General features: G+C 41.4%; 15 protein-coding genes, 1 long non-coding RNA gene and 1 pseudogene across 37 annotated transcripts; 6 read left to right on the forward strand and 11 right to left on the reverse strand.

The window, feature by feature from the left end:
• Positions 1–3510: 3510 nt before the first annotated feature.
• On the reverse strand, positions 3511–5492 carry mid1ip1a (MID1 interacting protein 1a). 2 transcript variants are annotated; one of them, XM_030757916.1, is made up of 2 exons: positions 5343–5492; positions 3511–5132 (listed from the first exon to the last, which is right to left on the reverse strand). In XM_030757916.1, the coding sequence occupies exon 2, from the start codon at positions 4788–4790 to the stop codon at positions 4293–4295; it is 498 nt and encodes a 165-aa protein (XP_030613776.1). In that variant the 5' UTR covers positions 4791–5132; positions 5343–5492; the 3' UTR covers positions 3511–4292. The 2 variants fall into 2 exon arrangements, with proteins under 2 accessions (XP_030613776.1, XP_030613775.1); XM_030757915.1 differs by having other exon boundaries at positions 3511–5172.
• A 7208-nt stretch (positions 5493–12700) lies between these two features.
• tspan7 (tetraspanin 7) lies at positions 12701–31090 on the reverse strand. Of its 2 annotated transcripts, XM_030758015.1 has the most exons (9): positions 30952–31090; positions 29780–29938; positions 17239–17427; positions 16857–16931; positions 16659–16754; positions 15301–15456; positions 14976–15059; positions 14794–14879; positions 12701–14699 (listed from the first exon to the last, which is right to left on the reverse strand). In XM_030758015.1, the coding sequence occupies exons 2-8, from the start codon at positions 29927–29929 to the stop codon at positions 14811–14813; spliced, it is 819 nt and encodes a 272-aa protein (XP_030613875.1). In that variant the 5' UTR covers positions 29930–29938; positions 30952–31090; the 3' UTR covers positions 12701–14699; positions 14794–14810. The 2 variants fall into 2 exon arrangements, with proteins under 2 accessions (XP_030613875.1, XP_030613876.1); XM_030758016.1 differs by lacking the exons at positions 29780–29938; positions 30952–31090 and adding an exon at positions 24694–24857.
• LOC115800569 (uncharacterized) lies at positions 21598–25693 on the forward strand. 2 transcript variants are annotated; one of them, XR_004021686.1, is made up of 2 exons: positions 21598–21659; positions 25493–25693. It is a non-coding gene; the product is annotated as an uncharacterized LOC115800569 (long non-coding RNA). The 2 variants fall into 2 exon arrangements; XR_004021685.1 differs by lacking the exon at positions 21598–21659 and adding an exon at positions 24409–24651.
• A 2708-nt stretch (positions 31091–33798) lies between the features above and the next one.
• katnal1 (katanin p60 subunit A-like 1) lies at positions 33799–48478 on the reverse strand. The gene is made up of 11 exons (XM_030759063.1): positions 48363–48478; positions 47630–47803; positions 41857–42017; positions 40823–40991; positions 40580–40707; positions 40374–40479; positions 37875–38033; positions 37511–37637; positions 37117–37251; positions 36803–36929; positions 33799–35319 (listed from the first exon to the last, which is right to left on the reverse strand). Exons 1-11 carry the CDS (start codon positions 48399–48401, stop codon positions 35121–35123), a joined length of 1524 nt encoding a protein of 507 aa, XP_030614923.1. The 5' UTR covers positions 48402–48478; the 3' UTR covers positions 33799–35120.
• A 795-nt stretch (positions 48479–49273) lies between these two features.
• LOC115800561 (ras-related protein Rab-33B) lies at positions 49274–51744 on the reverse strand. Of its 2 annotated transcripts, none has more exons than XM_030758006.1 (2): positions 51464–51744; positions 49274–50413 (listed from the first exon to the last, which is right to left on the reverse strand). In XM_030758006.1, the coding sequence occupies exons 1-2, from the start codon at positions 51719–51721 to the stop codon at positions 49973–49975; spliced, it is 699 nt and encodes a 232-aa protein (XP_030613866.1). In that variant the 5' UTR covers positions 51722–51744; the 3' UTR covers positions 49274–49972. The 2 variants fall into 2 exon arrangements, with proteins under 2 accessions (XP_030613866.1, XP_030613865.1); XM_030758005.1 differs by having other exon boundaries at positions 49274–50419.
• A 1110-nt stretch (positions 51745–52854) lies between these two features.
• On the reverse strand, positions 52855–57258 carry kbtbd7 (kelch repeat and BTB (POZ) domain containing 7). The gene has a single exon (XM_030758004.1). The coding sequence runs from the start codon at positions 56921–56923 to the stop codon at positions 55052–55054; it is 1872 nt and encodes a 623-aa protein (XP_030613864.1). The 5' UTR covers positions 56924–57258; the 3' UTR covers positions 52855–55051.
• A 3236-nt stretch (positions 57259–60494) lies between these two features.
• Positions 60495–61339, reverse strand: LOC115800721 (p53-induced death domain-containing protein 1). The gene is given in 4 exon segments (XM_075074464.1): positions 60495–60729; positions 60948–61035; positions 61038–61110; positions 61204–61339. Coding segments are annotated over 4 exon segments (417 nt in total). The 5' UTR covers positions 61225–61339.
• Positions 61340–62432: 1093 nt separating this feature from the next.
• slain1a (SLAIN motif family, member 1a) lies at positions 62433–73816 on the reverse strand. Its single transcript, XM_030758298.1, is given in 11 exon segments — positions 62433–63321; positions 63577–63916; positions 64047–64235; positions 64973–65302; positions 67394–67543; positions 67696–67806; position 69412; positions 69552–69586; positions 69589–69666; positions 71941–72077; positions 73264–73816. Coding segments are annotated over 11 exon segments (1899 nt in total). The 5' UTR covers positions 73716–73816; the 3' UTR covers positions 62433–63245.
• Positions 73817–77190: 3374 nt separating this feature from the next.
• scel (sciellin) lies at positions 77191–91818 on the reverse strand. 6 transcript variants are annotated; one of them, XM_030758069.1, is made up of 26 exons: positions 91800–91818; positions 84585–84616; positions 83521–83590; positions 83234–83296; positions 83046–83105; positions 82908–82940; positions 82760–82798; positions 82629–82664; positions 82492–82536; positions 82332–82403; positions 82182–82250; positions 81456–81530; positions 81297–81356; positions 81138–81194; positions 80222–80275; positions 80042–80083; positions 79872–79940; positions 79724–79777; positions 79573–79608; positions 79380–79442; positions 79214–79267; positions 79053–79115; positions 78897–78971; positions 78304–78412; positions 77645–77747; positions 77191–77513 (listed from the first exon to the last, which is right to left on the reverse strand). In XM_030758069.1, exons 2-26 carry the CDS (start codon positions 84601–84603, stop codon positions 77497–77499), a joined length of 1437 nt encoding a protein of 478 aa, XP_030613929.1. In that variant the 5' UTR covers positions 84604–84616; positions 91800–91818; the 3' UTR covers positions 77191–77496. The 6 variants fall into 6 exon arrangements, with proteins under 6 accessions (XP_030613929.1, XP_030613932.1, XP_030613931.1 ...); XM_030758072.1 differs by lacking the exon at positions 91800–91818 and adding an exon at positions 85632–85721 and having other exon boundaries at positions 82760–82795; XM_030758071.1 differs by lacking the exon at positions 91800–91818 and adding an exon at positions 85632–85721 and having other exon boundaries at positions 79724–79774.
• Positions 90190–152926, forward strand: mycbp2 (MYC binding protein 2). 13 transcript variants are annotated; one of them, XM_030758054.1, is made up of 84 exons: positions 90190–90895; positions 92908–92983; positions 99462–99677; positions 100890–101043; positions 101267–101463; positions 104306–104548; positions 105054–105125; positions 105267–105363; positions 105463–105536; positions 107961–108099; positions 108323–108399; positions 109691–109895; positions 110018–110182; positions 110346–110504; positions 110643–110847; positions 110954–111099; positions 113903–114013; positions 114369–114473; positions 116441–116560; positions 116704–116785; positions 117072–117189; positions 117360–117718; positions 117863–118035; positions 118265–118390; positions 118598–118725; positions 119113–119204; positions 119317–119451; positions 119592–119675; positions 119771–119867; positions 119950–120142; positions 120406–120680; positions 120951–121172; positions 121399–121590; positions 122813–123019; positions 123150–123287; positions 123774–123952; positions 124045–124187; positions 124279–124379; positions 124478–124696; positions 124787–125009; positions 126013–126131; positions 126259–126346; positions 126459–126508; positions 126615–126787; positions 126972–127116; positions 127225–127431; positions 128410–128465; positions 128541–128656; positions 128823–128920; positions 129935–130051; positions 130625–130765; positions 132013–132090; positions 133003–133227; positions 134224–134356; positions 134456–134581; positions 136639–136818; positions 140155–141792; positions 141887–142056; positions 142153–142400; positions 142487–142654; positions 143135–143292; positions 143390–143589; positions 144854–145003; positions 145087–145247; positions 145335–145491; positions 145611–145835; positions 145952–146017; positions 146192–146431; positions 146532–146621; positions 146724–146804; positions 146909–147175; positions 147788–148071; positions 148187–148283; positions 148449–148568; positions 148657–148758; positions 148847–148975; positions 149162–149294; positions 149465–149568; positions 149916–150104; positions 150184–150291; positions 150530–150739; positions 150823–150930; positions 151139–151304; positions 151787–152926. In XM_030758054.1, the coding sequence occupies exons 1-84, from the start codon at positions 90624–90626 to the stop codon at positions 151900–151902; spliced, it is 14256 nt and encodes a 4751-aa protein (XP_030613914.1). In that variant the 5' UTR covers positions 90190–90623; the 3' UTR covers positions 151903–152926. The 13 variants fall into 13 exon arrangements, with proteins under 13 accessions (XP_030613914.1, XP_030613915.1, XP_030613920.1 ...); XM_030758055.1 differs by having other exon boundaries at positions 143393–143589; XM_030758060.1 differs by having other exon boundaries at positions 133003–133038.
• Positions 152927–154725: 1799 nt separating this feature from the next.
• fbxl3a (F-box and leucine-rich repeat protein 3a) lies at positions 154726–163482 on the forward strand. Its single transcript, XM_030757533.1, has 5 exons — positions 154726–154994; positions 156082–156463; positions 156588–156710; positions 158237–158408; positions 159880–163482. The coding sequence occupies exons 2-5, from the start codon at positions 156083–156085 to the stop codon at positions 160518–160520; spliced, it is 1317 nt and encodes a 438-aa protein (XP_030613393.1). The 5' UTR covers positions 154726–154994; position 156082; the 3' UTR covers positions 160521–163482.
• A 355-nt stretch (positions 163483–163837) lies between these two features.
• Positions 163838–168249, reverse strand: cln5 (CLN5 lysosomal BMP synthase). Its single transcript, XM_030757534.1, has 4 exons — positions 168058–168249; positions 166682–166856; positions 166158–166383; positions 163838–165763 (listed from the first exon to the last, which is right to left on the reverse strand). Exons 1-4 carry the CDS (start codon positions 168159–168161, stop codon positions 165276–165278), a joined length of 993 nt encoding a protein of 330 aa, XP_030613394.1. The 5' UTR covers positions 168162–168249; the 3' UTR covers positions 163838–165275.
• Positions 168250–175019: 6770 nt separating this feature from the next.
• On the forward strand, positions 175020–178990 carry LOC115800722 (serine/threonine-protein kinase pim-2-like; annotated as a pseudogene).
• A 6828-nt stretch (positions 178991–185818) lies between these two features.
• Positions 185819–190337, forward strand: LOC115800454 (glutamine amidotransferase-like class 1 domain-containing protein 3A, mitochondrial). The gene is made up of 4 exons (XM_030757817.1): positions 185819–186181; positions 187186–187357; positions 187550–187748; positions 189844–190337. The coding sequence occupies exons 1-4, from the start codon at positions 185885–185887 to the stop codon at positions 190037–190039; spliced, it is 864 nt and encodes a 287-aa protein (XP_030613677.1). The 5' UTR covers positions 185819–185884; the 3' UTR covers positions 190040–190337.
• Positions 190338–190365: 28 nt separating this feature from the next.
• On the reverse strand, positions 190366–192988 carry acod1 (aconitate decarboxylase 1). The gene is made up of 5 exons (XM_030757815.1): positions 192886–192988; positions 192527–192688; positions 192020–192109; positions 191734–191933; positions 190366–191418 (listed from the first exon to the last, which is right to left on the reverse strand). Exons 1-5 carry the CDS (start codon positions 192895–192897, stop codon positions 190461–190463), a joined length of 1422 nt encoding a protein of 473 aa, XP_030613675.1. The 5' UTR covers positions 192898–192988; the 3' UTR covers positions 190366–190460.
• Positions 192989–198288: 5300 nt separating this feature from the next.
• kctd12.1 (potassium channel tetramerisation domain containing 12.1) lies at positions 198289–199771 on the forward strand. The gene has a single exon (XM_030758036.1). The coding sequence runs from the start codon at positions 198390–198392 to the stop codon at positions 199254–199256; it is 867 nt and encodes a 288-aa protein (XP_030613896.1). The 5' UTR covers positions 198289–198389; the 3' UTR covers positions 199257–199771.
• A 37348-nt stretch (positions 199772–237119) lies between these two features.
• On the reverse strand, positions 237120–283611 carry lmo7a (LIM domain 7a). The gene is given in 46 exon segments (XM_030758221.1): positions 237120–237833; positions 237926–238028; positions 238979–239087; positions 239796–240122; positions 240285–240468; positions 245811–245866; positions 247297–247353; positions 247573–247608; positions 247610–247760; positions 247763–247898; positions 250095–250199; positions 250711–250736; positions 251836–251891; positions 252740–252879; positions 252994–253045; positions 253047–253141; positions 253143–253174; positions 254045–254206; positions 255246–255360; positions 255772–256029; positions 256468–257143; positions 257605–257744; positions 258618–258732; positions 259410–259418; positions 259609–259622; positions 260806–260876; positions 260879–260926; positions 260961–261032; positions 261064–261587; positions 262089–262235; positions 262453–262773; positions 262911–262989; positions 263239–263528; positions 263801–263873; positions 263876–263941; positions 263944–264009; positions 264012–264047; positions 264666–264815; positions 264818–264878; positions 265810–265923; positions 267042–267072; positions 274826–274932; positions 280696–280765; positions 283086–283156; positions 283436–283524; positions 283566–283611. Coding segments are annotated over 46 exon segments (5709 nt in total). The 3' UTR covers positions 237120–237810.
• Between the last annotated feature and the right edge of the window lie 3173 nt (positions 283612–286784).

Consider the following 286784-nt stretch of genomic DNA (forward strand, 5'->3'; position numbering starts at 1 on the left):
TGGTCATTGATGAGGCTCTTCGCCCTGGAGAGACATCAGGAGAAAGCAATGTCCTTGAGAGAGAGGGGAGATGGTAGCCAAGGAATATGTAATTCTTTAGGTTCTCATATTTATTTATTTATTTATTTTTGTCTTTATTAAAAACACTTTTGAAAATGACAAATTCTCAAAAATGGACTGCCCTCAGCAAAATTTTATATATATATAAAAAAAAAACCCATGTTATTACTAACAAATTTAAGTTATCATTCACATCAATTGATTAAAAGTAAGATTTATATTCAACTTTTAGAAAAAAAATGTAGTTTAGAACTGTTTACATAAAATGTCACAACAAAACACATCACTTGATCTAGATGATACTGGCGTCAATCAGGAGCCAGTTCTCTTATTGAATTATATGCTTTTTTTTTTTTAATTATTATTTCTTTATGCTTTTTTTTTTTTTTTATATTTATTTTTATTTTATTGGGGGTGGGGGGGCACACTAAAACATCCCAGTAAAGAATGAAATAGTTTTCATTCCAAACTGTCTCCAGAAACACAGTTAAACAATTTTGATGACTGTCAGGTCTTATCACACCAGTTCCTGTAGCTGCCTGGGGTGATGGGACTTTAAAAATAATTTGCATGATTCCATTTTGTTTACTTTAACTGTATAAATGAAAGTGGGATTATATATATCCCCAATTAGGATTAAAAAATATCCTATGATCATGTTTTTTATAACTATATGAGTGTCTGTTGGTTATTCTATGCTTACCATCTACCACAGAAGACAGAAATGTTGTTTATATTTCATAATAATGTTCAGATTCAGATTTTTTTTTTTCTCCCAAGACGTTTCTGGAAGAATCACCCCAAAACAAATAAAGCTTCTACAGTGAATAAGCTACTGAATGTGTATTGTTAGTTTATTTAAGCAAGGTATATGATACCTGTAGTATATGTAATAACTAGGATATTACAAAATTCCCCATGTTTATAATCATTGGGGCAAACAAACAAAAACAAGCACACTGAACAACACACGGTCTTGTGATGACACTGGTACTGATACAGCATCAGTGTGTGGTGTTTGACGACAAACGCTTTAGAGTTTTCTGGAAGTCGTTTTAAGATTAAGATTAGATTAGATTCTTTTTCAGCGGATGTTTTTACAAAATGCCATCTCACTCAGGCTGCAGGTAAATGCAGCAAAGCATGTTATCATTGTCCTCGGTGCTTGCAGTGGTTGTTGCAAAAGATCCCCGGTTCGTTCTTGAAAGGAGACACAGATCCCCTTGAGGTTGCATCAGGAAGGTCATCTGCCCAATCAAACATGCAGAGGTGCCCACTGTGGTGACCAAAATTAGCTTTCTATTAGTTATTTCAGGTTTTGCTCGTACAGTGTATTTTACATTTTTAAGTATACAAGTTAAAAACAATTCAAAAGAAAACATATTTATTTGTAATAATTGTAGAAAACGTGCCTTCATCACCGAGACGAATGTGTGATTCCCTGAATGTTTCCTTTCCTGTCAAATAACTTTATTTGCTGATTAATTTGTTCAGGATTTGTTTGCTTCAGTTCTACACAAGTGTCAGTCGATCAATCAGTCAATCAAATCTTTATTCAAACAAGTAACAAGCGTTAATACCCATAAAAAGCAAATTAACATGCAATCTGAAAAAAATATTGACCATTTCCTGGAGTAGGAGGAAGTAAGTGGTTGTAATTGTTACCCGCATCAAGTGTGAGTGAGAAAGAAACTCAAAGTGGAAAGTGGGTGTGTACCTCTCCATTGACCTGTTGTGATACTGAAACTCCAGCTGTACCTGCTGACCTTTGAGGCTGTCGCTCTCAGTTACTGTATGTTCCTCAGTGTTTTCTTTGTTTATTTTAGTTGGCTGGGTGTTACATAAAAGTGCATGTAGGCACACGCTTATATACTCAACAGCCTTGGCACTCCTTTGCACGCTTTCCCGAAATGCTAATATACTATAAAGTATAAGTTTAATAAAAGTAGTTACAGAGCACACTTAACTGCCATGGATGGTCCACAATGCAGGTTAATTCAGATTATATCTAAACGGTGACATATTAAATGCTTTCAATATTTTCTTTCTGTGTCATAAAGTTATTTGGAAATACTCCAAAGAAAAAAATATTCAAAGACATGTCTCATTACCAGTCTTTTCTTACAGGCTAACTTGTTTCAAGTGGATTGAGGTGTAGTCACTGAAACTTTTAACTGACAGGTATCATTCCTAAAACTGCAGGTAGCTCTGAGTCCACCCCTCCCTTATAATACATTTAAAATTCTAGATGGCTGAATTAAATTGTGTCAAATCTGATGTTGGGGTTGTTTTCAGTGAATCTTTTTGTTTTTAAACCTGAGGTTATCATAGGACAGACAAGACGGCAGTATTTTTGGCTCATCCTGCATATTTGCCATTCTATTGACTGCGAATACAAAAAAGATCGGCTGATTCTTTTGCTGTTTTTGAGATCCACCTTTCCCCAGAGACTGTTTTTAGAAAATACAGACAATGCTACAGTCTCATAACCAGTTTCTTTTATTCACGAAGGTGTAGTTCAAACACAAATAATCCAAAAAAAAAAGTAGAATTATGCAACAAAGTATCTGGATGTTATGATAAGTAGAACAAAACTTTATCTTAACCTGATTACATCTGATAAAAGCTCAGAACAATGACTGTGCACAGCCATCATTACAAAAGAAACTAGGGGTGAGATGGCCAACAGGTTTTAAAGTGAAGGAATGGAGCTGAATGTAACCAAGAAGTCTGGATGTTTCCATTGTCTCAGTTGATAATGTGTAACCTGGCCCTTTCCACCTCTCAATGTCTGTCCATATTGCACATTATTTTGAAACGATGGTTCAAGTATGAGAAAGTAAGAATTATCAAGTATGAGAGCCTTTATTATACTGAAAATATTTCCTTATTTACGTTTTGACTACAGCCTTTCATTTGTGATCAAAGGGAAGGATGTTAGGTGTTCATGTACTAACAAGGCGCTAAAGGAAATCAGAGCAAGCATTAACCAAAAAATATGTATTTGTGTTACAGTATTTGTTTATACATCCCAGCTGTATTTAATCATTTGTTGTTATTAATCTCTGGCTCGCTTCCAGAACATGTCTTTTGTCCCAGGTCCCTCACCTCACCCCAAACCGGTCGCGGCAGATGGCTGTCCCTCCCTGAACCTGGTTCTGCCGAAAGTTTCTTCCTGTTGAAAGGGCAACTTTCCTTTCCACCGTTGCTATGATTGCTCGTAGGGGGTCGTCTAATTGTTGGGGCTTCTTTCTAATATTGTAGGGTTTTTGCTTTACAATATAAAGCACCTTGAGGCTACCGTTGTGAATTGATGCTGTATAAATAAAAGTGAATTGAAAATAACTCATTTTTTGGTGCCTTTTCCTCAATAATCACCAGCTTTATATATATACTGTGTAGCTGAAGTAATTTACAAAAAAAAAAAAAAAAAAGCACAAGAAGTGGAATAAGTTTCTATAAAAGTTTATTTTAAAGACAAATATTATCAAGTACAAAAACTGTGCAGAAGGTGCAAAGAAAAGCGTTGGCTTGCTTTAACAGATGGACACAACAGATTAAAATTACAATAACAATAATGCATCTCATGGAAACCCTCATTATTCTCCACCCAGAAGAACTATCAGTTGATTCCAGTTCATTGACCATGTAGGACATGAGGAGATCATGGGCAGCTACAATAGGCATCTGCCTCCTTCCAAAGACCTTTACAAACATCAGACTAAAAGGAACAATAGTAAATACACAGACAAGTTCATCTGAACAAACTAACATCATCAGCATCACAGACAGGATGCTAAATCTTTTGTCAGTATCCCCGTCAGTGGGATGGTTCAGAGGATCACACACACCACTTCTTCTCCAACTTTGAAATAACATATGGCTCTCAGACATAGACAGTGAGGTAATAAATACACATTAAATAAAGGTTTAAATATGTTTCATCTGTGGATCACTTGAGCTGAATGCATTCTGTGTGCAACACGTCAGAGTGCAAAAAAATACAGTTTAGAGCGATGAGCACACAAATGCTTTCCTCAAGATCAACACATCTACAGCCAATACCACAGAGTAGACCAACACCATAGGCCTGTGGATAAAAAGTAGCTGCCTTCTTTTCTACCATTCAAATATGTGTCCATTCATTTCATCAGTAGTAACAGCAGCAGCAACAAGGCCTGTTCAATTAATGGAAAGAATCTGTGCGTTTAAGTTTCCGTGGTCTCTGGGGATTACAGGCCCCATCCTCCGATACCAAGCTCCTTTTTGTAGCGGTTGGTGAGAGAGTTGGCCTGCTCAGTGAGCTTGGACAGCACCCCTTGCAGCCCGGTGAGATGGTACTGGAACTGGCTCTGCAAATCCTCGTCCTCGTCCTCTTCCTCCTCGGATGATGACGATGAGGCTGATGAGGTGGAGGATATCGACATCGAGGAGTGGGAGCGGGTGACTTTCGTTCTTTCCTTTTGCATCTCGTCGGCTGTGGCGCGCCTGACCCCCCACTCAATGTCCCTGCGGATGGATTTGAGCAGCTGGTAGTAGCTGTACATGTCCCCCTCGTCTTCGTCTGATTTCAAGGAGCTCATCTGGCTGTCCTCGTTCAGCGGGACGTCCCGGAGCACGCTGGGCAACAGGATGGTCTGGTCCATGTTGTTGACGGCGCCGATGAAGCTGTTCATGGCGTTGAAGAGGGAGTTTTTCTGGGTAGAGGTTTCTTGCATCTGCATCATCATCTTGGCGATAGCTTTTTTTTTTCACCCCTTCAGGACCGAAAGTGAAATCAAAGCCCCGAATTTCTTGTCTTGCTTTTCTCTCTTCTGTGCGTGCCCAGCTATAATACCAGGCTGATCGGCTTAACGAAGAGGCTTCTTGTCTGTAATGCCCCAGCGAGGATTGGTTGCCCTCTAAATCAGGCGACTTGCTCTGGTAGTTGCGCTTGATTCTTGAGCTTTGTCGCTGAGTTGCGCACTCTTCTGTCTGAAACGAGGCGAAAGCTCTGCTCTATATATAGAGCAGGTCGTTCGTGCCACAACCTGTTTTTCAAGTTCTTCCAACAGTAACCGAACCCAAGTAACCTGAAATGGCACAGAGCAGGGCGGAGAGGTTTGGTACAGTCTAGGAAAGGAAAAAAAGGAGTGGCTTTAGGCTGACAGGTAGACTAGAACATCGCTGCAAACCTCAAGAAGAAGCTGCAAATCCAGCTCAGACATCAATTAAAGCCGATTACACGCGATGTTTTATCGTGCGTATTTACGCATAATAATTTCATCCCAAACTTTACTTACTGTGCAACGTGCTGTCCCGTAGACCCACAGTGTGCAGCTGTCTTCCGGTAAAGAAAGAAAAAAAAAGTCACTGAGATTACATCACCACATCCCACATTCTGTTCCGATGAAACACACAGCTGAGACACGCAGGGTGAGGCTGGAGTTTGCGGACCGGTATTATGAATATTCATTATCAAAGCCATCAGCCCATCGCTTTAGCTTCCAGTCAAACCAATCATGACCATCTGCGTTTCGGAGGCGGGACAAATCAAAGTTTCACCAATGAGAAGACCGTGAGCGTACATTAGGGGTGGTAAAAAAGCGCAGAAGCAACACGTGGAAGAAGTCGTCCAACTCAGGGTCAGACAGTCTGTATATTTATAGTATAATTATCGGTAGGCACCAGACCTCGAGCACGTATTCTTTTTCCTGCATGTGAGACCCTCACTATACCAGTAATAGACTCCGCTCAAATTTGTAATAGGCAACAGTGCAAAATGTACTGGGCTCATCATCATCGTGCAGTAAAAGCACAGACGGCACAGCAGTGACATCAGCAAATTATAAGCACTACTATCATTAAAGTAATCAGTGCTTTTAAAAATCTGTATTAAACGTTAAACGGTAGCAGGTGTAGTGTGTTAAAGCTTTTATAAAGTTGGGTGTTTTAATCCGGAGGTTCCCAACCTTGGGGCGTGTCACCTCCAATGAAGCATTACATAACTTTAAGAAAGAGGGGAAAATGCAATGTCCTGCAACAACTATCTCTCATTTATCTTTTTATTTTAATTTCTTTTAAAAATGGCAGAGTTTAGCCTCTATGCATCAAGTTTTATTGGTTTTACAGCACCTGGAAGATGCTTGATTCCCTCTCATGGTGATCATATACAGTATGTCTACAGTCTACAGACTACAGACTTACTTTTTCATAAAGTGATTTCTTATTTGGGTGTATTTTGTGTACAACACCTAAGACAGGCAGAAATACCATGGATGTGTTATGCTGTACATACAATATCTATGGCATGCAGGCCTGTCATGCCACAGATAGTGTCCCTTCTGTCTTGCACTTCCTGAAGTTTCTTCTTTTGTGTGGGTGTTTGAGAAAGAGCGAGCGAGCGAGAGAGAGACCTCAGAAATGTGACAAGGAACTGGAGCTGATCAAAAACATTTCTCTAAAATGTAGTGTAGTAGCATTCAGTGGCATAGCTTATTTGGTAAATGTTAATTTTGTCCCTTAAAAAATGTGTTTTGCTCTATCACTTTCAGTAATGGTCCATGAGTAGTTCACACATTTAACAGCAACAAAGGAAATTTGTAAGTTAGTAGAGAAACAAGTGGTTGCTGTTGTCCATAATAAGCTTTAATAAGAAACAAAAATATAATTAAAGTACAAGTTTACTCTTTACTGAGTGTCAGGTTCACACTAGCAGAAACAGAGCAGGCCTGCTGATCTCCTCTTGGGGTAATTTAGTCCATAAACCAGGTGCAGCACTGTCAAGGTTTGTGAGATTACACTGAAAACCTAACTGTTGCACCAGCCGGTTTCCAGCAGTGGCGGTGGGTAGCTGATTTTCGTCTGCCCTTCAGCTGCTGGTAAACAGGGGAACTCCCACACAGCCCCTGCATCAAAAATAGCCCAGCATTAGTACCTGATACATTAGGTGCACCCAGTGGGAGTCTGAAATCTGAGCTTTAGTAAACACTTCTAGCCAAGGTGAAACTGCACAAACACATTTCCCATGTACCACCATCAGCAAAAACAAAATTCTGCCTTGTTGACAGGCGTTAAATCAAAACATGTTGTACTGATCCAGTTTAAACTAGACACACACATCACATTGAGGGATAACCGCATATGAACAAGAGCCGGAAGTTAAAACACGCATTGCCTGATTCATGCCATGTGCCTAGAAGATGCGGACACGTTTTGTTCTAGAGTCCTTGCGAATGCATCAGCATTCAAGAAGTCTCGCTCAGCAAGAATTGGGAGAATGTGAATGTGAAGAGGAAAAACCTGTTTGGTGGGCTTTTGTGTTTCTGTGTGCCTGATGTACTAACACCTCCTCTTTGTTATGTCCGTTGTCATAGCTTTTCTATCACAACTGTACAATAGGAGAATGTAAAAAAACAAACTTTACTTTTATCATTTGTTTAAAGACTCTAAATGGATTTTACTCTGAAATAGAGTGCTGTGCAAAAGTTTTGAGCCAACCATCATTTTAAAAAAATATTTTCTTAGGAAAATGGGAAATAGGTGCAGGCATGTGTTGAAATTCCATGTGCAAATGCATTATGTAAATACATGGCGCAAATATAAATATATGAGTTTGTGCAACTCTAAGGAGCTTGCTAATCAATATTTGATATGAGCACCTTAATTCTTTATCACAGCTTGAACTCTCTCAGCCAATCACATGCTTTCTAGATGGTATGGATCAAAATCTGATGGTACATTTCCACATTCATAATTCTATCCATTTTGACCAGATCTCCAACACCACTGGCTGAAATGCAGCTCCAAACCATGACAGAGCCTCCATCGTGTTTTACAGATGGCTGCAGACACTCATTGTTGTACTTCCTCCTGACCCTCTCTACTGCTTCTTAAGGACATGACTTTTGGATAGTGTTTATAAGCTGTATATGTTTTTTAGGCCTGCCATTTTTTCTTTTGTCCTCCACTTGTCCAGCTTTCTCAGATTATCTAAGGACACACTGCACAGCATGCTGAGATATTTAAGTTTTCAGCTAATAGGCTTTTGAGAGGCACCTTGTTGGTGCAAAAATACTATTTTATGCTTGTGAAACTGTTATCTTTGGCAGTTTTCATAGATTCAGCTGAACAAACTGACACAAATTGTGTGTTTTTGCAACAGGCTGCTAGGAACAAAGTGCCTAGAGATACTGTTTGATGTTGACTGTTACGTGGAGACACAGCACTGGTTCATGTCTTGAGTTAGGTGCAGTTTTTATGCTCGAATGATTCATGGGTTAGTGTTGAGTGGCTTAACAATAAAAAAAAATTCCTCTGAAAATGGTCTGGTACAAGGGCTGGAATGAAAATGAATGAAAAAGCAGCCAATGTACAAAGAAAAACTTTGAAAGACCTTCAGAAAGCTTGAGCACTTCTGCTAGAGATCATTTTTAAAAAATGACATGAAAGTCTGGCTCCTTGGAAGCAAAATATAAAGGAGGGGTGGCTCAAGATTTTTGCACAATACTGTACTGAATAGTGGAGCAAAAACGTACAGGAGAGAACGAAACAGGAAGGACCTTTTTGGGTAAATGTAAATGTGCTTGCAGCCTTGTCCCTGTCCCACATCCCGCCAATCCCAAAAGTGCAAAGCATCATGAAAACAAATGAACTAATCTTAGTGCCGCTTTGAAGATTAGCTGATCCCAGATCTAGTGAGGGGGAAAAAAAAAAAAAAGCAGGTCAGCAGAGCAAATGTGCACCACTGCAGAGGAGAGATGGGAAACAGGGGCTGGCTTTGCTTTCTCAACAGACCTGTCAGTCATGGGTCCCACCTCACTGACTTCCTCTATTCTCCTGTGAAAGGCCTTTCCACTTGTCAGAGGACGTACTGTGTCTGAATGCAACAACCAAACTCGGATCAGTTCGGGAGAGTTTCTCGATTGTGTGTCATGTCAGAAGCTGAGCATCCACCGATTACGGCGGGTGTCATCATCATCCCCGAGGCTTCAAAGAGTGAGAGGGAGAGAGAGAGAGAGAGAAGGAGAGGAGGTGGTGGCGGGGGAGAGAGGGCTGGAGTGGTGTGCTGAGCTATAGGAACAGGCAGCTTGAGTGGGAACTCTAGTACTTGTCATCACAACTGTATGTTGCTGAAAAGTGTGAGGCAGGGGTGTCTGAGTTAAGCGGGGAAGCTTGAGGCAAAGCAGCAACAGCAATTAGAACAACAACAGCTGCGAGAACAAGAGCGGCAACAGCTCCCATCACAAACAGACAGGTGGAATGGGGCCGGCCTCCTATATTACTTCATAAGACCGTAAATATGGCATCACCGTGGGGTGCGGGGGGAGGGGGGGGGGGGTGCGTGTGTGTGTGTCAGGAAGCCGAGAAAGCTTAAGTGCTCCCCGTGCAAGTTTTGAAAATGAAATTTCATAATAAGATCATATTAAACCAGTCAAAGTAATTCCTCTCGTGGATTTAATGCGATTTTTAATCAGATTAAACTGCCATTTAAAAAACAACAACAACAAAAAAACATTTCTTTCATACTGAACCTCGATGTCATGATTTGAAGCTGGCAGCTTTCACTGAAACAAATCATCTCTGTGACGAGCAGCACTCGATGTAGCACGGTAGTGTTTGAGACTCTGAAACAATCCCTCTTTAGACAAATAACATGTGTTCAAGTAAAAAGAACTTACAATTTAGTGTTGCATTGTACACTTGCAACCTCCAACAGCACTGAGGTGGGTGTACATTGTAAGCTTGGTTAACTTATCTTTCAATTTCAGCACATTTGGGCTAGAATCTTTTATTTTTTTTTTGGCCAAAATTAAGTTAACAAATACTTCAAGGCTGTTGGGGACCTGTGTTTCTAAGATGCTTCAAAAATAATGGAGTTATAGTAGTGGGATTGCTGCACATACCAATACTTTGCCACAGAGGCCTTGGTTATGATTAGTTTTAGGTTTAGCCTGACTGAAATTTTCTTTTCATTCTTCACTGAATAAAATATCTTACTGACAACTATTTGCTGTGCCATGAACTCCCTAAATTCTGCACAGTGAACATTACAGTGCAGTCTAACTCCAAAAAACAATGTCTGTTTCCCTAACACGTCCCAGCACAGGACAATGTAACCGCTGAAGCTCGGTGGAAGAAAGCCATCATCGGTTTTATCCTGTCTCTGCGCTTTTTCCAACTCTGGCAAAGTTTCGGAAAAGTCCCTGTCAAACTACACTAACTAGGTCAAGTCAAGTTGCTTGCTATTTTAATGCTTAAAGTTAAGTAAATTCAATTACATTTTAGTAAACACAACAAAACAGAAACAGAATCTTCAAAATTGGTTGAAGTTTAACATCAAATTTGACAGGGTAGGAACATTTCCAGCATCATTTCCACCATCATATAAGTGAAAATAGGTTATAGGGGTTATACTCACATCAGCTAACTTTTCTGGAACTGTTTTAGAAGGACATTGATTCAACTCTGTGGCTATTTTGAGGCTGCAGACTGTACTGCTTTTAAACTTTATTGCAATATACTGACCTGATTAACACAGGCCAACAAACGGACTTGACAGGATATTAAACGAGACTTGAGTCTGCTTTTAACTAGTCTGAGTGGGGGTGGTGTGGCTCATAACTCCTGACCTCAGTACTTTTCTCTGCTGTCTCCACCATGCACTCAGAGTGGTCACATTTCTGTCAACAAGGTTATTTCGGAACACACGGACTGTCTAAATTCCTCTTATGTTAGTTGTGTTTTTTAAAAACGTGGACTGACAAAGAGTAGACTTATCTCTTCATAATTAGAGCGGCTGCACTGCACACCAACGCGCTCTGGCGCAGCGTTTTGTGTGTCCGTGTGCGTGTGAGTAATAGCGCTTCCCCAGTGAATGCCTCCCTCTAGCCTATAACCCATTATGTGCAGTCGGGAGGCGGAGGCGAGGGCGAGGCAGGGCGCGGGAGGCAGCGGCACGCACGCTCCATTAGCGGACCCACTGCCGCGCCGCTCTGCCGGTAATTTGCGTAACGAGATCGGAGCGAGCCCCGTCGGTTGGCGCGGTCTCCCCGCGAGCACCAGCCTCTCTTCCTCTATCGTCGCACCGCTTTTCCGGCCTTATTTCCGATGCAGCCCGCAGCTGCAGCAGCTGCAGTAGCAGCGGAGGAAAACAGGCAGAGACCGGAGGATGTGTGTGCGGCGCTTTGACAAATGCGGTTCCCCCTGCGTCCCCCGCTCCCCACCTCTCGGCGAAATCTCCTCACAGTTCCGTTTTCTGCTGATAACCAGGCGCCATCATGTGGACGAGGACGGCGTGATGAGATAAAAGAAAATGTGGCCTGCCACCTGCACCGTTACCGTCTCCTGAGTGCGCAGTGATGCAGGAACAGCAAGCTTTAGAAACAAGTGAAAATAAAGAAGTAAAATTAGTTGTAGGACTATACTGCGTTTGGTGCAAATTTCTGGTTTTACCAAGTAGGATATCTGTACAGGTTACACTAACGCAGTTATTATTATTTAACAATTCAGCATTTGTAGCTACACAAAATGTTTTTTCTTCCTTTGTCATTCGCAGCCAAGGGCAAATTCTCCTAAATATAAGTACTTATAGTCTGTTTAGCCTACTTTTTTGCAGGTTATTGCTTTTAATCTGACCTCTTTTAACACTAATCCTGAAGCTATATCTAGTTCTCATTTAAGCCCGAAATAATCACCTTATACAAAGCATCTAACAAATCAGATAAGAATTAAATATAACATTCAGATTTAAACTGAGTAATAAGCGGCTTTTTTTTTTTTTTTTTTTTGAGTAAACTAACCCTGTTTTTTCATTCATTAGAGGTTTTATGGAAACAACAGGAAATCATTTTGTAGACGCAGCTACAGTACTGTGCAAAACTCTTGAGCCTTTTTTTATGTTTTCCATGAAGGGAGCCAGAGTTTCATGTCATTCTTTTTTTTTTTAAGTGGTCCTGAACAGTAGTTCTCCAGCTTTTTGAAGGTCTTTCAAAGCTTTTCTTTGCACATTGGCTTTTTCTCTCATTTTCAGTCCAGTCCTTGTACCTGACCATTTTCAGAGGAATGTGTTTTTTGTTAAGCCACTTAACCTATAACCCAAAAAAAGACACCTAACTCAAGCAATGAACCAGTGTTGTCTGCGCATTACAGACAAGATAGCAAAAAACAAACTTGAAATTGCATCTTCAGGCACTTTACTTGCAGCCTGTCGCACTTGCAACACAAATAATTTCCTTCCATTTCTTTGAACCTATAAAAAATGCCAAAGATGACGCAATTTGACAGGCATCAAACAGCATTTTTGCACCAAAAAGGTGATTCCCAAAGAGGTATTAGCCAAAGACTTGGTATATCTCAGCAATGTCTGCAGTGTGCATATTCCAGCATGACAATGATCCCAAACACACTACCAATGCAGTAAAAGCCATACCAAATACTGACTTTCAAACTCATTAGAATTGTGCAAACACAGTTTTTCCTTATATACTGTATTTCCATGTATGTTTGCACATTTCAATAAATCTCTGCACCCATTTCCAATTTTCCTAACAAAATATAAACAAATGTGGGCTGGCTCCATATTTTGGCACAGTACTGTACATGAAATGTCTAAAACACACTCCATTTGTTAAAGCAAAAATGACCACAGCGCAAACAAAACTGTTATTCTGTATATTTATTGATAATAAGACCACTGATGGTGACTTAGTCAATAGTAGACAGCATGGTGCAGTTCTTCTTGGGAGTCTAGTGACCCCATGTGTAAGCAGGATGGTATTACAATTTAGTATTTACAGGACAATATCAGTTCAGAGAAGGTAAAATAAGTTTAAGGGTGTTGTAAAACATACATTCACTAAATAAATATGCAGTTTCAAAAGCAACAAGCTTTGAGAAGCCACATCCAAATACTGACCAAAACCGAATACAACAAGATCCACAAAGTCTAGACGCTCTCACTCTCTCACTTACACACACTCGAGGTTACGGAGACAGCTACGGAGAAACTAAATCTCACACGCTCACACACACACACACAGAAAGAGAGATAGAAAACCACTTGGTGAAAGTGTAAACCGAATGCCAACCAAACTATAATAAATATACAGCTAAACTGCGCGTTACTCTCAACGAAACATCGGCCACAATTCATTTTTTTTTTCCTTTTTTTTCAGTGCAGGTTTCCTATAAACTATGAAACAAATACAGCACAAAGTGTGGATTCAAAACGGTGACACAACATTTATACTGATTAGCATATTAGAATGAGAAACCGTATGTCATATAAATTACATTTCCAATACATATCTACAGATGATGATGATGATGATTAAGCATGTTGGTGCACCACACAGATTACAGCAGATGAACATGTGCGTCCTGCTAACACTGAAACCTCTTGCTGCAGCAGACCGCTGACATTAGATCAAACCAGTAGAAAACAATTTGCGATCCTAATGATTTGACATGCTTGCCAGCTGTAAAGCGTTGCTTTGCTAACTCTTAACCACTAGAACGAAGCAAAAGAAGTTAAATCCTGACAGTAATTTCTACATAGAAACACAAACACGAGTACTAAAACATCACTAAAGTGTCAGTATGCTTCATATAAGTGCTTGTTTCACCTTGCAGGCAACTTTCATCCTGTTTTCCAGCTGTTCTTCACCTCAGCTGCAATGCTCTAAATGTGCCTGCCTGAAAGTCTGGACCATTTTTTAAATTTTCATTTTTTGTATTTACTTCATCTCACCCCTCTCTCTAAGTTTAACAAGTATGGCCCTCCATACTTGTTAAACTTAGAGCAACTGAAACACTCGTGCCTTTGATGACTCCTCACAGGAAGTTGAAGTTTTCCCCCGTAAAACTAATCATGGACTGTATAATTATGTCAAGTTGGCTGTTATTTGAAGTTATCTGAAGAAGGTTCACATTTGGTAGTTGTGTTCTTTTACTTTAATCCCAGACTAAAGCTTTAAAATGATATTAAACCTTTGCCATTAATTTTTTAAATTTACCTAAATATGTTATTTTGGACAAAGGAAAACATATCAAGTTTTGTCTTAAGGTTAAAAAATACTCTACAACAACTCACCTCTTTCCCATTCTTTGTCAGCTTCCTTATTTTTATATAAGCTTAAAGCATCCCCCTTAGCACATGTAATCAGTGCACAAAGTGCCACAACCAAAGGAATATACAAGGGTGAGCGACAGCAAAGTTGAATGCAAAACTGAACCTATCTAGTAAAGGATTACGTTCAAGCTTTAGTAAAGTAATTCTGTACAAACATGTGCAGTGGTCTTCTAATGCATGCTGCAACCAACTGAGAAGTCTGAGCCCGCTCATCTACCTGAGACCAACACTGCTGTCCACTCAGACAACTCTGGTCTACCTGCTTGGCGTGGGCCGCACTGATCCGAGATACGCGCTAATGAGCAACTTCTACATCAAGCTGCGATGGAACGTGTGGTATAGAAAGCAGTGGTGCAACTGCAGTGAGTCATGGAATTGTGCTTTACAGTAAGATACATTAAGATATTACATTAAGATCACAGGCAGAGAGACGGAGGAACGTAAATTCCAATTCGGACGTCGGATAGTGTTTCGGGAATTTACTCTGGGCGTGTGTCAAAACTCTTCGTCTCTGATTCTCTTCACCCCCCTGAAAGACAAAGAAGAGCTCACGATGTAGAACAAGGAAGAACTTTTATTTATTTATTTTGGAGAGGTATTCCTCGCCTTAAAATGGCTCTGACCTGCCATGTCACATCAGCTACACCATCTCATACTGATTGGCTGTGATGATCCTGGACAGACAGCAGGCCAACAGCATGCCAATCAGCTGAAAGACAGACAGAAAAATCGGCGCATTAATGATTCATTTATATGACAAACACTGGACGCGCACGCCATCGCCTGCAAAAACATCAACTCCTACCTGCGAGAACGCGATCCCAAACGTCACTCCTGCAATAATGGCCATGTTGGTTTCCATGAAAGAAGTGACCAACTCAAAGCAGCCCTGAAACACAGGGGGCAGGTTAGTCCGCAGAGGGTACGTGGACATGTTATATGAGCAAATCAGGGGCAAGAAGGGTATGTGGGAGCGTATCTGAAGCAGGTGTTAGTATATGGAGAAGGCAGGGATTTTAAAAAGGCACGTGAGGGCGTCTGATGTAAATACAGCTACCTTCCAACTGGCGAGATTTATTGAGTATCTGGTAGCAGACAGATGAGAAGGAGGAAAACAGAACATGACTGACCTGGTGGTACACCTTGCTCGGGGCTACAGTCGCATTGCGAAGGTCTTGTTGGTTGCAGTCAGTGGAGTTGAAGCAGCAGCTGGCAGGAATGCCATTGGACGGATAATACACGCTCTCAAACCAACTGGTGTAGTTATAAACTCCACAGCAACGCAGCTGAAGAGAGATCGAAAGAGGGAAAGATCAGAATTCACTGCTCAATCTGTCAATAAAGACTCATTCCTGCTGTGTCAAAAATAAACTTTCATTTTTGAAAAGCTCAACAACTTCCCACAACAGCTGGGTCGCGCAGGTTTTTGCAAATGTAGATTAAAGAGGAGTGAATTCGGCATTTGTTCCTGCATCAGACTGACACACTTGAGCAGTGCATGGCAGCAAAGCCCATTTTTAATAGCCTAAGGAAATGGTTCTTTAACTGCGGGGCCGACCCCATTGAGGGGGCATAAGGAGGCTGTGAACAGGCAGGTGAAACAGAATTTATTTCAGGAAAATAAATGACAGCTTAAAGATGCTATTGTGCTGATGGCTATTTTGCTAAAAGTCAGCTTAGATCCTTTGTTACTGTTAACCATTGAAAGAGGGGTGGGGGCTTGCTAGAAATTTTCATTGGTCTAGGGCAAATGTATTTCTATAGAATAAACTCCGTGGTTCTGTAGGCAGAGTGGGTCGTTCACTAACTGCAGTGGTGGTGGTTGTTTGATCCTCCTTCAGTCTTGGCAAATGTGGGTTGTACTGTAAAGCCCTTTGAGTAGTTGATCAGATTATGCTATGATGAGACTTCCGGTGCACAAAGAGTCCTTAAAAGTTGATTCATCCATTGGTGGTTTAAGTGTTTTCATTGGTTTTGTTGACAATAAGAAAATATAGCACACTGATATCTGTAAACCTTCAGCATTCAGTGGCGTGTTTTGATTTTTTTTCTTATGCTTACATTTCTTTTTAATATCCTCTCACTCTTTCTCCCCCTCTCTCTTTTCCTGCTCCAAACTCATCACATCAGCTGACAGAGGGTGTTCTTTCCACAGTTAAATCAATCTGATTTTGCCATGGTCCCTATGTGCGAGCCAATCATTTTGCAGCTGTCAGATTTTTTTTTAAAGCTGTTCTTTCCCCTGCTGCTCTCAGCTGTCATTGCAGTGTCAAATCGATGCAAGCCTCCTCCACCCTGTTTAGCTCCACTGCCTGTGGGTCTCACGAGTAGTTCTGCCCTACCCCAAGAACTCCAGAATCATCCTTAATCCTTGCTCCACCATCACAAGCATCTGTAGACACCATCGGTGGTAGTGCTGGCGGTGGAGAAAACTACCATTTTAAACTGACGGTGCCTCATTTAGTTAATCTTGATGAAGGGGACTTACCTTGCGCTGCAATTCATCGACAGCACGGCTCGCCTCATCCTCAGCATTATAATACTTCACCGCATCAGAGTATGTTCTGCGGAAGGTTCCCTTTATCTGAGGCACAGAAGAGACATAAACACAAGTGTTAACAGAATAAGGCAGTTTACTAAGCTTCAGTGTTAAAAAGAAATTGTTACATGTGATTTGCATACTGACCTCGTGGCGAAACACAAATCCAGAGATGCCGGCCACTAACTCAGCGAGGAAGACAAGTGACAGAAACATGGCATACTGCAGAGAGGGAGGGGAAAAAAGAGCGAGATTTGCATAGTTAGCGTGCAAACCCTCTGCCTTAGATGAATATCATTTGCCTATGGTTTTATGGTGCTGCACCCCCCCACCCACACACACGCACACAGACACACTCCAACACGATGACTTGATTGTCATTAATGGAACAAAGTGCCCTGCAGCAACTCCTCTGTGGGATAGCGGTCAACCATTATTCCCTGTATAATGTGACCTGAAGCTAATTAATCAGCATCTACACCATTCACTGCAACATAACACCCCCACCCTTCCTCCAACAGCCTCTCACCAGCTTTAGCATCCATGGGCTTCCTCTGCAGGTGGCGAAGCATCCAAACAGGCCAAAAACAATGATGACGGTCCCGGTGCCAATGAGGACATACGGGGCGTTGGTGGAGTTGTCGGCTATCAGAGAGATGTACGGGCCCAGCATCAGCTTCCCCCATACTCCCACCGCCAGCAGGATAGCTCCTGTTATCTAAAGGGTGGAGGTTGAGAGACACAGACGTTAAACAGAGAGCACAGTGAACAGAATGAAAGCGCAAAACAGGCCTTTATTGCTGCACCTCTGCGATTTACAGGTTACAAAAAGTTGTGTTTTAGCATCATGGTGAAGGGGAGGAGGAGGGGGAGGGGGAGGAGGAGGAGGAAGAAGGGGATCAATGTCGGAACAAGAAAGGAGTGCAATTAGAGTAAGGAGGAGGAGACGGGAGACCGAAGACACAAATTTATCTGGAGTACAGGATGGCGATCACCTGCTCTATGCCTGTGCTCGCACACCCATCCACCCACACACACACACACACACACACACACACACACACACACACACACACACACACACACACACACACACACACACACACACAGAGGAAGAGAGAAAAGGAAAGAGGACAAATCAAAGAAGCTCTTTGATCCGAGGCGAGACGCTTCCTCCTGTTGCGCCTCTCTTAGCATTTCAAATGAAGGCTGCGGATAAAAGAGCGTGTTGTATGAGGCAGCTGAAGCGGCGTGTGTCTCAGCTGGGTATGTCTTGCTGGCATCAGAAAGAGAGCGGGGTGTGGAACGGCTGCTGATGAGCTGACTCCAGTGAGGGCCAACTCATCATCCTAACCTCCTTTCTTCCAAGAGGAGGCTGTTCGCCATCCTGCTGCCAAGCCCCTCTGACTTGAGGGGGAGCAGCCTGTACAAAATGTCTCTGTGCAGCCTGAAACCTTTAAAACTAATGAGAGAAATACCCTCAGCTCTCTGCGGCTCCCTCTCAGCTATTAGTCACTGATGCAGAAGTGAAACAGAAATGATTAACAACAATACAGAAACCGGGGCTGCCTGTAAATTCAGAAAAGCCTCTGCAGGTTAATGGCAGCGTTAACAACATTTACACTTTGCCCCCTTGGCAGGGTGCGCATTCAATGACTGGACAAAGGTCTTTCATCATGACTAATAGCCAGCCTGTGCTTTGACTGAGCTGCATTGTTCTGAATTGTTTGTTTGCAGTTGTTCAACAAACCTTAGGTGCCCTTTTGACCTGTAACTTCAGAATATCAATACAGCTGCAGAGTAAAATGGCTCAAGTTGATTGTTGCTCATGCAAAAATGCTCACATGCTATCAGCATTATGGCACGCACAGACAATGAGGTCAGCTATGGCCTACAGAGAGATAAAAGACCTTAACTAAAGGGCTACCACTATATCTTGAAATTCCTGGTGTGAGGCTGTAAAAATAATTTGCATTAATGAGTCATCCATTAATAGTTTGGAACATATATTGTAAGAAAATATGGGGAAACACTGGAAATATGGCTTTTACATAAAGAAACATACTTTTGAAAATGTGTATTACTGGTGAATAGTTGGTAGGAATATACTGAGAAGAGAAAGTCAACGCAGTGTAATGTCATACTGAACCCACACATATATATTTATAATTATCTGAATAGCTGTCTACTTGGACTCTCAACTCTTTTCTGCTGTTGCTGTAGCTGCACATGGATAAGAGATATTCTGCTCTGCATGTAATGTGCATCATGTAACTACAGGACATTCATAAGGACTAAATTATTTCTCTGCAGGTCTTTGCACGTATCCACAAATATGGGTGCAGATGAAGGAAAGTCAGTTAATGAGAATCATTCATGTTGAATTCAGTTTTTTTTTTTTTTATATAGCCCGAATTCACAACAATAGTTGCCTCAAGGCTCTATATATTATAAGGCAAATAACCTACAGTGTTAGAGAAAGAGCCCCAATGATCAAATGATGCCTTATGAGCAAGCACTTTTAAGATTTTAAGATTTAAGATAGTGTTTATTTGTCACATGCACAGTTATACACAGTACAATGCACAGTGAAATGTATTGGCAAAAGCAGAAAGGAAGAACTCCCTTTTTAACAGGAAGAGACTTAAGAACAAGGACCACTTTAATCCATGCATACACAGAAGCTGACTTGTGCTCTGTAACAACACACAAAACACTGCAAATTGACATATCGCCACTTTAAAGTTGATATGAGCACAAACATGGAGCAAAAGCTACATCGATTGTTTTCTGCACAAACTCATTCATTCTTGACTAATTATCTAATTAAATAGACGTAACTATTCATATTACACAAAATATACTATTTGCAGTTATCTTTTCCAGAGAGACGCACAGCTGTCTGTCACTCTTATGGACTTGAACTGAACACACCAAAAATGAGCAACTTTGGCTCCTCAGCAAAAAGCAATCAACTCGCCTGCTTCTATAATGTGATTATAATCGATGTAATTGCATTTCTGTTGAGGGACTGTTTTCGGATAGTTTATAGACGGACGCTTCAAATTAAATAATTGACAAAGAAATGCACTTCATCACTTCATTGACACAAAAATCACTCGAAAATCCAATAACGCCATAAAGCAGTTGCGGTCAGTGATTTGCAACATTACCCACAGAAAGCCAATATAGTCGAGAGAGAACATTTCTATTTCATAAAATGTATTATTTTTGCTCTCTATCTAAATCTATACTGGACAACCAGAGCACACTGAAAGTATTCAAATAACATAATGTGATTTAAACATACGCGATTTGACAAGAAGAGAAAGAAAGTTGTGTTTTTATGAGGCTCAACAGACACAAAAGTATAAACACTATGATAAAATGCGACAGATCTGCTATTATACTGTCATATCAGTCAGCTCCTTTGTACAAAAAGTGTCGGCTAAATTGATGTAAACTTAACATAAACGAGCTGTTTTTTTCAGCCCCTGCTCAGCTGAACTGAAGGGCTGCAGGCTGATGATTAGATTCTTTAGTAATGATAGGTACTGTTTCTATTAACAGTGAATCTAATAGCCAGAGCAGACTGTCATTTCAGAGAGCAGTCCTCTTGATGACGATCTACTCACTGTTTATGGCCTACACCATCAGCGACAAAATGCCTCTCCTCAAAGGAGCTGCTGCCGCCGCATACCAATAAATGATCATCTTGTCACTGCTAAAGTGCTAATTTTAAAGTCAACTGGGAAATCAAGCCCGGAGAGCAGGGGCAAATCATCTAGACTTCACTTCTGCTGCTGAATTTCAAACAGCTTCAGACACCTCTGCCTCCTCCTCCATGGAGCTTCCCCCACCCCATGCCACCCCCAGGCGTTTTGTTTGAAATTCAATGCCCGGCTGACCACCCCGGTTCCAGCACAGAGTTTAAAACAGGTCACCCCCCCCCCCCCCCCCCCCCCCCCCCCCTCTTCCCTCCTCCCCTGGCCTTGTAAAGAAACAGAAGGTGCAATGACAAAATATGCTGGCGAGGACGCCATACAGACTCTGCCACCTGCTCTGCATTCCCCGGCCCAGTATGCACACGTGTGCGTCTCTGTGCGTGTCTGAAATACGGCGACGCAGTTCTTCTTCCCATTTAAGAGATTATTTGCCACAACGAGCTGCTGACGGTGAAACCAAGGCCTCACGTGGAAGCAGTTCTCTGAGTTTGGTGCCAGCGTCCTCTCCGCCCTCAAGGGGTTGAGGACACCCAGTGAGCTGCGAGAGTCTTCAGCACTTTTGGAGCATGAAGCATGAAACCTGATGCTGTGGATGTAAGGGAGCGCTAAAACACCATCCAATCCAAACTAAATATAAAAGTTCACACACGTGACAGCGGTACATGCCTACAATGCAGGAAGACGCACAGCACAGCACTTCTTTTGAAGTCTTTTCGACTACAGATCCTAACTTGAAGGGGCGATCTCAGCTTTAATGATCTTCTACAAAGTTAATTCAGTTAGGATTTGTTAAGGTTTTTCTCAAAGGAAAGTACTGAAGCTTTTTTTTTTTTTTTTCTTCTAACTTTCTAGGGTGAATGTTCAGTGTGAGTGCAGGGTGGAGCTTTTAGATAATCTTTCTCCTGAATATATCTGGCTGCTGCCAAAAAAAGATAGACGGGAATAAGTCTGTAATGCACAATTATGGTTAAAAAAGAAAAACAGGTATAAAGTACTGTGTTCAGTGTTGCCTTATTTTTATATTGTTTCCTGCATGATCATATTTGAAGACTGGACTGGTAATCAAAAGGTAAACAAAGGCAAATCCAAACATTGCAAATCAAACAGAGATAAGCATTTCACTCCTCACTTCACGCATTAATCTCAAACTAATTTATTTCAAAATTTGCTTTGAGCAGCTGAGATGATTCCTTCAGAGATCCGCTGTTTCAAATCCCCAGGAAAGGTATTCCAAAGAGCGGTAAATATGACTGGGCAGAACCTATTTTTTTTTTTGTATTATTTTCAAATCAGAGTAAGAATTTACTGCTTAACACTTTAGAGAAAAAAACAAAAAAGATCTGCCTGAAATATTGATTCAGCACTAAAAATATGAGGCTTTGGTAGTGCGATGTTGGTTTGCATAATGTGTCTTTGAGCTTTGAGCGTGTAAAATATTCAAACTAAGGTGGGTTGTGCACAGGGAGAGGATGTCCACGCACAGAAACATGCAAAACTCCTGAAACTTCACAGAAGTATATGCCACTTTATAAAGATGTCACCTAAACATGATGGACTTTCTTCTTCTTCTTTTGATATTTATTAACATATTAATAACATCTTACATGCCACATGAATGATTAAGAAAAAAAGTAATAATCATGAAAATATTCAATCAATTTCACAATTACAGTATTGTGCAAAGTTCTTCAGACAGCCCTCATTTCTTTATATTTTGTTAGGAAAATGGGAAAAAGGTGCAGCGATTTATTGAAACATGTGCAAACCTACATGGAAATACAGGGAAAAAATAGAGTTTGCTTAAAGAGTTTGAAAGTCAATATTTGGTGCGACCACCTTTATTTTTCAATACAGTCTGAACTCTCTGAGGCAGCTTTCTTCTCATTTCTTTAAGCACTCTTCAGGAATAGTTCTCCAGGCTTCTTGAAGGACATTCAAAGCTCTTCTTTGGATGTTTCTGCCTTTTGTTCTCTGTCAACATGATCCCACACTGCTTCAGTAATGTTGAGGTCCGGGCTCTGGGAAGGCCAATCCATGACTAATAGTGTTCCACTGTGGGTCTTTCTTTTTTCAGGTATGATTTTACTGCATCGGCAGTGTGTTTGAGATCATTGTCATGCAGAAAAATTCAACTGTTGTCAATCAGACACTTTCCAGATGGTACTGCATCATGGATCAGAATCTGATAGTATAGTCCAGTTCCCTACAAAAGACACACTGCACGCCATGCAGAAATATTCCATGTCTTTGGGAATCAACTTGTTGGTGCAAAAATACTATTTTGTGCATGTTAAATTGCATTATCTTTGGCATTTTTAGATGTATTCAACTAAAGAAATGGGAGTAAATTATTAGTTTTGTGACAGGCTGCTAGTAACAAAGTGCCTAAAGACACATTTTAAAATTGGGTGTTTGTTAAATTGTCTCTTAAACACAGCACTGGATCATCCCTTGAGTTAGGTATCGTTTTTAATGCTTGAATGATTCATAGGTCAGTGTTAAATGGTTCAACAAAAAAAAAACATTCCCCTGGAAATGGTCAGCTACAAGGACTGGACTGAAAATGAGTGAAAAAGGAGCCAATGTGATAAGAAAACCTTTGAAAGACCTTCAGAAAGCCTGGAGAATTATTGCTCAAGATCACTTTAAAAAAAATTACAAGAAAGTCTGGCTCCTTGAAAACAAAATATAAAGAAGACTCTTGCACATCACTTTATATATATTAGGCAGCAACACCACAACCCCAAAAGGACGACAAATAAAACAACTTTCAGACACTACAGCACATAGGAATAGGAATTTCAAACTATTTTCTAAATATGACCCAATAATTGGGGGTAACTGTTAGCTGCAGCTCCAGCTTCAGCACAGTGCTGTATTTTACATCCTTTTACACAACAGGAGTCACCAAACCCATAAGCACTCTCTGCATTACCTTAACATCTAAAGCTAGCAGGTATTTACCGCAGCACTGCTGTATTTCAATAACATTTCATGATTCAAGTGTTTCTGGTTTTTGGACACTCTACACTGCCACGGTGTACTTACACTCCACTATTTCAGCTGAAAATACCATCCTTTTCACTACACTGCACTTATATTTATTATACTCGCAAAAGATTGCGATTTAAAAGCTTATAAAGCGCTTATAAAACACAAAACAGTTTTTGTGCGGTAAGTTAAACCACACTAATCTACATTTAATGAGTAAAACTAGTTCTACTGCTGTGAAACTATATTAAAATGCACACAAAAAAAATGCTCCTACATCAATAATTATGAGGTAGCAGTCAAACAATGTGATGCTGACAGAGCTTAAAGCACTTTTACTTTTCTACTTTAAGCTAGTATTTGTCCTGCAGTGAAGTATTTCACAGAATGATATTGGCACTTTTATTTGAGCAAGGCTACACTGCAAAAATATGTCATCAGACGCCTTCACTGTAATAAGTAATTAGTATATAATGAGAGTGCTCATCATGCAGCACTCGTTTCATGTTTCATACACTATGAATTTGATGCTTGCACGCATTTACATGAAGCAGGAGGCTATTTTGGCCCATTCAAATGAAGCTAATTGCACTGCTTCACGCATATATTGTGGTACTTTATTCTTAATTTGTAGTCCCAAATGTAACATTTGAGTCTGAAGCGCAACAGAGTAGCATCAAAGGCTTCAAGATAAAATGTGTAACACTTGTTTGGGAGCTCTGATTATGGAGTAAACACCACTGTGTCTGCACTGAGAGTGTAGGGGCCCTTTTAAGAATCTATAGCAGCGACCCCTGAATATATAGTATGTGACCGGGGGGGAAAAAATGGGCTCTAACCGGGGCCTTATCGCACAGACCAGGCCCTAAACGCTGGCTCCGTCGGACGGAGTTAAACCGTTACAGCGATGTTAACGTCCTCCACCTCGCTAACTGATAACCATGATGCTATGTGTGATATAAGCTACGCACTGACGCCCAACACCCAAAACGGGCGATGTGCAACCTCAACCCCGGTTACACAGCCCGACAGTAGATAATACATTTCACACAGACGCTAAAAGTGGCGGTTTTAATTCACATCTGTCGATTATCATTATAATTTAGCGTTTATTCAAACAGCGGCACGGATCCGTCGATGATGCTGGCACTGTCCACTCCTTCATCACGCACAACAAAAACACAGCAGCGGCGGATTGAGATGGACTGACATCTTTCTCTGCAGGGGTATTTATTTTGCGCTTAAGAGGATAGTAAAAGGTTACCTACCCAAAACACGAAGGAGTAGACGATGAGGAGGGTTTTAAGGCAGGTGATGACCGGTTTGGTCTCCATTGTGGACGTACGTTGGACCCGCTGTGGTAATAACGGCAGCGGAAAAAAACAGAAACGTCTCCTGTGAGCTGTCGCGTTGCGCCCCTGCTCTCATGCAGCCGCACGGCGTCACCAGACCGGCTCCCAGCTCACTGTGCGATTACTGCACTTTTCATTCAGCATCAAATGATAGCATCGATTACTGCAATAGGCAGGCAGTTTTTAATAATGTTTAATTTCCTCAGTGGCGGAGGGAAAATATAGATCCTCGGGTTGTAATAGCTTTTCTCTTCATACCACTCAGTTAAAAAATATAAATACTCCATTACAAGTCAAAGTTTGCGCTTTAAATGTTACTCAAGTAAAGTATCATTCAGATATTACAAGTCACACAGAGGGTGCACTAATGTACAGCGAGGGAAATAATTATTTGATCCCCTGCTGCCTTTACAGTCTGCAATTTTTATGGTAGTTTCATTTTAAAGGAGAGACAGAACATCAACCAAAAATCCAGAAAAAATGCATTACATAAAAGCTATAAATTGATTTGCTTGTCACTGAATGAAATAAATATTTGATCCATATGATTTAGTACTTGATGGAGAAACCCTTGTTGCCAAGCACAGCAGTAAGATGTTTCTTGAAGTCGGTCACCAGGTTTGCACACATCTCAGGAGGATTTTGGTCCACTCCTCTTTACAGAAACTCTCTAAATCTCTATGAATAATGTGCTTCTTCTTTGTTCCCTTTCCAGGATGTTTGGGGTCATTGTCATGGTGGAAGATCCATCCACGACCCATCGTCATTATTCTGGGGGAGAGAAGGAGGTTCTCATCCAAGATTTGACAGTACACGGCCCCATTCGTTGGCCCCTCAATGCGGTGAAGTCATCCCAGACCCTTAAAAACAAAACTGTTGCAAATGAATAAAAAAAAAAAAAATGTTTGTAATGAAAGGATGCCACACAGTTTGAAGTTTCAAGTGTAAAAAAGGCACCTAACTCAAAGGATGAACCAGTGTTGTGTTTACATATAACACTTTTATGCAGTCTTTATGCACTTTGTTACTGGCAGCCTGTCACAAAAGTGCATCATTTGTTTCCATTTCTTCAGTCGAATCTATGAAAAACACCAAAGATAACACAGTTTGACATTCATGAAATAGTATTTGTGGGCCATCAAGCTCACTCCCAAAGAGGTATTAGTCAAATACACATCTCAGCGTGGTGTGCAGTACATCCTCAAAAAATTTAAGAAAACTGGACAAGTGGAGGACAAAGAATGTGACAGGCCTAAAAACTGTCTAAAGCAGATGAACAGCACCCTGAAAGGCATATCCTTGAGAAAAAGGAAGAAAAAAAAAATCCAGACATGACACAGGACCTGAGAGATGCATCTGGTCCTTCAGCAGATCCAGCTACTGTTCACTGAAGCCTCATCAGAAATGATCTCAGTGGAATTGTGGCTGTCAAGAAGCCATTCTTAAGGATGCAAAACAGGGAGGAAAGGCTGAGGTATGCCACACTACACAAGAACTGCACTGAAAATCAGTCAGGAGAGAGGTACAACAGTGAGTGCCTACAAATGTGTAAAATACGGTGGAGGCTCAGTCATGGTTTGAGGCTGCATTTCCAATGGGCTTTCCAGCTGCATGGTTACAGTCCTTTCACGGAAATGTAGGTACACCCAATAAACTGGCAAACAAATGAATCTTTGTCCTCCTGCTCCACATATCGCCCTTACATCCACAATTTTCTCCATGAATGCAAGAATTACAGATTCTTTATAGTGTTGGGCATTAACGATACATCGTCATGTCCTGCAAAAATAAACAATAATGATAGCACACTGTAAATAAAATCTAGGGCTTATGTGGATTCTAATACCTGATATGTTATACGGTAAACCCACTTTCAAGGTGAGGACCCAAGTTTTCTTTTGGTCTGTCATGTCTGGCACTTTTTTGCAATCAGAATGATGATCCAAATGCATTGTTGTACCAAACATATTTGCTTTTACAAGAAGAGCTCTATAAGTTTTCTGTAGGCTATTCTTGTTAATGTTTGTATTTTTATTTTATTTATTCTTGCCAGATCTGACAGCCTGGAAAGAAGAGAAGAAGAGAGATAGAAAGAGAAACCAAAAAAGGGAGAACAGAAAAAAAATAATAGAAGATAGATAGATGCACATACATACATATATACACACACACACACACACATATTATATATATATATATATATATATATATATATATATATATATATATATATATATATATATATATATATATATATATATATATATATATATATATATATATATATATATATATATATACACATGCAGGGTAAAGTGTTTTTCCCAGTTTAGCATTTGTAAGTAAGTAAAATTTATTTATATAGGACTTATCACAGATAAAAATCACAAAGTGCTTCACAAAAAAAGACGAAAATAAAAGTACAACAATATAAAAGAATAGAATACAATATAACATGTTAATTAAAAGCTTGTCTGTATAAAAATGTCTTCAGCTGCTTTTTAAAAGATTCTGTACAGCGTAAAGACAGTGGAAGAGAATTCCACAACCTTGGTGCCACAGCTCCAAAAGCCCAATCCCCACGAGTTTTGAAACGAGTGCGAGGGACCAACAGTAACCTCTGATCTGATGATCTAAGAGCTCGGGATGAAGAATATGGTTTCAAAAGGTCAGTGATATACTGGTGGGCTTGGCCATGTAAGGCCCTAAAGGTTAAAACTAAAATTTTAAAATGAAATCTAAAATATACTGGCAACCAATGAAGAGAAGCCAAAACTAGAGTGATATGAGATCTTCTGTTGTTGCCAGTTAAAAGTCTTGCTGCAGCATTCTGCACAGTTTGAAGACAATCCAAAGCTGATTTGTTAAAACAAGTAAAAAGACCATTAAAATAATCCAGACGAGAAGAGATAAAAGCATGAATAATCATCTCAAGCTTAGCCTTTGACACCAGTAATCTGAGTTTTGAGATATTCCTTAAATGATAAAAACAATTCCGAACCAGCTGTTTGGAGTGATGCTCAAAGGACACTGAACTGTCGAAAATGACACCTACATTTCTGAGGGTTGATTGCACAAAAGGGCCTAAGAAGCTGATATGTCGCCTAATTTCCGAGATCATGTGGTCAGGAGCAATAATCAATGTTTCCGTTTTATCAGTATTTAACTGGAGGAAATTGTTGTTTAACCATTGCTTGATTTCTGAAAGGCAATTACTTAAACTGGACAATTTATAAAACTCAGAGGCTTTGAAAGAACAATATAATTGAATGCAATCAGCATAGAGATGATAAGAAATATCATTGTAATGTCTTATAATTTGGCCTAGAGGAAATATATCAAGTAAGAAGAGAATTGGACCCAAAACAGATCCCTGAGGTACCCCACAAGACAAAACTGTTGTTTCAGACATCACTTGATTTATATGAACACTAAAAGATCTCTCAGATAAATATGACACGAACCATTCTAAAACAACACCAGTAATCCCAAAGAGATCCCTAAGCCTGTTTATCATGATACTGTGATAAACAGTATCAAAAGCAGAGGTGAGATCTAATAAAACCAGAACTGTGAACTCTCCGGAGTCTGCTGCCATCAAAATGTCACTAGATACTTTAAGTAACGCAGTTTCAGTGGAGTGCAATTTGCGAAAACCAGACTGGGAAGTGTCCATAACATTGTTTTGTTCTAAGAAATGGTTAAGCTGTTCTGCTACTAGTTTTTTTGTGTTTAGAGCAAATCTCCACACCGGGGTGGATTAGCCGTTCCTAATCTTAGTCCTGAACACTGCCCTGCACCTTTCAGAGCGTGTCCTGCTGTAAAACGCTCGTATTATCTCCGTAAGGAATGATCAGGTGTGTGGGAAGCAGGTAAAAAGGCTAATGTTAATATTATTAATAATATTCCGTAATTTTTAATAAATATTTAATTTTGTGTAAGCGTGTATAATAACTAACTCAAGGGAGCTAAAGAAAAAACATTTACATTTTACACCCTTTATATTTTAGTTGATTAAATTGACTGTATTCTTACGATAATTCGTCAACTAAAACTAGACTAAAACTATTCAGATGACTAAATTATGACTAAAACTAAATTATATTTTCATCAAAAGACTATGACTAAAACTAAGTCAAAATTTGCTGTCAAAATTAACACTGCTGTGAACAGCCAGCCTCTTTAGCAATGACCTTTTGTGTCTTGCCCTCCTTGTACAAGGTGTCAGTGGTCGGCTTTTGGACAACTGTCAAGTTAGCAGTCTTCCCCATGATTGTGTAGCCTACAGAACTAGACTGAGAGTCCATTTAAAGGCCTTTGCAGGTGTTTTGAATTAATTAGTTGATTGGAGTGTGGCACCAGTTTTGCATTTGTCAGTGTGCACACCCCAGAGGAGGAAGGAGGGAGAACCCAGACGGAGCCCTCATGGTCAATGGGCAAGAGCCCAGAGAGCCAGAGACAATTAGCTGCGGCTTATGGAGAAGGACCCCCCCAGCACCCAAACAACAAAAGCTGGACTTCGGTGCAAAACCAGTAAGTGGGGGAGAGTTGAAGAAGCTGGTCCGACAGTAAGTAGAAGACTGACTCGCCCTCGTTTCGTGGTTGTCATTTTTATGTTGAGGTGGTGGTGGGTGATGCCAGTGTTGTGCCAAAAAGTGATCGTCTGCTATGAAGTGATTTTCGGTGTTTGCCAGAAAATGATCGCCTGTATTTAAAGGGCTGTAAATGACTTGTTGACCTATGATCTGTGAAACATATCTCTCATGAATGATACCAGGTCAGGCAGAGGTCAGTAGGGGCTTCCTGGGGTTACATCGAGACAGAAACATTAGACGAGAAATACAAAATGTGACCATCGTGGTTAGGAAGGAGATCGTTTCCACCGTGGTAGAAAGACTTCACTTTAATTCACTTATTCACACACACACACTGATGAGAGCAAGATAAATGCAAGGGTTCAGTGTTTTGCCCATTACCCAAATACCCATTTCCACACACTCACCATTTCAAATAGCAGATGGACAAGTTTTTCCGACTCGCCCCTGTACTTGGAGGTCAAGGTGGAGGAGGACACATTGAAGAAAGTGGTTCCACATTCTGTGGCCACAGCTTTGGCTAGCATGGTTTTCCCCGTCCCTGGAGGGCCGACCATTAACACACCCTAAAACAAAATGTCACACAATTTGAAAACATTAGACGTAAACAAATGTACACGCACAGAAAAGATTAGGCTGCAAACACAGAAGATCAGTATTCACTTCACTGTGACCATTAACAGTCATTATATCAGCAGTTAATGGCTGCCTTGTCAAGACTTCCACAAGTAGATCGATAATACGTTAAACCTTAAGCTGGTTGAGCACATGCAGGAGATGGGGGGGGGGAACGAAATCCAATTGCATTTCTTTTTCCCATTTAATTTTTGGATTTTGCTCTAATCCTAGCCGCTCTCTATACTGACCCAAACTCAGCCATCCAGGCTTCGTATTTTTGTGTTTTCTAGACATATGAGCGGTAAATATAGATTTTACAGAGAACACACTTTGACACGCTCTCACTGGACAAGTCACATGTCGTCCCTCATCTAGGTGTTCCTTTAAGTGAGCAATCAAAGCTTTAGTTCCCTCACACTGGCATTCACAAAGTGAGACGATGCAATTTAATACCATAACAGTAGTATCATGAGAGACGGCTGCAGTACCAGTGTGGTGGCGGTAGAAGTGAGACTTTAAAGCGGCATATCCAGAAAACACCAGCTTACAACTTGCTTCAACACATTTAAAAATACACTGGTGTTCATTCTGATGCAGTCTGCAATGAAAAACATAAGCTTTCACGGACTGAACCGATTCTCCACATATGCTGCAAGAATACATCTTTGACAGGGCACAGCCGTGAAGCTAGCTAACTTAAAGCTCCAGCCTGGTATCAAAAAAGGCAGGAAAATCCAGGCCGCCTTTACCAAAAGCATTAAAATGGAGCTACACCTATAAGACGATTTACATTAATACACTGAACATGCACTGCAGGCATTAGCAGGCTGTTTTTTAGTCTCAAGTGGCTAACGTTAATGCTAGGCGGGAGCTAAAGCTAACACAACTTTATCATTTGCAACTTCGCTGAATGCAACACAACACTGTTAAATAAATAAACCAACTTAGATTATTTTCTTACCGAAGTAAATGAAGATGAGCTGTGGTTAAGGTTAAATCTAAGAAAATAGAAACAACTTAGTGAAAATTAAGATAGCTTGATGCCCTAGTCCAAAGTGTAACTTGTGTGGAGCTGCTGCTACGGAGGTCGCCTGCTTTGGAGCCTGATACCGTGCACTGATTGGCGCGTTTGAATTCAGGCGCCTTGATGTGTAACGATGCTCCAGACTTCAGGGGGGAAACAGTTTTTAGATAAATATTTTAGAATAAATAAATGAAACAGACAACAGATTATTATTTTAATGCTTTTGGGATCATAACTTGTGATTTCACTCATTAATTTAGTCTTTCTATCATTAGCTGTAGGTCTATCAAGTTGTTGTTGGCTTTGAAATTTAAAGCTAATGGATTTATGAGGTAAACAGAATGTATATATTTTTTAATCACTGTCTTTTTGTTAAAGTTTGTTTTCCTTTATACATACAAATAAAAAAAAACAGTAGGTACAAAGGAACCAAATATATAATAATACCATTCAAACATAACCCAAGAAAGAAAGATAAATAAGAAAAAAATAATAATAAATAAATAAATTCTGCAAAATAATCCCTACAAAGTAACCCCATTCAATCCTACCCAGGTCACTGCCTTAGGTCTACACACTTCAGCCTTACCCCTAACAGGAGCGAGGCTTGTATTAAAAAATGGATTCATCTTAAGTATTATTGTATAATTTGAAATACGTCAAGAAAGGGGCCCCATATGTTTTTGAATTTCCCAGTAGAGTGCTGAAGAGAACATCTTATTTTTTCCAGTTTCAAACACGACATGAGGTCATATAACCACTGCTTGTGTGTTGGAGGAGCAGCGCTCTTCCATCTGATTAGGACTGTACATCTCGCTAGCACAGGACACAACTACAACGCCTGTCTTTTAGAGGCTGGTAAGGGCAACTCCTCATCAGTAATGCCAAAAAGAGCCAGCAGAGGGCTAGGTGTTACTGCAACTCTGAGGAACCTGCACAGGGTGTGAAAAACATCTGTCCAGAACTGACAAAGACTGGGACAGGACCAGTAGATAAGAACCAGTGTGGCCTCATTTTGCATTTGTCACAGTATGGGGTGATTTCCTGATAGATACGAGATAGTTTGCTTTTAGAAAAGTGGGCTCTATGTACCACTTTAAATTGAATAAGACAGTGGCGTGCACACAGAGATGCTGTATTAAGTTTAAGTATGGAGGCTCATGTCTCATCTGGAATGGTCATGTTCAAGTCTTCTTCTCATAAAGTTTTAGGTTTGGATGAAGAGGTGTCTGTCATGTTTAGCATTTTATTATATCAGCCCTTTACAGGTTGGGTTCAGTAATAAAATGGTTTCTAACAATGTAAACTCTGGTAGAGAAACTGAGCCTGAAAGAAAAGATTAAATAAAACGTCTGGCTTGTAAATACCTAAAAAAGTGGGATGTTTGTTGCTTCAGAATGTATGTTGAAAAGCTACACGTCATATTCTTTATAAAAATACATCCAAAACACTGTTTCAAGTAAACAAGAAGAATATGCTGTATTAAAAATCACAAAAGGAAACTAATAAAGACATGAAAAGATTTAATTTTACTCAAATATGACACTTAACACAAAAATTTTGGATACATTGTACGCTGCTTATTCTTACAGTCTCACACAGATCAACACGACCAGTGTGTGAAGGTGGAGTGAATCAAGAATGGATTCAGTGTAAAGTGCTTTTTGGTTTCTTGAATAGTGCTATTCAATCCATTATTATGTGAAAATATTTCAAAAATCACAATGTCATTTTACAGCATACATTCATTACCAGCACAACCATACTTGCATTCAGCAAATAAAACCTGTATTTTTTTCAAAAAATAAATGTAAAACTCGTAATGTTTGACTGTTATAAACTTTATGAAAATTTTCTGTTAAAAAAACACTGCAGGAGTGCTTTATGGTAGTGTTAAGTATTTTTTTTCTGAGAAAAAATGTACAAATTACTGTTTTCACAGATTAATTTATTTACGGTGGATTCACATCAAATCAATAGTTTTAAATTATTTTATAGTTTACATATTTTTCCTGTCACAATTTTACTGTTTATTACTGTTAATTATACGGATATTTTTTTACAGTACAGTCATGCTTTTTTAACCAGTGCAGCACCTTTAGAGAGTTTTCCAAAGACACCTTCACTTTTGGGATTTTGAATCAAATAGCGCCTTTGATCGCTCAACAGAAACCTGGATTTGTCTAAATTATTAAACAGCAGAAACACTAATGCTGTCAAGAACCAATATTTTTATGTCATGTGCCAGTTCATGTAACGTGGTCAATGTTTCATGAAAACAGACCATAGAGGTGTCACGCAGATGGATCTGTTTGACACGGAAGCTCAGTAGCCATTACACCATCTACGAATGTGTTATTCATGCTGGGTTACAGCTCATTAAAGTTCATTCTTGGCTCAAATGCCAACAGATCCGTCTCTGTTCAGCCAATAGTGTGATGCAGCTTTTTCTAGAAAAAAAAAGAAGAGGGCCTTGAGTTGAGATTTTTTTTTTTTAAAGCCAGCAGTAGTATTTCCAAGAATTCAATTTCACACTAAATGTTTCAACAGCTTCATAATTTCTGCATGATTCAACTGAGAAGTCTTTGGTTATTTGGTTAAATCTATTGGTTATTTGCTCCAAGCAGGATGACCTGAGAGCTTGAGCCAGTGTAAATTTACATATAAAAACAACAGGGAACAAATAAACATGGACTAACTTTTTTAACGTATTTTTATTTAAAGATATACTGTGTATACTGGCACCTAAATATTTCCATGAAATAAAGAAGTCGAGGATTTTGGTCAAAGAAGCATATCCTTTAATTAACAATAAATTCACAGGTCTAGTACAGTGGTAATGTCCCTACATTTGTTTGTCTAAATGGAACATAAACTAAAAACAGAAATTAAAACCAACAAAACATAAAACCAAACAAAGCACAACACATAATCACTCAGTAAAATATACAAAGATAATGTGCTGTGTGCCAGTGCAACATTTTATTCTAATCTAAACCTACCATAACATCGAGGTTCAATTCAAGTTTAATTCATACAAACTATAAATACACAGACTCCTCAAGGAGCTACATTAACACATGCAGCTGGTTTAAGAGAACTTTTCACACGATGAAATTAAATTTATGAATAGAAAGTCTGAACCTTCTTTTTTTTTTTTTTTATCTGAAAGACATCATTGTCACTGATTGATTGTTCAGGTCCAACATGTCTTAATCTCGCTGCTGTGATGACACACACTGTTAGCAGCTGATTAAAAATTTTCACTTGTTTAGACTCTCTAATATAAGCTGTTTTCACACATGCACTGCAGCCGTGAACCTATCTAGACTTCACCTGACAGCGGCATGTGCTAATATCCTGACTCAGCTGATCAGACACAGTTTTAACCTGCCAGCTCAATTCTGTGTGAAATTGCACTTGTGTGAGAATAGAACAGCTAAATGTTCATCTGATGCATTCACACCTTGTGACTACTGCCTCCCGCCTGTTCTATTTGGACAGCCAGCTCACCGAAAGCAAGCAGAATATTTTAGTAGTGAAAACTGATCTGATGGAAGCAATTTTCTGCTGTGTGCTACACTTAGGAAAGGGCAACTCTGGACAATGCTCTGATCTGGTTTACTTGACTTTTTCCAAGAATTCTTGCATGAAAACAGCTACACAATACCTTTGCTGTGTTTTTAGATGCTGGACATGAAAGGCTTGAAGCTCCACAGTGTGTAAATGTTATTTTTTTACTCAACTGTTCTTGCATGAGATCTCATGTATAAAAGCATGTGTACATTTCCTGTGCATTAGGCTGCTAGTTTACATTAAAAGTTCCCTGTGTGAGAGGTTTACTCCAGTCTTCTTCAGGTCACTTGAGTGGGCTGGATGACTGACACCTCTATACATACAGGTTGTGAAGAGCAAGTGAAATTGCAGGGGTGACGCCACCGTTTTCATGTTCCCTCAAAGGCACCAGTCTTCTGATCCCTGATGTGCTGCCTCGTTCAAATACAAGAGCTCACTCCACTGCTACTCTTCAAGGCTTTTAGTAATTTCAAAGCTATCAGTCCTCCTTTCAAGGTTCTGGTCCCTCTGGCTCTAATCCCAGCCGCTCTCTATACTGACCCAAACTCAGCCATCCAGGCTTCGTATTTTTCCAGGTCTGCAGCAGAAACAGACTTTGAGATCTTCTTGAGTGTTAGGGTGAAGTCCTCCATAGTCACAGGCATCTGGAGCTCTTCTTTGGACAGAGCTCGAATCTCTTCAGGGCTCAGGCCTTGGATTCGACGTCGCATTGCCATCATGGAGGCGTCCCTGATGTACGTGTAAAGACAGAAGCAGAGAACGGACAGAGGGAGAGAAGACTTTTACTCATGACACACAGAACATAATTGCACTGTTTTAAACTCCACATTTGCTGGGTTTTACCCCTGTCAGAAAGGATCGAGCCTGGGCTGTGATGAAATCCTGCAGGCTCCACTGTATCTGGATGAGGCGCACACATCCAAGGTCAATAAAACAATGTGAGGCAGAGATGAGCAGAGACAGCCTTGGGTGCATGAAATGCCTGCCATTCCTGGCATAGCTACAGCAGAAAGGATCCTCACACCAAGGACAGGACAGTGAGGATAAAAGTCTTACACTAAAACAACTGCTACACTGCACTAACGTCAAAACAGTGCTGTGTTTGAAGTGACAGGGACGATAAAAACACAAGGACAGAATGACCGCACAATCACACAGTCAAATTATCATTCTGTGTGCAGTTACTCTTTGTCCAATTTGCTTGTTTTATTGAGTTTACGCAATTAATAATTAGGCAGTGACAAAGCAAATTACTAGCACCTGGTGTCACTGAGTTGACTGCTTCATAACAATTCTTCTCATTGGATGAGCTTAGCTCTTAAATATTGGACTGGTACTTATATAGTGTCTTTCTACTCAGTTAGGCATTCAAAGCACTTTCTACTCCAAGTCTCATTCACCCAATAATGCACACATTCATACAGCAATTTTATCTACACCCACTCACATTCTGATGGATACGCCGGGAGCAACTCAGGGTTCAGGATCTTGCTCAAGGATACTACGGTTGCAGATTGGAGGAGATCGATCTACCACCTTGTGAATTGGTAGACAACCTGATCTATCGCACAGGCACAGCCACCCATACTCTAACTTTAACACGTAAGTCTATCCATATTGACTTCTTAAGCCTCAGCGAGTGAGACTTTGCACCACATGTAATATTTACAAAAACAGAAGGTAGTTTAAGCTCAAACTGAAAAATGACTAAGAGAGCAGCTAAATCCCGCCTATACTCAAACAGTGGAGGTGCTGAGCAACACAACTGCTTTGTGGCAGTAGCTGCAAAGAACAGAAGGCAAGAAGCCTGAGCTTCCAGTGTGCTGGCCACAGTATCACCGAGGAAGCAGCACTAGACTTGCTACAGGCTTTTAAAAAGGAGAAATTGTAAAGCAATTTTAATATGCCACTTTGGATAAAGTAAATTAGTGGAATAAAATGTCATAGTATAAGCTTTTGCACAGCGCTCACAAACTGAGAACTCTGGTAAAGACCCAGACACAATCAGAAGTTTTCTAGCTGCATGGCAAGAATTTATCTCGTCATTACGTGTTACCCCAACAGTGACATGTGGTCATATGAATCTTGTAATAGTTTAAGTCAGAGCATACTGAAACAAAGAACAAATAGCGGTATTTTTTTTACTGTGTTCTGTATATAAAAGATGAAACATGAACTGATAATGAACAATCAGTTTCTAAATTACACACACCTGCAGACGTTGGTGATGTCTGCTCCAGAGTAGCCCTCGATCTTCTCAGCAATGAGGTCCAGATCCACATCAGAAGCCACCTCCACCTCCCTCAGGTTGATCTTAAGAAGCTCTACACGGCCCACGGCTACATCCAAATACACAAAAAAACTGTTTTAAATTAAGGGCAACACATCTGAGAACCAGTTTAGGAGGACTGGGATTGAAAAACATTAGACAGGCACATAAAACACTAATGACACAAAGCGTGAAGAAGTTATCAGTTATCTTAGTTTCTGTTAAGATTGCTGTTCTGTCAGTCTGTGCCTGGTTACCTGAGGGCAGTGGGATGTAGATCCGCTTTTCCAACCGCCGTCGCAAAGCCTCATCAATGTCCCAGGGGAAGTTTGTGGCAGCGAGGACCATCACCATTTTAGAGGGGTCGTCATTCTCCAGGGCTCCTCCAACACCTGCTCACAAAAACACATACAAAATTCTTGGTAAAATTTAGTCCTTTCTGCAGTTTTACAGCTGCAGCTTATTTACCCAACATGTTCAGTTACAAAGTATCTCAAATCTCATTTAGATTTAACAAAGTGCCAATGCATTATGACACCTGTCATGTTTGCTTCTAATTCAAATTTTTGCAAAATCTTTGATTAATCCCACAAAAAACTGTAACAGCAAGCCTTGCACAGCTCCACCTTCCTAGTTCTCGGTTCCACTAACCATCCATCTGAATCAGGAGTTCTGATTTGACCCTGCGGCTGGCTTCATGTTCATCAGATGTTCCTCTCCTGCCACAGATGGAGTCGATCTCGTCTATAAAGATGGTCGTTGGTGCATAAAATCGGGCCTAGGAAAAAAGAAGTTGTGCATTGTGAGTCTTATTTCTGCTACATCGCACACACACATGTAAACAGGAAATGGCTGTATTCTTTTGTAGTGCTTTTATCCAAAGTGCTTCATAATTTGACTTTGATTCACTTATTCATTCATACACACACACACAAACACACACTGATGGGAGCAAGATAAATGCAAGGGTTCAGTGTTTTGCCCATGGCCCAAATACCCATTTCCACACACTCACCATTTCAAATAGCAGACGGACAAGTTTTTCCGACTCGCCCCTGTACTTGGAGGTCAAGGTGGAGGAGGACACATTGAAGAAAGTGGTTCCACATTCTGTGGCCACAGCTTTGGCTAGCATGGTTTTCCCCGTCCCTGGAGGGCCGACCATTAACACACCCTAAAACAAAATGTCACACAATTTGAAAACATTAGACATGTAAACAAATGTACACGCACAGAAAGGATTAGGCTGCAAACACAGAAGATCAGTATTCACTTCACTGTGACCATTAACAGTCATATCAGCATGCGGCTTCCACATTCTTTTTAAGAACTTCTTGGGAAATACAGTTAATAGCTGCCTTGTCAAGACTTCCACATGTAGATCGATAATACGTTAAAACTTAAGCTGGTTGAGCACATGCAGGAGATTGGGGGGGGCAGTGAGCATAGCTCAGTCCAAATGTTAGGGGGAAAAAAATCCATTTACCAGCACCCCTAAAGCTCACTCCTGTGAGAAAAGGATATTAGATTGAATGTAAATGGATTGCCTTCCTGTAGACCTGTAATCCCAGTATGAGACTTGATAATTGTGTGTTATTTAAAAGCCTGTGATATTAAACAAATGTGCCAAACCCTGATTTAAATCTCCTCTATATCCATTTTTAATATCGCTGCCACTCTGGTGTCTAACAGTTCTGCTGGGTGTCTGTGGCCACAGAGATTACATAAACCGCAAAAGGAAGCATTACTGACATAATCCGTTTCATTTTTAAGAAACTGTATTTTTCTTTGCCTCAGTCAATTTAGGCTCGTGTGTGTTATGCTGACTGCAGGAACGAGTCGAGTGACTTGGAATATAAAACAGTACTGCGGTCGTATTGATTGGAATCTCAGCAGGAGCAGATGGGAGCATATGTGCACCTACATTAAGAGTAGAAACACCCAAACCTGCTGCAGGGAGGACTGACAAAACAGAACTTCATAGACCTAAATGTCAGTGTTAATGAAAAACATACCTCCAGTCTACCTGTGCACTGAGAAAACAACCATTAATCTGTTCCTCTCTACAACTGACTTATCATTCTTTAATTTTACACCATTTTCAGCGATTAAAAAAAAATGCCTGTCCGTCTTTTTCAAAGTAGTGAAGAGTTTAATTACGCATGCCTATATAAGATAAATGAAAAGCATTGTGCTGCTGTAAAAAAACAAAGTATTAACCCTCACATGGTGGGCCTCAGGGGAAGAGACCTCACATGATGGAAGTTTAACCAAGGCTGATGCAGAAGAACATGCTCTGATTGGTCATTCAGACCATAACTCTGTAAAAACATTTTATTTGTGACCAGACTAAGTGATCAGCCAGGCTGTGCTACGGCTGCCTCCAAAATTGACACTCTTCGTAGGTTTAGCCAGCTCCATTCTGCAGTGTATTAGCAGATGTTACATAGATTATCATACTATCACTGCTGCTTTACAACCCCCAGCCACAGCATGAAAGAGCAGTTTGGCAAGAGACACTAAAGAGCATCATCAGCTTAAATGTTAAACTGATGACTGCTACCCATGAGCTAAACTAACAGTGATGGTAGTTGTAACAACCTGCTCTGCACCAAATTAGTCCATTACTGTCAACTTCACTGCTGAAAATTAGCTAATTTCATAGCCTGCATTTGTTTAAAATATCCTATACAGCCTTAGAACTGCACAAAAATTAACCGAAATAAACAGAAAACTAAAAAAGCAAACAAATAAAAAACATTATGTACCGATCCACTGCTTTTAAATAAAATGAATGACATTACATATGCAAGCAGCAGGTATCTTCCATTTTATCAAATGCCATTTACTGCATGGTTCTTCTTAAAACTATGTTGTCAGCTTCCTCTTCAGTCCTTTATTTTTTTGAGAGCGAGGTTATCACAAATTAACATTATTTGATTATTTAGTTGTCTTTTTAGAGATGTCTGTCAGTCTCTCAGTGCTATCTTGCCCCCCCCCCCCCCCAAAAAAAATATTTTCTATATTTAAAAACAAGAACATTTTGGCTGTGAAAAACTTCAGCACAATTTTATGCTGTGTTCATCTGGAACTAGTAAGTTGTTGATGCAATCTTTTATGCCATGCTAGAAGACATAATTACTAATGTTAGAAGAGAAATGATAAGTTTGATATATTAATTAGGTAAGGGAGTTTGTAAAGACATAACACAGGTCTGCAGAACTGAACTGACCCATGGTCAACTTGAATAATATGGGAGGTTTAGTGTGAAGCTAACTGGTCATGATGTAGAAGTTGGTGTTGACCTTAACACTCAAACTTTGATGTAGCTGGTGCAACATGCTGCAAGATACTCAAGATGGAACGTGTGTTACAGAAAAAAGTGAGTGGCTCACAGCTGAAAAACATCTCTGTCAATTTCTGCAGTTACTTGCTAATTTTTTTTTAAACCCCACTAAGGAAATAGGTAAAGTTTGTATGTACAGAATGTGTGTGTGTGTGTGTGTGTGTGTACCTTCCAAGGGCGGCGAATGCCCTTAAAGAAGTCAGGCATCCACATGGGCAACACCACTGCTTCTCTCAATAGCTTCTTAGCATCTTCCAGATCCGCAATGTCATCCCTGCAGTTTACGAAAGAAATCAGCCAGTGGCACTGTGGAAATCTGTCCTAGTTGCAGAACCAATGAAGCATTATGGAAGTATCAGAGCATGCTGCCATACCAGTGCACATTAGGGTTACGGGACACAATATCTCTTTCCAGTGAGTCCACCAGGTCACTGTCATATCCTGCACCATCAAACAACTTCTGCCCTTCCTCCCCCTGTGCATCTCCTCCTCCTTTCTTTCCCTGATGGAGAAAAAAGAAGGAAAAACAATATAACAAAAACCTGATGTGTTTGGGACTTACTCATTTCTTATTTATCCATCTGTCTACTCTAACCACAAATCAACTGTAGTCTGACCTTATCATCTTTGGATTTTGCGCCTCGGGCGTCTCTGACTCCCGCCCGGTCTCCTTTAGGGTTGGCCTGAGCACGGCCTCCTGGCCCTGCCCCACGATGCTGCAGGCCAGGTGAGTCCTTCCTCTGCTGCTTCACTGCACTGTTGGGCCGCTTTACTGCAACAGGATTCCTGCAAAAATGCACGCACAGCAACATACAAATGGATAATAGTATGATAATAATAGGACACTTGCATGCAGAAACATCAAACACGGGTTCCGACTGGTGTACCAAATGCTCCCACAGATATCGTTAGTTTTAAACCAGCTCTGCTACTTTTCCACAGAGGCAGTTTCATCTGATCCCAGTAGCAGAACATGATGAGGTACATTGTGCTGGTAGAGATGAAAGTAATTATGCAAAATATGTCTCTCTGTACTTCAAAGAGCACTTCCTTATGGAGATGTTGTGTTTCTGAGGAGCATTATTAACAATCATCTCTGCAAAAATGGACACTCAGAAAGCCAAATAAATATATAGTTTGCCCTTGAGCAAGTATTTTGTAATCTACAGTCAAAGATTACAAAAAAGCCCATATATTACATTCTTGTTTTTAATTCAACATGAAAAAAAAAGAATGGGCAAAAAGACAGCAGTGTGCAAGCATTTTTTTTTTAAGCATTTAAATTTTTTTTCCCTGTGCAATGTTATACAGAAATAATGGATCTTTATGAATTAACAAACCTCCAAAAAACAAAACTTTCCCTACAAAATATAGGAGTGAGGTCTAGATGCTGCATTGGACGTTTATCTTAAAAATGAGTGAGTTTAGAGTATAGTTTAAAACACAAATATAACCCAAACTTTTTGAGATCACAGTGTGACACGCTTATTATAACCCTAAATAACCCCTGCTTTGTGTTTTTCTGGCTGCTCCCACAGCTGGTATTTGTTTTCTTGGCTCAAATATTCAAACCTTCACTTACTTATTTTGACTGAAAAATCCATGAAGCTGAAAACATAACTAACACACACACACGCACGCACGCACGCACCTGTGCTCAGCAGGGATGGGAGGGGGCCACACAGCGGGATCTTGTGGTCTCTCCTCCGGCCGCGGGACTAAGATGTCAGTTGGCTTCTCTGACTTAAAACTTTCCAGCGTTGCCATGATTCCTTTGACTTGTTCGTACTCCTCAGTCAGTTCCTTACTGACCTGGAAACAAACGGAAGAAGGGAAGTATTATATCTGCACTGCATCACTGAGCATCATACAAAAAAAAAACTGCAGCTGAGCTAACAAAAACAAACAATGAATGAAACACACTATGTAAAGGGCACCAAGAGTCTCAAGGGACTCTCATGAGAGTTATCAAGAGAAGAAAACCTGGTTCAGTTCAAGGTGTCCAAGAGCCATACCGGAATCTCCTGAACAGACTGACAGCTCTGAAGACTCAAGAAAAAAGGCTCCTGGTTCCACATGACGCTCTGTAGGAAAGTCCAACATCTGGCAAAACAGGTGAACTGTGAGTTCCTGAAACCATGACCTCTGTTAAAGTCTGAGCCCAGGGAGAGGGTCATCAACAGGAGACCTCTTCGACGTGGGGGGTGGTAGGCCTCAAGCCTGCTCAGTCACAGAGTTTTCAGTGACCTCTTTCCCACCAACAGGGTTCCGGAGCCTGTGCCGTAATTTAAACCGTTAGGCGGGTTTTCCACCGCCGAAGCACTCGGTGCTCAGCCGAAAAACGGGTTCAATTCCGGCCCCGCAAATTAGCTGGTCTGGAACCAGGAACGCGTGCGGAAAGCGGCAGAGGGGCATGACTCTGCCGTCTCAACATCAAGTTTTCCACCATATTACATGTGTATTACATGAGAAAAGCGAAGCGATTTTCATGGCTGTGAATTAGGTTGGGCTCTAAGGCTGAACTTGCTGCTTTGTATCAGTTCATATCACAGATAAAAGGACACAAAGTGCGTACTTGTCGTCTTGCTCTAATCGCTGTCTGTGTTTACCTCTGTGCTGCACACAGATGCTGCAGTAGTTTGGTTTGGACCGTAAAACGCATTTGCAGCACAAGAAAGGGGAGGGTGTTTTTCTCAACGTTTGTGCGCTTCGGCTTCCGTGTCCAGACGAGGACCCGCCCACGCTCATACGTAAAGGAGCAGTTCACAGAAACGTGGTGGGAACGCGGGCCCGTTCTTAAGCGTTTCGCCGGTTCACCGGGATCAGCACGGGAACTTGCTCCGGCTCCGGAACCTCGGCGGTGGGAAAGAAGCAACAGAAGAACACATTAGTGCTCAAGGGGGAACAGAACTCACAGAGAAAGGCCAGTGAAATACAATGTTTCAATTCCAGTTTTAGCATTTTCAGTAGTCTGACTCATAATCTGTTTTGATTATTTATCATTGGGAGGCCATTGACATGAGGTCTAAGGAGGGACACATTCTGATTTCACTTAGATGACCACAGATAACAATTTTGCTGTGAGCTGTATGTAAAATCAACAAAGGATGGATGTGTGAGTATGACCTCTGACTCGAGAATTTACCACATTTCAGACTCACTTGACTTTGACTGTCGGCAATACATGCTGTTATATCCAGAACAAGACCGACAGGAATAAACAAAATGCAAAATGAGTAAATGAAGTCATAAAAGTAAAATAGTCAAGGTTTCTCCTACTAACACCAGATTAAATCCAATTAGCTTTTCTTTTCTTTTCAAATTGAGAGATCAATAATATCTGTTATTATAGTCATATATATCACTCACACACACACACACACACACACACACACACACACACACGCACACATATATATTTTCTTTTGGATTAATTCATTTCTTAAGGCAGTTTTAACTGGCTGAATGTATTATTGGATCCTGGAATCAGGAGGCTGCAGTGCTACCTCCTTTTAGATGATTGTTTTATGGTATTTTATGGTACTTGTTTTAAACGTTTTAATTTTTAATTTTCTTATGTTATTTATTGTTCTTAATGTTTTTATTTATTTATTTTTATTTTATTATTTTATTTATTTATTTATATATTTTTATTTTTATTTAGTATAGTCCTTGGGGTTACAGATCTTGTACAGCACTTTGGTCAACGTCGTTGTTTTAAATGTGCTTTATAAATAAACTTGACTTGACTTGGAATCAAAATTTTTATATATGTTTGCTTTTTTCTTTATGTTTGTTTCTATCTTTTTGTCTTTAGTGTTTTATGTTTTTATTTTATTCCATAGGTATAACACATCTACACATGTGCAGTTTTAAATCGTAGGGTTCTAGGATGACTAATCATCGACTTGTGTGAGCTTTAGCATATGTTTTTCTTTTCCATAGTTGCTGACTTGAAAACTGTGTCAAATGTTGATTTTAGAGCATTCATTTATTTTTATTTTTACCTGAATAGATTGAATCAATTTTAGAGTAGAAAAATTTAAGACTGGGTTGAACTAATCAAAAGATCTGCAATATGAAGACAATGAACAATAGATCTTTCAAACATACACCTCTGCTGTTAAAAAGGTGTCTTGGCAAATTGTAGTGCGTAGATTTTAAGTTGATAGTTTTTGAGTCAGGGTGTTATATTTAGTGGGTAAAATTAATACTTCAAATTAATAAAACTATGTTAAATATTTAGACCTGATCTGAACACAGTCTATTTTCAAATTTAAATAGTGACGCCAAAGGCCTGCAGTTCAAGACTCAACTTTTTAAATTAAAGACAGTAGGGAAAACTCAGAACTTTATACAACTGGACTAGTTTTCATGGATACCAGTAACCGCTCCCTGGTGTGCCGTTATAAGGAGAATATGTTTTTACCAGGAAGAACATGTCTGTTTGGAATAGGAGACCTGCCTTATTGGTGTGGGAACACACCAGTCTGACAGGCTGGATATAACAGACCCTGGTCTAAGAAAACAGAAGGCTGGAAGGGCTGATGTGTGGGAGACACAGACTGTGTCCTCAGTTTTCTGGGAGAATGGGATGGTGCCTGAGTTAGTCCAGGTTGTTATGTCAATAAAACAACAAGCCCCAAAGGGTCCTTTTATGTCTTAGGAGTTCCTGGTGGGGTTCTTAGCAAACTTAAGGTATAGCAGCAGTTTGAGTCACTGTATGACTTTCGGGCCAAAATTAAACCAAATTTAGATCGGATCAATTATAATATTAAATCAGGAAGGTTGAGTAACTTTACAGAGACTAACTGGAAAACTTAGTGAGTGATAAAACTAAACATAATTAACAGCAGAATGTAATGGCATAGACGTGACTTGTGTTGTTCATTCAGTCTAAATTACAGTCTTTATTACAGTTACTGTAAGAATTAGATGACTAAATCTGAGGAAAATACAAAAAGAAAAAGGGTCTGAACCTGTAATGACAGGATCAGTTATTTAGCAAATAAATACTAATTGATGAAAGTGCAATAATGAACAATCACCTTATGTAATGTGCTTTAAACAGATATGTTCTGAGTATGTGTTTGCAGAATGATCATGATCTTGTGTCTCGTGCGTAAGTTTACTGGCTTGCCATTTTTGTTCGTTTGGCTTTAATTTATAGAAAAGGAGGGTGGTTTTGGAAAATGTGAGTGCTTATAATAATTATGCTATTAAATGCTTTTATATGCTTTGCCATTCTTTATTGCTGCTGCAAAAAAAGAAGATGAAGAAGGAGAGCTGTGTTGAACTCTGAAATTGCCACTCTTTGCCCCCCAGTGATGTGCTGACCTAGGTAATATAAACAAACTGTAGATAACAAAAACACAGTGGCTTACAGTTTGGACCATGTCTGTGTTGAAATTACTTATTGTGCTTTAAAATATATTATAATCATGCCATTATTGTTCTTAAGAATTTTGATCAATAGGTTAATACCCATGGCGGTGTATTTTGACACCTTTTTGGTAAAAGGTGTCAAAGGAGGGAGTTGCTGGGGTTTTATTTTTTTACTCAAAGAATAAAATGACAAATGGACAAATGTTTAAAAGTAAACTCCAGGAAATTAATTAATAAACGGTGGCTGAAGCAAACAACAGACTATTTAATAAATAAATAGATACATTAAACATTAGAAAGTGCCAGACTAACTTCTCAGTCTCAGTGCGTCTTATCTTGGAGATTCGGCCACAGTACGTACAATTAAAACATCATCAACATCACCATGTATTAATCTGGACAAGATTGTTCTGTATTGATTAAATTGAAACATCAGGGGAGAAGATGTGCTTTTTGGCTTTATCGCTGATGAGAGGAATCTGGGTCATGAAGAACCAGCTTGGACAAGACCTAATGACTAAGGCCAACTCGCAGCACAGACTCTGTTTACGTGTAGATAGCAGCAGTATAAAAATGTTATGGTTAGTGAGGAACACGGGCTCAGAGGAGAGGGAGACAGAGCACACACAGGCCTGTCTCTTCCTCTGAGTCCCACATGCGCATGTGTTATATCTTCTGGTTCTTTAATACAGGGATCCTCAAATCCAGGCCTTGAGGTCTGGTGTCCTGCAGGTTTTAGATGTATCCCTGATCCAGTGACGTGCGGTGAGGGTCGTGACTGGTGAGGCACTGACGTCATCACATCAGATTTACAAACATATAGCTTATTCACCATTTGATTGGCAACAGTTGTTTTGTTTAACATTAACATAGTCTGAAGCAAACCTTTTAGCTCCGGTGTTGGTCTTCCTTTAATTATTATCTTCTGCTTCGATTGAAAGTCCAGTTTAGAAAATTCTTTCAGTTGAGTTATGTAATCTTCCATGTTGAACATAAGGCCAAGCAACAGGAAAAACTAACTGGCCTTGCTAAACTGTTTATGGTAGCTTGCCGCCGAGGAGTCGTAGAGTCCCTGGGATCACCAGCGCCCCCTACCATGAGGCACGAGAACTGCGTGCCTCACCTAGTGTCTCTTCGCAGCAGTTTCATGATCGCTCAACACAAGAATGCATTACACACACATACAGTTGTTAATGAAAAAAAAAAAAAAAAACTGTGCATTATATACACCAGCTAAAATATAGAAATTTAGTTCATATAGTAAAAGTGTTAGAACATTTTAATAGCCACATGCAAAGGGAAAGTAATCCGGTCTCACTGCATAGCATGCCAGCACAGTTAGTAGTCATTGGCAATGACTATACTGAGCCGCACCACGGATTGCGCAATCCGTGGTGCGGCTCGCCGGGCTGGTGCCTCACCGTTCGTCTCTTAGTATTTGACCGGCAAATGCGAAAATTCAGCGATTTTGAAAAAACTAATCTAAAAATGGTGTAGTTAAATGGAAAAGAACTTTAAAATACAAATCACTGAATGAATATAACCATTTAATTTATTTTTTAATTTTATATTTCCACGATGACAGGTGAGGCCGTGCCTCACCTGCCTCCCCTGACTGCACGTCACTGCCCTGATCCAACACACCTGAGTCAAATATAGAAGTCATTAGCAGGACTCTGGAGAACTTGACTGCATACTGAGGAGGTAATTTAGCCATTTGATTCAGGTGTTTTGGATCAGGGATACATCTAAAACCTGCAGGACACCAGACCTCAAGGCCTGGATTTCAGGATCGCTGCTTTAATATATTAAATGTCTTACTTTTTTAATTTAAGTGTTTCAGGTGTCTTCTTCACAAATAAACGAACACGTTATCAATCACAACAAACACGGGAAATGACACAGAGAAAAGCACTCCTAACTATTCCATCTTAAACAAATAACCAATAGTTGCCAACAAATTTAAGTTTTTCATCCAGGATTAAGTCATAAATACTGTGTAACTGGTGTAACAGTAGTCAGTGGTCCCGAGGACTCACCTGTTGCCACTTGACTTTAAGCGCAGGGTCTCTGAGGGACTGACAGTGTTTGTGGATCTGTTGAATGACACCCTGGTAGTACACAATGGAGGAGTCATAGTTCCCAAGCAAGGCGTACTCTCGACCCTTCTTGGCGTTGTCCCATATTTCTGCCAAATTCATGCTGAATAACGGCTGCATTAAAAAAAAAAAAAAAAAAAAAAAAGGAAAACAAGCAATTGCATGAACTGAGTATTCAAACAGTTAAGAGTTCAAAGGTTAATGCTAGTTCAATATTTTAAGCTAACGCCTCCACATTTTTCTTATTATTATTAGGTGTCCTCAAATTATTTTATTACAGGACGGTCCAGTTCTTTGGAAGTCTGCTGCCCATCAGATAACTTATAATGAAACGGCTAAACCCGGTGAAGCACGTTAGTTAAGCTAGCTCATGTCGGACGCTTTCGTTTTGAATGAAGGTATTAACCGCAGGGGCTTCGCCTGACTACTGAATGAAACCTCTATTCAAATTAGCTTCTTTCTCGCGTACACCCTGCAATATCACCGGAGTTAGCCTTCTGCTAGCTCGTTGCTAGGCCACAGACGAAAAAAACCAAACCGAATCGTGTGGCAGCAACCTAAACAGTACTTAATCCTCCCACCATACGTTCCATCTGCAAGTACACAAAAACATCCTACCGACGAGCTGAATTCCATTCTAAACAAGTGTTCACTGTGAAAATTAGACTCCTACCTGTATGAAAAGCGCTCGTTTGTTTGAGTTTCCTTTCATTCGGGGTCCGGTATTGAGGACGGTGTTACCATGGCCGCGGAGAGACGCCGCGTGAGGAATACAAACAGCTCTTTGCCATGCTGCTTTCACGGGCTTGCTGCATCTGACAACTCTGATGTCGCCAAAGAAAGCAGCCAGGTTGTTCAGCTGGGATCGCTACTATTATATTAGCTTAATTAACACAGTGGAAATCATTCAGTAGTCAGGCTTAAATTATTAGCTGTGTTCTATGTATCACTACACAGTTAGCTACAACTGCTGGATTTGCTATTTTACGTGATTTAGCTAACGCATCAAAAGAGCCATGCACAACTGTGCCACTGGTCGTCGCTAATGCGGTAAATACTGCAACGTAAAGTCTTCAGTTTAACTGTCTGTGTAGATTCTCTGTCATCCAGGTCATAGTAGTCTCTGGAGCTTGACAAAAAGGCGAATGGACTTCTTTTTTTTTCTTGAAGGCGTTTCACCTCTCATCCGAAAGGCTTCTTCAGTTCTCACTACAAAGCTTATAGATCTAATTTTGGAGCTTTTAATCGTTTCACACCATGTTTATCAGCAGATTGAGACTAGTTTTGTTTTGTTAGTTTTTTTTTTTTTTGCCTTAGCACAAATTACAGTGGATCTAGAACTGCTAGAACTGCAGCAGCTGTGCTCCGTACTTAGTGGAGCAATAACCCTCACTGAGCAGCGTTGGCTCATCTTTTAGGCAGACCACAGTAGCTTACCTGAGGTGGCAAAAAAGTATAACCACTGCTTACATTACACTTAGAGCGGAAAACAACACCATAAACATCAAGAACACAACACTGATGAAACCACTTTTATTGATTTGCATCTGTATAGTGTATTATTACTATCATACACATGCAACACATTAAACAGTCAGCTGTGGTGTTTTTCATCAGTTTCCAGATCTGCTGAGCTTCTTTTTGGGCATGCTTTTCAAGTGAACTATGTGGCACAGCAACATTTAGTCACTTATGTTCTCAGGTTTTATCTGAGCTCTCTCCAAACAGCCGTGTACATACATGAGCTGACACAAATACATTCAATAACAGCACCAAATCCCACACTGCAGATTTAAGAACTAAAATATCACTTCAGAACATTTGCTTGCAGTGTTCGTCACAGTATCGGTGTATCTTATTGGTCCCTTTACTCACACAAAAATCTATTTTTCTCTTCATTAAGTTCTCTTAATTGCATTGAGTTCTGCAGATACGTTATAGTGCGGTAATGCTGCTGTACTGGCGATGGCTGCATATCATTCATGATCATTTATCTACTAAAGTGCACTCTGCAATGTTCTGTTTGCAGACTCTGTGATCTGAAGCGCAGTTTGTGCTACAAATATTCGGCATACCTCCATATGCATTCATGCATTTTATTGAATTTTTAGTTTAATACTGTGGAAACTTTTACCTCTCATAACAAGCTTCTGTCATTTCTACCTAACTGACATGAGAGTGCTTTGTGAATTTAGCCTCAGTGTTGTTCAAAGCACACTTAATATTAGGCTGTCGTGACCATATTATTTCATCTGAGTGCATCCACATAGGATGTAGGTGACCTCAGCACTGACAAGTTGCTGATTCCTGCTCTCTCTGGTTCCACATTTGCCTGAAATTGCTCTCACTGGGCTGCTTTAGTCTCAGGGGTTTGTGGCTCTTCAGCCTGTAAGCTAAAGTCAGGAAGATAGCATCAACATGTTCCTTCTCAGCCGGGTCCTTGGCTGAAGTCTCAAACAGCGGGAAGTTGTAGCTGTCAGCCAGACACTGCGCTGCCGATGTAGGAACCTCCCGGCGGTCCCTCAGGTCACACTTGTTTCCCACCATGATGCGGGGCACCAGGGGCCCCACGGAGTGCCGGCTGCACTCTTGAATCCACTCGGGGATGCTCTCGAAGGAAAGAAGACTGGTCACGTCGTACACAAAGATGACAGCGTGGACGCTGCGGTAGTAGTGCTCCACCATGCTCTTCCTGAAACGCTCCTGACCTGCTGTGTCCCAAATCTGCAACTAGCACAGCAGAAACATATTGATGCCACAGAGTCTTATTTAAAGGATAAGGCCAGTGTTATGTTCTACATGTCTTTTTGACAACCAGTTCTATTGGAGGGAACATGAAAAAGCAGCAAAACGTTATTCCACCTTCCCTATTGTGTTTGTGCTGCTCAGCTCCAACCTTCAACCTTGGCTACTACTAAAAAGTGTTTGCTTCAGAATGGTGCATCTTAAATTTAATCAAAACAAAGTTTTAGCAGCTTTGGAGCAACAATGTAGGTATACAGCACAGTAGGATAAACCATACGCTATCAAACATAGAATCAATCCACAGTTGATTTTTTTGCAATTTTTTTATATATATATATATATATATATATAATGATAACATGTCATTAAAAATGCCAGTGATGGAACATTGTCACAGCAGACACTTCAACATGTTACAGAAAGAGAACCTGAGGTGTGAATTAATAATTCACACCTGAGATGGCTGAATTTCATTTATCAGCATTCAGGCTGGCTCACTGCCACACTGTCACGGTTTACTGAAATACTGACTGACAGAGCTCATGTTAGTGTCATTATTATAGACTTCGTGTTCCTACTATGATGAGTCAAAATGCCTGCTCTGGAGCCAGGCTGGCCAAAAATAAACCTTTTCTGACAAAGAACTTAAATTTGAGGAAAAAGAATATAAAAAAAAATTTTCACTTAAGGTGACTTGGTATTGCTCAGTGGGTCACCTGATCTGACAGAGTCATGGTTAACGGGATGTGTTTCACTTTGACTGGAATATCTCTAGTAGGAATAAAACGGGAATAGTTATGACTGCAAGAACAGAAACACCTATGAACTGGCTTCATTATTCCCCTTTTTTTGTGGACAATAAAGCTTTCATTTTAGCCACCGGTCATCTCCCCTTCACCCGCCTACAGGCTGAAAACAGACTCCAGGTCAGTCTCTGTGAGGTGACCTATAAACCGTAGCATAGACAAACAGCAGTGGGACTTCACAGGTAACCGCTGTGTGCGTTCCTTAAAATGTAGGACTTCTCACCTTGATCCTCTCTCCATCCAGCTCCAACGTCCTCTCTCTGAAATCGACCCCGATAGTTGCCTCTGGGTTTTTCAGGAAAGTGCCCCCGCAGAACCGGTAAGTCAAACACGTCTTCCCCACATTTGAGTCTCCTATTACTATTATCTTGAATATCCGAGCGTGTGTAGTGTCATATTCGTGATGAGACGAGAGCTCCAGGGAGTCATTTCGACTGAAAACTGTGTCAAATTCCTCCCCAGGTTTGTTTTCTATTGCCATTGCTCATCTTCTCGCGGTCTGGATGGTGGTACAGCGGTGAAATATCGCGAGATTTAAGAGAGGACCTTTTAATGCCACTAGGCTACGTTCACTATACAAGTTAGTAATTTCTCTCTCTCTTTTTAAAGAGTTTGCCATAATACTCAGTACTGAGCAAAGGTCTTGAGCCAACCTTCATTTCTTTATATTTTGCCATATAAAATGAGAAATGGGTGCAGTGATTTATAGAAATATATTAAAATGAATGGAAATATAGTATATAAGGCAAAAATAGAGTTTCTAACAAAATTGAAAGTCAGTATTTGGTATGAACACCTTTGTTCTTCAACATAGCCTGAACTCTCTGAGGCAGCTTTCCTGTCATTTCTTGGCATATTCTGAGGATTTGAGATCCAGGCTCTGTGTTTTTTCTATCCAGGTATGCTTTTACTACATTGGCAGTGTGTTTGGGATCTTTTCCTTCTTTGGTCCTCCACATATCCAGTTTCCTTGGATTTTTTTAAGGATGCACTGCAAACCATGCTGAGATGTTTTTTAATAGTTCTTTGGGAGCAAGCTTGTTGGTGCAAAAATCATATTTTGTGCCTGTCAAACTGTAATTTTTGGTATTTTTTTGTAGATACAATTAAAGAAACAGAAAGAAATTGTGTTTCTTTAATTGTATCTACAAGGAAGACATGATGGGCAGCATGGTGGTTAGCACTGTTGCCTCACAAGAAGATCCTAGGTTTGAATCCACCTTGGTCGGGGCCTCTGTCCGGAGTTTGCATGTTCTCCCTGTGTCTGTGTGGGTTTCCTCCCACAGTCCAAAGACATGCACGTTGTGGGGTTAGGTCAATGGGAGATTCTAAATTGCTCATAGGTTGTTTGTCTCTCTCCTTTAGCGCTGTGACCTGTCCAGGGTATACTCTGTCTCTCACCCTATGACAGCTGGGTTAGACCTGGAGAACTCTTGTGCAAGTTCACTTTGGCTCCTTTGAATCAAATGTGAAGAAATGACGGGTGGCTCGAGACTTTTGCACAGCACTGAATATTATTATAATTCACAATATACACTATATTTAAGAAAAGCTCGTTTAAATCATAGATTTTATTTTAAACTCATGTATGTTATATTTATCATTTACAGACAGACATATCACTCAGCTACAAACACTTCAGTAGGTATGCTCCAACAGCACAATATATTAACCTCATACAAATTTGTACAACTTACAAAAAGAAACAAAGATAACATCAAATCATGGAAATGCAATAAACAGAGGCAGTCTCACCAATTCATGTCAGTCAACACATAATGAATGTCTCATTAAAGAAAATAATAATAGTCTGTAGGATGTTTTTATAAATGACACCATATTCAATTAAAAGTCCATCCTCCTGAAATTTTTAACCTTTCTGAACAGTTTTTGCTTTGCACCATATTAAACTCACAATATTCACAAGACCACTCGTCTTTATCCAAACCCTCCCAGTTTCACCAAGCAGTGGCAATAAATACGACTTCTGTAGAAACCAACACTACACACAATTGTAGCTCTGCAAAATACATGGATGTTTATTTGACACGATTTCCTAAAACAGCTTCATAACTCACAGCCAAGCACCCCTTCCATCTCACTTGTGCACACTAACACATAAAACTTCATTATTCATCAGAGAGAGAGTCAGGACTACACTCATTTAACAGGTTATTTTTCTCAAACCCAGGTCTGGAGCAACCGGATGGAGGCGTAAATACCATGCCTGTTTCCAAGTCCAGCTGGCCACACCTTCACTGCATGTCATTACCCACATTTACTGTCTCTCTACTCCCAAAATTGCCTGATAAAATCCTCCCACAAATAGTCATTCATAAAGTTTATACTCTTTAGTGTTTTCAGAGGTATTGATTCAATGTTATGGTCTTTCCTTTTTTTTTCACTGATATATCAGTGAGTGCAGATAAATTAGATACACAATGTGTGAGCGTAGGGGTTGCTTGGTCGGGACGATGGCTTCTCAGCGGTCTCCCAGCAAGGGAAAAAAAATCGTCAGGCCCAAACAATACTCAAAAAGGTGTTGCAACACACACACACAAAATCTAAAGTATAGATAAGAAAACATACACACACACACTCTGCAATTTCAAACAAAATCATAAAATGCATTACCTGTCACCAGAACACCCTAACTGTACTACATCTAAAAAGAACCTCGGTCATGGCGAATAGGCGTTCGCTGAAGCCTAAACCTGAGAGAGTGTACAGTACATTGGCTCCTAGACTTGACGCAGCAGTTTTTACAGCACCGCCTGTCTGTGATGTCGCCGTGCGCATCAACAACATAAAAAGGACCATAAATTTTAAAGCCCAGTTCGTTACCAGTTATTTCATGGTCATAAACAAGAGGCACTTGAGCTGCCTGACATCCCAAACACCCAATTCGTGATTTCCCACCAATCTTAAGCTGATGTGCTCATTTATTCAAGCTAAAGAGAATGGCTTGCTCAAAAATGCTTCATATAACACAAAGTTAAAGCATTACCGTGGCCCTCTGGGTGATTTCACATAATTTATCACAGGCAATGAGTTCTAGTCGGCATGTTCGTACAGCTTTAGGCTCTTCTGTAGCTCTCTGGTGGAGCTTCATTGACATCGCTCGAATATCTCAGCTCGGGTTTGGCGTGTACAAATCTCTGACGAGCTCTGCGAGCTAGGAGAGAGAAAGTCTTCAGGAAGCATTTGATGAAAGCATTATAGCAGTGGTCCCCAAACATTTTCTCGCCATGCAACCTTCAGGTGTGGCACGTGAAAGACACAAACCTCTACTGCTAGTCCAGTAACATTAAGATAGGCTTCTTTGTTAAGTGTCATCATTTTTTTTTCCTTTGCGGCCCTGTGAAGCTTCTGTCAAGCTTGTACTCTCATTGCCACTTTGCTTCCAAATGGATCCCATTTAGATTCCCAACAACATTTTTGAACCAGTCGTCTGTCTTGTCGTGACAGGAAAAGCACAGGTGGAAGTAACAGCATTAATGATGGCTCAGTTCCAGCAATTATTGCAATGCAATGCAGTAATTATTCCTAATTAGCAACACCTGTATTTCTCAAGTTAAAAATGTCTCTGCGGTAAAGCCGTACAGTGAACATTTTTCTCTGGTTTTATGCACCCAATATTAAAATTTCTGATCAGATCTGAGATATAAAAAAAAAACCAAAAAACCTTGTGCTTCTCATGACTGTGTTAATACTGAATAAATACTTCAGCATCCCCCTGTTACACAAATTCCACCCTGTAGAAACCCAATAATTTAAGTAATAACACATTTTGACATAGTAAGACATTTCACTACCAGTTCTCATCAGAGAACGAGCTAGAGCTGCCAGAGTCAGAGTCTGCGTCCGTCAGCCCATCAAAATCCCAGTCTGCGCTGGAGCCGCTGTCATCGTCCTCCTCTGTCGAGAAGCTGTGGGCAGAGCTGAGGCACGCTGGGTAAACCCGTGTTGAAACACATACGGGTCCCAGGGTGGACACATACACCGCCATGATGTTCTTCCACGAGTCCCTGGCTGGGTCGTATTCGTGGATGAGGACTCTGTTCTTGTTGTGTTGCAGTAAAGTCTGAGTGAGGAGGAGCAGCTTCCCATTGTGCTGGATCACCTGGTAATTCAGAGCTCGGCTGTCGATGGGAATGTCGCCGAGCCTCTTCCACTCGCCCCTGGTGGGGCTGTAGGCTTTCACCACGGGAATGTCACACACGCAGACGATCTGATCCTGGAACACGCAGGCCTTGTGAAGCTTGTCTCTTCTCAGCGATCCACAGTGGCGCCAGCGGTTCCTCTTGGGATCATAGCAAAGCATTCGCCTTTTGTTCACCACATACAAATGGTCATGTAGCGCCACCACCTGCATTTTACCCAGAGAGTGAGGCAGAGGAGCCACAAACGTCCACTGGTTCCTCTGGACGCTGTAACACTCGACCTCTTTCAGTCTAGCATCCGTTACTGGATTTCGTCCTCCCAGAAGGTACACGTGCCCGTTGAGGTAGCCCATTCCAGAGTGTATCCTCCCTAGTGGCCTCTCTGCCAGCTCCTGCCAGCTGTTGAGCACTGAGTTGTACAGCCAGAAGTGTTTAGAGAGGTGGGACGCCAAATACAAGTTGTTTTCAGGTGTAGCACAGGCGATTAAGGATTCCATGGTGGAGCGTTTGTAATCCTGACTGCTCAGATCCTCTAAAGGAGGAGCCATGAAGTACAGGTCCTCTGAGTACGGGTCACAGCACATTATGTTGTCGTTGGGTAGGCCAAAGAAGAGAATCATCTCTTTTGCACTCACACCTATTCTGTGCTTTGGCACATCCAGAGCAACAGACACGCCACAGCCGTCCTCCGCGGACTTGTTAAAAAACGATGCCAGGTATTTCTCAATGAACGGCCTCTCCATGAGGCTCTCCAGGTAACACTTGTCCTTCTCAGTGAACAAGTTCCAGCGCACGCACTTCAGCGCTTGCAATGCATCCTCTTTTTTCTGCGCCGCGTTTGCCTCTATCCACTGTAGCGCAGCTGAGCACACCTTCTTCTCACAGTCCACATCCAAAGTGTCCAGAGACAACAACTCCTTCAGCTGCTTCAGGTCCAGTTCGCACAGCTCCCCTCCATTACACACCTGGCTGAAGTTCCTGGCTATGAAAGCTTGCGCATTTTCCTTCAGCTCTGGGTTGTCATAGGTGTCTGCAAATTTCAGTATCCCCACACAGTTAGACAGGTCCAGCCTCCTTGTCATGAAACTAGAGCAAGCTTTCCTGATGTACTCCAGCTGCAGCATGTTGGCCGCTGCGTACAGCCTCTGCACGTTGCTCTCCGTGATGGTCACCCTGCCTGTGTAGCAGTAATCAATGATGACCGACATAGACTCAGGATCGACCCCGCGGATGACCACAGTTTCCTGCACGCTCTCGTTTAATCCCCCGGTGAACATGCTTTTGAAGTAGGGGCTGGCAGCGGCGAGGACGTTGCGGCTGCAGAAGAAAAGTTGATCGATGCCACCTCTGGCAGGGTTGCCGCTGTGCTCCAAAGACTCCTCTTCGCACTCAACTCCGATAGTAACGTCCCCGAGCAGCCGGCAGTCGTACAGCAATTTCAGGCCGTCCATCAAACCCCGAGCGTGATCGCCGTCCTCCAGCACCTCGGGACCACTGAAGCAACTCAGCGCCGAGGCCATTGTTGCAACTTCAGCGAACAATTCGCTATTTCACGTCGGCGGATGTTGCAAATAGCACCGTGTCACGCGGTAAACATGCTCGGCAAAGCAAAAGGAGCAGAGCGCTGACAATGACAAGTCCGTTTAAGCATGAAAATAAACATAAGCAGTGGATCGATGCAACAGAGACTTAGCAGCTGAGCGACTGCCTGGGTGTCTGAAATCTGGCAGCTGTCGGCCTGAGAATGACCATAATGTCACGCTTAAATTAGCAAAACACCCACACACCAGAGCCAGGGAGCTGCATTACCTATAATGTTCATTTCCACTGAATTTCTTCTCATTGCTCTTTTCTGTTTTGAGCGCCGATACAAGCGTCAATACAACCAGGATTTGAACTACACGTTCCGATAAGAACTTTCACAATAAAGTGCAGTTTCATGTTTCGGTGTCCCGCAACTTTATTTAGTTCCACTTTTTTAAGCAGCTATAAGCTCTGGATGAATTGGAATAACCTCTTTTGCCACAATTGCTATTTTCAATATGCAAATTAGCATTTTAAATCCAAACTAAAAACAATGTATCTTAATTTGAAAACTTGTTTGCTTAACTTCCGCACGGCCTCATTCCTCGCTCATACAACCTTGCTAAGAAAACGTTGCCCTCTGATTGGTTTGTGCAACTGGGTCAAATGAATTTGATTGATTGGATTATTTAAATAGTTCCGCCCACTGCCTTTCCCTTTGCCAAACCTGATATTTATTGAAATTAAACAATAGACCTCTGTATATGTAATTCTGTTATTTTGTTGTAATGCATAATTTTTTTTTAATAAATGCAATTTTATGGTAGTAATTTATTATTATTATTATTATTATTATTATTATTATTATTATTATTATTATTATTATTATTATTATTATTGGCCACCCTTAAAAAAATTGTTACAATTTGTTACTTCCAGGCAGGCATACTGAAAGTGTTATCATCATTTGTGGTGTCATCCTCTCATCTAACTCTCATGTGAAAGTCACTAAATGTATTTTATGAGTCCCTGTTCCCAGTCAGATAGGAGTCCTGCACATATTGTCACTATAAAACTGCAATATTTCATTTTAATGCTTAATAACTTAATAACATGGCAGCACGGTGGTGCAGTTGTTAGCACTGCTGCCTCACAGTTAGAATAACATCTGGAAGGCCTGGGTTCGATTCCACCTTGGCCCAGGCCTCTCCCTCTCTCTGTGTGGAGTTTGCATGTTCTCCCCGTGCTTGCGTGGGTTTCCTCCGGGTACTCCGGTTTCCTCCCACATTCCAAAGACATGCACTTACTGGGGTTAGGTTAATTGGCTATTCTAAATTGCCCATAGGTGTGACTGAGTGCGTGAATGTGAGTGTGAAAGGTTGTCTGTCACTCCGTGTTGGCCCTGCAACAGGCTGGCGACCTGTCAGGGTGTACCCTGCCTCTCGCCCTATGACAGCTGGGATAGGCTCCAGCCCCCCCGCGACCCTTAACAGGATGTGCGGAAGCGAATGGATGGATGGATGCTTAATAACTTCCCAAACCCCATGAATTCTGATATTAGGCAAAGATAACCTGAGTAAATACAAAAAGCAGTTTTTAAATGATGATTTCATTTACTAAATCATCATCAAGCTATCCAAGCCTACCTGGCCCAGGATCACTTGCTGTAATTAATGGAACCATGAATTCTGCTCTATACCAGAAAATCCTGAAGGAAAATGTTGGGAATTTTTATCACTTTGATATTGGTATTTACTGCTACCATTATATATAATTTATTAGTACTTACTTATATTAGTCACACACACTGGATTAATGAACGCTGTATGCTTTAGGTTAATAGGGTAAAACTGAGGCTTGTAATATTCACTCCTATGGGTGCTCAGGGCCTCACTTTTATCTCCTGTTGAATCCACTCTCATTTATGTTTAGAGCTTCACTTTTACCTAATGCACAACTTTTGGTTCACATAACACTGTATCGCCTTTTTTGATAAAAGTGGAGTCCATAGTGGGTTGGTCAGCGATCAGGTTTCAGGGGATGACACTTTATGCAAATGGAGAGGGGTCAAAGGCAATGGGTAGTTACCATCTTCAGATTATAAAAATGAAGCGCCTGCTCTTAAGTACCCCTACCTTTATTCTTACTCTGCTCTTCCTCTTCTCTTCCTGTCTCTGCATTTTTTGGTCTTTTTTGTTTCTCTCTTTCCTTTCCTTCTTTCTTCTGTCTCACTCTCTCCGTGTGTGTATTGAGTCTTAGTGCTGTTTCTGTCTGTGTTTTGGTTTTTGTCTGTGTTTTGTGTAACCAATATGTCTAATAACCAGCCTGCATTGGAGCCTGCTCATCCCAGTGATTTTTTGGAAACTTTGGTTTTAATTGAGTTTGAATTTTTGGCCAAAAGGAACACGGGTACTCCTAAAATTACGATCCAACAAAAATGTCCAGTCATCAGTTCGTGCCCGGAAGCTCAAGCTCACTTGGGCTATTATCCGAAACACAACAGCAAGTCCACCTCTGAATGGCTCAATAAACCAAAACCAAAACAAAATGAATCTGACTGAGATGCTTTGGCATGACCTTAAACGGGCCATTCATCCTCAGAAACTCTCCAAAGTGGCTGAATTTAAAAGAATTCTGTAATGAAGAGTGGACCCAAATTCCTCCACAGTGAAATGAAAGGCTCACTGCTAGTTATCACAAATACGTGATTGGCATTCTTGTTGCCAAGGGCAGCACAACCAGTTATTAGTTTTAGGAGGCAATTACTTTCACATTTGGGGTTGGGGTAGCCTCCCCCCCCCCCCCCCCCCCCCTTAATAAATTAAATAATCATTTAAAAATTGAATTTTGTATTTACTTGAGTCTAATATGAAACTTAGTTTGATCTTTGTTTGATCTGAAACATGCAAGTGTGGCAAAATGAAATCAGGAAGAGGGCAAATACTTGGTCACTGCACTTTATCTCTCCTTAAAATTACCCAGTCAGCCATACCTTACTGCAGTCCTAGCACTGGTATTTATACATGTGCTATTTATAACCAACCATAACAACATATATAGACACCTATAGAAATTGTTTTCAGGTGTATCAATGAAGGCTGAAAGTGTTAAGATGCAATAGAGATAATCTGAATCAGGATTACTTCATATTCAGGTGTTCTGGTCATTTTGAGCCAACAGTACTGTTGACATAGCACTGAAGTTTAAATTAATACAATTTTACAACAAAAACCTGCATAATGGTGCAAAGAACTGCTCATGTGAGAATTTCCCACCTTTCTCTTTTCCACAGCACTTAAAATAGGTTATTGATTTATACTGTAGCCGACTTCTGACCCATCATGTTAAAATATGACAGATAAAGGTCTTTTTAAATAAAAGGAACTTTAAAGGTAGAATTCTATCTTTATTGCAAAGCTTTAGTTTCTCATGTGAGAAAAAGTAACAAATCCCATGGTTTGCTTGTTCACTGATACTGAGTCCATTTGCTTCTCAGCTGTATCACATATACACATGTAAGACACAAATTACGGACATAGTCGCAGCTATATGGGTTTTCACCCAGGTTTAAGTGAATCTGCGACTGAGGTCATTAATTTTTCGTAGTGCATCTCTGTTGTCGATGGTCCTGTGGACTGTGATGAGGAAGGGGAAGGCAGAGGGAAGCTCCACCCTTTGACTCAGCTTCTGGTGGCCCCAGTGGAGGCAGCGCAGTCTCTCAGCCAGGTCCCGTCTGCCTGCTCGCTCCAGTCCGTCTTGCAGCAGCTTGGTCTTATTGGGCTTGTCCCATGACCTCTCATACCTGCGAATAAAGAGGGACCTCTGAAAAGCATTTCAGGGAAAGAGGAGAAATTCAGTCATGCGTAACAAGAAAAGGAGCCAGATCAAAGTGATGGAGTGTTTAGAAAGTTCAAGAGATTGTGGTAAAAGACACAAAAAGTTTTTTGCTGAACATTTATTTGAATATACAGATTATATGTTAACACCACATTTTCAAAAGTACACACATACACACTTTACCAGCTTTCCAACATGGCCTTGGCCTGGACACTCTTCTCTGTAGACCTGGTGTGGAACCGTCCTATGTCAGTTCTGTTGAAGCCAAGTCATATGCCAAAGCTGTCCACTCAAAGCCAAGCTGCCTGGAAATCTCCTGCAGAGTCTTCAGGTTGATTACAGCATCCTTTAATCGAAAGGGGGAAAAAAGAAAAGATGTGCAAAATGATCTAATAGTTCAGGATGCGTGAAAGTGCAGATGAAAACAGATTAGACATACCTCTTGGGCTTTGTTAGGCATGATCAAAAACTCCAAAAGGTCAGCACTGCAATCGAAGGATCGTTCTTCAGATCGAGTTTGATGATTTTGTGGACAAGATAAGAGATTTTAGTCACCTACTTTGAGCTACAGTATGTCAAAGATGAGTGTGTTTGAGTGTTACTGGGGAGATGTGACATCAGCACATTCACTTGTTAAACATTAGTCACTTTGTGACCACCTTGTGAAACTAATAGCTGCCAGGTTGCCGCTTAAAAACTAGTAACCCCTAACTGTAATGTGGTAAAACTGAACTCTACATTTAGTATTAGAGAAGTCAGTAGTGTCCACTCATTCTTACTGAACAGTAGTGTTGTTAGCATTGAAATATACTTTACATCTTAAGGACTCGCTTTAGTGTTGTATTTTTATCTTTGTTTTATCAGATAAGGTACGGCATTATGGTTTCCCCCTTCACCCCAAATGCGTCACAGTCATGTGAAAGGAAACAAGGGCGGGCAGGGGGAACCACAGGAAGGAGAAGGAGAGAGAGAGCGAGCGAGCGATCAGCGAGCGGAGCGAGCGAGCAGGATCGAGATCGAGCGAGCGAGCGAGCTATCTATCTATCGATCTATCTATCTATCTATCTATATCTATCTATCTATCTATCTATCTATCTAATCGCCACTGGCAGAAGTCTATGCAGACACCCAGACCTCCCTCTCCCCAGTCATCTCTTCCCAAGCCAGCTGACAGACATAATTTCTCCAGTATGTCCTGAGTCTGCTCTTGTGTCTCCTTCCAGTGAGACATGCTCAAAACTCAACAGGACAGGAGGCGTCCAGACAAAAAAACAAGACCCATCACCAATGGAGATATGTATTGGGGTTTTCCTGGTCCCACCTTAGTTCCACGCCCAGTGCCTCATCTGCAAGCATCTAGTGGCTTGGCCTTAACCTGTGGGGCCTGGCCAGGCTCAGCTTGAATAAGCCACATGGGCCAGCCATCCTGTGGACCCAGCACCTGCAGGAGGAGACGCGGGGGGCTGGTGCAATGTGGATTGCGCTTTTGGGATGTAGGAAAAAAAAACTGTCTCGAAGTTACTGATTTAAAACCTTTGTCTACTTTTCATTAAGACAAGGTAAGCAATGAAATCAGGAGCTCATCACTGGCCTTAAATGATTTTAATAAAGACTGGAAGAGCGCAAACATGCTTTGAAATGCTTTTATTCACATTAAAAAATTCACTTCTTCTTTAACTTCTTGCCATCCATTAAAAGCATGTGGGCTCCTTGTGCAATATCACTGCAGCGGTTATGCTTATCAAAGAACATTTCAAAACTGAATGTAAACATCAAATAAAAAGAAACCAGCCAAAAGATAAAATGTGTACACTGGCATTAATGAATGTCATACTCCAAAAAAAACTAAGCAAACAAGGAGATTGTTTATTTGGATGTGTTAATCATAATTCTGATCCAAAGTGCTGCAAGGTCCAGCCATTAACTATAACTAACATAAATTACATTGCTTTACTTTTTAAAAATTATTTTTACAGGCACGGGAAGTAGCAAAATTCCAACTTCAGGTTCATCTTCATATCTGACACCACAGTCTGAAAAAAATAGTACTTCCAAAACTAGTCATATGAAATCATTAAAAGCATGTACAAAAGCATGGAATATATTGTTTTTCTAAGCTTTCAGTTGGAGAGAAATGTTTATTCTGCTGAATGAAAGATTAAACAACGACAAACCAAGAAACACATATCAGAGAGGATCCATTTCACATTTAACAGCTGATTATCAGAGTATTGCCTGGTTGCTTTATAGTGTGTCGATCTGTTTCAGCGGGTAGTAAGGTTAAGATCCAGCCTGCTGGACCTGTAGCTAATCGGTCTTTACTTTGTCCTTCAGCAAAGAGTAGTGCTTATATTCATGTTAACAGTCACTCTCACGGGGTCACAGCCCGAGTCTAGGGACCTCCTGACAGAGACATTTTAAATCAGTTGGTTCCCATACAGCGTTACCCTGTGCGCCTCTCAAATTTCAGCTTATTTGGGTTCAGTAGCAGCCATCTTTCCAGCTGCCGTCCCTTAGGGCACTCAGAGCAGCTAGGCTCTTTGGAGGAGTAAGCAAACTGCAGACAGAAAAAAACAAAACAAAAAACAAAACATGTTAGCTAAGCATATAAGATTAATAAAATGAAATTAAAAAAAGCTCTTGACCTTATGTTTGAATTTTACCATGTCTGGTGAGCCCCTGGGATGACCACCTCATCAGGTCTAAATTGTAATTTATTGAGTGCTTACATGACATTTTTGAACATATTCATCAGTACCCATGTTGGTGCAGTTCCCCTTTAAACCCAAGGAGTTAGTATATGTGCCCTTACCTGCGTGTGGGTTGGGTGATTTTACTTGGACGTGGAACTCCACTTGTTCCTATAAAGGAGGCTGGTCGAGGGAGGGAACTGCGCGGGACAGCCAACTGGTTGGTGCTGGTGGGTTTTAGGGCCTGTGGGAGCATGCTGCTGCTGCTGGGTTTGAGGAGCTGAGGCAGCGCAGCACTGCTGGAGATGGAGTTTAGACTGGTAGAGGTGGACAGAGAGGTGGAGGTGGGACCCTGCTGGACTGTGGGGCTAACGTAGGCTGTGGCTTTTAGCGGGTGTCGTGGTGCTGTAGGGAAATTCCCAACGCTCTGGACTCGCTGACTGAGTTGGCCTGGGGAAGGAACTGAAACATGGCAAGAAACCAGAAGAATATTAAGCACAAGCATGATACTGCACACATTCACATTCACCTATGCATAACAGTGATCTTTCCTTTGCCTGATTATTTACAGACATAAAAACAAGCATCTTACTGGAGGACTGGAGTCGTGCAAGCCCACTGGATGAGTCAAAGCTCTGGCTGCTCCGCAGGGAGGGCATCGTTGGCAAAGAGGAGGGGCCATGGGAGAGTGGGTTGACAGGGGAAGCCAGGCACGGAATACTGGGGACACTAGGCATGCTGGGAGCTCGGATCAGGTTGGGCATGCTTCTTCGCAGCTTGTCTATGCAACATTAACAAAGCTGATGAGGTACTGCAGGTGCAAAGTTAGCTTCTTTTTTTTTTTTTTTTTTTTTTTTAGCTTTATGGTGTTTTAGGATTTTTGGGTCTTTTTGACATTTTGGTGAATATGAAAGAAGGCGCTCTCGGAAAAGCTATAATCCAGAGCATGTGCTGCTTTTTTTTCTTTTTTTTTTTTACAATTTAATGAATTTTGGAGGTGCTAGCAACAGAATATTTTCACATGGTCCACCCAAAATATTGCACTATTCTTTAAAGGACTTAACTAAAAATGCACATGCTTAGAAAAATATAAGATTTGCTCCTCACGATAACAGCAATTTCTGTCTTAAACGGAAATATCATTCAAACAATAATCTCTATCGAGAGATATATAAATTTACATAATCTGTAGGAAAGGAACAGTTTATGGTTCTGGAAAAGGCTTCTGTTTGTATTCCTCTTTTAATCTAATTACATCTGAGCAGGCTTTGGTTGCATGCAGGTACACAGTCCGTGTGGAGAACAGAGAGATTGCATTTGCTTAAATGCAATCTTGAAATAATTAACTGTTATCTGATTAAATGTTATCAGCTTTTTAAATTTCATCAGCATTTGTAAATAGTGAAATGCAGATAAAACAGGAAGGACTATCAGAAGCCCAAAGATAGTGACTGTTCTCTGAGCTTTAATAGTCATCAAACTATCAAATGTAGTCCCAGATCACATCAGGTCACTCACCTGTGCTATTTGTGTACGCTGTGTGTGTCTCTGTGATCAGGCTGGAGGGTCCAGAGTACTGTGAGTGTCCACTGAGTGAAAACTGATGGGTGGTTGAGCTGCGTCTGCAGTCTCTGATACTGGAGAAGGTGTGAGAGTGGGGCAGGCTGCCCCGCTGCATAGACCCGGTGCGGAACAGTCGAGGCTGGGGAGGTGGGAGCTGGTCGTAACCCTCGTCCTCCTCGTCCTCCTCCTCAAGATCCATCTGACTGCGCCTGAGGGAGTGCAAGGAGAAGCTGGAGCTGCGACGGCTGGCTGTGGCTGAGGTAGAGGCGTAGTCTTGTCGGAGGCCTACAGAGGGACAAATCAATGCATTTGTCTACGGAAAACATGAACCCTATGTGGTATATGATACATTTCCATCTGGAGGTGCCGCTCATCCATTATTCATTTACTGAATTGGCAGACCAGACTGATATAGGGAAGTTTATTCTGAAATGTCCTGCATAATTTAACAGCGCGCCAGCGCATCAAGATATTGCTTCCTTTCAACTGCATAAAGGTCAAACACTTATGTTAGTTTCAGCCATTTATTGGCAATGTAGCAGAGTGATTTTTTTTCAAGTCTCTCCAGAAGGCTGTGCATTCCACAATCAGTGTTTGGATTTCAAACAAACACAAAAGTTATAGCTTTTCATGAAGAGGCAACCGCGAAGTTAATAACCAGCGTGCAGATACATTTCTATTGAAACATCTTGTAAAAGAGTTTAAGTAATAAAAATTAATTATAAACACTGTTATGAAGTTGGTTCTTATTAGGAATGACTATTAACAGATGGTAGTTTATATAAATGGCAGTTCATATTTTACAATGTCAAACATGTAATACAGAAATACGGTATTGTGGGTGGCTGTAGTTACGTGGAGAAAAACTTTATTTACATTTCCATAAGAGCACAGTTGGTGCCTGATTTATGACATTCTCCCTCATTGTTCAGTGTAGAATGGAGACCTGTGGATTAAAGCAGCTGAGCCAAGAGTGATTTGCAGCTCCATGCCACAATTAACATATCACTGCACCCACTTATATCCAATCAAAACAGAAAGATTTGATCAAGATGACTTCAATTACACTGATATATTACGCACTCCAACTGCCTTTTCACTCTGATGAAAGGGCAGCGTTTGCACATATTGATTTGGCAAAGAGTCGATTAATCAGTTTACTATGAGCAGGGTTTCTGCATGTTTCCCTTTCAAAATGTCACACAATCAAAAATCCAGATTTCGCTGTAGATTTTTCAGACCATATCTGCCATCCAGGTACAAATAACTAGATGTTTGTCGTGTAAACAAATGGTTTTAAAATCCAACATGTATTTTATATTTTATATAAGTGGGGGGTGGGGTGTAAGCTGTGGGTAGAAATAAAAGAAAAAAAAAAAAAAACAAAGTGCAGACAACAATGAAGCGCATCTGCACAGCAATCTGTGGAGTGACTTTGTGGAACAGCATGGAGGAGGATTTGAAAAGATGCCCAAATATATATCAGCTATAATATATAAACTTATAAAGCAATACATGCATGAGGCAGGGTGTTAAATATTAAACTCTACATTTTCACACTGAGTGGATATTTGGGTTGCACACATCCAATCATATATTCCGACTATGTACGCATGTGCTGTTAGCTCATACCAATCATTTAATCCAAACCCCAAAAAAGTTAAATGCACAGCATTTCATTCAAGCTGAGCACGAAAAAAAGAGAAAATGAACTGATCAAAAAGAATGTATGGTTTACCTTCCTTTCTCCCATCACTAGGTAACTTAAAATCTGGTTATTCGTGATGTGATTGTGTCATGATTCGGTCACGGACCTTCCAATTTCACACAGTTTAAAGCACACGGGGCAGAGCTGTTTTCCAGTCTGTGATGCACAGGCGTGGAGGCAGCTCTGCGTAGGAGTGCGCTATAAGTCGGGTGTCTTGCCTTGCTTTTCTCCACATCAAGCTCACTGCGGCCCACGCTTTCTAACACATCGACAAACATTTTGGCTGCAACGGCTCCCTGCCATGAAAAAAACTCAGCTTATATCAGTTTATTAGCAGAAATCCAGGATTTTAGATTTTAGAGAAAACAGCAGGTACAGCAGTCATCATAAGTTTACTTCTGATGGACATTTTTTCATAATATACGCTCATTCGAGAACATTAATCCATAATGAAAATAATCATTCATTGTAACACCAATGTCGTTTGTGGAAGCCAGAAATCAAACCACCAGCTGCATGGTTACATCAGCAGAAAATAAAGTGGACAAAACCCCAATCTCACAATACCATCCCGGCCGATTCCGACCTCTATCTGCGTCAGCATTTCCTCAGGTTTCTCATATTTTTCCCCACACATTTCATATCAAACATGTAAATAGTCGACTCACTCTCCTCCTGAAGTCGTGCCATGACCTCCACGTCTGTCATGTCCTGCAGTTTGTAGCTCATAGAGATCGAGTCATCTTCCAGTTCTGACACACCCGCCTCGCTGTCCAGGGAAGACTGAGGGGTAACTGCTGCATGCCGACGACCCACGTCTAAGAACGCACGGGAGACGCGTGTCAAGATCTCAGCATTGGCTTTCTAGATGCCTCTGATTTATGACATTTATGTATGTAATTGTTGCAGATGATGAAACTGCAGAAATTAATGACACAGCAGAGGAGACATGCTGTGGGTGATTTCTTACTGTGGAGAGTAGAGTTTGATAAGAAGGTGGGTGTTCTGTCACTGAGGCCGCAGCTGGTCCTGAGAGGGAGATTCGGCTGGAGATAGGACTGACCAGATGATGGCAATGGTGCTTCAAAGGAGGAAAAAAAAAAAGCACAAGAGAGAGAAAATTAAACCCCTGATGACTAACCTTACCTAATCTTCTATTTGTGTTAATATAAAATATAGATGAACGAGCTGAAGGAGCTGTCTTCTGGTGGAGTTTCAGATTGCTCGTCTCCATCTGTGTGAGGGTATGACCTTATAATCTCTTCCCAGCAGTTTGCTGTAATCTGATTGTAAACTCCAAGTAGCAGGTTGTTTAAGAATCTGGGTTATGTAGCGAGTTCCAAAAGTATTTTGGAAGCAACAGATGCTTTTGGGTCCATGTTATTATTACTTTGGATGCAACGTGAGACGACAACTATGAGGTCAAAGGAACGGGTTTTAATTTGGGCAACGAAGATTACTGTACCTAAAGGTTCAAAGGCTTTAAATATTTAAATGTTATCAGTGCTAAAAATTGTAACTTCATTTTCACAATATGTGAACATTTCTGTTATTTGCATTTTTTTGTCACGTTGTTAGAATTTGGAATCTGGGCAGCTGTTTTCTAAGGGTTAGAGAAGCAGGTTTGAGTTGCCATGGAAAAGTTGCCTTGTTCAGAGACAAATAATGTCACACATCAACGTCAAGATGTCACATGTTGGCGTGTGCAGGTTGCAGTGGTATGAGAGTTCAACAATAACAATAACTGTCTTTGAAAATATCACTCTTTCAATGAATTTATAAGCTACGGTGACTCTTTAAGGAATGAATACAGGGAAACATCAAAATAGGATGGCAACCTCCATGAATTGAATTGACTTTTTTTGCAGTTGATCAACTGGTCACTCAGAGGATGAGCGCGCAATACTCAGCCTCTGGGCAACCAGAGGAAAGGCGACATGCACGGGTCTAGTGGGAGGCAACCTGTCTCCAAACATCTGTGGCCTGACTAAGACTAACTGCAATCACTCTCATGCAGACTGGTAAAGGTTTACAAATTGCCACCTACTTTGCAATCAGTCTGAGTCAGTCTGCTCCAATGAGCATGACCTGTCTGCAATGTGTCTCTTTGCAGCAGGGGACTTGTTTCTGCCAGCTGTTTGTACTCTGGTTATATTACTAAATAAAAGCAGGGTTGCCGCACGCTTGTATCCTTTTCTAGTTGCCGTCCTGCAACAACTACACTATTTGTGGAGGAATTTCAGTTCCAAATCGACGAGGTTCTGACTGAACTCTGAATGTAAACAGTTAATGTGCAACAGATTTCCACCAATCTATCACAATTAACCGTCATGTTATCACAAACAGATTTCAAGTAACTGCCAACCTCGACCCGATTCAAATCCAAACTGACAGCAGACTGACTCCATCTTATTGCCTTTTTTAATCGTCATCTTAATGCAATAAACTCCCATTGAAGATAGCGACTGACTGCAAGTAGTTACGGACCTGGTCCCCATCCTCAAAGCAACCATTTCAAAGGCAACAAACTTGCATGTTCACTGTAAGCGGTGGCAGTCATTTTGATTGTGCCACAGTCTCCAACCACTGCTTTCCCTAGTGTAGCATTACTTTAGTTTCCACCCACAGACCAACTCGGACAGTATGCTTACCAATAAGATGATAAGAAACTTAATAACCAATTAACCCTAAAAAGTAATGCTTTTAAATATCCAAACTCACCACTTAACAGATTAGTGTATTTAGTTTTTTCAGTTTGTAGCTGCACACACACACACACACACACAATAACTATGGTTATCAGGAGTTAAACATGTATTGTGTTACCTGAGACTCAGTTAGTGTAGCAGGTTTAGTGTAGGCAGGATGGGGCAGCTGAGGGTGGAGAGCCCCTCTATGCAGCTGTACGGACGGATGGAGGACACTCCTCGCCACCGCTTCGCTGGAGACGGGATTTGCAGGGAAGGGACACGTTAGTCTGATTGCTTAGCGTGTAGCACAAACATGCAGTACACTGGTTATATATTTTAAGACACTCTGGCCAAATGTTAATCTGCTTCTAGCAGATCAGTACTGACCTTGCAAATGTCTGGGCTCGGACAGAAGAGGCTCATACAGTAAGACGAGGTTTAGCTTACGGCTGCGGCTTATTGGGCTAAACAGCAGATTTTTTTTTTTTTTTTTTGGATAGATCTCAGCATAAGCAGGGATTGTGCATGTAGGCTACAATCATTTCCCCAAAATCAGAATTAGATTTACTATGAACTAGTTTTTTGGTCTACAGGGTTCATTTGTAGCCCTTAAATTATTCATTTTATGGTACAACACTACCACAGCTTTCACGTTATTAATGGTAACCAAGAGCTGTTGGGTTTGCGTTACCAAATCTGTAAATCGCTGGTAAATTAAAGCAATTAGATGCAATATATAAACCCTTAACTTCAGGGTATGCTTTTAGGGGATGATACTATTAATTCTGACTAATTCATGCTGACTAGCGGTGATTAAAATTCAGATTGGTTACATAATGTGCATTCATTGTGTCTGATTGGTAGTCTCAGAGGCTCACACCTGACAAAGTGGAGCATTCGGCACTGCTGACACAAATAGGCTCAAACTCTGCTGGATGAACTAGCATTCACAGCAAGTTGCACCAGCAACGGCTGCTGGCTCTTAAACACAAGGATGTATTCATGACCCCGAGGAGGAGAGCCAGCCTTCACCGAATACAGCTTTAAAGGAGGAAGAGGACCGTCAACTGCGCAGATACACCAGTGAACATGAAAACAGACACTAACAAATGTGCATTATCAGGTGACGGCGTGGACACCACAAACCATTAATATGAAATATATCATCACAGGGAATTCTTTGGGTTATTCAAATCACAGCACATACATGAACAGGATAGAGAGAGGAAAGTATGAGTGTTCAAAGTACAAGAGTCTGCGCAGGCTCTTGGTGCAGTGAGCGCCTAGCTGAAAACCCATTTAATGTAAGCATGTTTCTATGGTAACCATATCCCCATGCATGAAAGCCAAAACTATAAAGCACCAGATCTGAAACTGGGTCTATCAGCAAATATATATTTGGTAGCACGCGAGAATACGAGTCATAATCATGGATTTAGGTTAGTTCATACATATGTCATATCATCATTTTTGAAACCTCAATAAAGCCCTTGTCCCAGTTAGTGGAAATATGCTTAGAAAAATGGATATCATAGCATGCAGAGACTTTGCATTGATCTGCCGTGAGTACAAGTTGTACAGCTGTTAGAAAAACAAAAACCGAGGATAAATGACAGAGAATACGCTGAAATGAAAGTAAAATTCTCACACCAGTAATGTGGGGGATAAAATGATAAAATGCACTGTCATTCTCAGCAGGAACACTGTTAGTAACTAAATCCTACAGCATAACAATATCAGATTGTCACTACAAAAGAATTCATAGGAATAAATAACATAACAAAAAATATCAACTGAAAACTTAAAAAAATGCTATCAATGTCATCCATAACTTTTTTTACTTAGCTTTATTCATTTGCTATTGTTCCTAACAAACTACTTGGGGGGGGAGGGGCTAAAAAAATAAAATAAAATTTTGCTAAAACAATATCATAAAATTCCCCACTCGCCCTGTGGGCGGTCTTTGGCCTCCAAGCTCCGGTCCTCTGCCAGAGGCTTGGGAGCTTGAGGATCCTGCACAGTATCTTAGCTGTTCCAATGACTGCACTTTTAATATCAAAAATACTCCTTCTGAAATCCATTAACATGGAGCTGATTATAAGTGGTGCAATTAGTGAAATGATGCTTATTTGACCAAAGCTTTATAATCCTTTCTACATTATTTTGCAGTATTCTGCCATTCAGCAACACGCAATGAGCTCTTCCAAGATGATTTTTTTATATATATAAGCAGATTTTTAGTCCATCCAACTCTGCTACCACAGAAATATCCACTCTCTGGGAACACAGGGTGAAGTAAAACTTGCAGCTTTAAAGAGAGAGAGAGAGAGAGAGTTAAATGTTGGAGCTGTTGAGCTTTGTGCAGTGAAAACCTCCCACGGCTCACGTGCTGCAGCAGAAATTCTGTTGCACATGGAAACATTTTGTGTGAAGTATTTTTCAGCTTATGATCCCATGTCAGTGACCAGAGAGACAGATGTGGCCACAGATGAAGGCTGTTAATCTGGGTGGTGAGTACACTGTACCTTGATCCAGTCTGTGACAGAGGGTCATCTTAGCGAGCTCCACCTCAGGACCCGGGTGGTCCAGTACCTGCCTGCACCACTGGAGAGGGCTGAGGGCGCTCTCACCCTGCAGCTTAGCTTTGGGACTCACGTACAGCCTGGAACATGCAGCAAAACACACAGTTAGGTCTGCTCACCATTATAAGCAACCCATGTTGTTTCTTTACACGGAGATACATATGATAAATTTGTGCATTTGGAGAACAATAATAGTACCTAGGAATCAAAGAAAAAAAAAAAAAAAAAGCACACTGCTGATGTACCAGGTGTGCATGAGGCCATCTTTTCTTACTGAAGGAGCTGCAAAATTTAGTCAACTATCAATTAAATACAAATTATTTTCCCATTGTACACTAAATAATCAACCTATTTATCAAGACAAAAACAAACCTCTTCTTTCTTTAAAGGTGGCCACAATAGATCATCTTCCTCCATCTGACCCTATCCCTATCACTACCATGACTGAAAAGAATTTGATGCTTCTCTATCCACCTCAGCTAGAATAAAAAATACCTATAAATTCCACTTTTTTGTCTGTGTATGTGTGTGTCTGTAAATCCTAGAATACTAGACTCTTAGATTCTAACTAAATGATGTCACGTGAAAATCCAAGTAGAAGAAAACTTACCAGACACAGCTGACCCTTTTTTTTTTGGCAACTAGGCCATAGTGTTACACTGACTTGGGGGGGGGTGGGTGGGGGGGGGAGGTAATTGGCTGTGTTAAATGTAGTCAGGCTATACAACACAGCGGCTGAACTCTGGATCCCATCAGCACTGCATTCAGCTGTGTGCTACATTTTCCACATCGTCACACCAGATACATAAAGCTGGAAACGGTTCGGCAGTCAGGTACTTAAGTCTACAGCCTGTGCTTCAAACTAGTTCAGCCTCAGGCTGAACACAGCACACAAAGCCGAGCTGTTTGATCACAGGCTGAAGGGGGTCATTGTTTCTAATTTCATCCCAGCGCTGCCTAATCTGAAAAGATACCTATGCTGCATGCACAGTGCATGCTGGGATGCCCCGAGCTTGTGTCAGATCTGGTTTTTGTTGTTTTTCCTCTTGTACAAAAAAAGAAAGAAAAAAAATCACTGTTTTCCAGAGTCCGTAAGACAGATGTAATCAATAAGAGGATGCGTTACATACACTGTCTCAAAACTACGGCTGGTTGGTAGTCATGTGGCCTATGAAGCACGCACCAGGGACAGACAAACAGAACGTGATTTTGATTGTAAATTCCTACAACACATAATGAATTGATAGACATAAACAGAGTAGTTACCAGCTATCAGGCTCTCTGACAGGGAGCACGGCGTTGAGGTCCAAAATCTCAACCTCATCCAAAACAGTTGTGTCTCCAGCGGCGCCGCTGTCCTCCACAGCGGCATCAGGAGACACCGAGCTCGGCTGAAAATAGGCGAAAGGCTCCTCCGCCGAACCTCGAGGTGAGAGGACACCCGCATGCGACTGTGTCGGACTAGAAACGTCATATTTGGTGGAGAAACTGTCGCTTACGCACGCCGTACCCCCGTGCAGACACGACAACGAGGTCTGAAGATGGGGGCCGATGGAGCAATTGTTTACAGCGTTCGCTCGAGTCCGCAATTGTTCGTTTTGCTTCTCCAATTTTCGCACTAATTCCTGCAGCTTCAACACCTCGAGCTCCGCGCTGGTGATTTTATTGTTGCCATTGACGTCTGCCATCATCTGGGGGTTCAACACCTCTGCTTCCATTTGGTAAAAAACACATTGAGATGAGGAAAAAAACAAAACAACCTACGGCCTGCCTGCAGAGGGTCCTCTTCTATTCAGAGAGGGTGTCCAGATTCCCCCTTTTAAGCTGCCACACACTCACAGATACACACTGATGCTGCTGCTGGGATGACTGCACAGCCTCCATCTGATTGGTCAGCAGCTTGGAGTTCAACTCCCATCGCACCACTGCTGAGGAAGTATTTATTATGGGCACACAGAGAGAGGTTCTAGCCTACATGTTATCAGTCTTTAATCATAGGTTGAGCTTTAAGTCTTTAACAATTTTGAGGAACAGTAAGTGCACTCATTATTTTGCCAAGTAATCAACATTTTTTTAGCAGCCTACCACAGTGCACTTTTAAAGGAGCTAGATATTTAAGAAATAGTACTGATACGTTTGATATTACTCTAAAATGTCTTAAAAAACCACGTCAATTAAATTATGTATGTATAGTGCCATGAAAAAGTATTTGCCCCTTTCTGAATTCTTATGTTTTTGCATATCACACATGTTTCAGATCATCAAACAAATTTTAACATTGACATAGGTAACCCAAAGCTATCCAAATCCTACCGAGCACAGTGGTTAATGATATATTTTTTGAAAGCTGAGATCAACATCACTAGCCACACCCAGGTCTGATGACTGCCAGACCTGTTAAATCAAGAAATCACTTAAATAGAACCTGTATGACAAAGTGAAGCAGGCTAAAAGATCTCAAAAAGCATAATTTAAAGTAACATCTATCCTGAAGGCGAATATTCGGCATCAGTTTGTGCCCTGAAGCTCACTTGGATTATGCAGCAGGACAATGACCCAAGACAAACCAGCGAGTCCACCTCTGAATGGCTGAAAAACAAAATGAGGGTCTTGGAGTGGCCTAGTCAAAGTCTGCACTTAAATCCAGCTGAGATGCTTTGGCGTGACCTTGAACAGCCCGTTCGTGCACGAAAACCCTTCATTGTGGCTCAATTAAAACAATTCTGCAAAGGAGGAAAATTCCTCCACAGTAAAAAAACTCTTTGCCAGTTATCGCAAACACTTGATTACAGCTCTTGCTGCCAAGGGTGGCACAATAATTTATTAGGTTCGGGGGGCAATTGCTTTTTTAACACAGTAGGTAGGTTTGGATAGCTTTTTTCCCTAATAAATGAAGTCATCATTTAAAAAATGACATTTTTAAAATTTACTTCAGTTATTGTTGTCCAATATTAAAATTAGTTTGATGATCTGAAAAATGTAAGTGTGATAAATATGCAAAAACTAAGAAATCAGGAAGGGGCAAATACCTTTTTATGGCACTGTGTATTTCCTCTATTTTTATTAATTTATCTGAGTATAAAATGTTGCAAATACTGAGTTTGCAAAAACCTAGAAGCAGGAAAACACAGAAACCTGACAACCCAGTACTAATAATGTGTACCTAATAAAGTGGCCAGTGGCTGTAGGTAGACAGTTGTAGTTTTTAACTAAAGATGTATGAATGAACTAAATTAGCTTAATTTAGTGCTTATTATGGGTTATATCACTAAAATAAAATATGGTACAGTTTCTTAAATACAAATTATTTGAGCTAACTGAGTTATTAGGCAGTGCTAGAAAGCAAGCTCACCTACTTTAGGTAAGATGTTGAAGAGTAAATGATGTATTTGAAATATATTGGCTATATAAAATATAAAACTGATTTAATGTTTTGTTTTTTTAAAATAATTATGCAACTCAAAATCATACATTTCATAATAACACATGAAAACATGACCCAGATCAGGTTCCTGACCCCACAAAACTTAGCAAAACACTGCAGAGAACATGACTTTGTTGATAGATTTTATGACAATATTTTGTATAATTACCCTAGTCTCTTCTAATGTATTAAGTGTCTATTAACTGTAAATTATGACTTTATTAGTTAGATTACCATTCTACATAGGTCTTTATTTAGGTAAGGTGCTTCTTTCTGCTGTGGAATTTTAGGCGCCTCCACTGGTACCATTACCAGTGCACTGCCGTTCACTGATGTTTCGCCCCCTGAGCCAGAACATCTTTGGGAGGGAGGGAAGTGGTATGGATTGGGACGTATCCCCACCACCATCTGCAGCTGCCAATTCTTGTCTCCTCAACCATAGTAGTAGTAGTGCCAGAAAGCTCACTTTCTCAGCCTCCTCCCCCAGCTCCTTTGAGACTTTTCACAGGGTTGCTCCTGCTACCCCTGCTCCTGCTGACCTCCCCACAAATCCACTGCATCCACCCTCCACGGGGTAAACTTTACAACCAGCCTCTTGACATTCTTCTGCCAGCTCAGTGTACTTGAGGTACATCTAGTCATGTACTGGCACTGCTGCCATGCCCTGTTCCCAGAGGATGGTAAACTCAATGAAGAGGGCCCTCTTCTCTACCACAGACCACATGACAATGTCTGGGTGGAGCGCAGTTGTTAAGATCTTTCTTGGGAAGATCAACTGCTTTCTGAGGTCTGTCAACATCTGCCACTCCTTTCCAGGAGAGGATGTAATTTCTTTCCCCTGAGGGAGGACAGAGCATGCTTCCAGACCTAACAAAGTCTATCAGTACAAGCTTTGTGGATGCTGTGTATAGTTTGCTGCCACCCTGCATCTCTCAAGGACCTCAGCTAGCTTGGCGAGAGCTTGATCATGGCGCCACCTTAAATGACCTTGGGTTAGCGCCACATTGCACCCCAGCAGAATGTGCTGGAGGCTTGCCTTGATGTTACCTCATCTCAGAACCACTGGGTGAGATTCCTCGGGCATGGGAGGGTGTCATAGGTCGCCCTTATCAGGAAGCTGATCTTCGATTGTAGTGTCTTCCAGATGTTTGCCCAGGTGACACACCTGTTGATGGTCACGCCCCATCACAGGCTCCCTGGTTGGACTGGGCTATTGCCTCGATGTAGAAACGCTCCTGATCCAATCTTGTGACCTGCTCCACCATCATGGTCCTCTGCTGTCGCTTGGTGGCTTTGGACCAGAACTGCTGCGAGGTTCCCCAACCTAGGCCGACACGACCAGACTGGACTAACCCCCTCACTTCACGATGTTGCAGATTGGAGATAGTGTGCTTTACTTTGGCTTGCGCCCTCCACTTGTGTCCTGTACAGATGGGGACTTGTGCACTTTTTACGAGCAGGTCTGCAGAGTGCCTTCTCTTGTTTGTACCCTGTGCCGATGGGTTTGAGGGGGAGCAGCAGTGTGTTTTTGGCCAAGCAGGCTTGTGTCCGAAAAGCAACAGGCAGACCCAACCACTTACAGATGAAACCATTGGCTAAGCTGTCCATCTTGCTAATTGTTGATATGGGGATTTCACAGACTTTTAGAGGCCACATCATCATCATCATCAATATGTATATAATTAAAGAAGAAAATAACCACAGAAGTCTTACAAGAAGTAGAACTTTTTTTTTTTTTTTTTTTTAGATAAAGATACTTTATGGCTTTTATTGCACAAAGAAAAAGCCCCCGGCCCTCAATATCTCAAGGTTTCATATTAGAAAGAAGAGTTTCCCTAAAAGATGCAAGCCAAAGACAATAAAAGCTGATATGTTGTATAGAGGTAGATACAGAAACACCAATATCACGGCAATACAGCTACTATATGTTTTATAATATACTGCATTTATGTTATTAAAATAACATTTCACAAAACACCCAGATAAAGATTTGTCAGCTCATTATAATGCAAGTCCACGAGTTCCCATGACACCCAAAGCTGATATTCAATAATCCATTTAGTGTTTTTGGAGGATCAGCGTCGCCATTTTTCTGTGGGGGGGAGGATAGTACAATTTGAATTAAACCAAATAAACTAATACACACAGTGCAAGCATTTATTTACAGGAGTTTTTACATTCAGGACAATGAAGAAATGCAAATATATGTATACTTTTACTTACCTTTGGTGACCTCAAAGCAGTTCTCACAGTGCACCATGCGTTTGTAAATCCACAAGCTGTCCCCAGCTTTCAGATTACCCAGAGTAATGTTACACACCTCACACTGCCAAAACACAAATGCTCACATGAGGAAAAAGTACCCTGAGACACACTAATAAATACTCACACACGATATTACTTGCAATTAACTATCAACAGATGCTACAGCCTTTTTCACAGAAGATATTTTTAGTCATGGTGAGAAAAGTTCAGGTGGAAATGTGTGTGTGTGTGTGTTTTTTTTTTAAAGAAAATATGAAAAACTGATTTCCATTCAACTGCTGCAAGCTTGGCTTTAGACCAGGACTTGTAACAAAGCTTCCTAACACTATCCCCACACATGACAAAACATTCCAGCAGTCAGTGTTTTCACATCATACAATAGTGTTAAAATCTTCATGCTCTTTCTCTTGATATATACATTTTCACAGATTTCTAGGAGGTCTTGAAGAAGATTAGTGAATCATGAGTCACTGCTAAGTTGAAAACAATACTTAGCAAAGAAAGCATTGTGACATTGATAGTTTTGCTTTGGTAAAGTATTAAAACATGTGTTCTTCAACCACTGCTTGTTGTTGACCAATGTAAGGAAAGGCACATCTTAAAATGAATATGCTCACTTTAAAGCAGGAAGCATGGCATTTAATCTTTATGTCATCCAGGACCATCTTGGCATCGACGGTGAAGGGCTTACGACAGGTTGTGCACAGGTCTTTCTCCAGCACTGTCCTGTGTGGGACAAGAATTTATCGCGTGTTTACATCACAGTAAAAGAACAGTGGCTCTCTATGTGTCTTCTTGACTTTGGAAATTGTTATTTAAAAATATCTCAGCCAATGATCCTTGCTCCCTTATCCTGAAGACTTTGGCAATCACACCACATTTCCACTAGTGCTACAGCTGATGGATTGCCTTGAAACCTACAGGTAGTTTGGTTTTTGACCAAACTCATGGTCTCTAAGTGTACTTTGTGCTTTAGGTTAATAAGCAAATATTAACATGCTGACATGCTGCATTATGGTGGTTAACATGATACCTGCTTCACATCAGCATGTTAGCGCACTATCATGCAGATATTTGCGCTTTGCTCAAAGAAACACTGTGCACAAGTACAGCTTCACAGTGCTTCCAGATGACCTTCAGTCTGCACATTTTTTTTTTTTCAAACAGCTGTTTCCAGCGTCTATGGAGACTAGTGTTGCCCATTTCCTACCTTTCAGGAGATGCATACACGCTCTTTACAGATGACGATGAGTAGGCTGGGTCTGACAGAATGTCATCTGACCTGCTGTGAGAGTTAGCAACAGAGTGTTGTTTTACTAACTTATATAATGTCCTTGGCATAGTTTTTCAAAAGATCATCCAATACCTCCTGCTCCTGTATGTTGAAGAAGTGTAGACAGAGGGACTCGTGATGCTGGTGTACTCATAACTTTAAAAAGACAAAAATGGAACAGAGATCACATGTGAGATTCAGAACCTTTTTAGTGCATACTGTTTATAATGTCTCTGCTTTGCTTTGCTTCTTACCTGGAGTCTGGTCTGGAGTAAGTGTAGGTGTTACGATCACTGCTGTAGTTGTCACTGAGTGTGAAAAACACAGAACAAATCAGCAATAATAGAAAGACTATAGCCACACTGCACACTAGCTCTAAAACAAAAGGGTGAGAGATGGTGACAATAGTCAAAAGGTTACCTGGTAGTTACAGTGTAGGACGTGGTGCGGGTGGAGGGTGTATCTTTTGAGTATGAGCTGTAGCTGTGCATAAAAGAGGCAAAGGAATTAGTGTGATATGGCAGAGCAACAGAACTTTGTTTTAGTTCAGGTGGATGTAGTTAATATTATGTTCTTAGCGCTGGATCAATTGAAGGTGCATTTGCTAGTTTACCTGGAGAGGTTGCGGGTCATAGTGGGGCTTTCTTTTCTGAATCACAGAAAGATAAATGTCAGAATATACAGTGTAGATTTATAAACAAACAAACAAACAAAAAAACAAACAATACATTGCACATATTTGGTCATTGGTTTCCTCCACTTACCCTCTGCTGCTCTCCACAATGATAGTCTCACTCTTTGTGATGCTTGATGTACTGCTAAGAAAATGACAAAATGTCATGTTTCATGCACCATAATGGTGAAATAGCTGGTTGTTTTCCTGATGGGTAAATATTCACTGAGGCGTCTCACCTGATTGGGGAATACGAGTCAGATCTGACGGAACTAGGCAGCAGGATGTCATACAGCTTATCCTCAGCTCTGCAGTGACAACATTATGAATATAGTGATTAAACTCTTCTTATATTTCAACAGTGTTTCCATTTGTACAACAGCAGAGGTTTATACAAGGTTTATCTTACGTAGAGGAAGTGTTTTCGGTGGTTGTAGTTCTAAAAACATCACTGAAAAAGAAAAATAAGACCAAAAGTTTTATTTGGCTGTCGGGTATTAATAGAATGCCTTTATTGTCATTACACAGGATGTACAATGAGATTGTAATGTCAGTGCTACTCTGCTTACAGTGTCCCGCAATAACTTACTCAGTAGAGCTGCTTCTCAATGTCACAGTCTCAGTAGTGGACACAGTTGATTTGCTGCAATGAAGACAATATAAGCACAATATATTAGCACTACAACAGAAATAGTTTAGATACAATGTTGCTTATTTGTTGCTCAGTAGTTACTATGTCGAGCTTTGATAGCTGAATGATAAAACTTTGCTGAACAGCTGTCACATGTACAAATTTCAGGATAACTGCACAAACAATTTACTGAAACGTTTTATTTACTCAGTGCTTTCCAACCTTTGTGATAGTAAAACACAGAAAAATGTTCATCTGCGGCATTTTGCAGACAAAGTTTAATGAAAACACGGAGTCATGACATCAGCAAACTCAGTCACATCTGTTGTTCAGGAATATTTAGAGTAACATTTACCATCATTTAGTGCGGGGCTAAAGAGCCAACACTGAAGCAAAAACCCTGATTGTGTGTTATTGTTTATGATTTTTCTTTTTAAAGAAGAGTATCATGTCAGAGCCTCGTTCTTATAGAAAACTAGCACCGGAAGGATCGTTTTCCTTTAAAATGTCTGTGTTGTGTTGATTGACAGGCCTGTCTCTGTGGGTGTATAGTACAGCACAGAAACACACTGAACAAGGCGCTAATCATTGCAAGGCCACATTATTCACTCACGCTGTTCCTTCAGATGCGTTGCGTATAATCGAATTTTTAAAAGTTAAATACACAAGTATGTGGCACTAATGTGCTGCACTGTGACGGCTCACAGTTTTATACAAAAGTACAGTTCATGGCACATTGCAGTAACAGATAACATGAATAAATAATAAATTCATTATATTTTATTATTATATTAAAACAATTACTTTGATCATAATAACTTGAATGTGTAATCTTAACAATACGCAGCCTTCCCTGAATTAGGATGGTACTCACTTTGTATCATAGCTGCTTTTCAGTACCACAGTCTCAGTTGTTGAGCTCGTTTTTTCGCTGCAAAAACAAAAACACATCTTGTTGAGTATATAATTACTGATAGCCTGGTGCCATGATCAATATAATTCAAGTTCTGGGCTTCATGAGTGAAAATGTCACCTGTCTGTGGGTGAGAGAGAATCCTTGATAGATAATGGGTTATAAGGTTTGTCCTCCTGACTGCACAGAAATATGAAATATAAAAAGAGTTTAAATTGCAAGTGACGTACTGTATGGATTTGTATTCTGCACTAACTGAATAATCGGATTGTGGCTCACTCTTGAGTGCTGGTAATAGTCTTCTCTATCACTTTGGTTGTTGTTTTGGTGGGTGAGTAGGTCGGGTATTGTTGCCTGTTTGGAAAGATGGGGAAAAGTCAGCCTCCCAGAATCTAAGTTAACTTTACATGGAAAAACTCAATATTTTAGAATTGTAGTATGTTGTGCTCATATGTTGTGTCTTTTTGTAAACTGTACACACATATCTGCAATTTTCATTAGGCTTTTAAAATACTGGGTTAGTTGCTAAAGCAAAGAGCATTGTTAACTATCATATCTGTGAGCTCAACCTTACTGGCTTATGACATTTAAGCAACATTATGTAAACATTGAATATTAACTCAGAGTGTTATCTTTAAAACTTTTAGAATTGCAAACATACAGTCATGAAAGAAAGAAAGAAAGTTTTCACATCACTTTATGGCGTTCTAAGAAAAACGAAGTACACTCTTTCTGTTTTCATCAATTTTAAGAGGGTGAGTAGCAGCCAGGTGCTGATAATCAAATACACCTGATTAGTTGATCATCAGCAAGTGTGAGCGCCTCTGTAAAAGCAGACGTTTTGGCAGTTTGCTGCCAAACCTACATCTCAGACTCTGCAGGCCTAAGATAGCATGTTAAATGTTAAAGTTCGTGGTAGTACAATTAGAAAAAGACTGTTTAAGTAAGGCCTGCTTATAATCGATTTAATTCAAGTATTGCTATTAATAACTATAGTATTTTTACCCTTTGGTGGAAGACTTGACCCGCTCGGAGAATGTCTCAGAACTGACTGGAGTTTTAGACACAGGAGATCTATGAAAGCGAATAAATAAAACATCAATAAAATGACACAGATTAAATGTATACTAATGTAACATTTTGCAGAGTTGCTACCTGACACTTTCGGTGGTGGTGATGATGGTCTCGGTGGTTGTTCCGTCCTTGGTGACTGCAGTGGTTTTGGTGCTGAAGGAAGAGAGATGCAAAACTCATTTACCAAAGGTGTCATTGTAACGCGTTTCCTCATTGGTGTGTTCATGCATTCCTTGTGTACCTTGTCTTTGGATACTCTGTCACAGTAGTCTTGGTTGTGGTGGTGCTGCAGTGACATGTGAAATACAAAATTACACATTAAAATGATTGCATCTGTTGATTTTTGCATTATGTGTAATAGACTGGAGCTTTACGTACAGTGTGGGAGAATCCGGGTTCACAGATGAATATGTACTGCAACAAAGATGCAAATGATTCAAGTGATTCCCCAATCCAAAAATTCCACAAAGACTGGATATTGTGCTGTCAGTTGTTTTATGAAAATTTACCTTTTAGTGTAGGAGGTCTTAGTGGGAGGGAGAGTGCTGCTAAGAGAAGAGAACCATTATTAATCCTCACGTCTTCATTTGCACAAATTAATGATAATATAATTATAATAAAATTATGGATATTATTTAAAAAAAAAACTGTACTAACTAGGTCTCCAGGTCCCTCTGGCTTCCAGTGAACCTTCAGTGACAGAAATTACACATTATTGTTCTTGTCGTGATTTGTTTCTATGATCTTTATTTAAATATATCACACTAATATGCCACAGCGTCACAGAAATGGTACCTCTTGCTGAGCTCGTGCACTGATGTAGTTTTGGTGGGGGTTGGTTCTACAGGCTCTGAACTATGAGAAACACATAAAAATTAATATGCAAAACAATTCTTTTGTTACCTTAAACACCATCATCACACACATTATTAGTCTTCCTTGTCTCGTCTGCAATTCAGGGTGAATTTAAATGTTTGTTTTACCTCTCTAAAATGTCATTGGATTTGCGTCGGCTGAGAACAGCTTTGCCAAAGTTTGGATCGTCGCTGTAAAGATGCAAGCAAACAAAATAAAAATGAATTCACTGATACAAACAGAGGTGACTCAACACTCTGACAGAAGAAATGTGAGAAGGCCTTTTTTAAGGTTGCAAGAAAGCTGAGCTTTGACCAGAAAGTCACACCCTATCAACTCTGCTGTTCCCAAACTGCATGGGTGAGTAATCCCAACAGAGCACCTGTGGTTTGCCCTTTATGTTTGTAGCACTTACTCGACAGGTTCATCCTCATTATTTGGTTTTCTGATCCAGCTGTTGTCTTTTAGATGCGACGTCTTGGCTGCTGGTACAAGACAGAGAAAACCTGATTGTCTATCATTCATATACTTAAGTAACACATTTTGTTGTAAGCATGTAAACGTTTCTATAGAGTTAACAGACTATAACAGAGCCTATTAGATAAATACTAATTAGCACCTGGCTCTGCTCCTGGAATGAAATGCTGAAGGTGTTTTAACATTATTATTCTAATTATGCTTCTGGAACTCAGAGTTTTGCGAGTTCATGATTCCTTTTTGTTTTGAGTATGATTCATGATTAGGGTTCTTTATACTTTTCCTGATGTTATGTTGATTCTACCTCTGCTGTGTCCTCTGTATGTGTTTAGTCTGTTCTTTGAGTTTTGGATTTCTAGTTGTTATCTTCTGGCTTTTTCACCTTGGCTTCCTTCCTTCCACTTTTATAGTTGCCACCTTAAACATTTTAGTTCTCAGTTTTTGAGTTTGCGTCGTTCAGTTTGCTGTAGTATTTTTATTTCCAGTTTTTCTGTGTTTATCTTTAGTCTTGGAGAAAGGTTTTATCTTTGTTAATCTTCCCCTGTTTAGCTGTGTTTTACTTCCTGTTTTATTGTGGTTCTTGGGTATAGTTTATCTCTCCCTGCCTCATTATCTCAGTTGTCATTATCTGTTGTTACCCAGCTGTTTCTGCTCCCTTCTTTACCCCTCAGTTTATTCCTGTGTATAAATAGCCTTGTCTTCTGCATGAACCTCACCATGTTGTGCTGCATTCTCTATCTACACATGCTGCCTAGATTTCTCTTGATTATTAGTCTTGATTGGTACTGTCTTATTACAAGCAATCAGTTAACCTATCTGAATGAGTGCAATAATGAAGGGAAACAATTTCAAACATATATATTAAGTATATCATGAGCATAATTAATATACATCACAGTCATGTCATATCTGGCACCTTTCAGTCTTACATCTGATATTTTAAAAATTTGCATTGCTTTGAATTTGATTCATACATTTTATCATTTGATGTTTCTCACTTACTAGTTCTGAATGCGCTCATTTTTTAACCGCACCTGTAAGTAAAAAAAAAACAAGAGAATGATCACACAATAGAAAAACCCCAGCTCATTAGCCACAAGGTGGCACTGTAGGCTGAAACCTTTCATGTGCCATTGGTACTGCCTGTGCTCATACTCAAGTGAACATATGAACTTAGCTGTAAAGCTCAGGAATCACTGTTTTGTATCACCTGTATATTTATGTCATGAGCACATATACACACTTCATGGACAGACTGGTTTTGTTAACCTGCAGTGTTGGATTTAGCATCATCTCTGCAGTAAATCAAAGGGTTTTTTTTTTTTAACCCCAGACTTAAAAAAAGGAGCCCTGAACTGGTTTATCTTGATTTGTACCCACATATGTGACACACCTTCTCCAAACACACACCTTTGTCAGCAAAACACAGTGGTGGACTGGTAACAGGCCACAGGCTATTGATGATAAAGATTGTGGCCTTTCAACACACATCATAAACCTCGAAGCAGATTTACAGCTTTGATAGAAGTTACAACTGTAAATCCAGTATTGGTCTATTCATCAGTTGGATGAGTGCTATTTGTCATTGGTGCGTATTACTGGGTTTTTATACAATTAAGACTTATACAGTAAAACATACTGGTTTGGAAATCAGTTTCTCGAAGATGATTTACAATTTTTCAGATAATATATAGCACAACAGATCAGATCCGTTGTCCAGTCAGCAGTTTGTCATTCTTTACACTGAAAATACATTAAAGGCAGAAAATCTGTGTACTGTCTCCTCTTTGTATCTGTAAGGTGTGCATCATTTCCTCAAAATAAGTAGAGTCTGACACTCTCACTGATATCATTACATAACCTTCAAACACAGCGTGTTCTTTGGTTTATTTTCCTTTACACCTCAGTGCAAAACATCTTGTTTAAAAAAAAAACTCATCACATGCATCATTTAAATTTATCATACATGTTTTAACACCTCGGAAGTATCATTACACAGAAATATTCATCTAAATTGATGAAGGATTTGCACAGAGACTGGGTACATACCTCTGGCAGAAGCCTTCTTGACTCAATGAAAACTTTCACTCCAGCTCAGGTCTCAACACCAGTCTATCACACTACACTCTACAATCACACCCTTGTCATTCCTTCTGCTTTAAACCTTAAGGGAGTGGAGATTCAAGGCCACCCACAGGTGTGGTTTTACGGAAGAATCAAAGAATATTTTTCTCTCTCTCTCTCTCTCACTGTGCATGTTTCTACATTCGTCATCGCTGTTTCCTAATTGCTTGTTTTTCTGCTTAAAGGTTGGAAAAAAAATGGAATTGGGTGGAGTGCTGAAAGACCTGCAGCTCAACTTGAGTAATGATGAAGCAAATCAGCGATGTGTGTGTGGGATTCTCTCTGTCCTAATCACACTACAGGCTTGAAGTAGCATAAATATATTTTTTATCACTAGATAGCAATCACGTTCATTTCATACTCACTGTGATATAACTAGAAAATAGAAATATAAAACACAGCAGTCACTTCATTAGGTACACTTCTATCCAAATCAATGCAATGTGACAGCTATGCCATAAATTCCACTTTTCAGAAATCCTCTGCATTTGTGTAAGTATGGGCAGATTCAAGCCCGACCCTCTGCTATAGCCTTTTGGCATATAGATTGCCTAGTCAAGGTGGTGAGCTTAATCAGTGCCCTGTATTTTAATATTTAATGCAGATTTATGAAGGAGTTGCCAAGGTGAATTCAACATGCGATGCTGGTACCTCTTAAAGCAAGGATGTCAAACTTGTTTTACATCACGGGCCATTTTGATCTTTGATCTTAAGTGGGCTGGGTCAGTGAAATCCCCCTTTCTGTTAATGTAAAGCAGTTTAACTACACATGTAATCCCTGGGATATCTTAATATAAGAAAAAGATGTGCAATTTCAACAGTACATCTCGGTTCTCTGTGGTGCTGTAGTAAATGAAAGACATTGTTGGGTTTAAATTGTAAGGAATAAATGTGCAAAGTTACATGAAAAGCTCTGGTAGCTCACTGCCCAGACTGTCCTGTTATTATAACACAGAAAGATTTTGTTAATCCAAAGAAAAATTTCTCTTTCTTTCTTTTTTCCCCTCTTTACTGTAGGCCTGTTATAAAGAAATGAAATTTCCCAGAAATTTCTATAGTAGATGGTGAAAAAGCACTATCATCTGTCATTTAACTGTTTATCTATTCATTACTTTGGGGGAAGTCTGTAAAAGCTTTAAAACCCATGAAAATACAGTTAAAATTCCAAATATTATACCATCCTTCGCATTTCCTATCCTGTGGGCTGGATTGGCGCATTTGCCACGCTGACTCTGGCTCCTGAGCTTTATGTTTGACAGTCCCTGTTTTAAAGGATTACCCCTCTGACTTTAACACAGTTAGATTGGCGGTGGATATTTTGCACGTGTGGGATAATAAAAGTACGTGTTATCACCGAGGTCCAATAAAATGTCAAAACAAACTAAATCGAGTCCTTATACCTATGATGTCCGACCACAAATCAGCTTGTCTACTGATGCATGAACTTGTTTTTCTGTAGGTTTAAACATGTACACTTTGAATCAGATTTCTTCTGATATCATGTGTAGTTAAACTGATTAAGCCATGTGTACTGCCAGCCAAGCAGACATACCTGACTGCTTAATGACAGATGTGGAAGGTACGAGACTGATTCCTAAAAGAAAACACATCATCTGGAGCAGATAAGAATCTCAAGTGACAGACGGACTTGAAGCAAAACTGTCAGACTGACTGTGAGCGTGAGCGTTATTACTGGGAGCGGCGTGTCCTGTATGATCAGAGGTATGAAAGGTACATAGCATGCAGGGGTGTGACAACACGATACTGATAGATGAGCCCCTCCTAGTCACAGTGACATAGAGAAAGGAATGCAGGCTATCCAGTAATGACCTAAATGCCAGGTTAAAGCAGGCTGAAGCAAAGATTTAAAGAAAAAAGAGAATTTTTGATGAAAGTACAATACACTCAGCTATGACTGATATGTCATTAAGTAACAGCTTGAGGAGCCTCAAATTTATTTCCCTTGAGTTCAACATCCTCCTGCTCTTTGTAGAATTTCACATTCAGGTAAATGATCAGCACTGGGTGGCGCTATTGCTGTAATGATAGAAATTACATTCCAGGTTGCTTGGCTACATGAAAATACATAAATGCAAGACAAGTCGTCCAATGCAATATACGACCTTAGGATTTTACTCTTAGTGAGTCAGAAGAGCACTGATAAATATAGAAGTGCTATCAAGGTGACTGAAAGAGATAGTAGTACGTGTCAATTGTCAGTACAAAACAGAGAAATGCACTAGCAGCCAATAGAAGAAGCTACTTTCTGGTGCCCCCTTAGTCACAAAGAGTCACCACAGCACCGTGTATTAGATCTGGCAGCCAGTGTGCCAACAAAAATATTTAGCTGCCTGACAAAGCGTGCAAGTTTACCTTTAAGTTTACGTGTGTTTTGATTTTGTAATGTGCAACACTGCACTATTTATGAAGAAATTACATTGAAAAATTCATAAAATAATGCAGCGAATTACAAATTTCAATATAACCAGAGCAATTTGAACACGAGACTCTTGAGTCAACATCAGCACCTTCGTTCAACCGTAAATGAGGCAAATCAGTGTGCGAGTAACCAATTAATTTGCTCTCCAGTCATGTACTGAAACACATTAGGAGTCATTAGCAGCCATTAGAACCACAGTCCTACAGATTTTTTGATCATTAATATTCTCGGTGAATGAAAAGAAACAAAATACAAGCAAAATTACCCACGTTTGAAACAAATTGGTTGAACTTTAAACACCACATTTCATTTCCCCAGATAAATGGAGGCTGACACAGTTCTGTCCATAGTTGCTTTTGTCAAAGCTATTGAACCAAAACACATTATGTCAGGTCAATACTGATGATACTGAGACACTATAATATTAAGACATCAAGGTTCCATAAAACCTAACAGCCTATTTAGACTTTTATAGCAGCCCCAGTTCCTGTGTATGTGTGAGGAGACTGGATGTCAGCTGTGTCAGCTCTGCTCATGTCTGTATCCTATATGGGCTTCAACTCTGCCCAGACATCCCTCGCCCTCTCCTCCCTCTATTTACTGTAACTGGTCAGAGCTGAGACAACCAGGGGGTTAATAAGGGAGCAGCCTCTGGATGTGACTGCATCTTCAGCTTACACAACTCAGTACCAAATCATGCTCTTTTTTTTTTAATAACCTTCTATGTTAAGACTGTTAAAACTACTATAACATGCTTTAAGAGAGCTGCTTTTCACTTGTAATATTTCCCACGACAGCTCTAAGAGCACAATTCTTCAGGTTTTGTCATCACAGATATATGCTGGCACTCTGACACTGATCATCTCTGAACGCTTTCTGGGTTGCTATGAGAAGAGACAGTAGACCTACCTCTTTCTTGTCATTGGGCCACTGCAATGCTGTGCAGCCAATAAAGCATCACCAGGGCCCTGTACCTCTTTGTCATTCTCTCTCTCTCTCTCTCTCTCTCTCTCTCTCTCTAAATGAATAAATAAATGTAAATGCACCTTCACATGCACAAGTATTTAAAAGGATGCAGTAAGGCATTTTGAAACATGATCTGCTAAATAGTTTTTGTATCACACATGAAGGTGTAAGCAGCACTCTGCCTTCACCTGGTTCCCTGTCCACCTTTGCACTGCAGTGGTGCTTTTTTTTCCCCCCCTGTTTCTTTTCTTTGCCTTTACTGCCATTTTGATGTTACCCAGCGCAGTGTTTCTCATTCCCCTCTGCAGCTCTTCTGCTCCTCCTGCACCCTTGCATGTCAGCCCTTGTGAGACTTTAAAAAAAAATGCAAATATTACCACCACTGCAATCTGCGTAATGCACAGCTGACGCACTTCAGCATTTCCGTGCAGTTTTATCTGAGGCAGCAATGAGCAGATTTAATAATCGCAGTCACCGCTGGTGAAGAAAAACCCACAGCAGCACGATTGAGATCAATAAACGGCGATGGCTGATCGATACCTGCAGTGCTTGTGCCAGCTATGGACAAGTTCAAGAAGGCACATCAGAGGGCAAGGTTCACAGATACACACGGTTTCATTGGAGAAAAAAACAAAAAAGTGCGACCTGTATCCAATGTATATGGAGCAATACCAAATGGATGAGTGCAGCATGCAAAAATAATGCAACTCCGTTTTTAAAGGCCATGCTAATTGTGGGCAACGATCCCAAGAGCAATCCATCTCCGTGTGCCAATTTTAGATCAACCTGGGAGGGGCCTTTGCTGTACTGACTTCTACAATTTAAATGTCCACAATCCAACTGTACACAATGCTCAAAAAATAGCCTGTCTCTCATCTATGAGGCTGTCTTGAGCCTCCATGAATGTTGCGCTGACTTTCTTTCTTTCTTTCTTTTTTTTTAAAGTGAACTACGACGAACAGCGATTGTACACAGGGAGGTAATTGATCGGCTAAATCAATGATAGCATCGCCCGGTTCAGACGTATGAAAATATCCCGGCATGCTGGCGACGCAAGGCTCAGCCAGGGAGGGGAGGGATGATGGAGCTAAGATGGCAGCCCAATTGAGGGTGCTCCCTCTCCGGGGTCAAGAAATATTCAAGGAACGAACCAAAAAGCGAAACTCGACAGCGCAGTCTTTCTAAATGAATACTTTCGTTTCTGCTGTTTGACGATTTTGTTATGGCTTGAGAAGATCTTCCTCGGAGTCGAAGCACCGTGTTGGCGCTGTAGCCGGATCGCAAGACTACATTGGTTTTAGCTGCACCACCAGATTGGCTACAATTTGCGCTCATAACCGCTGAGGGACCCCGTGGATGCTCGTTGTGGTATTTTCGCAGCTCGGAACGGACAAATGATGTGACATGTGGTGGATATATTGACACGTGGATTGCGTCTGATGGATAGAGATTATCTGGCTGTGATATCTTTTGTGTGAGATACATATATATATGCATTGTTCTGCAAAACGATGATGTGTGCTGCTGCGGCAGCGGCCGCCGGTGGTGGGATACTGCCCTCCTTATCGCCGTCGATGGGGCTGGGTGTCAGGGTCATTTCTGGAGCGGGAGCCGACCTCTCCACAGTCGGTTCGGGTATGGGTTCTTGCCCGACCCCCGGAGCCCAGTCGGATTGTCGGACTCGGTACCAGCTTTTACTCTCAGGACGAGCCCTGGCGGAGAGATACAGACGGATTTATACTACCGCCATCAACGATAAAGAGCAAGGGATAAATCAAGGAAGGTGAGCGGATAAAGCGAAATTATAAATATCGCGGAGGCTGGGCTGTCATTCGTAGGGCTAACTAGGCTAACGGAGCTAACATTAACCCTTGCTCAGCGGTGCGTCAGTCAATACCAACGAGCTAACTCACGCATATTTCTTATTATATATGGTTATGGTTTTATCTATTTTTTTTTTGTCACCAAAGTGCGTGTTTAAACAACGAGGAGTGTGTCAGGAACTCCATAATTTGTTTGCGAGGTTAGCTTGCTAGGTTTTGACTTCCTTAGCTTATGGGAGCCTTCTAAGCTAACGCTACGTTTGTCCACCCTGATGCCAGGGGCTTTGCACTCCCGGTGCCAATTGTGCTTCACTTACACACTGACACATAGTAACTGAAATCCAAGTTTTTTCCCCACTTGAGGCTTGTCCACTCGAGAAAAACCTCTCCGTGGGGTGAGCTCGCATCTGAAACGAGCTAGCAGGCTAGCTGTCATGGAAGTAGTTTGTGATGTTTTGAGTAAGAGGTGCAATCCAGCTAAACGCAAACAAGCGCCCCGCTTGTGTAATGTGTTTATTTTATTTTATTAAACCTTCACTGCAGTTCACTGTCACCCAGTATTACTCGCCAGGTAATATTGGTGTGTGTGTATTTAGGCCCAACGGCGTCACTGTGAGCTAGCTGTTGGGAGCATCCGACCTTTCACCAGGTTACCTTAACTTAAACCAATTAAGAGAAGGAGGGGGAGGGGGGCATGGAGTTGACTTTGACATGCTGTGTATTAAAAATACATTTAAAAAAAAAACACCAAAAAAACATTAAATGCGGCATATTACTCCTGTCCATACACTTGTTTGGGTAAGGGTGTGTTGAGAGGTGGATGAACTCATTTGCTGTTCTGGCATAAGCGGGTAATACACTTACGTCATTCTAGTCAGTCAGGTTGTAGACTGAGTAGCTGGATCATCGCTGTATCCTCCCCTCACAAATCCAATTGCTGTTCTCAGTGTGTACAATGTTTGCTTTGAGCACGGGCCGACACACTGCTGAACGTTACTCTGTTTTGTTAAACACGTCCTGAATTAATTGCTTTAGATTTTGGGGGGTAGCCTGTATAGTTTTATAGCCCACGAGCTTCTGACACCATGCTGTTTGTTCTGAAAGTCATATGCAAGCTCAGGTGGCCTGCTCTTGAAGCAAGTTGGTGAACTTAGGTATTTGGATCAGTCTTGATTGAGACCTGTCATTATGCTCCTGTAGCTAGATTTGTATGGTATTGGAAATCAGTATTTACCTGTAGGCTTAAGTTAAAAATAAAAAAATTCAGACACTTAAAATCTGTAAGTATTTTTAAACAGCCAATCACCAGCAGAATTAACATGTATTGTTTTTTTTTCTTTTCTTTTCTAAGTAGTGTGTGCTGACTAATTTTAGTAGCAGTTCTATCTCTAGCTCATACTGCATCTTCTTGACAGCTGGTTTTGTAAGGGAGACTGACCACAAAAAGCTACTGCAAAACAGATTTCAGTGACAGCTCAAAGGCATCAAAGGGGAGTTTCTGCAGAGCCAAACTAGTACCTATTTTGGGGAGGTTTGATGAGATGCAATGGTGACTGTGAATTTCCTGATACACTTATGGGGGTTAAGCAAGGTATACTGCGCCTATAGATCTCTGCTTTGCTAGCTCTGCAGAGTGAAGGAAAATGAAAGTGACACAGCCACTTGAGACATTAGAATGGATTTAAGATTTTAACATTAGGTGCTTTGATACCTGGCATGAAATGTTCCTATATGCAGTTTAAGGACAATGTTTGCCTTTAATAATAATAATAAAAAGGTTTAAGTTTGATTTGTAAGATTTTTACTCTAGCCATGAACATCCAGGTATGCGCTCATTTCATATTTACACTTCTACTTTTGGATAATAACTCAGGCTGGGTCCTACATGGTTTTAATCCAAGAAAGAAGTCAAAAGTTTTTGCTTAAAAAGAGCAAATTTTTGCAAAACTAACTGATAACTGTGTGCTTCCAGGGGAAAGAAGGCATTGAGTAAGAAGAAACTTAAAAGGCGACAGAAGGTCAAGTCAAAAGTCAAATCAAGAACAAAGGTAAGAGATGCTTTAATGTCTTAAAGACATTACACAGTATTCATCTTGGACTTTTAACTACTTTTGCTGTAGTTGTGTATATAATTATTATATATTGCTAATACTTTGTAAAAAAAAAAAAAAAGTATTTTATTAGTGGGACATGATCACTCATAACCCTGAGTGCACCTTAAAATATTTAATAAGCATATCTGTGTACTTGCATTATGTACGTTGCTTTCTCCCCCCGTGTGAGTGGAAATGTGGCATTTTTATTTTGTAACTGTCACACCTACAAATGTACTGATGTCCTTTCAGCTGGTTTGACTCTAATAAATGAATTTAACAGATTAAGGATGAGATTAAAGGCGAGATTACCTCCTGTTGTCTTGAGGGTGTTTGGCACAAACATTGTTTTCGTCAGCGGGGTCGATCGGGGTGCCAGTAAGCCCATCCGCACGAGAAGCTGGCGAGGCTGATAGGCAGAGTGAGAGACACATGGGAGTGGCTCTGACTTGTGCATGATGGCCTGTTGCCGAGCAACCTAATGTGTTCCCCATCTCCACGGCAACAGTTGCCTGGTTCCATCTCCTCCTTCCAAAGAGGGAACCCAGCCTGCATCAGAGGATGCTGCTGTGTTTCTCTCTCAGATGGAGTCCTTGCAGGGGCAGCATTTGTAAACAAGTATTGAGATTCCTAGGTTGTGACTTTGGACTGCTCAACTGTTTCTGTACCGCATCACCTTTAATTCCTGCAGTCTGCCTTTGATGCTGTTCAGTCCCATTTAACTCGACTTAGATCTGTCTGCACTTAATGCAGTCTAATCTCCCTAAGAACAAAGCTGCTCAGGGGGTCTGAATTGAACTCGGCACAACATATTAATATTATAATTGATCAAAATTTTTACACCTGCTTTCAAGCTGAAACTTGAATGAATGCATCTGACCAGCATTTGTTATTTTACAGGGAATTGGGTGCACCACTTTTCTCTGTATGTTGCTGCTAAGTGGCCATCTTTTGTTAGTTTTTTAAAATAAATCTGCCATTGGGCTGGTTCCCACTTATTTGTTTAACACCATTTTGTTTGAGCTGGTTACTGGGGGAGAATTAAAGTAGATGGTTTTAAATTGAGTTTAAGTTATGCCTGTTTTTTTTACCTTGACCTTGTTATCCAAGTGTTGGTTTTTGTTGTTTTCATTTGTGACAGTGTCTGCTGCCCGATTGGCCAGGCCACTCCTGAAAAAGAGATTTTGAATCTTAGCGAGACCTTTACATGTAAATAAAGGATATAATAGCGAATCCGACAATAAACACAATCACCTTGGATTATAACATCTCATTTGCTGCCTGTTTTTTCTCTTGTGAGTGAGAGCTTGGTCTCGTTTCATGATTGTCTGTATTTGGATTTATTTATTTTATACTGATTTCTTTTTTCTGTGAGCAGCTTGCAGGCATAGGCAGATTAATGTGATAATAGCAGAGGAGGAAAGAGGCTTTCCTCTGACTTTGTCCTCTTTCTCTTCAAAAGTGTTCCAGACAAGAAATTCACCGTAGAGTGGCCTAGTCAGCTAAGTTCTCTTCAGGTTCAGTTGCTCACAACGTTATAATATATTCTGTGTGGTAGGCACGGCTGGCTGGCAGGGAGGCATAAAAACGTGGGCTCTTACACTGGTAGTCATGCTCTGTTTGTATGTGTTGTGCTCACTCTTGCTCTTTCACGCCTCTGACACTTGTGTAGTCAGACAAGAGTGTGGTTTGAAAGCTTTTCTCTTCCCCCTCCCTCGTCTGCTTCTGTACTTACAAACGTGAAAGCAGAGTGAGCATAAAGCCAGAGCATAAACACTTATCATCCTAATGAAGAGGATGATGTAATGTCTTGTGTACTGGGAAATATGTTATCTGTCCTTTTTTTTTCTTAAAAAAAAAAAAAAACAAACAAAAAGACCCTGCCATTATAATACCAACGGAATGGTGCACAGTAGTGGATTCAAAAGAATATTGTCAAACCTATATAATGTCTTTAAAATCTAGAGAAAAAAACAAACAAATAGGGGCAGTGAGGGTGAGATATTTCATTTAGTGGATTTAGTGAGTACTTTCTAAAATAGCCTAGAACGATTCTGTCTTTGCACTCTGGTAACTCTCTCACTTGTGTCACACACCGCAGGTAATGTGCTGTGCTTGCAGCCATTGCTTTTTTCTTTTTTAGGGGGTCATAATTAATGCTTTTCTGTATTCATAGTTTCCAAAGAGAGGAAATGCCTAAAACATTACAACATGAACAGTATCTCTGAAAATTCTATTCATATGTAGCTATTCTGCACTTGCAAGATGCATTTTGAAAATGTAATTTCACTATATATTCAAAGGGTTGCATCTGCAAACAAGTAATTTCCAACTCTTTCAGGTGGTTTGTGAAATAATGCAAGTGCTTGGGAATGTTAGGCATCTTAAACCAGCTAGGAGGAGAACTGAATTTATGTTGAGGGCTAAACATGCTGTGCCACTAATGCAGTGTGGCTAATATTACAGTATAATGCTGCTGCTGCTGCTGGCACCATGTGGCAATAGAGTCACACTTTGAATTAGGTAGTTTCTCCTCAATGACAGCAGCTCAGCTCCAAAGAAGGATGGAAGATCCCACGTCATTTCATTTGCACTGATAAATGCTGCTGCCTGCAAGCTGCAGCTCATCTATAAAAGGTTGTCCAGTATTTTTCAGTATCATCATTAATATCATTATAGCAGAGCCCCTTAAAATATCATGGTAGACGTTTTCAGTTATGTTGCCCACCCCTAGTCAGCAGTTTTTTTGTTTCTGCTGTTTATCACATGTATAGTTAGGCTTTTCTAGAAAGTGGAGGAGTCTAATGTTCCTTCATATCCAGAGATTTGCTGTTTGTCTTTCCCAGAAAATAGTAGAACCAATTGTACAGATAAATGAATAAAACTAAATTCTTGTGATATTTTGTTTCACAGTTGAAATCCGTATTTTTATTTTTATAGGTTGAGGTATCAGAGAAGGTCTGTTTTGTTTCCATTTTCTCAACTATTTTTAATCTGTTCAGTGATTGTTGGAGATTGTTTCCTCAGCCATTTCTTAGTTATTTCTTTCTGACAATTATTTGTATTTATAACGAGTATCTATTTGTTTTGTTTTTAAGTTCAATCAGCACAAATACCACTAAAATCAAAGGTGATCTACTGGCTGATGATTGTCCTTATTTCACAGGACAGTCTCAAAAAAACATGAAAATAATCAGCAAGCGTATTACCACATGTTCTCTAGCATTGACCGTGTTAAAGTATCTTACTTTGTGGAGTTATGAAAAACTGCAAAGTATTATTCAAGGGGAACACACTTCACAGAGCTGAGCTTGAGGTGGCAGACTGTGTTTTACATCTACTTGTTCGGTCCTCTTCTGTTAGCTCCATATGTTGTTTTTTTCTCACTTTGATTTAACGTACAGTACGTAGTGGAGAGCCCTCTGATTGGAAAGTTAGGGCACTCCTAGAGTTAGTTTTCTGTTTAATGCTACCTTTTTTTTTTTTTTTTTTTTTTTTTTTTAATTGAAGAACAAATACAGTGAGATTCAGTGTTTCGTCCTCTGGTTTTGAGATTTTTTTCCAAAATAATTTCTTAACTGGAGGTATCTAAAGAAGCCTGGTTTCTCTACATATTTTTTTTTTTTTTTTAAGCATACGGTGATGGCCTCACTAGCCCAATGTTCAACTCATTCATCCAGTTGTTCTGGTTTGTACCAGATTTGTAGGAGAGAATCCCGCAACCTGGGTAGATGGATTATGTAAGTAATTATTTTGGAGCCTTTATCTCCCAGTAGGGACTGGAAAGTTACGTTTATTTGGCTTTGTTCTAAATGCCTCTGTTTTGCATCGCAATTTAGGTCACACCATTAAGAGAAACTATGTAATTGTCCTGCTCTGTAGTAATTGTCTATCCATGGAAGACGGTGCTTTTACTCTTGTTTTTCTTATTTTTCCATAAAGCCAGTAAGCAAAAAATGTGAAGCTCTCCTTCAGTGCGGTCAAGAGCTGCGTGCCAGCCTTTTTCAAAGCTTTAGATGGCCATTAAATGTCACAAGGCGTAGCTGTGGTTAGAAAGTTAGAAGAAAACTACAAAACATAAGCAGTACAGTGAGTTTTGCATGCTTGTTTCGGCCTCTGCTCGTGTGCATCATCACATGGTTTGATGGTGTCACTTTTGATTATGTTTCTGATGATTTGGCAAGTTTAAATTGGGAACAGTCAGCATAGAGAAACCTGTCACGTTCAGTTTGAACTTTGAGAGTGAGGACGACCATGTTACAGCCTCAGGTTCTGTTAGAACAAATAGCTCAAAATTTCAAAAGTTGCTGATTGCATTAGTCATTTCACCCTAAGCACAAACGTAAATCACAAGCGTAAATCACAAGCAAATAGGCTTGGATATATAGGTATATAAATATATAGGCTTGGAGGTGATTAATGGGTTAGCAGAATATGTCAAGCTTAAGGTAAGAGTTTTCTTTGTCATTAAGGTGGCTCTCACTTAACCTGGCTAGATCATCTTGGTAGCTGATGTGAACACACAATCTGGTTCAGGGCAGGTTATGTTCGATTTCAGTTTAAGATTCACATTGATTTGTGTGTACCCCCCCCCCCCCCCCCCCCTCTCTTTCTGATCAAATTTTGCATTGAAGGCTGCCTTTTGTGAGCACGTGCAGATTCTTAAGCAGAAACATTGGGTTAAAAGAGAAAATTGATAACCACCTTTGTGTGATACCTGTTGTCTCAGATTGAGGTTTTAAAAAAAAATGCGTACAATAAAATGATAGTTAAACAATAAATGTCAAATAAGTGAGATACAGTCTTAGTATACAATTCTAGCAGATATGGGCCACAAATGCTAAGCTTCCTACCTTTAAACCCTCAGCAGGATTTTGATCTACTTCGCCCTTTGGTTTTTACTTTAGTTTTCTTGCTTCGTGGATTTGTTGTAGCCCTTCTGAGTTCTAAAAGGCTTTAAGTGCTCTGCTCAGACAATGCGCTCCTTTGTGAATGCTGCACAGTCACTTGGTCACAAGTGGCTAGGTAGGAGAGCAGTAGACATTACTGTTAGATGAGGGCTGGAGGCTGATTTGAGCTGAAAATGAATGACCTTTCTCCCCAAATAGATGACATCACCCTCTGTGACTGTGGTGCCAAAAGCGCAACACTGTGAGAGAGGCACAATCGATCAGTGCGATTCTCTAGAGGTTGCCTCAGGACTGTAGTTAAAAATGATTCACTTGGTGGGATAGCAAAAGCTTATCAGTTAGCTAGTTTATCAAGTTTCTCTGTGGACTGTAGTTTCTCCAGTGATTATTTGGATTGGAGTGCTTAAGCTTTGCTGTAATGATTTTAATGTAAACTCTCCCTGTTGGCTGGTCCAGCTCATTTATATCAATGATGGTTGACTTGATATTACAAACACCACTTAGTGTAACGCAATTAAACAACACCACAAGAAGCACCCTCAGCAATACTTCTCTAAAATGTTTTTTTTTGTTTGTTTGTTTGTTTTACTCCCAAGTAGGGAGGGGTCGAGATTGCTGAAAATGTCTGTTTAGTATTGATAATAAACAAAATCATGTAACATAATGAGGATGTGTTATATTTTGTAATTGAAGGTGCTTTAAAGTACTCTTTGCAGCAGTGGTGATTGATTGGCCGTGCTACTTTATTTCACTGATCATTTTTTTTTTTTTTGTTGTAAATATATCCTTAAGCATTTTTCCAGTTTAACTTTCAAGTTCAGCTTGAATTAAATGGATTAAGGGAAACATTTGTGCCCTATTTATGCAGAATATTGTGTAATTAATTTTGTAACAGTAAAAATGGACTTCCGCGGTTCTTGGAATTGGGAAACACTTGCCTTGTGTGTGCAAAAGTAAGTCTCCTTAGGAGTCCAAACCACAGTGAAGAGTTTTTTATTTTCAGTGACTTGTACAAAAGGACAATGATGGAACTAAGTGTAAATGCGGTGTTCAGCAGAAGCTTTACACTCTCAGTTTATTTTGGTTATATAATTTTGTTTCAGCTGTAATGTAACAGAAAACATCTGCGCAGCTTCCCAGAGGTTTAGATTTAGGGACATTTTCTCTGAGGAATTCTCAGATGTGACTTTACTCATGAAGTCAGATGAGAAATTGGCTCGTTTGTTGTGGTCAGTAGGCAGTGTGCTTCGGAAGTGGGGAGAGTATCATCACTGGGGGTGATTTAAATTCCTTATGAAGTAAATGTATGAGTTATGAGATACACAGCAAAAAGAATGAATTACCTACTTGTCCATGTACATCACAGCAATTATCAAATGTCCTTTTTAAATTAGGGACAATTTTTATTTCTTTTTAACTGCACCAAAGTGTATTTGGTGTAAATACTAATGTTGCAGTTTATCATTTTGGGCACCAAGTGAGAGGTGTTGCTGACCCACCTCCACGTTCTTATTTCTTCACAGGCTGAGAGTCTGGATGGAGCCCTCTGCGTGCCGGACATCAAGTTACACAGCAACCCTTCTGCGTTCAATGTGTACTGCAACGTGCGGCACTGTGTGCTGGACTGGCAGCAAAGAGAGGCCTCCCTGGCGCTGGCCTCCAGGAGCTCGGTACAGAGCGGCGACTCAGACAGCGAGGAGGAGGAGGAGTACCGCGAGCCAGCCGTGAAGCTGCCAAAGGTATAAGCAGGGAAGAGTAATGTCAGCTGCTTATGTGGTTTTTAGCAGCACTTCCTACCAAAGCAAAAGCCAGCTTGTTCTCTTGATGGATCCCTCAGAATGCACTGATCCTTTAGGGCTTGTCCTTTTTATTATCATAATTGGACTTGCATTACCAGAGATTGCCTGCCCCCCCCAATCATCCTGTGAGGCTTCCTCAACTCCATCTTTTTCTCCATGTACATTATTTTTCTAACTCTGTGATCCTGCTGTGCCTCTGCTGAGAGTTACACCTGGGAGAAAATTTTACAATTTTATTTGTATCGTCTAATTCAGTATTCAAAATCTGCATGACACATTTTTATTTAATTAAAATCGTTACATCTTATGTAAATTTATTAAGGAATTTGTATATTAAATATCCTGACTGCTGCTGCTTCCTTATTCACAGCAAATAGATCTGCAAGTTGGATTAGGCAGATTTTTCTTTTCTTTTTTTCTCTTCTAAAGATCAGGTGCCCTTCCTGATGCAATCCTTCCAGGGATTTGTCTCCTCCTATGTTGGGCAACTCATTGCTTTAAGAATAATGCTGATTAGTAGATTAACCAGATTTGTTCCTGATGTGTGTTTTTGTAGTGGTCCTTAAGATAAACTCTAAATGCTGTTTTATCCTCATTCCGATAGATGTAATTATTAAATGAAATACTGATGAGATGTTTTGGGGGATTTATTTTTTAAATTTCAGCTCATTAACAGTGGCTAACAAACTGTATTATGCGCAGCAATGAGTCGATCTTTAAACTCTGGAACATCTGTTTTGTAATATTACAACCATTCAGTTTTTGTGTGCATTTTTTTTTTAAATATATATTCATTATACTGTATTAGTTACACTGATGTTAAGCTTTCACAAGACAAGTTCCTCAATGAGACAGGAAGGGACACTGGATCATTATGTGATTCACTAACCGGGGGGAGGATGCTGAGAGCCTTCCACTCTTCTCCACAGAGCAAAGTGGGTTTGTCATTATACAAACTCGAAGTCCTTCGTAGTCCTCTCCAAGCTTGGGGAGCCCTGACCGGATGTAGTAGTATTTACTGGAAACATCCCCTTCAGAGCTTTAGGCCACATTCATCTGTTCTGTTTATTGTGAAATGTTTAAAAGAGTGATTTTAACTTGGAGTGTGGTGTTCATTAGCTCATAGAGACTGTCTTCTTTTTGTGTCTGCAGATCATTGGCATTGGCCTGTGTGGGGTTTTTGAGCTGATTAAAGAGACTCGGTTCTCTCACCCTCTGCTGTGCCTGCGTAGCCTACAGGCCTTGCTGGACATGCTGCAGGGGCAACAGCCTGAGGGCTTCCAGACTGAGCCACCTGATGTGTTAGGTAAAGCTGAAAATGTGTACACCCAAGAGCTTTATTAAGTGCATGTGTGTGGTCTAATGCAATCCAGTGTAAGCAACAAATTGTGTTTGTATCAAATTAAATGTTCACTTTACATTAAATATATGCTGTTAGTAGTTATATTGTTCCACCTTCTGTAGATACACTTACTGTATATTGCTTTCTCAAATGGCCAACCTCCCAACCATTTGTTTTGCTTTCTCAGAGTCTCTTTTCCAGCTGTTGTTGGAGACCACAGTCCGGAGTACAGGGCCCAATGACCCAACAGGACAGGCCATTACTGCGCTGTCCTGCGCCTGCCTCTTCAGTCTGGTCGTGGCCTGGGGAGACACGGGCAAGATCCTCCAGGCCGTCTCTGCCATCCTCACCAATAACGGGAGTCATGCCTGCCAAACAATACAGGTAAGCAACCAGTTCAAGTAAATGTGTAAGTGTCTCTTTTTAACCCTTTTTCCTCCTCTGGCATTCATTTTCAAAAACAGAAATACAATATAATGAATGTCGGTCCACTCTGTTATTTTGTACTTGAGTTGTTTGCTGTGTCAGACTTTTCCGGCACAAGTACCTTCTCAGATTTCACAATATTTTGTAGTGGTCACCTGCTTGAATGTCAGTCAACAGATGTCTTGGAGAGGACTTCCATGTGATCCTGTTTGGTTAAATGCAAGCTGGAATGAATGTTTCTATATCACTCAAATATGGTCTTTTCTTTAAAAAAAAAAAAAATTCCACCAGAAAATGTGAGTCTCTTTTATGCATTCAGGTTTCTCTCTAGATTGGTAAACATGTTGGTAATACCACACTGCATATTGAGGTGGATAAAGTAGCCTGGCTCCTGCGTGCATTTCTCTGTGCAGGGAGACTCGGGGCAGTTTCTGGGCAGCACAAATTGAGTTTTGGAAAATGTCAAGCTGCTCTGATCTTCTATTTGATTATTTTACCCTGACTGCATTCTTCCGCCAATTAGCTGTTCTTCTGTTTGCTTCTGTCCCTGGCTTGTTCTTTCCCTCCTGCCTTTTGGTCTTTCTCTCTGTTTTATTTCCTTTGCTCTATACCAAGCTGTTCTTTCAAATTATTTGCCAACTTGAACGGTAAGTACTAATAAGTGGAAAGGCTTCTTGACTCAAAACATGCTTCTCCTTTTCCTGCATATGGATATAGTTTCTGCATGTGATTGGAGTACAGAGAGACTTTGTAGGCTCACACATTTTATCCTTTATAGACAATAAACTGTTTGTTTATATCTTTTTATGTATTGAGTGGATTATGAATCATCACAGTGGCAGGCAGGCTTTTGAGAAAAGTGGGCCTGTGCACGCTTTTTTTTTTTTTTTTTTTTTTAAATATAAATTTTGTTATGGCTGCCATGGAAATGATAGAAGTGTGTGTGTGTGTGTGTGTGTGTGTGTGTGTGTGTGTGTGTGTGTGTGTGTGTGTGTGTGTGTGTGTGTGTGAGAAAATGCCTGGGGCACAGAAAAAAACAACAAAAAACAGGGCACCGTCCGACTCACCGTCCGACTATCTGCAGGCTATAGTCGGACGGTGGAAGGAATACTTCGAGGACCTTCTGAATCCCACTGACACGCCTTCTGTAGTGGAAGCAGAGTCTGGGGATGAGGGGGATGACTTGACCATCACTGGGGGTGAGGTCACTGAGGTAGTTAAACAACTCCTTGGTGGCAGAGCCCCTGGGGTGGACGAGATTCGCCCTGAGTTCCTGAAGGCTCTGGATGTTGTAGGGCTGTCTTGGTTGACACGCCTCTGCAACATCGCGTGGAGATCTGGGGCAGTGCCATTGGATTGGCAGACCGGGGTGGTGGTCCCCATCTTTAAGAAGGGAGACCGGAGGGTGTGCTCCAACTTTCGGGGGATCACACTCCTCAGCCTCCCCGGTAAGGTCTATGCCAGGGTGCTGGAAAGGAGGGTGCGTCCGTTAGTCGAACCTCGGATTCAGGAGGAACAATGCGGTTTTCGTCCTGGTCGTGGAACGCTGGACCAGCTCTTTATCCTCTCAAGGATATTCGAGTGTGCGTGGGAGTTTGCCCAACCAGTCTACATGGGCTTTGTGGACTTGGAGAAGGCATTCGACCGTGTTCCTCGGGGTGTTCTTTGGGAGGTTCTGCGGGAGTATGGGGTGTCTGGCCCATTGTTGCGGGCCATTCAGTCCTTGTACAACCACAGTGAGAGCTTGGTCCGTATAGCCGGTAATAAGTCGGATTTGTTTCCTGTGGGTGTTGGACTCCGTCAGGGCTGCCCTTTGTCACCGATTCTGTTCATAATTTTTATGGACAGAATTTCTAGGCGTAGCCAGGTGGCGGAAGGCTTCTTCCTTGGTGGCCTCAGAGTCTCATCTCTGCTTTTTGCAGATGATGCGGTTCTGTTGGCTTCATCAGGGGGGGGCCTCCAGCTCGCAGTGGAACGGTTCGCAGCCGAGTGTGAAGCGGCTGGCATGAGAATCAGCACCTCTAAGTCTGAGGCCATGGTCCTCAGCCGGAAAAGGGTGGAGTGCCATCTCCGGCTCAGGAACGAGTTCTTGCCTCAAGTGGAGGAGTTTAAGTATCTCGGGGTCTTGTTCACGAGTGATGGGAGAAGGGAACGGGAGATCGACAGGCGGATCGGGGCTGCTTCTGCAGTGATGCGGACGCTGCACCGGTCCGTCGTGGTGAAGAGGGAGCTTAGCGTAAAAGCGAAGCTCTCGATTTACCGGTCGATCTACGTTCCTACCCTCACCTATGGTCACGAGCTTTGGGTAGTGACCGAAAGAATAAGATCGCGAATACAAGCGGCAGAAATGAGTTTCCTTCGAAGGGTGGCTGGCCTCTCCCTTAGAGATAAGGTGAGGAGTGCGGCCATCCGGGAGGGGCTCAGAGTAGAGCCGCTGCTCCTCCACATCGAAAGGAGCCAGTTGAGGTGGCTCGGGCATCTGATTAGGATGCCTCCTGGCCGCCTCCTGGGTGAGGTGTTCCGGGCATGTCCCACCGGGAAGAGGCCCCGTGGTAGACCCAGGACACGCTGGAGAGATTATGTATCTCGGCTGGCCTGGGAACGCCTTGGGGTCCCTCCGGATGAGCTGGAGGAGGTGGCTGGGGAGAGGGAAGCTTGGGCTTCTCTGCTTAGGCTTCTGCCCCCGCGACCCGGCCCCGGATAAGCGGAAGAAAATGGATGGATGGATGGAAAAAACAGGGCAAAATTACAGCAAACTGTATTTTTAAGTTTTCCTACTCGTCTTCCTGAATCTCACCAGGTTCCCACCATACTGAACGCATTACAGAGGAGTGTACAGGCTGTTCTGGTGGGAAAGATCCAGATCCAGGATTGGTTTGGAAATGGCATCAAACGTGCAGCCCTGATGAACAAGTGGGTCCTGAAGGAGGTGACCATTGACGAAGATGAGCGCTGTCTTCTGCAGACTGATGGTTCCTTCCTGTACTTGCTCTGCAAGGATGGACTGTACAAAGTGGGCTCTGGATACAGCGGCACTGTCAGGGTATGTAGCATAATCATCTTTGTACAGTGATTTCCATGTTACTTGAAATTTTAAGAAGCTTTCTGCAGCATCAAAAATAACCCATGGGTTTCAGTAGCTTCAAACAATGCTTTTAAAAACTTATGGAAAGTTGGTGTTTTCACTGTGTGTATGTCTGAGGTGATGTGCTAGGAGAAGCTCTAAATCTAACAAAGAGATCATGTTAAACTCTGAATTGATTTCTGTACACTGGATCATGTGATGAAATTATATTTAAGTCTAAAAGCTTTTGAGGATTCAGGTGAGCTCAGCATCCCATAATTATATAAACAAAGAAGTTTTCTCTTTTTGCAATTTTCTTATAACCACAATGCTTTAAAAGTGAGAGTTCTGATAATTTGGATTTACACAAACACATTTTGTTTCTTTGTGTTTATCTGGTGGCTTTTTAATCTGTCAGCTTTTAAACTTTAATTAAGGGTTATCATTGTTTGTTGTTGTCTTATGTGCATTCAATTCCCCACAGGGCCACGTCTACAACTCCACGTCTCGAATCAGGAATCGAAAGGAGAAAAGATCCTGGCTGGGCTTCGCTCAGGTAAGTAGTGGAGCTTCACACATTTCTTCCATTTCATTGAACAAGGATGAAGGGAATGTGGAATGGTAAAATATAAAGTTCAAGTCACATTTGGAGTTATTTATTGTGACTTGGTCATCAGTAGTGTTGTTTTGTCTCCAGGGCTATTTGCTGTATCGGGACACAAGTAACCACAGTATGTCAGCCCTAAAGATCAACCCTGAGACTCTGGAGCATGAGGGGACAGTTGCAATGCCAGGTGATTTATTGGCTTGTATTAAAACACCTCAATTAATCATTAAAATTACAATTATCAAAATATCAGGTATATTCACTGTTGCATTGTCTTACTTTGCAGGTCAACATTCAGATGGACAGAACATCATTTTCACTGATGGAGAGTACATCAACCAGATCGCAGCCTGCAAAGATGTAAGTTTAATGTTCCTGGTAAAGCTCATAATCAGTATTACAGTAACACGCTTCGTCTTTCTGCAAACACGTTAAACTTGAAAACTGAAATGGATTCGGTATCTGAAGTCTAGAGTTTGTCTACATGTTAAACTGAATCCTGAACAAACGAAGTTGTGCATCTGTACTGCTGAGTCTGCTGTAAACATAGTGGAGAAAGCTGGTTTCATTGCGCACTTAGATGCTTTTTAGATTCTAATGAAATCGTAGTGTTTAATTGTGCTTTAAATGTCTTGCATAGTTGCTACTTTCTACAATTATCTTCACATTAATATGCGAAAACCGAAGGCAGGGTAAAAAGCTTTTGGTACAGGAAGCCTTCTGGTTTCCAGTGTTAGTGGGCTTTGATTGCCTGCAGGTAAATGGTTTTGCGTGGCAAGTCAGAAAGGCAAAGTATCTGGCAAAATACAGTTGTGAAATAATTGGCTATTCCCAATCAGTGATTTAGCTTTCTTTTTTTCAGGCTTCAGATTTTATTTGCTTTCATAAAACAGTGACTGGCAGAAGGAGCAGAAAGTCTTGGCCCAGTTATCTGATGACTAGACTGGAAGCCTCCACAAATTTACTGTTAACAACAGAGGCAACTGCTGGATTTATGATCCTGCATTTGTATCCATTTCCATAGCTTTCAGGCTCTGCAGAAGGGAGGATTATGGCAATTCAACCAATGCAGAGGCCAACAGTGGTGACGCTATTTGTAGGCTCACTGACAATTAGTTGAAAAATTTGCAAGGGAGCCACAGAAGCGTTCACTACGAAGCGTGATTTTAAAAACTTCATCAGACATCGAAAATGCATGAAGAGACACACAAACAGTGGCTGCTGTGGACAGCTCAGCATAGCACCTACCAGTGCAGTACCATGCTGGGACCTCGAGTCAGCAGACTAGCTGATAGGTTCCCAGATTGCAAACGAGTCGCTGACTTGCTCAATTACGGAAGTGTTGGCTGCTTTTTTTTTTTTTTTTTTTTTGCTGTCCAGCTTGAAGCAAATGGGGGGGAAAGATGGCCACTTCATGGCTATAAATGGCTATTCTCATAGTGACTAATCATTTTTACATGCACTAGTGCAATGAAATCCTCACCATCATAACAATATTGTCTGTTTAGTTTCCTACTTAAAATGAGGGTAGCTTTTCAAGTTGACTGGACCTCTGAAGCATCTGTCAGTCCCTCACTCCAAAAAGGCTCCTCAGCTGATGACCAGCTGTGCCACACAGGGGCTCTAGCTGTGTCTCTGTGGTGTTGTGTATGTGTGGGTGTGGCAGTGAGGGAAATGGCACCACATGTGGGTATTCTCTGGAGAGCTTAATCTCTAGCAGTTATCTGCATAAGCACTCTGTATTGTGAGTGGGGGAGGGGAGACTCTGAAATCCATATATCTGCCATTGCAGCAAGGCTGTTTCTACACTAATCAAAGGGGGTGGAGTACCGCATGGGGCTCAGAAGCTATATGCATTTATAGTGATCAGCCAGCAGATGCAACTACTGCTTAAACCACCTATAGTTGCAGTTTAATGATTTGATGTCCACGTGCTGTGCTCTGCTCTGTGGGAATTAAGCACAATGGATGAGTCTGTCATTATCGCCACACAGTGAAAACCAGAATAGCCGTATGTCCCAAAATAAAATATAGTACCAGTCAAAAGTTTGGACACACTTGCACATTTAAAATTAAAGTTTTTGTAACGTTAACCACACCCTTAGCAGATTGACCAAACATACTGCAGCTTCTTCTATGGACTTATGCATGATTCCCATAAAGTTATGCCCTTTCAGTGATTCCCTTAGGTTGACTGATTTGGGGATGGATGCTCAATGGCAGTAACCTGTGCCTCCCAGTTTGTCTTATTTATATTTTTGATTTATTTAATGCTGAATCTCTATGAACGCACTTCTGAGTTCATTAGTATGCAGAACCTGCAAGGAATGGACATAATATTTGGTACTGAGAGCTTTTTTTTTTTTTTTTTTTTTTTTTTTTTTGTTTGTAGTCCAGGATCTATTGACTGACTGTGTTTGAGAAGGCTTTGGCTGCATGCATGTAAACAGTGTGAAAAGCAAAAGAGGGATTAAATGCGCCGAAATGTACACAAGGATGTGCAGATGGCGGCAGAAGCCTTGGTCTGGATGTCTGCACTGAAAGCTCCAAAATATCGTCTGTTATTCCCAGAGGCCAAGTCAGCGGACTAGCCGTTAAGTTCTAATGAATGTATAATTGATGTCTTCATGCAGTTCATTAGTTAATCACTTGGGGTGTGACCCATTGTAATGATTGGAGCAGGGATGTGTTTTCGTTAACTCAGAAGTGTCTTCTGTTAAATGGAGCAGATGTGACACTGATACAATGTTGTACCGTGAAGCTAAGCTATATTCTCTCCTGCAGGATGGATTTGTAGTACGGATCTATACTATGAGTTCAGACCCGGCCCTGCAGCAGGAACTGCAGCTTAAGCTGGCAAGGAAATGTCTGCACGCTTGTGGCATCTCTCTATTTGACCTTGAGAAGGATCTGCACATCATCAGTAAGTGATACAAAATAAAGCTAATCTGTATTATAAAGGACTTTTTTTTTGTATACCTGTTGAAGGCACTCTGCAGTATACTTGCGTTTACAAGGTTGCAAATGTGTCAAATTGCTGAAAACCTAAAAAGGCGGGAGGGGGGGGGGGGGGGGGGGGGGGGGCTGTGTACTTCTAACCTTGTCTCCTTCTGCTTTTGGCTCTAAATACTATGTTGTTCTCTCAGGCACAGGCTTTGATGAAGAGGCAGCATTGCTTGGAGCAGGCAGAGAGTTTGCTCTGATGAAAACCGCCTCGGGAAAGGTGAGGCTGGTGGTGTGTCTAAAATGTTTAACAAAAATGAAGGTTGGAACAGCTTCAACTGCTGAGCTTGAGAGCTTTTGCCTTGCCAATGACAGGCCAGTCACTTTGAAGGGTGAACCTGTGGTGGTGGGGAAGCAGTTCAAAGTCAGTTGTCTCTGCTTGTTTTCTGCCTTCACAATGACTGCATTAAGGCCATTGTACAACTTTAGCATTCCTTTAGTTTATAACATCTGTACATAGTTAGCCTCAGTCAGATTTTCCAACATCAAGCTGCACAAAAGCCTAATAAGACATGCCTTTATGTTTAGGAAATTTTGCTAACCCTCTTTGCTAAATTGTCTTTAAATAATACAAAATTATGGAGCTTGTTTGTCTTAATGCCTTTTTTGTGCTCTCTTAGGAGGCATTCTCTATTAGTGGGTATAAGTATGCTAAGCTAAAAACCTTCTCAAGTGTCCTTAGATTTCAGCCAGCTGTGCAGTGAGTCTTGCCTACAGTGCAATGTCAGCTTCCAGGGACGCACAACAAGGCAGACTGGAAGAGAAGCTCTCTGTAGTTTTTGAATTTATATAAGAGTAGAAACAACAGGTGTTACCACAAATTTAGATACAAGTAGTTAAGAAATAATAATCTAGACTCAGTATTTGACTCAGATGGTACAGCAGGCCCAATCATTGCAGGGTCCAACAATTTGTTGAAGAATATTTTACATTTTTCTACTCAGTGTCTTAAGATGAGAATGCTAACTATGGAAATGATTTGGGGTGTGTTGGTGGGTGTGATGCAGCGTGCCTCTTTTGTACAGTACATAGCAGTCCAGGGCAGTTGCTTGTTCCACATTCCTTTCTGTGTAGAGACCTAAGCTCACAGCACATTTTATCTGCAGACTACCCAGATGCAGTGGATGGGTTAAAATGGGTGCAGATGAATTGTACCTGCGAGAAAGCATAAGGTTTTAACTCATCACTTGGGCTGGACAGGCATGTGATTAAGCATTTAATAGATGTCAGACGTTTAATGCTTACAAACTACTGGTCTCTCTCATGTTGGAGGTAGTGGAGTTATGCAATTTGGAAAGTGAATGTCAATAATATGAGTCATAAAAATTCTTTCACGTCCCACAGCAGACTTTGACTACAAGCTCCTCTATTTGAATTGGCAGCATACACACAAAACAAACAAACTTCTGTCTAACCACAGAGCAACTTTCTGTAATCCAAACTTCTCAGTTTAGAACCTTTTTTTTTTTTTTTGCATGTGTTTTAAGCACATCTCCTTGTCTTTCTTTCAGATCTACTATACAGGAAAATACCAGAGCCTGGGTATAAAGCAGGGTGGCCCATCAGCAGGAAAATGGGTGGAATTGCCCGTTACGAAGTCTCCCAAGATCATCCAGTTCTCAGTCGGCCATGATGGTTCTCATGCGCTGCTAGTGGCTGAAGATGGAAGTGTGTTCTTCACAGGCTCTGCCAGTAAAGGAGAAGATGGAGAATCTAGTAAGATGAATTTAAGCTATTTGCAAACATTCATAAGTTCCTCCTGTTCGACCTTGTTAATACCTGAGTCGAAGCCAACTTGGCTGAAAAGCTAAATGATGCCTATTTTTCCTGCTTTGCAGCTAAAAGTCGCAGACAGCCCAAGCCCTACAAGCCCAAGAAGATGATCAAATTGGAGACCAAGACAGCTGTGTACACAGCATGCAACAATGGCAGCAGCAGCATTGTCACCAAGGATGGAGAACTCTACATGTTTGGCAAAGATGCTATTTACAGTGACAGCACCTGTGAGTTGACAGGAAAGGAGCACTGGGAATTACATAGATATTACATAATTTCCTTGCCTGGTCTAATCTAGGCTCTGTAATAATTAAGATTTATTTGTCTGTAAGTGTTTCGCGCTCTCTCTCTAAAACACGTTGACTGTCTTTACTACTTTTCTCTCCACAGGTCAGGTGACAGACCTTAAAGGTCATTTTGTAACTCAGGTTGCCATGGGTAAGGCTCACACATGTGTTCTGACCAAAAACGGTGAAGTGTGGACGTTTGGGGTGAATAACAAAGGCCAGTGTGGTAGAGACACTGGAGCCATGAGCCAGGCAGGGAAAGGTGAGAAGGATAAACACAGACAGGCAGATAAACATAATAAAATCATACTTTATTTTGAGTCTTCTATTGACGTACTTTGTTTTCTTTTACCATATTCAGTCTGATGGCTTTCTTTTTTTGTGTATGTATGTGTTTCAGCGTTTGGTGTAGAGAACATGGCCACAGCCATGGATGAGGACCTAGAGGACGAGTTGGAGGAGAAGGAGGAGAAGAGCATGATGTGCCAGCCAGGCATGCACAAGTGGAAATTGGACCAGTGCATGGTTTGCACAGTGTGTGGAGACTGCACTGGCTATGGTGCCAGTTGCGTCAGCAGCGGACGACCAGACAGAGTGCCAGGAGGGTAAGAGACGTATATTAGTACAGCACCTGTGTTTTTTTTGTTTTTTTTTTTTAAATAAATGTTGTCATGACATTAATAATTTTCTTTTTTTTTTATTTTGAACCAGTATCTGTGGTTGTGGATCTGGAGAGTCTGGCTGCTCAGCGTGTGGCTGCTGCAAAGCCTGTGCCAGGGAGCTTGATGGTCCGGAGGCCAGGCAAAGGGGCATCTTTGATGCTGTGAAGGAGATGATTCCATTGGACCTGTTGCTAGGTATGTCATATGATATCATCTTGCAGTATACAACTCAAAGTCTAGATTTGAATCATGCTGGCACAATGGCAAATGCAAGGAAGTAGGATCTGGTGCAGTGAGTGATGCTGTCTGATGTTGTAGCTGGCCATGCTATTTTGGTTCACGTTTAAAACGGGTGGCTCTTGAGCTATATAGGTCTGGGGGTGTGTGGGTTAACAAAAGCACACGTAGCATGTCACATATCTCATCATTCTGAGATTACTCTGCCAATTGATTGCTTTTTTTTTTTTTTTTTTAATATAAATTGAATTCCTACCAAGCTTTATAAAATTGGGAAAAATGTTGAACAAACGACATGATTTTGATCCTGAGTTGTAATTCACTGGAAGAGTGGCAGTGACACGCAGGATTGATGAGCTGCAGGAATCTGACATTTCCTGCATAAACAGGAGAATGCCAAGTTTATATAGTCTCCTGAGAGTACAGGTGTGTGTGGTTTATCTGTGGCAGCCAGTGGTGGTAAATACAGCAAATCACTGTGCATAACAGCACTAACCTCTGCTTTGGCAGTTCTAAATTAGTGGTTGCAATTTTGTCACCATAACAGAAGTGAGTACACCCCTGTGCAGTGTTGCTAAAATATCAAATACGTCACCTTACAGTAAATGCGTTTACTTATAAGCTGAAAAGTAGGTTTGTTCTTGTATACTCTTTTGTTTAAAATTAAACTTGTTAGTTATTAAATTCAAAATGCAGGGCCCACAGTAGGAGTGTAGTGCAACAAAACTGAAGACACCTTTTATTTTTGATGACTCACTTTCCTTTGCCCAAAATTTGTGGAAAAATTTCTCTGCTCTCCAGAGACAAATAGTTTTAGCTGCACTTTTCTAGAGGGGTTATGTTGTTCTACTTTTCTTTTTAAGACTTCCCAAAGGTGTTCTGTTGGATTCAAGTCAGGCGACGTAGTTGCTCACTTCATTGTTTCAACGGTTTCTCCTTTGAAACCTCTTGTGGTTTTGACGGCGTGCTTCAGATTGTTATTATGCTAGAAGGTTTCTGGAGACAGAGTGCTGTCTTCTCAGCAAGGATTTTAGTATATCTACAGGCATTCATGGTGCCATCTATAAATGTCATCTCCCCAAGACCTCTTGCTCTCATGCCGCCTCTTATTATCACACTCCCACCTCTGTGCTTCGCTGCTGGTCTTTGCATTGACTGTGCTAGTTGTGGTCTCATCTGAGCTGAGCACGTTTATCTTGATCTCATATGACTGAAGAATGTGTGCTCCCTGTAGACATCAGATTTCTTTTCTTGTTCTTTAGCAAAGTTTAATATGGAGTTTGTTTATTTATTTTGCCAAAGAGCAAGCAATGTGTTCCTTAGACACTGTCCAGAGACACTGACATTATGCAGTGTCCTTGCATTGTCCACTTTTTTTCCCTTGATGACTTGAGTCTGGTGTGTCAGCGTCCACTGTCAGTGGATGACCACTGCTCCATGGCTTGTTCTGCACATCTCAAATAATGCTGTGACTTTTTTTTTTTTTTCCTCGAGTAGCTTTTTGGAGCAATGATGCAAACAGACACAGCCCATAGGTCCAAAACTAAGAATGATCCTGTGTTGACAAGTTGGTGTATCATGATGTTTATGCATTTGGGCTTATTGGATATCACACGTGTACTCAGTTTTGTTGTATTGAGCCTTCAGAGCTTCAGAGCCTGTATTTTTAATAGTCTTTCAGAAGTATTTGCTTTCGCTTTTTATGAGGGTTTTTTTTTATTTGCCAACTTAGATATATAATAATAATAATAATAATAATAATAATAATAACAATAACAATAACAATAATAACAATAACAATAATAATAATAATAATAATAATAACAATAATAATAATAATAAAACTCAAATCATTTGACATTAAAGTGGTTCAAGTGTGTGCTCACTCCTGTTGCATACTGTATCTGTCCTACCAAGTCCTGCAGGCATTGTAATGACCTTAAGGACAAGGCATTCATAGAGTATAAAACAGTTATAGTTTAAAATGAAGATGAAAAGCAATCCTGCGTTAATCACATTAAATGTGTGTTTTTTTTTTTTTTTGCTTTTTATCCTAATTTAAACACATCTGCAGATTGGGGAGTAATTATTTACGCTATATAACAAGCATTTCTTTCTGTCATTATTGTGCACACTTTCTTCAAATCTGTGCACAGTGCAGAATCAGATGCATTTTTCATCATTAAACAACTCAGTTCATTCGACGTTGCTTCATTTGAATGAATCTCCACCTTTAAGGTGAGGGAAATATGAAACAATTGGACTGTTACTTGCGGTGGTTGTTGTGCCTTCATGAAAATATGCTCCGTTCTTTTTGCTCTGTCCTTCATGCAGTATATCCATTTTACCTTTAACCCACATTGTTTACATTTCACTTAAAACTGCAAAGATTGACAAATCAAATGCATGTTCAATTGTAATGCGTAGAAGTGATGTGATTGTAGCAGCTTTATGTTGAGCTCTCCATACCTCAAAATCACTGTCCAGGCCTGACTGTAAGCACTATAATGCTGAGCTCTGAAAGCACGGTGCTTATGCTACATGTCACACTATCTGTTGCATTTGCTTGAATACCTTGTGCACTTGTCGTCACTCATCCTTTGTTATAATCCTTGTCGTGCAGAGTCGCTGCTTCTCCATCATGTCTCCATCATTCATTGATGTGTGTGTCTTGTCTTGTTTTGTTCTGTCCTGCTTTGCCTTCCCTCCTCCTCCTGCATCCTGTCTGGGCTGCCTGTATCTGCGGCCTTTTTGTTTTCAGCTGTGCCTGTCCCTCCCCCTCCAGGAGTCAACATCGAGGAGCACATTCAGATCCGTCAAGAGGAGAAACGACAGAGGATCAATCGCCGGCATAGGTTGGAGGAGGGAAGAGGTATGACTCAGAGCTAGGAGACTAACTTTAAGGAAGAACTGTGTCTTTTGGGATTTAGAAAGGTCACATTTCTGTGATAGACAGTTCAACAATAGGCACTGGGAGACTGTGGCGATTGGGATGGATGGTAAAAAATAGACTTAGAACTGTAGATCCATCCCTTTTTAGATTCAGCTTACTTACAGGTGCTGTTGTGAGCTTGGGTGTTGTGCCTTGGTGACTTCCCCCTTGCTTGTCTATATTTTTGTTTATTTTTTTTTTTAGTGTATGTGTATTGTTGTGGTGTAGTATTATCATGTGTTGTTTCCCATTTGTGAGCATTGTGCATGCATGTGAAAGTTTCTTTCTCCCCCAGGCCCCCTTGTTTTTCCCGGTCCCATTTTTATGAACCAGCGTGAGCAGGCCCTAGCCAGAATAAGACCCCTTCAGGCACTAAGGCATAAACGGGACAAGCACAAAGGTACTACGGTCTTCACTAACTCAACGGGTGCAGAGACACCCCTTTGACTTGTCTCCCAATCTGGCTGTCCCGTCCACCTCCTCTCTCACTCTTTGAAGGCAGGACTCTTGTGTCTTCACCAGGTCTCATGGTAACAAAACATGTAGCCAGCTGGCCATAAGGGCTCACTGAGACACAGGTGTTTAACGCAGTCTAAAGACATCATAGTCACTTTTCCCCTTTGAGGCTGATTATCATTTGAATCTAGTATTTAAAAAAATTTTTTTTTTTTTTTTATTGCTTGTATTTTTATTATAGGAAAGGAATTGAGCGCCAGTAAAGATTTGGTCTGTTCTGCTCATCTTTTTTTTTTTTTTTTTCTGGTTTATAAAGTTCAAATCCTTGGAGTGCGACGTCTGCAGTTGTTTAGACAACGGTAGAAAGCAATGTCCTTGCCTAACTGGATTTACTGTCACTCCCATAGCAAATGAATTATTACTACAGAGGTAAAACTGCAGCATTACAACGAGGAAGTTATGATGATTGACAAGTTAATTTTGACACAGAACAAGGTTGTGGTGTTACTTTTTTTTTTTTTTTTTTTGTGGTGTTACTTTTAAGATATATATGTACTTTGGATGTGAAACATTTTCTGGAAATGGCTTCGATGTTGCTCATCTCAACATTAAGCTTTTTTTTTGGGCAATCATCAACAAGTGTTGATTGTTTGAAGAAATTGGCAAGACTTAGCAATGAAGTGGATTTTAGTAACACATCTGTTAATTATTCTAATATTAATCAAACAAGTAGAATATGGCCATTGTATATTTGTAGTTTTCTTGTATATGTTTTTTTTTTTTTTTTTTTTTTTTCTCTTCTCTTGTAACCAGCATAATCCTGGAGGACAAAGAGCATACGATAACGTGACTGTTATAGCCTCTTGAACTTTTGTTTAAAGAAAATCCCATTTGGCTGCAAAAACATGTCAAAATGTTCAAAGTGGCAAAGAACATAGCTGTAAAATTGCTGTTGCAGTTTTCACTTTCTGTGCAAATGTCAAAAGCAGTTTTTGCTTTATGTCGGCGCAGATCATAACTTTGTCTGATGTCCCACTGCTGTATTTCAAAGCAGCAATGGTTTCCTCCTTATTGTCATTTAAGCATTTGAGACTGTTCTGCTTTGCCTGATAACTTTCCTTTTGTGTATTTCATGTACATTTATTAGTGTAGGTCATTTGGGTTACATCTAATGAGCACTTTTCTTCATGGTTTCCACAGGCAATATTGGTGTGCCTGTCTGGGACTTCCAAAACAGCTTTTGTGTGCTTAAGATGTTGTTTTAAGAGCACTTCTGTGCACTCTCTAACGTTAAGCATTGTGTCCATGAGCTAAACTCTTAACTTTGCCCTTTTAATCTTTGGGCCATGAACCAGTTCATATCTATTCTAGATTTAAAGTGAGATGTTGAAAATCAAAGCTGGAATCTCTTGCTGGCTTCTGTTACAGAGGAAAAAACACAATAAGCTGGTTCCTGCACCCCCCCCCCCCCCCCCCCCCAAAAAAAAAAAAAAAAAAAATTATTCACTGTAATGCATGGCACTCTATCCCAACCTCCTTCTCTCACACACACCACAGCTGCGACCTCCTGCAGGGCTGAGGGCAAACCAGACTTCCTCTTTTTCACAAGGAAAAGAAAATTTTAAATCTTTGCAAAACAATTTGCGATCTGTAACAGGACTGGTTGCCAAAAGCCTTTGTGTTATGACGGTGTGTCACTCCTTCCTTTCTGTTTCAGCATGCTCCCCTACCCCCTTTTTTGTGTGTGTTTGTGTTTTTTCTTTTTTTTTTTTTTTTAAGCCCTCTTTTCCCTCCAGCTCTGTTTTTTCCAGGATTGTGCAGAGGCTTCCACCTCAGCGGTCTAAAGCTGCTACTAAACTTCACACTCTGTTCTCTACTCAAATGTGCTGACTTCAGTGTTTTGCCTTATAGATGGTAGCAGTGAGCGTGGGGAGAAGGATGCCAGCAAAATTACCACCTATCCCCCTGGGGCTGTGAGATTTGACTGTGAGTTGCGAGCGGTTCAGGTCAGCTGCGGTTTTCACCACTCAGGTGGGTTCTTTTTCCTTCATGGCAGTCACTAGGATATATTTGCCTCTATAATTTTTAACACTGGTTTAATGCAACTAATAAGAGTAAGGTAATATTAAAGTAAAAATGTGAGTGGGAAAAACAGTCATTATGTTGCTTTACAGTGGTGCTTATGGAAAATGGAGATGTCTACACTTTTGGTTATGGCCAACATGGGCAGCTTGGACATGGGGATGTCAACTCCAGGTACTCTTGTCTGATAACTTTTTTTTTTTTTTTCCTCTTTAATGTGATATAGTTGCTGTAATTGCCTCTGTATATTCTATTGTCATTTTAAAAAATAAATAATTGTAACAGGACAAATGAGGCTCAATACTAAATCTGAAAGACACAATTTCGTAGACCAGGAAGCAGCGACCCAAAATTAGACTGATTTGTCATGGGTATTAACAGGACAACTACAAACCTGCACTGACTGCACTGACTGCAGTTGTGTGGAGACATTAATTCATGAAATGTTTCTGCCTGCTAGGGGCTCTCCAACTCTGGTGCAGGCTCTTCCTGGTCCGAGTGTGCAGGTGACAGCAGGCAGTAACCACACAGCTGTTCTCCTCATGGATGGTCAGGTCTTCACATTTGGCAGCTTCTCGGTGAGAAAATTATTGTAACGCAATCTGTTTCAAGTCTACAGTACGAGGTAATGCAAATGTAATCCTCAAAACAATTGTGGCCTTTGCTCTGACCTGTGACAGTTGCTTTTTCATAGGCTGCAGATTTTGCTTGTTTGTTTCTGAAACTAAAGAGTCTCCTTGCTTTCCAGAAAGGGCAGCTGGGTCGGCCCATCCTGGACATGCCCTACTGGAATGCCAAGCCATCTCCCATGCCCAATATCGGTGCCAAATATGGACGAAAAGCTACGTGGATCGGAGCCAGCGGGGACCAGACATTCCTGCGGATCGATGAGGCTCTTATCAACTCCCATGTCCTAGCTACTTCGGAGATCTTTGCCAGCAAACACATCATTGGCCTCGTGCCCTCCTCGGTGTCTGAGCCACCTCCATTTAAATGCTTGCTTATCAACAAAATGGATGGAAGCTGCAGAACCTTCAATGACTCTGAGCAGGAGGACCTGCAAGGATTTGGCCTGTGTTTGGATCCTGTGTATGATGTGATATGGAGGTCAGTCTGAGGACTAGACATATGTAAACTGGAGGATAAACTCTGGTTATATTCCTCTTGAACTAAGTTTCACTTTGAATTGTACGCAGAGATTCCCAAATCCTTCCATGAGTTACCCCTGACATTATTTCCCCCTGCTTCTAGGTTCTTGCCAGCCACAAGAGAGATGTGGTGCTACAATGCAGTGATAGCTGATGCCAGAATGCCCTCTGCAACAGATCTACAGGCTCGCTGCAGCATCCTTAGTCCAGAACTTGCACTGCCATCAGGATCACATGCAACCACCACTCGCTCTCATGGAGCCCTACACATCCTTGGTAATCCTTTACACTAGCCATGTAGCAGTGTCAGATGGCTTTTTTTTTTTTTTTCCTTTTCTTATTGTTAGTTTTCTTGATGGGAGGCTGTAGCATCATCTTTGAATCAGTTCAGGAGAAAACTGATTTGACCACAAGCAGACAAATGATGTGACTGCAAAAATGTTACGACCACTTCTTTTGATCGTCATTCATTAGAAAGATCAATTATGCTGCTTTATCCACTTAGGTTGCCTGGATACATTAGCAGCCATGCAGGAACTGAAAATGGGTGTAGCCAGCGCTGAGGAAGAAACCCAGGCAGTGATGAAGGTCTACTCCAAGGAGGACTACAGTGTTGTGAACCGCTTTGAGAGTTAGTACACTTGTTCATAAATAATGACTTAAAAAGAGAGGACTTGCACTGAGTGCTTGAAATGATCTTGTCAGTATATCAAACCAATCAGGTGCTTGCTCTGTACTATCCAGTTAAAATTGGCTAATTGTCATAAGTAAACAGCTAATTAAAATGCCATAATAGGAAAAACAACTGAGCTCACGGTTCTCTTGTGCAATGTTACAGGTCACGGTGGTGGTTGGGGTTACTCAGCCCACTCAGTGGAGGCCATCCGTTTCTGTGCCGATGCCGACATCCTATTGGGTGGGCTGGGCCTGTTTGGGGGACGAGGGGAGTACACGGCCAAAATCAAGGTGAGCAGTCCTTTGAAACATTTTTAAATGCCGACACATTTGATTTTCTTCTTGCATGTTTGCTTTTCACTTTCAGGATTGATTTGATTGATCAGTGTTTTATTTCTATATTCACTTTCTTAGCAACAGGACTGTCATTAAATCATAGTGTGGGTTTCTGTAAGTTATTTACACTCTTGGTTGTCAGTTGTCGTTTTATTGGGACAAGTTAACTAAAACTCGTCTCACCATAATTGATGCAAGAATTGAAATATCTGCTTTGTAGTAGATTAAAGTAATAAAAATACATGCTGCTAAAGGATAATACAGACTCGGCTGATAAAGGGGGAATTTTTTTTTTTTCAAATTATTATTTATAATATATTAATCCTTTCTGTTGTTGTGCAGCTGTTTGAGCTTGGCCCTGATGGTGGTGACCACGAGACAGATGGTGATCTGCTGGCTGAGACTGATGTACTGGCTTATGACTGTGCTGCCAGGTATAGTTGATTTATCAGTGTGTGTCTTTTTAAAATGATGTTGCTACTATTTTAGTAAAGAAAGTTACAGAATCATTTTAATACCTATAATTGGTGTTCTTGTTGTTTTTAGAGAGAAATATGCCATGATGTTTGATGAGCCAGTGCTGCTGCAGCTTGGGTGGTGGTATGTGGCATGGGCCCGCGTGTCTGGTCCCAGCAGTGACTGTGGTTCCCATGGACAGGCTACCATCACTACCGATGACGGGTAAAACTGATTTACAGCAGCCGTAATAAATCAGTACAGCTAATACGTTATTTTTCTATTTTTTACATTTCTTGTTTATTATTTTTTGAAGCATTGTTCACGTGGCCTTGTTGTAATTTGTGTTTTTCCTCCCATTTTAGTGTGGTCTTTCAGTTCAAAAGCTCAAAGAAGTCAAACAACGGCACTGATGTTAATGCAGGTCAAATACCTCAGCTGCTTTATAGGCAAGTAAAATTCCTCACATTTTGTTAAGTGATGCACATCTTTTATCCTTGTCCACTATATAAGTTTGATTTTCTGTTTTATATTTTAATGTTAGGCTTCCTTCAAATGATGGCAATGCATCAAAAGGCAAACAGCAAACCAGTGAACCAGTCCATATCCTTAAACGCTCATTTGCTCGTACAGTCTCAGTGGTGAGTTGTGTCTCTCTGCATGTATGTGTGTAACTCTCTTGGCAGGTCATTTTTTTTATAGTGCTGTATCATCTCGTTGTAGGAGTGCTTTGAGTCTCTGCTGAGTATCCTTCACTGGAGCTGGACCACCTTGGTTTTGGGTGTGGAGGAGTTGCGAGGGCTGAAGGGTTTCCAGTACACAGCCACTCTGCTGGACCTGGAGAGACTGCGCTTTGTTGGCACATGCTGCCTCCGCCTGCTCCGGGTCTACATCTGTGAGATCTTTCCCATTGCAGGTAGGAACATCAAGCACTTTATCACTGACAGTATGATGACTGGATAGATGGATGAAGTATAAGTCTTTCATTGCAATAATAGTATAACAGACCGTTACTATAATTTAAACAAATGATATAGTATGTACGTACATTTATATTTATAAAACAAGAGGTGAAAAGAAAATGTTATTTTGATATTTTTCCTTCTTAAAAGTTTCTTTTTAGTTTAACCCTGTCTTCTGATTACATCTCATTGTTTTCTTTTTCTGTTTGATTTCTAGCCAGCACCAAGGCTGTGGTGGAGGAGTCGAGCAAGCTGGCAGAGTGCGTGGGAAAGACACGCAGTCTGCTGAAGAAGATCCTGTCAGAAGGCATGGACAACTGCCTGACCAAGTTGGACAACGACCCCCAGGGCTACTTGTCTCAGCCTCTTACTTTGCTGGAAGCCGTGCTGCAGGAGTGCCACAACACTTTCACTGCCTGCTTCCACTCCTTCTATCCAACCCCAGCTCTGCAGTGGGCTTGCCTCTGTGATCTGCTCAACTGCCTGGACCAAGTATGATGATTTCATACAGCTTGTTCACACATTTTTAAAAAAATCTGTTTTAGCTTTTGATTTTTCTACATTTAGATGCATTTACAAGGGTGCTTTAAAGTAAAACAGACTTCCTCTTACATGTTATTTACATTTTACTGTACTTATATTTTTATTCTGAAAACTCATGAAACTTTCAGACCCTTGTCTTCCTTATAATCTGATGAAATTAAAGTTTTGATAAGAGGGGAAAAAAAGCTGACCTTCGTTATTATTTTCACTGTGTTTCAGGACATCGCTGAGGCTAATTTCCGCACTTCCAGCAGCCGTCTGCTGGCAGCTGTAATGTCAGCTCTGTGTAACACATCAGTCAAGCTGACATCCATCCTCCCCATTGCTTATGATGGGGAGGTGCTGCTGCGTTCCCTGGTCAAACAAGTTAGCACAGAGAATGACTCGGCCCTTGCTCACCGCTTCCCCCTGCTGGTGGCCCATATGGAGAAGCTCAGCCATGTGAGTTTTTGGCACCTCATTCACGCTACACAAAATCTGCTTTTGTTAGGTGCTTGTGGGTGCAGTCAGAAGCCCAGAACATGTTTGATAAAGTGAGAAAACTGCTTTTGATAACTATCAGATGTTCATCTAAATATCGTGGGTAGCTTATTTAAAAAAAAAAAAAAAAAAAAAAAAAAAAGGGAAAACAGTGATATTAAGTTTGTACTAATGCTTCCACATTTAGACGGAGGAGAACCTGATGGGCATGACCAGCTTCCGGGAAGTACTGGAGAAGATGCTGGTGATTGTGGTGCTGCCTGTGAGGAAGAGTTTAAGGAGGGAGGTGGAACTGTTCTCTCCACACCTGGTCTCCAACACCTGTGGCCTGCTGGCCTCCATCGTCTCTGAGCTCACCGCCTCTGCCCTGGGCTCTGAGGTAGCTTAACTTGCCCTCATAATCATTTACCCGTGCTCCCACTGTAGGCTGTTATGTGGGACCACTGTTTAAGCAAAAATTTGGTTGTGCGCTCTTGTGAAGCTCTGTTTGCAGAACTTGGAATAGCTTGAATTTGACTTGCATCTAATTTTACTAAAATCGCAATCATGGCAGTTAAAGTTTGGAAAGAAATCAGTCACTCACGCATTGGCTTTCCTCATTCTTGTTCCTCATGTCTCATGCCATATTCTTGTACTCAAGGCTCTATTGTATTTTCTCACAGTGACAGACACTGTGTCCTCACTGCTGCCAGAGGGGAGGGGGGCTCAGTTTTTCTGTATTGTCTTTATGGTATGCTGAGTCATTAAGTGGGAGGGGCAAACATCTGTTGCCTTCCTTCCCCTCCCTCACACTCTTCATTTAATTATCATCACACACTCTTTTCATACTCTTGTACTGCAGTCATGTCTTTTTAGCTCTTGTTGCCATAGTAACACCACTTGACAATTGCCCTCAACAGCTACACTGTTTTTTTTTTGGTCTCCTTCCCAGTCTGTTGTCACGGAAACTACTCTTCCTCCCCAGAGTACCTGGATGGGTCCTGCTGCAGCTGTGTCTGGCTCTCTTTAGCCAGCAAGCTGATATAAATAGTAGTTACCTTTTTATACACACTGAGCATAAAATGTTTTTATTTCAGACTTTAGTTTTTTTTTTTTTTTTTTTTTCCTGTGACTGCCTTTGTATCTCTCCATACCTGTGTGGGTTTTCTCCGGGTACTCTGGCTTCCACCCACAGTCCAAAGACATGGACATAGTCGGGTTAGGTTGATTGGTGATTCTAAATTAGCAGTAGGTGTGAATGTGAGTGTGACTGGTTGTCTGTCTGTGTTGGTCCTGCGACAGGCTGGGCGAGCTGTCCAGGGTGTACCATGCCACTCGATAAGTGGAAGATGGATGGATGGGTGGATGCCTTTGTATCATTTAGCAACTATCCATTTGTCTTAAAATTGTTTACCTTTACATCCATCATGTGTAGAGTGCTGGATGATCACTAAACATTTGAAAGTTATTGGTCATATTATACTTTATTCTCGATATTGCCATCTGGGGGCTACATACATTGTAGAAAGCACAGCATAAATGTTGATTTTCATTATTTAGTGTAAATTTGTATTGCTCTCCAAGTGTGTTCATGTGCGTTTGGCTACTTTTTCTTTTATTAGGTTGATGGGTTGAACTCACTCCACTCGGTGAAAGCATCTCCTAACCGCTTCACCAAAACAAGCCAAGGCCGCAGTTGGAACACGGGCAATGGCTCGCCGGATGCCATCTGTCTGACAGTGGATAAGCCAGGCGTTGTGCTTGTGGGCGTCTGCGTCTATGGAGGAGGGGGCATCCATGAGTATGAGCTAGAGGTCCTGGCTGATGATGTAAGTGATTGAAGATTTTTTTTTTTGTTTGTTTGTTTTGTTTTTGTGGTGCTGCTAGGCTACTTTCCAGTCATTTAAATGTATTTATTTATCCTTTTGAATTTACAACTTTTGTTCCCTCACCCTTCAGGCACAGACAGAGCACCCAGGGGACTCTGCACACTCTCACAGATGGACATCTCTAGAGCTGGTGAAAGGCACGTACAGCACCGATGATTCCCCCAGTGATATTGCTGAGATTCGCCTGGACAAGGCTGTGCCACTCAAGGTACATAACATGTATACATCCTCGTACAAAAAATGGTTCTGGCCGTAGTAGCAAATTTCCCCGTCATGACAACTCGTGAATTTTTATATAATGCCCTGTTTAACCTATGATTAGGCTTAACATAATGTGATGCCTAGCTGTCTGCTAGGCTAATTCAAGTCACCAAACTAGACCGCTCAGCTGTGGTTCAGTGTTAGTACCTTTATGTATATTTGTAATGCATATATGACCGATCATATGGCTTGCAGTGCGTGTAATTTTACTTTAAAAATGAACAAACCTAAATGAAGACACCTTGCTTTAAAAGCTAGCTGATAACTTGGTAGTCTGCACTCTAACTCAAAAAAAAGAGGGGAAAAAAGGTGCCAACAGTCAAAATGTCAAACTCAAGATTTTAACACGGCAGTCCACAAGCCAGTAGGGGATATCACAGTATTTATACACAGCCATGGATATATCTTCCAAATGAATTTTATCGTGTTGCAGGAGGGGGTAAAGTATGCAGTACGATTACGAAACTATGGTAGCCGGACGGCCAATGGGGACGGAGGTATGACCACAGTGCAGTGCTCCGATGGTGTGTCCTTCACCTTCAGCACCTGCAGCTTAAGCAGCAATGGGACCAACCAGACCAGAGGACAGATCCCGCAGATTCTCTATTACAGGTATGCATAAAGTTAGCATCTTCTGATGGGTTGTATCAAAAGTTTCTTTTTGTTTTGATTTTTCTTGACTTGAGTATGTCTCATTGTTGAAGGAGTGAGTATGATGGGGACCTCCAGTCTCAGCTGCTGAGCAAAGCCAATGAGGAAGACAAAAACTGTAGCAGAGCTCTGTCTGTGGTTAGTGCTGTGGTTAGAGCTGCAAAGGATCTCCTTCACAGGGCGTTTGCTGTTGATGGTAAGCCCAGTCAACTTTAAGCAGCTATTACAAAAGCATTGGTTGCTTGGATCTGTCAGTCTTTCTTCATATTGTCCTTTCTTGTGTCTAGTGGATGATATTCCTGAGCTTTTAAGCTCTTCTAGTCTGTTCTCAATGCTCCTGCCCCTTATCCTGGCCTACATAGGCCCCGTGGCTGCATCTGTACCAAAGGTATGAGTTCACATCCAGGTGGTATACCCGCCTTCTTTCACCACCATGTTTCTCGTTGATGTGGCACTGCGGTTAACTGCCTGTTCCTTCATATCCAGGCTGCTGTTGAGGTCTTTGGACTGGTCCAAGAGCTGTTGCCCGCTGTCTCTGCCCTCAACCAAAAATATGCCCCACCCACCTTTAACCCAAACCAATCAACAGACAGCACCACTGGGAACCAGCCTGAACAGGGCCTCTCTGCTTGTACCACCTCTAACCACTATGCAGTGATTGAGAGTGACCACCCTTACAAACAAGCTGGGGTCACTCAATACAAGGTAAGGCATCTTTTTGGTTTTAAAATATCTTCAGAGAAAAGTATGCATTTTAAGTTGTAACTAATAGCATTCTGCTTCGCCATGCTCCAGGTTTCGTTTCCAGACTGCGTCCGCTGGACAACCATTGAGTTTGATCCACAGTGTGGTACTGCACAACCAGAGGATGTCCTGCGTCTGCTCATCCCAAGCCGAACACTCCACTTGTCTAACCTGGGAGCCAAACCTTTGATCCACGACACTATCAACACCTGGACTGAGCTCAAAAAGTTCGCAGGCTCGACAGGCTGGCCGACCACTGTCCTTGTGCTGCCAGGTTAAAAAAAAAAAAAAACAAAAAACAGCAAGTTGACATTTATTGGACAACAAGATTCCCATTTTACAACAGTGTTTTTGCTCTGACAATAGCAGAATCACAATAAACCCCAGTGTTTCTAAACCAAGAGACTTAGAGCTGGTATGCACTAGCGGAGTCGGGGAAAATCACAATTCCACCACATTTTACTGATCTTTATGGCTTAATAGAAAAATTTAGAATAAACACAGATGTTTATATAACAGAAATAGTGCATACTATTAGTACAAGTATAATTTATAAATCAGTGTTAACCTTTTGCTAGACACAGTCTTTGCCACTTTTTGTTTTCTAATCTTATTTCATTTTAACATATTTAAAGCAAGCTTGGCTGTTGAGTGATTTTTAATTTTAAGATTTAAATAAATCAGATTGCATATGACCAATTTTTTTGTAGTTGACAAAACTAAAGTAGGCAGTGGTGAACTTTAATTGAATAAGTGGCAAAAGTATGCATTTATCCTTTATGACTGACACATTATTTCATTACCAGTGACTTTGGTTCAAAATTTGTGCGAGGCGTCAGCTTCTGTGCTGCAGTGGTCTTTATTACCCAACGTGTGTGTGTGTGTGTGTGTGTGTGTGTGTGTGTGTGTGTGTGTGTGTGTATACTATGACCACAGAGGCAGGGCAGCACATATTCTGTAAAAGGAAGTGTTCTTTGTTTATTTTGAGTGCTCTAGTGGCATATTTGATATGTGTTTTATAATCAAGTAAAAGCTGTGACTGAGCAGTGACACCATTCTAAATCCAACATATGTTCATGCAACCCAGCTGTAGCTCATTGATGATAATGGTTAGCATCCTTTGCATACTCTATTCTACTTAATGATGCTTCACTCAGCCACCTGCCACAGCAGGCAGCCATTAGTTTACCAATTATTGTTTTTACAGAGCTCTGCCTAACTGTTTCGGGTTAGATGCTTTATGCGGTTTTCTTTTTTTCTTTTTTTTCTGCTTCCAGGAAATGAAGTTCTGTTTTCACTGGAAACGGCCTCGGATTATGTGAAAGATGAGAAAGCCTGCTTCTATGGCTTCAAGTGTGTGGCTGTGGGATATGAATTCAACCCTGGTGCTGATGAGGTACAGAGCCTCTTCTGTGAATTGTGTCAAAGACTGGCTTTCTGTGTCGTGAGCCTGCAGCTTTACAGCACTTTGTATGTCATCTATTTAAAAAGTACCTTTCTGATAGATGTTTGGTACATTTCAGGGTATTATCCAGTTGGAGAAAGAGTTGGCCTACTTGGGCAGTGTGTGTGCAGCAGCTCTTATGAAGAAAGACCTGGCCCTCCCTATAGGTACAGAAAACAGTGAAAGAAGGGAATTTGAGGCAGCTTTTTTGCATAACTTGTATAATCAGGATATGTTTTGTGAATGTCATTCATCATATTTATTTTTTTTTTATTTAAGGCAATGAGTTGGAGGAAGATCTTGAGATTCTTGAGGAAGCTTCTCTTCAAGTATGTCATATGTTCAGTTAAATTTTACTAGTTAAGTAAATATACTCTCTTCTCAGCACTTAACTTTCTAACCTTAACCTTCCAAACTTCCTGTACTCCCACTCAGGTGTGTAAGGCCCATTCAGGGATCCTTGGGAAGGGTCTGGCTTTGTCTCACTCTCCCACCATCTTGGAAGCCCTGGAAGGGAATCTACCTTTGCACATCCAAACCAATGAGCACTCTTTTCTTGAGGATTTCATCACCTGTGTGCAGAATTCAAGTGGAGGACGTCTGGCGAGGTATGCTTCCATGCTTGGATGCAAACGGCACAATTCTGCCTCAATGAAAACTACCTCATGAGCAAAACGATAATGTTAATATTGAATATTATCCATTGCAATCTTGGATTATAGCTGTTAATTTCTTGGAATCAGTACAAGTCGGGAATTTGCTACATATTCTTTCCCTCTTTGTTTCATGCAGATGGCTGCAGCCAGACTCTTACGCAGATCCTCAGAAGACATCCCTGATTCTCAACAAAGACGATATACGCTGTGGGTGGCCGACTACTGTGGTGGTTCAGACCAAAGACCAGTATGGAGATGTGGTGCATGTTCCTAACATGAAGGTCAGGATAACCGCCTTCCGACAAAATTTTAAGGAATCGTGTCTGAAGTGCCTACAAAAAACACTTTTACTGAATTTGTCAGTCACTGTTTTCATACGTTTTGTGTAGGTGGAGGTGAAGGCTGTCCCTGTTTCACAGAAGAAGTCGGTTCAACCAGAAAATGTGAAAAAGCTGCAGCGACTACCTGGAAGCTGCTCCCCTTCTTCCTCTGGCCCCGACCTAACCTTCGGAGGTTTGCCTGTGCCCAAGTTGGAAGCTACGTATGAGCCCATGATTGTGAAAGAGGCTCGATACATTGCTATTACCATGATGAAGGTCAGCATTGTGTAACTGGTTTATCACTTGCTAACTCACCTCTTTATATTTAGCTGGTTGCAGATTCTGCACAAGTGGAGGCTAATTGGTTTTATTCTGAAAGGCTGCTGTTTGTTTGCTGTTCAACATTTCTCATTTGGTAGCATAGAATAATGAATAGTTAAAAAAGAACTTCATTAGAAAAGACAAAATGGAAATGGCTGAAGATTTTGTGTATAGTTGTGTAAAATGATTTCAGGGATAAGAATGTGAGAGGCAATGTATAGAAATTTTTAAAAATCCTGCATAAAATTGTGTAAATGGGTGACTGTGGCCTGTAGCTTGAAGGACCTGGAGTGGTCAATAAGCCTATAAAAATGCTGAGTCTAATATATCTGAATATGGAGGAAGGAGAGAAGGGTGTTCAGATTAGTGTAGCATTGACAGACTTTTACTGAAGTAAGGCTTCTCTGTATCTGAGGAGGATAACTGTCAAAAATGAGTGGTGATTGGCTTGCCTCGGGAAAAGCGTTTTAGCTTGTTTAAAATATTCAAACAGCCAGTTGTGTGTGTGTGTTTTGTTGCACAGTTTGCCACAAGAGGTAGTAATGGGAAAAATGCTCCCTTGCTATCAATCAGAAGCTAGTCACAAGGCTGGTGTTCGTGCTCTCCAGCTTATGATGTACTTAAATGGAAAGCCTGTTTCAGTAGCCCAATTATGTCACTTTAAAGGAGGAAAAAGCCAGGCTCACTGAGAACTACAGAAGCTGAATAGAAATTACTGTGTGCTACTTTTTTTTTTTTTTTCTTTTTTCTTTCAGTTGCCGTTGTGTAATCTATTAAGTATCTTATCGGTGCCCTGTCTTTTAATTGACAAACAGCAGGCACACTACATGTATAGACCAAAAAACACAGTTTGCTGTCCACCGTTTCACCCATGAAAAAAAAAAAAAAGGAAAAGTAAATGTTGGTGTTACTTATATTTAATGTCTGTTTTAGGCGTATGAAAACTACTCCTTTGAAGAGCTGCGTTTTGCTTCACCCACCCCAAAGAGGTAAGTAAGATGATGCAGGAAAAGAACAGACTTTCCATTGAGGTACAGTCCACTTATTCTTAATTGCCCACACAGACCCAGTGAGAATATGCTCATCCGTGCCAACACTGATGGAACCTACAGTGCCAATTGGACTCCAGGAGCAGTCGGCCTCTATACGATCCACGTCACCATCGATGGCATTGAAATAGGTAATTTAGTCCTAACGCACATTCAGAAAGCTGGTGTGTTCTCTTAAGTCTTTCCCATAGAAGAAATGTATGTGGAGGCAATGCCTCACTAAACATGCATCAGCATTTCAAAAAGCTTGAGTGTTGTCTGAATTTAAAAAGTTGAGTTATGTTTTTTAACTCTTAGATGCTGGTTTGGAGGTAGAAGTCAAAGACCCTCCCAAAGGCATGATACCACCTGGAACTCAGATGGTCAAGCCAAAAGCTGAACCTCAGCCTAGCAAGGTGAGTTTTTCTTTCAGTTGACTAACCAGGGCATGAACATGAATACACACGCGCGCGCAGTCATCCAACAAATGTTATTTAACTCAACAGAGATGATGACAATTTTTCCTGGCAACACCAAATTGTAACTTATTAAACCAGTTGTGTTAAGTTTTGTTTGTTTGTTTTTTGGTTTTATTATTTCAGTTCATTCTGAGAAATAAAATTGTATTTATCACCTCTGTGTAGCTTTTGGCTGTTTGCACCTCCCTGGTTTGGTTTGGTTCGCTCTGCTGATTAACAAAACCATTGCTGATCCACAGGAAGCAATGGACATCAATGCTAATCTGTTCAGTGTAACTTATTTGGGATAAAAAGTTAACAAGTGAATAAATCCAGCTCTTTCACTGTGAGATAGATTCCAGTCCTTTCTTTTGTGATGCTTCTAACTAGATGAAGACACATATTAAGGCTGAGCACTGAGAGTCTGGTTGTTCACTGTGCTTAGGTTATATTGTACATGTATACAGACCGCGTCCGTTGATGAGTACTTTATGTGGAATAGTAATTGGAAATTGCTTCGGATGCGGAAATCGCATCTAATTGATGTTATGCATGTTGGAGTCATCATCATTTTGTGGCCTTTTGATTTTTGGAATCCATAATGGGGAAACAAGCAACAATGTGTGCCTTTTAATCACTTTTGTGTATACTGCTTTGGGGCATTTTTATTTTTTTTTTCCCCCTCTTGCATCAGCGTAGAAATAGATGAAGCAGGATTACAACAAACTTCACAACTGTTGCTTCTGAAATGAAGCTCCTTAGGATTCCTCATCTTTTTGTTCTGTCTATGCTTGTACTTGGAAGGAGGCTTTGTGTGGGTTAAAGCATGCAATCTATCACTGTCAACTGCTTTTTTCTTTCTTTCTTTTTTTTTTTTTTCTTTTCCTACTGCCCTTATTGACTTTTTTTCCCCCCTTTTCTGTTCTTTACCCTTGCCGCTCACGGTCTCCATCTCCCCTCTGCTTCTCTCAGGTCCGCAAATTTGTATCCAAGGACAGCGCAGGCCTGCGTGTGCGTAGTCACCCCTCCCTGCAGAGTGAACAGATAGGCATAGTGCATGTCAATGGCACCATCACTTTCATTGACGAGGTAATTGACTTTAGACCAGGCAGACCAAGTTATAATATATAGAGTATTCTACATGGAACACCAGTGTCCACTTTTCTTCTGTTTCTGTGTTTCTCCTTGTTTGGATCAATAAGAGCGGACTCATGATTATTATAATCTTGAGTTTTTTTTCTTGATTAAAGTAATTTTGAGTCCTTGTTACATGATTTTGATGTATTCCTTGTAATTACCTCTCTCAATAATGATTACTACCTCATAAATTTTTGCTCTTACTTTATGTTGCTTGATGCTCTTGCAAGGCACTCTGAGGCTCCATAAAAGGCTTCAACACCTTCCTCATAAATCCAAAGGATGTGATCCATTCTTAAAGCATACTGTATAACTGCAATGTAATGCAGCACTTTTTGACTGACTTTGTCAGTCTTGCACAATATCTGCTCCTGTAGTTTCACCTTCATCCTGCTTTAAAGTGAGCGTATTATCTAATAACTTTAGGCAGCCTCAGAGATGCCGTGTGTGAGGGTACTCCCCTCCTACTTCCCTAGTAACAGGATGGCATGCCTTTGCTCTGCTCTGTTGCTTGTTTTCCCTTAGATCCACAATGATGATGGTGTGTGGCTCAGGCTCAATGATGAAACAGTAAAGAAGTATGTTCCCAACATGAATGGGTACACTGAAGCCTGGTGCCTCTCTTTTAACCAGCACCTGGGCAGGAGCCTACTGGTCCCAGCCGACGTAAGTAGAAGGCGGCCTGCTGAGTAGCCTGTCTCCATTTACGATTTAGAGGCTCCTGCACTGTTCATTTTGGGGAAGAGCTCATCTGTGTTTAATGATAATGGCTTTTCAAGGACTTACCTGGGTTTGTCCTTGAAGCATGGTAAATCATCAGAGTATCTTATAAGAGTGTACCTGTTGGGGTGTTTCTTGTGCATGGAATATCTCGGTATGAAACTTTAACTAACACACTGTGCAAAGGAACAGCAGCTGGGAGTGTGCATGCATTAACTCACGTTTGAAGGCAAAAGGTTTACCGTTACATGACCATCATGTGTTTAGCTGTGGACACTTAAGTAGCTCACATGGCGAGGTAGTAAATGTTTAGTGCATTAAAGTAAACCCCAATGCAGGGCCTGTCAGATGAGGAAAATGTAGTAGAAGAGCACTTATGTGCTGTTTGACTTTTCTTGGTCTGCATTGTTGAGTCTTCATTTCCTCATCGCTTCTCACTCACAGTTCATAAAGAATTGCTCACTGCAGCATGTGATGACAAGGAGTCTCCTCCCCCCCCCTCACATTTTGCTCCATGCCGCAAAAACCACCAAAAAAAAAAATGCAACTGAATCACATGGATAATTCGACCGGGTATAATTCAAGAAATTAATGTTGTGTTAAATGGGAACTTATCCAAAGATGGTGGTTTTCTGTCATGAAGCAGTCACTGGCCCGTGAAAAGTTTCAGTGGAAAATTGTACCTCTACTTCTCTGTAACTCCACCTCTGCATTGGGATGTTTTAGGTGCTAGGAGGCTTCCATGTCTGGTCTCTGTCTGAACAGCATGACACACTACATCATCCAAATGGGGAATTTTTTTGGAAGTTTCTTCTGTGTCTTTTATTTATTTATTTTTAAGTTATTTGGTCATGGATTTGGAAATGATTACACTGAGGTGTTGGGAGTGAATTTTCAGTGCCCCCTGCAACTTTTTTTTAATATTATTTTTTTTTATTTTTAATATATTTTCTTAATGCATCTAATTGTGCACTCATTGGCCTATTTATCAGTGCTGCACAACTTAACTGGCCTGTCTGACAATAGTCAGAATCTGTTTTCTTTCCTTCACTTATCCTGGGAAATCCACAGGAGCAAGACAATTTTTTTTTTTTTCTTCCAAAAAAATACATGAGCACCTCCCCCTTTTCCCGTTTTCTCTCCTTTCTTGAGTCGTCTACTGTTTCTTGACTGTTTCACGATTTGTTGCTCAGAATGTCTTTAATGCTAGCCAAGGAGTCAGGGATATCGGCTTTTTGTCATGGACCCCCTTAACTATATTCCCACCACAGGTGAGTTGTATGAAGGAGGGAAAATAGTTTGACTGCCCCATAGCCGATCGCCTGTTTCTTTACTCGTTTCCTTGAACCCCTTGTGACTTTGTAGTCTTCCCACGGTGTTAATTTGAGGCGTAAGAGGTCAAACTGTATTTGCATGGTTGTACGTACAGTGATGATAAAGCATATCGGCGGCTGCTGTAGACTCAGCAGCAGTGATCACATTTGGGATTTTGTAGTACGTGCGTGTATTCAAGCTTGTGTGTTGCATGGGGATGAAGATGATCATGTTCAGTCTGTTGCATGAGGTCTTGTTTGGAAGGCTTGCCATATCTAGTCCTGTATCTGTGTGTGTGTGTGTGTGTGTGTGTGTGTGTGTGTCATAGCATGCCCCCCTTTAGACCAAATAATAAGAGCATTTTTGTTAAGTTGAGTAGGTCCATTCTGTTGGTTGTTTTAACTGCATTACTACAATGTTAAATTGAGTGTTTGTCTATTAAGGGTACTTTGTGGGTGAGCCGTATATTTATTTTTAATATCAAGAGACAAATTGTTGTATGACTTACTGTGTTGAGGATGGATACACTTACATCCTTTCCAGTTTTGTGCCATGCTTAGCTGTCTGGCTGCTGTGTGCAGCTTTTTAGTTAGTGGCATCAGTCTGGTCACCAAACTGTTGATTTTTATAAAAAAAAAAAGTGAATATACTTAATTCCCCAAAATAGGGAACCATTTGAGACCTTAAAGATGGCACTTAATGCAAGGAAAGAGGGCTGAACTGCATGCTCTTTGCAGCATTTCCCTGTAAAGCTTTTCACCTTCATATTTGTGGGCTTAGTAGTCTCAGCCTCGTGCTGGTCTTAAACATTTTTGCAGCCTATTTTATTGCTGTACTCTGACTCTAATCCATGCTCTTAACTCTTGCAGGAGGTCAGGGGCCAGTCGGAGGAGAGCATAAAGGAGGTGAGCAGCTGCCCTTCCCACGAGGCCCCCATTCGGGTGCAGAACAGAGCAGGGCAGGGCGGCGGCCCGGGGCTTTATAAGGTAGTGAAGACCGGCCCCTCTGGTCACAACATCAGAAGCTGCCCAAACCTTAGGGGTATCCCCATTGGAATGTTAGTACTTGGCAACAAGGTCAAGGCCATAGGCGAGGTACGCACTCACCCCAAATAATCAAATGTGTTTTCTGTGGCTGGAGCTGAATAATTCAGGCTGCTTGGATCAAGCTAAATACTTTTAGTAGATTTTGGCCTTCAAATGTAATCTCTCTTTCAAAGGGGAATACATGAGCTGCTTCTGGGTGTGGGTGTGTGTTCTCTATCTTTCTACTTGCTGAGGACTTAGCCACTCCTGTGGCAGGAATACTTTTTGCTTGACTTACTAATTCCAGATTGTCTATGAATCCACTGCAGTTTCAGGGTGTCGCATTCAGCTGCCTTGAGGTGTCTCGGTGGAAGCCTAATCACAGAATGCTGGAGCCTATCTGTGCCTTGACTGTACTTTTCCTGCTCTTGTAATGATTTTGTCAATATACTTTAAACATCTAAGTTATCTTTTGCCTGGTGACATGGAGCCTCTCCTCTTTTGGTTGCGACCCGTCAGTGGCTGCGGTGGTGTGTCATGCTGTTCAGTAGTTTCCTGAGTCTCTACTAGTGTGTGTGTGTGTGGATCTGGGAGATGCTGCCTGCACATACTAATACTTCCATCTGTGTGTGTGTGTTTTGTTTATTTTTGTTTTGTTTTTTCTGTTTTTTTCCCCAAAATAATGATAATCCAGGGAGTTGGGAAAACACAGCTTCATGCATTTACTTTTTGATAAACTGCTCCTTTCTTAGTAAGTTTTCTTCTTTCTTTTTTTTTCCTCTCCTCTCAGCTTACATCAATTTTGTCCAGCTGTCTGCTGATTAAAATGAATTTCTTATCATCTGCTGCTCTATATATTGTGTCAATCAGATGGGATGTGTATTTGCATGTCGGTGATCTTGTGTAGAACAGTTTGTCATGATTTTGTGTGTGCAGTAATAGAGTGGATGTAGGGTGGGTGAATAAGGAAATTGACTGTAGCTGGTTTTGAAAGTGGATTCAAATGTGCTGCGTGTGTGTGTGTGTATGTGTGAGCGTGGATAAATAGTGTTGTTTATGTATTAGGTGGTCAACTCAGAGGGAACCTGGGTACAGCTGGATAAGAACAGTGTAGTGGAGTTCTGTGAGAGTGATGAAGGAGAGGCCTGGTCATTGGCCAGAGACCGTGGTGGAAACCAGTACCTTCGCCATGATGATGGTAGGTCACAGCTTGAGCGATTAAGAGCTCCTGAATCCAGATTTAAGACCTCTTAACCTCAGATTAAGATAAAAGTGTTTATTAAATTGACTTTTTCAGAGCAAGCATTGCTTGAGCATGGGAACCAGACCCCACCACCGAGCCCTTTCTCTGTGCAGGCCTTCAACAGAGCTTCAACTTCAAATGGAGCACAGGGCTTTGACTACGGCATCTCCAACAACAAAGGTGAGGCCAGCTTGGAGTAGACATGTCTATAAACATGCATCATGTGCAGATCACTTTTCCTTGATATAAATTCACTTTGCTTCCTTTTCTGTGCTTTATTTTAACAAAGACTGCAGGACTTCTCCCCATCCTCTTGACTAAAACTTTTTCAAATAAGCCATTACCCAAAATTAACTGATTAATTTTGAAGGCCACTTTTTGTGTAAAAATATTAAATGATTTAACTTGCTATGCACATATGTTGCTCTAGCAGATATAATTTGTTCACTAATTTAAATTCAAAAAGGAAATTTACCTTCAGTGTGTAGTCGTATCATACCTTAGTATAACTGAGGCATTAGGAGTCAGTTGGTCTATAAAATCACAGGTGCCATCTTTCATCTCTTTTTGTTATGCATGCTTTTTATTGTCTACCTTTGTTATTTCATGCCTGATATTTCTGCATTGTCAGGCATATATTTGCTTGCATGGGCCAGTCAGTGCGCCCCTGGTCATTTGGTCTATTATGGGCTTTGTTTTCAATGTTTGTTTGCATTGTTTTTTTTTTTGTTTGTTTTTTTTTTAATAATATATTGCCAAGTACTGCAAACATCACCTGATTAAAGCCAGTGTTGTCGTACCATCAATAAATGGTTTCCAAAAGTAGCAATTTTCTTGCAAATGGCTTTGCTCTTTCTCAAAAGAGGAGGTTGCTGTGTTTGGACTTAGTCATGCTAATCGGAGAACTGTGGTTATGTTATGCACAATGAGGCTAAAGGAGGTTTTACTTGTCTGGATGTCGGATGCAGTAAATCTGTGAGCCTAACTGTAGTTCATTTGTAATGGCAATACTGCTCTGCAGATTGCAAACACGCTGTCAAGCTGCCGTCTCTGAATGTCTGGCGTAGTGCTTATGGATTGCAGTGTAGAAGTATTCAATGCAGACAATACAAATAACATAGTTGTGCTAAAATATTTACTTAATCGTAAGAAATGTGCATGGAACAGCATTTGTAGAATAAATGCTCGGCTAAGACAATCGTGTTAAGTGGAATAAGATTTTACAACTCTTGCCTATGGTGAAAGCCCTCGCTGAACCATCTAATGGAAAGTCTGAATCACTAGCCACCTTTGGGGTTTGAGCTTTCATGCTGTGAGGCAGCATTATTAGTGGGCTTGTAGCAGAGATCTCTGAGTACACAGGAAAGAGAAACCTCACTGATGGATCATATGGGTCTGCTGAGGGTTATCTGCTCTGCCTCACCCAAGCCTCCCTTTATTGCCCAAATTTGGATTTCTGCTCTCGCAACTGAAATGTCCACACTTCATAGCATTGTTATGAGGGACCAGACTCAGTATTTTCTAGACTGTGAGAACCATCTACAAATGTGTATGCTTGGTGGGCAGCTAAGGACAAGTTATGCTCTGAGATGTCTGTAATTGACTCATCACAGAGAATAAAATGAGATTTGGAACTTCTTGTGAGGACATGCAGGGTTTTTATTAGTGATCCTTAAAATAAAATTGTATAAAGACCAATGTTTCTTCCGCAAATGGTTAGGAAAAGGGAGGCAATATTGGTGTGTTGTGGTGCAATCCAGAGCTGTAGCAAACGCAGTACAGTTTGTTCTTAGTAATGGGAATAAACCACCAATCTGTAGTTGGGGTCATGTGGTAGTACTATGGTAGAAGGTGCCATGCGCTGAGCTAAATTTTTAAAGTTGCCAGCTTGATTTTTTTTTTTTTTTTTTTGTGGGGAATTATAGTTTTTATTTATATATACTTCTTGACTTGTATCTTTTGATTCATATATATATATTTTTAAGTGTAGAACCAGATCAGAACCTTTTCTGCTCAATTCATCCAGGATAGTTTTAAGCCCACCAAAGCTTCATACCAGTTTCCTAATGCCATCTATGAACAGGACTTCTGGGACTGCCCATAACTCCTCCTCCTCCTGGCCGATGATTGAATGATTGATAAACAAATTAACTGAATGACCTACATCCCCCGTTTGGAATCCTCAAACCATAGTAAAAGCTTTAGTTTGTCCCCTTCCTCTGTCTCCATGTTTGCAGGTGACCGGTTGAGTGCCATACTGAATTCCATTCAGTCTGGGCCCTTCCTCTCAGCAGCTCCCTCTTCCTCCATATTTGAGCAAGCTGCCCAACCTCCCTCCTCTTCCTCCCTTGTCCACAGCCCATTTGTGTTTGGACAATCCCCCTCCCAACTGTCTCAGCCACAACCACAGCTTCTGAGTAAGTCTGTCCAGCTTTCTGACAGCGCTTGCTAGCACAGATTTTGATCCTTTTCCTCCCAACTTCTTGTTTTATGGAATTGTTTTTATTTTTCTGTACTTTGGGGGAGAACAGGAATGATATGCCGATATGTGAAACATATCAGCTCAGTTATGTTCAACAGTGCAGAAATATCCTTAACAAGTCGTCAAGTCTATTATTCTGTGTTTAAATCTTGTTTGGGGGGAAAAAAAACAGGTGGCATTACCTTTTTAAAGTGTCCATTAGCTGGTACTGTCACTTGTTTTCTAAGCAAGATTTCAAACACTAATAGACTACATATAGTCAAAGGGATATTTTTGCCATGCGCTTAATTGGCCAATTTGCTTAATTTACTGCTCGCTGTGCTTGCTCTCTTGTTTAGTGTGCCTTTTACCTTGTTCTTCGTCTTCATTGCTGCTTTGAATTTAAATCTGCATCTTCCATCCTTTTAGTAACAGCTTATTTCACTCTCACCTCAACAAGCCCAGGCGCTGACTAAAAATATAAACAGTAGTCTGAATAGCTGTTTGTTTATAGTAGTTATTAGTTTTGTTTATTTTTAATACAATAACCTGCTTAAAAAAATCAGCCATTAACTAATAATATGACATCTTACATATGCCCAGTTTGCACTTTAACTGGATCATTCAAATAAAAAAGCCCTGCAATTCAAGAGACACTGTCTTCTACCACCATCCCAAACCTGCTCATCTGTCTGTAATAATTTCTGCCTGTGTTGCACCCTTTCTCCCTGTTGGTCTTTTCTGCTACTTCCTGTCTACTTTATATGTTACCTCTTTGCTCTGGAGCCCTGAAGATGTCATGGAGAGAGGGGAAAAAGTGTTTGTTTGTTTTTTTTAAATATGCAAATTCACAATTTATGCTCTTGTTTTAGTATACTGGCAATCTTCCAACCTCAAATAAGTGACACATTATCTGAATAAAACCAACACACTGTAAGATCAGTCTGCCTCAGAAGACCCTACCAGGGGCAGATTCCCCCCAACAACATAGCTCAAAGGATCACTAGGGCACATAAACCCCTTCACTGTGGTAACGTGGCAGTTCTTGGATAACTGCAAAATAAAGATTTTTTTTTCTCCCCCCCCCCTTGGCACAAAGGGGGGATTAGATCACAACCCCCCCCCCCCCCCCCCCCCCCCCCCCAAAACAAACAACAACAACAAAAAAAAACATTATTGAAAACACTATCAGCCCAGAGGGAACATTCAAAAAAAGTCAGGCTTTCTTTGCGTTAGCTGGTTTGACAAAACCTAAAACTGAGATAAGGGGTATCACAGCGGTGGCTCTCAACTTTGTCTGTTAAGCCGGGCTTTCTGCTTCAGGCTCTTGTGTATTCACACAAAAAGGGGTGCTGCCGTTTATTTCTAATGTGACGGCTGTACATTAGAACTGTGAGACTTTAAAGTGGATACATTTAAACATTAAAAGTTGCTGTCCCTTTGCCTAATCAAGGAGACGTGGAAATCGCTTTACTTTGCCAGCTCAAGGTAACATTAACTTCACTGATTCAGTAGGTGTTCTCGATGTGTGTTGTAGTAGCTGCAGTTCCAGCAGTGTGAGAGAGACTTGGCTGCAGATTAGAATCAAGTGTAAAATACTTTCTGCATCACCAACAGAATACATGCACATCCAAATGACAACGCAATGTACGGTTTGCTCTGATGTAACTTTACAGCTGGGCTTCATTTGTGATGTTAGTAAGGTTTGGTTTAACTATTTGTAGAGAATCCTGCACTTGAAGCATGCTGTAAATAAGAGTTGGGAATGTGGTGCTCCCAGTTGATTTGAAACTGGAATTCTGAACATAACCTGGTCTGGATGAGGTCATGGTCAGCATAAGCCACCATTGTGATTTACTCAGGTAAAAAGAGGGCTGCTTTCGTGACCCTTAAAGTTTAAGCTCGACATGGCTTGCTATTAATTAACCTTATTAATCTTGCATTGTTGTAAACCTCTTCGATCTCCATGATTGGTGCCTTCCCGGAAGATATAGTTCCTCATTTAAAAAAAAAAAAATACCCAAATCAGAAAACCTTAATATCTACCTTATGAGCAAGTATTTAAGTGTTTACATATTAAACTCTGAGAGTTCTGCAGCACTTCATGTTTCCTTTGTGGTCTATTTAAGACAAACTGTTTTGAGTGTGTTACTCTCTACAAAGAGGGGGAGGAGGCACAAATTACTAAAGTGTGCCCAACTTTCTCCATGGCACTTACACGGGCCTTTTTGTTTTTTGTTTTTTTTGTTTTGTTTTTTTTGTTTTGTTCCCCTTTCTCTTTCCTCTTATTCTTTGCTAAGTGTGCATTTCTACATGCTTGTCAGTTTGTCCCTGTCTGATCTTCTCATCAGTGGTACATGCTGTCCTTTTTTTCCTCTTTCTAGTTCACCTTCTTGACCCCATTGCCTCTGTGCCACCTTTCGTTTTCTCTGCGGTGGGCTCTTTGCATTCCATGTCTTGTTTGTTTACCTACTCCACTGTTTTCCGCTGTAGATGGTTCAACATGCAGCCTTGCTTCTCGCGAGCGTGTGCACAAAAGCAATGTGTCCGTGGCTGGGCATGGTACTGCTCTCTCATCTCTCGCTCTGAGGCAAAAGGGTGGGTAATCACATCATGCATCATGCCTCCCTCAGACTGAACAGAGGGTGGGTAGGAACTCAAGTCTTCTCTGTGGTGAATAAAAGGGCTTTGTACTCAGGTTTAGGCATTTTGTGTTAGTGTAGAGCTTCAAAACTGTGGCCCTAGAGTAAAATAATATGTAAAGTCCAACAGGAAGAAAAGAGAGGAAAAACTGCATTTAGGACTTCATTGTTATACATCAGTTTAAAATAAGCAGAATTTAAAAGCTATTGAGTATGAGACTTTTTTTTTTTTTTAATAAATACTTAGTTATATAATTGCTTGGTTTCTGGTCAGTGCCATGGCTCTATTCAGTATTATCAGGAGTGGTCCCTGAACTGGGCTGAAATCCATCTTTCATCAGTGCTTCCATAGTCTAGTAGCTATCTTCATCAGTATTGGAGTTAGTTAGAAAACATGTAGAGAACATAAAAATCAATTGTTTGTTCTGGGAAATTATATCATACTCCTGTCATTGGCATTATAAGGCATTAACATCTTTCACTTTTCTGACATTAGCTGTCTTTCTGCTCTTCATTTCGTTTTTGTTTTTACTGTAAATTTATTTTTCTATAACATCTGTTTGTTTGTTTTTGTTTTGTTTTTTTTCCTCTCATACCCCTTATGATGGTTTGTTTTATGGTGTAACTATGTTTCAATTATTAATGTTTAGGTGAGCGAGGGAACCTCATGTCTGGTGCACGGCCCATGTCTCCAGCCTCCAAACACCGTCAGGAGAATCGCCCAGCCAAACAGGAGAGCCGCGGAAGCCGCTCCTCTGAACAGAGCAGGGCCAAGACGAGCGAGGGTGGACTGTCAGCCAGCGAGGCCCTCATACTGCGATCAGACACAGCCAAACTGAGGTCTGACTCGCACAGCCGCTCCCACTCACCCAATCACAACACACTGCAGGCTCTAAAGGGAGATGGTAGAACCTCTGGAATTCGGTCTGAGTCTCCGAATCCTGGCTCGCGCTCTTCCTCCCCCAAACAAAAAAGTATAACCTCATCAGGCAGGTCTAGTCCCTCCAGCAACTCTTCCCAGCACTCTACTTCAACCCACCACGATAAGAACGTCCCGCCTAAAGTTAGCCCTTCAGCCAAAGCCCAGCTCGATCCTCCCAGAGAGAGATCCAAATCAGACTCTTATACTCTGGACCCAGATACACTCAGAAAGAAGAAGCTTCCCCTTACAGAGCCACTTAGGGGCAGATCCACCTCACCCAAACCTAAACTGTCACCTAAAGAGCCAAATAAAGCAATGGTCAGTAATGTAGACAGACATATTTATTCAGCACATAGGATCCAAGAGAGCTTACATAGTGAAGTTGTGGAGGTCTGCACCTCTAGTGTTCTTCTCGCCAATGAGGACATCAATGATGAAAATGTGGAGGTCCGTAATGCTGAAGAAGGCTCATGTAAGGTGCACTTCAGCATTGGTAAAGCCCCAGTCAAAGAGGAACTAGAGAGCCGCTCATCACCCAAAGTCAGCCGCAAAACCTCCAGTCGACACACACGTTCAAAAAAGGACAAATCTGGGCCTTTGTTTAAAGGAGAGAGTGCCGCAAGAGTCACAGAACCTGCCAAACAGGCCATGTCTCCCTCTGTGGCTGAATGTGCACGAGCAGTCTTTGCAGCTTTCCTGTGGCATGAAGGCATTGTCCATGATGCCATGGCCTGCTCCTCCTTCCTCAAGTTCAACCCAGACTTAACCAAAGAGCACGCCCCCATTCGCAGCTCCCTGGGAGGACAGGGCGCCGAGGAGAGAGAGAGCAAGTTAAAGAATCGCCACTCTTTGGAGCTTGCCTCTGCACTTAACATGTTTAATATTGCCCCACATGGCCCAGATATCTCCAAAATGGGCAGCATCAACAAAAACAAGGTATTGTCTATGTTGAAGGAACCTCCGCTGCCAGAGAAGTGTGAGGATGGAAAAGGAGAGACTGTTTCCTATGAAATGACATCTCATCAGTCTATGAGGGCAAAGTCGATTTTGCCATTAACACTCCAGCATTTGGTAGCGTTCTGGGAGGACATTTCAATGGCCACCATCAAGGCAGCAACTCAGAACATGATCTTCCCCAGTCCGGGATCCAGTGCCATCTTAAAAAAGAAGGAGCATGAGAAAGACAGTAAAAAGGCAAAGAAGGAGAAAAAGAAAAGGGAAAAGGCAGAGGTGCGTCCAAGAGGGAATCTGTTTGGAGAGATGGCACAACTTGCCATGGGTGGACCGGAGAAGGACACGATCTGTGAGCTGTGCGGAGAATCTCACCCGTACCCCGTCACCTACCATATGAGACAGGCTCATCCAGGTACAGTCATAGGTATCTTGTAACACACTTTAAAAAAAAATCTGCTAAAATCTGTTCTGTTTCTTAATGTCCCCCCTTTGTATTATCATGGCAGGGTGTGGCCGCTATGCAGGGGGTCAGGGCTACAACAGTATTGGGCACTTTTGTGGTGGTTGGGCTGGAAACTGTGGAGACGGAGGCATAGGAGGCAGCACCTGGTACCTGGTGTGTGATCGCTGTCGGGAGAAATACCTCAGAGAGAAGCAGACCGCCGCCCGGGAAAAGGTAGCGTTTAAATCTTCATCCCTTTGTCAGCTTCTGATATCATACCGACCTCATAGACTTCCATGAAACCAACTCCATCAGCATGTTCTTTTCCAGGTGAAGCAGTCAAGGAAGAAACCTCTGCAGGTGAAGACCCCAAGGGCACTGCCTACTATGGAGGCCCACCAGGTGATTCGGGCAAATGCATTGTTCCTGCTGTCCCTCAGCAGTGCAGCTGAGCCCAGCATGCTGTGCCACCACCCTCCTCGGCCCCTTCATTCTCAGCTGCTCCCCAGCCTGAAGGAGGGTGTATCAGAAGAACTCCCCAATAAAATGGGCTGCCTATACCTACAGACACTAGCTAGGTAATTGCAAGCGTCAGTTACAGATAAGAAATCCTGACAGTAATGTTTCTTCATAAAGATTTGAGTCTCTCGCTCTCATCCCTTAGACAACACACTGAGAACTTTGGGGCCTACCAAGATGATAACCTCTTCCAAGATGAGATGAGGTATCTGCGCTCAACATCTGTGCCTGCGCCCTATATTTCAGTCACACCTGACGCCTGCCCCAATGTGTTTGAGGAACCAGAAAGCAACATGAAATCAATGCCCCCCAGGTAATTGATAATTTATTTTTATTTATTTTATTCTAAAAAATGAGTAAATTGTAGCTGTCATTTGTTTTTGCAGACTTTATTTTCTTTTACAGTTTATACGTAAGTTATTTTGCTACATTATTCATAGCAGGCGAGCAGATGATGCCAGTGTACAGGTAGATGCTGTATGCATAAGCTGTTCCCTGCCTCTCTCTCCCCAGCACATGTTAACAGCCAGCACACTTAATTAAAAACATGAGCCATTGTCATGGCCTTATCTTTTTCTTAAATGTTATTTTATTTTATTAATTGTTCACATCTATACATACACCTGTCCATGTCTTCCTCCAACAGCGTCGACAGCTGCTGAGCATGACCATGTACTATTCAGCTAACACAGATTTTTCAAAAGCAGGCATACTTTGATACTATGTTTATAAAATATTTTAATGTCTTTGACATTATTTCAGGGGTAAACTATTTATTTGTGTGTTGTTTTAGTCTCGAGACCAGTCCGATCACAGACAGTGACACTGCTAAGCGCACAGTGTTTCAGAGGTCTTACTCTGTCGTCGCATCAGAGTACGATAAGCAGCACTCGCCCTCTCCTGCCCGGGTCAAAGCTGTGCCCAGACGCAGAGTTCATAGCGGTGATGCAGGTAATCAAATGTTGTCATTTCAAAAGTGTTTAGTGGTATTTTTCCAGAGTGAGTTACAGCACGTTTGTGTCAATAAACCACTTTGTCCTTCGTGCAGAAGTGGGCTCTTCCCTGTTACGACACCCATCTCCAGAGCTATCCCGGCTGATCTCAGCCCACGGCTCCCTCAGTAAGGGTGAGAGGAACTTCCAGTGGCCCGTACTGGCTTTTGTTATCCAACACCATGACCTGGAGGGCCTGGAGGTGGCCATGAAACATGCACTGAGGAAGTCTGCCTGCAGGGTGTTTGCCATGGAGGTAACCCTGTCTGAATACTATCACTTAGTCTTGCTTCAACTGTTGTTTTAATTTTGCAGCAGTGTCTTGGGTTCAAAGGTAGAGCTGGTTCAGGTGTTTTGATAAAGTCAAGAGCTTGAGAAAAGACGACTGGACTGCTTTAAATTTTTTAAATGTTTTTCACCTCTTATCCAAGAGGCTGCTTCAGTTCTGAAGCCATAAGTCCCAGGTATTTAAATCCTAGTGGCGGCTTGCCCCCTTTAGAGGTGGTCATTAGTCATGTTTGTCATCACATGAACCAAGGTGTGAAAAGAGACGAGTCGTTATCACCAGGGGTTTCAGGTGAAACCAGTGTGAGACTTTGCCCCACTCAATTATGTGACCCATTGGTCACCTGAAGTAAGGTGTGAGTGGGGGTTGAGGCACTTGGGAAGGGATCTCAAGACCGCATTGCAGGTGGCTGACAGCTGGTGTCGTAAGCCACCACCTCTGTTCACAGTCGGCATAGATGGTTTCTTTTACTCCTCTTTCATACCATCTGTCTTCCTGGTCCAAAATGTGAACATTTGCATCGCATCCTCAAAATGGTAAATGGACTAGCTCTTATATAGCACTTTTCTACTCAGAGCACTCAAAGCGCTTATACAACATGTTTTACATTTACCCATGCACACCCATTCATACAAGCACTTCCATATTAACTAAGCTAAGTGCTTTAATTATCTAACATTCACACACATTCATACTCCGACGGTTGTGTCGGAGAGCAACTTGGGGTTAAGTACCTTGCCCAAGGATACATTGGCATGTAGCCTGGAGTAGCCAGAAATCGAACCCCTGACCTTCCGATCAGTAGGTGACCTGCTCTACAGCCACCCCAAGAGTGTCCTTTATCCTTGAGGTGCAGCTGAGTCCTGTTGAGGTGGCCGTTCTCTGTTGCGTGCGTTTGTGGAGTGGCTGTTTCTCCAATGTAGAGGTCTGAGCACTCCTCACTGCACAGCACACACCATGTTGCTTAGCTTGTGTTTGGAGATAAAAACTGAGATGAACCAGTTGACAAAACTTCCAAAGGGGACACCCTTCACTGAGGTTTAAATACCTGGGACTCTCCACCTTTTGATTTTAGAACTGAAGAAGCTTCTTGGATGAAAGTCCTCAAAAAATTTCAAGAAGTCCAGACTATCGTGACCTGGATGGCTAAGAATCTATACAGACATAATTTGATATAGTTTGTTTTCTGCTATAATAAAACTGATACGATTTTTCTCTTTAATTCCCATGTCAGGCATTCAACTGGCTGCTGTGCAATGTGATCCAGACCACCTCTCTGCATGATATTCTCTGGCACTTTGTAGCATCTCTCACACCGTCACCATTTGAACCTGAGGATGAGGAAGATGATGAGAATAAGGGGAATAAAGAAAATTTGGAACAGGTAATAAGTTGTTTAAAGTTAGAGCATGAGGAGCAGGTGGCTCTTTTGTACTTTCTAATTATGAACATATCCACTCCACACAGGAGAGAGACCTTGGCGTTTGTGAACACCCTCTGTCTGACATTGTTATTGCTGGGGAGGCAGCTCATCCTCTCCCCCACACCTTCCACCGCCTCCTTCAGACCATCTCCGACCTCATGATGTCACTTCCCAGTGGCAGCTCACTACAGCAGATGGCACTCAGGTACATTTTCTCCTTCGTCCCTATTATGTATTTTTAGCCGTTCTCAGCTTCCGAGGGAATATAAATGATTGTGACTCTTTGTTTAAGGTGCTGGAGTCTCAAATTCAAGCAGTCCGACCACCAGTTCCTCCACCAGAGCAATGTTTTCCATCACATTAACAATATCCTATCCAAGTCAGATGATGGCGACAGCGAGGAAAGTTTCAACATCAGCGTGCAGTCCGGCTATGAAGCAATGAGCCAGGTAAAAAAATAACCTTTCAACAGTGATATGCCTGTATTTACTAGTATGTGCCCGCCAGCACCTAAGGTTACTGGTCTGTCATGACTTTAACCTGATAAAAATGTGTGTGCGTCATGCAGGATCTCTGCCTGGTTACCTGTTTGAAGGACCTGACCAGCGTAGTGGACATCAAGACATCCAGTCGCCCCGCCATGATCGGCAGCCTAACAGACGGCTCCACCGAGACCTTCTGGGAGTCTGGAGACGAGGACAAAAATAAAACTAAGAGCATCACAATCAGCTGTGTGAAAGGCATAAATGCCGTTAAGGTGTCTGTTCATGTGGACAACTCCAGAGACATTGGCGTAAGCAGGCAACAGCACACCACACCACACATTTAAGCGAGTTGTGGATAAAACTCTGACTCAAATCCATCAGAAAAGCCTTGTATAAGCAATTTCATTTTCCTTTTTATCTACAGAACAAAGTTACATCTGTGACATTCCTGTGTGGAAAAGCAATAGAGGACCTCAGCAGGATCAAGCAGGTATTGAGTTTAACTTGCTTCACAGTGAATGGCTCTTGTTTTCTGGGCTGCATATAGCTGTAGATACTGATTGATTACTTCTAAATTATTTTGACTCATTTTGAAACCAGGAATATAGAAACTAAATCATCAAACAATGTGGCAGGATTCTTGACCATTCTGTGATTGTCACAGGCTGACCTGGACTCCCGTCACATGGGCTGGGTGACGAGTGAGCTTCCTGGAGGGGATCACCACGTAATCAAGGTGGAATTGAAAGGTCCCGAAAACACCCTGAGGGTGCGTCAGGTGAAGGTCCTCGGCTGGAAAGAGGGCGAGAGCATCAAGATACCTGGACAGATCTCAGCCAGCATGGCCCAGCAGAAGAACTGTGAAGCTGAGACACTCCGAGTTTTCCGCCTAATCACCTCACAGGTCTGCCCATCTACCTTATTCACCTGTCTTATTATCACCTGCAACTAACTTTAGGCTCTTGGAAGCTTTTCTGTCACTTAACCTTTCTCTGAAAATGTAGGTTTTTGGAAAACTAATCTGTGGAGATGCAGAGCCAACTCCGGAGCAGGAGGAGAAAAACCTGCTTTCATCTCCAGAGGGCGAAGACAAGGTCTGCGCTCTCAGAATTTAACTGTTTGGGTTAACTGCCTCATATTTAGTGACCTCAATCCTGATGTTTTACACATGTATGTTTTTGCATTTTTGTGATCAGGCTCCATCTGATGCTGACCTCAAGGAGCACATGGTGGGAATCATTTTTAGCAGGAGCAAACTGACCAACCTGCAGAAACAGGTCAACAGCAAGTTCCCTTAAATCATTAGCCAGTGATATTCAGTTGTCATTTTATGGACATATGACTCCTCCCAGCTAACCTCAGTGTTGTCTTACATTTTTAGGTGTGCGCACACATCGTTCAGGCCATCCGCATGGAGGCAACGCGTGTGAGAGAGGAATGGGAGCACGCAATCTCCAGCAAAGAGAACGCCAACTCTCAGCCCAGCGACGACGACGCCTCCTCTGACGCCTACTGCTTTGAGCTCCTCTCCATGGTGCTGGCTCTGAGTGGCTCCAACGTCGGCCGCCAGTACCTGGCCCAGCAGCTCACGCTCATGCAGGACCTGTTTTCTCTGCTGCACACAGCTTCCCCGAGAGTACAGAGACAGGTGGGAGAGGGTGATGACAAGGAAAAAAACACACATTCACATTTTAGTGATCAGAAGTAACCTGTGGGTATTTCTTGTAAATACATTTATATTAACAAAGATTTCTCATAAAATTGTGTTTTGATTGCATTTCCTTCCTCATTACATTAACAATATTCTGAGGATTTTGAAAGCTGCTTAGTTTGTTAGCTGGTGCAGTTCCTGCCAGTTGCCATTTCTTGCTGTTGTGCTGCCACCTTCTGGCAGTCAGTGGAATAAGATGACTTGACAGTATGAATGTGCATTGTTGCACCAGTTACAAACAAAATGGGAACCTATCTAAATATTCCTCATGAGTGCTAATAGTGGTTAAAAAAGACTTTAAACAAACCAAACTTATTCTGGTTTGATTTTTGAGTTACTTCTGGAAAATGATGTTTAGACCGTAAGAATTTCCAGTTGTCTCAAGCACTCATTATAAATTGTCTGTAGATGACTGTAAATTTTGGTTTAGAGTCGCTTTCTAATAAAAGGTTTTAGAAGAAATAATCTGTGTGCAGATATTTAGATAACCAGCTCGTGATCCTATAGAAAGTATAATCTTGTTTACCATCTGATTTGACCTCTTCTCAGGTGACTTCATTGCTTAGACGTGTCCTGCCCGAGGTGACTCCTGTGCGTCTTGCCAGCATCATTGGGGTGAAGGCTCTGCCGCCAGCGGACATCAGTGACATCATTCACTCCACAGAGAAGGGTGACTGGAACAAGCTCGGCATCCTTGACATGTTCCTGGGCTGCATCGCAAAAGCACTCACTGTGCAGCTGAAAGCCAAAGGCACCACGATCTCTGGTGCAGCCGGCATGACTGCAGGAAAAGGGGTCACCACTGTCACACTTCCCATGATCTTCAACTCCAGGTAAGTTAGTTTCTTTAGGCCAGTCGGGATGGTTGAAATTTCTTGAGGTGTAGTTTCTGAAAAGTGACAGTTTTGTTATATCCTTAAGCATGTCGCCCCCTCCTGTTATGCTCAGCTATATCCGCAGAGGGGAGAGCCACTGGTGGATGAAAGGCTCCACTCCTCCACAGATTGCTGAGATCATCATAAAGCTGGTTAAAGACATGGCGGCTGTAAGTTTTTTTTTTTTTTTTTTTTTTATTTTGTTTTTTTAGCTTTTTCTTCATCGCTCTGCATCTCTGATAACACAGAACCTTATTCCTCATCAATGACTTAAACCTCTTATGAGTTAAACTCCTTTCACCTCTGCTAACACTGGTGTGTGCTGTCTTTATCAGGGGCACCTTTCAGATGCTTGGTCCAGAGTCACCAAAAATGCAATAGCTGAGACCATCATAGCACTGACCAAAATGGAGGAGGAGCATAGGTCTCCTGTACGCTGTATTGCAACCACAAGGGTATGAAACTGTTGTCATAAGCAGCGTATGTAACTTCCTAGAAATATTGTATATTTATCATATATTATTTTCCTGTACGGTCTCCTAGCTCTGGCTGGCCTTGGCATCACTGTGCGTGCTGGACCAAGATCACGTCGACAGGCTGTCCTCTGGTCGTTGGATGGGCAAAGATGGACAGCAGAAGCAGATGGTGAGGAAAAGCTAAGAGCTACCCTCAGTATATTACAGATCATTGACAGATCAGAGTAATGATTCATTTCCCTTTCTTCTATCTGCAGCCAATGTGTGACAACCACGATGATGGTGAGACAGCAGCCATCATCCTGTGTAACATATGCGGCAACCTTTGCACTGACTGTGACCGCTTCCTCCACCTGCACCGACGCACACGCCCTCACCAGAGACAGGCGAGTTTTAAATTACCTGGAGACAAATGAACAGTTATTAGATGTTTTAAATGGTAATGTTCATTCCACTCCGATGGGGAGCTGTAAATATAATTATTCTATTAGGAATCAATTGACAGTATTCCACAGACGGTGGATATTATTTTTCCTGCAGTGAACTCAGTCCTGTTTTGATATGTGTTTTAGGTGTTTAAAGAGGAAGAGGAGGCCATAAAGGTGGATCTTCATGAAGGCTGTGGGAGGACCAAGCTCTTCTGGCTCATGGCTCTGGCTGACTCAAAGACTATGAAGGCCATGGTGGAGTTCAGAGAGCACACAGGTAACACTACAATGAGCAAATCTGTGATTGTTTGGTTGAGTAACATTGCCTATGACCATACCAGTAAGTTAATAAAATGATTACTAAAAAACAACAACAAAAAACAAAAAAAACTGCATTTTTCAGGCCTTTTATGTTTCCCTGTTCTGACAAAACAAATAACTGTGTAGGTAAACCAGCCTCCAGCAGCTCAGACGCCTGCAGGTTCTGTGGTACGAGAAATGGGACCGAGCTGTCTGCAGTGGGCAGCGTCTGCTCAGATCCAGACTGCCAGGTACCGGCATAAATGTGAAATCTCAGTATGTGTACTTCTAGTCCGTGCAGACAGTCTGAGGAGTTCATTAAAACTGGTTTAGTTTTAGAAGAATACGTAAAGTATTATTTTCCAAAATACATGTGTCACAGCGCAGGTATACTAAAGTATATAAGCTCAGAAAAATTGAGAGCATGCTAAGGAAGACCCCCGAAATTACATTTAGCTTTAAAGCTGAAAGATATGATAGTGTAATTCTATGTGTGGTTTTTCTATTTGTCACAGAACTAAGTTTAGCCCAGAGTGTATTTCAGATAATTTGTGCTGTACTTCCTAAACCTCACCATCACCTTTCTGCTGCCTCTCAGGAATACGCTAAACTGGCCTGCAGTAAAACTCATCCCTGCGGACATCCCTGTGGAGGAGTCAAAAACGAAGACGCCTGCCTTCCGTGTCTGCACGGCTGTGACAAGAACACCGGCTGTCTGAAACAGGATGCAGATGATATGTGTATGATCTGCTTCACTGAAGCCCTGTCTGCTGCTCCTGCGATACAGGTAGCTCTTTGTTCATTAAGAATGTCAGATTTGAATTTCAATGTGTCATCCTCTAATGTTTAACTGTTTCTGTTTCCAGCTGGACTGCACTCACGTGTTCCACCTTCAGTGCACTCGGCGTGTTCTTGAAAATCGCTGGCTTGGACCTCGGATCACATTTGGGTTCATGTTATGTCCCATTTGCAAGGTAAAATGTAACTTATGGGATTAACCCGATGACAGAGGCTGAAAACTATTTGCACCGCGCCTCGACAGTGATTGACATCAGTTTGTTTTAATGCTTTGATTGAAAAAGCTCAGTGTACTGTTCAGGTTTCCCTCAAATACTTTGACTGTTTTTGTTCTTTGTTAGCTTTATAGTACAAGTAAACCCAACACAAGTACTAATATGAACACTGCTGGTCTGTTTGCTTCATTGTTTGCAGAACAAAATCAATCACTCTGTGATTAAGGACCTGCTCGACCCCATTAAGGAGCTCTATGAGGATGTGAGGAGGAAGGCTCTGATGAGGCTGGAGTACGAGGGTCTGCACAAGAGCGAGGCAATAACCACACCAGGAGCACGCTTTCACAATGACCCTGCAGGCTTTGCCATGAACAGATATGCTTACTATGTGTGCTACAAGTGCAAGAAGGTACCACATGGATTGAGAGCCTATTACATTTTATTGTAAGCATTTTATAGGGGTAAAGATTCAATGGCGCGCCTCTTTTCCAGGCATATTTTGGGGGAGAGGCTCGTTGCGATGCAGAGGCAGGACAGGGAGACGACTACGACCCCAGTGAACTGATCTGTGGAGCATGCTCTGATGTGTCCAGAGCTCAGGTGGGTAAATATGACGCATCATGTTCAGACTTTACAAAAGCAGAAGTGTAAAATGACAAGTTGTGCTTTTACAGGGAATTATATGAACATTTAAAGTGGGTAAAAACCCAAATGCCAGATTTTTCCATTAAAATCATGCTCATCTGTCCTCGAAAAGCAAAATAAAATCCCAACCCTCATATTTCCTGTCCTTATGTCCTTTCATCAGATGTGCTCCAAGCATGGAACAGATTTCCTTGAGTATAAATGCCGGTACTGCTGCTCTGTGGCTGTTTTCTTCTGCTTTGGCACCACACACTTCTGTAATGCCTGCCATGATGACTTCCAGAGGATGACCAGCGTCCCCAAAGAGGAACTGCCCCATTGTCCTGCAGGTGTGTAACAATTCTGTTGACTTTCTGAAAACATTTAATTACTCACACTTTACCAGTTGTATCAGCATTTGTGGGCTTGGCATGAAGCCTGAATCTGAATTTGTTACAAAAAAAAAAAACACAGATTCTCTTAAAGTATTTAAGTCCCTTAAATATTTAATCCTAATCCTATCTGTTGAAAATGCGACAAAATGGTGAAAATACTGCAGTTTTTGAATAAAGACTCATTGGAGCAGACAGCACTTTAAGACACCAACATTAATGAAAAGGCTAGTCCTGTGGTTCATATCTGAAAGATGAGAAATGTGAAATTCTAGGATGACAAAACATTTTAGGCTTCCTATCCCGCACTCTCTGCATCTGACTATAATAGCATGATCTCTTTTTGTTTTAGCAAAGTCATTGTAACTATCAGGAGATTTTAATACTAATGTGCAATTTTTTTTTTTTTTTTTTTTTCTCCCCCCCCCTTTCTGTCACAGGGCCTAAAGGCAAGCAGCTGGAGGGCACTGAATGCCCGTTGCATGTAGTTCACCCACCAACGGGAGAAGAGTTTGCTCTGGGCTGCGGGGTGTGCAGGAACGCCCACACCTTCTAAACAGCACGAGACTTTTTCTGAAAACCAGTTTGTCTACTGTGATTTCTGGCTGCTGCTGCTGCTGCTGAAGCTCAGCCGTGAAGTTTGGCTCTTGCATTGCCAAGTCTCCTGGACACTGGACCAGGTTTCTGCTCTGCGCCTGGAGTCCTCAGGTCTGCTCTTTCACCACCATCAGTATCCTGGCTCTGCCATGAGCATGAGCTGTTGCTCACTTTGGATTCAGAGTGGCCTGAATAGGGGGGGGGGGGACAATATAATTTAAAAAAGGAAAAAATAAAAAGAAAAGAAATTGTGACGTGTTTGCATGCGGCCGTTGTATTCCCTCGGCTTCTATAGACGTTGCACACCTCCTGATCACTCAAGTGTAATAATACAAGTTTAAACATTGAATATGAATTACATTTGCATATAGACAACTGTCGATCAGCGTGGGTCTGGAAAAAAGAAAAAAAGAAAAAAAAATATGAAGCAGGCCATATTTCCAGCTTCCTTATTATAAATTTAAAATGTTGTATGTAAACTTTTTCGTAAACTTGTACAGTATTCTCCGCTGTCAAGTGCATCATGGGTTGACAGAAGAAGAAAAACCAATGAGCTGGTGGATAAGACTGTTAAGATTATTATGTTTGGGAGGAAAATAGTGTACGATTTATCTAATCTTGTGTATATATGATACTATTCAAAATAGCTGTATTCCGAAGTTGCTACTCTTCACTTCAGTTTTGTTTGATATTCTGGGTTATGTTTTGAGCCAGAACTTTTAATGAAGTGCAATACTGGGTGTGCCTCCTATTTTGCAGCTGTTTAATCTATGGAATGTATGTCAATAAAGCCACTGTACATTTTTATACAGTAGACGGTCGTAATTTCCCCCCCCTCTTCCAAATGTCAGATCTCTCCTGCCGTCTGGAAATGAGAAGACAGATCCTGGCACCTGCAGTGAACGATGGTGGATGTAAATCCTGGTTGCAGTTTAAAAAAAACAAAACAAAACACAACACCAAAACATATAGTAATACACACACAAAAAAAAAAACCCTCTCACAGTATGACTGATTACAGCTGAATGGTTTGAGAGGGCCAGTCTTCACGCCAAATAAAATATTGCACCTGTAATGCTTTTCCCTATTAGGAGGCGGGGGTATTTTCTTTTGGGGGGGGGGGTCAGGGTGAGGTATGGAAACAAAGCAGCTGCTGTTAAATAAAAAAAAAAAAGCTTCATATTTGTGAATCTGCTCTGTAATATCTGTGGTGGATGGAGTCGAATGGTAATAAACCAGGTTCTTTGTTTTCGCAAAGTAAACGCTGTGTCATCCCTTAATGAGTGATCATATTTTTATTAAAGTCAGGATTTCTACAAATGTGATTTCTGTAAATACTGAAATGTAAAGCTAAAACATTTGTACAGATGTGCAAAGAAGGGGGAACTAAAATGGATTACCCTACAGTGTTTTTATGGTACTTAGACTGATTCAAAATATATTAGGTTTGTGTCTGCTTCAAACAGGATGATAATTGTAAGAGGTGTTCTCTGATATCTTAGCTTGGTATTTTTTTTTTAGTCACTGAATATGTAGTCCTTTATTGAGGTGAGATGCATAAATAGCAGTGAGGCATCATCATTTAACATATGGGGGGGTGGGATTTCCCATTCATCCAGTTTAGGGTCACCTGAGCTGGAGCCCAGCTGTTCTTGGTCTGTTGGAAGGCCCCTCCTCATATGGTGTGTATGGCTGCCAGTACAGCTGTGCCGCAGGTGTTTGTTGCTAATAGAAGCAGCAGGATGAATTCTGAGGCGACCAGGACTATACTCCCTGCTCAGATTCAGATGCTGCAGAACTGATTGGGTCATTTTCCATGTGAACTGTGAAGCACTGTCCAAACTTATTTAAGATAGTGTTTCCAAATATACTGCAAATTGTGTTGTCAGGATCTTCTTTTTGCTGCTCCCCGTAGGTGTCACCACAGCTCACCCTGTCTCCAGCAGCCTCCTCTGTCACACCAACCCTCTGCATGTCCCCTTTCACTACATACACCTCTGTGGTCTTCCTCCTGCCTGATAGCTCCATCTTCAACCTCCTTTGTCCAGTATGTCCACTATCCCTCCTCTGCACATGTCCAATCCATACATCATAGCAGGTCTCACTACCATCTTGTAAACCTTCCTTTTCATTCTTGCTGCTATCCCTGTAACAAATGGCCCCTGAAACTTGTCTCCACACACTGCCTGCACTCTCTTCTTCACCTCTCTCGAGCACTGTCTGATGCTTTGGATGGTTGACCCCAGGTATTTAAACTCATCCAGCTTTACTACCTCTGCTCTTTGCATATTTACATTTCTCCCTGTCTCCATCTCATTCACACACACGTATTCTGTCTCCAATGACTTGCATTCTTCTCCAGAGCATACCTCCACCTCTCCAGGCTCTCTACCATCTCCTTCCTACTCTCACAGATCACAGCATCATCTACACGCATCATTGTCCACATAAACTCCTGCCTGATGTCCTCTGTCAGCCTGTCCATCACCACTGCAAACAAGAAGGGGCTAAGAGCAGAGCCCTGATGTGCTCCCACCTGTCTCCCAGTCTTCATCCATGAAGGATGCAGTTTATTTTGGTTGCAGTGCATCCCGAATATAAATAATCTCAAACAGGATCAAAAATGATTTTATTTTCTTGAAATGATCACTGTTTTCATTGTAACAGGTCCAAAAGAGCCTTCAGGGGAAAAAAAAAAAGAAAAAAAAGTGGAGTAAATCATCAGAAGCAGAGACGATCTTTACCAACAGCCATTTCGCATCATATTTCCCACGATGCACCGCTGCTGTCACAACAACATTTCGCCATTTCGGGTTTGGAGGAGATGAGAAGAGGGGCGCTCTGTAACTCCCGGGAAGGATTTAGGTCAGCCGAACGGAGGTGCGGGTTTCTTCATTGAAAACATTTCTGGCTCTCTGTTCTCGAGTTTCCGATGTGTGTTCCCCGGCTGCTGCGGATGAGCTTTTCCAGCGTCGGCCCGGGCTGAAGACGCGAGGCAGAGTCGGATTTTCCCGCTAGCAGCTACTGAGCTAGCTGTGTGTAAACAACAAGGTGAGAGCCGCTGTAGTGTCTGTTAAATGATTAATTAATGATAAATAAATGAAAAAGCGCTCGATGTGAACAAATAGTCACTATAGCGTGGTATATTGTATTTGCAGTGCGAGCTTAGCCAAGTAGCTGTTTTAGCTTGTAAGGCAGTTTTCCGTCAATAAATAAGCTGACGTTAACTTGGTTAACGGGTACATTAGCTGAGCTGTAACCTTGTTAAGTTTACGAGCCACTGGCGCATTTAGTGCAACCACGCCACCGGCGAGCTAGCCCAGGGTTTGTTTTTGTTTTTCCAAAGTGACGACGTGTAGCTGTAACGTCACGTCAGTCACGTTTCATCTGAAATATGCAGTGTCACAAGCCGTGCAACTTTAGTGTGAGCATCAACAAAAGCAGGCCAAATTCAACAATTAACAGCTTAAATTCTTGTGTTTTTTTGTTTGTTTTTTTTTAACAAATTAATATTCAAGAGAAACAAACATCATGAGCTAAAAACAGACCGCGCTTTAAACATAAGAAAAAGAAGCTGCAGTAGCTTCAGGCCTCCCATCTGCACCATTTGGTAGGTGCTAAACTTGGGAGTATTTTAATGCCAACTAACACTTCCTTCTTCATTAGAAACATTTCAGAAAATGATTAAAACAAATGCACATCACTCCCTACAGTAATGTCTAATTAAATGTTGTTATATCAACTGTCATGCAGTATTTGCATTGACTAAGACAAGAATTGTGAAAGCTCCAACGTTTGAGAAGCTGAAAATAGAGAGTGATGCTTTTTCTCACAATTTGGCCATTAAAAAAGTAATGCAATTTTAAAATCACTTTTTTATAAAATAAAAACAGCAGGACTGTGTATACAATAGGATTAGAAAGCAAGAGGGTGCCTATCGGTAAACGTTTAAATGCAGGGTAGGGGCTAACTCATGTGATGATGGCTTAATTAAGCAGCTCAGATCCCCTGCAGGGATGAGTTTATGTGCATGTTTGCTGCAAAACAAGGATTGCAGATTTGAAAATGTGCTTTCCACCTCAGTATTAAACAGAGTGGATTTATTAATCTGCATCAATTTCTTTTTTTTTTTTTTAAGGATGAAACGGGTGAGAGGAGGAGAGGAGGGAAGCGATGACTCCTCCAGTGAGAGCCCACCGGAGGCTTGCAAGAAGGTGCGGAAACAGATGAGCGATGATTCGGAGGCAAATGTGGCCGGTGAGTCACTAGACTGTGACTGGGCACGGCTGCCTCAGGAGCTCCTGCTGCACATCTTCCAGTACCTGCCGCTGCTGGACCGAGCTTATGCCTCTCAGGTGTGCCGTGGGTGGAACCAAGCTTTCCACATGCCTGAGCTGTGGAGATGCTTTGAGTTTGAGCTTAACCAGCCAGCTAGCTCTTACCTGAAAGCCACACATCCAGACCTCATCAAGCAGATCATAAAGAGGCACTCCAATCACCTGCAGTATGTCAGTTTCAAGGTAAAATTGTATACGTGTTGCCACATGTGTCCTCATTCTGGGCTCAGACGTTTACAAGCAGCTTCTGTTTAACAATGTTTGGCTGTTCTTGCAGTGATGTGCAATCTTTGTTTGTCCTTATCAGGTCGATAGTAGTACGGAATCTGCAGAGGCAGCTTGTGACATTCTTTCACAGTTGGTGAATTGCTCACTGAAGACCTTGGGCCTCATCTCTACAGCCAGGCCCAGTTTCATGGAGGTTCCAAAGGTATAATTGACACTGTCAGGAGGGGTCTGGGTCTTTCCAGTTTCCTTCTCTTTAGATTTGGAAGGAAAATCAAAGGAATTCTTGTTGTTTCAATGTACATCCTCTCTTATCCGTAGTCTCATTTTATTTGAGAATGGGGCTCAAAAGCAGCATCTGTTCTTGTGCATGGTCAAGGGCAAATTTGTTATTACTTCCACATCTTCAAAAGGACACAGGATGTTATTTGTGCACATGTTGTTTGGTCTCTTTTGACCTCCTTTTCCACAAAATGAGCTGTGCTCCTTGAACCGGTTACATTCAGATTCCTTGGAAATCATTGAGCAAACCAACTTCAGGGCGTAATTTTTTTGTTTTTAAAATCTATCTTTAATGAAAGGCGTTGCACGTTCTACAGCCTGTGAAAACTGACACACCCACTGTCGCCACAGTTCACACTTTTAATCTCCTGAACCAGTTTTCCACCATCTTAGTTGAATTCCTTTGAATGTTTTAAAATCAGCTGCATGAACTTGCATGTAAATCATTGCACATTTGGTGGAAAAGGGGGTTATTAATGCACACCAAAAAGGTTTTTATGAACTCTTAAATGGTACAAAGATCTCAAAAGCTGTGATCTGTCACGTTGTCATAAAATTGAACGTCACATGCACGTGTCTAAGGCCTCTCTCATTCTCCAGAGCCTGCTCTTTTGGGGCTCTCTTTAAGCTTCTCACAGCCTGTGCTCCTTTCCCTTAAACTGCGGATAAATATTAAAGGACGCGGTGTACTTGGGGTTTCTCACAATGATGATGCAGGCTGCCAGTTTGCTAAAGCACCTTTTGGCACAATAAAATCTTCTGAGCTTCTCCAAGAAGAGCTCTCAAAATCACTGTTATTACTCACATACTTCTGTCAAAGGGTACATTTGATTGAAACCAGAAGAGGACTGAATGTATTTAAAAAAAAGACTTGTTTTTCACATTTTGAAAAGAACCAGATATTACACCACATTTTCTCGAGAAACACCTTTTCACTGTTGTAATGTAGCTGCCGTAAAGTCAGACACATTTAAGACTTAGCAACAATTCTACATTAGTTTTTATTAAGAAATCTGCCACATTTTCCTGTCATCAGTTTGTCAGGTTCCTCTCCTAAACCCAGACGTGTAGTAGTCAGCAGCCATACAGATGTATGTAGTTTAGTCTGCAAGGCTCAAGAGTAATTCAGGTAGAGTTGCACCCATTGCAATGGGCACACCTTTGCAGTGTTTCATTCGCAACTTGTTTACCTTGTGTGTGAAATCTACAGATTAAAGTTGTGTCTAATCTTAAGACCAGTAATTATTTACAGATGTGGACAGTCAGCATGAGCGAAACAGGTTTGCTTACTTATGAGTGAGCCATAGCGCACCGTGGCCCATCAAACTGTATATTAGTGGGACGGGCTGCGTTTGGGTAAAACGTCATTCCAGACACAAACGATTAAATGTGAAAGCATCAGGATTTAAGATCATTACAGTTCAGTGTGTCATGTTTGTCCTTCCACAGTCTCACTTCATCTCAGCTCTGACTGTGGTGTTCGTCAACTCCAAATCGTTGTCTTCGCTGAAGATTGATGACACACCAGTTGACGATCCATCTCTGAAGGTGCTGGTGGCCAACAACAGCGACACCCTGAAACTGCTTAAAATGAGCAGCTGCCCTCATGTCTCCCCTGCAGGTACAGTGCAGTGCATGTAAGACACACTGAGGACATTTATTTTCCACTTACAACGGAAATGGAAAATGAGTGCAGTGCTGTGCAGAGGTTTTGAGCCATCACTCATCGTTTTATATTTTGCTTCAGAGGAGCCAGAATTGAATGTCATTTTTTAAAATGTGCAGTAGTTCTTCATAGTTTCTGAAGGTCTTTCAGTGTTTTTCTTCAGGCATTGGCTGCTTTCCGGTCCTTGTACCTGACCATTTTCAGAGGAATGTTTTTGTTTAGGCTATTTAACACTCACCTGTGAACCATTTCAAGCATAAAGGCACCTAACTCAAAGCATGAATCAGCGTTATGTCTACTCGTAACAGACAACTTGGCAAAGAACCTGTTTTAAAATTTTAATGGTCTAAGCGGCAGGGTGGCTGTCAGGCTGATGTATGCCAAATTACACAGGAGCTGAAGTGAAAATTAATCTTATGGAGTGATAAAGCCAGATGTGGAATTTTTGGTTCAGATCGTCAGTCTGTACAGAGGTGGTCAGGAGAGAGGTGCAACAGTGATTTGTCTGCAGCCATCTGTAAAACATGCTGGAGGCTCTGTCATGGTTTGAGGCTGCAGTTCAGCCAGTGGTGCTGGAGATCTTGTCAAAACTGATGGAATCATGAACCCAGAAAAGTACCGTAAAATTTTAATCCACCATGCAGCACAATCTGATTGGCAACGGTTTCATTTTTTCAGCATGACAATGATCCCAAACACACTGCCAGTGCAGTAAAATCATACCTGGAGAGAAAAACACACAGTGGAAAACTGTCAGTCATGGATTGACCTCCACAGAGCCTGGACCTCAACATGACTGAAGCACTGTGGGATCATCTTGATGTAGAACGTTCTGAACCCACAGCTAAAGGCAGCCGTGGAATTTAATGAGCCTGGAGAACTATTCCTTAAGTCTACTAAAGAAAGCTTGTTAGAGTAGCACGAACCATTTTTGCATTATATATATTTCCATTTCCGTTTGAATAATCTGGCCCATCTGTTTTCCTTGCAACGTATAAAGAAATGTGTGGTGGCTCAAGACTTTTGCACAGCACTACACTGTACCAGGAAAATCACCAAATCCTGGTTAAATTCATATACTGAGTGGCTGATGGATGGATAGCTGACTGAAGGTTAAATGGTATGAAGTCATAAATAAAAGTCATCTGTTTTTTTTATTGATAGAAACACCTCAAAAGAGTCAGAACTATATGTCTAAAAACTTGCGCTTGGAGCAGTGAGGTACTGAGATATATTTGCTAACTTGTAACCTACATGTAGACAATCCTTCAATTCTTAGGCCTAAGGAGGGGTCATCAAGATGATGATTGCTGATTAAACTGCATCTTGTCAGACAGCCGCAGTCGGCCTGTTCTTTGAAGGAAAGGAGAAACACGATTTTTGAGAATTGGTCGCATTAAACCAAACAATCTGTCTGTGCTTTTAGGAATCCTGTGTGTGGCAGACCAGTGTCACGGGCTCAGAGAGCTAGCGCTAAACTACCACCTCCTGAGCGATGAACTCCTGCTGGCCCTCTCCTCGGAAAAACACGTCCATCTGGAACACTTGCGAATCGATGTGGTGAGTGAGAACCCTGGGCAGCACTTCCACACCATCAAGAAGAGCAGCTGGGATGCCATGGTGCGACACTCGCCCAAATTCAACCTGGTCATGTACTTCTTCCTTTATGAGGACGAATTCAGCCCCTTCTTTAATGAGGAAATTCCGGTCACGCACCTCTACTTTGGGCGCTCAGTCAGCAAAGAGGTCCTGGGCCGAGTGGGCCTCCACTGCCCTCGTCTGGTGGAGCTGGTTGTGTGCGCCAATGGCCTGCGTCCTCTGGACGAGGAGCTGATCCGCATTGCCAAGCACTGCACCCAGCTGTCAGCCATTGGTCTGGGTGAGTGTGAGGTGTCCTGCAGTGCATTTGTGGAGTTTGTCAAAATGTGTGGCCGCAGGCTGTCCCAACTGTCCATCATGGAGGAGGTGCTGATTCCGGATCATAAATACTCCCTGGATGAGATTCATTGGGAGGTGTCGAAGCACCTGGGCCGGGTCTGGTTCCCAGACATGATGCCGACCTGGTAGGGAGTGAAGCCAGTGCTCAGAGTTCAGTATGTCGGGTTTGGGGTGTGGAACAATCATTGCCTCCATGTTTGCACTGAAAAGCCTTTAATTACTCGGCTGGAAAGTTCGGTGACAACACAGAGAGCACAAACTCGCTGAACTCCCGTTAGCAGGGCAGGGATGTAAATGTGGCATCTGACTGCAGCACAATGTTATCGCGTTATCATGCAAACACGACAGAATTCCTGCTCTGCTTAATCCGGAGATGGAATTCAGCAAGCTGGCTTCCTCCCACAGAAGAGCAGGTGGAAATTCAACTAAAAAAAAGCAATGTTTTTATAACTGTAAATAAAGTTATATGGACATTATAGCCTGGTTATGATAATCGGTATTATGAGAGGGCATGTGTGCATGCATGTGTGGGTGGGTGTTAACGTGTTTTTCACCATTGAGGAGTAAATTGGGACAATTAGGTGCACAATTGCATGTTGTTACGCTGCCACTTGACCTACATAAATCTAGTCTGAGATAGCAGCTCTGCACTCTGTAACACAATATGGCATTTGGCCACATGGTTATCTGTACATAGGATGTGACAGAAGGTGTTTTGTCATGTGTAGCTGAATTTTGCAGAAGAGTAGCTGGCTCCTACACCTCGTTTCAACCCAATTTAAAGTGCAGCGATAGTGTTGACAACAACTTGTTTGTCCTCCTCGCCCGAGGAGCTCAAATTGTGTCTCACAAAAAACACGATCGCTGAACAAGCTGAAGTTGGTTGAGAGAAACAGAACTGTGTACATAGGTCTCTATATTTGTGGTGTGAAGGTGTAGAGTGTTGATTGGTGTCCTTTTTCCCCCTCCATCAAACATAAATCATTTTTTTGTTTTGGAAAAAGGTTTTTGTACAGTCAGATTTCCTAAGCACCTTATATGAAAACCAAATGATAGGACACACCAGGTCCTTATGACCAAATATGGTGATTATTCATACTGTACTTGGCTCTGTTGACTCAGATCCCAAGTACAGCATATTGAAGTTAATAAGCTCTAATTACTGAGTAAAACAATCAAATAATTCTATGTAAATAGTGCACAGAAATGTCTGAATTTGGAGGTAGAGATCAGTGCTCTCAGTTCTTCATGCTCAGATTGCTTTGTAATCATTCAGTAGACTAGTCATTATGGCTGTTAGCTTACCATGCACATTGGAAATGCAAATCCAATCCATTTGTGTTTCTCAGATGCATTAAAATGAAAAAATATTTTCTACATAAGTTTCATTTGTATCTTCTGCTATTTGCCTGTTGAAGCTCTAAACCCCGGCCTTCTGTTGTGAATATCTGCCCTTCCTATTAGTCCACATTTTTCTCTGTATTGTGCCATCACATCTCACATACAGGAGAGGAAGCAGTATTCACCTTTACCATTATAAACACCGTCTGCAGATTTTTCTAGTGCTCCTGTCCCAAACATCCATTCATTTCAGTTTAAAGAGGTTTGGCAAGTCAGATGAGTGAAACGGAGTTGTTTTTCCTTTAAGAGGGAAGTCAGATGCATCTGTATATAAAACGCTGTGTGTTTTGATTATTCTGAATAGAAATGTATTTCTTTATTTCGCCCTCTGTCAGGGTTTGAAGTTTCCTTAACCGATTGCTCGTGTCTTTTATAAAACCAGAGTGCAAATTATCCTTTACTAGATGGATCTTTTTCATACTATAGCCACTAGAGAAGTTAAAGCTGTGTAATTTATTGATATGGATTCTGCTTTTGTAATGAGTTTGTTTTTCAGTTATACAGAAGAAGCAAGCAGAGCAGCAGAGAGGTTTTTCTTTGTTTAGTTGAGACACACTGACCTGCTGTCACCACGGTTTTGTGGCATGCAGGTGGTCCTAATGTTTTGAGTCCACTGCCACATACTCCCCACATAGTCCCTGGAGAGATTTTAGGATTTTTTTTTTTTCTGCAGAGGAATACGAATACCTTTTTATTAGTCCTACAATGGGGAAATTACAGTCAACAGCTAAGGAATGCCATTTAATCTCTGTGAGGTCCAATGTAAGAAAACACTCAATAAAAATCCCTAGCAGTGGTTGGATGGCATTTCATACATTAAATAATTAGCCATGAATTAAAATCAAACCTTTAGATATGTATGTCTGTATGTTATTAAAAGGTATTTGTGCATATATATGAACGATGTCAAAGTTTTTGGTAGTGGACAAACTTTAGGACAGTGCTGTGTGTTGTTTCTGCCAGATTTCATTCCTTTTTATCTACGTTTCATTTCATGTAGGATAAAACTGAGACAGTTATTGCAGGCGGTGCAAAAGCTTCTTGGTATTATTGAATGAATATAGTCTCTGTATTCACTGAAGTAGAAGATACCTGTGCTGATTGTGCTCATGTACATTAGCATCTTAATGGTACAGTAACATATCTCCTGGTTATTTTATTTCAGAATTTGTGCAGTGCATTAAACAGCGGCCCTGTTTCCACTCAGCGTACCTAGTTTATCCTGTTCTTTGTATTTGCTTTTATTGGAACATTCAGCTGGAAAAATGAAACACTTCACATCGTCACCTGGTTAAAATAATGGCCCAAGTCTTTTTTTTTTTTTTTTGCCTAAATCGTATTTTTGATGTTTCTTTCAGTTTTTTTGTCTTTTGTGAAAAACCTGGAAAACAAAAAAAAAAGATTTAGGCCATTATTTTAACAAGGTGATGGCAGGGTAACTGTTGACTGAGAGGGAGCATTATTTAACTTTGATCATAAGTACGCCTCTGGTCTGTAACCATTATTTCAACTTCTTTATTTACGGAGTACTCCTGGTTTATTCGGCGTTAGCTGGTGTTAAATGCTCTCTAGTTTTGCTTCTGTACGGCAAAAGCTTTGTCTACTTTGCTTTACTGGTCACCTGTCTTGAAATTAAAATTATTGTTTTGGACATGTGATCTCACACTGTAATAAAAAATTTGTGAATGTACCCTTTGCAACTGTCATGTCGTCATTTTTTTCCCCCTTTATTAGCAGAGGGGAGACACAGTTAAACAGAAAAATGCAAGTTTAGTTCAGGAAAGGACTCAGTTATTAAAATGGGATGCATCTGAGATGAAAAGATGTATTAACAGTTTTCTTAAATAATGCTGCTGAAACTCTAAAAGGAACATCTGATGGCTCAAAATGGTCCTACCTCAAAGTATAATGTGGGGCAATTATTTGTCCTGCAGAATCAACATTTTAAAAGGTCTAAACAGGATTTTTCCTACTTAGTATGTCATCACCACTATAATAAAATGATTTATAAGCAAGGTTTGTTTTCTCATTTGGGTTTGTGCATGTTTATTTATCCAGATAATCTCATTTTGGTCATCATATGGCCAGAAATACCAGGAAAATGCACAGATTTCTATCAAAGTAACACTGAATCACTGCCTTTACTGTGTGGCTCGATCACGCCTGAACGTGTAGTCATCCCACAAACGCCACTTCTTGGCCAGGAAAAATCCTGCTAAATGTTTCCAAACATTTAAACACTGGAAAGTTCAGTAGTATTTTTTTAAAAACAGGCATTACAAATACAGTTTGTTATAAAGCAGGGAATGCACTCAGCAGAGCTGCAAAGTCTCAAGGGTGTGCATAAAGCTCTTTGGTGAGAAATACTGAATGAAAATTATTTTCTTGTCAAGAATGTGTGATTTTATGCTTTTATGATTAAAAGCTCTAAAAAATACAAATAAACCAAAGGCTACAGTTCAGAGCTATTGCAGTCCTCTCAAAGTACACCCTTACTGCTTCCATAAAACTTAAGTAGCACCCTGGTGCTGCTAATCAAATGCACTTGATTAAATGATCAGCAAGCGTGAACATAAAAGCAGAGGTTTTAGCATTTTGCAGGTCTGGAGTGCCACAGTCTCCCATCAATTTGCTGGAATTTCGACTCCCGGCGAATTCACCCCAAAGTCAGACCGTGCAATGCTCAGAGAAACTGCAAAAAAACCCCAAGAGCTTCATCTCAGACTCTACAGGCCTCAGTTAGCATATTAAATATTAAAGTTCATGACAGTACAATTAGAAACAGACTCAACAAGTACAGCCTGGTTTGAAGGATTGCCAGGAGAAAGCCTCTTCTCTCTAAAAAGAACATGGTGGCACAGCTTAGGTTTGCAAAGTTGCATCTGAACAAACCAGAAGACTTCTGCCACAGTGTCCTTTGGACAGACAAGACTAAAGTGGAGATCTATGACCAGAATACACTGGGTTGCATTTGGTGAAAACCAATCACAGCATATACACCTCACACTAACTTTCAAGCACGGTGGTGAAGGGATGATGACTTGGGTTTGTTTTGTAGCCAGAGGATCTGGACACCTTGCAGTCACTGAGTCGACCACGAACTCTGTGTACTGAAGTATTGTAGAGTCAAATGCGAGGCATCTGTCTGACAGCTAAAGCTTGGTCTAAACTGGGTTATGCAACAGAAACAAGAATAGGTGCTGCAGTGGCCCAGTCAAAGTCCAGACCTCAACCTGATCAAAATGCTGTGGTGGGACCTTAAGAGTGCTATGCATGAATGAATGCTCACACACCTCAATGGATTGAAGCAAAGTCGTAAAGAAGAGTTGACCAAAATTTCTCCACAGTGATGTGAGACCCTGCATGTTATTGTTGCACAGGTGGCTCTACATAACTGCTGTTTCCAAGGACAAGAAAACATTAATATTGTCATTAGCCTTTTGGCTAATAATATTAAACAAAAAAAAAAAGTTAAATGGGGTTTTAAGGTAAAGGCACCTCTTCATATGTAATCTGCACATATGGAGGTTTCATTGGCAGATGCCAGTACTCAAAGTTGTAGTAGAGGTAGAAACTCCTTTCCAATAGGACCTTTTCAAAAGCCTCCAGCAGACTGAAGATGGCATCTGCAAATGACTGGTGTGGCCTAAATGTGTGGTAAAATTTACGGATGTCCAATGCCAAATTTTTCAGAGCAGGCTGTCCAAAAATGGCGCTGTCGTTGCCGAGGAACGTGGGCTCGCCGCTGTACAGGTAGATCTTGGTGTAGTTGGTCTGCGATCGGCTGGATAGTTTGGCTCCCAGCTCCGTCAGTTTCCTGTATGTGCGGTGGACAAACTGGGAACAGTCGTAAGATTCGAACCACACTGTGGTGTTGGGGCTGGGGTCAGAGCGAACAGTCCACGTCTCGTAGTAGATCCCAGTCTCGTTGTCCTCCTGCACCCAGCGGGCCATATCGTTGAACTGTCGCCCTGGAGAAATTCATAACATCAGTTTTTCAAAATATAACAGGATTTCTCAGTTTCAATATACCGTCTTTGTACAATTTTCATGATTTGCAAATACACAATCTGAGGCAAATAATTTAGCCTCAGATTAATATGCAGCTGGTGTGTTACTAAATATTTACAGCACAAGTAGCCTGAAGGTGGCTAAGTTTCAACACAAACTGCAAATTTTGTAGTTTTACAACCACAAATGCAAAATAAGCTGTATCATGATCATGCTTTGCAGGAAATACTTGGACCAAATGCATAGAATTTGGTGACAATTCTAAAAATCCATATAATCACCAGCCTTATTTGCCGATAGTGCAAGATGTCATGCTTCGTGTTGGCTTTTCTGTGCACAGACGTTAAGTCTCACCGGTGATTTCTCCTATTTTCTCCAAGGTGCCGTTCTGTGACCAGTGTAAGTCATCGATGCCTTCAAAGAAACAGGCAGCTCCCTGGTTGCACCAGAATGGTGCGCACATGTCGGGTCTGAGGTGAGGAAAAGTGCAGTTGCCCAGCTGAAACAGCTCGTACCACTCCATGGTGTAGTTGGCTCCTGTCTCTGCACTGCTGAACCCAATAGCATCATGCATGATGTGCTTTGAAGAGAACAGAAACGTTACACCGGCTTTGTGTGTGTGTGTGTGTGTGTGTGTGTGAGTGTGTGAGAGAGAGAGAGAGAAGCGCTGTGTTTCTATGAATAATGTTGCACAGCTGCACTTCTGTTTTAACAGAGCAACTATTTTTATTAGCCAGAACGCAGCTGTGCCTTCACCTCTGTTTTAGAGAATAAAGACACTAAATGCAAGGAGAAAGTCTGCCTTCATGCTTGTTATTTTATCCCTGATCTCAATGTGATGGTGTAAGAAGAAATTTCAGATTACACACACTACTTACAAATTTCCCCAGCAAACTTCCATACTTGAATTCCCATACTGGAGTCTGCAGCCGATACACCGAGACGGTATCGCTGTCTCTCATATAGGGAATCCTTCCATCTGGGTCTCCGGTGGGGCAGAACGGATAGAGGGCTTCACAGTAAGAGTCCACATCAGGTCGACGATCAAAGCGCCTATTGATGACATGAGAAATGTGAAACGGTCGGTCAAGATTAACGTCACCGTGAGCCCTAATCCACTTTATGTTAAAAATGAAGACATTTTCCTAAAAACAAATCCAATTCTGAAAAACTTGTGATGCTGTGTAAAATGTAAATCCCTCAGTGCTGAAATGTATACACAGGTTTTAGAGCAACACCTGTTCCCATTATTCAAGGAAGGCCTTGCATATTTCAGCAAGATGTTGCTAAAATGCATTCTGCATCTATTACAACAGCACGACTTTGTAGAAGAGTCTGGGGGGGAAGGGGGGGGAACTGACCTGTCTGCAGTCCAGACCTTTCACCAACCGGAAACATTTAGGGCTTCATGAAATGATGTTTACAGACCGTTGTTAAAGAAGAGGGGAGCGGTACACAGAGGTAAACATGACCCTGTCCCCTTTTTTTTTGCTGCCATCAAATTCAAAATGAGCTAATTTTTTTCACAAAATAGTAATAAAATTTGGTTTTATGAGATTTGCATTTTGCATGTTTTTAATTACCTTTTATGTGGTTTATGTAAATAGCTTGTCACAATCTCTTAAGATGACCTGAGAATCTTGTGTCACAATTTCAATAACTCACAGATTATGTTTTCCCAGTTTATAGATGCTGCATATGGTACAGCTGATGAAGCAAATCCTAAAGATGTGCACTTCCTGGCACTCAGGAGATACTCCACCTGCTATAGAGTGGTTTTATATTATACTTTGCTGATAACAGAGGGTTACATAGCAACTACAAAAAATTTTAAGTTGTGTGTCTGTGCCATAAGAAGTATAACAAACCCAGTCCATCACAGCTGCTGCTGCTGCACAAACAAGATGCTCCAGATTCCAGCATTTCTTAAGCCACGTGAACGCGCCAAGCATACTTTCCCAAATTGCCTGATTATATTTTTGTCAAACAATTCTTTGTTGGAATAACACGAAAACAGAAATTCACAAAACGACTTCTGAACATTTCAGTGAACGTGTAACATCGAAATATACACGCTTTATAGAAAATGTTAATTAAAAGTGATGGACTCTGACATGAAGAAAACGGACTAAACCACCAGTAGTATTTGAAGACACAGCGTATTTAGTAGCTTTTACTCAATGTCTTCATCACCTCCCACATGACTTACCGTTAAAGCGCAGAGTGAGCGTGGTTAGGTGTGCTGTCTACATACCTGTAGGGCACGGGCCACTTGTGCTCTCCATTAACCCCGAACTGAGCGACGACATGAAGAAACAGGAGAAGGTTTAACGCCAGAACGACCTCCGTGCCAAACATGTCGAAGCCTTAAAAACAAAAACGGTAAAAACAGCAGTTACGCGGATGACCCTCTTCCCACGATTCACCACCTCTGACTTCCTCATCACAGGTCACATGACTTTGTTGGTGACACGAAATCACATGACGCCACCAGCCCACAAGACAAAGTTTCAGTCAAAGTTTTTACAAAATTTGTTCCCTTAGAATTATAAGGTTCTATCTGCATTCTGGCCAGTTTTGAGATATTAAATAATAGAACCTTATAATACCAAGTTAAAACTTGATTTTGCAGATAGAACCTTTTTATTTTGTGAATAAATCTATCTATCTATCTATCTACAATCAACACAAATATGTGGATTGATTGTAGCAGGTGTAGCACAATGGTCCATAAAGATAAGATGAAACTTTAATGATCCATGAAGTACAGTGAAGGATTAAATTAAATAAAACAGAAAACACTATATACATATGTAGCAGACATACTGAAGTGTATCTGTCCATTCCTTTACATATTCCATATTTATACCGATTACTAATTACTGAATACCAATTAATGTTGTTCCAGGACCATCACTGAAACTGACCAGTCTGATTTTTGTGACATCATGCGGTGCTTTGCAATGAAGGGAAAAAGACTGGAGAACTGCTAAATGGTTGACCTAAAGCTGATGTGAAAACCAGTGTATCTACTGATGATTTACTCATATTGGGGGTGTCCAGTATTAGATGAGTCAGTCAGTACAGGGAGTTCACAGATGGGAGAGCTGTTCTTTAAGAAGGTTTGATATATAAAAAAACTTGCCTTTAGGGTTTATACTAAAAAAAAAAAAAAAAAAGTACTAACATATGGTTTTCAACCATGAAAAAGTCTACTTTAACCTAAAACTAACTGAGTAGTTCTGTTGTCTCCATCCATCCATCCATCCATCCATCCATTTTCTTCCGCTTATCCGGAGCCGGGTCGCGGGGGCAGGAGCCTAAGCAGAGAAGCCCAGGCTTCCCTCTCCCCAGCCACCTCCTCTAGCTCATCCGGGGGGACCCCAAGACGTTCCCAGGCCAGCCGAGAGATATAATCTCTCCAGCGTGTCCTGGGTCTGCCGCGGGGCCTCCTCCTGCTGGGACATGCCCGGAACACCTCACCCAAGAGGCGGCCAGGAGGCATCCTAATCAGATGCCCGAGCCACCTCAACTGGCTCCTTTCGATGTGGAGGAGCAGCGGCTCTACTCTGAGCCCCTCCCGGATAGCTGCACTCCTCACCCTATCTCTAAGGGAGGGACCAGCCACCCTTCGAAGGAAACTCATTTCTGCCGCTTGTATTCGCGATCTTATTCTTTTGGTCTCTACCCAAAGCTCGTGACCATAGGTGAGGGTAGGAACGTAGATCGACCAGTAAATCAAGAGCTTCGCTTTTACACTAAGCTCCCTCTTCACCACGACAGACCGGTGCAGCGTCTGCATTACTGCAGAAGCAGCCCCGATCCGTCTGTCGATCTCCCGCTCCCTTCTCCCGTCACTCGTGAACAAGACCCCGAGATACTTGAACTCCTCCACTTGAGGCAAGAACTCGTTCCTGAGCCGGAGAGGGTACTCCACCCTTTTCCGGCTGAGGACCATGGCCTCAGACTTAGAGGTGCTGATTCTCATGCCGGCCGCTTCACACTCGGCTGCAAACCGTTCCACTGCGAGCTGGAGGCCACCCCCTGATGAAGCCAACAGGACCGCATCATCTGCAAAGAGCAGAGATGAGACTCTGAGGCCACCAAGGAAGAAGCCTTCCGCCACCTGGCTACGCCTAGAAATTCTGTCCATAAAAGTTATGAACAGAATTGGTGACAAAGGGCGGCCCTGGTGGAGTCCAACACCCACAGGAAACGAATCCGACTTATTACCGGCTATACGGACCAAGCTCTCACTGCGGTTGTACAGAGACTGAATGGCCCGCAACAACGGGCCAGACACTCCATACTCCCGCAGGACCTCCCAGAGGATACCCCGAGGGACACGGTCGAATGCCTTCTCCAAGTCCACAAAGCACATGTAGACTGGTTGGGCAAACTCCCATGCGCACTCGAATATCCTTGAGAGGATAAAGAGCTGGTCCAGCGTTCCGCGACCAGGACGAAAACCGCATTGTTCCTCCTGGATCCGAGGTTCGACTAACAGACGGACCCTCCTTTCCAGCACCCTGGCGTAGACCTTTCCGGGGAGGCTGAGGAGTGTGATCCCTCGAAAGTTGGAGCACACCCTCCAGTCTCCCTTCTTAAAGATGGAGACCACGACCCCGGTCTGCCAATCCAGTGGCACTGCCCCAGATCTCCACGCGATATTGCAGAGGCGTGTCAACCAAGACAGCCCTACAACATCCAGAGCCTTCAGGAACTCAGGGCGAATCTTGTCCACCCCAGGGGCCTTGCCACCAAGGAGTTGTTTAACTGCCTCAGTGACCTCACCCCCAGTGATGGCCAGGTTATCCCCCTCGTCCCCAGACTCTGCTTCCACTACAGAAGGCGTGTCAGTGGGATTCAGGAGGTCCTCGAAGTATTCCTTCCACCGCCCGACTATAGCCTCAGTTGAGGTCAGCAGCACCCCACCCGCACTATAAACTGTGTGAGTGGAGCACTGCTTTCCCCTCCTGAGTCGCCTGATAGTTTGCCAGAATCGCTTCGATGCCGTCCGAAAGTCTTGTTCCATAGCCTCACCGAACTCCTCCCACACCCGAGTTTTTGCTTTGGCCACTGCCCGAGCTGCGTTCCGTTTGGCCTGTCGATACCTGTCAGCTGCCTCCGGAGTCCCACAGGCTAACCAAGCCCGATAGGACTCTTTCTTCAGCTTGATGGCTCCCTTCACCTCCGGTGACCACCATCTGGTTCGGGGGTTACCACCACGACAGGCACCAACCACCTTGCAGCCACAGCTCTGAGCAGCAGCCTCAACAATGGAGGTGCGGAACATGGTCCATTCGGACTCAATGTCCTCAGCCTCCCTTGGAATGCTGTCGAAGTTCTGCCGGAGGTGGGAGTTGAAGATCTCCCGGACTGGGGCTTCTGCCAGGCGTTCCCAGCGCACCCTCACAATACGTTTAGGTGCACCAGGTCTGTCCAGCATCTTCCCCCGCCACCTGATCCAACTCACCACCAGGTGGTGATCAGTTGACAACTCAGCTCCTCTCTTCACCCGAGTGTCCAAAACATACGGCCGCAGATCTGATGATACGATTACAAAATCGATCATCGACCTGCGACCTAGGGTGTCCTGGTGCCATGTGCACTTATGGACATCCTTATGTTCGAACATGGTGTTTGTTATGGACAAACTGTGGTTTGCACAGAAGTCCAATAACAAGACACCCTTTGGGTTCAGATCGGGCAGGCCGTTCCTCCCAATCACACCCCTCCAGGTCTCACTGTCATTGCCCACGTGAGCGTTGAAGTCTCCCAGCAAGACTATGGGGTCACCAGATGGAGCACTCTCCAGCACCCCACCCAGTGACTCCAAAAAGAGTGGGTTCTCTGAACTGTCATTCGGCGCATAAGCGCAAACAACAGTCAGGACCCGTTCCCCGGCCCGAAGGCGCAGGGAAACTACCCTCTCGTCCACCGGTGAAAACTCCGACGTACAGGCAGCAAGCCGGGGGGATACAAGAATACCCACCCCAGCTCGCCGCCTCTCACCGAGGGCAACTCCTTCTCCAGGAGACTGGTTCCAGAGCCCAACTATATCTAGCTGGTATCTCTCAACCTCAGTTCTGTTGTCTAAACCTGACAAAACTGCAACTGAAAAACATAGAAAAAAAAAAAAAGATTGACTTCTGTGAGTCTTTCTGTTTTTAAAGTGTTTGTCAGAAAACTTTCACTGTGGTCTTTTTCAAAGCTATGAGATCACAGCCATAGATGTGCATATGTAGACGCTGCATTGAGCACTGAATCGTAAGTCAGCATCACCACATTAGATGTGTCAAACATAAACATAGAGAAGGTGCACTGTTACATGACCTCAGAGACCTGGTGGGGATGTGTGGATGTAAAAGTTCACTGATGTAAGTTGGTGCTTGTTCATGAAGCGCTATATAGTAAGGACCAGAATCTTCAACTGGACTCTGAATTTAATGGGGAGCCAGTGCAGCTGGATCAGTAACAGTGTGACATGAGAATACTTGGAAGACTTTGTCAGAAGCCTCACAGCAGCATTCTGAACAAGACGCTCCAAGGAGTTTTTGCCAAGACAAGTAAACAGAGCGTTACAATAATCCAAATGTGAGGAAATAAATGCATTGATAACAATCTCAAGTTCAGAATGTGAACAATGAAACTTATCAAGATTCCTTAAATGGTAAAAAAAAAAACAAGAGTGAACCAGAGATTTGATATGCGTATCTAGAGTGAAAGCAGAGTCAAAGGTTACCCCAAGGTTTCTGATGGAGGGTTTAGCAAATTTGCCAAGGGTACCAAGAGCTTCCATTTTCCTGGGCAAAAATCTATCAGGTGCACAAACAAGGACTTCAACTTTTGATAGCGTCTAAGCATATAGTCAACATCTGTAACACAGAGACCTGTTCAGGCTTCAAGGAAATATATAACTTAATGTCATCGGCATAACAGTGATAAGAAATGCCCTCAAGGATGCTCAGGATATGCTGTAAAGGGAGCAAATATAATAAAAATAATAGGGGCCCTGAAACAGAACCTTGGGGCACACCACAGGCAAGGGAAGCCGAAGAGGACTGTACCCAGAAGCAGCCACACAAAACTGGTGTGAAGTGAACCAATCTAAAGCAGACCCAGATACACCCACCCAGTGTCTCAGCCTATCAAGCAAAATTTGATGGTCAACAGTATCAAAAGCAGAAGTAAGGTCCAGCATCAGCAAAACAGAACATTCTCCTGCATCACTTTGCAATAAAATCTCACTGGAAGCTCTAACAAGAGCTGCTCCTGTAAAATGAACTCTACGAAAACCGGACTGATATTTATCAAGGATACTGTGTTTGTCCAGGAAGGCTGTAAGCTGCTTAGCTACAACCTTTTCTAAGATCTTAGATGAAAATGGTAATTTTGAAATTGGTCTGTAACTGCTGAAGATAGAAGGGTCAAACTTGGATTTTTTTTTTTAAAATGGGTGAATAACAGCGTTCTTAAAATAAGCAGGGACTTGACCAGAGACCAATGAACTGTTAATTATTGAGAGCACACAGAGACTGATATGCCGAAAGACATTTTTGAACAGAGAGGTAGGTAGAATGTCAAGAGAACAGGAAGATGCTTTCCACTAATTTTTCCAACTCAGGTAAAGAAATAAGAGAAGCTTTCTATAATGACAGGCTGAGCTGGAGCAGGAACAACCAGTGAAGAACCTGAAGGGGAAATATTAGTTCTTATATTACTGATTTTATCTACCAGAAAAGAGAGAAAACCATTACAATCTTCATTTGAAAAAAACTGGAACAGCGGGTAGAGCAGGAGTAACAATGTCACTAATTGTGTCGAATAACACTTTTGAATTACCTCTACTCTTCGTGACCAGCCTTTAAAAGTAGACAGCCCTCGCATCTTTGACTGCATTGTTAAAAGAAACTAAAAGATTCTTTAAATGAAGCAGTTTTCTTCCATAGGCGCTCAACTTTATGACAGGAACGCTTTAAAACTGCGAATGCTGTCATTTACCCAAACCGAAGGTTTTGAAGCAGGAGCTAATCTCATTTTAACAGGACAGACTTCATCAAGAATGGAAAGACAATGATCATTAAAAAGATCTGTTGAGTGATCAACATCATTACATGGAGATAAAAATAAAACTTGTCTGAGAATTTCTCTGCAGTAGAGGAATTTAACATGCGAGAACTAACATGATAAGACAGGTTAAAAAGAATACAATGGTGATCAGAAATAAAAAGGACTAAACAGAATCAATATTTAAACCCAAAAACAAGGTCCAGATTGTGTCCTTTTGGTATGTGAACATGCAACAGACACATGCTGAGTGAAATTAAAAGAATCCATGACACTGATAAAACCTCTGCTGAAGAGGTCAGAGTCATCATCAATGTGGATGTTAAAATCCCCAACTATAACCAGTCTGGACAACTTTATGGTGGGTGATAAGAAGTCACTAAACCCTTGTACTACCACAGGTGTCACCGGTGACACCGCAGCGCATGTGTATTTCAAATTCCTGTAACTCCTCGCTACTTTGTACAATTTTAATCATTCAAACTGCCCCTGCAAGCTGTAAAATGGGGTTTTCTGATGCTTTTACATGCATTATGGTAATGACTGAGTGCTGTGTGGTGAGAGGGAGAAAATGAGGGTGCCTGCAGGCAGCGTTTGTGTGACTGCGGGGCAGTGTCCAATCAAATTTTTGGTGTGGTTTCTGCAGTTTAGCTAAGTTTTAGAGGTATATTCTGTGTAAATAAATCTGAATCTTGTAAATAATAGTTTTAGTATTTTTTCCTGAAGTGATTTTATTGTGTTTTTGCAATTTTTGCTAGTTTTTCACTGTGTTTTTGCAGTGTTTTGGCTAGTTTTTTTTTGCTGTGTATTCTGCCGCATTTTTGTAGTTTTTGCTACTGTGATTTTTCAACATTTTTTGGACATTTCCTTCTTGGTTGGTTTGTGAAGTGCTCCTGTGATAAGCAAACTCCTGAAATTAAAGTTAAGCATCATAACTGGATAGTTTTAGTCAACATTAATGTCTCACTTAATATAGTTGGTAATTAGTCATTCGCTCAGCTGCATTCCTTGATGCTGAAATGTGTTATGCTTGTTTTAACAGCTTATTTTGAATTGAAGACTTTAAATTAAACCACAAAAAGGAGCAAAAGTTCCTTCTCCATTTAACTAGCTGTGTGCTTTGCCCTGTCATGGTTGGTAGGCGACATGAACTACGCAGAGGTGAGGGCAGGTGAGATGTTATGAAGGCTAGACCGTCCAGTTTCACAGCTGCTCACTTTCGGCCTTTGCGGTCTTCGTGGGCTGCAAAGGACCCAGTCTACGTAGGATGGGTCCTTCGAAGGATGCCGCCCCTGAATTTGGACACAGCTTATATCTTTTTTTTTTTTCTTTATTGGACAAAAGTGTACAAATCAACAAGTTAAGTATCACATATAGCTTAACTATTAAGATCTTACACAACTTCAATTAGGAACCTGTCTGCTGCAACAGAACAGAAGGAAACAAAGGCATATACTCACAGAGCTAAAATCAAAAGGGAAATAAAATAAACAAAAAGATAAGAACATAGCAAGGGGTGTACAATATGCAGTTAACTCAATGAATCACTAAGAATCATTCATAAAAGAACACAATTTTTGGCTTTTGGGGAGTTTTGTAAATTTTAATGATTTCTTATATTATATAAATCAAATTCGGGACACTTTTGCATTCTTTTTTTGTGTATGAAGAACTTCGCCAAACATAAAATTACAGTGACACAAATTTCTTCTTTTTTGTTCCCTAAGATTAAACCAAATGTTATATCATCTCTTGACAGAGAGGCTGGTGATGATGAAAATTTTCCTTTTAGCCATGCTTGATCAGTAACATTGATCTCTACACAGCTGCCTAAATGTTACAAACTTTGTTGTTACACTACATTGCACACTACACTTTATTTTATTTTATTATTTATTAGATTTTGGATATTGTATAATTCTTAAATTACACTGCACCTTCCCTTCCCAGACCTGTATTGCATATTGTGTATTGTATATTGTGTATTGTATATTGTGTATTGTATATTGTATAGCATTTAAGTTAAATTATAGGACACTGTATAATACTAGAGAGACACCATCAACCGGAACCAAATTCCTTGTGTGTGTAAACATACTTGTCCAAAATAAACCTGATTCTGATTCTGATTCTGATTCTGATTCACTTGTTAATCTGAAGTTGTCGAGATTCAGGAGATAAAAGTAAGTAAAAAAAATAAATCTATGTAAAATATCCTAAACCACACAACCCACATTTTAAAAAAAAAAAAAAAAAAATACTGGCCCTCATTTTAACATAAAAACAATTTGCAAAAGATTTGAATCCTATATGTGAAATCCTGTATGCAAATACTATCAATCCAACATATCTAAAGTTACTGAGGCATTCTGTTTTTTGATAAAATAGTGTAACAAATTTATTCTTGGAGAGAATTAATTTGCTTAATTAATTTTAAATGAGTATATACTCATTTAGAATTTGATGCCTTCTAAACGCCTCCAGTCCTGATGTTGAGCCCTTTTTTCTCACCACTGTATTGTTGTTATTTACAGATCACAAAATCACAATGCCTAAAAGAAAGGCCAGCTCCGAAGAGGAGACACAAGCAAAAAGAAGGAGGGTCGATAAGCTGACCAATCCTTTTATGAACTCAGCTGAAGATGCATGGATGGTCACAGGACAAAAGCAGAAAGTCCTGGACGATGGAGACAGACTATCCAGCCCAGCAAAGAAAATGAGATTTCTTGATCACGTGCACAATGACGAGAAGCCAGCATCCTCTTCTGTGGACAAAGGTATGCTCATTTACTGAATAAGAGTTAGATTAAATGTACAATGGACATCTACGTTTCAGATATTTGTGTCTAAGAGAGTTTAAATGGCAGAAGATTGTTCCAACCGAAACTCACTGGCACAAAGCAATTTAATTCGCTCACACACACATTTTTATATATATATATATATATATATATATATATATATATATATATAGTAAGCAGCACTGAAATTTTAAAGGGCTGCAGTGATGAAAAAGAAAAGGAGTGGAAGAGGAAACCCACAGGTGATGGAAAGGTGTCACCCACAGAGAAAAAGAAGCGCCTGGACCAGGAGAAGACGCAAACAGAACAAAGACGTAAGTAGCATGCAGCTTTGTAGCATGCTGCTTTGCTTTTATGTAAAGTTGAAGGATATAATTAATATTTAGGGTACAGGACAGAATAATTTATGTAATAGCTGTAGTAAAACAAAATCTGTGTCTGTCTGTTTAGGTGAATTTATAGCCAAATATTTGCAGCAGGATCAGCTTGGAAAAGGAGGGTGTGGAACAGTGTTTGCTGGCTACAGGAAAGAAGATAATTTTCCAGTAAGTATTTTCATATATTCTCAGGTATTAGAGCACATGATAGATTCTGTCCTTTCATTGTTTTTATTTTTTCATTGCTAAAATGTCCTGATACTCCTAAAAGGGTGTCAGTCCTCATGCAGTCCCATGTTAAAATGTCTGACTTTACAGTGGATATAAATATTTTTACAGCCTCGTACAAAAAAAATGACTGTTTTGGTTTTCATATCAATCAGAACTGTACAGGTGGTTAATTTTTCATACAATTTAAAGTTTGTTAAAGTTTCATATTCTTGAGACCATGGCGGCTTTCAGTGAGTGAAGTGTAAACTAATATTAGTGAGGCAGAAATCTGGAGCTATAAACAATATATATAAATTAAATACAGTCACCACACGGACTGAAGGAAGAGTTACCCATTCATATGAATGGATAAGTGTATCCAAACCTTCCACTGGAACTATATTTGTACAAATGAAGGTGCAGTTCATTGGGAACTATAACTAATTAACTTTGTTTTGATTTGACCGCGAGTTGTTGCTACTAAGACACTAACACAGATAACAGATAATGTCTTAAGCTGAGAAGTGTGCTGTTTTCCTCCTTTAAGTTATACTAGGGAAATGCTAACCAATACTCTGTGTCTTTTAGGTTGCAATCAAATACATTCCAAAGAATAAAGTCCTCTGCAAAGTAATGGTAAGTATGCAACACTTAAATCTATTATACATCATTGCACTGTGGAACGTCTGTTCCTCATCATCCACTTTGTTGCCATGTTTCAGGATGAGAACACGACGCAGATCTCTGTGGAAGTGGCTGCTATGCGCAAACTTTCAGCTGGAACACCTGGATCAGGGGGCACATCAGCAGCTGTGTCCTTGCTGGATTGGTTTGATTTGCACCAGGAGCTGATCCTGGTGATGGAGAGACCGGTCCCTGCTGTGAACCTAGAGGATTACATACAGGAAAATGGAAGTTCTTTAACAGAGGACACAGCCAAGGTAAGTTTCCTGGAAGAGCCTTATACTGTACAGCATTGAATCAAAGCACAGAGTATAACAGAAGTGTTAATCCACTGACTCATCATAATTTATCATCTTTCCCAGGTCATTCTAAAACAACTGACTGAGGCTGCAAAAGAACTTGAGGATAAAAACATCTTTCACCGGGACATCAAGACTGAGAACATTCTGATTGAGACCGGCTCAGATGTGCCTCGTGTTCGCCTCATTGACTTTGGACTGAGCTGCTTTTTTACGAAACACTCAGGGTACTGTGTTTTTTTTGGTAAGATATTCTGTTCCTGCTCTTCACAGAAGCATCAGTCTGTGCCTTTTTGTTTTTGACATCTTAAAAATGCATATAATACCAACATAAGCGTCCATTCTTATATTAGAACAACAGCTGCAATAAGGGCAATAATTGCGTATGTTTTTTAGGCACACCTTGTTTCTGCCCTCCAGAGTGGCTCACCCACAATTACTACAGGCCTGGACCCACTACAGTGTGGCAGCTGGGAACAGTGTTGTATGCAGCACTCCATGCAGAAGTCTCCTTCGAAACACAGATGCTCCTCGAAAATAACTTAAATATTAACAAGGAGCTGTCTGAACGTAAGAAAAATTCACACTTCAACATTGACTTATCGTTTGGATCACTGGAACTGTTGTCTTCATCTCACTTCTTCTCGTTTGCAGACTGCCTGCATTTCTTGAAAATGTGTTTAAAACTGGACCCCAAAAGGCGCCCAACACTGGAGGACCTCCTGCTTCATCCCTGGCTCCGATGAACCGACACACACACACACACACACACATACACACAAACACTAAAATGTTTTTGACAGAAAAAGATTGATGCTATTTAACTAGACTTTTTAAAATTTCACTCAAATTGCTCAAATAAAAATTGTACATCAATCTTTATTTTCTGTCCTGGAACTCCTGTAACCCCCTCAGCCGTCCAGGGAAAGGGGGATCTCTCTTTGAATTGCCTTTCCCGAGGTTTCTTCCTATCAGTCAGGGGAGTTTTTCCTTGTTTTCAGAGAGAGCTTGGGCTGGTCAGGAGCTCTATCAAGTTATTATATTGATTATTAATGTTATTTAATATGTTCAATCTGGTTATTAATAATCAATATTTATAATCAATAGAAATCAGAATACTTGTAATAAACTTAAAAAAAAACATATTGACTTCATTTGAGGATTCTTTTATTATTACTTTTTTTTCTACTGATGGTGTATTTTGAGCTATTTACTGGCTACAAAGGAATTTGCACAAAACTGTGAAAGTGTGAGAATTTACAGTCTTGAGCTTCAGGTGACCAGAGTGAATTTTCCTAATACTCGAGTGCGTAGCACAGGTGAAAGGTCGGGGCTACCTAAGGCCTTTCCCCACCTCTTTTACCCTTCAGTAACCAATTGTGTTGTCCACTTTCCAAATCAAAAACGTGTTTGGCGATGTCAGATTGTCAGGTGCCGAAGCCTTTCCAAAAGGCCACTGCCGATTAGTTCAAGTGAAAACTATGTGGCACGACAGCCATTCACCCATCACCTCACAAAGCATGCGACTACAGCAGAGCACATTTTTAAATGCAACAACCTCCCTTCTCGGGAGATACGTTTGCGCGCTTGTTTATCAGTGAACATGCATGTAAGCCTAATCAAGCCTTTGCAAATCTGTGCATTCTACTTTTATTTGGATTTTTTTCATTTTTGGATCTGAGTTTTTAGTTTGATCTACCATGGCAACCAAGAAATCAGAGCTCTAAAACCAGCACCAGCTGTTGCATTCTAACACCGAGGTTGTAACTACTTCCTGCTCAATCATCGAGTCCACCTTTGTACTGATGTTAATGAAGTGCATTTTTTCTTCATAATCAACTGATATAATCTTCAAAAAACACTGTGAACACTGAAATGAAATTAAGCATTTCAATGAATCGTTTTCATAACAGACACATGGATTTACACTCATTCAAATAGATGTAACTCAGACTGCATTGTGACAGTTTAGTTACTTCTAACATTACTCTCCCACTAAACAACTTAAATGGATCCAAATGTGTGTAACCTAACTGTTACTCTATTCAAATATATTGCTCAGTGCAACTGCCATATATAAGAATTCAGGTTGTAAACATAAACACTGTTAGCTCACCAAGCCAACTATGTGAAGATCAGACTCTTATCATGAATAATGGCACAGTGGTTAGCACTGCTGCCTCACAGTTAGAATACCATCTGGAAGGCCTGGGTTTGATTCCACCTTGGCCCAGGCCTGTGTGGAGTTTGCATGTTCTCCCCGTGCTTGCGTGGGTTTCCTCCAGGTACTCTGGTTTCCTCCCACCGTTATTAATGCTTTTTCAGTCTCATGTGCATAAGCCCATTGAAAAACAATGTATTTCAGTATGATGCCAAAAAAATGCCAGAATTCTGCCCCCCCCCCCCCTTTTTTTTCTCAGTGGCCCTAACCTTCATTAAGTTCTAATGATGATAAAATATATATATATCTATATCTATATATCTATATATATATATATATATATATATATATATATATATATATATATATATTAGGGGTGGGACTTTAACGCGTTAATTTCGATTAATTAATTATGGGGAAATTAACGCGTTAAAAATTTTAACGCATTTTAATCGCACTTTGCACCGTGGAACGTTTCTCAGTGCACGAGTTCCCGGCATACAGATTATATCGACGCACAATGTCCAAATTAGGGGCCGCATCCTGCGAAGGACCCGCCCACGTCTTTCGCAGCCCACGAACACTACAAAGGCCGGAAGTGAGCAGCTAGCCTTCATATCAGCTGCCGTCACCTCTGCGTAGCTCATGTCGCCTAGCAACCGTGAGTGCGAAGCACAGCTGTGTAAAAGCAGCTGTTAAACTGAGAACGAACTTTTTCTCCTTTTTGTGGTTTAATTTTAAGTCTTTAATTCAAAATAAGCTGTTAAAACAAGCATAACACATTTCAACATCAAGGAATACAGCTGAGCGAATGATTAATTTCCAGCTATATTAAGTGAGACATTAATGTAGAATAAAACTATCCAGTTATGATGCTGAACTTTAATTTCAGGAGTTTGCTTATCACAGGAGCACTTCCACCCTTCGTTGGTCTGTGTAGTAGACTGGTGGGAAAATAAACAAAATTTTGAAGTTTAAGCTTATGTATATTGATTTATTCATCAACTAAACTTAAATTAATATTTCTCATGTCAAATATTGAAATGCGATTAAAATGCGATTAATTTCGATTAATTAATTACAAAGCTTGTAATTAATTCGATTAATTTTTTTAATCGAGTCCCACCCCTAATATATATATAATATGTATATATTGTTTTGTTTTGGAACAGGAAGGGGCCATCCCCAAATTGTCTCCACAAAATTGAGATTCCAGAGAACACGTCTCCACTGCTCTAGAGTCCAGCGGCGGCGTGCTTTGCACCACTGCATCCAACACTCTGCATTGTGCTTGGTGATCTAAGGCTTGGATGCAGCTGCTCAGCCATGGAAACCCGTTCCATGAAGCTCTCTGTGTGCTGTTCTTGAGATAATCTAAAGGCCACATGAAGTTTGGAGGTCTGTAGTGACTGACTGCAGTAGATTGGTGACCTGTGCACACTATGCCCCTCAGTATCCACTCACCCCACTCTGTCATTTCATGTGGACAACCACCATGAGACACTGTCATTTCCAATCACTGTAGAATATTTAGTGGTGAGGAAATTTAACCACTGCACTTGTTGCTCGGTACCACGCTGGAATTGACTGAGCTCCTGAGAGCGACCCATTCTTTCTCAAATGTTTGTAGGAGCAGTCTGCATGCCTAGGTGCTTGGTTTATACACCTGTGGCCGTGGAAGTGACTGGAACGCCTGAATTCACTGATTAAGATGGATGAGTGAATACTTCTGGCAATACAGTGTAGGTTCACTTAAAGAGTGGATGACCCTTTTCCTGCACTTCTACCACAGAGAGATTTCACCTCTCAACATTTTACATGCTGTCATAAAAAGCCCAGAGATCAAAATGATTGAATATTTCAGACTGTTAGGAACCACTTAACTAAACTAAACTACCTAACTGTGCACAAAATGCTTGCAGTTTATCTACTTGAACCAACAATATTATGCAACCACCTAGCATTGCTTAGTTTTTCTTTTCTTTTTTTTAGCTTTTCAAACTGGTTAAGCTCTTTAAGCAAATCAAGTTTGAGCTATTTTAAGCATTTTTAGGCATTTCAGCTCCAATCTTTGAGCGTTCAGCATTCACATGACATTTTCTGCAGGACATGTTTTTTTTTGTTTTTTTTTTCTAGTGACTTTTGAACCATTAGAGAAAAAATGATTCATAACCATCTCAACCACGCATCTTCTTGTTTGGCTGCTTTCAGCACTGCTGGTATTTATGAAACTCTCTCTCCAATTGATCATTCTGAGTTAACTTCAATAGTTGCTTCCTCCAAACCACCAACATGTCTATTGGCTATGTACCACAGGCTTTTAAGGTGGCATTAATTAAAGCATCACTTAAAAAGTAATCTCTTGACCCAGCTGTGTTAGCTAATTATAGGCCAATCTTCAACCTTCCTTTTCTCTCACAAATCCTTGAAACGGATCAACAGCAGAGGAACGGTTTGTTTGAAGAGTTTCAGTCAGGTTTCAGAATTGATCACAGTACAGAAACAGCATTAGTGAAGGTTACAGATGAGCTTCTGGTGGCCTCTGACAGTGAGTAAACAGCACTGCCCCTCAAAGAAGCAGCTGCTGCAAATAATTCAGCTGTTTCACCCAAACAGGAAATGCAACGCTAATCACAGGACATAAAAAAACCAAGGCAGGACAAGAAATTTTGTTTTGTTTGCTCAATTGCTTTATTAATGTTTGAATTTAAAACCTTATACATCTAATTTCTTAGTCTTTGTTTTTTTTGATTGCTGTCCAATTCAATTTTATTTATTTAGCCCCAAATCACATCAAGAATTACGTGTTACTGATGTGAATATTATTGTTTTGACTGCTGGGTTTTCTGTGTAATTATTGTCGGGTCTGACAATATAAAGCGCCTTGAGGCTTCGCCTTACAATACTTACACAGAAAACCCAGCAGTCAAAACAACCCCCTATGAGCAAGCACTTGGCGACGGTGGGAAGGAAAAACTCCCTTTTTACAGGAAGAAACCTCCGGCAGAACCAGGCTCAGGGAGGGGTGGTCATCTGCCGCGACCGTTTGGGGCTAGTTGTTAGTTTGTTGTTCTTTGGTGGAAGAGAAATTTACAGGATTGAGGTTGGAGATTACAACAGTGGTCCTTCAGGATCTTTTAAACAGTTGCATAAATCTCTTCCTCAGAGATCTCTTCTTCAGCTTTTTCTGAGCCTCCTCTTGAGTCTGCTCTAATTGATGGACTTGATTCATTACGTCAGTAATGAATTTATCTTTTTCTTCCATAGTCTCATCAATGGACTCCTTTAGGGATTTCAGAGCTGACTGGATGGTGGACCTTTCCTGGAGCCACTGTGACCGCTCATTTTCCAGGTCTTCCTGGGCCTTGGTTGCTGCTGCTTTCATCATGGATGTAATTTTGATGTGCTCAGCCTGAAGACGTGACACGTCCTCCTCCCTCTGAAGTTTTTCCTCCTCAAGTTTTTTCTGTGCCTTGGCCAGCTCTTCCTTCAGTCTCTTAGTTTCTGCAAGCTGTTCTGCTAAGAGCCTCTCGGTCTGAATGTTCTGTTGTTTTTCATCATTGGCTGCTGCTTCCAGCTGTTCAATTTTGAGTGAACCAGCTGTGTTGATCTTTTGTTTATAAAGCAGTGCCTTTCCCATTTCTATCTGGACGTTGACAGTTTCAAGCACTGCTTTCAATTTCTCTTTTTCTTGCAGCAAGACAGCCTTTTGTGCTTCTAGCTGTGCACTCTCTGCTCCCTTTTTGCCCATGATTTTTCCTCTCCCTGAGTCAGAGGTTCCAGCAACAGAGGGTGTAGACGGCTGTGGTTCTTTAGCCGAGACAGGCCGGGGTCTGGGACCAGCAGCAGCCTTGACTTGATTCACTTGGGGAGGCATTTTCAGCTTGGGCATCAGGACTGATGGTCTGGGCTGGGAGCTGTTACTTACAGCCTGCTGGATGTACTTCACAGGAATCCCAAAATCAAAGTGATGCACTGACCTTTCTTCTTCTGGTTTTATGTACACCTGTGTTTGTGGTGCAGTGGTCACATCTTGCTTCAGACTCTTCTTTTGCAACTTGGGCATCACGACTGGCGGTCTGGACTGGGAGCTGTTACTTACAGCCTGCTGGGTGCACATCATAGGTATCCCAAAATCAAAGTGTTGGACTGAGTTGTCCTTTGAGTTTATGGGTATCTTTGTATGGGTATCCATTATCAGGTCTTTCTTTGGAGAATGATCCTTTTCCAGGGTAACAGGTCCTTTTTCTCTGTCCAGTTTAGCTTCACGGTCGCTGTCTGCTCACTGACGTGCTGAATGCTGAATGCAGATGCAGATTCTGAGGTTTCCTTAAAGGCTCTGCTGAATCCTTTGTTCTGACAGAATCCTCTGATGTCACAATGAATTCTAAGCAAACTGAGGATTCCATGTTTCCAGGTCTCTCTCTCTCTCTCTCTCTCTCTCTCTCTCTCTCTCTCTCTCTCTCTCTCTCTCTCTCTCTCTCTCTCTCTCTCTATATATATATATATATATATATATATATATATTAGGGCTGGGACTTTAACGCGTTAATTTTGATTAAGCTTATGTATATTGATTCATTCATCAACCAAACTTAAATTAATATTTCTCATGTCAAATATTGAAATGCGATTAAAATGCGATTAATTTCGATTAATTAATTACAAAGCTTGTAATTAATTCGATTAATTTTTTTAATCGAGTCCCACCCCTAATATATATATATATATATATATTAAGAGCACTAATATATAATATAATAATATAATAAACACTATCTTAATCTTAATCTTAAGCAACTTAACTATGAATTTATATATTTTAATCTAAAACTATATAATCTATAGAATTCTAAATTTTAATTACAAATAGGTTATGCCATCATTTGCAAATAAATCTTTTTTTTTTTTTAAATGAACTGTGAATCTACAATCCCAGTCAGAAGTTTGGACATCTGCACTTAGCAAAGAAAAATTCACAGTTTATTTTAGAAAGCTCAAAAGCTGCTGCAATTACCCCGATTTACATGTGGCTTTAGAACAGGAAAAAAAAAAACCCACGAAATAAAAATATAATGAGCAGCTGCACTTGTCCTGGCGTTTGGGGGAAGTTTGGGGAAGCTGCAGTGCTCAGGTAAAGACACAGGATGGCGCTGAGACAAAGAGGTGTTCCGTCGAGTCGCGTTTCCCCATCAGATACTGTTTCCCCACCGTCTACTCGCCGCTCCGCGCTGCCCATGCGCCGCCCACGCGGCAAAAAGCGGTATCTGATGGCTGTCATTCGGTTATCAGTTACCGTTCCCCCAGTTTATTATAGGGGGAACGGTATCTGATGGGTGACATAAAGCCATCACATACCGTTCCCCCGGTAATAAACTGGTGGAACGGTAACTGATGACCCAGTGACCGCCATCAGATACCGCTTTATGGCGCATGGGCGGCGCGGAGCGGCGAGGAGACGGTAGGGAAACCGTATCTGATGGGGAAACGCGACTCGACGGAACACCGGAACCTAAACCTCTTTTTAAAGCGCAGTAGAAGAAGTGGTATCCGGGGGTGTCTTGTCCGCTGTCAGTCCGGAATGCTCACCCTGCTGCAGCACTGTGGCCGCAACTTAGTGACAGTAAGGACCCTCCAGACCGTGAACAGGACCTATTATTCCACGCAGATGGGTAAACGCGTGGCGGTGGTGTTGGCGGGCTGCGGGGTCTATGACGGCAGTGAGATCCACGAGGCCTCTGCTGTTTTGGTCCATCTGAGCAGAGGGGGTGCAACTGTGAGTCTGCAGCACTTATTATGCGCGCGCGTACCCGCTGACCTTTACAACCCCTTAACCAGGCTGCGCACAAACAGCCATTCCCGCATGTTTTATATGCAAGCTGTTTAAGTATTTAAAATACTCCTCTGAGCGTGCATGAAGGCACTTTAAAAGTTACCAATAAGTAGATCTTTTTTGTAAGTAAAAATGTAAAAATGTTTCAAGCTCACATGAGACTGAGTTACCACAAACGGAGATTGGAGTCGGATGCACTCTGCTGGACAAATTATGTGCTGACATGAAAACATTTCTACTACGACGACCATGGTTTTCCCCATTATGTTCTGAGAAATTAAGTTTACATGTTTAACAAATACACCAGTGATGATGTATGTTTTTTATAGCAATACCGGGCTTGATTGGACCAGCAGGAAGGTTGCATTATTCTGCTCTAATGGCAACTCTTGCTGATTGGGTCATTTGAAAAGATCCCAGAGGCAGCTAACTCGGTCAGTCTCTGGTCCTGCCTGAGGGTGTGCATTTGTAAAAATGTCCCAGATCTCAGAGTCAAAGTGCTTGTTTGGCGCAGCAACAGTGCAGACCTGTAAATGATCAGATGCACTGAATTTTACAAGCCTGTCAGCTCTACTTCTGTATACAGTTTAATCTGTTCTAAGTATTGCAGTTTTGGGACTTTTTAAAATGGAGTTTTTGATGGTCAGGTGGGAGGAATTTGAACTGAATTGGCATGACCCAGACTCATGTATGAAGCTTAGATGATGGTCATCAGTGAAAGGTCAATTTTGAGTCGGGAAAAACCCTGCAACATGTGTTGTGAAATTCAGACATTCTTGGGTTTTGAAATGCTGCTCTGACAGAAGCTGTCGAGTTGGCTTCAAGAATTGTGATACTTCACTGTGAACTGAAGAACTAAGCACAAAACAGAACAGTTAACACTAATCATCCGTTGCTTCTTGATGCTGTCTGGTGTGTTCTTGAATGCTGCTTTTATCACCTCCCAGGTGAACATGTTTGCACCCAACATTGAGCAGATGCATGTGATAGATCACCTGAAAGGCGCACCGTCTCAGGAGAAAAGAAATGTGCTGGTGGAGAGCGCGAGGCTGGCCCGTGGAAACATCCAGGATCTGTCTAAACTCAGTGTGAAAGACCACGATGCCGTTATTTTCCCAGGTTTGAAAACCCAGTCTGCTTGTATTTGAACATGTTTCGCTGATTCAGTGGAAACCAACTGAAAAGAGATGTTGGTGGGGATTGAGTAAGGCTGAAACTGGTGTCTGTGTACCTGGCTTCTGTACATGCAAACATTAATCTCACCTCTTCCTTGTTTTTTTTTTTTTTTGGGTGTTTTTTGGTGTTTTGCAGGCGGTTTCGGTGCTGCAAAGAATCTGTGTACATGGGCAGTGCAGGGCAAAGACTGCTCTGTTAATGACGAGATCAAGGCTGCTCTGCAGGCGTTCCACAGCGAAGGCAAACCCATCGGGCTCTGCTGCATCTCACCTGTGCTGGCTGCTAAAGTGTTACCTGGGTGTGAGGTCACCGTCGGCATCGAAAAGGATGACAAGTGAGTCAAACGTGTGAGCACCACAAGACAGACTTCCTTGTTTGTGTTTTAAGTCTGGACTTTCAAACGTTGCAATCGTTGGGTGCAAACACTTTGTTTCCAGTGACTATCTCGTGTTGGGTGCGCCCACTTTGAGTTTCCAGTTTAGTCAACATAAAGTGTGGGCTTGTTTACAGCCAGTCTGCTTGTCCTGTTCTCGTGTTTTTCTGTTGCACAATTTATCTTTTTTTTCCAGTTTCCACAACAAATGAATTTGATTACAAACTGGCACCAGACTGACGCTTACACCAAATAGATCAGTTGATAGACTCCAGGCCCAGCAATCAAGGTAGACCATGGCTATATTTGCAGGCAAATTAATATTCTGATTATCAAGAAAACAAATTAATTAGAAGGAAAAAAATGTAACATGTAAACATTTAGCTTGGCTGTATTCTTTTTTTTTTTTTTTTTCTTTTCATGTAAAGTGTGCTTTCACATAAATCTACAGGTAACCAGTGTGCTAAATAAAAATGTGACCAATAGAGGATTTTGATATCCATATTTTTTTCAGTTTTCTTTTTTCTATACTTTGCAAGTAAAACAAAAGAAATCTTGTTTTTAATAAAATATTTACTGACCTTCAACACGCTGTCTTTGAACATTTAAACAGGGCAAAGCCTCGACCACTGACATGCGTAAATCAGGAAAAAGGGCCTTGAAACATTCCTCTATCTAAGAATAAGGCTAGCTTTACTCTACAGTCAGCGGCCACTTTGTTAGGTACACCTTGCTAGTACTAGGTTGGACCCCCTTTAATGTTCAGGAATGCTTTAATTATAAACAGATTCAACAAGTTGCTGGAAACATTCCTCAGAGATTTTGGTCCATATTGACAGGGATAGGCTTGTCCTGTTCTTGGCTGACTGTAGTGGTGCTCAGTGTGGTCTTCTGCTGCTGTAGCTCATCTGCTTCAAGGCTCAGAGATACTTTTCTGGATACTTTGTATGTCACCGCTGTTGTTTCACTCTGTTTATACCCCACTCTGCATTTAATCTTTAGTTAATTTGAAACTCTGGCTCTCTTCCATAGCATGTCTTTTCTCCTGTCTCCCTCCCCTCACCCCCCCAACCAGTCGCAGCAGATGGCTGCCCCTCCCTGAGCCTGGTCCTGCTGGAGGTTTCTTCCTGTTAAAAGGGAGCTTTTCCTCTCCACTGTCACCAAGAGCTTGCTCACAGTGGGTTGTCTGATTGCTGGGGAGTTTTATTATTTTGAATATTATTGTAGGATCTTTACCTTACAATATAAAGCACCTTGAGGCAACTGCTGTGATTTGACTCTATATAAATAAAATTGAATTGAATTAAGCTACTGTTGCCTTCCTGTCAGCTGGAAGCAGTCTGGCCATTCTTTGATCTCTGGCATCAACAAGTATATTTTCTCTTTTTCAGATCATTCTCTGTAAATTCTTGAGATGTTTGTTGGGTGAAAATCTCAGTAGATCAGCAGTTTCTCAAATACTCGGACCAGCCCGTCTGGCTGCCATGTTCAAAATCACTTAAGTCACTTTTCTTTCTCATTCTGATGCTCAGTTTGAACTTCAACACATGTCTTGACCATGTTTGCATGCCTAAGTGCACTGAGTTGCTGCCATGTGTTTGGCTGATTAGATATTTGGGTTGAACAGGTGTATGTAAATTAGTGGTGGGTGATTATATATTAGAAGAAATTAAAGAACTGAGACCAACTACTGCGCTGTGCAGGACACTAAATATTAGGTAGCTCCTGATGGCCAGGCCAGTTCCTTAGTGATGGACTGTGTGTATATGTGTGAGTAAATATAAGAGGCAAAAACTGTTTGACACTTTCTTTCTTAAGGTGGAAAGGCACCTTAAGTGCAGTTAATTTGCCATAGCTTAACAAAAACATAGTCTTCCATACACCTACGATTTTACAGTGTTTCCTTATCAGTATAATTGATGCATCTCCACAGCTACAAATGCAAATTCTCAGTTGTAAAAATAGAAAAACCCCGAATGTTTCGTAGGTGTCTACAGAAACCTCCTTTGAGCAGCAAAACATTATGCGTTGCCTCTTTCTCCACCCCCTCCCTCAGATATCCGGACACCACTGACACTGCAGCGGCCATCAACCAGCTGGGTTGCAAACACGTGAGCAAGAGCGTCGGCGAGAGCCACGTGGATGAGAAGAACAAGCTGGTCACCACCTGTGCCTTCATGTGCAACGCTCCCATCCACGAGATATTTGACGGAATCGGATCGATGGTGCAGGGCGTCCTGAAACTTGCCTGAGTGTAATCAGTAGAAGGCCGAAACAAAGAAAAGACTGGGGTGTCGTTTAAGCGAGCTGCATGGTAGATATCTGCTGAGCTGAGGACATGATTGCAGAATTTTGTTGAAGTCATTAAATGCACTTAAAGATAGTCTTGAAATGTAAGATAAATAGAACCAAACTCCTGGTGATCTGACTTTTCAGGTTTGCTTGTCAGTTTTGCTGCTGCTGTAGTGGCTCCGGCTCATATCTGTCAGATTTTAGAGAACCAGCTGCAGGTGAGGATATTGTTCTCAAAAATAAATGAATGAAATGGAAGAAGTTCACTTTTTCAGTTCACTTTATTTCAGACCACATAAAACCATATATAACATATTTACATTGTTTTTTTTTTCTTTCTTAAAAGATTACAAAGCTTCATATAGATATATGTGGGTATAATCACAAAATTCTCCTGCTGCTAAAGTGCTCCTGACTACTCGTCATTCTCAGATATAAACCCAGTATCGAGCACTCTTGCACCCTTTCGATGTTTCCTATCACATCGATCACTCCCTCCACTCCTTCTGTGCACAGCACAGAAGAAGCATTCATACTGAACTTTTCCACCAGGTGCTCCAGACTCAGTGGCTTCCTCCAGTGGCCGTAAAAGGTGTCACATCTGGCTGTGTAACTCGGCCCCTGATGTGTTTCTATCTGGACCTCACAGTACATCTTGTCAAAGCTGGGTGTGTTATCTTTGGGCGTCTCCACACTGACTTTGTGCAGGAGCTCCTTCAGATCGGACCGGCTGATTTGAGCGTCGCTGAAAGACTCCACAGTCACTTTGTTGTCCAGCAGAGCGGAGCAGGCATTGAACTGGAATGAGTGCCTGGCTTGGTGCTCTGTGGCAGGTAAAGGGCAGTCAATGTACTTAGACGGAGGCACTCGAAGTGTGACGTGCCGGATCTGGTTGAGGTCAAACTTGCCGACTGTATTTTGGAGCTTTTCTCGGGCTGCCAGAGCTGCATCGACAACCCAGTGCATCCCCAGGTGAGCGGGGATGCGCTTGAATGCCACATCCTGATCTTCCAGAATCCATTTATAGGCTCTCAGAGCAGAATCCGCCATGGCTGAGGGACTGTAGTCTTTGTAGTAAACCCCAAGCCCACTGTCCAAATCCAGTATGGCTGAATTTCCCTCCAGTCCTATCTGGGCCAGCCGAGCAGCCTCTAGGCCTCTCCGAGCAGCGTTGCCAATGTGGAGAGGCTTGGTCTGTGTGGCGGCGTTAGCCAAGGGAGCCCCAGCAGAGGAGGCTGCGATAGCAAGAGCATGGCCGCACTGTTCAGAGGACAGACCAAGGAGCTTAGCTGAGGCTGCAGCGCTGCCCATCACGCCAACAACACTGGGAGGGTGGAATCTGAGAAACAGAGAAGCAAAACATTAAGATTTATTCAAGGGTCTACCGCTTCCCACTGGTCGTTTCTGTTCCCTTTTTTCCCCCCTTCTTCTTCACTATCACTTCTCTCTTTTCACTAATCTGCCCCTCCCTGCCTGTCAGTTCTGGAATAGTAAAACTACATCATGCTAATGTGAATTATGAAAGAAAAGAAAAAGGCTTGGTAGTTCAAGGTTATTGGTGAATCGGGCCTTTAATGCTCTAGTATTTCTACATGAGCTGGACAATAAATAGTTCCAGAGCTGAAATATTTCTTAGCATTTCCAAGTTCCACACCTTTCAGGGATGTTGTAGGCTTCTTTGGAGAACCTCATCAATCTGCCCTGAACCTCAATGCCAACATTGAAGGCTAGCAGCAGATCTAGACCAGAGGGCTGACTGGGCATTGTCTCTGCCAGGGCCAACAGTGCAGGTAGCACAGCGCCCGAGGGATGAGTCGCAGGGTGCCAAGTGTCGTCAAAGTCCATGGAGTGAACCTGATAAACAAAATCAGGAATCAAAGCAGAGCTGGATCATGCTTTATATTTTCTAAATATTTTTGCTTTTGTGGGACCAAACTTACTGCGACTCCATTGACAAATGCAGCGTAATGAGGTGGCAGAATTATGTTTGATTTACCCCAAACGCTGCTCCTCTCTTGAGATGCAAACAACTGCAAACACATTAATATGAATATAAGTGAAAGAGCAATTTTAGAATATATATAAAACTGGCAGCAAAAATGAGATTATAACTGCAAACTGAAGAAGTACAGGACATGAATGGATAATCAGTCGTGGAAAATAAGTATTTGTCAAGACTACAGTGAGCACAGGAAAAGAAGTTGGTTAGCAGGACTGATTATTTGTTAAGAAAATCTGACAATGAGCAGATAATTGTTAATTTCAGCTGCACAAACAACCTCTAATGAAACCATATAACAATTTTATTGTGATTACTGACAGATACAATGTATTCAAGTATCACTATTTAGTATGTAGAATTTAATAAAGATCTTTTGTGGCATTTAGACTTACATCACAAACAAATCTTTCCACGTACGTGTTTTTGTAGTTCCAGTTTACTGTACCTGACTGTACTGGAGAGCCTTATTGAAGACAGCTGTTCTGGTTCCTAACAGTCCAACACCGAGGGTGTCCAGCATCATCCTTTTGCTCCTGCTAATCACACCATCTGTCAGCTGAGAGGTGTTGAGAGCATGTATGGCAGCTCCAAAGCTCACTGTGATACCCTGAAAAAAATTAAACAGGAATAGTCAGTTCAAATAATATCGACTTCCCGAGAGATGGTTCAGTCATTATCGTTATAATTAGATTAAGATGTTAAAATATGTTGCAGGTCATTAAAGCCAAAAAAGATACTCTCCAAAAGGTGCCTTTTAAAAAGAAGAAAAAAAATAAAACTCAGAGAAATGGCAACCAGCAGTACCTTGCGAAGCATTGTTCAAGCTCGACAAGCTCTTAACATGACTAAACATCCAAGTGTGGCAGGTTTTTATACATTATTACCCTGTCTGAGGGCTGGACTGCCAAATTTCCAAAGTGGCTAAAACCCACTAGGATGAGAAGTAGGAACTTTCACAATGACTGAATGTTGTCTGTTCATTTATACTGGTTTTCTGTGCACTGGAGAATCTGTTAAGGCACTTGATTTAAAAAAAACAATAAAAACAAAAAAAAAAATCTTGTGACAGCTGATTTTGACATATTCAAGTTACATTAGATCTGTGTGTCAGAAGGCACATCACCATTGAAAGAAAAAAGTTGTCGAGAAGTTGCAAACTTAGCATTTTGTTGACCTTTTTTAGCATGTAAGACCAACTTTACAAAAGCCTTACTTTGAGTCAGATAACTTTGGAAAAGTGCTCTCTTTCACAATGTCTTTCCTTTTTGAGATGGGAAACGATGGAAATTCATTTTTGAGCAGAGGGGAGTTTTTGAACAGGGAAATGAAATAAAGTGGCAATCACGTGATAAAGTCTTTCTCTTTTTCGGTCGCTGATTACTACAAACCATCAGCCTTTGGCCTCAGTTGTGTTGTTACGTAAGATAACGCATTAGTGGTACACAGCTGCTAACCCAAATCTGCAACCAGTCCAGCTTGCATGTAAACTTGGGCTAAATGTTGTTGCTGCTTATTATTTGCTATCCATGTAAAAACTGGTGGTGAACTAAAGTCTTTGAAGAAGTGAGAGAGAAACAAATTTGACCATTTCATGTGCCATCTCATGTAAAAAAAAAAAAAAGAGGAAAACATAAGTGTGTTCCTCTTTTTTTTAAAGACTAATTTCCACGAAAGGCTTAACTAAATATTATAATGATGTGTTCAGATCCCACACAACGCATATGGATGTAACTGTATTTATGAATTATGTTAACCAACTTAAAATGAACATGATATAAAGTATGAGAGGTATACTTCAGAGGGGCTTCCTTGTTGGTTTAAAAATTGTGTAATCATGTGACCAGTTGTTTGATAGCAGTATAAGCAGAAAATACCCATATACAAACATAAACACAATTACCCTCTCTTTAGAAAGACTGATCAGCTACAGATCAATACTGATCAGGTCTTGACTCTTAAAGATGTTGTAACTTGTTTACATGGATTTAAAGTATTACAGATTTGATTTGATAAGTTTCACTGACAACAGAATGTAGCTTCTTTTTATACAGAGTATATCAATATATTGTAATACAGATTGCCCAGATTTGTGTAATTTCTTTGTCAAAATTATAGTTAGCTAAAACTTTTAACTAAATTTCAAAAAAAGAAATGCTACTGTGCATTTACAAACTACAATAACATAAAAATATGCAAGAAGGAGACTTACATTATGCTCACTGAGACGTGAGGTCCACATGACTGTGAGTCTAATGTGTTCACAGAATGTTGCAACTTTGAAACTTCCTAAATATCACCTGTGGCAAAAATATCCCACAACAATTCAATTCAGTTTTATTTATATAGCACCAAATCACAACAATCACCTCAAGGTGTTTTACATTGTAGGGTAAAGACCCTACAATGATACAAAGAAAACCCCAACAATCAGATGACCCACTATGAGCAAATCCTTGGTGACAGTGAGAAGGAAAAACTCCCTTTTAACAGAAAGAAACCTCCAACAGAGCAGGGCTCTGCTGTGATTGGTTGGGGGTGAGGGGAGGGAGACAGGACAAAAGACATGCTGTGGAAGAGAGCCAGAGATTAATATTAATAACTAATGATTAAATGCAGAGTGGTGTACAAAAAGAGAGTGAACAGAGGTGAATGAAAAAGGTGCATCATGGGAAGCCCCCAGCAGCCTACTGTAGGTCACCTGATCCAGGCCCAACTACAGTATAAGCTTGATCAAAAAAGAACTTTTAAAGCCTAATCTTAAAAATAGAGAGGGTGTCTGTCTCCCAAAGTGGGAGCTGGTTCCACAGAAGAGGGGCCTGAAAGCTGAAGGCTCTGCCTCCCATTCTACTTTAAAGTATCCTAGTAAACCAGCAGTCTGAGAGCAAAGCGCTCTATTGGGGTGATGCATACTGTGAGGTCTTTTTTAAGATAAGGCAGGGCCTGATTATTCAAGACCAAGTATGCGAGAAGGATTTTAAATTCTATTTTTTTTTTTTTTTTACTTTTTGTTGGGAGTCTCTCGCAACACCGTTTCTAACTCAGGGATGTAAACAAACACTATTGCCTAGAACATGACAACCTCGGCCCACAATGCATTGCGAGTAGCCTTTCGAGCTCTGCTACCTAAGCCTGACACACTCAAAATTTGAATGAATTTGCATACATGCTCTGCATGTATGCAAAATGTACATGCCACCGCACTGTACACAGTGGCAGTGGAGCAATTTGTCATCTGAATAGCCGGTCTTGTACCAAAAAGTGATTTCCGGTATTTGCCCAAAAAATTATTGCTGGTAGTTACATTGTTGTAAATGACTTGTTGACCTATAATCTGTCAAGCGTATCTCAAGCATCATCTCTTATCAATGATATCAATTCATTTTGAGTCATAAAGTGATCATCTGCCAAAAAGTGATTTCCAGTATTTGCCCCCCCCCCCCCCCCCCCCCCCCCCACACACACACACACAAACACAAAATAATTAGTTGTATTTAAATTGCTTATTAATTTTTGGCCTAAAATCTGTGAAACGTGTCAAACATTTCTCTGATAACTGATATTACATCATTTTGAGTGAGAAACAACACTCCTGTCAAGGTAGAAGCTGCAATCACTTCTTGGCAAAGAGATTTTCATATATTCTTTATTTAATGAGGGTAAAAATTAACATTGACATTAAAAATGTCTTTTATCCCGAGAGATCTCCCAAGAGGGCTGCAGAAATTGCACCAAATATAACATTACAGTTCTATAAAGAGTAGCCAAAAAGGACTGGATTGATTATAATGCAGACACAGTAATGCAGAGTCCTAAATATATTTGCATTTATTCATATTATATATGCCCTTCATAAATCCTGTGCACCACAGTCTATTTACCGATATAAGAAAAGATAATATATTAAAAAAAAATTGGAAATCACTTTTTGGCACAACACCGGAAACCTGAAAACTCTGCTGTCGCCGTGTTTTGTGTACATACAGTGCTCGTACTACGTCACTTCGTATGGCCTTGCCCAGACCTTGCTTCAGCAGCAAGGGGGAAATCCCCACACCCCCACACCCCACACCCCGGGCCTCGATTCGTCCTTTAGCGACTTCTAGTGGCTTTTGAGACACTTGACAGCGAGTTTTCTTACACAAAAGCTGGCAACATTGCTGGCCGCCAATCACCAGATTACACACAAATATACAGGCCAGCATAGATTATTTTCCCTCTAATACTTCCTATTACATTAAAATACCAAAGAACCAGGTGAAATTAAATGTCATGAAAAAAGATCAATATTTCCTTTGGACACTTTTGGGGAGGGGGGTCTGAGAAAGAGTACTCTGTACACTTTGGAAAAGTATATATATATATATATATATATATATATATATATATATATATATATATATATGTCTCAAAAGCCATTATTGACCTGAATTTTTCTATGCTTCTTTTTGGACAACCAAATCAAACAAAATACCCTAACCTTGAATTTACAGTGATTTTAAAAATTTGGCTGCCGGCACCTATTAGAACTACACATCCTCCTCACAGTCACTCAGCCAACCTGATTTCCCGGCTGCTCGGGACATGCTGGGGGAGAGCTACCTTGGTCCGCACTGGCTACAGTACCAGTCAAAAATTTGGACACACTCACCCTTTCATATATGAATAAGTGAGTTTGCCCTGGGTCTACCCTGGGTCATTGCACCTGTGCTGCCTTGATGTAATTCTTGGCAACTGTGTAAGCAGTGTGCAATGTCCCATTCTCATCAAAGGTCAAAGGTTTTTGCCTTGTACTTTGGTTTAAAATTGAATGTATCTTAAAGGACTTTGTCCTTGCTTGATTTTTTTGTTTTATATCCTGCTTTGTTTATCCTTGAGACACTTATCTAACCCTGGAGACTGGCTCAGGTTTAGTTTTAAACTCGCACATCTCCTGCACAACACTTAGTCAGGTCTCTGTCTAGATTACGCTAGATTTAGAAATGCTCCTCCCTTTGTGTTTTTGTTTGGCTAGGAAGTGTAATTAGGTAGCAGAGGTTGCATTTTGTTCATTTAGTAAATTATGCTCATTAAAACCTTTTATCTGTGACTCAGTCTTCCCCACCTGGATGAGTAATGTTATGTTGCTTCCCTCCCCCGTATAAAGCTGGGGTAAACCAGACTATAGCAGGCCATTGTTTGTGCAAGAATAAAATATGAAGTGAGACCTCCAGGAAAGAAATGTGATGCAGTGCTGAATATAAAGCTTAAACACTGTTGTTTGAAAGCACTAATTACAGTAATTCTTTGCTTCCTTAAGTGGCTGTTAGAAAGTTGTGTGTGTGTGTGTGTGTGTGTGTGTGTGTGTGTGTGTGTGTGTGTGTGTGTACAGTTAGGCCCAGAGGTAATTTTGCCTCTGTACATCACCACAGTGTTGAGCTTGTTTTCAGTATCTTTTCACTGGAACTTTCAATGTGAGGTCCAAAGAGATGTTGATTGGAGTGAAGGAGGCCATCTTTAGGCTGGAAAAAAAAAAAATCAGAAAGACAGCAAAAACTTTAAGTGAGGCCAAATCAATAATCTGTTACATTCTTTGAAAGAAGGAATACACTGGCCGGCTCAGAAACACCAAAAGGCTCGAAAGACTACAGAAGACAACAAAAGTGTCTGATTGGAGAATTCTTTCCTTGGTTAAGAAAAGCCCCTTCACAACATCTAGCCAAGTCAAGAACACTCTTGATGGAGTCAAGGATTTTCATCCAAGTATTAACAACAATCCTTATATTTAAAATTATGTTAGAAAATTATGTTTGTCCGATCAATATTGAGCCTCTGAAAATGCGCTGGATGATGGCTGCATTTACATTCGAAATGCAATGGGTGTCACTATTTCCATATTTTCCAAACATGTTTTTAAAGAATAAATAGGACCAGCTGCATAGGCTCTGGTTTGTCTTCCTATTAGATTTGCATTTGTTTAGAGATAAAAAAAAACAAAAAACACTCCAACGTACTGTAATTCATTTTATAAATCACAGAAACAGTAGAGGCTATTTTACATTGATAGTTATGCCACAAGGTCAGGAGGAAAGAGACGTGGATTATCTCTCTCTCTCTCTCTCTCTGTCTCTGTGCGCGAGTGCGTGTGGATGAGGAGGGAGAGCCACTTTGACACCCTTGACAGGACAGCCATTCAATAGTTAAATGTTAATTTAGCAGTCACCTCCCGGTGCGCACGCACGCAGTAAGCCCAAGCTTCATAAACGAGCCGCTGCCGCTGTAGCGTCTCAGTGTTTCCACTGATTCCACATCAGTGAAGCGGCTCAGAGAAGATGGCACTGGCCGACACAGAGCGCGGAGTGTCCAGCTGCGGGGATTCAGGCGCCCCGTTTTCAGAGATTATTGAGCTGAATGTCGGCGGACAGGTTTATGTTACCAGACACAAAACTCTGATCGCCGTCCCAGACTCACTCCTGTGGAACATGTTCAGCAAGAAGTCACCCAAGGAGTTGGCAAGAGACAGCAAAGGGCGCTTCTTCTTGGACAGGGATGGGTTCTTGTTCCGCTACATCCTCGATTATCTCCGAGACCTGAACTTGGTCCTCCCGGACTACTTCCCCGAGAAAAGTCGACTGCAGAGGGAGGCGGACTTTTTCCAGCTGCGGGACCTCGCAAAACGTCTCAGCCCCCGGGTGAGCAAAGAAAATTCAATCAGTGAGGAGATCAGCCAGAGCGACACAGAAGACGGCGCGCAGCAGTGCGGCTCCTCCGGTGGCTTGGAGACTTTACGCACCATGTCTGTCAGCGGAGCCATGCGCTCCCCCTCTCTAGATTCCAGAAAGTCCGGCTATATTACGATAGGATACCGTGGCTCGTACACTATTGGCAGAGACATCCAAACCGATGCGAAATTCAGGAGAGTGGCGCGCATCACGGTTTGCGGTAAGACATCTCTGGCCAAAGAAGTGTTTGGGGACACGCTGAATGAGAGCAGAGACCCGGACAGGCCCCCTGAGAGATACACATCCCGGTACTATCTCAAGTATAATTTTCTAGAGCAGGCATTTGACAAGCTGACAGAAGCGGGCTTCCACATGGTGGCCTGCAGCTCCACAGGCACCTGTGCCTACACCAGCAATGATCCAAATGAGGACAAAATTTGGACAAGCTACACTGAATATGTTTTCTGTCGGGAATAACCAACACTATCCATGCCACGTTTATGTAAATATACATTTCATAACGTAGAGGAATGTCTTCGAAAAGTATTGCATTTGCTGTGCTGAATGGTTACATTTGTAACGGAGTGACTGCCAAATATTGCTCCATCATTGCCAGAAATTAGACGCAAAAATGCCCCCAAATTGGTTCTACACAGAAGATTCTGTCAAGATGGCGAGAAAAGATGATGAGCAGGGGACCTTTTGAGATAATAAACTCAAAGCACTGCAAACATCATCTCCATCTCATAGAACTGCATGTCAATGTTTCAGTCATATCTGACTCAGTGCTGTGCGAATTGAGTGGCATCCAGGAACAGACCAGCAGCAATTAGTATTCAGTGTCATTGTGACTTCTAGGCTTGCTCGAGCACTTGTTTGGCCAAGTTTTGTATTATCTAATAGGCTCTTATAGCAGTTCTATCACTGACAGGATTGTAAGTGTATGTGAAATGTTGGTAGAGTTGTATTTGTTATAAACTTGTTCATTATAAATAAAGTCTTCTACTCTGTTATTCTCAGCCGTTTGCCAGTCATCCTATCTTCCTTTTAACATCTGCACAAAGAGTACAGAGTAACAAAATACTGGCATTCACCTCCCTCCAACCTTTTAACCTCACTCAGTGGGGAATCAAAGAGTCGGCCTCAAAGAGAGATGCCCTACACAGAAATCTCACCCCATCCGTGGCACCGGAGCTGCCAGCTCAACAAAATTTGTCACACAGTTTTAACCCAGAAGCGACGTGTTACAGAGTTGTGTCTCTACTTGTCATTGCACTCACGACTCACTTACAGAATCCTGACTCTGAACTTTCCTTTCTTCCTACTTAGTGTTTTACTCTTGTAAACTGCCCTCACAAGACATTGTATGTTTTCCAGTAACCTTTTATTAAATGACACAAACACAAAAGCTCAGCATCTGCAAAAGGTGCCCTTTAAATACTGCAGGAGGATCCTTTTCTACCTATCCATTTTGTCACACAAATTTAGCAGCATGCAGCGTGGATGCAAATAGTGCAGCTGTGCACACATGATGTCATTATCATTTCAAGTGTAAATAATGAAAGGGTCCAGCTGCACACAAATGGGAGGGTTCAGTCTGCCAGGGACTGTGGATGAATGGGGAGTCGATTGGTGCACCTCGGCTGTAGGGGACAAATTTTTTGACTGGCCAGCATACAGTAAGTCCTGGATTATGTGTTTCATTCAAAACAGATATGGGGAAAAAAAGTCTCCACGTTCAAGGCCATGGGTGGGATTACAGGACATCAGGGGCTTATAGAGTCATAGCCTCTGTAGGGGTCCAGGGACATCCTCCCAGAGGGAACATCTTTGGTTAATGCTTCACTCTGGTTCAGTTTGGTTTAAGAATCTTGGAGAAAGCCTGTTTTCACAGGGATGGACATTTACACATTATTGATTGTATATAAATGGGTCAAAATAAAAGCACTCTAAGGGATGTTTATTGAGACAGGTCTTGTCCATTTATACAATTTTATCTTTTCCTGCTTTGACATTTAAATGTGTCACATCAAGAAAAGAACAGGTGAGAAACATAAAGACGCCTCTTTTCTATTTAGCTGTTTCAGGCTCATGCAGGCTTATCGTCATGCCTCACTGAGACACTGAACTGAGCGGTCATTAATGTTGTCAATGATATCTAAAGCTTACCTACTATAAGAAATCTTGCACACCTGAACAGAGTCAGATTTACCTTTGCATGCACAGCAGCCAACAGCTATGCTGGAAATGGATGTGAATGAGCATGTGCACCCACCCCCAGAGTCTAAAAATACACTCTAGTTCTAACAAAGTGACACCATTTTAAATTCAGACCTGGCAAGTTAATCTAAACTGAACAAATTAATTAAAAGAGAAGAAAAGATGCTGATATTGCTAGATGCTGATGCTCAGAACTAAAATACTAGTTTAGCTGCCAAATATCGTACCTCAAGTTGTGCTTAAGGACCTAGGAATACACACTTTACTTAGGATCACACATTAGACCATTTGTTTACTTTTTATTTCCTTTGGCTAATATTTTATGCAACAAAAAAATTCATGTCAACAAGGAAGAAAGGAAATTGTACACACACACACACACACACACACACACACACACACACACACACACACACACACACACACACACACACACACACACACACACACACACACACACACACACACAATGTAAAACAGAGGACAGACACATTAACTGGTGAATAAAGGTAAATAAAATCTCTTTTCCTAAGCTCAGTTAAGAAGAATGTGTGTGTTTGGTTGTGTGGACCTGAAAATCATTGGTTCAGTTAAGATTAGTGAAGAAATGCTTCCATTTCAATGAATATTGGATGGTCCTGCTTGAATGTTGTCAGCCAACATATGCCACACCATGAGCTGATGTTTTCTGAGGAGCAGCATCTTACCTGACATGATAGCAGCTACGGAGCACAGGCTCAATTTTAAGTGTAACGCTTTACATGTTGGATGACATCTAGTAATTTCTGTTGATCATTTACAGCTGGATGAACAGATGAGGCAGCCCGAGTGACTGTGTCAGATACCACGGAAACAATAGCTGCAGTGACTAGGACAAATCTTCACACACAATAATATATAACTTATTATTTTGACTAAGATATTGTTATGCAGCTGTAGAAATGTAAATTATTTGCCAGTAAAAGAATGTTTATTTGGAGGAAGCTCATCTTTTTTTTTTTTGTTGTGAATGAATTTGTTACATCCCAGAATGCAGAGAAGTCTTAGAAATTCAGGATGAAACGGTCAGGATACACGCAGGACATCTCATAATGTATGACCACATAATCTGATGCTAGTTAATAAACATTCATGTGCTCTGAATTTGAATAAAGCTCACACGGAACCTCGTCTGGCTGAGTTCTCACTAATAATAAAATCTAGAAAAAGAGGTCAAGAGCTTATATTAAACTTCTTTCATGTTTTTTTGGGGGGGTTTTGGGAGTTGAAACACACCCCACACTAATAACTACTCTGATGAGGGAAACACCCTGGATCGGTCACCCATTCGTCATCGAGCTCTGCATGTAAACAATGACGGATTCACACCCACATTTACAAACAGCACAGTGTGAGCAATTCAGAGACTCTACAACATTTGCATGTCCACGGACTGTGGGTGGGAGCCCACTCGGACATGTGCGGTAAAGGATGTTATTCATTCAAGCTGTTGCAGCACATGCACATCCAATCCCGCTGTGCACATTTTAGACAGACATAGTTTTGGAATTCCCAAGGGATGCCTCTTAGCTGAAATTTGAATTAAATGATAAGAAATCTCAAAAGAGTCTGTAAGGATAGAGTTTTCACTCATCTCCACTGTAATGTAATACCGTACGCCGCTTTAGATTCTGGTGATGCTTCATTCAGGCTACAGTCAAAGTCATTTTAATGTTTAGTTACGAATATTTAAAGGGTCAATATTAGATATACAAGTCAGAAATCTCTCTCTCTCTCTCTCTCTCTCTCTATATATATATATATATATATATATATATATATATATATATATTTTTTTTTTTTTTTTTTTGCTCTGACTGCACATTTCTTATTGACTAGGAATACAAGAGAGAAACACGCAAGGAAACAAAAGAACAGGATTAACTCTGTGATGCTAGCTGGTACTGAACTGTGACAATAAATAAAGGAGTGATGATAACAACATGCAGTGCTGTGTGATCTATGAGATAATAAACATGAGTGACAGTTACTGACAAGGACAAGTCCCGTGATTGTGTTACCTTTCAGCGATATGAAATTAAATAAATGGCTTGTCTGGTTTTCCCTGTGACTGATGAGTGGATAACAGAGAACAAAGAAGGAAGGGCACAAATCGAGTCAGGCCAACCACAGAGATATATGACTTTGGATTGTCAGCTATCATTAGTGTTCTTTCCATTCTTAGATTCTTATAATTTATATTTGTCATGTTTGTTTTTCTGTCTGTGTTCAGCTTCCTGAGATGAACCTCAGCAGATGGCATGCATCTTGCCGGGCTCGCCTCCTGACTGGTTTTTAGATCAAAGTCAGTTTCATTAGCACATCACAACCCTAACTCTGGACAAAGGGCTTCATTAACCTAATTCAATTCTAATTCATCAAAACATTTTAAACTTGACTTCACAACAGAGGATGTGGATCATTCAGTGTTCGTAGGAGGAGAGCCCTCCCTGCTATGTGAAATCATAACGTTGCAGGGTTTCGCAGGCTGGAAGGGCTTTAGTAGAACTCAAGAGAAATAGGAAAATACAGAGAGTGCAGTATTAGATGATTTATTAAAAATATTATGAACTTCTGAAAGCCACTTCAAAGCTGCAGCACTTTTTTGTTTCTGTAATGAAAAAGAAGCAGTTTTCTTCCCATCTTATTAGAGAACTGAATCATTTAATTTTACTCATTGTCTTTTCATTGAGCACAAACAGAAAAGATGTACAGACGTATCAAATGCGAATCTAAATGTGCGTGTTTACAGTAACAGTAACGGTTAAGATTTTTTTTTTTTTTAACCTTGCAATTTTGTATTCATTGGACAGCTGAGACTGACAGGAAATGAGGAGAGGGAGCGGAGATATGAGTCCTAACAAAGGTCCTTGGTTAAATCAAACCTGGAATATTGTAGTTATCTGCCTGGCACCTCAAACACCTGGTCGCCATGCCCTGCAAATGCAGTAATGGATTCATAAACATCAGACCAACTTTATTCAGTTCATTTCTGAACACAGAAAAATAATGTTTTGTAGGAATGAGCATGCATTAATGTACTTTTTAGTCCCAAAATATGATATGAATGAGCACGAGCCTTATTTTTGCTAATTTGGTTTGATTACACCTCTCGCCCCCATGGCAGCTGGGATAGGCTCCAGTCCCTCTGCAACCCTGAATTGGATAAGCAGAAGAAAATGGATGGATGGATGGTTGGATTACATTTCACTGGTCTAATTCAATCCTCATTTGTAGCCACTCGTTTGATGGCAAATCAATTTAATCTAGAACTATTTTAATGAATACTGGGTCAGATGATTTGTGATGGCAAAGGTCGCTGTCAGAGAATCATTCTGGGAAACATACTCAAGTCAGTGCACTTAATCAGAAGAGGTCCAACTTCAGCTGCCAAGTACAATCTGTCTTCCAAAAAAAAAAAAAAGGAGTGATCTGTAAATCATTTAAACTCTATATTTAACAAAAAAAAAAAAAAAAAGAGCAAATGGATTATATCAAATGTTGCAACTGAGTGATGATTTTGCTTTTTGAAAAAAATATAAGCTCACTGTGAAAATGACCCCAGCAAAGTGCTTCACAAATTGCAAAATGTTTGGCCTGCAGGCAGACCATATCACCTGGACTTTTTAACTAAGGAGCCATGTTGCTGTATAGCAACAAAAAATATCTGGATAGAAGCATGTGTTGCTCAAAAATCTGTGTATACTGTATCATTCAGCATTAATGGTGCCCTCACAGATGTACCCATTAGTCATACATCACGTGCTTCTTAGACAACAACATTGTCCCTCCCACGACCCTCTCATCCACCGGTTTCTGTTTGGACTTTGTATGTTCTCACCGGGTCTGCGTGGGTTCTTTCCAGTTACTCCAGCTTCCTTTGACAGTCCAAAGACATGGATGGGCTAGGAATGGGGATGGAGTGGAGAGGGAGTCAACATTTAAGTTCCTGAGTACATATATATTGGAGGACCTCATGTGGACACACAACACAGACTGTTTGATCAAGAAGGCACCGAGTCCACTTCCTGAGATCTTCCTCAGGAAGATCAGCCTGCTACAACATCTGCTGGTGTCTTTCTATCACTGCTCCATCGAGAGTGTCCTGACCCACGGCCTCTTGGTGTGGTACAGCAGCAGCTCTGTGGTTAACAAAAAGGCCCCACAGAGAGTAAGCAGAACTGCAGAGAAAATACCTACCTACCGGCCCTGAGCGATATGTTCACATCCCGCTGCTTTCAGAAAGCAACAAACATCATTAAGGACCCACCACAGCCTACCCACCCGCCCTCAGGCAGACACTGCAGGACATTAAGAACACACTAGACTTTTGAATAGTTTTTACACAAAGGCCATCACCGCCCTGAATGCTGCTATGAAGTTACCTAAACAATGATTTTGGGTATAACGTTTATTTTATGTTTAAAGCATATGTTGGCACTCTGAAATTACTGACATTTTATTTATTTATTCTCTTTCATTATCCATCTCTTCTATTATTTTTTTACTTAATACTTCAGAGGAGAGCCATTTTTAAGCCATAGTGTAATAAATTTCAGTGTATACTGTATCATACAGTGACAAAGGAATCTTAAATCTTGAAGCTTAACTTGGTAATTCTAAAATGGCTGTGAGTGTGAATGGTTGCCTGTCTCTCTGTCTTAGCTCTGCGATACACTGGCAACCTGTCCAGAGTGAGCTCCACCTTTTGCCCTGTGACAGCTGGGATAAGCTCCAGCCCTCCCATGACCCCAAACTGGATAAGTGGAAGAAAATGGATGGATAGATGAATGGATATTTTCTCACTTTCGACATTTAATGTGTTGTTTTTATGATTTTTACATTAAGTATAACTTCAAATGATTTGGCACTCATAGCATGCAGTTTTTATTTACATTTTAAACAGCATCTCAGGGGAGTTATTATGAAGAAAACATTACACCCTGTGGATTTCAAATGAGCAAAGATGCCATAGAGAGAGAGAGAGAGAAAAAAATCCCTTTCCAAAATTACCAAAGGATCGAATGCCAGAACAGGGAATGATGACTCATTGGTGGGAGCATTTTTGGTATTATGAGAATAACAGTAACAGAAATGATAAAAAAAAAAAAACCCATAAAGGCAGAACATGGATCATTTATTTATTTCAGATGCTTACTTGTGTTCATATACGCTAAATGCCTAAATTACAAATTGAAGACAGGAAGAAAACCATCACATATGACAAAGAAAAAGACTCGGCTCTGCTAAAGCTTGAAGCGCTGCTCCTGCCACTGGAGCCACTGCTTTCATTGTTATAACACAAGCAACATCACCCTTCACATCTCACATTTAGAAAATCATGTCTCTGACAGTGCACTGTGTAGAATTCCTAATGTGCACTGCAGTCTTATTTTAGACTTCTTTTAGATTTCCGATCATTTCTGATCAGCAGTCTCCAGACTAATATAATGTGTCCCAATCACCTGAGCTGAGATGCTGCTCTGTTCATTCGCTTGGCCATTAAACCTCCCACCTTCCACGGCAGCTGAGTTCTTTTGAAAATTACAGTCATCAAGTAGAAATGCTCTTTTCACAGCTGCTGTGCACTTCTGTAAAAGCTTTCTTACATACCGGCGAGTGCTCGTCTCGTTCCAGTTTTCTCTGCATTCCTACAGTTATTAAAATCAGGTTATTTAAACTGGCTGTGCAGAGCGTAAGTGTGGCTCAGATGAAAGATGACCAATATGAAAGCATCGTGGCGATATTTTTGATTGTGGTGACAAAATGTCTAACCAGTAGTTATCTGTAAGAGTGGCTCACAGTTGGGCGTGTCAATGGTCTTGTAACCAAAGACTACACGGGACAAAATTCTGACCCTGTCAGAAATTTAGGACGATGACCTCACAATGTGGTGGTATGGTGGTTAGTAATACCACCTCACAGCTTCATTCAAACCCGGAATCTTTGCATGCACTCTCCTTGGCTGCATGGGTTTTCCCAGGTTGCTCCGGGTTCCTCCCACAGTTCAAAGACATGCTCATTAGGTTAATTGGTGATTCTAAATTAGCTGTTAGCTCTGTGGTTGTCTGTTTCTTTGTGACTGACTGGTGACCTGTTTAAAGTGACAACTGGAACAGGCTCCAGCCCTCTGAGTTGGATAAACGGTTAAGAAAACTGATGGTATCTCACAGTGGATCTTTCGGTTTTAATCTCTCGGGCACAAGTGGACCCATCTGCATTTGCATCTGTGTCTGTCATTCATTTTTAAAGGTGTCCAGCTTGTGTTTTATTAATATCTATGTCACTTTGGCTGGAAGGTTAAGGCCACAGTTTGTTGATTGCAAGTCAAGAAGCAGACTTCTTTAACAAATACCAGAATATGCAAAACTTTTTCAAAACTGATCCATGTGAACGCTCTGCGATTTGATGACGATGTCATCTGTGATTTGCAACAAAAGGAAGACTAAAAAATTTTAAACACCACTCTGCACTGGTGAAATAGTCTCCTGTTACATCCTTTCTTGTTGCACTGTCATTGGGACACATTAGCATTTAGACTGCAAAAGATACACGGGCAAATCCACCAAGCTCATCTTAGCCAATGATTTGACTGATTGCCCTATTTCTACTAACAAACCAATAGGAACGTCTCATGAAATGACGCTCCGATCAGTGTAACACTGGAACATAATGAAAAAAAAATGGAGGCTAAAAAAAATGTTTAGGATTCCAACAAACAATAAAAATCTAGTTGAGCTGAGAGAGCAGACCTTGTGGACCTTGAGTTAAGATTTATTTAGTCAGACTAGTTCAAGGTCAAAAGTAAACCTTCATCCTCCAGTTTTAGAATTTACCGTACCTTTTTTCTCTCACTTATTTTCCAGACTAACATGTTTTCTTTTTGTGCAGACAAATACAATATGTATCTTCATATTTCAACAAAGTGCTCCTATTTTGTAATTTTGATGTATAAAATGTCAAATAACATATGTATGTGAATCCCACAAGCGTTTCTCTTTCCTCGCTGACTCTGGGAAGCTGTTTCATGTTATTTGAGTCACCTTTTGAGGGTAGAATCCACAATGACGGGGTTACGTCTGCACGAATGTGGTATCCACATGAACTCAGAGGACTGGTTTTTGGAGTCATTGGTCTAGTTTCACATTTTCCACATCTGGCTTGGTTTTGAGAGGAAGCAATTTTGTGTATAGGAGACAGAATTACAGGGTGCAGAGGCATAAATAATAATAAAAAAAAAGACCAAAGTATCAAGTCAGTGTTTATGCCTGAGCATAGAAATAGCTGTCATTAATGGACAGAAATGGAAGGGCAGAGGTGTAAATCACAGTCAAGTGGCATTATGGAAAGAACTAAAACAACAGCTGTATGTAAACGTATATGCTGACATTACATGGTTATTCTGGTCTTACCAGGGAACAGACAATCAGTTCATTCACAGCTTTTCACTTACTATACTGAGCCTTTTACTGCTAGCTTGAAATGCATTTTAACAATAGTTTCAGTCCAGTTAAAGATTTGGGTGATACTGTGGCAGGAATCATTTAAATTACAAGCCTCTACAGAAACCACAGCATCCTGTGTTTCCGTCACAGTCTTCTCTTTAGCCATTAAAGTCAGTCCTCCAGCTACTCTGTAAATACAGCATGTAGCCAGCTGACTGGAGTCACTTATCATAAAAACGGGACCTATCTTGTTTTTAGTTCTTTCTGGGTTGCCGGCGAATAGCTCTGCACATTCTTGTATCAGTTAAACAAGATAAAACATCTTAATTATTGGTCTTTGAATGTGCTGGTTTAATGTTATTAATACAGTAGCTTTAATAGCAAGATATTGCCAAAATGTATGCTGTAGGATTTAGTTTTAATGAACAGGATTTTAGGATGAATAACAGATGTGCTGTAGCTTAGATCTGTTAATGTTTTTAGGTAAGTATCTTTTACGGGCTGGAGGATAAGTTACCAAATAGCAAGAGAGTTGCTTCTTTCTTTGGAGCTCAGCAGGCTAAGTTTCTCTAAGTAAGCAATCAAATAGGTAACTGGGTTTCTCCTCTCTTTCTTTAAGGCTGAGTTCCAGCATGCAGAGCTCTTGAGCAGGTAAGTAGCAATAGTAGGCAGGGGGAGAGTGGGTAAGTAGGAAGTGCAGAACTACAGGTAAGTATCAAGCAGGCTGGTTGACAGGTTTCCTATAAGGAATGAGGAGAAGGCAGGTATGTACAGAGGTAAGTGCCTGTCGGACTTCCTGAGACCACACTCATCACAGCAAGCAATTAAGAAAGACAAATATGACAAAAATAACCTAAATCTAAAAAGACAAATACAAAAACAAAGAGAGAAAAAAACATTTACAATAAAATGTTTCAACTACACTATATTGCCAAAAGTATTTGCTCGTCTGCCATCACATGCATATGAACTTGAGTGACATCCCATTCTTAAGCCATAAGGTTTAATATGATGTCGGCCCACCTTTTGCAGATATATCAGTTTCAACTCTTCTGGGAAGGCTTTCCACAAGATTTAGGAGTGTTTATGGGAATTTTTTACCATTCTTCCAGATGCACATTTGTGAGGTCAGACACTGATGTTGGATGAGAAGGCCTGTCTCGCAGTCGCTGCTCTAATTCATCCCGAAGCTGTTCTATCAGGTTGAGGTCAAGACTCTGTGCAGGCCAGTCAAGTTCTTCCACACCAAACTCACTCATCCATGTCTTTATGTTCCTCTCTTTGTGCACTGGTGTGCGGTCATGTTGGAACAGGAAGGGGCCATCCCCAAACTGTTCTCACAAAGTTGGGAGATGAAATTGTCCAAAGTGTCTTGGTATACTGAACCATTGAAAGTTCCTTTCACTGGAACGAAGGGGCCGAGCCGAACTCCTGAAAAACACCCCCACACCATAATCCCCCCTCCACCAAACTTTACACTTGGCACAATGCAGTCAGAGAAGTACCGTTCTCCTGTCAACCACCAAACCCAGACTCATCCATCAGATTGCCAGACGGAGAAGGATGATTTGTCACTCGTGAGAACACGTCTCCACTGCTCTAGATTCCAGTGGTGGTGTGCTTTACACCACTGCATCCATTGCATTGCGCTTGATGATGTAAGGCTTGGATGCAGCTGCCCGACTGTCGAAACCCATTCGATAAAGCTCTCTACACGCTGTTATTGATCTGATCTGAAGGCCATATGAAGTTTGGAGGTGTGTAGTGATTGACTATGCTCCTCAGCATCTGCTGACCCAGCTCTGTCATTTTCTGTGGCCTACCACTTCACGGCTGAGTTGCTGTCATTCCCAATTGATTCCACTTTGTTATTATACCACTAACAGTTGACTGTGGAATATTTAGTAGTGAGGAAATTTCACAACTGGACTTGTTGCATAGGTGGCATCCTATCACAGTACCACACCGGAATTCACTGAGCTCCTGAGAGCGACCTATTCTTTGTTTGTAGAAGCAGTCTGCATGCCTAGGTGCTTGTTTTTATACACCTGTGGCCATGGAAGTGATTGGAACACCTGAATTCAATGATTTGGATGGGTGTATGAATACGTTTCGCAGTATAGTGTATATTAACTTTAGATCCAGTTCCCAACCACATATTAGTTTGTTTAATTTTTAAAACAGTTCTGGTGTCACAAGAACATTATACTAGCACAAGTTTGTTGTCCCTAGTCAGAATACACAGGGGAAAAGTGCCTTAGAGATTGCGCACACACACAAAAAAACCCTGATTATAACATCTGACAGCAGCTAAAATTAATGGTTTAAGGCATTTCTGGATTAGGTGACTGAGGCTTGCAGTAAAAAAAGCATGTTGAGTGCTCAATTAGAGTAGAAAAGTGCTATATAAGTGCCGGTCCATTTACCATTTACAATGTGTCAAAGCTGATCACGTCATCAATGTGGAGCTCTCAGCAGTCGTTATCACAATGCAAAGCTTTTTGGGGTTTTTTTGGTCTTATTTTTGCAAACTGGTGCAATGATAATAATGCATGTACCCTGTGATATTCTGTGGGGTGGTTAATGTAGATTCCACTTAATCCCTTTGGAACTGATTCCAAATATTTTAGCTGCTCTTCTGCCAAAGTCTTCCCAATGTTCCTAATGTACAACTGACTTTCAAAAACTGGTTTGGTTTTCATAGAAAAGGAACATGTTATCATTACGTGATTAAGAACAGACACTTTCTATGTTTTGTCTGAGTTTGCACATTTCTGTCTGGGAGAAGACCGAGGAGAGAATTTTCCGCTGGAGTCAACTGATGCAGACCGATTATTTGTGGTCTAAAAAAAACAAAACAAAAAAAAACATGGAGTGCAGAAATAAGTTGAAAATTAGTTGAGGATTTTATTTATTATTTCTTTTCCTTTTCTGATGCTGAAAAACTGAACTTTCAGTTATTATTCACTCACAAACATAATCCCGCTGTGATCAGTGGCCTAAAACTACTCAAATGACTGAGCTGTATGACAGCCGTATTTAAACCACACATTCCTGAGTAAAAGCAGACGATTCAAAGCTGCCAGAAAACACACATTCATATGTGTTTTTCTTTGCCTTTTTTTGTCATTTATACTCTTCTCTCTTATGTATTTAAATATATAGTATACAGAAGGACATTTTACAGCTAAACAAAGAAAACTGGATCAATTTTTTTTTCCCCAACTCCCTGTAAGATTATCCAGAACTCACACAAGGTCCTGTTGTTGCTTGATATTGCAAACCACAACAGATCAAACTGAGGAAATGTTAAAAAGGACATGATTCTCAGAGCTACAACAGCACTTTCAGAAGCCGATACAAACACTGAGACAGCTGTGGTGCTCAGATAAAAAGGAATACATGTCTGTATCTGTCATATCAGATTCAAAGCAAGAACTGATGGGAAAAAAACCCCCCAAAACATTCTCTACAGCATTTCACAGGTGATTTCATCCCGCTTTGCTTTGAGCTGCGTTGTACTGCTCATCTGCACACTGGCTGTCTGACAGTCCTCTATTTGTAGCAGGAGAATAAACACTGGAGGAGTTGATGGAAGCCCCTACAGATATTATGTAACACACAGAAAATCAATACCAGGCAGCAGGGATACGCAGTACAGGTGGATTTTGTTTCTTCTGGGTGAATTTCCCTTACTTCTGGCACTTACATAAAAATAAATAAATAAAATCAATAAATAAAAACAGTTTTCTTTGAAGAGTTACACTCTGACAGGCAGTCAGCAGATAGTCAAAGCAAGCGTTAACGGGGGGATTGTTTTCAGCTGTGCAGAACTACACTACGAGCTGTGCTGAAAGTCTGTGGTGTTATATGTGTGATCACAGCAGTGCCTGTTTCAGTGTTCAGAACCAAGCAGAGTGAGGTGGCGATGCAGAGTGGAGAGCTATGGAAATACTTGCTTAGAAATTGAAAAAAGAAAAATGTACTAACATCTGCTTGACTCTTTTCTGACAGATGTCTGCCTCCTCTGCAGGACTTGTTTACAGGTTACAGCTTGATTAGACAACTAGGTCGAACTAGGCTCCTTTCTGGAGACAGCCTCAAATTTTCAAATGCATCGTACATGCAGACGCTTCACATAAGAATCTTCTTTTGCGCCGCCAGTTAACACATATGACACGGCTTACATCGGTTGCCGAGGATGCTGATGAAATGTCGGCGCTTAAAATTTTGCAAAGTTTTGCATGAGTAAAAAAATGCAAGCACAGAAGACTGTTCAACGTTACCAATGCTGTTTGGTAGAGATGCAAGATGATGGGTTTTTTGTTTGAAAGAGAAAATCCAAATCAAATGTTCTGCTTCATCCTTGAGGCAAAGATTAGACTCCTTCTTCTGGCAAGCATCAATGGAGTTATTTTGATGCTAGAAAAGCATGACACCACATTATATATATATATATATATATATATATATATATATATATATATATATATATATATATATATATATACACATACACACACTGTGTCTGAAAAGTCTGTGCAATGTTCCATCCACTAAATGCAGTAAATAAAATGCAATATCAGTATAACAGCATCCCACAATATTAAAGAAAAAGACATATTTGAGACAAGTTCATATGAAGCTGAGAAACTGCTGAAATGACCAAAGATTGGCTAATTCAAAAGAAGATCTATATATGTGGAACGCACAGGTCTTTTTGCCTGTTTACTATGCACACGTTTAACAGATGTGTGACAAGAGCAAAGTGATTTTTCTACATGTGTGGACTTCAGCATCTCCCTGAGGGGAGGAGTTGAAAGTGATAACTGATCCTCTAAGACCTTTCTTTTATTGGCATGTCAAAGGGTGAATATTTAAAGTTACGTCTGGAAAAATTACAGTGGTGTTCTTTTCAAAGATCAAATGATATTTGCACATGTTAAGTCAGAAGAAAATGGCTCTGGTGTCCAGAGACTAAGCAACACATTGTTTTTGTCTTTTCATGACATTTCTTGTAAGTGCAAACAACAAAAAAAATATACACGCACTGGCCAGTTTGTTAGGTATACCCTGTTCCACTGCTCGCTAAATATGTAATCAGCCAATCACATAGCAGCAACTGGAAAAAGAAAAAAATATCCAGTGAGCGGCAGTTCTTGTAGATGTCAGAGATCAGAGGAGACTGGCCAGACTGCTTCCAGCTGATCAGAAGGCAACAATAATTCAGTAATGACTCAGGATACTTTCTTGCACTCTGTGGGCCTCGAAGTACCAACTGTGCATTGTTTAAACACCACAGCCTACCTACTGTTGCTGACCATGTCCCTTTATGACCGCAGTGTTCCCATCTTCTGATGGCTGCTTCCAACAGGAAAATGTGCCATATCACAAAGCTCAAATCATCTCACACTGGTTTCTTTAACGCAGTGATTCTCAAATCCAGGCCTCGTGGCCCAGTGTCCTGCAGGTTTTAGACGTGTCCCTGACCCAGCACACCTGAATCAAATATAGAAGTCATTAGCAGGATGCTGGAGAACTTGACTGCATACTGAGGAGGTAATTCAGCCATTTGATTCAGGTGTGTTGGATGAGGGACACATCTAAAATCTGCAGGACACCGGACCTCAAGGCCTGGATTTGAGGATCCCTGGTTTAAATGGCCTCCAAATGACCAGATCTCAATCCAGTAGAGCACCTTTGGAAAGTAGTGGAACAGGAGATTTGCATCATGGATGTACAGCTGACAAATCTGCAGTGACTGTGCAAACCTATCATATCAATATGGATCAAAATCTCTGATGAATTTTTCCACAAACTTGTTGAATCTGTTTATGATTAAAGCATTCCTGAACATAAAAGGGGGTCCAACCTGGTACTATCAAGGTGTACCTAACAAAGTGGCCGCTGAGTGTAGAGGAACACCAGCCTTATTCTTAGATAATGGGCACTGGTTTTGGTACCAATAATTTATATTTACTGGATGAATCTGAGGTATGAATGCATCCAATTTTACTAAAAGGAAAAAGTACTGAGAAATAAATGTTTGACCTACTGTTGCTATATGAACAAAGCCCTTCAGTTTAGTTGAGTTGCAGGTTTATGACAAAAAAAAAATTTTTTCACCCAAATTTTGTATTCTCTGAAAATGTTCAATAATAAATAAATTAGGAAAAAAGGGTCCCTGAGTACTCAACGACGCTGAACAGCAATGGTATAAGCCTTTTTTCTTTTTTAAATCATACTGATGATGATACCTAAAGAAATCTGTATATTTAAAGCATAATTAAGCTGAAAGTTCTGCTTCATGTAGTGTAAGAATTCAACACTAGTCAAGATTTCAGAGTGTTTTATGAGTCACTGAGGAGACCTCATGGTGCTCATTATTCTCACAGCACTGACCCAACTCTCACAGAGAAACTTTTAATTGTGTGTCAATCTTGGCCATTATCACACAGAGCTCAGCAGTCTGCAATCAAAAAGCCACTTGTGTATCGGCTCCAAAACTGTATTTTCTCCTCTTTGCAAAAGTCCCTCTGTTGGATCTCCCACAGTGCACCCGAAAAGCTGCTTGGCTCTGTCAGACACTTGAATAGCTGCTGGGGAAATCAGTGAACTGCCTGACTATGATAAAGTGCTGTTATAATCATTGATCTAAACCCTGCTGTAGTAAACACTAATACAACACTGTGTTTCACCAGCAGCCAAAGATGTAATGCCATAACTTTAATCCCTCCTCGGTGTTTAAAGTGGGAGCAGGTAGGATATCTTACATGAGATTGTTGCAAAGGAAAACACCTCAGTGGAAATGGCAGTGAGTTTAGAGGGCTGAGTGCCTCTCTTTCATCATTTCAGCTGGATCAAACCCAAGTGGTGGATTGGATGAGATGGTGGGAAGGAAAAGATTTAGGAGCAGCGAGAAAACGTTGCCAGCTTGTATTTCACTCTTTATTTAAAGGCTGCGGTGCCTAGTGCAGCCATGCTAAATTCTTTTAATTATTAATGCGCTTGTTTACTTTGCTCAGTGCCGTGATTAACTAGAACCGCAGTTCAACATCAATGGGATAGAAGTGACTACTGAAGATGCAGCCAAGCTGCAAATATTTGTTGTACAATGAGGCATCATATTGTGGCTGATGACGGCAGCGTGACAGGTGGCCTGAGGAGTTCCACTCAGTACATTCCTTTTTTACCCTGAAACACAGATCACACTGAGGTAGCTGACATTTAAGCAACACCACCGCTGATGAAGTTTTTTCAGGAGGTGTAAAGGTCACATGATGCCAGGGTGGCAACAGCATCAGCACGAAGCAGTCTGGCTGGTTCTCCTCTGATCTCTGGCATCAACAAGGCATTTTCACCTGGAGAACTGCAGCTGTATGGATATTTTCTCTCTTAAGGACCATTCTCTGTAAACTCCAGAGATGGTTGTGTGGGAAAGTGTTGAGAATCACTTAAATCACTTTTTTCCACCTTTCCGATGCTCGGTTTGAACTTCAGCAGGTCATCTTGACCCTGTCTACATGCCTAAATGCACAGAACTGCTGCCCTATGATTGGCTGATTAGATAATTGCGCTAAGGAGCAGCTGAGCAGGTGTACCTAACAAAGTGCCTGGTGAGCGTATGCAAAGCTTTCCCAGGGTTCAGTGTTTTTAAGTGCAATAAGTGCACAAATTATGGGCCAAGTCAAAACTTGTGGGAGAGGTTAACAAGAAAAACAGGCCACACAATGTGGAAGCAAAGCCAGGCAGCATCATGGGGCACAGTGGTCTGGACTTTAAATACATGAGTGAGACTCCAGACTTTATAAACACCCAGATTCAGATTAACTATGGCATCGGGAAAACTAGACTTTTCTCTCTAGTTTTCCTGATGTGTTTCTTTTTTAAGCTTTGAGTGAATGAGCAAAATTCAAATCACTTCTTTCACCGTGATTGTATGCTGTGTAACCTGACATCAGACTGGCTTTGTGAGGTATTGCAAAAAATGGAAACCTTAATCAGTTAAAAACAAATCAACAAGCGAAAGCAAAAGTGTTCTGGTGCGACCCTTTTCTTGTGAAATAAACTTGCATCAGCTTGCGTTCTTTACTCTCAAACCTTCGTATCATTCTCCTAAGATATTCACTGAATTTCCTAAATATACATGTGCATATTTGTGCAGCAGGAGCGGGGTGCACCAGCCCAAACTACTTTGATGTTGAGCCCTCTCTGGTCAGCCTCCTTTGTTGCTGTTTGCTTGGCAGTGGGATCCCAGGAATGAGTCCAGGTTGTAGGGAATTTCTGTGAAGCTCAAATTTAAATATGCACAACTTATCAGCTCAATTCGAGGAGACAGCTGGCGATTTGACTTAAATTAATATCTACTTCTAATAGACTGACCCCATGTGATGCACAGTTCAACCCTAACAATAAATGTTTGCTAGAATCAGTGAGGAAGTCAATTGAATTTACGGAGACCTAATTACCGGCCACTGTTTCCTACTCCAATACTCTCAGAGTGTTGTAGACAATCATATTGACTCATTTCCCCATTTTTTTTTCTTTAGATGACCACATTCAGCTCATTTTGCTGACATAGAATATCTGCAAAGATTTCTACCAGCCATATTTTGTTAGCAAAGCAGCTGCATTCAAAGCCAGGTCTTTCTCTTATGAAGTGGAAAAGGAATATCAAAGCCATCTTATGAAACTCAGCAAATTCTACTGCGAGAGCCTTTGTATAATGAATGGGAAATATCCTTTTTTCCCTCCTTCCTTTGGTACTAACAAGGAATCATTTCAGCAGGACAAAGTCTTAATCCTTCATACAGTCAGCAATGAAATATGGATTAAGAACTGTGGGGTGATAAGATATGACGCTGAAATGCAGAGGTGGGTTGAAATTCAGTGACTCATCCAGGACTAAATCTTGCTGCAGTGACATGATTGTCAGCAATGTGCAATGGGATATCATGTGCTTTGGAGTCGACCTTTTCATTGGCTTATGATGGCTATTTATGTTGATTAGAGTTACAGGTATAATCACAGCTGACTGGTACTTGGCTCCCTCTCCTGTAACGCCATTAAGGAAAAGAACAATTATATAATAAAAAAAATTTACGTAATAGTCTAATGGTAATGCCAGCAAGTGAGTAAAGTAATTGACACTCTCATCAGTGCCTAAAAACTGTTTGTTACATGCTGAATATTGTACACTGCTCAAAAAAAAAAAAAAAAAATTAAAGGGACACTTTATAACTAGAAAAAGCATTTCCTGAAGAAAATGCACTGTGAATGCTGTAAGCTGAAAGATTGCAGCTGAAATGCTAAGAAATGCTTCAAAGAGCTGAAACTTCATTTGTTGAATGAGCTTCAACAGCTGAACTGCTGAACTGCTGAATAGCTGAACTGTTGAACAGCTGGATAGCTGAACTGCTGAACAGCTGAATAGCTGAAAGGCTTGGCTTTATTTTAAAGCCTAAATGGTGTCTCTAGCTGAAATGCCAGGAAATGCTCCAACGAGCTTAAATCTGGCTGAAAGAATTTAAGCTGGTGAATGAATGCTCAATGGAAAATTTTTAAAGTTTGGAGTAAAGTGGGACTTGAACCTGCTCTGTCTGCTTCTTCTGCATTCATGGTTCCTTTTTCTACCACTGAGCCAACAGTAGTGTCACACAAGCAGTGAGGTTTGCAAGCATACATATTGGAGAGCTCTGCCAAGCTGAATGCTTGTAAATGCACCAATTGAAAACACCTGCCAGGTGCACTGCTTACCTGCTGAGATGCATGCACTCTGTCAAATTTGCCTCGGCGCACCTGTCAATTAACTGCTTCTAAGTCAAAAACCGTAGCTCCTATCAAAATCATTTTTGAACTGTGAGCGTCACAAGGACCTGCTCTAAACAGTGGTGTAATTTTTATTTTCCTGGGCTCAAAAGTGTGGCCGTGGGAGCAGTTTAAAAAAGGTGCTCATTTCTGCTTTGGAGAAAATCAGCTCTCTGAAATTACTATGGAGGTTAATGAAGGAGTTGGAAGGTACTCCCTCTGTTTGAACGCTTACAGTTTAAAAAGTGTACATTTGACAGGGTTTAAAGACACATTGTTTGAAAGTAGAGAAGCAGCTCTACATTTTGAGCATACAATGATGGCTGTAGCGCAAAGAGTGTGGACACAGTGGCAGTTTAAAAATAAATTTTCCACCTGAAAGTTTTGAAGCCTCCCACTCTACTAATCAGGCTCCCACTCTAGCAAATGCAATACACAACCATTATAAACTCTGAAACGGCTGAAAAAACACCTTAAACTTAAACGCTCACTGTGCTTAAACCGTAAAAGATTTTGAAACACCAAGTAAAAGCTGAATAGCTGAAAGGCTTGGCTTCATTTTAAAGCTTAAATGGTTTTTCTAGCTGAAAGTATGCTGAAGTTATTAGCTTTTAAACCCTGAAAGGATTTGAAAAGGATTTGAAACTTCCCCATTCATTTTGAATGGCAAAAATGAAGATTATAAAAAGTTCAATATCTTAAAAAGTATAAAGGTTACAAAAAAGAAAAGTAATAGCACAAATCTACAGAACGGGCTGAACATTTTGATACCAGAACGGTGTCTGTAGCCCAAACGCTGCTTGAGTTTTTTGCGACCGAAGGTTTTTGGAGTACAAGAACAATACTGTGAATGCTTTGCAGCATTCACAGTAATGAATGCTTTGCAGCATTCACAGTAATCAGAGTGTAGCATCAAGTCAGTCAAACCTCTGGCATATTGATCTGTCAGTTAAGTAGCAGAGGGGGTTGTTAATCAGTTTCAGCAGTTTCAGCTGCTTTAATCAGTTTCAGCTGCTTTGGTGTAAATTAAATTAAAAACAGGTTCACTACAAGGCTGCAATGAGACAACCCCCAAAACAAGAATGGTTTTACAGGTGGAGGACACTCACATTTTCCCTCCATCTTTTCTGACATTTTTTTTTTTTTTTTTTTTGCTGTGTCTCAAGAGCATGGAGGAGATTCCAGGAGACAGGCAGTTACTCTAGGAGAGCTGGACAGGGCCGTATCCATCAGCAGGACCAGTATCTGCTCCGTTGCACAAGGAGAAACGGGATAAGCACTGCCACAGCCCTACAAAATGACCTCCACCAGGCTAGCTGTTGTGAATGTCTCTGACCAAACAATCAGAAATGGACTTCATGAGGGTGGGAGCTGTGCTCACTGCCCAGAACCATGAAGCCCATTTGGCATTTGCTATAGAATACCAGAATTGGCAGGTCCACCACTGGCACCCTGTGCTTCTTGCCGATGAGGTTCACACCCTGAGCTGTGACAGAACGTCACAGCTCAGGGTGTGAGCTGTGACAGAACGTCACAGCTCAGGGTGTGAGCTGTAGAATGTTATGCTGCCTGGATCATTCAGCATGACCAGTTTGGTGGGGGGTTAATGATGGTCATGCACAGATCTCTAAAGGCTAGGCAACGGCACCCTGACTGCCATTAGGTATCAGGATGAAATCTTTGGACTCACTGTCATACCCTATGGTGGCGCAGTGGGTCCTGGGTTCCTCCTGATGCACAACGATGCCTGGCCTTAGGTGGCAAGAGTATGCAGGCAGTTCCTGGAGGATGAAGGAATTGATGACATTGACTGTCCCCCACGCTCACCTGATCTAAATCCAGTAGAAAACCTGTTTTGTGGTCCATTCAACACCATCAGGTTACATTTCAGACTATCCAGGAGCTCAGTGATGCCCTGGTCAGGATCTGGGAGGAGATCCCCCAGGTATATGTTGTCTCATTAGGAGCATGCCCTGATGTTGTCAGGCATGCATACAAGCAAGTGGGGACCATACAAACTACTGAGTACCATTTTGAGTTGCTGCAAAGCAAAATAGACTAGCCTGCTGTATAATTTTTTCACTTTGATTTTTGGGGTATCTTTGAATTCAGCTCTCTGTAGATTGATAACTTTCAATTCCATCAAACAATGTGACATCCTTTCATTCCTAACACGTTACACAGTCCACATCAGTATACATATCCAGCATGATTTTTTTTTCTTATTGAGATCTGATGTGTTTTCAGTGTTCCTTTTAATTATTTTTAAAAGTGTATATTAATTTGCATTGCCTACTTTAAAATTATTTCAAAAGATGCAATTTTATTGATGCAAGATAGAAGAAAACATCTGAGGCTTGAAAAGTGCCCATTTATCTATTTTGTGCTGTATTTTGTTCCTTCTTTTTCACTCTTACCAGAGAGCAGGTGTGTTTGCACCCTCACACCCAAGCTTTGCTCTGATCTCCAATTTAGTAGGTTTTTCCATCGGCCTCCCACCAGCCGTTACAGTACTGAAGTAAGCAACCGACTTCACCCAGGGTGAATCTTCTGCTTCATCCTGCTCACTTAGTCAGCTAATCTCCCCCACCTAGGTGGCCATTGACCCGGTGTAACACATTGAGTAGACAGGATGAGGTGTGATGGGGCAGCAAATTAGCGTTATTGATTACTTATTAGACAGGAGAGGTTTTGCCAGGAGACAGAGGGTGGTGTTTTGTAGGAAATGCAGCCTACAGCAGCTGTGATCCAGCTGGTGAATTAGCAGACAGCTCTTTTGGCAAGGCCTACACTTGTGTGGGAAAAAAAATAAAAAATCAACCTGCTCAAATCAGAGTTAAATCTATTTCTGCTGAAGAGGTCAACAGCTGCCACTTGTCACTCAGGAAATCAGGCTGGTTGGTAGAGATTACTAAAGGGCACGGGGGGATTAATGAGCACAAAAAAGGAGAGATACACCAAACAATTTTTTTCATGCTCTGCTTCAAAATATCCACACATTTTAATAAAGAAAATGTACTGTTATTATACTTTTAACTTTTAACATAATATAAATCGCATCACTTAACTTTTAGTCATATAATTATATTGTTTAACATTTGGGGTAAATACATTCTGGTTGAGAGGTGTATAAAAACAAGCACCTAGGCATGCAGACTGCTTCATCAAACAAAGAATGGATCACTCTCAGCAGCTCAGTGAATTCCAGTGTTGTTCCGTGATAGGATGCCACCTGTGCAATAAGTCCAGTTATGAAATTTCCTCACTACTAAATATTCCACAATCAACTGTTAGTGGTATAATAACAAAGTGGAATCAATTGGGAATGACAGCAACTCAGCCACAAAGTAAAATCACTGAGTGGGGTCAGTGGATGCTGAGGAGCATAGTACACAGAGGTCCACAACTTTCTGCAGATTCAATTGCTACAAACCTTCAAACTTCATGTGGCCTTCAGATTAGCTGAAGAACAGCATGTAGAGAGCTTCATGGAACGTATTTCCATGGCCAAATGGCTGCATCCAAGCCTTATATCGCCAAGTGCAATGCAAAGCATTGGATGCAGTGGTGCAAAGCATGGGTCTGGGTTTGGCGGTTGCCAGGAGAATGGTACTTGTCTGATTGCATTGTGCCAAGTGTAAAGTTTGGTGGAGGGGGGATTATGGTGTGGGGTTGGCTTTCAGGAGTTGGGCTCGGCCCCTTCGTTCCAGTGGAAGGAACTCTTAATGCTTCAGCATACCAAGACATTTTGGACAATTTCCACATTGTGGGAGGTTGTGGTTTGTTCCAACATGACTGCACAACAGTGGACAAAGCAGGTCCATGAAGTCATGGATGAGTGAATTTGGTGTGGAAGAACTTGACTGGCCCCCACAGAGTCCTGACCTCAACCTGATAGAACAGCGTTGGAATGAATTAGATTGAAGACTGTGAGACAGGCCTTCTCATCCAACATCAGTGTCTGACCTCACAAATGTGCTTCTGGAAGAATGGTCAAAAATTCCCATAAACACACTCCTAAACTTTGTGGAAAGCCTTCCCAGAAGAGTTGAAGCTGTTATATCTGCAAAGGGTGGGCCGACATCATATTAAACCCTATGGCTTAAGAATGGGATGTCACTCAAGTTCACATGCGTGTGAAGGCAGACAAGTGAATACTTTTGGCAATATAGTGTAGTAGTGGACCTCTGCCAGTCGTGTCAACTAATGATGATGCGTCCCAATGTTGAGTTGAGTTGGCATCGCTGGAACAGTGTTGGCTGTGGCTGGTAAGGCCGATGTGGGAATGTCACTCTCTGCTACACAGGATATATTTACAGCTGGTTGAAAGAACATCTCCACAAATGCCTCCGTCTGGTTCTCTTTTTCTCAATTACAGTCCAGATCTTCACTTCCCCTGCCTTAAGTTGTTTCTGGACTATATTGCTCTATCTGTTGTGGTTGGCTGCTATGTCTTCCCAGTTCTCTATGTGATGTCAAGGGCTTGCAGAAATCTCTATAGTGCAACTTTGAACAGTCAATGGGTCTCTTGCCAGAGGCCTGTTTGCTGTACAGAATGTTTCTTTGGAATTCAGCCATCTTTCATCCAGCACACATGGCCAAGCCAATGTAGCCTGTGATGTCTGAGGAGCGTGTACATAATGGAAAGGTCAGCTCATGCAAGGACCTCAATGTTTGGCACTTTCTCGCTCCACATGTGGAAACTGTTCAGCTTCTGTTCATTAGTCCAGGCAATTTAAAACGTAACCTAGGACAAATTGCAAATGTTTTTGAACTTGTTTTATCTACTTACTAAAGCATCAGGCAACACATAATACTTTTTAAGGCTTTTTAATCCCCTAATATTCTAAGACTCTCTATTATAGAGATAGCTTGAACTCCATAAATCTGTTTCAAAGTTATCACAAATAAACCTTGCCAGTAAGAATTATCCATCCCCACTCCTCAGGAGGCACATCCTCTTCATGACGCAGCCACACTTGGACTTGCTGATAAACACAAAGGCTACTTGGCAGCAGCTGTGGTGGTGGTGGGGGATGCGGGGCTCCACTGCAGCTGGGCTACTTGTTTTTTCATAGAACATCCACAGCCTTAGGCTGCTAAGGTCTTCGTGATGGACATCTCCGCTCAATTAGCAGCACCAGGATATCAGTGTCATCAGCAGTGACGACTGTGTTGTTCCATTCTGCACATGTCACAGCTGCCTCTGCTACCAGGACATCTGCATCACCCCTTGCATGGTGAACCTCACACCCTGCCTTCTCTAGTCTCTCCCCAAGCATAAAGAGGAACCTCTACTTGTTAGACATTAGACAGGAACGCCTCCTTTTTAGACTGAAGTGTCATTGAAGAACTAAAATGCACTTCTGTCCCAGTGCAGCCCCTAGTTCTCCTTGTGTGAACACTGTCTTTCATACTTGCAGAGTTCTGGTTACCATCAAACACAATAATAGTTTTCCCACACAAGCAAAAAAAAAAAAAAAAAAGAATTTGTGCATCTGTGTTAGTTTCTGGGTTTAATGATTTCAATATTAATATTATAATACCACATCTGTATTCTATTCTACAAGCATTAAAATCCTTTATCACTGTATCAAGATATTTTAAATTCAAAGGTGGCCATACTGAAAATCCGTGGTGGCTGCCACATAATATATATATATATATATATATATATATATATATATATATATATATATATATTTATATATATGGATTCCTGAAACCTAAAAATTGTTATTATTAGTGTTGAAGAGACTCAGGCAGAGACTGAGAAAAAGTTCTGAACTTTATTTTCAGCAGCAAAAAGAAAACGCCAGAGACAGAAGCAGCTCTCCCATTTAGAGGTTAGGCTCCAGGTAGGACAAAAACCAGAGGTTGTTCTCTCTCCACAGGGGAAACACCCTCTCTCTCTCTTACTCTCAGGGACTCACTCAGGATTCCTGTGCTGAGATTGAAGATGGTGAGATTGAAGAGTCGACTGATTTGATGCGTAGATATACTCCTTCAATTGCAGTTCCAAAACCATTCTTCAGGAGTAAGCAGAAGATGCCAAAGAGGATGGGAGCAGCTTGACACCACTTTTGATGCATGCCTAACAACATAGGGGCATGCTGCTCTCATACTAGACAGTTGCCTTCATATCTTCCTGGTAGGATATGATCAGGCTTTGCAGTTTTGGGAGGCATCTACTTTTTAGGAGAATGTTAAACAGCCCATCCCTGCTGACCACGTCAAATACCTTGGTGGGGTTGATGAAAGCAATGCAGAGGGGCTTTTGCTGCTCTCTGGATGTCACCTGCTGCTGATGAAGGGAGAAGATCATGCAGATTTTTCTGGTCAGAAGGTGAGACTCAAGGTAGACAAGTTTAGAGCAAGTTTTTCGAATCACACGAGCACAACGTGGGCGTAGAATTTGTAGGGAAATGCCACGGTAGCTGTTACAGTTGCTTCTGTCATCCTTGTTCTTGTAGAGGGTGACTGTCTTGGCATCTCTTATGGCTTGCAGTTCTGCTCCTTACCTTTGACAGTGGCAAAGAACATCATATAAGGACTGCAGGAAGATGTTCTTGCAGTGCTTGATGGTAAAAGCTAAGATTTGTGGTTTTACAGATGTTTGCATGCTGGACTGCCTGATTGCAGTAAGTTCCTGAAGTCTTCCGTGTTTGTGGTGACGGTGTATATGAAAGGTGGATGTATAGCCACCACAATGTCATCTCTTGGTTAGTGAAAACCCATCTTGAAGCCTTGAGTTGGCTGTCGTTATTTTGGTGAAACTGGAAATGACAGGTGAGAGGTGGATCAGACTTCATGCTCATGCAGTAACTATGCCAATCACAAGGTAGGCGTACCCTAAAGCATACCCTGCTTGGCTTTCTTTTGGATTACAAAACAAAGTGCTTATTGAGGTCATAGATCAAATGAGCAGAAGGGCTGTTTTCTTACAGCCCTCCACACAATCTGAAATGAAAAGAGTTGCCCCCTGCTGGCCAAAAGAAAGAATAGGTGTGATTTAGGGGACTTAGGGTTTCACTTTTTTGACTTTTTTTTTTTTTTTTGTGATTTAAAAATCCAATATAGTCTCAGTGTCAATTCAGACCACTCACTTTTACACCATATTTTGTTATGGATTTACCAAAGGAACCAACACGTATATTAATGACATTTATTAGTGCAGATAAGCAAACTGTTTGAGCTTTGGGCTGGCCTTAGCTGGGTCAATTGTTACCTATTTTAAACCGAAACTGTTCCTTTAAAGAGATCCTAATTTACTTAAACTAAAGCAAACAAATTTTTCTGTGAATAAGGGTTAAGTGTTTCAGCTTTTAGTGTTTTAAAATACAAGAAAAGCACACTTGATGGATATACAACTCAAATTATGTCAACTCCCAGTGAGATCTGAGAGCTCGAAATAGCCTGTATGATTCATGTGAAACCGTAAAGAGCCAAAGCCCTTGGAAATCAATCAGTGGTTTGGAGAAAAATGCTCAGTCTAACATCCTCAAGTGGCTGGCATCACAATGAGAAGCGGGTGTTTATCAAAAACTGCCTGCCTTTGTGGCTGTTGTTAATTAAGAAAAGGGATTATTCTCCAAAATAATATGAACAGAGCTGCAGGAATCTTGCACTACGGAAACTAATATCATGAGATGAGAATTCAGAGAGAATTCTTGTAGCTGTTGTTGCTTGATGATTGCCACACAGTTGAGATCTTGCAGGAAGAAAAAATAAACTGTATACAGTACTAAAGATAGAAAATCAAATTGCCTTCAAAGACAAACATTGCATCTATGGAAACCATAGCAACTATGTGGAGGCTATGAGGACTATAATGATCTAAAGTGTTGATGTTTGACATCCTAGAGTAGATGCACAATGATGAGCAGGAAAGCATATCCTTCTGTCCAGATGGAAGTGAATTTAATATATTAATAAGTATAACAATCTTAAATAAATAAAAATATGAGCTTTGGCCACTTTTAAATGAGCCAACACCAAAATCAAGGTTAATAAACTGTTTACAGCCATCATTTATTTAAAAAAACAAAACAAAACCTGCCATTGGTTTGCTATATTCAGTTCTTACTGTTAAGAATGAAAGAAATAAAAATCTTCCTAGCACAGCAGCAGTGCTCTTCTGGATCTGGAGGCTCCTGGTCGCTCCTGAAAGTGTTTTTCCACAAACACAACATCCACATGTAGCACGCGTGGCACTTGGATGATCCACTCTGCTCAAACCCACATATCTCCTCCTCCTGAGGACATAAAGTATCAGCTCAGGAGAGCATGAAATTGAGTTTAGAGATAAATGGACATAAGTGAAGTTTTCATGATAACCTAGAGCAAACACCCAGGCCATTAGCAAGTTAACAAGCCACACATTCTAATAAGTTCAGCTTTTCCTCTTCGCTTTGCGTACGACTCTGGAGCACTCACAGGGTTTAATGATGAACAGAGGTAATGGCTAAACTGCAAACAGACAATAAAGAAAGCGGAGGATACAACTGGGGGGAAAGGGGGGGGGGGGGGGGCAAACTGGAGGTCTGAGTACATAAGTTTGTTTTCCAACTGTGGAATCTGTGGTCTAGTCATTCAGCAAAAAGGCATACTAAGGGAGCCCCGCAGAGGGATATTTACATTAATTAAAGTCTGCGCCAGTGTTTAATCAAGTCAGCATGATCTTCAGGGAGTATAGTTTTCATATGCAAAGTCAGAATTTAATTGAGATAAATGCGAGACCAGCTAATAAAATACATGAGACAGCACAGGATTTACCTTTGTTCCTCCAAGGTGGAAAGTCTTTCATTTAGTTTTGTGCGCACTGCAGTAATGACAAAGGTTTTGTACTTACACTGAATATCTAAGGATATGAAAAAGAACATTATTGGAATTTCATTTCCTATCTCCACAGACAGCCTTCAGAATGTGAATATGAATGATGAGCATTCATCCAACACAAACAAATTGTCGAACAGTGATTTAGGAGCTGCGCGGCTCTGGAGGAATCCCTAAAGGGCGTCCTGTTCCAGCTCCGGCTTCAGCCTCATTCCCCGCGGGTCTGCAGTCAAGTATGAAGAAGATAGCAGCTGGCGTATCAACGACCCGTACACCTCGAACCTCAGGGCATGAGCCTTAGAAAGTTGAACTAACCCATTTGCAACCTTTAAATCAAAATTAAATTACTTATAGTCTGGCAATAAAAAAGTTAAAGGAGTTCTTTCATACAAATTGAGTGTTAATTCCTTCATCAGGCCCCACGCTATCACACCCTTTTGTGGTTTCTTCTTCACAAAGAGCACAGCCGAGGTAAATTCTTTTGATATTTCAGAGACTCTTGGTGCTATTTCATCCTCAAATGTCTCCTCGATGTCCATTTTCATTCTTTGTATACACAGAACATATGCACAAACCCTCCTCCAGTGTTGCCATCATGAAACCTGTTAATATCAATGTATTGACAATAGCTCTGCTCCTCTGCTGTAGCCTGAACAAAACAAGAAGCTTACAGTGCAGGAAATGATGGGTTCTGGAAAGCTATTCACCATACAGTAATTACAGCGCTGCAAGGGAGATAATGATGTTGAATGGGCCACAAACAAAAGACAGGACTGACAGCTTCACGTTCTAGTGGTGCTTTTCAGATAAAATATTGCCCGCTTGCTGCAGCGGTAACAATAAAGTCCCATTTGGACCTGCCTGCTTCTATTTTAGAAATCTATTCATCCAGCAGTCTCATGTTTCTTCAAAGTCAGGCCAACAACAGGTATATTCAGTCAAGTCAAGAGATTGAACTTCTAGTGGGGAATTAAACCGTGAATGAGGAAGAACCTTTGCTTTTATCTACACAGAGAGCAGCAGCTTTCCTGAATTCAACAATTGTGGCTCCATGGCACATAAACTTGTCTCAGCAGGTCTTTGAGACTAAAAACCCAGCAAAGATGAAGTTAGATTCTTTTACAGGATACACAGCACAGCCACAAGAAAAAAGAAACTGTTTTGTCAGGGCAAGAAAATAGAAAGATGAAACATCTTTAGTCAGAATATACACTTTGAGAACATCTATAAACGACTGAGATGAAAGGACACGACATTAGCCAAGGTCAGAAAAGGACACTGGGTGCTGCATCCTGGTGTAGTGCAGTGAGAACAAAATTTATACTGGTGTCTAAAAGCGTACACAGATATGGTGCAGACAGCTCATCTACGTCAGGCAGCAGAGTCACAGTCGGGCGCAGAAAGTGTTGTTTTGTTGAAGCGTGCAGCTCTGAAAAGATGTGCTGATAAAAATACGCTTCAAACTGATGTGTCATCAGTCTGGTCTTTACACACAATTCAAAGAAATGTTCCACAGTAACTCCAAAACCCCCCCGCTGCCTTTAGATTCTGACATGGAACAACTTGACCAAACTATGTTCCTCTTGTTGAAGAGCTTTTTAAGGCAGGAGGAGGAAATGTGGTCGGAGCTGCTTTAAAAAGCAAAGCAAACTTACACATTCTGCTGCATTACCTTACACTGACCACAACTGCAGGGATGAGACCACAAACAGGTCTGACTCAGGACTGAGATTTATCATCTCGGCTGCTCCACCGCACTCAGTAGCTTTTTGTTAAGATTTTCTTGTTTTTTAAACTGCGCAATAAAGAGGAAGTTTGGTTCTTTCTTGTGTGAGAGAATGGTTCAGTTTTAACACCTTTGGGAGAGCTGAAAATAACTGTGAGCACAAGACTGAAATTACCGCCTTTTATGTTTAGTTTGCAAACAGTTGTTTATTTATACAGGCAGCAGTTGGCAAGCATAATTAGCATCTTTTCTGGAGTTTTGTCTCAGGAGACTAATGAATGTAAAGCAAGCCTGCTCCTTTAGCTCGGTTTTTGGGCAGGAAACATCTGACTGTTTAGATGCTAAATGCTCCACTGTGTCCCCAACTGTGCCTGTCAGTAGTTGGGTGATAAGGAGGTAGTGTGCTGGGAATTTCTACAGGCTTTTCACTGTAAACAGCTGCCTGCCGTTGCACAGGATGGTGCTATGACAGCAAATGAATAGATAAACAAAGAAATGTGGCAGCTTTTTTTTTTTAAAACATAATTTTTATAGACATTTGGTACACTGGGACTTTAAAAAGTAAATATATTTTAAGATTTAGACAGTCTGTGTTTGTAGGACTACCCATGTCTATACATCTTTACTCAGCTTTTTATTCTACACATGAGGAGAGTTTGGATATCAGTCCTGTGAAACATGACCTGCTACGTCTGGTTGGTTAAATCCATGCAGCCAAATTGTCTGTTAAACTCAACATTCGTAGTTGCATAATCTGCACAACAGACTGTTCTGTCCAAAGTAGTTGGAGTTCCACAAAAGGATCCTATTTTAGGCCATACAAAAGCAAGGATTAGAACAAAGCTGTTCAGAACAGTGCAGACATTTACCTGTTTTTATTTTTTATGTGCTAGCCATTAAAACAATTATTGCCTTCTAAAATAGCAAAATATTACATATACAATCAAATGTATGTCGTGATTCATGATCATTTAAAACAAAGGCTGTAAATGTTTTCTTGTCAGTGTGACGTTAATCAGGCTGCTTCAGCCCAAGGTTGGCTTCAGGCTATCCAGAGGATTACTGAGTTGCCCATATGGCTATTCAGAGAGAGAGAGAGTGGAACAAAAGTGGATGCTGGCATCGCCAGCTGTGAATGAGCAGAACCCATGCACATTCACTAACACTCTCCACATCTCCCTCAGGCCTGTGCAGAGTGACACTGCCATAACTGTCAAAGATTATAATATAATATAATATAATATAATAAAACACACAAGGACTTCGTACAATAATTGATTCACTGCATACTCTCACTTTAACCACACCTTACTAAGAAATCATTTGGAATACCTAATTTGGACCTAATCAAAGTCACTAATTATAAATTTCCCCTCTGATCGTGTGTGCACACTGAGTGAAAACAGTATTTGCCTGCACTTTTTTCTAAAATCTGTTTTGCACATCCTCTTGACTGAGTTCACAAATTAAGCCCTCTTTTCTCCCGGATAAAGTGTGGTTGTTATTCTTGAATAATTTCATTCACAGTTCAAGGTCTCAGTCAAGGTCTGTTTGTTTATTAAGAAACCAATTTTCCTTTCAAGCTCGAGTAAAGGTTCACAGTCGAAAACGTTGCATGCTTTGCTTTTGCGCTGTTAATATGATAAAACATCAAAAGTCAGAAGAACTTTTGTATATAAAACAAAGATGGAGCTTCCTCCAGTTTGACATACTGGTTTTTGAAAGAGAAGGTGACCATATTTGGAGAAAAGGGTAGAGCTGGGCAGTTATCAAGCAGCAACCTCCGTTTACATGCACAACCTGCACCATTACAGCAGGTGATTTAATTATTTATTTAATTTTTTAAAATTTATAGGTCATTTTAGGATAGAACATGGCTTGTTATGTGGCACAGACCCTCCAAGAGGTTTGTGCTTCAGTTTTGGTGAGTGAAATTCTCATCTTATTATTATTATTACTAAAATTGGTTTACTTAGTACTAATTAGCATTGATGTGCTTCTTTGCATTAAACCCATAGACAGTAGAAAAGCACGTAGTTATTGTGACATCATCGATTGGTTTGTGAAGTCCTGTTTTGAAACCTTGAGATGAGCTTTAACGCCGTCACCCTCTCAGTTTCAAAAAACTGACGAGGAGGGGCGGGGCTGACTGTGAAACCACTCACTCACTGTCTACCAAAGTTATCAATCACACGAGGTTAGTCAATGAGCAAATCATGGGCCTCACTTTTAAAACACGGTAAGGCCAAAATTTACAAAACAGACTTCATTTTTTTAATTCAATATGATTCAAAATGAGTGACTGAGACATAAACTCATCAGGAAAGTGTTCACAGAGGTCAAGTCAGAAATCCATTTTCCCATCGACTCGTATAGGATCATAGTCTTTTTGTAGCCACACCTACCGCCATCTGCTGGCCTTCAGATAAAATGGATGTTCAAGGCACTTCCACATTGGCTTCATTTCTCCAAACACAAAAGCCACATCCATGTTTTATACTGTCTGATTAAACACTTACAGTTTATGAATGCAGCCTTAGCTGATAAATTGACTTAAAATATGGAGACTACTGGCTCAAAAAAACGACAATGTCAAAACACATGCAAGGCTGATCTTTTATATAACTACTTTATGTCATATGCATAGTTCCCAAGACTTGTCCACCACATTCCTCTGGTGTTACACGGGAATGTACATTTGCTAACTGGTTGGTGAGTGGTTGCTGGCTCTAGAGGGTGCTGCACCAAAAACCTCCTTGTCACCTGTAGTTTGCATGGAGACTGGAAAGGCAGAACATTAACCTTTAAATTGTGCCTCAGTGCTGCAGGTCTGGTTTGGGTTGCACTTTTCACAGTTTCATTACTGCTTGGAGAGTAGCTTACAGACAAGTTGAAAATCATGACAATTTGCTAGCAACCAAAGCAATTACGTGAAGGTTTTCCTCAACCAGGGAATGTGCATTTTTCTCTAGTGACCGGTGGTTGCCAGGTGGTCACTGACCAGTCTCTGGGCCTGTGCAACTGGGGCGTGGGTAACTGATTTCATAGTGACTGCCATCAACCTCTAGCAACCCATCATGGGCAATAAACATTTTTCTCTCGTGATATTTTGGACACATGACAGCCAAAATAGCAGACAAGTTAATTTGACATGGTTAGTGGTCACATGACTGCAAAACCTTAGTAGGGATTGACTCAAATTTTTGGAGCCAGCCTCAAACTGCGGTTTCTGCAGCGGTTTCAACCCTTGAGGTTGCTTTTGAATAGACTATTTTTTTTGGCATTTTTTTTTTTAATCGACTGATCATTTCAGAAGTGAAAATGCAAAAAAAGTATTCATTTAATTCTGGAATAGAAATTCTACCAGCCTAAATATACTGTAGACATACAGAATGAAGGTGGCTTGAAGGTGAAATGGGATGCTTGTTCACTGGTTGTGTCACTTATGATATTTTCAATGTACCTGGTGTAAACAGTGAAAATGGTAATGACCTTTAGGTGGTAAAAGACATTTCTGCATCAGCTGGTGTAGCAGTGGGCTGGATGCTGTGGGTGGACAGTGCAAACACAATCTCTATGAAACACTGTCTTTGTAGCAGTGTGTGTGTGTGTGTGTGTGTGTGTGTATGTGTGTGTGTGTGTGTGTGTGTGTGTGTGTGTGTGTGTAGTCCAAACGGGAAAACGAATCTCCTGACATCAAATAAAAGGGCAGCTCTGAGAAAGTGCTATCCTTTCTTTTAAGTTTTCTTCTGATAAAATCCTAATTTACTTCAATCCTGGGTGACAAGCAAGCACAAAGTGAAGGGAACAGAGTCTGGGCAATTTGTGGAAAGGTGACATGCAATCACATGTACTGCAGCACACATTTGTCCTCACGTCAGGATAATTCTTGAACACGTACAGCAGACTGCAAGGTAGTGCTTCTTTGATGAATAGTGCAGCAGCATCCAGCAGGCTCCAAATAGAAGATGTGAGTCGAGCATAACCTCTCACATGTGAATTTGATAAAATTCAGTCTTGGCAAATGATTGTGCTCCTCTGTTCTTCTTCTCTGGCTCAAAACATACAAAAAACACAGCATAAAGGGGGGAAAATGCTTAACAGAGAATCTGTATTCCTACTCATGCTCAGCTTTAAGGCAGAGGCAGGATGAATTAATATGAGGACAGCAAACTTGGTCCCTTGTCACCCCCGGCATATTGCGGTCTCAAGCATATCAGGGTGCCCCAGCTGTGACCATGTAGTCTTATCATTTTAGAGACGTGTAACACTTTCTACACTCCTTTTCTTTTCCCTGCCAACTGGAAAAGCAATTCAAATGCATCTTGTCACCAGTGGTACTTTTCCTTTCTCAGCCACTATCCAGAGGAAACAAAAATAAATCAGTGTTCTTTAAGAACATGGAGCAAAATCACAGATGTTCTTGTTCCTGATTGGAAGATGCATTGAATATGACTGGACACATGGGAGGAAAGACAAAGAAATACTTCTGTTTGTTTTCTTCACTTGGATGATCAATTCTTTGGGTTGCTGCTCTTTTTCCATGCAGCAATACTGTTTGTTTAAAAAAAAAAAAAAAAAAAAAAAAAAACATGTCCTCCTTTCACAAACATTAAAGGCGAGTGGGACAGCACTGCTCACAAAGACTCATGTTCAGTTATCATATAGAGAAAATTAACCTTCTCTGGTGAATGTGTCATATTTACTTCACGTTACTTTAGGCAACCATAGTAATCGATTCTGTCTTAATGAATAAGAAGGAGAAGAAGGGGAAAAAAAAAAATAACGCCCAGACCTTTGCTATGAGGTTGAGTCCCTTTTGAGTAAGCACTGCCCTTTGTGAGTCAGGGATTAGAGTCAGCATTTGTAATGAAGACAATTAGGGATCTAGGCTGATCATTTCCTCATTGAATAAAAAGGTCACAGATCAATAATCCCTGCACAAGTTTAAAAAAAAAAAGAAAAAGAAAAAAAAGAAGTGTCTTCATGTCTGCAGAAGCGAGGTGATAAACTGTTGCCAATCAACAAAACAGCCAGCTGTGCAGAGGAAATGCTTGTATGGTTTGTTACTCATTCGGTATCATAATTACTTTTATTTAACACAGTTACTACAGGTGACATTAGCAGAATTGCAACTACTGATCCTGGTAGTGCTTTTTCAGACTGCATAAGGTAAACTACAAGTTTTTACACATGCACAAAATTACCATTGTTGAAAGATAAAATCAGAAATCCACTGAAGACTGACTCCAAAATCACAGGAAATGCTTTTAGTGGCTATAATGTATGTATGCACTGTGCACTTGCAAAAAGGTACACAGTCTTTCAATTCTAAGCTTTTACACAGGAGTGGGCGTCCCAGCAAATTCGCTGCAAGGTCAGACTGTGCAATGTTCAGAGAACTGCAAAAAATCCAAGAGCTACATCTCAGACTCTTTCAGGCCTCAGTTAGCATGTTAAATGTTGAAAGACAGTACAATTAGAAAAAGACTGATAAGTCTGGCTTGTTTGGAAGGGTTGGATTTGCAAAGCTGCATCTGAATAAGAACAATGGAACAATGTCCTTTGGACAGATGACAGCCAAGTGGAGATGTTTGGCCATAATGCAGAAACAGCATATCAGCACAAACCCCTCATATCCACTGTGAAGCACGGTGGTGGAGGGGTGATGATTTGGGCTTGTTTTTCAGCTACAGGATCTGAGCACCTAGCAGTCATTGAGTTGACCATGAACTCCTCTGTGTGCCAAAGTGTTCTAGAGTCAAATGTGAGGCCATTTGTACAACAGCCAATTGTCCCAAATCTGGGTCAGGTGGACAATGATCCCAAGCACAGCAGCAACTCTACAACAGAATGACGGAAAAAGAAAAGTCCAGACCTTAACCTGACTGAAATGCTTTGATGGGACATTAAGAGAGCTGTGCATGAACGACTGCCCCCCCCCCACCCAAACCTCAATGAACTGAAGCAACATTGTGAAGAAGAGTGGGCCAAAATTCCCCTACAACAATGTGAGAGACTGATGAAGTCATACAGAAAATTACTTCAACTTATTGCTGCCAAAGGTGGTTCTACAAGCTACTGAATCATGGGGTGTACTTCATTTTCCACACACTGCTTCAACGTCTTTGCTTCATTGTTGCAAAAATAAATATGATCTAATATATCAAATGTTGTTGTTCATCTGAGGTTTTATTTAATTTTAGAGGTTGAGTAGATGAATTTTATATTATGCTCCAATTTGTAAAACCTTAAATAAAAAAAAAAACAAAACTTTTTTGCATGACTGTATATGGATAAAATCAATATACTCAACAGCAGCTGTGGCCTTTTAAGATATTTACTATGAATTACATTTACATACACTACATTCAGCTTCATCTGGTAACATTATCCAATTATTTCCACCACCACAGACATGTGCTGCAATTAAACCAATCCAGCAGAGTCATCATTTACGTAGCCTGCAGAGCTGTAATCACATTTTAATCACAGCTTGCCTAAATGCTGTTGACATTTTCACTGATTTATTAAATTGCTGCACCTTTTTTCAGCTTATAGATTCTCCACTGAGTCTTAAAAAGGCATGCTGTCCTGAATAAAGGACAGCCTCACAGAGCCATACTGATGTGCTGGGAACTTATAGATTTACTTAAAGTGCATTTTCCTTAATCCCTGTGGTTAATTGAAAGTGTGACAGCACTTTGCGCTATACGCATGGTGCCTGCAAGCCATGGTAACAGGTCTGGTGAGACAGTGTCTGCAATTATGTGACTAATTATAGCATCAGTTCAAGCTGCAGGTGAATTAGCGCCTGATGGCTTCTCTAAAATGTGAAAAGCATTGCTTTTAAATGACAAATGGCCAGAGGTGCTGCTTGTCAAAGCCACCTTTAAACTGCATCAACATACCCTTCAAAACTGAATCCAATACCAGTTTAAGGTGATATAACCAAAATTTGAAGCCACTTAAATAGAAATTAGGTAACAAAATGTTATAGTACATTACAAAGGGCGTTATGCTTTTAAATTACTGTTTCCAAAAATCTAACAGCAGCATCACTCCCTCTCAGATGCTGTATAATATACTCAGCAGTGCAAGCAACAGCAGCCATCCAGCTCCAGATGAAAGAGCATTTAACTTGGTAAAAAGCTTATAGCACAGTGCCCCCTACAGGTCAGTTAAAACTGCATCCAATCAAAAATATAAAGACACTAAGATTGGGGTAGGTGGGGGGTTGGGACACAAGAAAGAAAAAAGAAAATGAAAAAATAAATAAATAAATAAAAAGAACACATATGTAACATCTCCCTGCCTGAAAATCCTGAAAAATGTTCATTTCCTCCCATGGTTAGGAATGACTTTTTTTTGAACGAGGGTAGAAGAGGCCTATCTAAGCCATTCCATCTTTTTACAGACCTCATTTTTCTGAGCAGTCAAGCATCCCTTTTATTTGAGAGCCCCAGTGTGTACACACACACACACACACACACACACACACACACACACACACACACACACACACACACACACACAGGATTCTCCACGTCAAAGCCTTCCCAAACCACAGGTTGTGGCCGTTGCTTTGGGAGGAAAAAAAGATGCGGATACATATTCAGGGTTTTAGATTTCTCCGGCGCCATTCAGGCTGTGTTTGTTTTCAAAGCATTAGGATTAAAATCTCTCTCCCAGAAGAGCGCCAAGAAAAATCTAAAAAAGGAATCTAAGAATTTGAGATGCCTGCCTCCAGGGGCTGTTTGTGCTTCACCTCAAGAAGACAGAGCCAATTTATGCTCAGTCCAGCTTATTTCCATACAGTATATTGCTTGAATTGAGCTTACTTCCATTTGGTGGGGGATGAGGACAATTTCTTACCTTGCAGATTAAATACAATTGGGAGCTCCTTCTTCTATGAATATTCCTTATATATTTATGCAGTACAGCTAGAATGATAGAATACATTGAGAAAATAGACAATCAAAGTATAATCAAATGTAATGCATGCGCACTGAATAAAATATGCATGACAAATTGGCTTTGGAGAACACAGAGCAGGCAGGTCCTCTGAACCTTAGCACAAAAGCTCATTGAAATTCCTTTCATTATGACCGTGGAGCTACAGAGAAACAGAAAATGAGAGGGACAGACAGAGAAAGATGAGTATAATGATTTCTGATTATAGACGCAGAAGAGTCCTTGCATCCCACTGTACACGGGAATATCATTACAGAGAATTATGCAATTCAATAGACCAAACAAAACATGAGGTGAGTATTTAGTAATTTTATTTACATCGTTATGTTTGCCTAATCAGTGTGATGTATATTCTTTACATAGAAACCTGCTTATGTGTACAATACTCCATCACTGAAAACTTGAGACAAATGTAAATATTTTGCAGTATTTTAGTAATCTTAATTACAAATAAAAAAGGCACATAGACATGATAGTAATACCTTGGCTGACATGAGTTTATAACACAACAGTCGGTGGAAAAAGAAGCATGAAAATGAGGAGAGGATCCTTCAGGATTTCCCCTCAGTATCTAAGTGAAGTTCAGGGGGAAAAAAAAAAAAAAAAGCTTTCATCTGGAATCTGGTAGGCAGTTAATTGCTTGACGAGTTTTACGACTAAAACATTTAAAAACTCTGGTGCATGCAGAACCCTTACACTTTGTACAGTTGTGCTACTTAATACGATATAAACATAAAAGCTGATAACTTCCTTGCAAGCTTATCCCCGTCAATCACACAGTGAAGAAAAAAAACAAAACAAAACCCCCAAAAAACCCAAAAACAATTCTCAGCGAGGTTTCACCTGGAGTTTTAATAGAGTCAGAAAGAGCGATATGTCCCAACCAAGTGCCTCCGTTATTTGCGATGGCTTCAATGTTCACTTTAAAATTCAAGGGTTGTTGTCACAAGTAGTCTCTTCATCGATCTGCTGGAGTACAGTCACATCACATAGATGTTGGTTGACCAGCTAAAAAAAGGAAAAAGAAAACAGCACCATTATGCTTAAAGGAAGCTAAAAACTACACCTCCCACTGGTGATCAGCTTGAGAAAGCACTCACTTTTGACTCGCACGTAGCAGGAGTTACAGAAGAGCTGTTTGTTTCGTATTCTGACTTCAGCCCCGGCTTCTGATCCTCCGAGGTCAGACTTACAGTCGATGCACTGAGGAAATTTAGGAAAGAGAAGAATTGAGGAATTAATTGATTAAAGCTACATGAAGGTGTCCACAGGTTGGGGTGATGAAGACAGACAAATATAGATCTTGATTCTGTGTACTGATGTAGTAAAGGAGAAGAATGGGAATCAAAAGATGAAGACTTGCACAGTGGATGAACTTTCAGATAAAGGTCACCAAAGTTCCCAGAAGAAATAAACAACAACTAGATTAAATTGTTGGTAAAAAGAAGCAAAGGGAACAGTTAATCTTGCAGGATTTGTTGCAGAAAAATCTTCATCCAGGTCATGGTAGTCTCAAGAGCTTGAAAAAAAAAAAAAAAAAAAAAAAAAAAGGTGACTGGACTTTAAATTTTTAAAATACATTTCACCTCTCATCCAAGAGGCTTCTTCAGTCCTACAACCAAAAGGTGGAGAGTCCCAGGTGCATTGTAGGTGGCTGACAGCTGACCCAGGTGCCTCAACCCTCGCACCTTTCTTCAGGTGACCTCAACAGGTCACTTGATAGAGTGGGGCAAAGCCTCACAGTGGTTTCACCAGAAACTCCTGGTGGTAATGACCCACACCTTTTTTCACACCTTGGTTCATGTGATGACACACATGATTAATAGTGGGTCAATGACCACCGCCAAACGGGACCATGTCCACTGGTGTTTAAATATCTGGGACTCTCCACCATTTAGTTGTAGAACTGAAGAAGCCTCTTGGATGAGAGGTGAAACATATATATTTTTTTAAATTAAACAAGTCCAGTGATCTTTTTTTCAAGCTCTTGAGGCCTTTCGCAGTAGAAGGATCACGGTGTTGATATTCACCAGGATTCACTAGGTTAGTAAAACAAGCGAAAGAGCCTGGGGTGATCAGGTTAGTTTTTGAGGATCGGCGGCCAAGGGTGTGCTGCCGATGTGCTCCAAGGCCGACAGAAGCCCAGCTCTCACCTTAAAGCAGCCCAAATGATAACAGAGCCCAAGGGACTCGATGATCATGGCTGCTCCCTTTCCCAGTGGGGTGTCACAGAACGTACAGATTTTCTTTCCACTCACTGACCTGGATTACAGAACGCACAGCTGTCATTTAAGAGCCAAGCACACATACATGGCACATGTATGAATGCACGCACACACACACACACACACGAAGCACATGCTCACACTGGTTTACGCAAAGGTTAGACAGATGGACAATTTTTCAGCTGACAGATGTTGACCTGTTGTTTGAAACACTGTTTGGATCAACCACTGCTGAAATGACAAATGCTCTTTGATAAACAAAGCTCCATAAAACAGTGTTTTGTCATACACAAAATGTTGTTTATGGCAATTAAAGTGGAACTCAGGAAACAGCTGTGAATGTTCATAAAGGTCGGACTTGTACAAATAAATAACTGGCAGCTTAGCTTAAGTGTTAGAGTTAACTAGTCCCTTTCAGACAAGCTCTGGCCTCTCTGAGGTCACATTTTTGTGTATGATCACTGACTAACTTAAATGTAATGCACAAAAACATGACTAAACAAACAGGAGTTAAAGTGGATTATGCTTCTGTGTGATTTAAATGACTGTATATGATTATATAACGTGTTGAATCTGGAACAGAGGATGTCACAAAAAAAACAAATCACATCATATCACAAAATGTTGAGAGATATAAAGAAAAGAGACAACCCTCCGCCACCACTTTGCATGGTTGAGTAGCAACCCGGGGGTACCAGTGAGTTGTTAGAGGTAGCCTTAAGTAAAGCTTCATTTCTGGTTTTACCTGTTTTGCTGCTGAGGAGCCGGGGGCTGGAGTTGGGTTGGAGAGGTGGTGGGTGATGGAGAAGAGGTGGAAGGTGAAGGCGACTGCCTAGACCAAGGGGCCGAGGGGGTTCCTGCCCCACTTCGGAGCGAGCCCATGGAATAGGAAGAAGGTAAAGTTGAAGAGGAACCAGACCACTGAGCCCTTGACCCACCACCGTAAAAGGAAGTGCTGCCGGAAAGGGCAGAGGGAGGCCGAGAGTAGTTTGGGGCAAAAGAGCTGCTTCTGGGTTTCCACGATGAGCGCCACGAGCTGTACGAGGTGTCCAAGTTGTCAAGAGAATCCCCTCTGCAAAGCCAACCCACGCCACACCCCAACATTAGCTGCTTAATAAAAGCAGTCAAACCACCTTCCAACTTATCTTATGCACACAACTTAAGGAAACAGGATATTAGTGAAAGTAAAGAGCCAACCACCACCATCGCACAACCGTTCACTGGTATACCGTACCTGCGCATAGGTGGCAGGTCGCTCTCCTTGTTGGTAGGCGTGTCAGAGGAGCGCTGACGGATCCAGCTGCTGTCTGTCAGCAGTGACGTCTTCTTCTTCATCTCATTGAGGATCTGCTGCCGCTCCAGCTCAGCCTGCGATGCCGACTGCTGGCCCATCTTATCAGCGACTCCGCTTGATGTCACTGCACACAGGGAGGACAGACAAATGAAACATCATGCTTGGGAAAATTAAAGGTTTAGTTGAAGTCACAACTGGTGATCGGGAGAGAGAGAAAAAACAAAACAAAAATAATTAAAGCCGCAAGCGGCGTTTTACGGCCCTCGCTGCGTGCGCGACCACCAAACCCAGCGCGAGCCGCAAGTGAGCCCCCGCGAACCCCCAGCGAGCCACCTACGAGCTCCGCAAATCTCCAGCCAGCCACCTGCGAGCCCCGCAAACCCCACTGCATGCCGCCTGAGAGCCGCTGCTCCTGCAACCTGCGACCTGCCTTCCCTGCGAACAACGTGCCCTGCAAACAGCCTGCAACCCACCTGCGAGCCACCTGAGATCCCCCTTCAAGCTGTCAGAGAGCCAACTGTTCTGCCAAATGTAATCCCCACTGGCAAAAGATGAAAATCTTGGCAAGGATGGACATGATAACACCGTTGAATCTATCTATTTGACTGTGGCGAAGTTTTCTACCTTTTTTCATGCATTTCAGAAAACCTAAATGTGATTTCCACTATCTAATGCTTTTGTTCCATCTGTAGGGGGCACTAGTGCACTTGTTGCTCTGAATCCACAAATCTAAATGAAGTCTTGTACAGTACATAAGGGAAAGGAAAATGCAAGCAAAGTGCAGAAAGAGTGCGTGAGTGATTGCGCAATACGTGTGAGAAGGTTGTGGTTTCTCCATAATGATGTCATCTTGACATTGGGGTGGTGGTCACGGCTGCAGCGTGCAAAATAGGGCATAGGTCTGATTGACTTTTCTGATCAGGAGTATCTGACGAACATGTAAAAAAATTTTCATGCATTTCAAAGAAACCAATGCGGTGGACCTCCATACAAAATTTCAGTTTCTTCTGCAGGGGGCGCTATTGCAGCAATCGCCATTGTTTCTCCACGTATGGATTCAGTGTAGGTGTGTTCATAAATTATTCTATTTTGGGGCAGATCGGGCAAAGCACGTGCGATTGATGGCAGGAAAGAGGACGGGAATGTTTGGTCAAACGAACGCCAAAGTCAGGGGCCTCATGTGACAAGCCCGTTGAATTGAATACGAAGCCTTCGATAACTTTGGATGCCCTATGTCTCTAGATGATGCAGAGGCATTTTGGTGTTAGCGCGTCAAATGCCCTAGGAGAAGTTCGAGCAAATATGAGGTGTCCAACAGTGCAAAATTGGCAAAAACAGAATTTCAAGCCAAGCTAGCGGATTTCCTGTGGGAATGTGGGCATGGGTCTCATTGACTTTTTTGATCGTGCTGGGGTACAGAATGTTTGTCTCGAATTGCATGCATGTATGAGAAAGTAAATTGTTGGCTCCCCATATAAACGCACCGCACATTTGCGGTGTGGTGGCGCCTGTGGCGTGCAAAATTGGGCATAGGTGTGTTTGCCTTTTGTGGCCAGGAGGATCAGAAGATTGTGTAAAAAAATTTTCATGCATACCAGAGAAACTAATTTTGTGGACCCCCATACAAATTTTCATTTTGTTCTGTAGGGGGCGCTATGGCATCAATCGACGTGGTTTCTGCACTTATGGATTCAGTGTAGGTGTGTTCATAAATGATTCCATTTTGGGGCAGATCGGGCAAAGCATGTGCGATTGATGGCAGGAAAGAAGACCGGAATTTTTGGTCAAACGAAGGCCAACTTCAGGGGCCTAGTGTGACAAGACCATGGAATTGAATACGAAGCCTTCGATAACTTTAGATGCCCTATGTCTCTAAATGATGCTGAGCCGTTTTGGTGTTTGTGGGTCAAATGCTGTAGGAGAAGTTCGCGCAAATACAAGGTGAGCGAAATTGCTGACTCGGCGAAAGCCAAATTTCAAGTGAACCTGGTGGATTTCCTGTGGGTCATGGAGGGGTGCCTCAAGAGGATTTATTGTTTGCCCAGACATGCTCTATGTGTGACGAGAATTTCATGACTCTAGGGCAAACTTGAATTTGGCCTCTCCCATAAGGGCACCGAAAAATGAAATTTCCAGGGGGCGCTGTGGAGCCGTGTTTTGGAGTTAGTTTGTGGCGACATTAAAATACGTAATTTTTCGCCAGACCTGACCACCATGCAAAAAATGGTGACTTTTCGTGCACATTCAGGGGGTCAAATTTGGGTTCAAAGAGAGAGAAAGTATAATAATAATTAAAGCCGCAAGCGGCGTTTTACGGCCCTCGCTGCCTGCGCGACCGCCAAACCCAGCGCGAGCCGCAAGTGAGCCCCCGCGAACCCCCAGCGAGCCACCTACGAGCTCCGCAAATCTCCAGCCAGCCACCAGCGAGCCCCGCAAACCCCACTGCATGCCGCCTGAGAGCCGCTGCTCCTGCAACCTGCGACCTGCCTTCCCTGCGAACAACCTGCCCTGCAAACAGCCTGCAACCCACCTGCGAGGCACCTGAGATCCCCCTTCAAGTTGTCAGAGAGCCACCTGTTCTGCCAAATGTAATCCCCACTGGCAAAAGATGAAAATCTTGGCAAGGATGGACATGATAACACTGTTGAATCTATCTATTTGACTGTTGCGAAGTTTTCTACCTTTTTGTCATGCATTTCAGAAAACCTAAATGTGATTCCCACCATCTAATGCTTTTGTTCCATCTGTAGGGGGCACTAGTGCACTTGTTGCTCTGAATCCACAAATCTAAATTAAGTCTTGTCCAGTACATAAGGGAAAGGAAATGGCAAGCAAAGTGCAGAAAGAGTGCGTGAGTGATTGCGCAATACGTGTGACAAGGTAGTGGTTTCTCCATAGTGACGTCATCTTGACATTGGGGTGGTGGTCACGGCTGCAGCGTGCAAAAAAGGGCATAGGTCTGATTGACTTTTCTGATCAGGAGTATCTGAAGAACATGTAAAAAAATTTTCATGCATTTCAAAGAAAGTAATGCGGTGGACCTCCATACAAAATTGCAGTTTCTTCTGTAGGGGGCGCTATTGCAGCAATCGCCATTGTTTCTCCACTTATGGATTCAGTGTAGGGGTGTTCATAAATGATTCCATTTTGGGGCAGATCGGGCAAAGCACGTGCGATTGATGGCAGGAAAGAGGACAGAAATTTTTGGTCAAACGAACGCCAAATTCAGGGGCCTCATGTGACAAGCCCGTTGAATTGAATACGAAGCCTTCGATAACTTTGGATGCCCCATGTCTCTAGATAATGCTGAGCCATTTTGGGTTTAGTGGGTCAAATGCCCTAGGAGAAGTTCGCGCAAATACGAGGTGTCCAACAGTGCAAAATTGGCAAAAACAGAATTTCAAGCCAAGCTAGCGGATTTCCTGTGGGAATGTGGGCATGGGTGTCATTGACTTTTTTGATCGTGCTGGGGTAAAGAATGTTTGTCTCGAATTGCATGCATGTCTGAGAAAGTAAATTGTTGGCTCCCCATATAAACGCAATGCACATTTGCGGTGTGGTGGCGCGTGTGGCGTGCAAAATTGGGCATAGGTCTGATTGCCTTTTCTGACCAGGAGGATCTGAGGATTGTGTACAAAAATTTTCATGCATACCAGAGAAACTAATTTTGTGGACCCCCATACAAATTTTCATTTTGTTCTGTAGGGGGCGCTATGGCATCAATCGACGTGGTTTCTGCACTTATGGATTCAGTGTAGGTGTGTTCATAAATGATTCCATTTTGGGGCAGATCGGGCAAAGCATGTGCGATTGATGGCAGGAAAGAGGACCGGAATTATTGGTCAAACGAAGGCCAACTTCAGGGGCCTAGTGTGACAAGACAATTGAAATGAATACGAAGCCTTCGATAACTTTAGATGCCCTATGTCTCTAAATGATGCTGAGCCATTTTGGTGTTTGTGGGTCAAATGCTGTAGGAGAAGTTTGCGCAAATACAAGGTGAGCGAAATTGCTGACTCGGCAAAAGCCAAATTTCAAGTGAACCTGGTGGATTTCCTGTGGGTCATGCAGGGGTGCCTCAAGAGGATTTTTTGTTTGTCCTGACATGATCTATGTGTGACGAGAATTTCATGAATCTAGGGCAAACTTGAATTTGGCCTCTCCCATAGGGGCCCGAAAAATGAAATTTCCAGGGGGCGCAGTGTAGCCGTGTTTTTGAGTTAGTTTGTGGCGACATTAAAATACGTAATTTTTCGCCAGACCTGACCACCATGCAAAAAATGGTGACTTTTCGCGCATGTTCAGGGGGTCAAAATTGGGTTCAAAGAGAGAGAAAGTATAATAATAATAAAGAAAAATAATAATAAAGAATAATGGAGAATTCGAGCAAAAACAATTAGGCGTTTTCCCAGTCACCCCGACGCATACCTTTTCGGAAACGTCTCGACCTGACCCACGTCCCTATGAGGTCGGGGGTCACTGGCGACCGCGTCCCATGCGACCGTGGGGATTTTAACGCATTTTGGGGTATGTGGCATAGTGAATCCAATAGGCTCCTCGCCGAGACTTCGTCGGCTCGGGCCTAATAAAGAAAAATAATAATAAAGAATAATGGAGAATTCGAGCAAAAACAATTAGGCGTTTTCCCAGTCACCCCGACGCATACCTTTTCGGAAACGTCTCGACCTGACCCACGTCCCTATGAGGTCAGGGGTCACTGGCGACCGCGTCCCATGCGACCGTGGGGATTTTAACGCATTTTGGGGTATGTGGCATAGTGAATCCAATAGGCTCCTCGCCGAGACTTCGTCGGCTCGGGCCTAATAAATAAAATCAGTGGGACAGACAGAATGAGATAAGAATTATCTGTTTTCCCCAGTCTGGCTTGATGAGACAATCAACAATTAAATTATTAATGTAAAATTCATTGATCTGAAAGAAAACATGCTGTAATCAATAAGTTAATTGTTCTGCTGCATGTCATTTTCTAGTTAGTTGGCTGATTGATTTGCTCTTTATCTGGTCAGCTGCAGGTTTAGAACGAAATGTCTCGATTGACTGATCAGCCGATCATAACGGCAGTTTCAGATTAGAGGATTAGAGGCGGCGCTTCAGGGGCTAAAGTCCACCTCTCTCTGGTTCTCTGTGTCTCATAGCATAAAGGATGTTCCTCCGCTCCAGCTCCAACTCTGATGCAGCCCTCTGACTTTGGGCAACTTTGTCACGTGCATTCCTCGACTGCTCTTCCAGCAGCCACTGAGCCATGCCCCCCGGCTGCACATGCACACCTACAGTAGGGTACAGCACACAAAATCTGTGCAACAAAATGTGTACATCATTTAAAACCCCTCTCCACCCCCACCTCCACAACACACACACACACACACACACACACACACACACACACACACACACACACACACACACACACACACACACACACACAAATAAATTAAATAGGCTGACCTTTCCTCTGAGGTTTGTCCTCTTCATCAAGCTGGGGAGAAGATTTGGATTTTGCCCTGTCAAACAAAAGCCAAGACACTTTTTTTTTTTCCCTTGCAATAACTTATTTTATAACTTCAGTAATAACAGAGGTAACAAGTGACAAATATTTTTTAATGTAAGACAGCATGGTTAAATATGGAAGTCCATAAGTGTCACAGAAATGGTAAAGCAGCATTAATCTTGCAATTTTGTGTATAAACTGCTGAAATCCTTCTTCCTCATATCCTTTACACCTTCTTCTCCCCACCCACAAATTCTAAGTATGTTGTAAATAGTTCAACTTTAAATCTGCTTGTTTTTGCATTTTTAAATAAAGATTAAATGGTCCTGTTTGTGTGAGCGTTTCTGCAGTATTACAGCTTTTATGGTTTTCCTATAGGTCACTTTTTAATGGAGAGCAGGGGTTAAGAAATGAGTTGATAGGTGGTGGCTAGGAAAAATATTCAGTTTCTTCAATGTTTATGATTCATTTTGCTGATTTGATAAGTCTTACCACCCCAAGAGCTTGAGCTAGTACTCAAGAGAGGGACCTCTTTTAAAAAAAACAAAAAAAAAAAAAAAAAAACTCCATTGCAGGATTGCCCAGTGGGAATTTAACCTCTCTGTTGTCTACCTAGGTCATGCTAGCAGCTTCCTCTAAAATAACAGGAAGCATTTGCAAAGTTAAATGAAGCAACCTCTGCAATGAAATGTGTTGAAATAATAATAATAATAATAATAAGAATGAGAATTAAAACTATAATTCTCCAAGGATATACTTTATACTAGGTCATATAGCTACAGAACTACTAATGCTAACCTAAACAAAAGACATCAATAGATTTAACATTCTTCATCTGATAAAGTACTAAATACTGTATTGCTACTTTTGCAGCGATATCTCCTTGGAGGTATTTTGCACCTGTGTATGCAACTGTTGCCTTGCAGTCCATCTCTTTCCTTCTTTAGCTGCAAGTCATCCGAGGATTTTGTTTCATGTACTGCTGATTTTAAATCCCCCACAAGTTCAAATTTGTGCCTGTTTTTATTCCTCAACAATGTTGTCACCCTTAATCTCTTTTTCCATCTTTTGGTGGATTTACTTTGTTCTTAGGATCGTTATCCTGTTCAAATGTCCCCAGCCGGCGCAGCTTCAGTTTTGGGGACAGATGCCCTCACATTATCTTCAACCACTTTAATATGATGCAGAATTCATGAAGTTACTTTCTCTATGAAGTGATATTTATAAACTCTATATGTATATTCCTTCTGTTGATATAACAACCTACACTGAGTTCCACAAGTTGTTGACAGATCCAATCCAATTTAAACCGTATTAATCGTGTATGCTTCTTATGCATAGTAAATAAGGGAACAAAGTGTTCAACACTACAACAAACTGTAGGCCAGTGATTGTTAAGGTTGTAACAGGGAGAAGTCCAGCTGTTCTCTCTCTTGTACTAACCTGTCTGTATAGGTCAGTGGAGGCTGAGCATAAGACAAGCCAAGGGAGCTAGAGGCCCTTTGGTGAAGGGCAGTGTGCACAGACAGATGGGATGATGAGTATCACACAAAGGAGGATAAAGCACATGCAAACACATTAGTTGCACATTAATTGTTCATGCACAGACAGTAAAGCTGGTTAAATGTGTTATCAGCATGATGGTGAGTCAAGGAATACAAAAATATATGCAAGTTTCAGTATTGAGGGCAACACAGGATTAAGAGTGGCTCTACTGACCACTGCTGCTGCTGCTCAAAAGGCTCTCTCCCTCTCTCTGCGCTCTTGCTCTCTAGCCTCCAACAACCTCCTCTCCTCTTCTTCCCTTCTCTTCCTTTCCTCCTGCTCCTGCCTTTCTTTCCTCATCCTCTCCTCTTGGAGACGCTGCAGCTCTCGCTCCTCCTCTTCCCTCTTCCTCCTCTCCTCCGCCTGCCTTGGCGCTCCTGCTCCTGCTCCTCCTTCCTCTTTCGCTCTTCCTCTTCCCACAGAAGAGACGTGGGCTGGTTAACGGGAGATACTGACGAGTGTGGGCCGCCGCTGTGGTTGTTCACCTCCAGGCTCCCAGGCTGACAGAGACAACAAAGGGCCGAAAAGGGGAAGCTTGTTAAGCAGGTGGCATCAAGTAATTTGATCTTAATTAACATCCAGGAGGAACTGCAACAACAATGGAGAAACTCCTCACATCCCCTGAAGTTGCACGGGTTTTGAAATTCTAATCAGAGGGGAGTTTTTGTTGCAAAAACTATGAGTTGGAAAGATTTCAGTCATTACAGTAAATATCTGGTGCTGCGTGAGCTTTCACATGACTATACGCCGCTCTGCTCTCGCTTTCCATTTCTAAAAGGTCAGATAAAGAGTGCGCGCCCACATACTCGGTGCATAATTATAGCAACTCAGATCAAAGCTCTTTGGATACATTTAGATCAATTAGTGATATGAGTCACAACTTACTGCCCCATTAAATACTCTGCAGCTAATTTAACGGGTGTAAGGCCATAATGAGTAGAAAATAAAAAACACTTTTGTTACCTGCTGGGGGCTGTTGCTTGTGGTAATCTCCTTCTGAGCCTTGAGCCATTCTTCCTGCAGCTTCTCCTGATCACGCTATATTTCTCTCCTAAAAAAAAAAAATAAAAATAAAAAGGTGGGTCAAAGGTCATCTTATTTAATGCACACAGTCAGACATACAAAAGACTTTCTTAAACACAAGCAACCGCATACAAAAACGTATTCTTATATGACACAAAAATAGATTTTGTACGTTATAATTGAAAGAACAATTAGATATTGCAGCTGCTGTATTTTTCACATGAATTTGAGCTCACCTACATGTTATCTAACCATCCTAAAACATCCTAGGGAAACCTGCCCAGGGCAGGAAGTCTCCCTGGAAGATCATGAAATCAGGCTGCTTATCCAACAGGGAACAAGACTGGCGGCGTTAACAATCCTTCCCGGCTGCATCAACACTCAGCATAACCACCTTTGATCTCCATCCAGAAAACAGGCCCCAGAAAATGTTTTGACATGATTCTCCTACACTGAAGTTGGATCCTCGGCACACATTAGAAGCTTGAGCGCCGTCTCTTTCTGTTCTGAGCCTATTAGGAGCAGATGCAATTGAGGGCTTCCTAGCTTGTCAGCTCTTCTAATTGTCAGCTGGGGCACGAAACAGGTTTGCACATAAGCATTTTAGATAAAGATTTTGCTTCATTCTGTATTTTTATTCATCTTTTTTTTTTAAATTCTGGTTTCTTTTTCCCCACTGACCCTAAATTGGAAAAGTGGTTGAGATAGCAGATGGATTTTTTTCCTCTGTAATTACAGTGAACATAGATCAACTACTAATGTGCTGTGGACACACAATAGCTTGTCACTGGGGTGGCACCCTCTGACAGGGGGTACTTATGTGTACCCTTTGAAAACTCTTAAACATCTGGGGACAATTTTGTACCTTAATATAATGATACAATATTTATTATTTATAGACTCAGAAATGGAGTGACATCAAAAAGGTACGCATCAGTTACCGTGAGGTCCAATAATTAGCCCTGGGGGCTTCATTTGTGTAGACTGTCGGTTGTATGTGAAAGAATAGAAGTACACTTTCACTGCAGCCCTGTTTCTTAGAATGTTAGATAAGAAAGATATGAAATCATAATCATCATTTTCTTCTTCTTTCGGTTGCTCCCTTTAGGTTTTGCTACAGCGGCTCATTCTCCTCCATCCTCTTCTGTCACGCCAACCTTCTGCACGTCCTCCTTCACTACATCCATAAAACCTCTCTGTGGCCTTCCCTTTTCCCTCCTGCCTGGCAGCTCTATATTCAACATCCTTTGCCCAATATATCCACTGTCCCTCCTCTGCACTTGTCCAAACCATCTCAGCCTTGCTTCTCTAATTTTGTCTCCAACCTGAGCCGTCCCTCCGACACACTCATTTCTAATCCTATCCCTCCTGGTCACTCTCAATGTGAATCTTATCATCAACTCCTCCACCTCCTGCTCCACCTCCTAAAGTAATCTATGCTTTATTGATCCCTGTAGGGAAGCACTGGGGAACACCCCCCGCATTTTCTTATCTGCCTCCTTAATACAAAGTTTTGTGATCATGTGACTTCACACAATCAATAACTCTCAAACAGTTTCAACTAGCATGGGTAGGATTTATTACTAGACTACTGTAGTTTTAGGCAATAAACTGGCAATTATGTGTGTTTGAACTTAACATTACTAAATACACACGAGTACACCTTCATATACCTGTAGGAGGCGCTCTTGTTCCTTCTGCCACTTCTCTTGCCTTTTGCGCTCCTCTTCTGGGTCCCAAGACCAGCGGCTAGAAGGCGTGATTGAAGGAACGGGTATCTGGGAAAAGGGGAAAAAAAAACAAAAAAACAAATTTACCTCAGAGTTATTCAAAACTACCACTAAACTTTGTTGGTTTGAACTGCATGTTTGTGTGCCAGCTTGTGCCGTATGGATGTGAGGATGCCTAAATAATTAATCTCATAAACACCTGGTATTTATCTGCTCTTGTTTCCTAACATTTTTACATGCTTCTGAAGATGAGATGAAAGTAAAACTGGAATTTTGGAAATTGGAAACATGCATTTGTATTACACCTTCTGTCCTTATACTCTGTATTATTTTCTTAAGTTCCCTATAATCACAGAGGAGTCGTTAAGACGCTAAAAGGCTTAAAAAGCTGAGTGAACCTGACTCTGAGGTGAACTGCAAATGCAGTCAGTGTGAGAGGCTTAACAGCCGCTATGGGCTTTGTAATTACTGTAGTGTCTGCTTTCAAAGATGTTGTCATGTCACGAAAAGCAAACACAACAGAGACAAAAACTGGCCTTTATGCACTGACAGTACTCACATCTGGCATTGCAGACTCTGATCCTCCTAGAAGAGAAAAAAATCGTTCTGTCAATACTCCAGGCAAGCTTGGGCAGAACAGTGAAACATAATGTAAATACACAAGGTAACCCTCAAGACATGTACCACAATAGCGCCAAGTTGACAGGCTTTCAACTTGATCTTTTAGTCAGGTAGTAGTCAATTACTGAAAAAAAATTACAACTGATGTTTTTTTTTGTTTTTGTTTTTTTAAAAGCCTCCAGCAGCAACGGTCAAATTTCAACCACTAAGGCTTATTGATTCTCTCATTTCAAGCTCACCCACTTGTTAACATTTGGATTGGATGTCGGCCCAATAGTTCTGAATGAGGAAAATCAATAAACTGATTGTGAAGACAAAGAGATCAAATCCAAAAAAGAAAAAAAAACGCACAAACCAGCAGCATGCACACAAGCGCCATACAAGCACAGAGCGCTCCGTCTCAAAGGCTAACAGATGATTCAATGCATGATGCCGAGTGCTTTTAACCTTGTAGCAAGTGAAAAAAGTCTAACCGTTGTGTTAAAGCCTGGACACCATCCCAAAATACCACAAACACAGCAGGAGTCAAAGGTTTGTGTTTGTGCTTGGTATGCTGGAACCGTGTCTGAAATGCTGCCCAACTTAAGGGGAAATGTGTCATTTCCTACATTATTTTTTTAAATTTTATCTGTGGAGGTTTTGTAAGTAGAACCTCCTTAAAAATAACATCAATCTTTCTGGGTAGGAACAGCATGTCAGGGTCCCGGGCTGTACCAAGTGAATGTGAGGAGGTCAATGCACACTCAGCCTGTTTACCACAGAGGTAGACCAGCGCACTGACACTGGAACTTGAGCCACCTGAAGGAGGGAGGGGGCACAGCATAAAGGTTAAGCTTTGGCACCAGACAAGAGAACAAGAGAGCCATCGAGGAATCTAATTCACGAGGCTGTGATTGACACGAAACATGCAAGAACTCCTCAAATAATCAGAGGAATTCAGAGAGATGAAAGCATAGAGAATCCAGCCACCAGATTACATAGAAGGCGTAATAAGTTTGAAGAACTGTCCTGCATCCCTCTGGTCAGCCTTCATTCTTTTTTTTTTTTTTTTTTTTTTTTTTACCTTGTTCAAAAAACTCTGACCTCCGCTTTAAGTTTTTCAAGATATGGGTTCTGAGTCTATATGAGAGATGGAAAACAGAATACAGTGAAGCACAGAAGACTCAAGTTAAACTTGACCTACAGTACATACTGCTCATGTCATTTTGTTAAAGGAAGTCTGTTACAACTCCAGTTCTGAAAAAGCTGGGATGCTGTGTAAAATGTAAATCAAAACAGAATGCAATGATTTGCAACTCTCACAAACCCATATTTTATTATTTTCTATTTATTTAGAAAATACAGAAAATCAAATGTTTGAACTGAAAAAATCTGTCATTTAAGAAAAATTAAAGTTCATTTTGAATTTGATGGCAGCAACACGAGCCATAAATATCTTTGGGAGAGGGAATTCTGTCCCATTCTTGTCTGATACAGGGTCCCAGCTGCTCAACAGTTCTGGGTTTTCTTGTTGTATTTTCCATTTCATGATGTTCCAAATGTTTTCACTTGGTGAAAGGTCAGCACTGCAGGCAGGCCAGCTCAGCACCTGGACTCTTATACTGCGATGCTGTTGCAATAGATGCAATATGTGGCTTAGCATTGTCTTGCTGAAATATGCAAGGCCTGAGAACACAGCATCTATGTTTTCCAAGAAGAACGTGAAAGCATGGCAGTATATGTTTTTGTATCATAGAGCTTTAACCTGCATTTGAGCAAATCATTTTTGTGAAACAGTAAAAAGTCTCAGTTTAAGCATTTGATGTTTTCTGTGTTCTATGGTGAAAAAAATAAGGGTTTGAGAGACCAGCAAATCACTGCATTCTGTTTTATTTGCCTTTAACACAGCATCCCAACTCTTTTGGAATAGGGAGTTGTAAAACTAACATGACTAACAAGACTAAGTCAAACTGACACCTCCTACAGACGTATTTTTGTATTTAGTCCAGAAATAATCATTGAGATCAATTTCATAACCTTTCTGACTGTGTGTTTTGCTCTTTACCTTGTTCCTCATGGTCACTGGCTCCTGTTGGAAACCTCCATTAACTCCGTTTGAAGCCACTTCCTGCGGGGAGACATGGCAGGGTGCACACTCATTAAAAAGCCACCAGACCAGGGAACAATACAGAAAAAAGGTTGATCAAGCCTGAGTTAGTTAAGGTGATTCTGAGTCACTTACGGTAACGGGACGAGCTGGGGTCTCTTTGAATGCCAGCGCTTCCGTTTGGAGTAGAGAAATCCAGGCTGGAGCTGACTGTGTTTTTTTCGTGGGAACCTACAAATATCGGATGATCCGTACTGGTGAGATTGATGGTCTTATGGCTTTTTAAATGGCAGGGAAGGTTGAGCTCTGTCCCAGTCTGCATGCAGACAATGTAACAAGCATAAAAATATAATGTGTGTTTGCACATAAACCATATGTTTTGTGCATTTTTTTTTTTTTTGCCAACCTTCTTTAAATGTGAACATATAAAGAATTTGCACAAGAGAACAAATAAAGCAGGGGACAAGCATGCTGTTATGCTTGTATTAATAGAGTGCAGCAGGGGGAGACAGAGTAACACCCTTCCCCAGCCAAGCAGCCCAATAAAGCTTCTATTAACCCAAACATGTTTCTAATAAGCTCACAACCACTGGATATCACCATTTCTGTCTTGCAAGTTAGTTTAAGTTAGCTATACTGTGTGACACAAATGTGACACTGATGATACTTGATAAAGAAAACCTAACCTGAAAACATCACACACTCATTGGACTGTGGATCTGAGCTGGGTTAGTCTAAAAGGAAAACACTGCATGGATAGAAGAATGCTGATGAGCTAGAAAAGAAAGCAGAAACAATGGGGGGGAAAAATACACAAGAGAAATGAAGCAATGGAACAAAAATGAACAACACACACACACACACACACACACACACACACACCACACACACACACACACACACACACACACACACACACACACACACACACCTCAAAACAATAACAGCCTTTCTTCACCAGACCAGCAAGAATAACTCACAAGTCCCTCCTCATTTAGCTTGTCATGAGCTCGTTTATGGATGAATTCACAAGAGCCGACAAACCAATTTAGAGTGTCAAAACTGTTTAGCAACCCAAGCAGCATAAGCAGCGCTGTCAGTCCAGGAATGCAACCCTCAAAACTTTTTACTTTTATTTTTCTCACTGTCACACAAGCACAAACAGGCAGGGCTCAAGGCTACTCACTGTTCTGGCCATGACGCCTTATATCCATGACCAGACTGCCCGCCTGCAGAGCCTCCTCCATGTGGGACTTCCACTCTGTGTAGCTCATGTCTGCCACCTTGTGCCCATTCACTGTCAGCACCTTGTCTCCAGTCTGAAGCTGGCACATCTGAGCTGGGCTACCTGCAAAGAGGGAGAGGTCAGGGTCATAGCAGGCATTTTACTTGATTCCATCAATTTGGTCACACATTTGACTGTCACGACTTGAGTTTCTGGTAGAAAACTGGGAATGCTGATGTGCAACATTTAATCTAGCACTGCTGATACTGAATGTGCTGCAGGTCTTTGTGTTAGATGGCATTTGGTTTAGCTAGGTGCACTTCTTTATTTGTATTTTGTACCTTTACTGTTTGCAATTATTAATCATGTATTTTATATAAACATCTTACTTTATATCCTTGCTCTGCAGGACTAATTTGTCCAAGATATGGCTCATGAAGGTATTGCTTTCATGCTCTGCTGCTCTACATGGCTACACAGTCTAATAAACAGTGGATGTGGTCATTACAACTTTCTTTGTATGCTTTCACTGTGTTGACTGCTGATTTTGTTTCTTCTTAACCTGTTGTTTGTGTCAGCATCCTAACACTGACACATTCACAAGTATATGAGTTAATAATGAAACGAAAGAGCAAGCAATATGCCACATGTAGTCCAAGGTTACACTCAAATAAGCTGTAAGCAGGTGTGACAAGGCTACATTTGTAATTGCTGTGGGGTGTCAGTATTACTTTACTCATTTATTTGGCGTAGTGTGATGTGCAGGTGGGGAATCTCAGAAAGAGAGGCTCAGGCCCAGCAGATCTGACCCAGATAGAAGCTGCCCTACATACAAGCAGGTCTGGCATCACCACTGCAATGGACTCAAAAACCTGCTGACAACTAACCGACCGTGCCTGACAGAAAATGGAGCACTGGCTGCCAATATTACCACTGCACTGTATCTGTGAACAGATCAGTCAGTTCTAGTGAGAAACTTGCATTGTGTGTCTTATCTATTTTCCTCCAGGCCTGTTCACTGTGAATGCTGTCAGTTTGGCTGACTTTCACACACTATGCTGGATGGTGGGAGGGAAAAAAAAAAAAAAAAAAAAAAAAAAAAAAAAGCTTTTCTTATATAATGCAAATCCTTTTGTTTGAGGGGATTTCTCTCAAGTGTTACCTGGCTGGATGGATGTGACACGAGCTCCTGTTGAGTCCCAGTCTGCCTGGAAGCCAAAGTCTCTGCTGCTGTTGGGCTTCTGGTTCAGGATGATCCGCATCTCACAGTAGTTCTCCTACAGACCAAAAACAACAACACAGGTGAGTAGAGGTGAACTCTAAGAGAACAAACGTGGGCTGACTTTCCTTTGCTCTGGAGTCACATGTCAGGTTAAAAAAAAAAAAAAAAAAGCCTTTTATTAATTATTTATGGCTGTTGATTAAATGCCAACCTGTCGCTATACTTTAGCTACCAGTGCAGTATTGTATACATAATAAAAGAAGTTAAAGCTGAAATTTGACATGATCATGCATTAGGTTTCACTGATTTTTTACCACCAAGCTAAAAACACACCAATACAGTGTCAACACTGTGAATGTTAAATAAAACTCACTAAGAGACATTTATTTTGAATGAATTCAGTGTAGTCAGTAGAAAAAAAAAAAAAAAGCTCATTTGTTTTGTAACCAGGAGGAAACTTGAGTACCTGGCTGGTTTCTTTGGCTGGAGCAGGAGATTCACTCTTGACCTGAGGAGGGGCAGGTGGGACACTCTGAGCAGAGGTGATGCTCTTCTCTGTAGTCACCTCTTCCTCCTCCTCTTCTTCTTCACTGCTGTGTGCTGAGCTAGACTGAGCTTCATCCTCAGAGGTCATGAACTGATGATAACGGCTCGGCACTGATGACTTCTTAGAAACATCGACATTGCCGTTGATGCGCTTGTGTGAGTCATCCATCTGTCCAGGCTGCACAGGGAGTGTCAAAGAACACAGCGATTAAGGCTCAGTTACAACTAAGTGAAAGATGAACATGGACAGCAGAGGGCTGCTGATTACAAAATGATCCAATTCACTCTGTGAAAAAGGTGGTAAATGTGTTATCACCTTTTTTTTTGTGTGTGAAACTGCTTCCTGACAAGTAACTACATTTTTGTGTAACAGTAATGAATCTGAACTAGGCTGAAAATAGCAGCTCTGGTAGTGGAGTTAGCATAATAAAACCACAAGCTTCATCCATTATTCACACTGTAATCAGATACGACTCTTGGGCAATACTGATATACTCAAAACAAATTACCTGCCAGAGATTGCTTACTTCCAAACAAACACTCATTTCCTGCCCTCTTGATGTTCTTGTGCTGTGTTGGTAGCTTGTGTTTACTTGTAAAACTATCTGGTACTCACAGTAAAGCTTCGAGGAAGAGAGGTGATGCGTGAGGGCTGAGTCCCGAAGGGCCTTGGCGCAACAACTGAAGTTAGACGTGCGGCATCCGATCTCTGGTAGCTCCTGGGCAGGGAGGAAGAAACCTGAGACACCGCGGGAGGCTTGGGTTCCATTGAACTGGGCTGTGCTTGTGTGTGCAAAGAGCCAGAGGAGGGGGCCTTCACCTCAGTCTGTGTGCCCGACAATGGAGGCCTTGGCTCAGGCTCCTTTGGTGGGGAGCTTGAAGAAGAGACAACACTTGTGGCCTCTCCTTTCTTGGCTGTGTCGGTGCGCTCTGAGACTGTACTCCTCTTCGGTGGTACAGCTTCTGGAGATGGGGAGCGGTTAAGTGAGCTGTGGCTATTAGGAGTGACTGTGTTCGTGGAGCTGCTGTGTGCAGGACTGTCCACAGCATCCAGTGAGGTGGAAGGCAAAGCGGCCCCGCCGGTAGCTGGGGGAGCAACGGGAGGTTCTCTGTCTTTCACAGAGGGTTTGGGAGGTTCATAGGAAGACTGGAGAGTGTCAATTGTGTAGCTTCTGGCAAGAAGCTGTCGGGTATGTGGGGCACTGACGGCTTTTTCAAATACGTTGTCGTCGTCGTCGTCTAAGAAAGAGAGCGATCCAAGACGGCTGCCAGTGCTGTTCTTTTTACCTTCTCTGTGGAGGGAACAGATGAGGAGAAGGTGGGAGGGAATAAGAGGCAAATAGGAACAAATTGGACTAGATGAATAAAATTAAAGAACGTGGGGGCATGGCGTGATAAGGAGGACAGCAGAAAGCGCAGCACAGAAAACAAGAAGAGGGGAAGCAAGATGTGCACTTAAATAAAATGACCGTCATGTTGTAAGCCATGATTAAATGACACTTTCACACTGACTCAGTGTACAATTACAGTCTCGCCATTCACTCCTGCCCCAATGATTATGTAGTCTGGCTAAATTACAAACACTTTTTCCTTTGGTTACCTTAGCAAACGGTCCCCCCTCTGATGGTAAAAAGGTATAGAAGAGGAATAAATTTAGTGAGCATTCATTTTTAGGAAAGCCAGAACCAGAATTTAAAAAAAAATAAATAAAATCAATAGCAGTACATCTACTGGACTGGTGTGTTTTCCTCACCTCTCCTCTTGCATCTCTTTGAAGGTCTTAGACCTTTTTTCAATGCCGTAAGTAATCTGCTCTATCTTCTCCCTCTCCTCTTTCTTCTTCACTATATCAGAGTTGACACTGCGGCGTCGGCTTTTCCAGTTGCTCAGGGCCTGCAGAGGAAGGAAGCACTCATCACCTCATGCAGCATATCTCAAAAATTCAGCTTACATCTACTGTAGATACAACAGACTGCCTGTGTGTGCAGAGCTAAGTGTACAACTGAGGAGAGTGAAGTTGAGAAGGAGAGAGAAAAAGACATTTAAAAAAAAAAAAAAAAAAAGAGAGAGAAAGGGCTGCATTTGAAGGTGTTCTATTTGTGTGCTTTAGGCTCCTCCCGGCTCACTTCCCCTGAGTACTGGGGGCTGTGTGACCTAAATGCTGCTTTAAGACTCCATTATTTTGCTATGACACCAGATCAGACCAGTCATGCAATGTATACAAGTATAACTTTTTATTACTGTGTAGCTGTTCTAGCTAACAATGAACATGCATAAATGGATCAGCAGTGTTTAAAATTGCTGCACCGCTGACCTTTGAAGCTTATTTTCCGCTTGTACTCTAACTTGCACCAGAATTAATTTCATATCGACCAAGTCAAATTATTTTCATCATGGAGACTCTGCCTTACATCATTTAATATTATTTCTACTTTAGTGCATGTGGTGATTCTTGCATCAAACGAGGCAGATCCATAGCCAGAGGGCAGTGCTGCTCCAATCAGCATCTGCCCATCTATGATTTCTATCTACACTTTTTTTTTTCCCCCCACCCTGTAGCCATCTATAATACACCAGAGCACCTGCTCCTGCGATTGCCTGGTAGCACAGATAGATCTCAGATCTATGTGACTCATCTTTCACCTCAACTTCATCTGTGCTGCAGCCAAACTTCTTTCTGCCCAAGCAGGCATGTCTTGAATCATATACCAAGAAGGGTGGTGAAGCTGACTGATATCCTCAAATATCAGTACACATTATACTCACATCCTGCCACTTATCCTCGCCCTCCTTAACCTGCTCACGGTACTTCTGCAGCTCTTCGTAGCGAACCTGCCGGATGACCACAGGGTCGACATACATATCGCTTACCGATTTACTCCTGCAGGGGGAAAAAAAGTACAGTGAGCAGATTTTTTTTTTTTTTTAAAACAATCAAAGGCATCAGCAGTTCAGTTGACAGGTGGAAATCCACTTCCAGGTATGCATGCACAATACTGTTTATTACAGTCCTGTTAAATATGATGCAGATACAAAAAATAATAAATAGGACACTACAATTCCATTGGGTACCTGCCATTAATATTTTTGGGTATCTGCAGTGAGTTGTTAGTATGGAAACACAGCACACCGGTTGACCACAAAACCTTGAGGGTGATATAAGCTCAGGGTTAGTTACAGTCCTTCCCATCATGCAAAAGAGTCTCTTAAAGGCCCACCTTATGGAAAAATGGCTTTTTGTCTCACCTAACTGTAAAGAGTTACATGTGTCTCATATTGCTATCAGTGCTCAGTCATAACTCTCACTGGGACACACACAGCAGCTTAGGTAGATGACCCAGCATATTACTATTGTATGTAAGCTCTGTCAAAAGAGTTTTGTGGAGCAAAGCCCACATCCCCCTGAACGTGGCTCTGAGCCATGCAATACTCAATGTTGTGTGTCAGCGTTTAGCGGCTAAAGAGTGAGAACAGCAGCATAAAAGCAGGAGGCAGCAGGGCGCGACCGTAAGAGGCCAGAGCAAATGCAAATGTGCCACATTTGTTTGGGGAACTCACCCGTCCATACTCTCTTGGCGTTCTCTAGGAAACCAAAGGAAACCACAGACAACAAAGTCACATTTCTACAGCCTGGAGTTTGACTGTGAGTCTGAGAGCGCTCTGTTCAAGAGCTTGACACTGATTAGAAACTATTACACATCAGCTCATTCACAGCTAGAAGGGCCTCAAATGTACAGAAGGTCAGTTAGGACATGACTCTGCTTGTTTTTCCTTGTTTAGACTGAGAGGATTAGAGTTACCCTGACATTTTGACTGAGGTGGTGTGTAGACTCGTATCTTTCCCTAAACAATGCTGCCTTTCTGCCGACCCCAACGTGATGTCATTTGAAACATGACTTTGCATATATGGGAGTGAAGTAAACCCAGATGGGCTTGACTCAGGCTAAATGGTTGCTTTGTATGTGCTTTTGTGCGTTTGCTCACCTGCAAACACTACAGTTTAGATTTGTGTTAAAGTTACTATGAGGTCCACAAGTCATATCCTCTTTCAGAGCTGTGGGGAATTTCTATAGCCCTTCATGTTGGCACAACAGACAAGACTATTTAATTACTTGGTCTGGTGCAGTCAGCGTGTTGGGATGCTATGTTTAGATATTTCTCAGCACTCAACCTTTCCTCCCTTTCTGCTGCACTGAGTTTCATAAGCCTGTATAAAGTTCCTTGTGCTGAGAAAAACAACACTATGCCCAAGTCAGGTTAGACTTCAGGTGAGGTAAAGAAAAGAAAAAAAACAAAAACAAAAAAGAAACATTGTGCAATTCATCACAAGTTGCTTTTTTTCTTTTATTAAGCACGAATATTTTTCCCCATTTACAGGCAAACTGTTGGATAGAAAAACAAACCTAAAAGATGAAAGAAAGGCAGTTATTTTGGGGCTGTTTTGCAAATGATACACTGAATCATTTTGCTTTGAGAAAAAAAAAATTCCATACATCACACCTTAAAATACACAATAGCAGTGGGTTTATTGTGTAATGTAATGTAGGCAACCACTCGGTCTTTAATGACCATCAGTTTGAGAAGGAAAATTTACATCATCAACCACGAGTTTTATTCAGTTCTGAAGGAACAACAAACATTTAGAACAAGAGAAAGTTCTAAGCTGCTGTTGTGGTCAATTTCACCACTTTTCCTTCACCCTTGCTCTGAAATACCCATGATTGATAAAATGAATGTAAAAGGCACCTGTTAGTTTTCAGAAACAAGAGATTAACCGTGTAAAACTTTCCTCTCTGACTGTGAAGGGCTTCAAACCACTCCTTATCCAGGTGAGAGCAATTCAATATTAAACATAAATTACTGAAAGTCTGAAATGGGACAGAAACAAGAGAAACACGCAGGAAAAAACGTCTACAGCCACTCTTACGTCAATCTTTTTCTACAGCTTCAGAGCAGCTAGCCTCTCCACCATGAGCCTTTTCTTATATCTTAACTGACTGGCTTCCCTGATTGCCTGCCATTGTGCAGATCCTCTTTGTTGCAGGAAGAAGGCACTGAAGGGGTCTTCTGACTGGCTGATGAACCAGAGCTCTGGCTCTGATCAGAAACAAATTCTGAGCTTCCGAATTAGCATGTCATCCGTTGCAGGACGTGCCTCCTTATCAATTTCATTTTGGTTAGCTGTTGCTGCGTTATGAGTCAAAGGACATGGGGGGCAGAGGAGTCCTGGCCTTGAGTTCAGGAGGCAGAGCCCAAGGCTCTGGGATGGGCATTGGGGAATAGTTGTCAGGGGCTCCTGAGAGTGGTCGTTGCTGCTGTGCCTGCTGGGTTTTCTCCCTGCGATACACCACATCATCCTGCTCAATGTCTGGGAACTCGGTTTCCCCGGAGCACCCATGAATGGGTTTCTGGGTGACAATATTGAGCTGCGGCTCAGACGTGCAGCGTCGATGTCTGCCAGTCGGCCGAGTCTTCATCTTAGCCAGGTTCGTGTTGGACTGGAAGGCAAGGGTTCGCCTGGCAAACATGTCATCATTCTCCAAGTCTGGGTCAATGCTTTCATAATCAATAGGGTCCGGGGGTTCCCGGGGGTCTTGGCGCCCCAAGAGTGTCCACTTCTTCCCTTTACCAGTCTGGGACCTGAGGTGGGGGTCCACGGGGGCAAATGCCTGTGGGGGGGTCTCTAAGAGAGGGGACTTTGGAAGCTGGGGAGGAGTGTGTGGTTGAACATGAGGACTGCAGGGTGGGCAAAAGGAGAGAAAAAGGACAGAGAGGTGATGAGTGCATGCGTGTGAACTGGATCAAAGAGCAAGAAAAGGAAGAAAAGATACAACAAGCAGCCACAGTGGTGACATCTGATTCAAACAGAAGTGGATCAAACGTGGGTTTTACAGTCACACTGTTAGAAATAAAGCTGCAATGCTCCTTTCTATAATATTATATATATATATATTTTTTATTTTTTTTTTTTTTAAAGCGAAATCTAGAGCATAGGCTGTAATATAAATACTGTAGAATAATACAGCCCATTTCCACTAAGGCCAGAAGAAGCAAACTGCATTATAACAGCATGTTAGGGCAGCTCTCCGGTAGCTTCACAGTGCATTTTATCATTAGTATTATTTTAAGATGCTCCATCAGAAACAGAGCCCCAACAGGAGTCAATTCTATTTTCCTATAAAAATCTGGATGCTTTAAAACATTCCAGCATCATCACAATCATGCAGCTGTATCGACCTTTTCCCAACAACAAGGGTGGTGTGAGCTGAAGCCTCGTGTGTGTGGGAATGAGAGGGAGATGGGCCTGAGGGAGAGGGGGCAGAGGAGAGCCAGGGGCTGATGCCACAGTCTGAGTCATCTGATGAAGAGCCTGACTTCTTATGGCTACAGCCGATGAACGCAGAAGGGACAGAGGAAGACAAAAAGGTAAATGAAATTAGATAGGAAGCTACGAGAAAGTGAAAGAAACTGTAGGTTGGAGGAATTTGAAAGACTGTGAACACAAATCAAAATTTTTAATGTAAAGGGTTAGATTGGCATGCAGTTAATTTAAGGACAGAAAGAAAGGAATGTATATATATACATTTATGCCCTCACACACCTGAAGCCTTGTATCTTCTTGTACCAGGGTCTCCTCTGAGAGCCCAGTTTGATCTTCTGTATGTGAATGTCTTCTTCTGGTGTCCAGAACTTGGGTAAGAACTTGTCATAAGATATACTGGTTGTAGGCTGGGGTTTGATACCCATCTTACGGGCATAGAGATCATCTTGGACAGGGTCAGCATAGCCCACCTCATCATCCTCATCCTCAGAGGTGTCATATATCTCCCTGAACGGCCTGTCAGTGGACACGCCTCGGCGGTGGTTCACCCTCACTGAACTGTGCCGGGTGGGCTGCATTTCCCTTCGGTTGATGCCACTGCTGCTCAAGAGAGACAGCCAATCACAAGTGTCAAGATTTTTTTTTTTAAGCAGCAGTGCAGCACACAGGTAATGCCAAAAAAAACACATTCCTCCATCACAACAAACCGCAAATAAAATGCCGCAAGGATTACCAACCAATGCAAGCTCAAAACCAAGCTGGGAGGTAAAAACTGATTTGTAGGGCTGTCCTGCCAACTCAAATCACTCCTCCAAGCTAAAAAACAAAAAATAAAAAAAAATTCAGAAGCAGCAAATAAGGGCATGCTAATCTAAAAACTCAAAGTTGTTTGGGGCAAAAACCACCAAACTGAAGACTGCAAAAATGTTAGGCAGCAGCACAGTATGACCAAATACACTGCTCATGGTTACAGTTAACCATGCAAACTGAGGGTACGAGAAGCATTCTAGTTGCTTTTATCAAGCAGGCACATCAAAGTCACGCTGTTGCTTTATATTCTCTGACCTGAGGCAGGCCATGTTTTGTGGGGGACAACGCTGGGAGTCATAGTGACCTTGGGCCAGCTGCCCCCTCTAACTCCAACCTGGGGACTGATGGGTACAGCGAAGTTGGTGGGAGGAGCAGGGGAGGGGCTGTGGAAACGCCTGCTGGCCAGGTCATCTAGAACAAGATCAGGGTCTGGTCGGTCTGTGTCTGAGTCACTGCCACTTTCATACTCGTGGGCCCATTGGAGACGAGCTTCGGGGAAGGCGCTCTGGGATGCTTGACTGTTTCCGTAGCTGCCCGGCGATACCCTTGTTTCACCAAGGCAGTCATTCACAACAACAACAACAACAATGAAAGACAACACCATCGACCATTCACAGACAACACAGCGATGAGAAAGGAGAAAACAGCTACCGAGTAAACTTCCAGCCTTTTGAAGCACAACCAGGAGTTTCGGTATGATTTGCTATATTTAACAAGAAGCATGAGGAACAATATCTCTTTAAAAAAAAAAAAAAAAAAAAAGCTGAGATTGTACAGAGCACAAACAGAACAACGTGTGCACGGACTGTAGTGGTACCTGGTGAGAGCGCTTTCACTCTCTGCGAAACTGCTGCTAGCCCAGCTGCGCCGGCTGTCCTCATTACGTTCGGCCGTTTCTTCCTTATTGGAGCAGGCACGTAGCCTGAAGATTTGTCTTTAGTGGGCAGAAACTGGTTAACTGGGCGGTGGTTCTCGGTGTGATGACTGCCGACCGCCGGTAACTGACCTTGTCCTTGTTCTCAGTCTCTTGAAGACGGAGTCTGCCTCGGTATCACTGCAACAACCTGGACCACGAAGGAGGACAAACAGGTGTAAGACTGGGGAGGAAAGTGGGAGTAGAGAGAAAAAGAGCCAGAGGAGTGTGTTGTGTGTTTTGGCGTGACTCTGAAAGAGAAACAGAGGGGTGCAGGGTGTGGGGACAGAGGCCTCCTCATTTACAAGCTGGTGTGGACGGCTGTGGAATGTCTCTCTGACCTCTGCTGTGCAAGATAGAACTGCTCTGAGATCACCGGCCAGCAGTTTCCTCCCCTTCTTAAAAAGTGTACCACATGGGCTTTATGTTGATATTCACTTTCAAAAGCATACCACTAGATGGCAATAGGCATTTGTTTTCACAACTGGGTGTCAACTAGCTGGCTCTGAGGCAGTGTGTCTTCCCTGTTCACAAATATTTGAGTTTCAACACAGATGAGCTGGATTATAAATATTAATGTAGAGAGACAATTAGAGAACGTCTAAAACAAACAAGTGCAAAGTGTGAGAACCATTCTCGAATGTCATAAAATCACATGCTGCGTCGTGTCAAATGCCAAACAATCAGCTGCAGAAAGTTAAAAAAAAAAAAAAATGTTATCACCAACAAGGAGTTAAAGATTATATGGGGATAAGGTGATATCTCCTACCCTCGCTGCTGCCCTTAAGAGTGGCGTCAGATGAGATGCTGTGGGGTCGGGAACCCAGTGAGTCCAAGCTGTCCAGGGAGTCGTCTCTCCTGTGTCCACCTCCTCCTCCTCCTCCTCTCAGATGGGAGAGCTCCTCTCGCTCCGAGTACAACTATCTCCAAAACCCGCTGTCTCGGACGTTGCTGCCTTTCTGACTGAAGATTCCTGCAAAGACTTTCAGACGCACACAACACTCACACATTCAGATAATAGGGTGCCAATTACAATATTTAGCTCCACTGTGTGTGTGGTGAGATCTCCCAGGTAGAGAGTCTGTTTTGCCTGGCCTCTCATTCTTGCAGACTAAGTTACTGTAAGCATACGCTTCTATACCATCTATAAGGAGTGCCATTTAAACAGGATAACTTCATTGCTTTCTCTTCTCTGCTATGGCTGTGAAAATAAACAGTGTCATGATTCGCACACTCGTTATGACTGTGTTTACTGCATGAAAAGAATGTCACTGCACATAAACACACAAGCAAACCCCAGACAAGCCAAAACTTGACAGCCACTTTAAAGAGAAAATGATTTTCACATCTGTAATCTGCCAAATCCCACCAGACAATACAAGTCCACAAAGCAAACTCAGCCTAACCCTGCGCCGCTGAGCTTGGATTAGCGTGACTAAACGTACAAAATACGATGCATCCCACTGCTATTACCGAAAATCCGTGTAGTCAGTTGAATTACAGAGGTTTTCCACACAAGCTATAAATCTATGTGAAAGCAAAGTGCCAAAGTCAACAGTGGCACATGCATGGGGAGGAAACGAGGCTTCTTCAAGAAAAGAAGTGGCTATTTTCACATGCAAAACTATGCAAACAGAGATACGTGTTGTAAACAAGATTAAAATAGCTGAGTCAAGGGATCAGGTCATTTATGACTATACATAGCTTTGGTTTTAGGGGCTAGCGAACTGCGGCCCCCTTAACCTATTGCTGTCATTCTTCTGCCACATAGTCCACATACCAGAGATACAGAAATGTACGACACTGCGGCAGGAGAAAAGGAATTTCCAATCCTGCTGTTTCTGCTGTCCACGAGGAAATTAAGCTTCTGTTTCACGAGCATGAATAAGAGCGAGCTCACTTCGGGAATTTACCTTGTATAGAGCTGTGCCCAATAAGCCCTCAAATGCCTTGAAGTTCAAGTAAGGTCCATTATAGAAACAGTCACACTGAGCTCTTCTGCCTAACCAGTAAATGGTGATCAATACCTGGAAAGAGAAAAAAAAACAAACAAAACAAACAAAAAAAACAGGTTATTAGAGAGATCTGCCTGCAAGTAGAAATTCGTTAATACTACCAGACGACCTGTATATCAGGTTATCCCTATACCTTAACCTGTGCAAAAGCCAGAATGTACTGTGCAGTACTAAAGCAGATATTTGTTATGATAGTTGTAGCCCAGCTTTGACTGAGGGTCACATCACCTAGAGCCATGCTCTAATTTCCAGACTCATCCAGAATACTCTGTTGTTGTTTGTGTGTGCATTTATAGGCTGACAGGAGACTAGTGCACGAAAGCAAACACTAAACCAACAAAGCTATAGCCCATTACACCTGATACCGTTTAAAGTGACGTGTCAGCGCTTTGGTTTTCTGTCAGGCAAGTCAGAAAATTATTATTGTGTAGCGCACACAAAATGCAGGAAACAATGCAGGATGATAGAGATGCAATGCTTCCAGCAATGATTTTCATGCATCTTAAAATAAGAACACAATTTTTGACATAAACATGCTCGATCTACTACACACACACACATATATATTTTCAGTGTAAAGATCTGACAAAAACAAATTTAGGGAGAAGTCTGCAAAAACTTGTTTATCAATGAATTTAAAAAAAATGAAAAAATTACAAAGATATGTTTTTTTCCCCTGAATTTGTTCTGTAGATGTTCTGCAGTTGTTTCTCAGCATTGCACCTAAATAAAACTTTACCTGTCTCCTCAAATGACTCTCATTAAAAGAGGTAGGTGTAGGAGGCATTCTTGTTATTCAGGGACTTAAGACTTTGAATGTATTGATTACATGGTTAAAGTGAGAATCTGGCTGGGAACCTTTGTTACGTGTCTTTCTCCATTTCTTGACCCTTTGTCTAGTCACCTACATCTCCCATCTACCAAAATACATGAGCAATAAATCTATATGAGGTGTTACCTTCACAAATTGAGTTGTAGTGTGTGCAAAAGTTAACATTCACACATTAAATATATGTACATATCAGAGAAAGAAGCAATGGAGCAAATATCTAAGATGACAATAAATTCAGCAGTTATAAAACAAAATACCTCTGGAAAAAACAAAACAAACAAACAAAAAAAACACTCACATTTTTCAGCCTTCTGCTGGTCTCTTGATGCCTGGGAGAAAAACAGCAGAAAAGAGAGGTTTGTCTGTATGAGAGAAGATGAAAGTAAAGAAGAAACACAAACAAAACAGAGCATCGTTGTTGAGTCTGTGTTGGGTAGTGAAAGAGCTGGAAACTGAGGGCACAATCCAGACTATTGCCAGCCTACCACTCACTCTCACACAACAACACAAAGGCGGCGAGAAAAACAAACATTTGTGGGAGGGGGGGTTTAAAAAAAAAAAAAAAAAAAAAGCCATGAAGAAAAATGTTGAGGTTTAACAATGCGTGTCACATCTGTGCACCTAATTTTAAGCTAACCACAAACATCAAGCGATTGCAAAATCATTTAGTTAACTTTAGGGACACAAATGGGTCTTTAGTTCTGATTTGGAATAAAGATAAACTTAACAGCTGCTAATTTATCACCAAACAAGGCTATGTTTGGAGGCGGTGGAACAAAGCTCCAAACAGCTACCAAGCCTCAGAGAATTTCACTCATATTTCGGGCGATTCACAGTCAAACTGTCTGTCAGCAATCAACTTTCCCAGGAAACTGTGAGCTCCTGTGAAACCAAACAAAACTCTCAGTTTCAAGCTGCAGATTATTACCCTTTGTACACTGTGTACTTGTCGACTATTATGACCTTAGTGTCTGTCTTGAGATGTCAGCCAACAGTGATGAATGGCTACAGCATATACAGTAGCCATAATGGTGGCATGAGAAGATTTACAGTCTGCTTTACATCTCCTGTTAATGCTACACAGTCCTGCATCACGTGCTGATACAGTAGGCAAACACACCTCTGTCTAACCATGAGAACTTGGATTACACTGCATGCATGGAAAGGCTTGTTCCATGCAGGCAATGTAACCAATAAATCTGCAGAGACTGCGATGCACTGTGACGAAACCTTAGATCAGTGCCTTAAAATACATACACAACTGAATTGCCCAGTGAGAGCTAAAAATATTTAAATGCTGCAGATTTTGAAGCTTTGCAATTTTGCATATTATGAGTGACAAACAAACAAAAAACCTACAATATTAGAAAGAAACCCCAACACACACACACACACACACACACACACACACACACACACACACACACACACACACACACACACACACACACACACACACACACACACACACACACAAAACCCCTATGAACAAGCACTTGGTGACAGTGGGAAGGAAAAACTCCCCTATAACAGGAAGAAACCTGCAGACTACAGGAGTCAGAGATCAAACCACGGACCTTCCAATTAGTACATAAACCTGCTTTACCTCCTGAGTTGTCTCTACCTTGTGGCTAGTACAGCAGTTAACACATTTGCTTTACATGCACAAGAGCCTTAGCTCAAGACTGGGAGGTGCCACCTCAAGAGGTCACAAGCAGGTGACTGCTGTGGGAGCACTGTGTCAGGAATGGCATATGGTCTATAAACTATTAATTATGATAGGCAGTATTTAGCTGAAAACACTTCAGTGCTTCTGCTAGAGTATTTTTCCACTGCTGCACTGTACTTTTACCCATCAGGATCTAAGCATTTCTTCCACCACTAACAGCTGGACGGGAAGCCGATCAACTTTCCCACCAGCATGCGTCATCTCACACCAGGGGTTTCCAAAAATGCTGATTTGCCAACATTGCAAACTGAAGTGGACGTTCACCAATTTGGAATACTAAGGAATATTTATAGGCCCAATAAAAGAGATGGGTGAAAAAAAAAATGCCCTCTTGTGTGCCTTGGAACATAGGCACAAAGTCTAAGATTATAACAGTGGCAGCCAGGTCCAGAAAAGCAGGCGTTGTATACAAAAAACTACCAGCGTTTCTTGTAATGCTCAATTAAAAAAAAAAAAGAAAAAAAAAGGGCTTTTTCCAGGTCTCTGGAGCCTCAGGATTTTACTGGAGCTTGTTAGAATCAGCTGAGTACTCATATGATTGAGCATGGACACCAGTGAAGTCTGATTTTCACCATTTCTGCATGGAAAGAACAAGCTGTGTAAAGATACTCTGAAGTAGTATAATCAGTTTATTGTGATTTCATTGGTGTGTGTGTGTGTGTGTGTGTGTGTGTGTGTGTGTGTGTGTGTGTGTGTGTGTGTGTGTGTGTGTGTGTGTGTGTGTGTGTAAACATTTGTGTTTTATGCATCTTTTTTATATGTATCATGCCTGGTAAGGATATTCTAGCATCTCCTTGTATGTCTTTTTGCTTTCCCAGGTTAAAAAGGAAAAAAAGCATATTCAGGAATGAGCTCAGCGTCCTATAAAAAAAAAAAAAAAAAAACTTAACGGACAACTTATATATGCTATACAGTAAGTAAACAGATCTGACAGGAAACCGTCCAGCCTGACAAATTTATAGGATGCTTTAATCATTTCCAAGTGTTAATTGCTACATGCTAACACAGACTGTCACACCACCGCACTCTTGGCCAGGGCAAAGAACAACTAACGATCTTTCATCAGCCTGAGACACCGTTCTTTAAACTCACACTGCAAATGCAAAGATACCTGAGCCAACGTCTGCTATACAATCATGGGAAAGATAAACACAAGCCTCTTGAACGACTACAAACAAATCAAATCTGTGTCCCGACAGAAGAGGTTTTTATCTGCATGACACTGTTTTGCCAAACTATCAGTTACTTTAATTTTAGTAAAATGAGTCGAATAGAAAGTTCTGCCAAAACCAGCAAGAAGCCCAAAAAAAGACAAAAAGAAAAAAGTAAAAGGCAGAAAGAGCACATGCAAACTGAAGAACCATAAGCTACTATTCAAATTTTAGACAATAACTTCCTAACAGAGACCAAAGTGAATCTATCCAATTCAATCATTTCCTTGTGTTGTAACAGGAGGCAGAAAGAAATACTAAGATCTATAACTAGATAATAATAAAATCTACAGATGAATGAATTCTGACCTGCATCTGGCTCTAGTATCAGTCAATAAAACACCAACCAGCTCAGCCTCTCTGAGGATAAACACATCAAAAGACAAACCAACCACCGAAGCTTTAAATTAGTGGGTGTGAACGCACAATCAGAAGCATACCTCTGCGATGAACATTACTTGCTCAGCCACAATCCATAACCCTGCATGTAACAGCCTTCATCTATGTTCTTTGGGATTTAAACACAGAGCCAGAAAATCCCCAGCAGCACCAAAACAAAAATAAAGACACAAGGAGAGTTAAAATAGGGGAATCAGCTGCGGGTGAAACTGTGTCAGACATCATTGTGTCGTACTTCTCAGACACACTGCAGCCTTTGTGAGTGAGGAAACAGGGTGAGGCTGGTATTGCTCTCTCCAAGTTAACTACAGAGCACAAATATAACCCTTGTGTTGCCCTTTTACAGCCAGGGCTGCGTCCATGGTGTAGAAACTTTATTGGCCTCTCAGCATCATCGCTCCTTTGGTTTCACAATCTGCCCACGGTTCACGCAACACTGTGACAAAAAGTGATGGCAATGCCATATATTATACCATAGAACCAGGGTGTGCAGTGCCAACTCACTGAACCACACCCGAAACAATAACACACAGGACACTGCATTCAACTCCTTTGCCCTAAGTTCCAAACATTCAGATTTTCACAGTCAGTTTAAAACTATTTAAATAATAGTACACACAGAATGAGGTACAATACACATTGGTGATGAATAAATTCTGATAAAAGTTATGTAGTCTGTACATATTTGCCTAGGAAACAACACATTCCTTAGGCAATGATGTGCAGCCAGGGATTATATTGCATAACACCACAAAGTCACTCAGTCGCTTATAGATTGTCTAGAAGGAGCTATTAATACTCCTTAAAGGACCACACAAGAATTACAAGATTGACAGTATCTGTCAATCTTGTGCGGTTTCCTTTTTTCTTTGTTTGGAGAGCAGTCAGAACTAGTCAATAATTTGCTTAATCAAACAGTGGAAAACAAATCAGACTTTGGACCCCTCTCTGTGGGGGACTTAATCTGTCAGTTCCTGGAGGTCACAGAGCAAAGTTTGGACTAATAGTCATCAAAGTAATAGTGATACCATGATATCACATTCCAAGTAATAAAAATTGTGCATCCAGAAAGGTACTTTAATACATGTAGGCTACAAATGCATTTTCATCCAAACATGGCTTAAACATGCAACACCATTTCTTCTTTGAGGCAAATGGAGGAACATCATCATTCATCTGGAATCATATTTGTGTCGCTCTCTTTTAGCTCCGTTTTTGGTCTCTACCACCTCCCGAGTGTAGTACAGTGGCATAAGCGGATAAGCTCAGGTAAAGTAAAAATGCCTTAGGCCCCATAAAAGTGCTTTACAATAAATTTTCATTTGACGCAAAACTTAAGCAGAAAACTACAGTATTTTTTTTTTTAAATAAATCCTTACTTTGGAGTGAAAATCATCTCTGAACCAAGTATATATTTGAGGCAAGTGATTTTCTGCTGCTTATGTTGAGGTATTTCAGTTTGGAACACGTACACAGTTGTGCCACGCTCCCGAATTTCTGAATCATAGTGTTTATGTAGAGTGTACAGGATGTGGCTAATTTTGAATAGAGCACTTTTGGATAGAATGATTAATCCTGAGCACTTTAATAGCTTCATCTTCTGGGTAGCTGTCATAATCTGACAGAGGTGGTCATAAATAGATGTGAGCCACAGTTTGCGATTATGAATCAGATTCAGTCTGGTACACTACATGTATAAAACACAGTTGAACTTGGCTATGGTTTAATACGTGGATGATAGGAGACAGCACACTGCCCCCTCATATCTGTCTGTATCTCTATCACAACAGTGTGTCATGCCTATTAAAATTTTTGAGATTGTGTTTGTGACTGATAGGGATTTTTATCAGACAAAAAGTTTTATATCTTCGGTCTCCCTCCCTGCAGCAGTTAGACTTTTTAACCAGCACTGCTCCCGGAAATAGAAGTGGTTCTCTGTTCACTAGCACTGCACAATATACCTCATTTCAAATAGGGTCGGTATTTATTTAGTGTAATAAACAGGTGCAATATAATAATACATTTTGTAATATAATCTTCATATAGTATGTTCTATCCTCCATTATGTACATCTTATTTATACTGGTACATATTGTTTAAACAGATTTATTTTAATCATTCTACTTTCTACTTTACTTCTTATACTTTTTATATCTTTATTTTACCTTTTTTATACTTTATTTTATTGTATCCTAGTTATTGTTTATCCTCTGTAAAATACCTTTGCCGCTGCTACACCGAATTTCCCCATCGTGGGACTAATAAAGGGAATTCTTATCTCTCTTTTTTCTTTAATGCAATACAGCAATGAGCGTGATGCTGAGGCCAATACTACAACAACTGCAAAGCTCAAAGGTCAGGGCAGGCATTCAATAAGCTTTTATGGTGGTCGTATTGCAGGCTCACACGGATAAAATAAGGCCTTGCTCATGTGTGGCTCCAGTTAAACTGTCACTGTGGCTTGTTAATAACTATATTCTGAGCACTACAAATCTGTCAAACTGGAGGCAGAGAACAAGAGTTGCGTTTAACTTCTTTTCTGCTGACAAACTGAAAACTTGACTTATTATTTTGCTTTCTTTTTAAATATAAAATCACACGCTCATGCTGCTCCCCCCCTTCTAGCTACAAAGCATTTCATGTAACTGCTCTAAGTGAGAAGTTTGAAGCTAAAGGTCAAGCAAACTTAAAAGATAAATAAAGATGGCTGCTTTATGTGTGAGTGAAAAGCAACACAAAGCAACCAAGTGACAGAACAACAACAACAACAACAACCACCCAACTGCTGCTGAATAAGAAAAACAGTGAAGCTGAGCGAAGCACCTGTCAGACTGGGTTTAAGGGAGCAGAGGTTGGACAAACACCAGGGGTAAAGACAGCTGATAGAGACAACTTTCTCTGTGTAAGTGTGTGTATACGTGCGTTCTCAGGGGCTCATTTGCCTAGGCTCTGATAAGCAGCAGTGCAATAAAGCCATTGGCTGCTTCTATGCAGCCTTGTTTAGGATGATGTCCTCATGTTGCCTTCTGTGTGCCATCTTTCTCTTTGTACAAGTCAGAACGTCTCCACAAAAATGACGCAATTATGCCCAGAAGGCCAAATTTTTCATCTTGCATTAAAAAAATAAAAAAAAATTCTTGGCATAGTTAAATATGCTGAATTTAACAACAAGAATGACTGTAATAATCAATTAATCAACACTGACTCCTGCAATTAGGTATGTGTAACTGAAGATATTGGAACAAACAAACATCATATATACAAACACAAACATACGCACACATGTACTCTGAAGACCACAAGCAAGGGGAGGCTACAAACTATTAAAAGCTCCTTTCCATTCCAATCAATCCTGCATCTCAAAGTGACCCCAGATGCTAAAAATAGGATTGCAAAAACACTCTTACCAAACCCCCACATGCAGAGGGACAAGATGGCAAGTAGCTGAGCTAAAGTACACTCCAAGAAGCCTCTCTTTTTTTATATTTTTGTGTGACAGAATCAGCTTGTAATATGATAGAGTGACTTTTGGTCAGCTGTCACTGCATTAACATTTCTCCATTAATGCCATACTGCAACATAAAATTTACCACCAGCATCATGGGGAAAAGGTTACGCAAGAAAGGAAATTACTAACAGGCCACAGTTTGTATCAGAAAATTATCTTTATGACACCGACATTCAGACATTTAGTGAAAGATATCTTAAGCTTATTCTCTGGTGTAGAGGTGAGGGTGTGTCTGGATAAAAGGCAAGCAGATTTGTTCAGCCCATATACCAGTTTATAGCACACCTGCCTGTGTGTATGCCTTTGTGGTTTCTATGTTAGCTGCCAGCATTAGCAAAGAACCAGTTAGGGTGAATTATGGGGGAAAAATGCTCTTAGAGGCTATGGAAACATCTCAAAGGAATACTCCAAGTTAAGGACTACTATGTAACAACATTAAGTGAAACAGGAAGAACCTCTGCATGTGCATGCTGCCTTTTGTTTTAAACATCTTCACCATGAATTATTTTGTCACCTAAAGTGATCTATTTGCTATTAAGGGCTTATCTGCTTCAAGCTTAACAACCTACAGGTATTGCTGCTATAGCACTTTTTTAATGCGTGCACAGCACACTGCTGTACAGCCGCAGAGAGGGTGCCGCAGAGGATGGACAGTATGCCGAGCCCTGCCTCGCTTCCCCCCCCTGAAGGCACACCTGTGCAAAAACCGAACAGGTTGTTCAACATACCGCATTGCTTCTCTGGCGCGGCATTCAACTGACACAAAAGCAACTGTGTGAAACTGGGGAAAAAAAAACAAACTAATAAACATGCCAGCAGGGTGTTGATGTTATGCCCGGCTTCTCTCTAATTACCAATGGGAAAGATGAGAGGTTAAACTCTATAACACATTGTTTCTACTGGCTTTGTGTGTTTTTTTTTTTAGTCAACTGTTGGATCTACTAGACACCTGCGCTTTAGCAGGTGTGTAACAGCAGAATATATGCACTGAAATAGTGCTGACCTTTTTTTTTTTTATAACAGCAGCTTGAATCATGCTTCACATGAAGACCCATGTGCCATACACTCTCTCTGAAAGTTACTTTTAATCGTTCAGCCTTTCTGTGGAAGATTAAGTTGATTCAGTCAAGGAAAAATCAAAACATAAGCGAGTCTCAGGCTTTGTCTCTTGCCTGTGAATGACAAAGACAGGCATCAAAGTGTTTATACCAACGCTGTGAAAGGGCTACACTTACTTGACTGTAACTCTTGAGGACAAGTCTTGAAGATCTCCGGGGTGAAACAGCTGCGCTTCCTTTAGTCCGAGCTTCCCGCAGGCCCTCAGGAAGACGTTAAGGTTGTCCTGGGTAAAGAACAAAGCAGGGATGAGGTCTGTCCACCTTCAGAGGCAAAGAATAATCACTTAAGAATTCTGTGGCAGAGAGACAGCCTACAAGTGATTGCTTCCAAAGTTCATATCACAGAGCAGAAGTAGATTGGGAGGAGCATGTGCATAGCAAATAAGAAGTGACCCATGGCAGGACACACAGACACACACACACACACAGTGGTGTGGGGGGAGGAGGCTGCCTGACAGGAGCTGAATGACAGCAGCAGAGCCACCTGTGGTTGTGCTAGGGAAGGACAACAGCCAAACCAGGAAGAATGACATCAGAGCACAAGTCCCACCCAGCCGGCCACGGGAGTGGAAACTGACGCACATGAACGCACGCTGCCTGTTGCAGTCTCCTTTTTCTCACACCCTGAAACTGTCCCCTCCCCTCCATGCCAAGCCCTTTACTCGAGAATACCTGTGGAATCTGTGGGGTGGTGGAGTATTATGGAGACACTGAGTTGCTATGAAACATTCGGTAGAGTGACAGAAACATAAATATTTCCCCGAAGCAATTCTTCAGAGGACATGGGAGTGGAAGGACTGTTTTTCTTCCGTACATTGTGAAAGTTTACATGCGTGCACAGGACTTGAACAGGTGTGTGAGTGTAGTGCAGAATGGCAGAGAGACATTTTGCTCCAAAAATATACACACACCTCATGCATTCCAAACAAATCTTCAACCGCAAAAGCACCAGTCCAGCCTTATGACTTTTCCAGTTGTAATCCCAACTGTCTTGTTTGTAAGGCTGCATTTCCCATTGGGACAGCGCCGCTTACGAGGGCTTTCATGTAATCACACATGGTTTCAGCATGGGCTGAAATAATTAAGGGGTAGCAAGTTCTATATTTAAATGGCAAAGATGCTTATTAGCAAATGGTAGAAGAGAACTAGCCTCCCAGTGGATACAGACATCCCTCTGCTAACAGCTTTGCTTGTCCCTTGGCAGTACTTTGCTGGACTTTATAGGTTACATACATCAGCTCCTCAACCACTGTATGCAAGTGCTGGTCTAACTCTTTGGTGTGACAACAGACAGCACGATCTTCCAGACTGCTCTCACCAACTGTGTAATCACCTGCGTAACTCAATCCTATTCCTGATCAGTTTTGTCTTGGAGCTCCTTTCTTTCTACCAAACTACACCCATCATCAACTGTATCACTGTACAGAACGAGGCTATGATATGAAGTAAACTTTATTTGCTTCCCCCCCCGGTTGGCAGATGTACTTGAACAGAATAAAAAAAAAACAAAACAAAAACAAACTCATTCTCCACATGCACATTTCAGCAGCACAAATGTATGGCTGTCAATCACAAAGTACAACATGTACCTGTCAGAAAAACAAAGCATACTTAATGGCTTCTGTGCATTGCCTCACCTCAGTGAGTTCACTAACAAGAGAGCTTTCAAGCACAGGTACTCTAAATGTTACACTGGAATTTTAGACTCTGATGCATAACAAATTACATTTAAAGACGGGCAATAAATATGGTTTAAATGAAGGGTAACGTAGCCCAGATTTATTTGATTCCCTGGAAAATGTCTGATCCAGTTAAAGTTTGAGAATTATCACAGCCTTTTTTTTTTTTTATTTAAATTCAGCAAATATCTGCAGTGACATGAATTATGAAATACAACTTTAAACATACAACCTGGTAACCCATCAGCCCCAGCCTACTCAAAGGTGACTGGACAATACTACTTGGCCTATAAGGCCACAAATGGAAACCATATTCAAATGTAAAATGTCTCTATAGAAATCATTTAGCATGTAACTGAGTCTGTTACATTGTTCCTTTTACCTAATCTCAACCAAAGTGCTTTTGGCATGTAAACGTAACCACTGAGAGAACTGAGGTCATAAACTGGGTTTATTATCTAAATAGCAAATAATCTAAATAATTAGCTAATTGTTAATGTAATTCAGTGCTATATATACTAAATTTTATTGTTAAAGTGCAGATTAAAAATCTCATAACGCGTATCCCACCCAGCCCCTGGCAAATGGGATTAAGACAAATATAAAATTATAATTAACATACAAGATAACTACAAAGAGCATTACGAACAATTAAAAGCACCATCAGCCCCAGAACATGCAGAGATAATGATGTTGAAGGAATTTTATGCTGACTTGTGCCTGCATTTAATCCTGCTAAATATGCTGTACCCATCCAGCAGCCTCTAATCCTCTCACGCAGACTTGAGGACCATGATTTAAGCACTTCGCACGAGAACGGAAAGCTTTGACTCTCAGGGTGTCTGATATGGTATAAAAAGGATTCTTCATCCCTTCTGGTCACATTGTGGCCACTCTGTTTCTTTCACTGCACTCTTTGTCTACAATGGGCACACACTCTATAATTCCCCTCAACTGACCCCTTTCAGTGCTTCAAAGAACAAGCAACGTTATGATTAAAATATCAGGCTACATAGTTTCAAATCCTGTGACAATAAACCAAAAGGAGATTGAATACTTGAAATGTTGCCTCGCTTCAAAAACAGGCCCAATAAAGGGCCCACCCGTCTCAAAAGTCAGATCCAGTCATAACATGCACCCATACAATGCAAACACACTAACAAAACATGGTCAAATACCTCTCATTGCACACACAATTACACATTTAGATGAGTAAAGACACCCTAAGGGCCACTGAAACTGTTTATCTCCTCCCCCTGCTACCTCAACTCACCAAGGAGTTGTGTGCGCAGGAACAGCCACCACCATGCCAATTACGGTGTATTTATGGTCTGCACTTTATGGTGAGCAGATGGAGTCATCTTTAACTCCCTCCTTCTGACTTTGCCCCACATTCGTGCAGTTCGCTGCCCAACCACACAACTGCTGCCTTCCTGCTAAGCACTGGTAAAGGCAGAACCAGGCCTGAACCGGGCTTCCGTGGCCCAAACCCACAGCTCACTCAGCAACAGTCAGGAGTGCACTGACATGAGAAATGTTCCCCTGGACACAAGTGAAACCAAAGAATAGGCCAGAGTCTGGAGCCAATGTTGCTAAATATTCTGCAAAACCAGAGATTTACGTTGTTTTTTTTTCGTCCCCACCCCTTCGCTCCCTCCCGGAGCTTTTTACTCTGCCCAAACTGGAGGCTGGTATTGATTTAGAGTGCTGACAATCTTGCAGATAGCAAAAGGAAAGCAACACTTATGAGTCTAATGGCTGAAAATGCTCATATTTGAGTGGTAATGAGGCATGTTTGCAAAGGACCCAGTGATTAAAGTCATACTGTATCTACACTCCAAACCGAAAAAGGAAAGACAGTGTTATTCCTGCTCTTTGTCCACTGCTTTTTTCTTCCATGTGTATGTGATATTAAGGCAAACCCTACCTAATAATCTATGTGAGGGAAGACAAATGGGCAAACATAGAAGAAGAGAATAGCAACTTCCAATTAAAAATAACAACAACAACAAACACTAATTTCTATTTATAGAGATGAGAAATTGGGGAAAAGTGAGACTGCGTGACTACTTGGGGAGAAAAGCTATTCTCACATCTGAGTGAGACTGAGTAATGTTCGTCTGCAGAACTTTCCACTTTTTTTCATGTGGTTGGCAGTAACTGATAGCCTCAAGCCAACCAGAAGCCTTCACATTTGAGGGAGAATTTATGATCAGGTGGTTTCAGGTTTATGTCCAGGTCTCGGAAATACCACACAAATGCTACAGATGGAGGAGATGCTTATTACCTCAGCAGGTGCCCAGCCAGCTCTGTCAGTAGCAGTCCAAAACAAACTGGCAGGAAATTTGATTTACGTCATAATGCGTATTTGATGGCGCATGTTGATTGTTTACAGACTACTTATTCACTGCTAACTTGTCACCATCCATCCATCCATTCGCTTCCGCACATCCTGTTCAGGGTCGCGGGGGGCTGGAGCCTATCCCAGCTGTCATAGGGCGAGAGGCAGGGTACACCCTGAACAGGTCGCCAGCCTGTTGCAGGGCCAACACAGAGTTACAGACAACCTTTCACACTCACATTCTCGCGCTCAGTCACACCTATGGGCAATTTAGATTAGCCAGTTAACCTAATCCCAGTAAGTGCATGTCTTTGGAATGTGGGAGGAAACCGGAGTACCCGGAGGAAACCCACGCAAGCATGGGGAGAACATGCAAACTCCACACAGAGAGAGGGAGAGGCCTGGGCCAAGGTGGAATCGAACCCAGGCCTTCCAGATGTTATTCTAACTGTGAGGCGCAGTGGTTAGCACTGCTGCCTTGTCACGGTCTGTCAAAAATGTTGACCATTACAGAGCCCATGGACACACGTAGACTCACACTGCTTTGGTTAGGGTTGCCATTCTCTGTAATTCCACCAGACAGCTGGTCTCAATTACTTCCCCAAGAGTTGAGGGATGGGTTTAAGGAAGGTTTTTAAACCTACCCAAGAGACGCTCCCAAAACATCCATGTCAGCTAAGCCAGCTGAGCCCAAAGGTCTCAGCTGGAAGATACTGACACCTACAAAAGGTGTTTGAGAAACACTGATTCAACAACAGGTATTTTAGCATAGACTGGACTAAAGATGGACACAGCCAAAATACCCAACTCAAGGTTTCAAAATGGTAAAATGGACCTGAGCCCTGTCCTACAAAGCAAGTTAAACATCCTCAGGATCTCTTTTCCATTATCTGGCATCACTTACCTTAACATCAGCAAATTAAGCTAATTTATCAGCTGGGTAAGTCAGCCAGCCTAGGTACCATGTTTTGAGATCATGTATTAATGTTCATAGAACAATTAAATTGTAGTAAAATTGTTTGCAGCCAGCAGGAAAAATAAAAGGAATGAAGTTCAGACTTGCCGTGGTGAAATGTCTTCGCAATACTGAAAATCCATGAAGATACCTGGATAAGCCCAAATCCTGCTTCATAGTACAGGTCATTAACTATATCTGGACAAAACAGCAGTGCTGTAGAGTCGCTTAATGCTGGTGCTGACAGGTTGGTTTGCAAGATACATCCATATTTCCTCTGTGATATTAAATTTGATACCAAGACTAAATTGACATCTTAATAGAATTTAAATGGGCGACTTTTCTAGAAATGTATTCTCTGTTGAGTTGTCACGAGGAAAGAAATTAGCTATAGAGACAAAAGAGGTTTTTGTATTGGTCTAAAAATGTGTTTATTTCTGTTGCAACTTTAAACATGAGGGTTTGTGGGGACCGACCCACTTTTACAGCCAGCATCATTTTTGGAACTTCTGGAGCCTCATTTTTCAGCCCTGCAGGTTGCCGCTTGGTTATAAACTCAAATCTGGCCTCATCTAGCATTCTATCACTCAGTCAAAAACTTAATCATCACACCAACACAAAGACCTTTTGTCTACAACAACTTTGATTGAACACAGCCTTCAGCACGGCAGCCACCGTATTTATGATGCAATCAAATGAACCAGTGGTATTTCGAGCAGCTTCGCGTTCATTGAACTTATTACCATGGAAAGATATGAGGAGCGACAAGTCACTGAGGCAAACGCTCCTCTCTCATTGGCATCCAACTCTCAGGCCTGTCAAGCCAGCTGCTGACTGCCACACCTCGTACTGCTCCACTCCCATCTTAACACACTCTTTACAATAAAAATTACCTCAAAATGCAACAGGAGACAAAACTATGATCAAAACGAGGATGAGCCTTTAAACATAAAAAAATATATATATATATATTCAGACTGAACAATAAAGAAAAAATAAAACAAAATCTTACCAGTCCAGCAATAGGAGTAGGTAGTCTGTTGACCCTCTTGACAACACCAGGTTTGATCTTGTTAATCAGTCTGAGAGCAAAGATAGAGAACACCAGGGGAAGGGAGAGGGTAAGTGAAAGCAGTCAGTCATTGGCTAGCCTGCTTTAACTGTGAATGAACAAAAACGTGTTGCAAAGCCTTAGTGTTGTGTGTTTACGACTTTGTTTAATGGCGGCCACCTGGCTCCAGTTTAGCAAATCGCCACTGCTGCAACCATGATGTAAACACACCGGGCCCACTGCTCCTAAAATACACCCTCCAACACTGAAACAGCCCCAAACAAACCTTGAACAACCTCACATCAGCCTCTGAGAAACTCATAGCAAGACGGTGGATTTTTTGGTGTTAATCAAAATGCCCAAGGTCAAAAACAAATAAATTGAGATTAAAACGCAAAAATAGCAATTGCAGTTTGAACAACTGGACTAAAGGCTTTATACATGACTGCAGTTTATTGTGCCTCAGCGATTTGGTGGGAAAAAAATAAGCACCGCAGAGTAAAAATATTCTGTTATTTACTGGTGTTTATTCTGGCATGTACAAGTCATGCTACCCTATTAAAAAAAGTCCTCCTTTCACAGTTATAAGTTACATAACATTTCACAATAAAATATACTCAAAGCAGAAGGGCTGCAACTAAGTAATATTTTCATATTACTTAGCTGATTTTTAAAATTTGATTATATGCTTAATACTGTACACCAATCAGCCAAATTTAAAATGACAGGTAAAGTGAAGAATACTGAGCACCTTACTACAATTCAGTTTTCAGCTGGGATACTTGGGATTTATATGGACGTTACTTTGACAGGTACCATCCACCTAAACAATGATACACAACCTTCTATGGCAACAGCACTCCCCAAAGGCAGTGGTCTCTCTCCATGCTGCATAAACTGCTGAGGAACCAGGCCTCCAAACTCCCAATCTGACTGATCATCCACAAAATTAGCAAACATCCCAGTGCCATACAGTAAAGGACACAGACGTTCCATGTGCATGCGGTGAAGGATCAATGCAGATTTTAATGGCATAAGCAGGGATCTACACAGTACTGAGCAGGTGGTTTTATTCTGAATGACTGAAAATCCTAAAATGTAATGCAAAGCAATAAAAACTGTGTGATAACAGCACCCACTGCTTGTTTAAAGAAAAACACCACCTTGAAGAGCTCAACATGAGGCAAAATAATTTGTTTAGTCTGCAGGCTGGGGCGTGGATGGAATGATATAAGACGCAGCACGGGCTCACAATAGATGTAAAGAAAGAATGCAAAGGGCATTTGGGTTCACATTACCCATTTAACATGAAACAATAGCACATTATGAGATAACACACACACACACACACACACACACACACACACACACACACACACACACACACACACACTTTAAGTGAAGTAGAATATAAACATGTGTGCGACCCACACTAAACATTCTTTTCCAAGCGAGAAACGGTGATAACCGCAACACAATGGGAAGGCAGGCAGCGTTGCTGGGCGAAGGTGATTTTAATCTGTCTTCCTCTTCCTCATGTTGGGAAAACACGGACAGCTTGTTAATGAGAGTGTCTGTTGTTCTCTGACATCAGGCAAACTCTGGAGTCAGGATCAAAATCTGCAGAGTGAATGGCTTCTTCTCTGAACCAATGCCAAAAGAGTGTGGAGATTCTGCATGGCCTGCTGGTAATTACAGCTTCCTGCTGATCCGTGCAAATCACATCACTGATGTGCCCATTTAGCAGTGCTGCCCACAAGCTGACACATAAAGGGAGATGAGGCTATCCCTCACACGCACCCCTAAATCTAAGGAAAGCCACAATCCCACAACTCTAAGAAGACCAGTTAGTGAATCAATGCATAAGCCAATTCTGCACAGATAAATTTGTTCTTCCAACTCGTCAAAAATGTTGATGCACCCGCGCTAATGAAAAAGTGGGGTGCCCTGATTCTCCCGTGCGGTTTCAGCTGGAGGCTTTTCCATTCACTACACAGCTTCTCACAGCTCTCATTAAAGTAAGGGTGGCGCTCTGGCCAATCCACAGATCTTTAACATCTGTCAAACACACAACACAGCTCCTATTGAAATAGATCATATTTCATATTCTCAAACAAGACCACAGGGGGAAGAGCTGAAAGAAACATCAAACAGCTACACAGTAGAGTCACTATTGTGCTGCCTCAAAACACAGGATCACTTTATGTGACTAACAAACTATGACCCAGCAGGGGGTCTGCCTGGGAAACATCAGTAACACTTACGTTGGTGCGCAGACCTGGAGGAGAGCAGAGGGATTCCTTATGAATGAGTGGCTTACGAGAAGTGCCTGGGAAAAGCAGAGTACTTACTCACACAGAAGAACGCCATTCTCCAGTGCTGATCGGAAGTCGCTGCTCCCAAATTTTTTCTTGGTTACTGCCTGGAAAAGAAAAAAAAAAAGTGAGCAAAAAAGAGCAAGAAGGGTTGGATGAGGAGAGGAGGCGGGAGGTGGTGGTGTGTGTGTGTGGGGGGGGGGAAGGGGGGGGGGGGGGGGGGGGGATGGGGTGGGGAGCTTAAAGAAGAAAGGTAGGATGTTGACAACAGTGGCAGAGGAAGTCAGAGGTATTTCCTCCCAAGTTCCTACACCGTCTCTGCAGGGACAGAGCCGTGCGCAGTTCTTCAGGTATTCCTCAGGAGCTTGCAAGTGGCTCCTTCTCACTTTAATGCCAAAAGCTGCTGGGAAACCAGAGAGCTGGGCTAAAACTGTGCTGGAGTCAGACTGCCTGAGCCACAAGGCTATGGCAGCATCTGGAGTACGGGAGGAACACAGCACTGTTATAGCCTCATGCCTTTCCCATGATCTAAAACCACCACTGCAGGAACGCCAAGAGCCATTATGTAGGCAAACGCACTGCATGCATGTCGTGCAGTCTTAGGCATTTAAACTCATGCACATATGCATCCTTAATTTCAAACATAACGAAACTGTATTTTTATGTCAACATTTTGTAGCCCTTCATAAATGGAAGCTGTATTTTCTCTAAGGGGAAACAATCATATGTATAAACCCATTCATTTGAATGAGTGTGTCCAAACTTTTGACTGGTAGTGTATTTCCACCAGCTCTGCAGTCCTTATTTTACGGCCCTTATTCTAAAGAAGTTGGGACGCTGCATAAAATTGAAATGAAAACACAACGCAATGATTTGCAAATCTCAAACCCACATTTAATAGAAAAGATGAGCTCATTTTGAATTTGGGGCAGGGCCATGTTTACTGCTGTGTAGCATCCCCTGTTCTTTTAACAACGGTTCGTAAACATCTGTTAACTGAGGAAACCGGCTGCTGGACTTTTGGGAGAGGAATCTTGTCCCATTCTTGTCTGATAGAGGATCCCAGCTGCTCAACAGTCCTGGGTTTTCTTTCTTGCATTTTTTGTTTCATGATGCATCAAATGTTTAAGTGGTGAAAGGTCTAGAATGCAGGCAGGCCAGTTCAGCACCTGGACTCTTCTATGAAGCCATGCTGTTGTAATAGCTACAGTATGCAGTTTAGCAATGTCATGTAGAAATATCATGTAGAAATTTCCCTGAAAAAGGCGTCATCTGGGAGGGAGAATATGCTACTTTAAAACCTAAGACCAGACATTCAAGCTGGTAAAGCTTGAACGTCACCCTGTCAGTTCCCTGATACCTTAGTGTACCATCATGTTGTCAGAGATGCAGGTTTTTGAACTGAGCGCTGGTAACAACACGGATGGTCTCCCTCCTCGTTAGCCCAGAGGACACGGTGTCCATATTTTCCCAAAAGAATTTCTAATTTTGATTCATGCGATGACAAAACAATTTTTCACTTTGACTCAGTTCACTGTAAATGACCTTTGGCCCTGAGAAGACAGCAGTGTTTTTGGCTCATGTTCACATATGGTTTCTTCTTTGAATCCTAGAGCTTTAACCTGCATTTGTGGACAGCACGGTGAACTGTGTTCACTTCTGGAAGTGTTCCTGAGTCCATGCAGTGATTTCCGGGACAGAATTATACCTGTTTTTAATGCAGTGCTGTCTGAGATCAAAGGCATCCAATATGGATTTTTAGCCAAAGAGATTTCTCCAGATTCTCTGAATATCTTGATATTATTCACTGTAGATGCTCTTTTTAATACCCAATTATGTTACTGACTTGCTGCCAATTAATCCATTTAGTCGCAAAATGTTCCTTCAGTTATTTCTCGAGCACCACTTATTTTTCCTGCCTTTTTTTTTTTTAAGATGTGTTTCTGCTGTTTTCTATTGTGAATAAAATTGGGTTTATGAGATTTGCAAATCACTACTGTTTTTATTTACATTTTACACAACATCCAACTTTTCTGGAACTGGGGTCAAAGCCCTTCTCGTGATCCATCTACAGATCACTGAAGCTTCATCAGAAATGGTCTCGATGGAGGGGTGGCTGTCAAGAAGCCAAATTTCACAATAAAACTGTACAAATCTGTTTTTCCCCGTGGATGGTCCCACGTGTTTCAATAAATCACTGCACCTCTTTCCCATTGTCTTAACATGTAAAGAAACTGAGGGTGACTCAAGACTTTTGCACAGTACTGTAACTTATACTACCAAGAGGGAGGCTGAGCTGATACAACTGCAAGAATCAGTCTGTAGGTGCAGCTGGCATGAGCTGAAACAGAAATGCATGCAACTGCACAGAAAGCACAAACAAGTTGGACGAGTCTCACCAACCAAATTGATCAGATGTTCTTCATCTCAAGGCTATTGTTTGATTTCCTTTGTCCCACAGAAAGGGACAAAAGCTGGGACAATTACTAGTATAGCTAAGTACAGGCAAACATTGAGGATGCCAAGAGAGACAGGAACAATTCAAGAGACTGGCTACATACCACTATTATTACTTCTGACAGGTTGTGCTACACCCCAAAACACACCCTAGGTAAGCTGAGATGGCCAAAGCCTCAATACCCATCATTCCTAAAGCATTAGACCATGCTGTAATGGATGAATAAAGATTAAGGTTCTCACACTAGTAGACAGAAGCCTTTCTGCAAATGTGATCGAGCTGTTGTTTGAGGAAATACTTGTTTTGTTTACGAAACACACCGAGATCTTGGCCTCCTCCTCTTCCATTGACCAAAATACAATCAGAACCAGATAGAGAGGAGCACAAACCAGAGCAGACATGCAAAGCAACAGACATGCAGACACAACTCACACAGAGAGCAAACACCCTACAGTACAGTGCAATCAGCCAGCTGCTGCAGTTGGCATATGAAATCCTGACCCCCTACTGTTCTACAGACACAGATGGATTTACATACATGCAAACAAACAATAAATGTGGAGACAGCATCAAAAGTATGTTGCCATCTTCTTCTGATCTTTCATAAATGTGTCCAACTGGATGATCACAATAACTTCCACCCTAAAAAAAAAAAATGGGAGCCAACCTGTAATTGACACAAAGCTAGATGCATCAGCATACTTTCTCCTCTACAGTCATCATTAGAGGTATTAACTGCACTTAGATCCAGCCCTGCTGTGCCCTCCCTCTCCTGTTCAACCTGCCATGTGGGATAAAAACTCTAATCTGCACCAGCATACTGCTGCTCTGATTTAACAGGGAGATTTAAGCCAGAACAGACATTTCAAAACAGCTTGCCTTCATGCAGACCCAGCGAAGTTTATTACGGGCTACGGAAGGGTTCTGGTACTCGTGTGAAATTCATCGGTGTCTTGGAAGAGGCCAAATATTCAGAGGTCTCTCGGCCCATGACCACAGTTATTGTTTATTCATGCAGGGCACTGAGGCAACTCTGTATTCAAGGTTTGTGCGGATGCAGCCCCCTCTGGCCGCTAATTGTTCCTGAAATTCTTTGTTTCTTCTGCAGCCCACAGAGGTATGGGTCACCAGAGGGCAGCTGGGACCTTATCCAAATATTTCAGGGTTTGGACTCAAGGAAAAGATACTAACGCAGAAGCCGCTAGTATCAACATATTGGAATAATAGAACTACATCAACATGCAACTGCAGTGAATGTTGTCCTTTGAGGGCCGGTC

The sequence above is a fragment of the Archocentrus centrarchus genome, chromosome 21 (assembly GCF_007364275.1).
Source record: "Archocentrus centrarchus isolate MPI-CPG fArcCen1 chromosome 21, fArcCen1, whole genome shotgun sequence".
Lineage (NCBI taxonomy): Eukaryota > Metazoa > Chordata > Actinopteri > Cichliformes > Cichlidae > Archocentrus > Archocentrus centrarchus.

Excerpts from the sequence above, each read along its gene's own strand:
- mid1ip1a (XM_030757916.1), bottom strand. The coding sequence starts at position 4,790 with ATGATGATGCAGATGCAAGAAACCTCTACCCAGAAAAACTCCCTCTTC.
- tspan7 (XM_030758015.1), bottom strand. The coding sequence starts at position 29,929 with ATGGTCGGCCCTCCAGGGACGGGGAAAACCATGCTAGCCAAAGCTGTG. Across the intron at positions 16,755-16,856 it reads GATTTGTGTTTCGCCACGAG|ATAAAGGGAACCTTCCGCAG; the intron begins GTCAGTATGCAA and ends TCTGTGCCTCAG. Across the intron at positions 14,880-14,975 it reads TTGGGATCGCGTTCTCGCAG|CTGATTGGCATGCTGTTGGC; the intron begins GTAGGAGTTGAT and ends TCTGTCTTTCAG.
- katnal1 (XM_030759063.1), bottom strand. The coding sequence starts at position 48,401 with ATGAAAGGAAACTCAAACAAACGAGCGCTTTTCATACAG. Across the intron at positions 40,480-40,579 it reads CGTAACCCTAATGTGCACTG|GGATGACATTGCGGATCTGG; the intron begins GTATGGCAGCAT and ends CGTAAACTGCAG. Across the intron at positions 38,034-40,373 it reads GCATTCGCCGCCCTTGGAAG|GGTGTGTTAATGGTCGGCCC; the intron begins GTACACACACAC and ends ATTTTGTTTTAG.
- LOC115800561 (XM_030758005.1), bottom strand. The coding sequence starts at position 51,721 with ATGGCAATAGAAAACAAACCTGGGGAGGAATTTGACACAGTTTTCAGT. Across the intron at positions 50,420-51,463 it reads TGGATGGAGAGAGGATCAAG|TTGCAGATTTGGGACACAGC; the intron begins GTGAGAAGTCCT and ends CTGCTGTGCTAG.
- kbtbd7 (XM_030758004.1), bottom strand. The coding sequence starts at position 56,923 with ATGGCCTCGGCGCTGAGTTGCTTCAGTGGTCCCGAGGTGCTGGAGGAC.
- scel (XM_030758069.1), bottom strand. Across the intron at positions 82,941-83,045 it reads GTGCACGAGCTCAGCAAGAG|GTTCACTGGAAGCCAGAGGG; the intron begins GTACCATTTCTG and ends CTGTCACTGAAG. Across the intron at positions 82,537-82,628 it reads AACCCGGATTCTCCCACACT|CACCACCACAACCAAGACTA; the intron begins GTACGTAAAGCT and ends ATGTCACTGCAG.
- mycbp2 (XM_030758054.1), top strand. The coding sequence starts at position 90,624 with ATGATGTGTGCTGCTGCGGCAGCGGCCGCCGGTGGTGGGATACTGCCC. Across the intron at positions 101,044-101,266 it reads TGAGCCACCTGATGTGTTAG|AGTCTCTTTTCCAGCTGTTG; the intron begins GTAAAGCTGAAA and ends TTGCTTTCTCAG. Across the intron at positions 126,132-126,258 it reads TCAACCCTGGTGCTGATGAG|GGTATTATCCAGTTGGAGAA; the intron begins GTACAGAGCCTC and ends GGTACATTTCAG.
- fbxl3a (XM_030757533.1), top strand. The coding sequence starts at position 156,083 with ATGAAACGGGTGAGAGGAGGAGAGGAGGGAAGCGATGACTCCTCCAGT. Across the intron at positions 156,464-156,587 it reads TGCAGTATGTCAGTTTCAAG|GTCGATAGTAGTACGGAATC; the intron begins GTAAAATTGTAT and ends TGTCCTTATCAG. Across the intron at positions 156,711-158,236 it reads GTTTCATGGAGGTTCCAAAG|TCTCACTTCATCTCAGCTCT; the intron begins GTATAATTGACA and ends GTCCTTCCACAG.
- cln5 (XM_030757534.1), bottom strand. The coding sequence starts at position 168,161 with ATGTTTGGCACGGAGGTCGTTCTGGCGTTAAACCTTCTCCTGTTTCTT. Across the intron at positions 166,384-166,681 it reads GAAGTTTGCTGGGGAAATTT|CACATCATGCATGATGCTAT; the intron begins GTAAGTAGTGTG and ends TTCTCTTCAAAG. Across the intron at positions 165,764-166,157 it reads GAAAATAGGAGAAATCACCG|GGCGACAGTTCAACGATATG; the intron begins GTGAGACTTAAC and ends GAATTTCTCCAG.
- LOC115800454 (XM_030757817.1), top strand. The coding sequence starts at position 185,885 with ATGGGGAAACGCGACTCGACGGAACACCGGAACCTAAACCTCTTTTTA. Across the intron at positions 186,182-187,185 it reads TGAGCAGAGGGGGTGCAACT|GTGAACATGTTTGCACCCAA; the intron begins GTGAGTCTGCAG and ends ATCACCTCCCAG. Across the intron at positions 187,358-187,549 it reads CGATGCCGTTATTTTCCCAG|GCGGTTTCGGTGCTGCAAAG; the intron begins GTTTGAAAACCC and ends GGTGTTTTGCAG.
- acod1 (XM_030757815.1), bottom strand. Across the intron at positions 191,934-192,019 it reads CATTTGTCAATGGAGTCGCA|GTTCACTCCATGGACTTTGA; the intron begins GTAAGTTTGGTC and ends TTTGTTTATCAG. Across the intron at positions 191,419-191,733 it reads GCCTACAACATCCCTGAAAG|ATTCCACCCTCCCAGTGTTG; the intron begins GTGTGGAACTTG and ends TCTGTTTCTCAG.
- kctd12.1 (XM_030758036.1), top strand. The coding sequence starts at position 198,390 with ATGGCACTGGCCGACACAGAGCGCGGAGTGTCCAGCTGCGGGGATTCA.